This window comes from Paramormyrops kingsleyae, chromosome 3, assembly GCF_048594095.1.
Source record: "Paramormyrops kingsleyae isolate MSU_618 chromosome 3, PKINGS_0.4, whole genome shotgun sequence".
Classification (NCBI taxonomy): Eukaryota; Metazoa; Chordata; class Actinopteri; order Osteoglossiformes; family Mormyridae; genus Paramormyrops; species Paramormyrops kingsleyae.
The window spans coordinates 22640339-22922360 of NC_132799.1; the positions used below are offsets into that span (position 1 = coordinate 22640339).

The 282022-nt window shown below is 47.0% G+C and overlaps 17 protein-coding genes and 2 long non-coding RNA genes across 41 annotated transcripts in view; 10 read left to right on the plus strand and 9 right to left on the minus strand.

Annotated features, from left to right (window-relative positions):
- Positions 1-8620: 8620 nt before the first annotated feature.
- On the minus strand, positions 8621-12798 carry LOC111860950 (dual specificity protein phosphatase 6-like). The gene is made up of 3 exons (XM_023845130.2): positions 11956-12798; positions 10951-11379; positions 8621-10212 (listed from the first exon to the last, which is right to left on the minus strand). Exons 1-3 carry the CDS (start codon positions 12353-12355, stop codon positions 9893-9895), a joined length of 1149 nt encoding a protein of 382 aa, XP_023700898.1. The 5' UTR covers positions 12356-12798; the 3' UTR covers positions 8621-9892.
- A 22006-nt stretch (positions 12799-34804) lies between these two features.
- cep41 (centrosomal protein 41) lies at positions 34805-39564 on the plus strand. Of its 3 annotated transcripts, XM_023796898.2 has the most exons (12): positions 34922-34940; positions 35313-35376; positions 35560-35607; positions 35690-35714; positions 36344-36405; positions 36493-36556; positions 36727-36883; positions 37152-37315; positions 37402-37469; positions 37879-37993; positions 38127-38351; positions 38589-39564. In XM_023796898.2, exons 4-12 carry the CDS (start codon positions 35690-35692, stop codon positions 38711-38713), a joined length of 1005 nt encoding a protein of 334 aa, XP_023652666.1. In that variant the 5' UTR covers positions 34922-34940; positions 35313-35376; positions 35560-35607; the 3' UTR covers positions 38714-39564. The 3 variants fall into 3 exon arrangements, with proteins under 3 accessions (XP_023652663.1, XP_023652666.1, XP_023652664.1); XM_023796895.2 differs by lacking the exon at positions 35690-35714 and having other exon boundaries at positions 34805-34940; XM_023796896.2 differs by lacking the exons at positions 34922-34940; positions 35313-35376; positions 35560-35607; positions 35690-35714 and adding an exon at positions 35721-36234.
- Positions 39128-51754, minus strand: LOC111836010 (carboxypeptidase A1). 3 transcript variants are annotated; one of them, XM_072709874.1, is made up of 16 exons: positions 51023-51754; positions 50163-50261; positions 48142-48229; positions 46319-46417; positions 45487-45691; positions 42680-42872; positions 42271-42352; positions 41763-41897; positions 41546-41647; positions 41352-41453; positions 41108-41209; positions 40535-40645; positions 40352-40442; positions 40064-40263; positions 39762-39846; positions 39128-39677 (listed from the first exon to the last, which is right to left on the minus strand). In XM_072709874.1, the coding sequence occupies exons 6-16, from the start codon at positions 42739-42741 to the stop codon at positions 39490-39492; spliced, it is 1260 nt and encodes a 419-aa protein (XP_072565975.1). In that variant the 5' UTR covers positions 42742-42872; positions 45487-45691; positions 46319-46417; positions 48142-48229; positions 50163-50261; positions 51023-51754; the 3' UTR covers positions 39128-39489. The 3 variants fall into 3 exon arrangements, with proteins under 3 accessions (XP_072565975.1, XP_072565976.1, XP_023652662.2); XM_072709875.1 differs by lacking the exons at positions 46319-46417; positions 48142-48229 and having other exon boundaries at positions 45487-45563; XM_023796894.2 differs by lacking the exons at positions 46319-46417; positions 48142-48229; positions 50163-50261 and having other exon boundaries at positions 45487-45563.
- Positions 51755-62907: 11153 nt separating this feature from the next.
- On the plus strand, positions 62908-65474 carry LOC111836012 (caveolin-2-like). Of its 2 annotated transcripts, none has more exons than XM_023796900.2 (4): positions 62908-62985; positions 63215-63456; positions 64045-64232; positions 64503-65474. In XM_023796900.2, the coding sequence occupies exons 2-4, from the start codon at positions 63307-63309 to the stop codon at positions 64654-64656; spliced, it is 492 nt and encodes a 163-aa protein (XP_023652668.2). In that variant the 5' UTR covers positions 62908-62985; positions 63215-63306; the 3' UTR covers positions 64657-65474. The 2 variants fall into 2 exon arrangements, with proteins under 2 accessions (XP_023652668.2, XP_023652667.2); XM_023796899.2 differs by having other exon boundaries at positions 62919-62985; positions 63202-63456.
- A 387-nt stretch (positions 65475-65861) lies between these two features.
- On the plus strand, positions 65862-70918 carry LOC111836013 (caveolin-1-like). The gene is made up of 2 exons (XM_023796901.2): positions 65862-66599; positions 69921-70918. The coding sequence occupies exons 1-2, from the start codon at positions 66495-66497 to the stop codon at positions 70260-70262; spliced, it is 447 nt and encodes a 148-aa protein (XP_023652669.1). The 5' UTR covers positions 65862-66494; the 3' UTR covers positions 70263-70918.
- A 3063-nt stretch (positions 70919-73981) lies between these two features.
- LOC111836018 (hepatocyte growth factor receptor-like) lies at positions 73982-103233 on the plus strand. Of its 4 annotated transcripts, none has more exons than XM_023796907.2 (21): positions 73982-74427; positions 75835-77072; positions 81574-81765; positions 84579-84716; positions 85389-85559; positions 86120-86280; positions 86501-86600; positions 86696-86832; positions 87008-87172; positions 87582-87681; positions 90038-90256; positions 91148-91294; positions 92000-92156; positions 92508-92648; positions 95176-95406; positions 97518-97595; positions 98169-98350; positions 98862-98971; positions 99159-99324; positions 99477-99613; positions 100098-103233. In XM_023796907.2, exons 2-21 carry the CDS (start codon positions 75873-75875, stop codon positions 100306-100308), a joined length of 4143 nt encoding a protein of 1380 aa, XP_023652675.2. In that variant the 5' UTR covers positions 73982-74427; positions 75835-75872; the 3' UTR covers positions 100309-103233. The 4 variants fall into 4 exon arrangements, with proteins under 4 accessions (XP_023652675.2, XP_072565978.1, XP_072565977.1 ...); XM_072709877.1 differs by having other exon boundaries at positions 100279-103233; XM_072709876.1 differs by having other exon boundaries at positions 75866-77072.
- Positions 103234-104965: 1732 nt separating this feature from the next.
- Positions 104966-113826, plus strand: LOC111836014 (F-actin-capping protein subunit alpha-2). Its single transcript, XM_023796902.2, has 10 exons — positions 104966-105087; positions 109872-109935; positions 110746-110797; positions 110899-110962; positions 111204-111410; positions 111505-111584; positions 111769-111847; positions 112051-112122; positions 112771-112833; positions 112945-113826. The coding sequence occupies exons 1-10, from the start codon at positions 105049-105051 to the stop codon at positions 113083-113085; spliced, it is 861 nt and encodes a 286-aa protein (XP_023652670.1). The 5' UTR covers positions 104966-105048; the 3' UTR covers positions 113086-113826.
- A 4604-nt stretch (positions 113827-118430) lies between these two features.
- LOC111836006 (protein Wnt-2-like) lies at positions 118431-127731 on the minus strand. Its single transcript, XM_023796882.2, has 6 exons — positions 127631-127731; positions 126873-127209; positions 123908-124128; positions 122782-123059; positions 121205-121469; positions 118431-119526 (listed from the first exon to the last, which is right to left on the minus strand). The coding sequence occupies exons 2-6, from the start codon at positions 126968-126970 to the stop codon at positions 119303-119305; spliced, it is 1086 nt and encodes a 361-aa protein (XP_023652650.2). The 5' UTR covers positions 126971-127209; positions 127631-127731; the 3' UTR covers positions 118431-119302.
- Positions 127732-129652: 1921 nt separating this feature from the next.
- LOC111836007 (cortactin-binding protein 2-like) lies at positions 129653-159129 on the minus strand. The gene is made up of 23 exons (XM_072709879.1): positions 158979-159129; positions 153853-153960; positions 146194-146421; positions 142252-143545; positions 140180-140368; positions 139218-139317; positions 138783-138930; positions 138348-138515; positions 137525-137642; positions 136591-136851; positions 134868-134963; positions 134336-134415; positions 133796-133882; positions 133605-133704; positions 133090-133245; positions 132523-132704; positions 132263-132441; positions 131728-131930; positions 131440-131616; positions 131288-131330; positions 131010-131118; positions 130735-130818; positions 129653-130522 (listed from the first exon to the last, which is right to left on the minus strand). The coding sequence occupies exons 1-23, from the start codon at positions 159054-159056 to the stop codon at positions 130274-130276; spliced, it is 4437 nt and encodes a 1478-aa protein (XP_072565980.1). The 5' UTR covers positions 159057-159129; the 3' UTR covers positions 129653-130273.
- Positions 159130-163475: 4346 nt separating this feature from the next.
- On the plus strand, positions 163476-165192 carry atp6v1f (ATPase H+ transporting V1 subunit F). The gene is made up of 2 exons (XM_023796877.2): positions 163476-163751; positions 164075-165192. The coding sequence occupies exons 1-2, from the start codon at positions 163594-163596 to the stop codon at positions 164274-164276; spliced, it is 360 nt and encodes a 119-aa protein (XP_023652645.1). The 5' UTR covers positions 163476-163593; the 3' UTR covers positions 164277-165192.
- A 2021-nt stretch (positions 165193-167213) lies between these two features.
- On the minus strand, positions 167214-200251 carry LOC111836002 (kielin cysteine rich BMP regulator). The gene is made up of 52 exons (XM_072709880.1): positions 200151-200251; positions 197428-197903; positions 195316-195872; positions 194055-194127; positions 193325-193578; positions 192924-193089; positions 191735-191811; positions 191151-191247; positions 190956-191038; positions 190565-190658; positions 190354-190427; positions 189836-190015; positions 189444-189537; positions 188840-188922; positions 188215-188308; positions 188054-188133; positions 187884-187969; positions 187467-187557; positions 187068-187167; positions 186399-186484; positions 186237-186330; positions 184861-185013; positions 184690-184796; positions 182485-182578; positions 181614-181787; positions 181315-181397; positions 180404-180497; positions 179660-179842; positions 179059-179229; positions 178787-178963; positions 178612-178694; positions 178417-178507; positions 178226-178308; positions 177488-177661; positions 177167-177346; positions 176016-176280; positions 175714-175793; positions 175142-175235; positions 174806-174979; positions 174459-174541; positions 173533-173653; positions 173045-173127; positions 172713-172812; positions 172485-172573; positions 172273-172375; positions 171655-171797; positions 171288-171460; positions 170658-170769; positions 170454-170555; positions 170183-170347; positions 169529-169829; positions 167214-169143 (listed from the first exon to the last, which is right to left on the minus strand). Exons 2-52 carry the CDS (start codon positions 197534-197536, stop codon positions 168926-168928), a joined length of 6825 nt encoding a protein of 2274 aa, XP_072565981.1. The 5' UTR covers positions 197537-197903; positions 200151-200251; the 3' UTR covers positions 167214-168925.
- Positions 200252-200992: 741 nt separating this feature from the next.
- Positions 200993-214935, plus strand: cdhr5-rs (cadherin-related family member 5, related sequence). Of its 5 annotated transcripts, none has more exons than XM_023796881.2 (16): positions 200993-202374; positions 205877-205984; positions 206325-206536; positions 206621-206677; positions 206846-206938; positions 207086-207172; positions 207254-207364; positions 208584-208754; positions 208883-208973; positions 209924-210030; positions 210226-210426; positions 210991-211050; positions 211180-211258; positions 212495-212694; positions 213106-213126; positions 213998-214935. In XM_023796881.2, exons 2-16 carry the CDS (start codon positions 205885-205887, stop codon positions 214562-214564), a joined length of 2157 nt encoding a protein of 718 aa, XP_023652649.2. In that variant the 5' UTR covers positions 200993-202374; positions 205877-205884; the 3' UTR covers positions 214565-214935. The 5 variants fall into 5 exon arrangements, with proteins under 5 accessions (XP_023652649.2, XP_023652646.2, XP_072565982.1 ...); XM_023796878.2 differs by having other exon boundaries at positions 200994-202374; positions 210919-211050; XM_072709881.1 differs by having other exon boundaries at positions 200994-202374; positions 210919-211050; positions 211180-211249.
- A 354-nt stretch (positions 214936-215289) lies between these two features.
- On the minus strand, positions 215290-227239 carry LOC111836017 (transportin-3-like). The gene is made up of 23 exons (XM_023796904.2): positions 226947-227239; positions 225403-225603; positions 224007-224080; positions 223726-223882; positions 223468-223611; positions 222984-223159; positions 222609-222756; positions 222138-222284; positions 221820-221927; positions 220551-220642; positions 220294-220433; positions 219987-220178; positions 219183-219274; positions 219000-219076; positions 218821-218881; positions 218470-218610; positions 218268-218384; positions 217587-217681; positions 217339-217495; positions 217091-217258; positions 216581-216693; positions 216385-216474; positions 215290-215961 (listed from the first exon to the last, which is right to left on the minus strand). Exons 1-22 carry the CDS (start codon positions 227064-227066, stop codon positions 216414-216416), a joined length of 2781 nt encoding a protein of 926 aa, XP_023652672.1. The 5' UTR covers positions 227067-227239; the 3' UTR covers positions 215290-215961; positions 216385-216413.
- Positions 227240-231491: 4252 nt separating this feature from the next.
- On the minus strand, positions 231492-235337 carry LOC111836003 (calumenin-A-like). Of its 4 annotated transcripts, none has more exons than XM_023796872.2 (8): positions 235276-235326; positions 234661-234808; positions 234204-234442; positions 233731-233924; positions 233363-233529; positions 233211-233271; positions 232843-233042; positions 231492-232700 (listed from the first exon to the last, which is right to left on the minus strand). In XM_023796872.2, the coding sequence occupies exons 2-8, from the start codon at positions 234703-234705 to the stop codon at positions 232596-232598; spliced, it is 1011 nt and encodes a 336-aa protein (XP_023652640.1). In that variant the 5' UTR covers positions 234706-234808; positions 235276-235326; the 3' UTR covers positions 231492-232595. The 4 variants fall into 4 exon arrangements, with proteins under 4 accessions (XP_023652640.1, XP_023652641.1, XP_023652642.1 ...); XM_023796873.2 differs by having other exon boundaries at positions 235136-235276; XM_023796874.2 differs by lacking the exon at positions 234661-234808 and having other exon boundaries at positions 235276-235337.
- Positions 235338-237916: 2579 nt separating this feature from the next.
- On the plus strand, positions 237917-239065 carry LOC111836016 (uncharacterized). Of its 2 annotated transcripts, none has more exons than XR_002836327.2 (3): positions 237917-238024; positions 238228-238487; positions 238623-239065. It is a non-coding gene; the product is annotated as an uncharacterized lncRNA (long non-coding RNA). The 2 variants fall into 2 exon arrangements; XR_002836328.2 differs by having other exon boundaries at positions 238003-238110.
- Positions 239066-245905: 6840 nt separating this feature from the next.
- Positions 245906-260474, plus strand: LOC111836008 (inosine-5'-monophosphate dehydrogenase 1b-like). 4 transcript variants are annotated; one of them, XR_011989541.1, is made up of 16 exons: positions 245906-246273; positions 252257-252355; positions 253381-253429; positions 255207-255308; positions 255502-255576; positions 255667-255873; positions 256179-256266; positions 256375-256592; positions 256907-256997; positions 257084-257179; positions 257270-257413; positions 257493-257637; positions 257734-257877; positions 257958-258041; positions 258185-258319; positions 258842-260474. XR_011989541.1 is itself a non-coding variant. In XM_023796884.2 (16 exons), the coding sequence occupies exons 1-16, from the start codon at positions 246053-246055 to the stop codon at positions 258940-258942; spliced, it is 1881 nt and encodes a 626-aa protein (XP_023652652.1). In that variant the 5' UTR covers positions 245906-246052; the 3' UTR covers positions 258943-260474. The 4 variants fall into 4 exon arrangements, 3 of the variants coding, with proteins under 3 accessions (XP_023652652.1, XP_023652653.1, XP_023652654.1); XM_023796884.2 differs by having other exon boundaries at positions 258185-258201; XM_023796885.2 differs by having other exon boundaries at positions 256375-256574; positions 258185-258201.
- Positions 260475-261497: 1023 nt separating this feature from the next.
- Positions 261498-265070, plus strand: LOC111836009 (transmembrane protein 53). 4 transcript variants are annotated; one of them, XM_023796891.2, is made up of 5 exons: positions 261498-262414; positions 263477-263521; positions 263838-264145; positions 264227-264318; positions 264551-265070. In XM_023796891.2, exons 3-5 carry the CDS (start codon positions 263847-263849, stop codon positions 264910-264912), a joined length of 753 nt encoding a protein of 250 aa, XP_023652659.1. In that variant the 5' UTR covers positions 261498-262414; positions 263477-263521; positions 263838-263846; the 3' UTR covers positions 264913-265070. The 4 variants fall into 4 exon arrangements, with proteins under 4 accessions (XP_023652659.1, XP_023652658.1, XP_023652656.1 ...); XM_023796890.2 differs by having other exon boundaries at positions 261633-262155; positions 263838-264318; XM_023796887.2 differs by having other exon boundaries at positions 261634-262414; positions 263838-264318.
- Positions 265071-267447: 2377 nt separating this feature from the next.
- LOC111836015 (uncharacterized) lies at positions 267448-270111 on the minus strand. The gene is made up of 6 exons (XR_002836326.2): positions 270093-270111; positions 269750-269831; positions 269041-269092; positions 268683-268819; positions 268456-268539; positions 267448-268066 (listed from the first exon to the last, which is right to left on the minus strand). It is a non-coding gene; the product is annotated as an uncharacterized lncRNA (long non-coding RNA).
- Positions 270112-272264: 2153 nt separating this feature from the next.
- LOC140588142 (sialic acid-binding Ig-like lectin 12) overlaps positions 272265-282022 on the minus strand; it is a gene marked incomplete at its 3' end in the record, with an annotated part of 11319 nt that continues 1561 nt past the window's right edge. Inside the window, exons 2-4 of the mRNA XM_072709306.1 lie at positions 274975-275349; positions 273133-273486; positions 272265-272641 (exon numbers count right to left, since the gene is read on the minus strand). Of these exons, the coding sequence (XP_072565407.1) occupies positions 272265-272641; positions 273133-273486; positions 274975-275349 (1106 nt within the window). The remainder of the gene's footprint in view (positions 272642-273132; positions 273487-274974; positions 275350-282022) is intronic.

Sequence of the window (282022 nt, forward strand, 5' to 3'; positions counted from 1 at the left end):
GTGGTATCAGGGACCATTTCAGGGAGGTTAAGGGCCCTGTTCAGAGACCCCACAAAGTGGTATCAGGGACCATTTCAGGGAGGTTAAGGGCCTTGTTCAGAGACCCCACAAAGTGGTATCAGGGACCATTTCAGGGAGGTTAAGGGCCTTGTTCAGAGACCCCACAAAGTGGTATCAGGGACCATTTCAGGGAGGTTAAGGGCCCTGTTCAGAGACCCCACAAAGTGGTATCAGGGACCATTTCGGGGAGGTTAAGGGCCTTGTTCAGAGACCCCACAAAGTGGTATCAGGGACCATTTCGGGGAGGTTAAGGGCCTTGTTCAGAGACCCCACAAAGTGGTATCAGGGACCATTTCGGGGAGGTTAAGGGCCTTGTTCAGAGACCCCACAAAGTGGTATCAGGGACCATTTCGGGGAGGTTAAGGGCCTTGTTCAGAGACCCCACAAAGTGGTATCAGGGACCATTTCGGGGAGGTTAAGGGCCCTGTTCAGAGACCCCACAAAGTGGTATCAGGGACCATTTCAGGGAGGTTAAGGGCCCTGTTCAGAGACCCCACAAAGTGGTATCAGGGACCATTTCGGGGAGGTTAAGGGCCCTGTTCAGAGACCCCACAAAGTGGTATCAGGGACCATTTCAGGGAGGTTAAGGGCCTTGTTCAGAGACCCCACAAAGTGGTATCAGGGACCATTTCAGGGAGGTTAAGGGCCTTGTTCAGAGACCCCACAAAGTGGTATCAGGGACCATTTCGGGGAGGTTAAGGGCCCTGTTCAGAGACCCCACAAAGTGGTATCAGGGACCATTTCGGGGAGGTTAAGGGCCTTGTTCAGAGACCCCACAAAGTGGTATCAGGGACCATTTCGGGGAGGTTAAGGGCCTTGTTCAGAGACCCCACAAAGTGGTATCAGGGACCATTTCGGGGAGGTTAAGGGCCTTGTTCAGAGACCCCACAAAGTGGTATCAGGGACCATTTCGGGGAGGTTAAGGGCCTTGTTCAGAGACCCCACAAAGTGGTATCAGGGACCATTTCGGGGAGGTTAAGGGCCCTGTTCAGAGACCCCACAAAGTGGTATCAGGGACCATTTCGGGGAGGTTAAGGGCCCTGTTCAGAGACCCCACAAAGTGGTATCAGGGACCATTTCGGGGAGGTCAAGGGCCTTGTTCAGAGACCCCACAAAGTGGTATCAGGGACCATTTCGGGGAGGTCAAGGGCCTTGTTCAGAGACCCCACAAAGTGGTATCAGGGACCATTTCAGGGAGGTCAAGGGCCCTGTTCAGAGGCCCCACAAAGTGGTATCAGGGACCATTTCAGGGAGGTTAAGGGCCCTGTTCAGAGACCCCACAAAGTGGTATCAGGGACCATTTCAGGGAGGTTAAGGGCCCTGTTCAGAGACCCCACAAAGTGGTATCAGGGACCATTTCGGGGAGGTTAAGGGCCCTGTTCAGAGACCCCACAAAGTGGTATCAGGGACCATTTCGGGGAGGTTAAGGGCCCTGTTCAGAGACCCCACAAAGTGGTATCAGGGACCATTTCGGGGAGGTTAAGGGCCCTGTTCAGAGACCCCACAAAGTGGTATCAGGGACCATTTCGGGGAGGTTAAGGGCCCTGTTCAGAGACCCCACAAAGTGGTATCAGGGACCATTTCGGGGAGGTTAAGGGCCCTGTTCAGAGACCCCACAAAGTGGTATCAGGGACCATTTCGGGGAGGTTAAGGGCCCTGTTCAGAGACCCCACAAAGTGGTATCAGGGACCATTTCGGGGAGGTTAAGGGCCCTGTTCAGAGACCCCACAAAGTGGTATCAGGGACCATTTCGGGGAGGTTAAGGGCCCTGTTCAGAGACCCCACAAAGTGGTATCAGGGACCATTTCGGGGAGGTTAAGGGCCCTGTTCAGAGACCCCACAAAGTGGTATCAGGGACCATTTCGGGGAGGTTAAGGGCCCTGTTCAGAGACCCCACAAAGTGGTATCAGGGACCATTTCGGGGAGGTTAAGGGCCCTGTTCAGAGACCCCACAAAGTGGTATCAGGGACCATTTCGGGGAGGTTAAGGGCCTTGTTCAGAGACCCCACAAAGTGGTATCAGGGACCATTTCGGGGAGGTTAAGGGCCTTGTTCAGAGACCCCACAAAGTGGTATCAGGGACCATTTCGGGGAGGTTAAGGGCCTTGTTCAGAGACCCCACAAAGTGGTATCAGGGACCATTTCGGGGAGGTTAAGGGCCCTGTTCAGAGACCCCACAAAGTGGTATCAGGGACCATTTCAGGGAGGTTAAGGGCCCTGTTCAGAGACCCCACAAAGTGGTATCAGGGACCATTTCAGGGAGGTTAAGGGCCTTGTTCAGAGACCCCACAAAGTGGTATCAGGGACCATTTCGGGGAGGTTAAGGGCCCTGTTCAGAGACCCCACAAAGTGGTATCAGGGACCATTTCGGGGAGGTTAAGGGCCCTGTTCAGAGACCCCACAAAGTGGTATCAGGGACCATTTCAGGGAGGTTAAGGGCCCTGTTCAGAGACCCCACAAAGTGGTATCAGGGACCATTTCGGGGAGGTTAAGGGCCCTGTTCAGAGACCCCACAAAGTGGTATCAGGGACCATTTCGGGGAGGTTAAGGGCCCTGTTCAGAGACCCCACAAAGTGGTATCAGGGACCATTTCGGGGAGGTTAAGGGCCCTGTTCAGAGACCCCACAAAGTGGTATCAGGGACCATTTCAGGGAGGTTAAGGGCCCTGTTCAGAGACCCCACAAAGTGGTATCAGGGACCATTTCGGGGAGGTTAAGGGCCCTGTTCAGAGACCCCACAAAGTGGTATCAGGGACCATTTCGGGGAGGTTAAGGGCCCTGTTCAGAGACCCCACAAAGTGGTATCAGGGACCATTTCGGGGAGGTTAAGGGCCTTGTTCAGAGACCCCACAAAGTGGTATCAGGGACCATTTCGGGGAGGTTAAGGGCCTTGTTCAGAGACCCCACAAAGTGGTATCAGGGACCATTTCAGGGAGGTTAAGGGCCTTGTTCACAGACCCCACAAAGTGGTATCAGGGACCATTTCAGGGAGGTTGAGGGCCCTGTTCAGAGACCCCACAAAGTGGTATCAGGGACCATTTCGGGGAGGTTAAGGGCCTTGTTCAGAGACCCCACAAAGTGGTATCAGGGACCATTTCGGGGAGGTTAAGGGCCTTGTTCAGAGACCCCACAAAGTGGTATCAGGGACCATTTCGGGGAGGTTAAGGGCCTTGTTCAGAGACCCCACAAAGTGGTATCAGGGACCATTTCGGGGAGGTTAAGGGCCTTGTTCAGAGACCCCACAAAGTGGTATCAGGGACCATTTCGGGGAGGTTAAGGGCCCTGTTCAGAGACCCCACAAAGTGGTATCAGGGACCATTTCGGGGAGGTTAAGGGCCCTGTTCAGAGACCCCACAAAGTGGTATCAGGGACCATTTCGGGGAGGTTAAGGGCCCTGTTCAGAGACCCCACAAAGTGGTATCAGGGACCATTTCGGGGAGGTTAAGGGCCCTGTTCAGAGACCCCACAAAGTGGTATCAGGGACCATTTCGGGGAGGTTAAGGGCCCTGTTCAGAGACCCCACAAAGTGGTATCAGGGACCATTTCGGGGAGGTTAAGGGCCCTGTTCAGAGACCCCACAAAGTGGTATCAGGGACCATTTCGGGGAGGTTAAGGGCCCTGTTCAGAGACCCCACAAAGTGGTATCAGGGACCATTTCGGGGAGGTCAAGGGCCTTGTTCAGAGACCCCACAAAGTGGTATCAGGGACCATTTCGGGGAGGTCAAGGGCCCTGTTCAGAGACCCCACAAAGTGGTATCAGGGACCATTTCGGGGAGGTCAAGGGCCTTGTTCAGAGACCCCACAAAGTGGTATCAGGGACCATTTCGGGGAGGTCAAGGGCCCTGTTCAGAGGCCCCACAAAGTGGTATCAGGGACCATTTCGGGGAGGTTAAGGGCCCTGTTCAGAGACCCCACAAAGTGGTATCAGGGACCATTTCGGGGAGGTTAAGGGCCCTGTTCAGAGACCCCACAAAGTGGTATCAGGGACCATTTCGGGGAGGTTAAGGGCCCTGTTCAGAGACCCCACAAAGTGGTATCAGGGACCATTTCGGGGAGGTTAAGGGCCCTGTTCAGAGACCCCACAAAGTGGTATCAGGGACCATTTCGGGGAGGTTAAGGGCCCTGTTCAGAGACCCCACAAAGTGGTATCAGGGACCATTTCGGGGAGGTTAAGGGCCCTGTTCAGAGACCCCACAAAGTGGTATCAGGGACCATTTCGGGGAGGTTAAGGGCCCTGTTCAGAGACCCCACAAAGTGGTATCAGGGACCATTTCGGGGAGGTTAAGGGCCCTGTTCAGAGACCCCACAAAGTGGTATCAGGGACCATTTCGGGGAGGTTAAGGGCCCTGTTCAGAGACCCCACAAAGTGGTATCAGGGACCATTTCGGGGAGGTTAAGGGCCTTGTTCAGAGACCCCACAAAGTGGTATCAGGGACCATTTCGGGGAGGTTAAGGGCCCTGTTCAGAGACCCCACAAAGTGGTATCAGGGACCATTTCGGGGAGGTTAAGGGCCTTGTTCAGAGACCCCACAAAGTGGTATCAGGGACCATTTCGGGGAGGTTAAGGGCCTTGTTCAGAGACCCCACAAAGTGGTATCAGGGACCATTTCGGGGAGGTTAAGGGCCTTGTTCAGAGACCCCACAAAGTGGTATCAGGGACCATTTCGGGGAGGTTAAGGGCCCTGTTCAGAGACCCCACAAAGTGGTATCAGGGACCATTTCGGGGAGGTTAAGGGCCTTGTTCAGAGACCCCACAAAGTGGTATCAGGGACCATTTCGGGGAGGTTAAGGGCCCTGTTCAGAGACCCCACAAAGTGGTATCAGGGACCATTTCGGGGAGGTTAAGGGCCCTGTTCAGAGACCCCACAAAGTGGAATCAGGGACCATTTCGGGGAGGTTAAGGGCCCTGTTCAGAGACCCCACAAAGTGGTATCAGGGACCATTTCGGGGAGGTCAAGGGCCTTGTTCAGAGACCCCACAAAGTGGTATCAGGGACCATTTCGGGGAGGTCAAGGGCCTTGTTCAGAGACCCCACAAAGTGGTATCAGGGACCATTTCAGGGAGGTCAAGGGCCCTGTTCAGAGGCCCCACAAAGTGGTATCAGGGACCATTTCAGGGAGGTTAAGGGCCCTGTTCAGAGACCCCACAAAGTGGTATCAGGGACCATTTCAGGGAGGTTAAGGGCCCTGTTCAGAGACCCCACAAAGTGGTATCAGGGACCATTTCAGGGAGGTTAAGGGCCCTGTTCAGAGACCCCACAAAGTGGTATCAGGGACCATTTCGGGGAGGTTAAGGGCCCTGTTCAGAGACCCCACAAAGTGGTATCAGGGACCATTTCGGGGAGGTTAAGGGCCCTGTTCAGAGACCCCACAAAGTGGTATCAGGGACCATTTCGGGGAGGTTAAGGGCCTTGTTCAGAGACCCCACAAAGTGGTATCAGGGACCATTTCGGGGAGGTCAAGGGCCTTGTTCAGAGACCCCACAAAGTGGTATCAGGGACCATTTCAGGGAGGTCAAGGGCCCTGTTCAGAGGCCCCACAAAGTGGTATCAGGGACCATTTCAGGGAGGTTAAGGGCCCTGTTCAGAGACCCCACAAAGTGGTATCAGGGACCATTTCAGGGAGGTTAAGGGCCCTGTTCAGAGACCCCACAAAGTGGTATCAGGGACCATTTCAGGGAGGTTAAGGGCCCTGTTCAGAGACCCCACAAAGTGGTATCAGGGACCATTTCAGGGAGGTTAAGGGCCCTGTTCAGAGACCCCACAAAGTGGTATCAGGGACCATTTCAGGGAGGTTAAGGGCCCTGTTCAGAGACCCCACAAAGTGGTATCAGGGACCATTTCGGGGAGGTTAAGGGCCCTGTTCAGAGACCCCACAAAGTGGTATCAGGGACCATTTCGGGGAGGTTAAGGGCCCTGTTCAGAGACCCCACAAAGTGGTATCAGGGACCATTTCAGGGAGGTTAAGGGCCTTGTTCAGAGACCCCACAAAGTGGTATCAGGGACCATTTCAGGGAGGTTAAGGGCCCTGTTCAGAGACCCACAAAGTGGTATCAGGGACCATTTCAGGGAGGTTAAGGGCCCTGTTCAGAGACCCACAAAGTGGTATCAGGGACCATTTCAGGGAGGTTAAGGGCCTTGTTCAGAGACCCCACAAAGGCGTAGCTACCCTGCTGATGCCAGGACATGAACCAGCCATCCTCCAAGCACAATCCTTTGCTGTTTGCGAATTAGATTGACATTTCACCACAAGTGCCAAATTGGGAAAGCATCTAAACCTAAGAGTACCAATACAGGAATTCGCAGTATTTGTTTACATTGCACTGTGCTTTTGTATTTATTTGCATAACTAAGTTCATATTTGTCTTATTGAAGCTCCTTAATTTGCATTTGTGTTTGTGTTTAATTTGTGTTCATGTGCATATGACAAAAGAAAACACTCTGCATCTTGAATCTTGAACCATGTGGGTGTTGTGGTGATGGAAGGGACGACCAAGAGTGTGGCTTAGTACCAGCAAAGGGATTTTATGAAAAGGACTAACAAGCAAGAAACAAAGGGACCACGAGGCCTCAAAATAAGGCAGGGTAGAAACACAAGGACTATCTAGGTTGGGAAGAAAAATGTATGGAAAAGCATAGAGAACACAAGCAAGAAAACACCTACAATCTACAACACAGAGAAACACCAGTGGGTCATACATACAGGAACAAAAGCAAATGCAATGCAGCACAAACAATGACTGACTGAGGAACAGATCAAAGGCAGGCACATATATACACAGGTGACTAGAACTGGACAAGGAGCAGGTGTGGGCCATTAATACAACCTGCTGGCCACACAGAGAAACAACAGACTGGAGAGGGCAGGGCAGGGCTGATCCCACCAGTGGCAGCAAACAGCCACATACTGTACAGCAGGGAGCCTGAGTCTATCATGGCCTGACGGGTTATACATGCTTGAGTGGAGGAGATTATGGAGCTCATGCTCGTAGGCGGCTGGACAGACGGTCAATGAGCCCCTATCCCTTACAAACAGGAAGTGCCAGCTGATCAATAATAAATAAGCCGGGAGGATCTGCTGTCCCCACCGCTGGGACCGAACCTTCGCCCTGTGCCAAGCACGGATCATCTCTGGGTGCTTTGAGGAGAAGATCAGACAAACAGAACATTCAAAAATAGAATATTAAATAAATCAATGTTACTGTAAAGATTAATGAATAAATAATAAACTGATGCAAAGTGCATGTGGAAATATATGTGCAAGCAGATAATACGGGACGGACAGTGGATACAATGACTTACGAATCACCTACTAAAAGGTATTAATGGATGTAATGATTCCAGGAGTAGGAGTGGATTTCAGCGTTTTTCTGGGGAGTAGGGATTCCCCTCACCTTCACAACTGACCGTCACTGTCACAAGTGTGAGAGCCTTCAGCTGCAGCACAGACACATCCGGTGCATGTGTGTGATGACTGACTGCCATCATCACAGGCTTAGGAGTGTTGAGCTGCCCCAAAGACAGGCTAATTGCATGTGCATGACTACTGACCACTGATGTCAATTGTGGGAGCCTCACACTGACAGGTTCAAGGCATGTGCGTGACTACTGACTGATCCTTTGTACAAACCCGTCTCTTTAAGGAGCACAAAGACATTTACACAGGCCTCTGCAAAAGTAAAAAGTAAGTGTATATTTGCTCAGAAAATAGTAGAGCAGTACTTTCTTTCTCTCCGCTATGCCATACTTACTTTTTCTGTGTTGTACTGTCATACTATGCTGCCCAAATCAGTCTGTTTGTGGACTCATTTGACAAATGTAAACTTTTAATTTCATACATTATTATTCTTATACTATTATTGTTATTTTTTTCTCCAACCCAGTATGGCTGGCCCAGCCCACAACATATTCCCATGAAGGACGCTGGTGTTGGTGGTAACTGGTTTCAGCACTGGCTGATCAAACTAATGGATTTGTAGTATGGATCTCAGGTTTGTATTTAAGTAGTCGTGATGGTTTACTAATATATTTTGTCATTTTTGTTTTCTGTTCCCAGTTAATTTGATGTTACCTGTCTTGAATAACTTTGTTTCCTGGACTTCAGGCTTCATTTAACATTTTAGTGTTATTTTATAGAGCTGTTGCACTGCTTTGCTGTTTGTAGTTTCTTTTCCTTGCACAATGTGGTTGTTGTGGTTCCTGGCAGCCTGTAAAGGTACTTTAACGCACCATTCCCTGTCTTACTGGGAACTGTGATTTCTTGAAACTTGAGCCGCCAATCAGAGTGAAAGCCCCGGAGATCTGCATGTGCTCCCATGCTGAAGGAGACCTTCTTACAAGACCTACTTCAGCTGACAGTCACTTTAAAAATGAATTACACAATATAATGGCAAGGTAAGTGATATGAGAAACTGACAAAGACAATAAGTTAACGGAGTGGAGTTTTTTACATGTGGCACTGACTATGTATGCGGCAGCACATACAGCCTCCTCACCTCCTGGCCATTCGTCAGAAAGACACAAGCAAAGCTCTGCTTCTCTCAGAGATATAGAAACAATATATGTCCTTTAAAGTCTCATGTTTTATTTGCTCAACTGTTGCGTTTATTCAGTCAAACAATATGCATCTGAAAATGGCCAAAGGATTTAACCAGTTCTGAACCATCAAATGTAGGATTTCACCAGTATAAACGATAAAGGCTAGCAATTTCTGTAATAAAGAAGATTTCAGCTTTAATGTGACAACCCTTATTTACCTAGTACAGGATGATGACCATTCCTTTCTGCCATTCATGTCCTGTCTGCATTTGGACAAACCATATTTCATATGGAATTTTTGCCTGGGCAAATAGACTTTACCATAGCTCTACGATTCCAATATGAGTCCTCAGAAATGACATGGGACATCCATATAAGCAAAATAATTTATTAATAATTTAAATTCTGCTTACAATTTTGGGAAGAAATCCTCATCGCTCCACTCAATGTGAGGGAGGGAGCTTTTAGCTCAGAGTGCTGCTTAAGAATGAGGACAAGAAGAAGTGACAACAGCAACACTTGAATTTCTTCCCCTTTTAAAGGGAAATTCCCAAGGAGTCTAAATACCTTACGGATTTTGAGGTGTCATGTCGATATTTGGGAGAGAGAATTGCAGATGTAGTGGGAGGTATATCCACATGGTTCCTTCATGGTTTCTTACAGAACCTTGTGAGAGTGGACTCTTCATAGCAGATCCATCATGCATCGGGAACCATTTCACCATGATCAGCAGGCCTAGAACAAATGCCCACCTGACTGATGCCCAAGCACCACTTTCCAAAGCATGCTGTAGAAACAAGCTCAAAGAAATAACTTCTGATAATCTTTCCTTAAATGTTAATGTCAAATTATTCATGCATTCCCACAAAAACCTTTTGTTATCTAGGAGTGTCAAATTCCATGTACAAAATGGAGGCATCAAAATGACAGAAGTGTGCAATTGTAAAAAGGTATGAATCCAAGCATCAAGCGAGATGTCAAAAGTCATTACATGTTTGCATGTTTAAAGTGTAGTAAAACATACTCTCAGTGTTTTAAACAATAATATTCATACATATTCTGTTTACCCTGGAGTTCTGTCTCTAGCCAGGCAGGTCTTCACTGAAGACAAATCATGCAGAGATTGGTAAAAACACAAAGGCAAGTGGCAGGAAAGAAAACCTGTCTCCATCAGCAGGTCTCTGTGCACCTTCCTCCTCACATGTCCCTCAGCCACCGAGCTCCGCAGCCTGGAGCCAATCGAATCAAGACCCAGTGACAGAAAAGATGAGAAGCCATGTGCTATGGGTCAGAGGGTCTCACATAGACTCCAGGGGGTCCAGCTGGAAGACATTGTGGTTGGTGGGGGTGGCAAAGTAGAGCGATTGTGGTCCTCTAGGGGGTGCCATGTGGTTGTCACAAGGGCTGCTGATGCCCAAGGTTCTCTCGAAGTCCAGCAGCTGGCCCATAAAGTTGAAGTTGGGGGAGATGTTGGACTTCTTCATCTTGACAATGTCATAGGCATCATTCATGGAGAGGTTGAGCTTTTGCATGAGGTAGGCCACCGTGACAGTCACAGACCTGCTGATGCCTGCAAGGCAGTGGACCAGCACGCCACATTTCTTACCACGAGCTTCGTCTGGGGAAGGAGACATTAACACCATATTAGTCTGAGAAAAGCCACAAGCAGATCATACCATTATCATCCAAGCATGTTGTTCTAAGTTATCAGAAAAAAGGGGGCACATTTCTCGAAAGAAACTAGAACAACCGAGAGGACTAATTTTTCTGAAACACACACAGCAGTGGTGTTTACTGCAATTCAAACCATGCATTAGTGAGGGGCCCCCTCTTGGCCAGAAACAGTCACTGCACAAGGGGGCAGCGAATCCTAGAAACAACAAACCTATATATATATATATATATATGTAGCACTGAGTAAACTCTAAAAGTTTATACTTAAAATGCAACATTAACACCTTGTTCCAGAAAATTCTGTGCGACCTTGAATCCTCACGGCCAAATTAACTATTAAGATCTATAAAATGAGTCGTCCTTCCGCTGATGTGTCACTAACAATGGTGCCATTGAAACCCTGCACACTAACAGGAAGTGATGGAGGGACACAGGATGTCCCCACACCCTGCCAGTGACCGTCTTCGTGACAGGAAGCTTCAGACTCTGCCTGCTGCACTTCTTGGCCCATCCAAAAAAAAGCCCTTCTGTTTGGCTCAGATTACATGTGAACTGTAAAGCTGTCTGCTAGGTGTATATCTATAAAGATGTGCTGTTAATGGAATCCTTATTTATGTAACAGCACCGAAACTTGAGCAACGTTAAAGGAGCTGTTCTCACTAAAAGCCCTGGCCATACTCACCGATGAAACTGATGGCATCAGGAAAAAACGGAGAGAGGTTCTGGCTCCAGTGATCAGAGATAGGGATCTGCTTGTATCGGAATCTTCCCACGTTCTCGAACAGGTTAGGTAGGTTGGGTGTCACATTGAGAATGTACTTGATGCCGTACTCTTCTAGAACGTGCAGATTGGTGGAGTCCCTGGCACAGCCCAGGTAGAGGTGCGGCAAGATCTCGATAGGAAACGAGGGCTGGGCGTTCGACAGGGGGCTCCCATCAGAATCTGTGGCACTGCTGGGGTCCACATCCGACTCAATATCCGATGAGTCCGAGCTGATCCGTAGCCCGCCTAACCCCAAAACTGGGACAGGAGGAGAGCTACTCATACATGAGCTGTCCAGATTGGTCTCACACAGTGAGGGGAACTCCATCTGAAATTTGCTGAAGCCTCCTACAGGACAGGCACATCGCTGGTTAAAGTCAGTCCCACAATAATTCATATCTGACAGCATGCTCAGCATGTATATGAGGAATGTTTGGCAAACCACAGTCAAGGATCAAAGGTGGAAAACACAGTAACGGTGGAATTGAAAATGAGTAATTTCATGTTTTCCTATTCCATATTATCAGGATAAACAGAAAAAGATCATAATCTGTCAGGACTTCACTTGTTGTTTACAAAATGCATATATTTACTGTCACGTAATTAGAAAACTGCAAGTAATGGCTTACAGCCTTGGTATAACGCACCTGCATCGACGTATAACGATTCAGCACATTCCAGGTTATTACTATATATAACGCCTCTCAGAACACTGTAAGCCCCAGGCACGTGAGAAGAGTGTGTGACAAATCATTACTACATCATTTATACAGAATGGTGCATGAGACAAGAAAGACAGAAAGCTCCCGAGTACGAAGAGAAAAAAACCTCTGGGGTCCATGGCTGCCAAGATGACAGAATACAGTGAAAACGAGCGGCTTTAATAGAAGAGCATGGTGTAAAGTGTGGTGACCGAACACGCACCTTCCAAGTAAAAGGCCATGCACCCCTCGTCCTTCATCCGCCGCAGCAGCAGCCCCAGCACCGAGCCCCGGTCCGCGTTCTCATTCCACTCCCGGCTGGACTCGTCGTACAAGATCACCGTGTCCGTCTTGCACCTCCGGGCAAATTTCTCACGGTCCTCGCCGCTAGCGAGCAGAGACCTGATGGGGAGGCTCCCGTTCTTTAGCCTCCGCAGCATGAGGCTCGGGATGGCGACGTTGATTGCCGTCTCCACATGCGAGGAGTCGTAGAGCTCCTGCGCGCGGCAGTCCATGAGCAGGAGGCGACCGCTGCGCGTCTCCAGCTGCTCCTTCAGCCACTCCGCCGTCTTGCTGATCGCCATCGCCGTGTCGAAATGGACAGGTCTTTGCTTATCTAGCATTAGTAGGCGATCGGTCACCGAGGCTAAAGTGAGACATTAAATGCTGGAACAGCGTGACCATGAGGAGGAAACACTCCTTACTGTGATTTGAACCCTTGCAGAAATCACTGCGTAATCACTCGATCTTCCTGCTATTTCCGTGACAAATCGAGCAGCATTAGATGGACTGTGAGAATGACGAATACCGACACATGACGAAATATATAGGACACCCTAAACCACCATTCATTCATGCGCGCCTGTGTATTTATCAATGACGTTAATAGTACTGCTCCGGCGACGTCCCTCCGTGCCGCAGTAAAACACTGTCATGCCCAAACGTGCCTCTGTGAGATGCAAACTGGCAGCCACAAATCGCACACGTCCAGATGTTCCCCAGCTGTGCAGATGCCCATCTGCGCAGCCCCGTCCTGCCGCGGCGAGCTCCTCGAAGGATACGAACAGGGGGCATTCCAGCGGTTACATTATGTCGGTCAGCCAATGGGAAGGCGCGAACGTCGGTCGCCTCGGCAACTGGGCTGTGTTGATGAATTGTTAATGAGTTTGTCATTCACAAATCGGAAAGGAATTTCCGCTCCGGATCCGGCGAGCGCAAACACGTTGGGACAGTGTGCTCGGGTTACATCCTACGGCAAAGACAGTGAGAGCCCCTCCAGCAGGGAATCCTTACTGCACAGTCGTACAGTAAAGTAAGAATGAGCTACGAATCCGTCACCGTGGAATGTAACATTTCATTTCAAAGGTGGAATAAATATATAACAATCCACAAACGTGTGATAAATGTTTCAAGATAAAACAGACTTTATTGATCCCACGCAGGGGAAGTATACTTGTTACAACAGCTTAAAGATAATCAGTAAATGAGAACAAACCAAACAATACTATAACGACAGAATAAATAATTAAAGAAATATAAAAAATTGTACACATAATTGCACTCATGCAGAGGATAATTGCACAGATGCAATGACACATACAGATATTGCACCAAGTGGATATAAACAAATAAGTTACATAGACAGCAGATATTGCATAAGTGTAAAGAACATTCATATGCAGTGGACAATCAGCAGGAGAGATTTATTGGGCTTTTGGTGACTGTGGTGTTATACACTCTAAAAGGCAGACAGAATGAAAAACCTGTGGAAGCGATGTTAAATGTAACAGTCTGTCTCCGCAGGAGCTGCGTAACGCTCCCACTGTCACATGCAGGGGGTGAGAGGGATTGTCCATGTTGGGTGTAACAGTCTGTCTCCGCAGGAGCTGCGTAACGCTCCCACTGTCACATGCAGGGGGTGAGAGGGATTGTCCATGCATGCTGGGTGTAACAGTCTGTCACCGAAGGAGCTGTGTAATGCTCCCACTGTCACGTACAGGGGGTGAGAGGGATTGCCCATGCTCGGTTTAACAGTCTGTCACCGAAGGAGCTGCGTAACACTCCCACTGTCACGTACTGGGGGTGAGAGGGATTGTCCATGCTGGGTGTAACAGTCTGTCACCGAAGGAGCTGCGTAACGCTCCCACTGTCACGTACAGGGGGTGAGAGGGATTGTCCATGCTGGGTGTAACAGTCTGTCGCCGAAGGAGCTGCGTAACGCTCCCACTGTCACGTACAGGGGGTGAGAGGGATTGTCCATGCTGGGTGTAACAGTCTGTCGCCGAAGGAGCTGCGTAACGCTCCCACTGTCACGTACAGGGGGTGAGAGGGATTGTCCATGCTGGGTGTAACAGTCTGTCGCCGAAGGAGCTGCGTAACGCTCCCACTGTCACGTACAGGGGGTGAGAGGGATTGTCCATGCTGGGTGTAACAGTCTGTCGCCGAAGGAGCTGCGTAACGCTCCCACTGTCACGTACAGGGGGTGAGAGGGATTGTCCATGCTGGGTGTAACAGTCTGTCGCCGAAGGAGCTGTGTAACGCTCCCACTGTCACGTACAGGGGGTGAGAGGGATTGCCCATGCTCGGTGTAACAGTCTGTCACTTGAGGAGCTATGTATCCTCCTCTCATCCACCTCCTCAGTGGAGTCCAAAGAGCAACCCAGGACAGAGCCAGCGCTCCTGACCAGCTTGTTCAGTCTCTTCCTGCCCTTCCCTGTGCTCCTGCATTCCCTGCAGACCACTGCGTATAATATTGCAGATGATTCTATGATGTCATAAAATGTCCTTAGCAATGTCCTGTACACTCTGAAGGACCTCAGTCTTCTCAGCAGGTGGAGATGACTTCGACCCTTTGGTAACACTTAAATGTGTAACCTCCCTCACGTTCTCTCCATTGTGCAGAATAAGTAGTGCAAGCCAATTCGTGCTTGTTACTGGAAAAAACTGCCCTTTTAGGGCACATTAATAGAGCTCTTTTTAAAACTCGCACGTCTGAGTCTTTTATCACCATGCCTGGGTTGAGCACATACCACTATACTTACCAAATAACTGGTTTAGCATTACAAGCCTGTGTTTGTTTGGCTGCGGGTAAGAGACTTAGCATTTCATACATAAGGATTAATGTTAACTTGAACAAGTTATGTTTATGTTGCTAACTTGTTCCAATGCTATTTTGGTTCTTGAATCCTGAAGAACATTAAGTTCTGCAGAATCATGAGTCCTTGGCCATCTGAAATTACCCCTAACAACTTGTTTCTAAAGCATTCTCCTGTAGCTATTCATGTCTTTCACACATCTAGGTACCATGTGGTTTTGCATAGCTACTAATTAACTTTGCCTCTTGCTTGTTTTCAGTGTTTGTGATGCTTGGGACATCAGGCTGTTTCCAAACCCTGAGTGGATTCTGTTGTGGCTGATCTTTAGCCTTTTCATTAATACCTCAGCTCTTCTCAATGTATGTGAAGCATATATAACAAATCAGTAAATTAAATATATCACCATCACAGTCAATATCTTTTATAGGTAGCTGTAAATAATCAATAAAATAAAATACTGAAAAGTGATACACAGAAGCAATAACACAAATAAATAATGCTCAGAGTATGCCTGTGTTTATCTCTGAGAGCATAAATCTATCATAACACCAAAACAAAGTGTTTCTGTTTCCCATCCAAAGCAATTGCTCATTCATTCTCATTGCAGATTGAGGACCTTGCGAATCATGGCACGCACTTCCTGTGGAGGGCGCCGCTGGGTGTTTTCTTCCTGTTCCCTCTTAGCTGGGTGGGCCAGTGTTTGTGAATGCCTATGAAACAATGGAGCTTTGGTTCTTATCAGCAGAACCCCGTGCTCTGTCTCTGCAGCTCATCCGGACCCTTATCATCTGCCTTCCTGGGAAGGCGGATGTGGAGGGCAAGGCGAGGCAGGCTTGTGGGAAATGACCCCGACAGTAATCAGGTGCAATAACCCCTTGGCCAAGTTCATCTTACCATCCTCCATTCACCCATCTGTATTTTTTTCTTGTTATACAAGACTGAATAAATGCTGAAGTGATGTGTTTGCATGGTATTTCATTCTCCTTAGTGAGGCAGGATCTCAGTATGTTTCACTTGACTGGAACAGATTAACATTTCTGCTAATTCCTGTCCTGGCACATGCAGACAAACCTGTATATACACAGGAAGTATATGGTGAATATATATTCAAACTCAACACATATATTCAAAAATGCAAATCTTTACATATAAAGAGAAACTATATAAACAAACAATGAAAGAACAGGAAATTTTTTGTTACACTAAACTTCATAGGGCAAGTCATAAATTGTGCTTGATAAAGACTTTTGGTGGCTGGGGTGTTAAAGGATGGCTTTGGGGCTTTTTCTGCTGTGTCTGTGGCTCCTCTGGCCCTGATGAGGAGAACACACATTCCAGGGAAGTGCGGGAGGAACAGCCCAGAGGAATGTGCCCAAACTGGAGTAGGAGTGGGGCGGTAGTTTAGTGTGCTGCATCAGTGGCTCTGATATTTGCTAAGCTTCTGCAAGGATTTCACAGTCAATGCATGAGTTTATGTCTGACCTCCAAACATGTAAATATCTACTTATTAGGATGTTTGTGATGCTCTTGTCCCCTCTGGCCCCAGGGACAGCCTGTCCACCTCAGTCTGTCCCCCACAGCCTGTCCCCTACAGCCTGTCCCCTACAGCCTGACCCCCACAGCCTGTCCCCCACAGCCTGTCCCCCACAGCCTGTCCCCTACAGCCTGTCCCCCACAGCCTGTCCCCTACAGCCTGTCCTCCACAGCCTGTCCCCCACAGCCTGTCCCCCACAGCCTGACCCCTACAGCCTGTCCCCCACAGCCTGACCCCTACAGCCTGTCCCCCACAGCCTGTCCCCCACAGTCTATCCCCCACAGCCTGTCCCCCACAGCCTGTCCACCTCAGCCTGTCCCCTACAGCCTGTCCCCCACAGCCTGTCCACCTCAGCCTGTCCCCTACAGCCTGTCCCCTACAGCCTGTCCCCCACAGCCTGTCCCCCACAGCCTGTCCACCTCAGCCTGTCCCCTACAGCCTGTCCCCTACAGCCTGTCCCCCACAGCCTGTCCCCTACAGCCTGACCCCTACAGCCTGTCCCCTACAGCCTGTCCCCTACAGCCTGTCCCCTAACTGGCTTCCTCATAGGACTGGCCTCTGACAAATAAGCCATCACTGGCAAAGGCTGTAAGGACTGACCAGTCTGCTCTCACTCTCTAACAGACGCTTTCCCCCCCACATAGCTCTGGAAGAAATCTGGAAATAACCCCAGAGAATCATGGGTAACAGTCCCCATTTGTTTGAGAGCAGGATGACAGTTATTATGTGGCCCCTGTTACATCTGTGGTGAAGTGTCCTCTAATTACTGGGCTGCCTGTTTTGGTGTTCGGATTAATGCTTCAGAGTGATAGCACATCATGTCGTTCTCCTGAGGTACCAGAGACTCAGCTGTTATCCAGGGGTGGCTGTCTCACCTCCCAGAGCTGTCCGCCAGTCCTTCCTGCTTCACTGTCAACACTGACAGCAACCATCTTTCACACACTTTAGCCAAATGAGTAATGTTTTTTGACTAGCAGGTGTTATGAATACTGAATTCTGAATAATGAATTATTGAATGCTTATAATTCAGTTATTTTTACTAAGTGACCTCACTGCCCGGCTTACTTGCTGCCTTGAGAATTAACCCCACAGTCACACTGCAGAATGGATGAGAACGACAACTACAATGAGAATGTTTCCTATCCAAAGCAATTGCTCATTCAAAAACACTCTGTTTCCTATCCAGTCTGTTAAGCAGAATATGCTGACTTAAGGACAATTAGCTAACCTGTTTACATTTTTCTAAACTGACTGATGTACTGGTGAATTTTTCTATTCTGGAAGACTTTTGCAAAAGCTGTCCTATGTCTTCTCTTTAGTTGGAAAAACTGTAAAACAGCTCTTCTAGAAAATAATGTTAATGTGCCACATCACCAGCTACCACAAGTAGGTTGGTTACACAGTTTCAGAGAGTGGATTTACGAAGGTACCTAAATCAGTTGAGCAGCTGAGCAGTATGGCACCCTCTGGAGAAACTCCACCCAATGTGCTTATTTTGCTGCAACTCCCAAGTTAGATTACTAATTAGAGGACTAATTGGCTGAAGAGTTCTCATACCTGGGTTTAAACAGCTGACTTAAAGATTTTCCCAAAAACCTGCATACAAACCGGCCCTTTGCAGATAAGATTGTCCACCCCTGGGTTAGGGCTTCTAAACAGCACAGACAATGGAAATCAGACAAGAAACCAACATGGTGTGGTGGGGCCTCTAATGAGAGTCTCAATTCTGAGTCTGGAACCTAGGGTACTGAGGACACCCTGGACAGGATGCCAGTCCATCTCACAGGGTGCAGGGCATGGGACACCCTAGACAGGATGCCAGTCTCTCTCACAGGGTGAAGGGTAGGGGTCACCCTAGACAGGATGCCAGTCTCTCTCACAGGGTGCAGGGCATGGGACACCCTAGACAGGATGCCAGTCTCTCACAGGGTGCAGGGTAGGGGACATCTTAGACAGGATGCCAGTCTCTCTCACAGGGTGCATGGCATGGGACACCCTAGCCAGGATGCCAGTCTCTCTCACAGGGTGCAGGGCATGGGACACCCTAGACAGGATGCCAGTCTCTCTCACAGGGTGCATGGCATGGGACACCCTAGACAGGATGCCAGTCTCTCTCACAGGGTGCAGGGTAGGGGTCACCCTAGACAGGATGCCAGTCTCTCTCACAGGGTGCAGGGTAGGGGTCACCCTAGACAGGATGCCAGTCTCTCTCACAGGGTGCAGGGTATGGGACATCCTAGACAGGATGCCAGTCTCTCTCACAGGGTGCAGGGCATGGGACACCCTAGACAGGATGCCAGTCTCTCTCACAGGGTGAAGGGTAGGGGTCACCCTAGACAGGATGCCAGTCTTTCTCACAGGGTGCAGGGCATGGGACACCCTAGACAGGATGCCAGTCTCTCTCACAGGGTGCAGGGCATGGGTCACCCTAGACAGGATGCCAGTCTCTCTCACAGGGTGCAGGGTAGGGGTCACCCTAGACAGGATGCCAGTCTCTCTCACAGGGTGCAGGGTAGGGGTCACCCTAGACAGGATGCCAGTCTCTCTCACAGGGTGCAGGGTAGGGGTCACCCTAGACAGGATGCCAGTCTCTCTCACAGGGTGCAGGGCATGGGACACCCTAGACAGGATGCCAGTCTCTCTCACAGGGTGAAGGGTAGGGGTCACCCTAGACAGGATGCCAGTCTCTCTCACAGGGTGCAGGGCATGGGACACCCTAGACAGGATGCCAGTCTCTCTCACAGGGTGCAGGGCATGGGTCACCCTAGACAGGATGCCAGTCTCTCTCACAGGTTACCCCAAACCAGATTTCACATTTCAGATTTTTATCCTATTAGTTCCATAGTGTAAATGAAATTATTTGTTTTAATAGCTGAGTTTTACATCTTATAAAAATTTCCACTGATGTTAGGATTGAATGAAATAGTTCTCTCTTTGAGAAAAAAAAAACATTTCATCTCAAGTAAACTGGCCTTCCCAGAAATTTTATAACAATTCAAGTGACTAAGGTCTCTCCCTGTGAGATTTTCAGTCCTGAAGTAAAATAAGGCCAATCACATCACCACACTCCCATGACCTCATTGCAATTGAAAAAAAACAGCAGGCAGTTTGTTTCCTGACCTGCTTCTGACACCTGGAGGAACCAGAGGGACCTGCTGCCAAATGTGGCTCAGACAGACCAGCTTCAAAAATCACACTTAACTCTAGGGTTAGAGTTCCTTAGGGTCACCTGTTAAGGAAATGCTCAAAAAATAAAGGGTCTTCAAAGCATTGCCCTGGGTGACAGGCATTTGGAAGAGCATCCTTGGATCCTGAGAAGTAGAAGTAGCTCCCTTGCACATTTCTGCTGCCCTTTGAATTGATTGTATTTAGACAGGAGTAGAATGTGCTGAAGGTCAGCCTGGCCACCACCACCGCTGCACCAGATAATCTTGGCCACAAGGGGCAGCAGAGAAGAGATCCAGGGTTAAAGCACTTTAAGGTATTACCACAGAGTATGGCAAAGGGAAAAATGGGGGTTTATTAACAAAACTGACCACAAAACAAGGAAAACAGGTAAAAATTAGAATTAACTAAAAGTAACCGCAAAGTAACATAACTAGGGAACAAACAGGAAGTAAGACTAATAACCACAGCCACAAATGCACAGTAACATCTACACGTCTTAAACATAATGGATCACTGAAGAATTTGATGAGGGCAGGCAGTTTAATACAGTACATACAGACAATAAGGCAAACAAGGGGCAGTTGTGGCCCATAACCAAACAAGTGGAATAAGATAAAGAGGGGGAAGCAGGATGACCAATGGCACCTGCTGGCCAAATGGGGACAAGACACATAGGCCACAGTTGCACAAGCACTGACTGACATAAGGTATATGGCATTATTACATATGGAGCCCCTACCTGGTTATCCCTACTTGCCCCACTGGTATCACTGACAGTATTTCAAGATACTTCTGGCATTCAACTGAGTACTACAAAACTGTTTACTGTGTGTAAGTGATCATCCTGTAAACCACAACATGCAAAACAGTATAAACTTTTAAAAAGATTAAAAAATATATTCTATAAATTGCAGAGGTATTGTTGTATTTTTGGTTCCCACAGTACATGATCTTGTTGCCATTTTCCTGTTTTTATGTTATACAGTGCCATGTGACTTTTTTGTGTGCTGTTGAACTGTGTTGAGATCTGAAGAAGTTACATGTGCATGCAAGTGCTTCCTCTTGCCAGTGAAGTTTACATACTGTGATATAGAGCCTTGCAATGTTGAAACTGTTGTCTTTGACATAAGTACCAGTATGCTAATGAAAAATTACCAGTCAGTGACAATGAGAAAGTGGAAACTGATTATCATTCAAAATTTTGGAGCTCAGGAGTATACATACACTAACATGATAAAGCATCTATATGTCTCTCATAGTTAATACAATACTCATTATAATTTTTCATTTTGGCAGCACTGACTTTCATTGGTGGAATTTGCTTTAGGTTTTTTATTTGCTTTTGAGTTAATTATTTGGGTGCGTTATAAGCTTTTGCAGATACACCATGTTATGCTATATGCATGAATTGTTTTGAGAAATATTTTTATAGTTGCGAAGATGTTAAGTTTGTTTCATGAAATGTGCCAAGGCAATCAAGAAAAACTGTCATTACATGCTAAATGGTTAAACCAGTTGTCATAATCTGTCAAGGATATTCTCTATACCTTTATATGGCAGTTTTTTATTAAATGTGTCCTGAAGCTATGAATTGCTCTCAGGGGAGCCTTCAGTTTCACCAATGGAGGGGGATATTTGAAGGGTTAGATCAACCAACGAGCAACCAGTTTTCTAATATAGCTCAGTGGTGCAGCTCAAGAACCTTCAGCTGACAAGCATATATTGACACAGCACAATAGTGTTACATTCTGACAATGGAAGAACAACCACGAAGTGCACAGGGTCAACGGCCAGTAAGAAGGGGAGCAAACCTACATAGGTAGGGAGGCAAAACAGGAGAAGAGGTAGAAGAGATCAAGCATATAAGCATATTCAGGGCTGAATGATTTGGGGAAAATACCCAATTGCAATTTTTATGACAAATATCACGATTGCAATTTGATTAGCATTTTTTTTTGTTTTGAAGTTAAGCTTCAGTTGAATATTTACTGTGTAATATATTCAAAACATGATGGAGCAATGCCACATAAGGTACCATCAAAAATGTTAATTGCTTTGTATTCTAATACAAGGATTAGAACTGAAAGACATGAATTGCTTCCAACATGTCATAACCAACTGGACTAAGAAAATGGGAGCAGAAGTTGTGGGCAAACAAAAGGAGTTTTATTAAACTGAGGAGTGCAATACAGAAAAACAGGATTGTAGGGAATCCAAACAGGGAAAGCTGGGAAAGGCAGAGCATGAATAAACATTGATGAGCAACACTAATGACTGATCTGGGGAGCACAGGACTGGGAAGCACTTAAATACTACACTAACGAAGGGGCGAACAAAACACAGCTGTGAACGGTTAACATGACGGCAGGAAGAAGAGGTAAGACAAACAGGCTTGGGCCACACCGGTGAGGAAGTGGGAGGATCAGGCCAACACAGTGGGCAGGGTGTGACAGTATGTTGTGTGCTGGCCCATGGGCTGATGGATAAACTTGAAGGCCTCATAAAACAGGATAGGACACACCTGTTTTATTATCCATTAAATCCCTCAACTAAGTGCCAATGGGCCCCAATCAACTAAATTAAGAAAGTTTAAAAACCACACAAATATAACCCAAAATAAGTACAAACTAAGCAAGGAAACTTAACTGTCCCTTCCTTACTGGAATTAAGCCCATCACTATGACTGAACCAACACATCTCTACACTCTGCCTCTTGTTTCTCTCTCTGTGCCTCAAGCAACCTTGTGCAGCTTCCTTATATCCTGCTGGATCAAACCATGTGACTAACAATAGGTCTATCAAAAAAAGATAATACAAAGCTTTAAAAACATTAACTTTGCCACCAGAAATAAATTAATAAAAATAAAAATAATCAATCACATTCTATAAATGACAATCAGAACAAACACACAAATAGTCCCGTAAATAATAAATACTTTAATACAAATTCAAACCCCCCCCCCGTCAGACTATCCTTAGGAAAATCCCATTACTCCTGAGCAAGCACCTAAAACTACATTACCCAATAGCTACAGTTATCTCCATAAGTACTTGGACACTGATGCAATTTTTGTAATTTTCTCTCTGTATACTGTTACGATCCCCAGTCTAGGATTGGGGACCGTCAGAAAGATAAACAGGGAAAGGACAAGGGGATGACAAGACGAAGCGGAAACGGGAAAAGTGAACACGGGACACAAAGGGATCTTTTTTGTATTTTTTGTATTTTATTCACAGACACTTTACAAATACTAGGTGTAACGAACGTCAGGAGTGACAAAGGCCAAAGAAACAAACAAAAACACAACTACCGAAAACAACCACGAGCTAAGTTATCGTGCATTCCATTTGCCTCGGATTCCGATTTTCGGAATCCGAGATTACGTCACATCCGGTAAAAACTCGGAAAAACCGAGTTGGATACGTTCCATTTGCCAAAGTAGCAGCAATACCATCGACCCGTATGAAAAAGCAAGATTTTTTGCTTAGCCGGACAACTTGTCGGATTTAAGGTACCTCAGTTTAAATGGCCTTTATTTTCGTTCACTTACAATTAGCCCGAACTACCTTAAATCCGACAAATAATCCGACTAATCATGAAATCCAATTCTAGACCGGTTAATTGGGTAGCCATTGTTAGCCATATCACTTGATAACACATTACGCGCGGTGCTTCACGTATAAAACTCCGTAGCAACACGTCCACAGATAAGTTGGACGGTATAGTGTGTGCGACCGATTTAATGAGCCAGAAATGAGAAGTAGTGCTTAAACAGGATAAAACTACAACTTTCCCTTCTGTTGATAAAGGGCGCAGCCATCTTCGATTCTGAACTCGGGATCCTCTGCGTTATCCGAGATCATTCTCGGATCTCCGAGAAACGGGAGCGCGCATGTCGTCACTTCCGGCTTCGAAACTCGGAATCCAACTCGGAATCCGAGTTCCCTGGGCAAATGGAACGCACCATTAATCCTAAGTGAACACAACAAAAAGGTGAAACGAAATAACAATGCCTAGGCCTATCTCCCTAACCAAACAAACAGTAATCCCCACGTTGACGAAGAAACAAAAAGGCAGACACTCCTTACACACCCCGAGTGGAACACACAAACACACAGCCGAAGCGACAGTATCCAGAGGGGAGATCAAAGAGGCGAAGTCGGAGTACGAGCGAAAGTTCAAAACCAAGCAGACAGTCCAAACCAGGGCGAAGGTACAATAAGGGACGAGGCGAAAATCGGAAACCAAGAACAGAAGCAGTCATACACGAGCATTCAAACCAAAGGCAAAGCGAATTAAGAGCGAGTTAGCAGGCGAGAAGCAAGCAGCGGGCAGATGAAGTCACGAAGCTGCAGCCTCTTCAGCCGACGAACCGGAAACTGCTCCGAAGGCAAGGGAGGCGGGGCCAGGTCCAGAAGGCAGAGTCTAGGGAGCGGTTGACGAATGAGGCATCCTCCTGAACTTACGGCACGTAACACTTACGGCACGTACCCTGACCTTACAACACGTATCTCCCTTACGGAATGTGCCCCAAACTTACGGCACATAACACCCCCCCACACAAGAGTGAACTCCGACAGGAATTCACAATCACAAACAGAAGTTGCAAAAATGATCAAACAGGACCATTAAAAAAAAAAAAAAAACAATCACAGAAAAGAAAAGACCAATCAGGCCCAAGAGAGGGCATCGACCACTAGGTTGTTAACCCCTTTTTTGTGGGTGATCACAAGATTAAAAGACTGCACAATTAAGGCCCAGCGCATGAGACGCTGGTTAGTGTTACACATGCGCGAGAGAAAAACTAAGGGATTGTGATCGGTGTAGACCGTCACCGGCTGGGGAGTCTCCGTCACATACACTTCAAAGTGTTGTAACGCATATAAAAGAGCGAGGGCCTCCTTCTCTATAGGCACCATATGCTAATTGATGCTTCACGAATTTCCGGGAAAAATAACAAACAGAGTGGTCGAGTCCACGGTTGTCCTCCTGCAAGAGGACAGCACCAGCACCAATCCCACTAGCATCCACCTCCAGTTTGAAGGGCTTAGAGAAATCTGGGGCCGCTAAGACTGGGAAACTGCTGAGTAGCATTTTAACCGAATCAAATGCTGCTTGGCAGGCCGGGGACCAAACGAAAGGCACCCCTTTCCGTAACAAACAAACAAACAAATTTATTTTTGTATAGCGCATTATCACAACATTACATTGTCCCAAAGCGCTTTACAGCATCCCCACCCAAAGCCCCCAGTGAGTAAGCCATAGGCGACAGTGGCAAGGAAAAACTCCCTAGAAGGAAGAAACCTTGGGAGGGACCAGACTCAAAGGGGGAGCCCATCCTCCAGGGGCCGGCAGGGATAGTCAAATACAGTTAAGTCTGAGACACAAACGGTGAGCAGGGGGAGATGGCAAGCCGGTGCCATGACTGATCTCCCTCCAATCGCCAGGCAACCAGATGGCAGGGAGCGGGTCATACAAGGAAGATGACACAGGCAGAACGGCGAGCTGGATGCACGGACGTCGGCGAGCTGGATGCACGGATGTCATTGCTAGAGGCTGGACATCTTGATAGATTGAGGGCTCCAGGCAGCACCCCCCAGGAGAAGGTGGTGGAAATAAATGCAATTAGTCAAAGTAAGGGAGACTATAGGCAGTGCTAAGAGTTAGATGAGTGCAATATGAAGTGCAATGCTCCGGCAGATATGGCTATGGCAGCATAAGTAGGAGGGAGAGGCAGGTGGGAATGCAGGCATGGGGAGTCCCTGAAATGTCAGCACTCCAATCCCCCAAGCATTTGTGAAGCTAGAGTGACAGCACTGTCAATTCAGTTTATCCAAAGCCAATGGCACTGATCCCCACCCAGCTCTACACCTCACACTATAGGTTTAACTGGGAGTGAGAAGCTAGCTAGAGCTAGAACTAGTGTCCCTATAAGCTAAACTAAATAGGTGTGTTTTTAGTCTAGACTTGAATATTGAGAGTGAGCCTGAAACCCGCACATCCGGGGGAAGACCGTTCCACAGCTGAGGAGCTCTGTAGGAGAAAGCTCTGCAGCCTGCCGTAGCTCTTTCTACCCTAGGTACTAACAGATATCCCGCACCTTGAGATCGAAGCAAGCATGGGGGGTTGTATGAGGTCAGCAGATCACTTATAGTTATTCTGGTGCAAGGCCATTCAGTGCTTTATAGGTTAATAGCAGTATTTTATAGTCAATCCGAGACTTAACTGCTAACCAATGAAGGGAAGATAAAACTGGTGTGATGTGATCAAATTTTTTAGTGTTTGTGAGAACTCTGGCTGCTGCATTCTGTACCAGCTGAAGTTTATGTAAGGAACCAGACGGGCAACCAGAAAGGAGGGCATTACAGTAGTCCAGTCTGGAAGTTACGAAGGCATGTATTAATTTTTCTGCATCACGAAGTGAGAGCATCTTACGAAGCTTGGCTATGTTTTGTAGATGATAAAACGCAGTTCTAGTAACAGCTAGGTCAGGGGCGCAACGACATCAGAGAAGTTCTTACAGAAACAACGATAATAACCGGCCATTCCTAAGAACCGTTTTAACTCACGTGTCCAGGGGCTTAACTACTCCATGGCCGACCAATTTTCCTAAATAACTTACGGCCGCCTGTCCGAACTCACATTTCTCCAAGTTGAGGACGAGCGAAGCCTTCTGTAACCGGGTAAAAACTTGTTCCAAGGAACGTATGTGCTTCTCCCATGAATCTGAATAGATGACAACGTCGTCTAGATAGGTTTCACAATTTCTAACATTGCCAAGAACCCGATGCATCAACCTCTGAAAAGTCGCTGGGGCATTACGTAAACCAAAAGACATCACTGTATACTGGAGGAACTTGTCAGGGGTGGCAAAAGCAAAGATCTCAGAGGCACGGGGAGATAGCAGAACTTGCCAGTATCCCTTCAATAGGTCTAACTTAGTCACATATTTAGCAGAGCCAATACGATCCACACAGTCCTCCATACGCGGAAGTGGGTAAGCATCTGGTTTGGTTACGGTGTTAACTTTTCGATAATCCGTACAAAAACGATATGATCTGTCAGGCTTGGGAACCAGTAGGCAAGGCGAACACCAGGGACTGCTACTAGGGACCGCTAGACCTGTGTCAGATAAGTGGTTTCGCGTGCTAGTTGAGACCGTTTCTGAGGGTTAACCCGATACGGGTGCTGCTTAATGGGAGGGTGAGCACCAACATCTATGTCGTGCTCAGCAGCAGGGGTGCGCGAAGGAGTGTCCGAAAATAGGGACTGGAAACGACTCACCAGGGACGAAAGGTCGGCTTGGGCAGACTGGGGCAGATGTTTGAGACGGGTCGAAAGGTTCTGCAGGGCCTCTGAATTAGGAAGGCGAGCACAGGCTAAACAATTCCTACTGAGATGCAAGTCATCAGTCTCTGGTGAATAATTAATGCCAATAGAAGCGGGCGGCTGAGCAGAAACGAGCGAGGGGCGAGGTTCCGAGCGACCGAGGTAGGGTTCTAACATGTTCACATGACACACACGAGTCTTTCTTCTATGGTTTGGGGTTGCCAACACATAATTTGTAGGACTAAGCTTTTCCTGGATCACATAAGGACCAGAAAAACGGGCGCGAAGGGTGGAACCTGGCAGCGGCAGAAGGACGAGTACCTGATCACCAGCTTGAAACGATCGGAGTTTCGCTGACTTATCAAACCGTTTCTTCATCTTATCCTGCGAGGCTCCCAGAGACTTTTAGCTAATTCCCTGATGCTGACATGCGATCACGGAGAGCGCTAACATATTTACACACATCTTGGGAAGGTGGGGATACACAGGGAGACAGCCAGGGAGACAGACTTTTAGAGGGCCTCGCACAGCATGGCCAAACACTAATTCGGCAGGACTAAACCCGGTTGATTCCTGCACAGTATCACGAATCGCAAAAAGGAGGAGAGGTACCCCTTCATCCCACTCCTTTCCTGCATCCAGACAGAACGTACGCAGCATATTTTCAAATGTTTGATGGAACCTCTCCAGTGCCCCCTGACTCTCTGGGTGGTAGGAGCTGGATACGGAGTGACAGACTCCCAATTCACGAATCACCTGGGTGAATATTTTGGACGTGAAATTGGAACCTTGATCTGATTGTACATACCTTGGAAGTCTAGGGAGCAGTTGACGAATGAGGCATCCTCCTGAACTTACGGCACGTAACATTTACGGCAGGTACCCTGACCTTACAACACGTATCTCCCTTACGGCACGTACCCCAAACTTACGGCACATAACAATACCACCACAATGAATTTGAAATTAAACAATCAAGATGTGATGGAAGTATAGATTTTCAGCTTTAATTTAGGGGGTATTAAAATCAAGCTTTCAGAAATTACAACCATTTTTCACAGTATAGTGTGAAGACCCACACAAGCTAGTGTGGAAGTAAATTGGACATTAGTAGGTCCGGGAGGGGAGGCATATTGGGTCTGTTATGTTTTAGGCCTTAGGCAAGAAGAGATTGTTTTGAATACTGTGTGACCTCGCTTTGTGATAGCTGCCTGCAGTTGGCTCCGCAGAAGCTCGGACCTTGTTGAGGTAGACGGCGGAGCAAAGGGGGGGAGAAACCACTTGCAGGAAGAGACTCGAAGCCGCCCCAACTGGTGCACAAAGAGTTATAGCTTAATAAAATAGTTGCAGTAGACGATATATAATATGTTACGCAACTGGAAACGTATAAGTAATCATGTTAATCATACTAATGTTAATCATACTAATCATATGTTAACCATGTATTTGCAGTGATTCAGGGACAATACGTCAATGTGTTAATCATTAATCAATGGAACACCCAAACATTAACAGTGATTCAATGTTATATAATTAATATCTATACACATATCTCAAGTAGAGTCTAGAAGCTGAGGCTGACTCCGGTAAATTGCGTACAATGGGTGAACTTTACCTTGCTACCAAGGTGAACCAATGGAGCAGGAGAATCGTGTTTGTTATACTGTACGTTTCAGCTTAGTTTGTTGATGTTTCATGACCAATCAGGACTTAGAAGTCCTGGGAGTTATGGTTTATCTACTGGTTGCTCTGTGTGCTGGGGATGACTTGGTACCAAGGGCCAGAGTGTGATGGGAGCGCTTTGCTGAAATCGCTGGAATAAAAGAGATTTTCTTTACTCACCAAACTAAGAGGTCCAGACTTTTATTCTAAGTGCCTCTCTGTGTTATCAGAGAGGTTGATTTATAATTTTTCTACCACAGTAGTTATGGCATCACGTTGAAGCAAAAGCACAAAAACAAGCCCTGTGGAGAAGCACCTTGCTGCAGAGGGCTTGAGTCGGGTGTCTGTGTAGCCTGGGGCAGTTCTCAGGATTAAGGCCATGCTCAAGTGCCAACAGTGCAACAGTGAGATGATCACATTGCCAACCAACCTCATCAGTTCAATCCGTGACCTTATAATTATGAGCTTTTGATGATCCACTGGCCCTTTACTGGACCGGGTGTGTTGTCCCCCCCCCCCCCCCCCCCCCACCATGGCAAATCCTCTCAGCAGACCGTGTTTCTGATCTCTGCACTCTGCCAGTGAATTTTTAACTGCACCTTGAGAGTTAAGTAGCCCCCAAAGAGATATAATATCTGGAGAGAATCAAGATTTAAGCACAGCACAAATGATGCATGAGTCTCATGCTCTGAATCAACACCTCCAGGCACATCCTGGCAAAACCCCACAATGGCAAAAGCCAGCTACTGGGTTCATGTGAATAAGTGATGAGCACTGCACTCTCCGGTAACAGCAGGCATGCAGGTGCAGGGGAACCACTTTGTATGACAACTGGGGCATTAATGGGGTATTAGTGGATCCACGCCCGCCCTGCCATCTCTAATGTTCACCTGGGAATATAGCGCCTTTCTGGCTACACATCAGTCCTCTGTAATCTGCCGCATCTCGGGGGGGTTCATTGTCACCCATGTGTCTCTGTTGCAGAGCACGGCTGCTGTTTCTGTAAGGAAATCTCTCCGCGTGAAAGAGAGCAGGCCTCCTTGGGGAGGCTATCTTTAGACGCCTGCGTCATCACCTGTCACTCTGGCGTGCTGCGGCCCTTGATGCCGGTACCAACACCTCCGGGCTGCTTCATATCCACAGGAAAGGATCCTGGCTGTTTCTGAGACATGACATAAACACTGCCACTGGTGTAAGGTGACACGGTGTGACACGGTGTGACATGGTGTGAGTGGGAGAGTCTGAGCTGGTAGGCTGGGGTAGCGCTGACGACTCCATCGTGAAAAGGTGAAAAAACCCCTCCTGTGTGTTCCATACGTCAGAGGCCCACAAAGGCACATTTTTTGGGTTTGTCATCAATCTGATGTGTGTCAGATTCACCAGCAGCCAGAGGTCCTGCAGATTCACATTATAAGGGAAACAAAAAGGTCCATATATCTACACAGCTTATTCATTAACATAATGGCTTTTAGTGATTTATTTTTTACTGTTTATTTATTGTTTACTCATTGGTGCCATAGCTGTCATTATTGCTATTTATGGATGGTGCCATTAGTCAAATGGGTTTTCATTGTATGTACAATCGTACTGGATGGTGACTCCTGAATGAACCGTGTGCAGATCAGCTGCACATGCCAAGTGTGACTGCTCACCCCCAGCATACCCCATGTGTGGCTCGTCATGCAAAGCACACACTAGGTGTGGTTCATCACGCAAAGCACACGCCATGTATAGCTCATCATACACCACACATACTATGTGTGGCTTGTCATGCCCAACGCCTGCCACGTATGGATTGTCACATCCAGCATACGGCACATGTGACTCATCACGCAAAGCATGTACCACATCAAGCTTGTCACACACCGTACATACTTTGCGTGGCTCGTCATGCACATGCATGGCATATGTAGATAATCATCCCCAGCACATGTGGCTCCTCACACACAGCATGGCTTGAACTGCGACTACTCTGACCTCATTGCATTCTTCAACACATTTGTTTTAAAAGGCAGCAATTTAAAAAATACGTGAAATAGACCATTAACTATTCAATGTACAGATACTGTATACCTACCTTGCAATATGTTTTTACAAGTATTATTGAACAGAAGCTATATTTCAAAATTTATCATTTAAAAATGTTTAGCAAAGGAGGCACTAACAATAGTTTGTACTCTGTTGGAGATTTGCATGCATGGATGATCGCTGTCAAATGTTGGTGCACAGCGTCACCTTGTGACAATTTAATCTCATTAGTGCATGTCTTTTAGAAAGGCTGATTAATTTGTGCCCCAAAAAATGGTCATATACACTCACCTAAAGGATTATTAGGAACACCTGTTCAATTTCTCATTAATGCAATTATCTAATCAACCAATCACATGGCAGTTGCTTCAATGCATTTAGGGGTGTGGTCCTGGTCAAGACAATCTCCTGAACTCCAAACTGAATGTCAGAATGGGAAAGAAAGGTGATTTAAGCAATTTTGAGCGTGGCATGGTTGTTGGTGCCAGACGGGCCGGTCTGAGTATTTCACAATCTGCTCAGTTACTGGGATTTTCACGCACAACCATTTCTAGGGTTTACAAAAAATGGTGTGCAAAGGGAAAAACATCCAGTATGCGGCAGTCCTGTGGCCGAAAATGCCTTGTTGATGCTAGAGGTCAGAGGAGAATGGGCCGACTGATTCAAGCTGATAGAAGAGCAACTTTGACTGAAATAACCACTCGTTACAACCGAGGTATGCAGCAAAGCATTTGTGAAGCCACAACACGCACAACCTTGAGGCGGATGGGCTACAACAGCAGAAGACCCCACCGGGTACCACTCATCTCCACTACAAATAGGAAAAAGAGGCTACAATTTGCACAAGCTCACCAAAATTGGACAGTTGAGGACTGGAAAAATGTTGCCTGGTCTGATGAGTCTCGAATTCTGTTGAGACATTCAAATGGTAGAGTCAGAATTTGGCGTAAACAGAATGAGAACATGGATCCATCATGCCTTGTTACCACTGTGCAGGCTGGTGGTGGTGGTGTAATGGTGTGGGGGATGTTTTCTTGGCACACTTTAGGCCCCTTAGTGCCAATTGGGCATAATTTAAATGCCACAGCCTACCTGAGCATTGTTTCTGACCATGTCCATCCCTTTATGACCACCATGTACCCATCCTCTGATGGCTACTTCCAGCAGGATAATGCACCATGTAACAAAGCTCGAATCATTTCAAATTGGTTTCTTGAACATGACAATGAGTTCACTGTACTAAAATGGCCCCCACAGTCACCAGATCTCAACCCAATAGAGCATCTTTGGGATGTGGCGGAACGGGAGCTTCGTACCCTGGATGTGCATCCCACAAATCTCCATCAACTGCAAGATGCTATCCTATCAATATGGGCCAACATTTCTAAAGAATGCTTTCAGCACCTTGTTGAATCAATGCCACGTAGAATTAAGGCAGTTCTGAAGGCGAAAGGGGGTCAAACACCGTATTAGTATGGTGTTCCTAATAATCCTTTAGGTGAGTGCATGTTTTACACTGTGGAAAAAAGATTGTTCAACAGCGAAATCCAGCCGGTGTTTAAGTTCCCCTCATACACTGCGTCACCACCGTGAGGGTGAAGAATGAACCTTGTGCTGGGCTGGTCTGGTCATCTGGAATACCGGGCATATTTCTATATATAGAGATTGCAATTAATGAATAGGTAGATGATTAGTATAGAAATTATGCACTAGAAACATAAATAAATAGATGTTCAATTCAATTTATTTTTATATAGCGCCTTTTCACAACAGAGTTGCCCCAAGTCATTTTAGAGGGGTGTGTTGTGATACATTAGGGGGAAGCGTGTGGCTCAGTGAGCTAAACTGTGTGCTTGTAATCAGAAGGTTACCAGTTCAAACCCAGCCTCTGCAGGTCCAAGGTTGAGCAAGGCCCTTAAGACTTATTTCATGCTCTCTACTTGCCTGTAGACAACATATGGCCAAAACACACCCATTTATATGGGTTTTGTATGTCATCACAGCTATAGTTCACTTATGTGGTTCAAGGCCAGGTCTCTCCCGGCACTAAAAAGAACTGGTTGGCAGAATGATTTCACTGTTGGGCCCTTAAACCTAATTGCTTCATTATCTTGCTGACCCTGCTTCCTCAGTTGTACATTGCTTTGGTTAAAAGTTTCTAATAATTAAATGTAAAATAAATACCACCCACAGTAGAGCCTAGGGTTGCCACATTCAATCTGAATAAAATCACCCTAAGAAGATCACAGTCGGCAGTTGACCCCTGTCCTTATAGGGAGAGGGGATGGAGATTGTCCAGGATTACGAGTATCTGGGTGTCCACCAGATAGCAAGCTGGGCTGGTCTAAGCACTGCACATCCTTCTAAAGGAAAGGCCAGAGCAGGTTGTATTTCGTGTAGAAGCTCAGCTTCTTCAGAGTCTGTAACACCACGCTGTGGATGTGCTATGAGTCTTTGGTAGCCGGTGACTTCTGTGCTGTTGTATGCTGGGGCAGCAGTGAGAAGGTGGCAGCTGCTAGTGGAGGAGTTGGACAATGTGGACACTGTCAAAGAGGAGAGACTGTCCAGCCAGATCAAAGACAATGATGTTCACCCGCTTCACAGTGTGGTGGCTGGATGCTATGGACACTGAGGTGGAGAGGAGAACACTGTTCAGCCAAATTATGGCCAGTGCCGCTCAACTGCTTCAGTGTGGTGACTGGAGAGAAGAGCATATTCAGTCACAGATTGCTCAGTATAAAATACACCAAATGCCACCCATCCCATATGTGCAGTAATACCTTATCACTGTGTCCGGACGGTGCCTGGGGTGGACACCATCTGAGCTAGAGTTCCGGTTCAGTCCCATGGAGAGCTGACATCGTGCATGGGACTTGCAAAATGTAACATTGTGGACACAGCCTTCAATCTGCCACCCTACACAGGCCGGACTGGAGATCTGACTCACTCATGGACTTTGGCTTGACCTTAATCACAGTATGGTTGCAGCCAGTTGACCTTGGACCCCCAGAGGATTTTTTTTTCTCCCTACTTGGGAGTTTTTGGTTCCTCTCCTCTGGCTTTATTTAATTTCTTTATTTGTCCTTTTCCCTGTTTTTGTCTTACTCTCTCTTAATGATGTTGTAATAATAATTGACACTTTATTGATCCCAGTGGGGAAATTGTCTTTATGCCTCCTTCAACTTGCTCTTTGCAGTGTAAGCTGTCCATGCAGGGCAGCCACCTGTTAGGGCACCCAGGGGTTAATGGCGAATGGTGAGCTGTCTGCTGCCCCCTACAGGCCAAACAAGCTACCGCCTTTGTCCTTTATTTCACAAGCATGGAAGTCTGGCCTCATTCTCCATATAGATTAATTTGTCATAGACAGACACTCTTTCCTAATTTTAAAAACCATATATTACCAAAGTCTTCTTATTATTAAGATACAGAAAGAGAAAGAAGAATCTGTTTTTTATGGCAAGTAATCAAATACTCCGTTGGATTCCGTGTAAATCCACACACTCTATAAATAATACCGCATACAATACTCTGACAAACTGTGGATTATATTGAGTCATATCCATAGCAAATTTAATGTGAATTTTCGCCTCATTTAGTTTGACCTCAGTACAGTATCTGCCTTGTTCTGTTTTCTGTTATAAACACGTGTTACAAGTTTATCCATAGAAGACAAATAACGCTCACGTTGTGATGGTGCAGAGCTATCTGCTTGCTGTCACCCATCTCTGCAGAATAACACGTGTGCACAGGCACCACTGTATGCAAGCCATGCTACTCAAATGTGCCGAGGTACTAAATTAAAATGTTTCAAGTTTTATTGTCACATATTTTTCCAAGCAAGAAAATACATGGCAACAGATGGACAGAAGCAAATATGCTTCTAGTTTGCCACAGAAGGCATTGTATCAAAGCTGTATCAAACTATCTATCTAATGGTGTAAATTTGGGTTGAACAACCCCCCAATGTACGCCCAGCCCATATGTATATCATACTTTATTCATGTAGGTAGGGATACAATGCCACTCCAAGCTGCTTGCACGCAGTTGAATGTCACTGAAAATAACACAGAATGTCTGTTATTTCTATTTGCCTTACCTGCTCGTCGCTTTGGACAAAAGCGTGCGCTAAATAAAATGTAAATGAAAATATAAATGCAAATACTCAATGACAGTGCGCAGCCTCGCAGCGGTGCGGGGGGCGGCTTTGTATCTGCTATTGCTAAGCAACTAAACTAAACGGTTGATAGAAGTAAGACGGCCTTCGAACTACGCCCGCTATGATTGGACGGCAGCATGATTCTGGCCAATAATTGAAGGTTTTGTTGGATGTGGAAGTTGAGTATTCCCGTTTGAAAAATATGTCAGCTAAAAGAAGCATTGGGAATGCAGAGGTAAACAACATTTGCGACGATAATTTGGGCTGTTAGCGGTAATTTGGGGACATGATCATTTAATTGTTTTTGTCGCGTAAAAAGCAATGCTGTTGAACAGCTGGTTAACTACAAATCTAATCTCTTTGGTGTGAAATTGCAGGCGGCTACCGGCTCTGCTCGTTGCACAGTTGTGAAAATATAAAATATTATTTTTTAATGACAGATAACGCGGAGAAATAAGCAGTCGCTGTCGGGAGGGTGTTGTACAGTGCGAAGATGTGGATAAAGTAAATTAAAGCGGTTGAAGAGCATTCGAAAGAAACACAGGGCAAGTTATCGTAACACTTGAGGTACGAAATGGTAGAATAAGTGTTTTTTTTAACGTTTCAGTACCTAAAGAGGAGAATCCCACAGAACCCCAGATATCAGCATGTGAAATCAAGGCTCGACACAGGTATTTTTATTCTCTGTTCTAATGTCTACACGGTGAACTTTCAGATGTCTTAGGGACAGGAGAGCACAAAGTACTCTTTGATTGGAAATCCTTTCAGAATGGGGGCTGATTACATCTGTGCCTGTTTGTCTAGTAGTGTATGGGAGATGTATCTGTCTTTTAATCCATCTCTTCATTTCTCAGGCTGCAGCCTGACAAAGTACCTGGACAGGCTGGAGGAGATGAAACGGAGTAAGCTGATCTTCTTGTGTGAAACCTCGCTTGGGACGTGTAATCACACCTCCTTCAATGCGGCATTTAATTTGCATTGCAGATGGACACCTTTTCATGTTTGACAGGCAGGTTTTGGGTACCAAGCGCTGTGAGGGTCATTGTCACAGTGCTCGTCTAAAGCTCAATGGAGGAGGTTTCTGCTGATGGTCTCTTGGCCAAATTATCTGGCTCTGTGAGGGAGCTCTTTGTTCAAACACTTTGTCTGTTATGGGTTGTTCTGATTTCTCAGGGATAGCAAACACTGATTCCTTCATGGGGAACAGCGGTTGCTTTGTTACTTATACTCAATTTCCTGTCAGCCTTGGAAATGGGACATACTGGATCACATGAAGCTGGGTGTTTTGTTTCTGTAACATTCAGACTGTGGGCATTAAAAGAGAGTTAGGGGTGTCTTCAGCAGGCAGTCGGGTGGGACAGGTGGTTCATGAGAGCGGTTCCGTTGTGGAGGTGGCCTCGGCGAGCGTGCAGATGGGGACGTTTCTTGCACGTCCTTCATACGCAGTATAAAAATCTGCACCGGGATGAATCTCATTAACGAGTGGGAAGATGTAGGTGATGGTGCAAGTGATGAGTGCCAGGGTCCAGGTGAGATCTTCTGTTGAAATATCTTTGGAAAAGAGTTTAGAGTATTAAGGTACTTTTCAATTGTTCTGTTAAGTCTTACTAAATGCAGATTGTTTTGTTTGGCTTCTAGATTACAGATATAGAAGAGGTGAGCTCTTTAGAAGACTCAAGGTTTCCACCTTTGCTCAGCTGGTGAGCAGACACCCTGACTTGATGTACCTGCAGCTTTCTGGTTTTCAGACACCTGTTTTTTATGTGTATTTTTTTGTTCTTCTCCAGGTCATTCAGGTTGCCTCAGTGTCAGATGATGTCCTGATTAATGGAGAAACACAGAATCTAAATGGTACTATTTTCACTACTATTTATAAACTAATTATGTATATTTGTTAGCAGTGTTGCTCAGTGTATGCCCGTAGAAGCAGAAGTTCATTAACATGCCTTAAGGTTGCAGTGCTCCAGTTGTAGAGTCCTATTAGAGTAATGCAGCAGCGTAAGCCCTGCCTCCATCTGCAGACATCCCCACTGTATCGCCCGAAGCACACGGGGACCATCTTCCCGAGGATCATCTTTCCGAGGACCCTTACAGCTGTCTGCCGACGACGCCTGTGCAGTTTGACGATAACAGTGTTAATGTGGATGTGGGACTCTCCCCTCGGTCCACGCTACAAAGGTAGCATCAGTAAGCCGCTCGCTGCCTCTTCTGTGACCCGTAACCTGATCCCTCCGTGTCTGTCTGCACATGCCCACACAGTTTTCCCAGCAGCCCTTGCTTTGTGGCTGCATAATGACTCTGCATTCATTGAGCTCTCCCTGGCGCAGCCCCGTCCCTGTGTTTGGCTGTAACCATAGCCTCCTCAGCGGACCTGTGACTTATTTGCTCTTTTTCACCCGGGGATGACCCTGGATTGGCTCACTGAGAGATGCGTTTTCATTTACAGCGTCATCAGCGGCGTGGGTGAACTGGACCTGGATGGAGAGAGATGTGTGAAACTTACGGCAGTGTGCGGCCCCCAGAATTGGGAGTCACCCTACCCAGACTGTCCCTACTTGCTGCTGGACGTGCGCGACAGGGATGAGTACGACCAGTGCCACGTGATCAGCGGTGAGCTGCAGGTTGTTCGGCCCAGCGGGGGCCATGGTCCCGGCCTGCGATGCCATTCTCACACGTGTGCCTCTCCCATTCGGCAGCTCACAGCTACCCCGTGGCCACTCTGTCGCGGACCATGAACCCCTACACCAAAGAGGTGCTGGACTACGTATCCACACGTGTGCATGATCCCTAAGCATCTGCAGCAGTTTGTGTCTTGTTAAGTGTGTTTTCTGTTTAAATTGTCTGAAATGGTCTCGTTCCCATGTGATGACTTTACCACGTGTGATATTTGGGAGCAGCGTGTGGCTCAGTGGGTTAAGCCTCTGTGCCTGTGATTACACACAGCACGTGGCCACCGGTTCGAACCCGGCCTCGCCATGTCTGCCTGTCCTTGAGCAAGAACCCTTAACACCCAGCTCCCTGAATGCCACAACAAGTGGCTGATCTTTGCAGACAGCTTGCTGCAGAGAGTAAGTTGGGGGAGACGTACAGAGTGTTTCCCTGCTGGGATCAGTTAAGTATCAATTACGATTATTTACCCACGAATAGTATTAAGCCTTAACTGAGCACTGCAGAAAAACGCTCCTGGTAAGATTATTATTCTGTACGATGAGGATGAGAGAATCGCCTCCCAGGCTGCGACTACTATGTGCGAACGAGGCTTCGAGAACCTCTTCATGCTCTCTGGAGGTGAGCTCTCTTTGACCCTCATGCCTGGCATGGGTCAGTTATTGCTGAAGGTTATTCAGATGCTTTCTCCCAGTCGGACACAACAAAGGCAGCACTGACACTGCAGGTTCAGCAGTCTGCCTTTGGCTTGTAGGGCTGAAGGTGCTCGCTCAGAAGTTTCCGGAAGGCATGACCACAGGCACCATCCCGGCCCGTTGCCTGCTCTCTCCCTCAAATGCTGGACGGCCACGGCACTGTAGCTCCCAGCCTGTGGAGAAGGCGTCCCACCCCGCAGAGAAAAAATGGCGTTTTACCCATGAAGATCTGAGCAAAATCCAGATCCACCTGGAGGAGATGCTGATATCGACAGACAACAGCAGTGAGTAGCCTGGGAATCAGCTAAACATACCATCTGTGAAGACATTAGTTGTAGCTGTGCCTTTGAGACCCATGAAACGGTGTCGGGCTGCACAGCTCATATGATTTATCTTGGTAACAGGGCTGTGACCCCTCTACTCCACTTAATTTTCACCCAAGGCCCTTTTATGTCTTTGGTAGAGCAGTTGTGTGTCTGTGTTTCTGTGCGTCTGCCCATTCACACACACATGTCTTCCAGGTCGGCTCAGTCGAATGTCTGTCTCCCGTGCTGAGTCCCAAACTTCTAGCGCAAGATTCCGGAAAACTCCCTCAGTGGCGGGTTCAGAAAGCGCCAGGTCACAGAGCAGCAGGCCCTGGAAATAACGTTCCCAAACAAAGCCGTCCTTTCCCAGGAACTATTCAGTTCTGTACTGACTTACAGGTTTTGTTTTCACACCTCATCTGTGCTTTTCTGTTTTTCAGGTTTGCTTTATCCCTTCAGTTTGATCATGCTTGACATTTGCTGAAGTGTCTGTTTTTGTTGATCATATATAACAGGTTTGTGTTTATACCATGCATCAGACTAGCAAAGGTGTAAACATATTACAACAATGTTGATACGTTATCTAATAAAACATTGGTCCTTTAGCCTTACAAACCTGCATTTATATTTGTAACTGGTTTACATGTAGCTATTTAATGATTCTCTTTACTGAATATTTGTTCTTAGTGTTTTGCTTGATTGGATTAGTCCTTAACCTTTGGTTAAAATAATAATAATTCTCAGCATACAGACTGTTTACACTTCTGGCATTTATTAATGATTATGGCATTAAATCACAATGTAACTTTTCTTTGTCCACAAGAAGGTTAAAATTATAGCTCTATTTTGCTGTGTGAAACAATGGTCTGCCTGCTTCAAAAGAAGCAAACTTACCTTTAAAAACATGTTTTTACAGAAAAGTTCTGCTCCCAAGATTGTGCTTAAATAAAATGCATTTTTAATGGTTTAAAGGAAAGGACAGCACCTTCTGTATATTGTAATCAAATGTGGTGTTTTTATTTGTCATTCTTGCAAAGGTGGATTTGTTCATTTAGGAATGTAGTATGACTACGCATCAATGCCCATTGAGCAGATGCTGGTGTGATGGGGTTACAGTTCAGTACATGTTGTCCTTGGCTTGCTGCATAATGACCATCAGAGCTATCCAGGTCTCCTCTGCTGTCGGAATGATCTGATTGGCTGGCAGAAGGAAGCCATAACGCCCAGTGTCACGCAGCTCGAAGGTGTACGAGTACTTGATGCCCTGCTTGTAGGTCCAGTCAATGGTGCCACCGCTGGCTTGGTCTGAGAGAGACATTGAACAGATGAAGAACAGCTGCCAGCATTTGGCAAAAGTGTAAGAGAACCAACATGAAAAAGGTTACTTACAGATGGTGTTGATGATGCTCCCGTATCTGTATGACGTTCCGTAGAGAGATGCCAGCTTAGTAATGGCTTTCTTTGCGAGTTCATGCTATAAAGAAACATGTTTCAGGAAAACTTTAAATGTCCTTTAAATATATGTGTAAACCAAGAGAGAACTTAAAACCACATCAGAGTGTTTCTGAAAAGTCATTACCCAATTCATACCTAAGAGTTACTATAAGTAAAATAAGCATTGTAAGCACCATGCAGACCTACTAACATTACAGGTTAGAGTTAGTGTTGAGGATAAACTCTGGCTGACTCACCAGCTCAAGCTGGTCAGGCACTGGGGTCCGGGTGTATCCATAGGGATACATCAGCATCTGTGAGTAGCTGTGGATGGACACAAAGGCTTTCAGATTCTGGTGTGAGTTCACAAAGTCTACAATATGCTTGACCTCAGGCTCTGAGTTGGCCTTGGGTCCGTGGTACGTTTCGGAGCATGGGTTAGCACTTGCACCGGCACCTGTGCAGGGGAACACAGAACCAGAATGTGTTTAGCCTCTCATTTGCAGATTTGCTGTAGTACACCATTATTGGAATATACTGCATACCTCCAAATCCAGCATCCCAGTTTCTGTTGGGGTCGACCCCAACACAAGTAGATCCAGGGCTGGGCTTTCTGGTCTTGCGCCACATACGGTTCTATAAACACACATTGCATATTACATGTAAAACCAAAATTCTTCGCCACAGCTAAGTGATTGTGTTAGTGGGCACCCCTTTGGTGGACCTACAGTGGTGTGGGTGTAGTAGAAGCCGTCGGGGTTGGTGACGATCTCCAAGAAGATGTCCATCTCATTGAGGATTGCAGTGAGGGTGGCGTCATGCCCATAGTCACTCACAATCTGTTCATAGAACAACAGCATTTATTGAACTATGTTATTTTTGTAGCTACTTGTAGTAACTTGCATGTGGTTCCTTGTAATGTCTTCGATAGCTATAGCTGAATATGTAAAGCATTGGGCTTTTCATCTATGGGGCCAGGGCTCGTGTTCAGGTGTAATATTTTCAAGAACTTCTCCCTCAGATCTCTAAAGTGGTTCTTAATACTTATATGTTGTACTGACAGTCAATCATTTTAAGTCACAAAAGTCATCTTCTAATTAGATTATGATACAGGGATGCAGAGGCAATGCCTAGAGCCTGCCGCTCTACTTCAGGACAGATGTGTACATGTTTATGTACTATGCCACTATCATCTTCAAAATATCGAAAATGAGTATTGCGTAACTATCTGAGAAAGAGGCCATGCAGTGATATAACAACTGGCTGTGACTGAGTGAGATCAGTACTGAGGGGATGCTCACCTTCTTAGCGAACCAGGTTCCGCTGGCCTGGGTGACCCATTCCCTGGAATGGATACCGGTGTCGATCCAGATGCCAGGGCGATTTGATCCACCGGTGCTAAACTACAGGTGAGAGTGGAGATTTCACAAATTACCAGTAAGATGTGACTGGATGCAAAGGTGAGTTCATTACGCTAAGCTTTGGCTCATCTCACTGACTGCAGATACACATTTAAGCTCCACTCCCTCCCGGATGATGATGTACCTTCAGCACATACAGCGGACGATTCTCATAGCTGTTTCCGATCTGCAGCTTGCTCACCAATGTGGGATTTTCAGCCACCAGCATGTCCATGAAAGCATAGATCTGAACACATGAGAAAAGTATATTAAAGGAGGATTGATCTCTCCTGCTATTGGATCAAATGGCCAGTTCACACAGGGCTTTGGGTCTCTGACCTCACTTAGGGTGTGGTACATGGCATAGTCATAATTGTCTGTGCTTCTCGGCTCTGTGAAATGAGGGCTTTGCATCTCACGTTGTTCTTCATCCAGGATAACCTTCACAACAAAAGTTTTAAGTAATTTTGTCATTACAATGTATGCAGGGAAAAGAACTTCCATGTTTCATTTCTCCTCCTTTTCCAAAGCTGCTGTGTTAGCATCTTTCCTGTACCTGTAGGTCCTTGATCATGATGGAATATTGGATGTTATGGAATTCCAGGAAGGCCTTGACCATCGGAATGCTGTGGAAAGGAACATGAATATCCACAGGGAGGGCAGGCTGGCTCGCTTCTCTCCAAACATCCAACTAGAAGTAAAAAGGCTGTTTTAAACTCATTTGCTTTCCATGATTAGCTATTTACACTGCATCACTGTACTACACTAGCGGTCTGCAGATTAGCTATTTACACTGCAGTACTGTACTGCACTGCACAAGCGGTCTGCTGGAGCAGTTATGACGTTAATGCTGTGGTGTTTTTTCATGATCTGCTTCTTGTCCACAATGTAGTATAAGTATGTTTAATTTAATAAATGTATTTCAACAAAGCACTGCACAGCCACCTTTCTTAACCACAGCAGTATTTTTAAATGCTGTTGTTTCTTAACTGGTGTGTTGAGGGGAATGTAAATCTGGAGTATGAGTTAGGGAGATATATGCTGCCATGTGAGTTCTGCCGCACCTCCAGATCCTCCATCTGAGTCAAGTCCTGCAGCAGCGAGATCTGCACCTCATCCTTGGCCAGTATTCTCAGTACCTGATCACTGGAGAAAAAGCACTGGGTTATGAAAGAAAAAAAATGTGTGTGTGTATGTATGACCTTTGCTCTTAAGTATTTTAAAATGGTATTTATTCCATTCCACCATATATTTTATTAGTGTTATTTGTGTGATGCATAGACTGAGAGCCGACTACCTCATCTCATTGTGCATGTGCACAATGATAATAAAGTTGACTTCTCTATGTTTACTGGGTTGCTTCTCAGTACATTCAAGGCAACTTGTTAAAAAGTAATTCACAGTTATTTGCACTTTAGTCAGATGGTTCCCATTAATTATGAGCAGTAATAAAGGAATCGTTTGATCACTTACCCATCAAAAGTCTTTAGGCCAAAAATGGCCACGAACAGGCTGGTTAGCAGAAACAGTCTCATGATGGGTGCTGGGCTCCGTCCGGCTCTCAGGAATGTTTATAAGCATGCGTGTCCTTGGCATTACCCTGCCACCTCATCCCTATCTGTCCTTGCCAAACACACGCCAGCTGCTGCAGTTCCCACATCAGTCCCTACAAGGTTTTAAGGTTGCAACATCAGATTCACACCTGCTATTTCAGGCTAATTTTCCATGCAGCGTGAATAAAACTATTTTTTTCTATAATTTTAAGTTCTTTACATATATAAGAAATATATGAAAGGATAAAGATTTTTTACTGTTTTCATTAAGTACACCTTCATAATACATTCACAGAACTTTAGTAAGCAGCATGCATTAATAGACATTATGCGATCGTACGATTGTAAAGTCTGTTGGGCCTTGTTTATTGAAAGTGTTTTGAATTTTTTTTAAGACATGTTAACGTTTTGTCCTGACAGGTAGGAGGGACAATCCAAGGGCAGCCTATGGGTACACTAGGAAAGTTTATTTGTGAACAGCAATACAAAGAACACCGGAAACACATGAGGCCACAATGGATCCAAAGCATGGAGGTCAAGGGTTAACCTAAGACCAGGACTAAGGTGGAGGGCAACAAGGCAGCAGGAGCCCTACCTGACACAGACAATGACCAAACCTAACATAAATGGGCCCTTATATACGAGGGAGACGAGGACTAAACAAGGGACATTTGTGAGTAACTGAGAGACAAAAGGAGACCGGAACACAACAAGCAGGGACACAACAGAGCAGACAGAGACCTTGCAATACACAGGTCTGGGTGTGTAGGATTCCTGAAGGCGTATGGAGCAGCTTCCGAAAGTCAGATGAATCCAGTCAATAATAAACAAAATATAAGTCAATTTTTGACTGGCTGTTATGGTTTAAGGCTCATTGATCCCACCTATTTGCTGGTTGGTGCGTAATGTACATAAATGGCGAAGGGTATATATGTCTATGTTTATTTTTGTTTGTTAAGAACAGCCCTATAATTTATCAGTTATGTTAGGTTAATGTAATCTGATGGTACGCATTATTAGTTGTTTAATGATACAAGAATCTTGATTGTTTAATTGATTCATAATCAATTCTGGTTTCAAACTGAGGAAATTGGGTGATCCCATTATGAAAGTCAAGGATGGGGGGTTGCTGGAAATATGCAAGCAACACAGCAACACACTGTCTGAGTCAGTCACACCACCATGTGACATTGCAAAATTATTATATGGAAATCTTTATTTTTAGAAAAAAATTCTCTTAAAAGCTTTGTGAACATGTGAACTTTGTGTAGATCAGTGGAGGAAACATCTCTATCCACACAGCTGGTTATTCTAAGGTTCCAAAGGTGGTTAACAGCTATCCAGGTATCACTCTATGTAGCTATTAATCTGTGTATTATTATTATTAATAATAATAATAAATCTTCTAACCACTTATCCTGTCTGTACTGTATTGTTCCCTGTGTCTTACCCTGTGTGCTTATTTGAATCTGCATGTGTATTTGTGAGAAACTAAATCCGACATATTGATGTGTGGATCTTGCCAGGAATTTCAAGACCTATACAGACGCTCCTCTACTTACGAACGAGATATGTTCCGAACAGCCGTTCGTAACTTGAAATGTTCGTAAATCGTTATACAACATTTTAAGGGTTTACACAAGTACAAAGAACTAGGATGCTGGGAGTCCGCACGCTACGCTGCTGCGCGGCGGGAGTAGCGGCCAGAAGCTGTACTAGGCGGGATTGGTGCATAGAAAACAAATGTTATGTTGCGGACAGGAAATGGGAGCCCAAGGAACACAATTTGGACTTACAGTCCTCTTTGTTCGTATGTATGAAAGATCGTAAGTTGAAAGTTCATAAGTAGAGGAGCGTCTGTATTTCCCAAAAACACATAAACAATGTAAAATATAGAAGAACCTTACAACTGCTATTACACCGTGATAGGAAGCAGGTGGACTAACAACATTCATCTGTGTGTATGGTTTTATCACAGTGATCAACAGTGCCTCAATTCTGGGAGGGCTATGTGTCTCTGTGGGTTATGTGCCCATGGTCTGAAGGGTGCCAGTTTAAATCCTTTGCTTGGCAAAGTAGCAACATCTTGGGGCCTTAACCCCCTGAAAAATGCTCCTGGGCTGCTGTATGGACAGCTGACCCTGTGCTCAGACCCCAAGCTTCACTCTCACCTCTATAAATGGGTATGTCTTAAGAAGGAGACACCGGATATGTGGTAACCAGCGCATGGGAATGAGTCTGTACTCATATGTGTACAAATGGCAAATAAAGCAACTTTTCAAGTGTATTTTGTGATGAAGTTGCTTTACTTCAGCAATAAGAAGTTTAGCGTTTCTCTTAATAGGGGTGATCTCGCACATGCTCCATGATGGTGAGCAAGGCCAGCCAGGTTTCCTGTGCAGTGGGGATGATCTGACTGGCTGGCAGGAGGAAACCATAATGACCAGTGTCACGCAGCTCAAAGGTGTAGGAGTACTTCAGGCCGTTCAGGTAGCCCCAGTCTGCCATCGTGCCGCTGGCTGGATCTGTACCAGGTTGGTTGTAGTAAATGCCATGTTTACCATAAAGCTTAAATACCTGCTGGCAAATATTTCCTGAACATTGGCATGAAACTGAATGCAAACCATGAAAGCTCTTTTTGAGTTCTCCATTATGTCAAATTATTATCACAGTCTAAACCCTTCTACATCCCATTTATGTAAGAGGATAGAGATACTTCAGCCATACATATCGTGGAGATCATGCTTCCATAGTTGTACTTGGTCCCGTAAAAGGGCATCCACTGCCCGTTTGGCTAGAAGATGCTGCAATTCAAAAGAGAATGATCCAGTCAGCTTTCATGGATGGGACGCTTCTCGTACGACTCGCCAATGGTCATTTTGGAGAGCAGCTCGGGATTCTCAGCCACCAGACTGTCCATCCAGTCATAAATCTGTCAGACATGGATAGAAATAGATGAAGAATTCCAAGGTGGACTTTCAGGCCAAGAAATGCAGTGGAAACACTACAGTACAGAGGAAATGAACCCGCTGTCATGCCCTCATTGCACAGACCAAGATGGTGGCGCGAGTGCATTTCCAGGCTCAGACCAGTTTGACAAAATTAGTGTCTCATTTGCAGTTTTTCTGCCAGACCCAATTGTGCAGATTAATCATATAAACAACATTTAAACTTAAATGAAATATTACTCAACATCAGACTATATAGCAGTCCCCCTTATCCGCAGAGGATGTGTTTCAAGACCCTCCAGCGGATGCCTGAAACTGATCTAAAAAAAATTAAGACTTAGTAAACTTAAATTTAAGACTTTGTAAGACTTTCAATTTGAATTGGAGATATTAAGACTTTTTAGTGCCCCACAGACACATATGCACAGTGCAGTACAGTCATGTTCAGTAACGACAACTGTGTGCTTGTGTTGATGCTCTCAGTCAGTTTAATGCAGCTTCTGTCGGCACTGATCTGTAAACGGCTTTAGGTAAAGATGTCAATGAAATGAATAAATGTGAATGGGTGAACACTGTGACCACCCTGAAGAAGAAAGCATCGCATATCTTACCTGCTCTAGCGTGTGGTAGGAGCCATAATCAAAGGCGCCTGTTTCATGCTCTCTCTCAGAGGATTGAGCCACTGCTTCCATCTCCTCGTCCAGGCGAGCCTTTGGAATGACACATGGACGTGGCTGACTTAGCTTTGCCCACAGCAGGGGATGCAGGCCTCAGCCCTTACTGATGCACAGCTACCACAGGCTGCAGCATCTGTTCTATACTCTCTCCAGGGCACTGCTTTGCTGCTCAGAATCTAAATAATGTGCAACATAAAGCCTCTTTGTAACACATGATGCTGTTCTTTAAGCACTTTGCTGTTCCATACTCTCTCTAGGGCGCTGCTTTGCTGCTCAGAATCTAAATAATGTGCAACATAAAGCCTCTTTGTGTAACACAGGATGCTGTTCTTTGTTAAGCACTCTGCTGTTCTATACTCTCTCCAGTGTTTTAAGGACTTTTGAAGGCACCATATAAAATACACTGAAGTGAACACAGATAGATGTTAATTTAAATGCAAATGTGTGTAGTATGTGCAGTGACTTCATTTTCTGCATGTAAGAGATGTGCATTAATACTTTATTAAAAACACAAAGCAGTGAAGAAACAGAGCAAAGTGATGAACTTAATATAGAAAAATAACCAAAAAAAAATATGCGGTTTCTCCAGACTGTGGGGGGCCTGCATGGCAAAGCCCCACGATGGGTCGGCAGTATTTAATTAAAAATACATTGGAATGGCCAATAACATTGAGTCATTGAACAGCACCCCACATCCCCCGCGCGCTGATATGACAACAAAATATAATGCATTTTAATCTTTATATGCCAACTCTACTTCAGTTGCGGTTTACAGATTAAAATGCAAGGTATTTTCTAGTCATAGCAGCGCAAATGCACATAAAATAAGTATGCATTTGTTTTTTTTTTGTTTTTTTACAATAGATTGGGGCACGTATCGTTTTTAAAACCGTACCAATTATGTCCATCCTTCATTATAACCCACGTTTACGTGCACTGAAAAACTTCTTGTTTGGTATGCAAAGGTAAGAAAATAACAGCTGTGTGTGTGTGTTTTTAAAACTGCATCAGGAACACGGTCCAGAAGGCTGAACTCCAGCTTTGCATCGGGAGCAGGAGAAAAGTAGCAGGTGTGGGACATATTCACGCAATGGCAAGCAGGATCGGATGGTCAGAATTAAACTTGTGAGATAAATTAATGTTATTATATTCCATAAAACTCCATTAAAGTTTTCACTCCAAGTGAAAAATTTCTACACATCAATACATCTGCACATGTTCTGCAGAAAAAAAGGGTAAAAATTTGTACCTTTGCTTGTCACTGGGGCAGTACCCTTGTAATTGTACCTTATTGGACTTCATCAAAACCCATTTCTGAGTCCTTAAAAGGTACAACTACCTACAGCTAAGGGTACAATTGGCTTGAGGGTTCAGCCTCAGTGAAAAGCAGAGCCTTGAGGGTTCAGCCCCAGTGAAAAGCAGAGCCTTGAGGGTTCAGCCCCAGTGAAAAGCAGAGCCTTGAGGGTTCAGCCCCAGTGAAAAGCAGAGCCTTGAGGGTTCAGCCCCAGTGAAAAGCAGAGCCTTGAGGGTTCAGCCCCAGTGAAAAGCAGAGCCTTGAGGGTTCAGCCCCAGTGAAAAGCAGAGCCTTGAGGGTTCAGCCCCAGTGAAAAGCAGAGCCTTGAGGGTTCAGCCCCAGTGAAAAGCAGAGCCGTGAGGGTTCAGCCCCAGTGAAAAGCTGAGCAGCATTTATGGCAAAGGCACTGCTTCAGAGGACAGAGGTGTCATGCAGGTTAAGTGCAGGACATATATGCTGCTACCTTCATGTCCTGCTGTAATTCATCACACTGCCTGCGGAGAGATGCAGCCTGCGCCTCATTTTCAGCAGTGATCCGCAACACCTGGTCACTGAACAGTGAACACAAAACAACACTGAAAACACCACCTCTGTTTCATGATCCCTCGTCTGTAACTCTAACCAGATGAACAGCTTAAACTACGGATGCAACGGTTCAAAAATCTCTGTTTAAGAGACGCTATTTTGATTCAGTATGTATTGAAAAAAATTCAATTTCAAATACATTTTCTAAATTGATTTTCTTTGAAGTACCAAGTTGAATAACAAAGGGTAACAGATAAGCTAGTAAGACAGGAGTGTGCATTAAGTGTGATAGTAACACCAAAAAAAAAAAAAAAAGATGCATTCTGTAAGCTCCCGGATGCTGGGGTCAGGGGTACAGCAACACGGTCAGTCGGACTATGGCTGTAGGTCCATTGCTATAAAGCGTCCCAGTGCTTTTGGTATAGTTTTGAGTCTCTCACAGTTGAAGCAGCTGTTTAAAAGCGGCTGCCAGAGTGAGCCGTTTCTGTTAACCGGCCGGCTCTCCTCTTTTGGCTACAGCATCTACTGCCACACCAGGGTGATTTTGGCCTATTCAGCGTTACTGCAGACAGCAAGATATCGCATTACAACTACATGGCGCATGCGCAAAGTCCAACCCATTTAAGCATAAGGATACGCCGAATTCATACAGATAACTAACTTTTGGGCGTCACAATACACCTCTCATTATTAGGTAGGGTCATGCGATATGACGATATGTATCGGATGACTCAATAAAAACGTCTATCGTTTCGTTTTATACTCTAGTTTATTTCGTGGTGTCGCAAAATACAGTTTACGGTAACATTTTTCATCATTTGGATGAGTTTTAATTGGTCTTAATTATTGTAATGTTTTGAGTTATGTCAAATCATGTCTACAAAAACAGAACGATTTTTACACGTGAGACGTGTTTTGCACATGTGTGGATCACGTCATATTTTTGACTTCTCTCGTGGGGGACCACAGAAAGTTCACCTGGTTTTTTGCAGCCAGGTTAGTTGGTCTGAAAAACTGTTTAAAGCAGAGATCACAATGAGTAAAAAGCGGTGTGCATCTCTTCCTCATAAAACGAACTGAAACGGATCTAGGTAAATGGGCTACTATACGACATTTTAATACAGAACTATCTGGTGCAATTCAATGCGATCTGGTATCTTTATTTTCCATTATAATTTAAAATAACCCAATTCTATAAAAGTTGCATTGCCTACTTTCATAAATGTGGAATCCCAAGTATTTTTGTTACTTAATTTATGGCACAGAAAAAAGGACAAATGTATCATTTCATAACTACATATCACTGTGTTTATTACCTTTTCCAAGAAATATATATAAAAGAAAACATTTTATCCCTATAAACTGAAATCCCACATACACACACCCAGATTCCTCACTTTGGCAATCAGGGGAAATAAATAAAATAAAATGATAAACACAGAAGTCTCCATTGCAATTCATGAACTTTGCAAAGCACCCCCCCGCAACACTGAAACCAGAAAATGCAGCTGTGTGTGTCTGATGGGAGAGCAATGAGCATCCTGTTGGGGTACATTAATACTAATAATGATAATAATAACAGTAACATAAGTGCAACATTTGCACTGAAAACAGGATACAATGAAGCGGCAGACTGCAAGAAGCAGTATCGTACAAATTTACTTTTTAAAAAGTGCTGTCTCAAGTGAAAGGACAAATTTGTCATACTACTTAATAGCTGTTCTACAGACCTTGCAAATCCCCAGACTTTTGTCGATGTAAAACATCTTTAACATTAACCCCAGTTTCCGATTGCTATAGGTGAAATTTTACACCACTAACAATTACTAATCAGAACCGTCATAAGAGTGGTTCGATCGACTACGTGCGCCATAAGCGAACAGTTCGGCTTTTTCGGAGAACTGTCCCATCCATATTTTAAAGTCTAACCCGATAAACAGTTTGAATTTGGACTTTTACCCGATGAAGAGTTTCTGGCTGAGCACAATACTCAGCAAACAGCAGAAAATCACCGAGGGCCCCATCACCTTCCTCATCCTCTTCTACGGGTGAACCAACCTGTTAGAGTTGTGACGTTCGCGAACGAACCGATTCTTTTGAACGGCTCATAAACATGAACGATGGGAGCCGAGTCGCGGCTGGAGGGGAGCCGTTCTTTCTGTCGTTCTTTTTTTCCTATGCGTGTTTCACACAGATGCACACAAATTAGCTCCTCCGCGAGACAGAACAGTTATAGGGGGAGGGGCGCACCCAGCGCAGGGGTGCTACTGCCTAACAGCATGATGATAGTTGTGCACGCATCCTTCACTTCCACATTGTGTGGAAGTGTTTGGAGTAAAAGCTGTTTTGCACAGAAATTCATTGCAGCCGGCTTTGTTTTTGATGTTTATTTGTGAGTAGGTATTGTATGAATAACATAAGTCAACGTAGCTTTACACATACAACGTAGCTTTACACATACACACACTTTGTACTAAAGGTAAATCCAAAATAGTGATGTCACTGTCTAAGCAGAGGGATGTTGTGCAACCATATGGAATATAGTCCACACATGACAAATGAGGTAATAATCAATATTTCAGAATAATTCAAACTCAGATATTGGTGTGTGATATCTGAGTTTTAATTATTTGACTACAAATCTCACCTCATCATTCCTCCCAGTGATTATTTCCAGGATAAACTGAGATGCCCCCAAGCTGGCTTCTTAAAATTGACTAAATATTTAAAAAGAGCCGTTCTTTTGAACGGCTCTTTGAAAGGAACGGATCGCCAAGATCCGGATCCCGTCAAAGAGCCATAAATCCCATCACTACAACCTGTAGCAAACGCTTTATTGCATTCAGCATGGACCTGGGACCGTGGGTAATGGTGGACCTGACTAACCAGGGTCCTGCTTGGAAGGGGCCCCTTCAAAAACCTCCGCCAAAATTTGATTTGGGTTTTTAATATTAATACTTGTTATTAGGCCTATAGGAATAAATAATTTACACGATAAGTTCTGCTTGTCTGCCTGTTGCTTTCTTTGCTTCCCCCTTGTCCTCCTCCCCCGCCTCAAAAGCAAAAGTGGTTTGATCCTCCAGTGCGAAAATCGAATAATCAGCCTTCCGTATATATGCAAACGGCCAATCATGAATCCAAAATGAAACCTAAACCAGTCTGCGAAATACCAGTCAATTTTCGGGGGGGTCCCCATCTCCCTATTGTTGCGCAATACCGATCTTGAGATCCCCTTAAAATGTTGCTTTTGAGGCTTTCAGGGGGTCTCATGAGTTAATCGGGGGTGTCGGACCTCCCCCCAGTATTTCACACACTGACCTAAACTAAATCCATCATTTAAGGAGCGCGCAGATAGCGAAAAGAAAGTTAAAAGAAGGAAGGCATCTGCTAACAAGTTTCTTTCGGAAAACAGGTGACGTTCCGAAGTGTAGATATGTTGCAGTAACGTAAGTTAGGTTGCAAATAAGCAATTAGCTAGTTAATAATCTTTAATAACAAGCACAGCCTGATAAAAAAGCGGAATTTTAATCAGTGCAGCTAGTAAGCATTTTATTTGTAGTTAATGTAACAGACAGTGTTTTTAAATAATAAATCCAGCGCAGTTGGTCTCTAACCTGGAGCAGCTAAAGAGGGAAAAAGAGTAGAGCAGACCTCTTCATCTTCTGATGTAGCTGAAGACATGAGACAAGGTGAGCCCAGTAAAGGTGTTCAGGTTTCCAAACAACCATTTACTGGGCAGGTTCAGTGAACATATAATATTTAATAAAAACGTATTAGAGTAATTCCACATCAAATCACCCAGTTCTCGGAAAATTTCTCAGGTCGCACTCTAAGATTGCCCTGAAATAATCACAGATGCTCCTACACCGAACTTATGGAGAAATACCAAATATCGTCTATGCATTTCTAATAGCAATATCAAACTGTTTCTGTACAATTAAAAAATGTAATCAAATCAGCTGTATCTAACAGCATTGATGGCAAGTTCTGAAAGGGTTGCGAGGCAGAGTTGGAAATTTAAGCATTTTAAAACCAGCGAGTTCCTATGCTGATCAAAAATTAGATCTCCCAACCCTAATCCTCGAATTAACTTATATAAACGGGTTTTGGGTTTGCTAATGCTTTGCACAAAACTAGTGAATACTCAACCAATCCAAGAAGCCAAACCACAGATGCTTAGTTTAAAATTCACTGGCACATCCAATCATATTTGTGTGATAGGCATTGATTGGCACAAATTACAGAGTGCACTGGGCACTTGATCACAGCATTATGTTACGTGCCGTAAGAGTTTGCAGGAGGTCCTGGTAGATTCTTCGGACTTCCCGCCCTCGTCGCTATTCGCCGGCTGCGTCTTCAGCTCCGCCCACAGGCCTTGTCGTCGGCACTCGGCAGCTTGTCCGCCATGCATCTTGGCTCCGCCTCCTCGACCAGACCCCGCCCACGACGACTCCGATGCGTCTCTCGTCATTTCCGGGTCCTGTGAAGAAAAGGCCGCAGTTTGCAACACTCTGGAGCTCTGCTTATTTCTTGTGTATTTGGTTTGCTTATCGGTTTTGATTATTAGTAGTGATGGCAAAACGAAGCTTTTCAAAGCACTGAAGCTTCCTTTTCAAGTGTGTCGAAAAATGGTTCAGTACTCGAAGCCTTCCGAAATGGTGACCATTAGTGACACCAAGTGGTCAAATAAGGAAATAACACTTAATTTTGAGTGAGTGCAGTGAATCTGAATATTTATAAATTGGCAAAAATTCTAATGGTTTGTAGTGCGTCATGAACATTAATGACCTGGTGAACTTGAATGTGACTTCTTGTGGACTGGGAAACCATTGACTTAACTGGGAAGGGGTGCTTGTGTAACGGAAGAGGGCCATTAGTCTACAGATTTTTATTCAGGAACAGTATTTGTTCAACAGTGCGGGGGCTAAGTTGGTTACGTTTTTTATTCACCACTTCTCCTGCTTTGGAGAATACCCGCTCACATGGAACGGAGGACGCTGGAGTGCATAAAAACTGTACTGCAACTTTGTATAAGTGTGGATACACAGCCTGGTGCATATCCCAGAACCTCAAAGGGTCTTCAGTATGTGGTATATTGGGGTCACTGAGGTTCGCGCCTCACATTTTCACTTTTCTGAAGCAGTCACGTGATTGAGCACAGAATGAAGCTTCGGATCACCATGGTCACGTGTTTAGGGTAGAACGGAAGAAGCATCGAAGTTCTGCTTCAGAACGCACTATCGTTTTTTTTGGACACATGCCTCGGAGCTTCGGTGTCAAGCTTAACATCACTAATTATTAGTGTATGACGGTTTTGGTTTTTGGATTTTGATTTCTCGCTTCGCCCCTCGGTACTGTCGCTTTGGTTTGATTGGTTTCCAGATTTATTTCTCTCGCTTATTTTCGACTACTCTCTTTGCCTTCTCCCTTCGGTACCGTTGCTTGTGTTTTGTGTGCTTGCCGTGTGTGTTCGTACCAGGTGTGTGTAAGGAGTGTCTGCCTTTTTGTTTTGCGAGTCGTGACGATTTATTGTTGTTTTGGTTAGGGAGCTAGGTGGTAGTATTGTTGTTTTGTTTATACTTTGTTTATCTCACGCATGATTAGTTTAGATTGGGTTCGTTCGGTAGCGGTTTTTTTGGCCTTGTCACTACCGAAGTCTGTTATACCTGGTGTTTGTGAAAAATAAAAAAAAGATCTCTCTTGTTTCCCGTGTTCCCCGTGGCCCTTAGCTTGGTTCAGAGAGAAAGCGCAGACCTCAGCCTCACGTTGTAGCCGTAAAACGTTACTGCACACACTTCCAGTCAGGAGCAGGAGTACCTTTTGCTGTGCTCTCTATGGCTCCTCAAAAAATGTTTAGCCCCAGCTATGGAAACAAACCAGGAAACAAGTAAATGAAAATGACAGGCCTTGGAAAGTGCGCCTCAGAGGGATATGGGCTTCAAGACGCTCTGCCATGTTTGCCCAGACTGCTGTGCTCTCTAACCTCAGCATTTCAGTGGCTGGATGCAGTTGGCCGTGCTCCATTTACTGTCTGTTCTACTCTGGTTACAGTCTGCTCTGTTTTGCACTGGTTACAGTCTTTTCCACAGGATGGAGCCACAGACAGGGAGGTAAACATGATTCGGTTATGGGGAGTTCATTTGTGAAGCATGTTCTTCCACCAGGGGACACTGTTTTTCATTTTGAGGTTGAGGTAGAGAAGTCATTCCACATCAAAGCAAAAAAAAAAAAAAACAATACAGTGAGCAGACTAATAAGGCACAGACACAAAGAGCAAGTTAGAGATGCCCATTTAGGTCTTTGTACTGGGGAGCCTGCTGGTGTAAGCTGGTGGGACGGGGGGGTGAAAACATGCAAACAGTGGAAGCAGGATTCAAAGATCCAACCCTGAAGATCTGAGGCACCAGTGTTCCCCACTGAACCACCTTAACGTCAGTGAACATCCTTACCCTCAGTCCTTGACCCTAATACCAGAGAGCAACCTTACCCCTACCCTAATGTTAGAGAGCATCCTTATCCCTAATCTTAGAGTCAGCGACCATCCTTTTTTTAGTAAGAAGGTCAACTGTGGTGATGTTCGCCTCGTAGTCACCATCCTTCACACCCTTCCACTTTGGCAGGGCCTGCAGCATTCACCGAAGAGAGGTGCAGCTGGGACGGCTTCCGTTTCCTGTCATTGTGCTGGGAAAGAGAAACTCACCCTACAGGCACAGATTCTGCCTCCTGCCTTAATATTTGCAGTATAAAGTCTCACTCTAACACTTCTGTGTGTCTGACAAGGAGCTATGCATCCCAAGAATGTTTCAGTGTCAGTCAAATAAGAGTATTTTGGGATTAGTAGGATTTTCTGCCTATACAGTGAAGATATTTATTCCAGTTTCATCTGAACAGGGGCTGGAGGTGGGTTAGAAAGGGGACTTATACACTCACCTAAAGGATTATTAGGAACACCATACTAATACGGTGTTTGACCCCCTTTCGCCTTCAGAACTGCCTTAATTCTACGTGGCATTGATTCAACAAGGTGCTGAAAGCATTCTTTAGAAATGTTGGCCCATATTGATAGGATAGCATCTTGCAGTTGATGGAGATTTGTGGGATGCACATCCAGGGCACGAAGCTCCCGTTCCACCACATCCCAAAGATGCTCTATTGGGTTGAGATCTGGTGACTGTGGGGGCCATTTTAGTACAGTGAACTCATTGTCATGTTCAAGAAACCAATTTGAAATGATTCGAGCTTTGTGACATGGTGCATTATCCTGCTGGAAGTAGCCATCAGAGGATGGGTACATGGTGGTCATAAAGGGATGGACATGGTCAGAAACAATGCTCAGGTAGGCCGTGGCATTTAAACGATGCCCAATTGGCACTAAGGGGCCTAAAGTGTGCCAAGAAAACATCCCCCACACCATTACACCACCACCACCAGCCTGCACAGTGATAACAAGGCATGATGGATCCATGTTCTCATTCTGTTTACGCCAAATTCTGACTCTACCATTTGAATGTCTCAACAGAAATCGAGACTCATCAGACCAGGCAACATTTTTCCAGTCTTCAACTGTCCAGTTTTGGTGAGCTCGTGCAAATTGTAGCCTCTTTTTCCTATTTGTAGTGGAGATGAGTGGTACCCAGTGGGGTCTTCTGCTGTTGTAGCCCATCCGCCTCAAGGTTGTGCGTGTTGTGGCTTCACAAATGCTTTGCTGTATACCTCGGTTGTGACGAGTGGTTATTTCAGTCAAAGTTGCTCTTCTATCAGCTTGAATCAGTCGGCCCATTCTCCTCTGACCTCTAGCATCAACAAGGCATTTTCGCCCACAGGACTGCCGCATACTGGATGTTTTTCCCTTTGCACACCATTCTTTGTAAACCCTATAAATGGTTGTGCGTGAAAATCCCAGTAACTGAGCAGATTGTGAAATACTCAGACCGACCCGTCTGGCACCAACAACCATGCCACGCTCAAAATTGCTTAAATCACCTTTCTTTCCCATTCTGACATTCAGTTTGGAGTTCAGGAGATTGTCTTGACCAGGACCACACCCCTAAATGCATTGAAGCAACTGCCATGTGATTGGTTGATTAGATAATTGCATTAATGAGAAATTGAACAGGTGTTCCTAATAATCCTTTAGGTGAGTGTACTTGCTGGTGCTCCATGCTGAGTGTTAAAGGCTAAGATTAGAGTTTAGGGTTAGGATTATTCTTAAGCTTAGGGCTTATGGTTAGGGATTCCCCCTGATGTCAGTACCACTCTGTTTAGTCCCCAGACCCACAGCCTAATGGACAGACTCTCTTCATCTGCATTTACATTTATATTTATACTTTTGTCCAGAGTGTCATATTAGTGAGGAAAAAACTACATTACGAACATACATGCAGTCAAGGAGTTGGCTAGGCATTAGTGCAGCTAGGCTGAGCTTTCAGTGAATATCTAAGTGCAAGTGAGAACATGGTTGGAGCAGGAGCTACACAATGTCTACCAAAGAAAGCGAGAACCTAGTAAGACAACTACACAAATCAGCAGAAATAATCATCAGCAACATTAAGAGCATTCAGGGAATATACAGTGATGTAGGCTGGTAGAGGTATTCATGTGAATCTAAAGACATTATTTGCAAACATTTAAACCAACATTTAAATGGGGAATGCAACATCTGCCTATCATCAGACAATATTCACAGATTGCCATTATATTTAAAGCAACAGTCATTCTTAATGAATAAAGGAATATTTCCACAATCCCCATAGCGGCACGGAGCAGCAGAGCATCAGAATGACGGGAAGACAGGCACACAGAGAGAGTGACAGGAACGCAGACACTGAGACAAGTACACAGAATGACAGACAGGCTGACAGAGAAAGACAGGCAGGCAATTGGACAAGACACACAGACAGAGTGACAGACAGACACAAAGAGACAGGCTGGCACACAGACAGGCAAACAGGGAGACAGAGACAAACAGACAGAGTCACAGACAGGAACACAGACAGACCAAGAGACAAGCAGGTAATCAGGCAAACAGACCGACAGAGAGACAGGTTGACACAGACAGACGGAGAGATACAGGCAGGCAGACGGATGGATGGATGGATTGATTGACTGACTGATTAAATGAAAGACAATAAACAGTAAGAGTGCAAAATATTGTATGAAATTTTGTAGTAACACTTCAGAAATAAATAGTATTGCACAATGGGTTCCACGGTGCTAAATACACAGCAGGTTGTACCGTGATAGTATTGCAATGAAAATCCTTTTGTGCTCAGAGGTTGAAAGTCCAGTGGCATGAGATTTTTCATACCATGTATCTGGTTTTACTTGCTCTACTTGACCTTCCCCCCAGAGGACTGTACAGTTAGCAGTGCTCTGATATCCAGGCTGAAACTTCGCACAGATGAGGAAAAAAAACTCTCAGAATGAAAAAAGATCTTTCACAAGAATGCACGGGTGCCTTTTATGGTCAAGAGTCGAGAAATGGTTCTTTTTAAAGAACTGTGACTCTGGTGCGCCTCTGAGGATGCGGCCAGTGTCTCAGGGCTCAAAATGGGCGACAGCAGAACCCGTCCTGCACTGCTCCGTCATACACACACAGGCAGGATCAGCAGGTCAGGTCTGATGTGCTCACATAATGCCTGCGTAACTCGAACAGGAATGTTCATGCCTGGTACCACCTTGCTCTCCTTCACTGGGAGATGAATCATCCCTCGGTGGGAAGGAAGATCTGCAGTAATCTGACGCTCCATGTTCTGCTGGCTTTTCTGTAATGCAGTGATAAGCTTCAACCCCGCAACCCACTCCCACTCCCTGATTACATCCCAGTATTTTTGGGGGTGACTTGCACACGCCGGTGCGGTAATTCAGGGTGTGACTCAGACATGCCAGTGCAGTGCTAGATGCATGATTTTTTTCTGAAAAAATTAGCCAGCAGGCAGGCAGCTGCCCTCCTCTTTATAACCCGAAGCCAGCCTTAATCACCTGATTAGCAGATGAAAATACTGACACATAAATTCAGTTCATTTTATTTGACTGTAACACACAATGTTTTGTGAAAGGTTAGGGCACATGAAGGACATTGTCATAAACTTCCATCACTGACTGGAGGGGGGCAGGAACAACACCCAGAAGCCTGAGGTGTGACACCATATTGTCAGCCACTGCACCATCTGCATAGGGGTGACTTTCCAGTGATATATAACAAACATAAAGCTGCATGATGCTGACATTTTGTTAAATGAAAGGAAGGAAAAGTGTTAAACCCAAATAGAATCTCTGGGTTTTTCCCCACATGGTAATTACAGGTGCTTTCGAAATGTTAGAACTTTCTTCTGGAACCAGATCCATTTTCCAGAACAAATAACTTTTGTCGTGTTCACACTGCAGGAACTCGGCCCAATTGTACTTCCTCAAAGGCAGTTCCAGAACCCTTTTTTAGTACCTACTCCAGACCAGGTACTTTTTGTCTAGCATGCACTCCTAGGGAGGCACTTACAGTGATAGCCTGCTGATTGGTTGGTGCTTACAGTGACTAGGACTAATTTGGAAGTTATGCGGAAGTGCAGAAAAAGAGACATTACCCCAATTACATTTAATGCATCTGTTAATATTTTTTTGCCTTGTGTCTCCATATTTCTGCATCAGAAAATTTGATGAATAACTAATATACTTTTGTCTAATATCATCTGCTGGCCAGATTTAATAAGAGTCACGAACATGTTGCGAGTAAAATATAAATAAATTGTCCCATTTTTATCGCAATCAATCCACCCAATAACTAACAAATGACTAACTAAGGCAGGTGTAGTTTTATGTAAAATTAAAGATAAATTCTAGGAATGAGGTCAGTGAGTCAAAGAATGTTCCCCCCCTTCCAAAGACAGCAGTGGTGGGAGCAGAGCTGGTGCTACACAGGCCAGCCTCATCCAAATATCTCTCCCTTACAGCCATTCCCTTGAAGATTTCCAAACCCCATCCTCCTCTGTGTTTTTCCACATCCTCGTGAGTGGGGGAGGCCCCCTGAGAGAGCAATGCGGTGCCCTGACTTCTGTCAGTACTGACCGGGACATGCTACATTCCTACAACTCACAGAGATGGATGTGGATGAGGCAGCACTCAGCAGAGCCTTACAGTCTGAGGCAGGGAGGACCTGTTTATAAATGGTGGGCTTAGGGGCTGGGGATGTGTGCCGGCTTTACAGTCTGAGGCAGGTAGGCTCTGTTTATAAATTGTAGTCCTGGGGGAGGGGTTTGTGTGCAGGCCTTAAAATCCGAGTCAGGGAGCCTCTGTTTATAAATGATGGTCCTGGGAATTGGGGATGCATACCAGTTGTACAATCCAAGGCGAGGAGGGTCGTTTTTTAAGTCATCATTCACATAGATTAAAGTGTGGTCCTGGAGGGCAAGGATGTGTGCTGGCCAAGCAATCCAGGGAAGGTCTGTTTTTCAAGGCCAGAATGAGTCATGACTGCTTCAGAGTGAAAAACACTGAAAAGGTTCCTTTCTGCAAAGCCGACGCAACCAGGATGAACCCAGTGACTGGACCGCGGCAGGCTGAAGTCATTTGGACGAGGCCAGTGGGGGGCTGGTCTGGCTTTGGATGGGTCGTTATGCTCGAGGGCCCGATAAGCAGAGCCTCTTTCGCGATAAAGGAGGTTCTGTTTGGGCCTGTGATTCACTGGCTCAGTATTTGTGTGTTTTATTGTACACAGGCAGCCGAGCCCTCGAACTTTCCAGCCGCCTGCTCTTTCCTGAAAAGCTGCCAGGAAAAACTGTGTGGGTTTAGCTGGGGGGGGGGGAGGGGAGCAGGCGGGGCATTGTGGGCATGGTGAAGAGCTTTATTTAGCCAGTGTGCTATGAAATGCGGGCCTCTGCATCCACTGCATCATCAGAGTGGGGCCACATTATACAGCAGCCCCCCCCCCACACACACACACAGACACACAGACACAACTCCCATTGTGTCCTCAAGGCAATTGTTTCACTGCAGATGAAGAGATGAAAAGGCAATCAACCCCTCAGCTCCTGCCTGAATGGGGGAACCCCACACTGATTAGGTGCAGCATAGGCTTCCTTCCTGCGGTCTGATTGGCTAAGATAAGACCCCTGACGCCTGATTGGATAAGATAAGCCCCCTTCCCATAGTCAGAAGAATATCAGAATCAGGTGTAATATTAAAAGGAAACATCTGATCCTTTTAACTATCCACATCCAGATACTGAAAGTCTAGCTGTTATGGTTACGGACACACCTGAAGGTTCCTGGTTCGAGTCCCTGCAGTAGCATTGTTTGGTTAGAGCTCTGAGCAGTTGTTGATGTATCAATGTTTAATGTAAATACACCAAATTTGCTGGAACTCCTGAGAGCTCAGATCATGCTCTTTTCCTCGACTGAGGTGGTGTTTTTTACACCAACCCATCTTTCACAGGTTTTAACAAACCACCAGCATGCTTTAGGTGATGATCCACATGGACCATTTTCTGTTGGGTGGGTCCAGCAGACCACCATGGCCACTCCAGGTTTTCCTGAGGCATTTGTGGATAGGCAGCGGCAGGCTGCTGTCGACTCTTATCTATGTCAATGAACAGCTTTACCATGCTTGGCTTTATTCTAATTGAATCAGCTACATGTGAGGTTAGACACAAAATGACAACTCTCAACTCATTTAACCAGAGCCACCTTGTTATGTGTTTAAATATCTTTAAATGCTGTCAAAGTAAGTGCTTCAATACAGAAACATTATGTCGTTCATCGAAAGATCCAAACACACAAAGCAGTGAGGAATTTTGTTACCGTGTGAGACATCCGCTGTCACTAGCCAAAATAATTACCGGCCTATTGCTGTCAGGTCAGTAATCATGAAATGCTTTGAAAGGCTGGTATTATCTAATATCAAGGCCTGCATCCCCCCTGGTCTAGACCAAAACCAGTTTGCTTACAAAGCTAACATCCACAAACTGCACCACTTCAATTGCACTTCACACTGTCCAAACTCCTCTGACATCTATGCTAGGATGCTCTTTGTTGATTTTAGTTTAGCATTTAACTTAGAGGCTCTGTGGTCAGCCTGCCTCCGTATGATCCCTTCTCCTCTCAGAGGATCTGTGCTCAGGCTGCCTCCCTGTGATCTCTGCTCTCCTTGGAGGCTTGGTGCTCAGACTGCCTCCGTATGATCCCTGCTCCCCTCAGAGGATCTGTGCTCAGGCTGCCTCCCTGTGATCTCTGCTCTCCTTAGAGGCTCTGTGGTCAGCCTGCCTCTGTATGATCCCTGCTCCCCTCAGAGGATCTGTGCTCAGGCTGCCTCCCTGTGATCTCTGCTCTCCTTGGAGGCTTGGTGCTCAGCCTGCCTCCATATGATCCCTGCTCCCCTCAGAGGCTCTGTGCTCAGGCTGCCTCCCTGTGATCTCTGCTCTCCTTAGAGGCTCTGTGGTCAGCCTGCCTCCGTATGATCCCTGCTCCCCTCAGAGGCTCTGTGCTCAGGCGGCTCTGCTTGTTCTGTATTGGTTGAACATGCTGCTTTTTAGAGTGATACTGAATATTAAACCTCTGTGATTCTGGGATTGTTCACTGATTTTGCTTTGCTGTCATTTGCTGTTGTTCTACTTCACAACAATGAAGTTGTGTCAGATGGACTATCTTGTCAGGAAATGCCTCAGTGTAAAGTCAAATTGACAATGATCCCTGTACATGAACACCTTATTCCGAGTTCACAGCCTGTCACAAACTCCATGTACCGATGTTTCATGTACGCAACCACTAGGCTGAGATATCTGCTCTACATCATTTCTCAGCTGTGAAACACATTGTGGTTCAGGGAAACAAGCCCACACTTCTGCTCTTTTCCAGCCAAAATCTCTAAGTTCAAGAAAGAGTTAAAGAAGCGGTTTTAGTGGCTAATTTTATCCTGCTGGCGTCTGGAGAGGGAATCCTCCTCGTCTGACATTCTGCAGTGGAGGACACCCCTGGGTGATGTAAGGGGAACCCCCCGCCCCATGCTGAGGGGTTTACATGGGGACGCCAGCAGCCTAGCTTATAACCACTGACACACCCAGCCCAGCCTGTGGTCTCTCATCTGAGCTTTAAAACTCCATCCTTGTGGCACTTCTGCCAGTACACTGTGAGAAATTTACAGTGATCCCCCCCTTCCTACAAGGGCCATTTTACAGTACACTGTAAATTTACACTGTTTTCCCCAACAGAGCTGGCCAGAAACATAGCTCTCTCTGTGATAGATATTCCCTATTGCTAAGCAACGCCATCCCATCAAGTCTGAATGCTGCCATTTATAGATACAGTATAATGCTTCCTGATTCAGAAAGTTTTTCTTATTAGAACTACTGATTTGTTGATTATTTGTGGGATAAATAAGAACTGTGTTCTGTCAAAAAATGACCTAAACTTAGGTTTATATTTTTTAAACGTAATGCGTTCATTCCTTAGTCGCAGAATTATTGGCATCTTTAGTACATTTTCTGCTGTTAAAATGGCTTCGCATATTTCCAGCCGGCATAACATTAAAAACAGCTCAGAGTTTCCAGCCATCTGGGGCCCAAATATCTCATGTGGGCGGCCCTGTGAACCAGCTGTGTTTTTAGTGCCTTTACCAGTGACTTCTGCAGTTCACAGAAACTGGTCATGACGTACCCAAAGGGCAAATCATATTGGGCCCCCAGTCCAGACCAATCCAGTTATTTTCCAAATGTTCTAGGCCCCCTGTCACTCAGGGGCCCTTGAAATCATTCTAACTTTCCTCCGCCTTATGGCATCCCTCAACGTACCCATAGGTAAAAATGTATTCATTCCATTGCGAATGCCCTTTTTAGTATCAATATTTTATTTATTGATATTTTTAATTCCTCCACGTCTTTCTTAGATACATATTTTATTGTTGTCATTGTAATTATTATTACTAATAATACTATTGTTGTTATCATCGATAATAATAATAATAATAATAATAATAATAATAATAATAATAATAATAATAATAATTGTCCCAGTTTCTAATTACAGTGTAAGATAAAGAGCGCACGGGGAGTCATGCGTGACCCGGGGACGGGGTCCGGCCAGTGTCAAGTGACCAGCCCAGTTTATCTTGTACTGACATGGGGCTCGAGAGCGAGAGGTCCGAAACAAGCGTCCTCATGGACCAACAGGAATTCAGCCGGACCTCGGTGCCGATTCTGGCCGAGAAACAGAAAAACTGCACGGCGGCTACCGACCGGGATCCCCAGGAAATTAACGCGCACCTGAAGGTAACTGGGCAAACAAAACACAGTATACTCAAGGTAAATGCGCGTCTGAAGGTAAATTGGGTACACTCAAGGTAAGTGCACGTCTTAAGGTAAATTGGGTACACTCAAGGTAAATGCGCTTTAACATCAATCATTATGAAATCACCGCTTTGTTGTAGGCTGTGTAGTTTCACTTTTGATAAGAATGGAAGTGAATAACTTCATAATTAACTGGTACTGCATATGTTTACAGTGCTGCTAATTTTCAAGCATATGACTGCTGCTCGTGTTTTTAAAGCTACACTAGCATTTAGATGAACCAAATATACGACGCACTACTGCGCTTTGGTTCGCTACTCAGCATACAACACGTACATCTATATTTAGGACTATATTCTTGTTTTTATTTACTTCATGTCACGTGTAGCATTGGTGGAAAAGCCAACATAGTTTCGTTATACGTGTGCAATTACTATAAAGATATTCTGTTCTATAATGCGTATACCGTTAGCAGCAGCGCAACAGCAGCAAACGTTGCCGACGCGCTCAGCGCACAGGGTTAGTTGCTTTGTATTCGCGTGCACCGTGTAAGTACGATTCTGTTGGCAGATCAGCTTTGAGGACATCATCGGAGAGCCCGCCGCCCTGCACAGCTTTGACTCGGTGTGGGTCTCCAGCAGCGCCCTCTTCGAGCTGCTTAAATACGCTTCGTACCGCCTGATCAGCGCGCTGCTCGCCGTCCTCCTGTCCTTCGCGGCGGGATCCCTCTTCGCGCTTCTCCGCTGCCTTCAGATCTGGTATGGCATCTCCTGGCTAATTCAGTCCCTAATGCGCCAAAGTACCGTGAAAAATTAAGTGGCCAGTGAATACGTCACTTGTTGAAGTTGCAGGTCCTGAAGAATAAATCTAACGTAACTCTTAATTAAATTAAGGCCGTAGTTATAACATATACAGCCTTGATTTAAAGTAGGAGGCTGCTTACTGTTAATTAGCCGTCATGCGTCTGTGAAGCGTTTGGCGAAGTTAATGACTCTAATTATTCATGTACGCTGTGGGATATTTTGTAGGATACTGATCCCACTGGTGCAGGCGTGGTTTATGGCTCTGCCGACGGTCCAGACAGTCTGGAGCAGTTTGGTGGACACCTTTGTGGCTCCTGTGTTCACAAGCATGGCCAGATGTCTGTCTACAATGGACGTGAAAACTGCCAAACCCAACTGAGATACACCAGAAGTGCAGGCAAAGGGAAACCTGCTAATTTCTGACCCAATATTTGTTTGTGACCAAACTATTTGACAACATTCCATTATTTCATTGTATAGAAAAGAGTTGAGATGGTTAGGGCTGTAATTGTAAAGATAAAATGATGCAATATTAATTAAGTTCTGACTGTATTTCTGTGTAACAGAAATATTTGACAAACGGTGTGCCGCTGTGTATATCTCCTTAACCAAACGCAAGTACTACACCAGAAAATAGTCAGCGGTAGTCTTGTGACCGTCCCTGTCTTGAACTGCTCGTCAAGAATGCGTTGGTGCGTATATGACCAAAGTGAGAAAACTCTAAAGTTTGCTGATACATTTTGATCACAGGTGTGACCTCAACAAGAAAATTTTAACTTATTGAAAATATGTTTTGTACTGAAGACAAAGTACAGAGATATTTACAGAGCACCATTCAGTCTATAATTATTGAATATTATATAAATCTATTTAACTCTAACCTGTATTTAAACATTTCCTGTGAAATGAATATAAAAATGTAAATTTTCTTGATTGTAGTTGATTATTTTTCGGTTTTTATGCAGTCAGTAGTTTTAACTGAATTACATGCTATTTGTGTTATTCATTTATTACTCAAGCTGGCACTAATATAATCAGCACTTTCAACTCTATAATCATTCTCCAGGTTGCTCTTCCATTATTAGTTCTCGGTTCATTGCACCAATATGATTTCTGCTTTTGACAATTATTTTACAACAAAGTATGAGCACACTATTCAGATACATGTAAAGTCGAAATAAAAATAGGTGAAGGTGACCAGACTGCTGTGCGGTGACTCATTTTGAGTTGTGTCAAGATTTGTCAAACACTGCAATTCAGAAGTTATGTCATGGAAACGTCTGCAAAAATGTTCAGTGTTCGGACAGTCAGTTTCCATTAAACTAAGGATCCTGTATGAAAACAGCCTGTAGCTGTGTTCTCAGTACTGATGCATGTACTGATCACTCATCTGTACCTGTTATGGGCCTGACTGTTTAACTAAACGTAAGTCTACTAATGAACTGGATGACTCACAGTGAAACATCTGTGTCAGTAGCACAGTTATAATTCAGAGACACCAGCAGCTACAGAGTATGCTTGAACTGTAAACTGTTTCCTTTGGAAGTAGGCCCGTCTGTCCATCCACCCATCCATCCATCCATCCATCCATCCATCCATCCATCTATCTATCAGAAATGTATTATTGCACGACTTATGAAATGTTTTCCATACCTGAGTTGATGTTGAGTATCAAGTGAGGCAGAGCTTCATGTCAGTTAAATAAACCACTGAAAGATGCAGATTGGCTTTTTACGGCCATGGCAGCGTGCGAGGAGAAGGCTGTGAGCAGAGAGGAAGGAATTGGGGATAAATCTGCAGTAGGGCGCATACTGGCAGGTCTAACACAAGGGCAAAACGCAATGCCAAATTAAGACAGGAATCCTGTCATTCGCAGATCTTACCCAGCTGTTTTTTCCCGTTTGACTGTCGCCTGATTATCCACATTTCCACCTTCATCCAAATAATCCAGAGGGGTTGTAGCCATATCACTCATGGCTTTACATTTAGCGGCAGTAGAGCTCAGTTTGCGGATGATCCCTTGCGCTTCGCGCAGGGGTGTGGCGCCGTCCCCCTCCATGCATTTAATACCATCCCAAAGCCGGACGCGCTCCAGTACCCCAGCAGCTCCGTCTTTACACTTTTATTATTTCATTATTAACATTTTGATTAAAATAGTTTTTCAATTCGCCCTTCATCAAGGATCAGCGGAACATATATAGTGCAAACAACAAAGACATGGATAACGACAGCATGAACGAGAACACGTTGCAGGATGTGCACACGAAGGAGATAGACCTCGTAAATCGGGATCCCAAGCACTTAAATGATCATGTTGTAAAGGTATGTGGACGCATCTCACGTACAAGGCTTTTAAACTTAAAAAAAAAAACTTTTAAAACTTGAAAAAAATGAAACGGAGCTCCTATAGCTTCTAGGTTGTGGTAGTTTTAATTGTAATATCTACAATACAATATTGTAATATTGTATTAATTTACAACACGCTTAGTTTGTATAGGAATAAAGTAAACTTTGGCAGATCCTGTAAACACAGATGACATTTGAAAGCAAGGTGTTCACACTCATCAATTAACCCCATGATCAGCACCTTGAATAAAGAAACCACTATATATTAAAGAAATAACATTTAATGCATCCGAGCAGTTAACGCTACATTTCACGGGGATTTAACCGTAAACCCGCACCAATCGCCAAAGCACGCCTACCGCGCCCCAGTAAAAACAGTCTGTAGGACCCTCGTTGTAGGGACAGCCAGTAAATACTGTCTTCGCTGCGCGGGGTTCGTTACAAAAACAGATGGGAAAAGTAACTGTTTGCTTAACATGATGTCACTGAAGTAGGCGGTGTGGGATATTTTGTAGGATACTGGCGGTAAACATAGAGATGTGGATGTGGAATGAGGGATGACCTGTAATTATAACCCTGCGCCACCGGTCAGGGTGCAGACCATCGTAACGCCGCGTGCAAAGCAGCGACAACATTTCTTTCACCAGAGATAGTAACGTCATAGCGGCTCCCTGGCTTTGCACAGACTGCATGTGAATTAACCTGAGAATTCATGGTATTGAATCTGACAAATTCAGCCAAGGAGAATCATCTGTCGTGCCAGCATACATTTACTGACATGAAACATCATTTTATAAGTATGACTGTTTGACCATTATCATCTTGCAGTGGGGAGGTACAGGCCAATGGTCGCAGTTTTTGTGAAGTTCAGGATATGGAAGCAGCAGGACAGTGCATTCAGAAGCAAAATGGCTGCACCTCATATCACATCATGGGGCAACATTTGATTATTTGATAATTAAGTAATATTTGACTACCCACCAAGTATCACCAGCCCTTCCTGGGGAACTCATTCAGCACTCATAAAAACAACAAAAGACTTCAGTGAATGTCAGCACTGAGCTATAGATCCCATAAACCCTACATCAGGGCTCTCTCTTATTGTAATGACACACTGTAAGAAGGATCCGCATGGAGGACAGACTTTACATCAGTGAATGTCAGCACTGAGCTATAGATCCCATAAACCCTGCATCAGGGCTCTCTCACTGTAATGACGCACTGTAAGAAGGATCCGCATAGAGGGCAGACTTTACATCAGTGAATGTCAGCACTGAGCTATAGATCCCATAAACCCAACATCAGGGCTCTCTCACTGTAATGACGCACTGTAAGAAGGATCCGCATAGAGGGCAGACTTTACATCAGTGAATGTCAGCACTGAGCTATAGATCCCATAAACCCTACATCAGGGTGCTCTCTTACTGTAATGACACACTGTAAGAAGGATCCGCATAGAGGTCAGACTTTACAGTACATCAGTGAATGTCAGCACTGAGCTATAGATCCCATAAACCCTACATCAGGGTGCTCTCTTACTGTAATGATACACTGTAAGAAGGATCCGCATGGAGGACAGACTTTACATCAGTGAATGTCAGCACTGAGCTATAGATCCCATAAACCCTACATCAGGGTGCTCTCTTATTGTAATGACACACTGTAAGAAGGATCCGCATGGAGGTCAGACTTTACATCAGTGAATGTCAGCACTGAGCTATAGATCCCATAAACCCTGCATCAGGGCTCTCTCACTGTAATGACGCACTGCAAGAAGGATCCGCATTGAGGGCAGACTTTACAGCAGTGAATGTCAGCACTGAGCTATAGATCCCATAAACCCTACATCAGGGCTCTCTCACTGTAATGACGCACTGTAAGAAGGATCCGCATTGAGGGCAGACTTTACATCAGTGAATGTCAGCACTGAGCTATAGATCCCATAAACCCTACATCAGGGTGCTCTCTTACTGTAATGACGCACTGTAAGAAGGATCCGCATAGAGGGCAGACTTTACATCAGTGAATGTCAGCACTGAGCTATAGATCCCATAAACCCTACATCAGGGCGCTCTCTTACTGTAATGACGCACTGTAAGAAGGATCCGCATAGAGGGCAGACTTTACATCAGTGAATGTCAGCACTGAGCTATAGATCCCATAAACCCTACATCAGGGCTCTCTCACTGTAATGACGCACTGTAAGAAGGATCCGCATGGAGGTCAGACTTTACAGTACATCAGTGAATGTCAGCACTGAGCTATAGATCCCATAAACCCTACATCAGGGCGCTCTCTTACTGTAATGACACACTGTAAGAAGGATCCGCATGGAGGTCAGACTTTACAGTACATCAGTGAATGTCAGCACTGAGCTATAGATCCCATAAACCCTGCATCAGGGCTCTCTCACTGTAATGACGCACTGTAAGAAGGATCCGCATGGAGGGCAGACTTCACATCAGTGAATGTCAGCACTGAGCTATAGATCCCATAAACCCTACATCAGGGTGCTCTCTCACTGTAATGACACACTGTAAGAAGGATCCTCATAGAGGTCAGACTTTACAGTACATCAGTGAATGTCAGCACTGAGCTATAGATCCCATAAACCCTACATCAGGGCGCTCTCTTATTGTAATGACACACTGTAAGAAGGATCCGCATGGAGGTCAGACTTTACATCAGTGAATGTCAGCACTGAGCTATAGATCCCATAAACCCTACATCAGGGTGCTCTCTTACTGTAATGATACACTGTAAGAAGGATCCGCATGGAGGTCAGACTTTACAGTACATCAGTGAATGTCAGCACTGAGCTATAGATCCCATAAACCCTACATCAGGGCGCTCTCTTACTGTAATGACACACTGTAAGAAGGATCCGCATGGAGGTCAGACTTTACATCAGTGAATGTCAGCACTGAGCTATAGATCCCATAAACCCTACATCAGGGTGCTCTCTTACTGTAATGACACACTGTAAGAAGGATCCGCATGGAGGGCAAACTTTACATCAGTGAATGTCAGCACTGAGTTATAGATCCCATAAACCCTACATCAGGGTGCTCTCTTACTGTAATGACACACTGTAAGAAGGATCCGCATGGAGGGCAAACTTTACATCAGTGAATGTCAGCACTGAGTTATAGATCCCATAAACACAGCATGGTCACACCTTCTAACAGCTGTGTGTGAACAACATGAAGCTGTCATCCATTTGAGCACCTCACAGTTTGCAGTGTCCATCGCTGGATGATGTCCTCATCTCCGTGACATTTTCTCCTCCTCCTTCAGGTGGACTTTGAGGATGTGATTGCCGAGCCCACTGGCACCTACAGCTTCGATGGCGTGTGGAAGGCCAGCTTCACCACCTTCACTGTCACCAAGTACTGGTGCTACCGGCTGCTGACGGCATTGGTGGGCATCCCACTGGCCCTGGTTTGGGGAATCATTTTTGCCATCCTTTCCTTCCTGCACATCTGGGCTGTTGTTCCATGTGTGAAGTGCTACTTGATCGATATCCAATGTGCGAGCCGGGTCTACTCCATCTGCATCCACACCTACTGCGACCCCTTCTTCGAGGCCATTGGCAAGTGCTTCAGTGGCATTCACATGCATCTCACTAAGGAGGTGTGAGGAGGATGCAGGCATGAGGAGCACCACACCTGCCAGAGAGAACACTTGGTATTGCCCACAAGGGCAGACAGCTGGGAGGGAGGCGGGGTCTAGCGGTCACCTGCCCCTCTTTGCCAGCGGAATCATGGATGCTTTCTCTCTGTCTAAATTCATCAACATGGATAAAGAGCAAAATCCATGGCTTCCTTTGATTCGCTTATTCTCTTTGTTGTCACTATGGGACCTAGGGTCTTCTCAGACCATCCAGGGCATTCTGGGATGTCCCAGGGCTGTCCATCTAGCTTCCCACACACACTGTCTTGCATGTGCCCGCTACTACCTCATTGTAGGCATCTTTAGCCATTGCAGAGGGCCCTGTTTGTGCGCTACACTCTACACCACAATGTCAAACTGGAGGCTTCAGACCGACAGAAATCTGGCAGCCAAAATGGCTCTCTCATCCGCTGTTGTTCATGCGAAGCTCATATCCCTGGTCTGGCTTGACCCATGTGTCCATTCCACTCCATGAATGTTACAGTACATTTGATACTGACTGCTTAGCGTTGGCCCCGGATTGCTTTGCATCAGAGCATTTTAGCGGAGTGGAGCGGTGAGAATTTCTGCTCCTCGCTCACGAGACTGTTGGCTCCGCCCGCTCCTCTGCTCTAATTCGCACTAAGCCGAATTTTTTGAGATAGGAATTTTGGGTTTTCATGAGCTGTATGCCAAAATCATCAATATTAAAACAATAAAAGGCTTGCACTACTTCAGTTGTGTGTAATGAATCTAACATATATGAAAGTCTAATGTTTATCAGTCAATTACAGAAAATAATGAACTTTATCACAATATGCTAATTTTTTGAGAAGGACCTGTATATGGCAGGGCAAAAAATTATTATGATCATAAAATAAAGGTGTCTTTAAACATCCCTACAGTACTGAACTTTAGGATTTCACATTCTCCATGCCTGTCAAGTTTGTCTCTGCATCACTGCTCTCTAAGCAGAGACTTCTGTGGAGAAGGTCATTGGCTGCCAGTCCCCTCTGCTTGAAGACCTGTGAGCATCTAGGATGAGAAAGAGAGCCGGGAAATGCTGCCTGGCCCCTCACACCCTGGTCACTACCTCTGGCATGGTCTCCCTATAAGAGCACCGAATACCAGCACAGCTCGGCACCAGAACCGCTTCTTCCCCAGGCCACTGCCTCCGAAACTAGGCACCATGAGAAGCTCACTGGCCCCTGTCACTCCTTTCCGTACTTAGTTACCCACTGTACTCTATACTCCCATAGATGCCAAGCCTTTTTGCACAATCCCAAACTGTGTCATTTTGTTAATTATCAGCACATTTTCTTATTCTGTATCTCTCTTTTTACCTTTATAATATTTATTGTTTTGTGTATTTTTTTTGTCTTGAGTATGAAATTGCGTACTTCTGCCACCACCAAAACAAATTCCTTGTACTTTTCGTCCATGGCACATAAAATGATTCTGATTCTGATTCCTGTATATGCTGGATGTAGCTGATGCTGCCATCTTCTGGTGAGCTTTCAGAAATGCAACATAAACAATGTTTAAAGCAAGCGCCAACCAGGCAGGGTTTAGGTATAGAAACTAGTGACTGCCAAACGAAGCTTCATAAAACATTTGCTGTCTATTCTGAGCCCACTGCTCTCTGTTCAAAAAGGGCTCAAAGAATGCCCCGAAGCAAGCCTAGTGCACCAATTAGTGGACTCAAAAATACAGCAAATAGTTCATGAAGCTTCATTTGGTATCACTAATAGAAACCATGTGGAATTAGACAGCTTTATATAATACAGCTGCATAATGAGAAGACTTCATACAAGAAACCCTCAAAGTATGATTCGGATAAATCATCAGAATATTGTTTATAAAGTGTTAAGCACCTGGTAGTTCTGACATCAGATTCAGAGACTGAGTGGCCTAGAATTTTGTATGATTACCCACAAGCCCTTGCTGCCATACCCCCTCACAGGTCACAGTTAGAGACTCATCACACCCCATCGGTAAACAGGCCTACAGCTCACAGTTAGAGACTCATCACGCCAGATCAGTATACAAGCCTACAGCTCACAGAGACTCATCACACCTCATCGGTAAACAGGCCTACAGCTCACAGTTAGAGACTCATCACGCCAGATCAGTATACAAGCCTACAGCTCACAGTTAAAGACTCATCACGCCCCATCGGTAAACAGGCCTACAGCTCACAGTTAGAGACTCATCACGCCAGATCAGTATACAAGCCTACAGCTCACAGTTAGAGACTCATCACGCCCCTTCAGTAAACAGGCCTACAGCTCACAGTTAAGGACTCGTCATGCTCATGTAGTCCGTCAGATAATTTTGTATTAGTGTTCTAAGCAATACTGACAGCACTGTTTCAAGTGATATTGCTTGTGGTTTTGTGGGATTACACACTCTTTGAAAACTTAAATTGCTTTATAAATCTTACTCTGCAATTTAAAGTACAATATGTCTATGCCCTTCATAGGACAAAACATCCGTGTCATTTGATCAAATCTAACGCAGAGAAATTGGATTTTTATAATATGTTGAACATTCTGCAGGGTAGCGGGTATGTGATAAGATTCACACCGCAGGGTAGTCTGGGTGCGCTGATTCCAGCTGACCTGCAATAATGTCGGTATTAACATTATCATACCTATATGTCCAGAGTTTACGTTTTTATTTCTATTCCTTATAAGATACCTATAAATTATTAAATAAATGGGAATATTAATCCCAAGCAACAAAACGGATAGATTGACACTGGAGAGCCGCACTCTACTTCACGCACATCACCTTGCTCTGTCCAGCAGGTGGCAGCAAAACCGCGTTTACAAATACTGCATATTGCCAATACACCACTGAGGGTTATTGTTTCGCCGGGCAGCGTTTTCCCTGACATTCGTCATGTACCGGTTCTTTCATGCTTGCGCGGCTTTCCTCCATCCATTGAGGTGAACTGGCGTCTGCTCCTGTCCAGCTCCCGGTGCTTCCTGATATATGATGTGTGTAAATGCAGTTGTGGCAATTGGGTGGAAGTCGTTCACAGTCGCAGCAAGTTGCTTATCAGACACCATTATTCAAAGTGTGTTTTGAAACTCCCGTTATATCTGAAGTATTCCCAGATCCCCTGGATCTGCCTAGGGTGGATGGTAGAATCATCCACATCGCGTCATCATCAGAACATACGGAACTGAACCAAAATATACGAGGGACAGGCTGTAGAATGGGTTTCAGCCAACAGAAGTATGCTACATGCTACACAGAGCTCAATAAAAGCACCGTAATTGCTCTCCTTGTGGATGTATTTATATACTGTTTAGTACAAACAACAAGAGAAGTTACATCAGTTGCAACGTTATATTACTGGTATATTCCAGCTGCAGTTTGCCTTGATTTTGAGGTTTTTTAACGGAGTTGAGATCATTTCCACAACAGAGGCAAACTTTTACGCACAGACATAACAGCTACAGCATTGCAGCCACGGCAAATTGCCGAAATTCATTTCACGCCCAATAGCAACCATGACATTATCATTGTAGCCTACTGGGAAAATTAATATGAAATTCCTGTCAGATAATCACCGTGCTATGTCTTCAGTAATTATATCGACACCTGCGATATGTAAAGAAGTATTTCACCGCACCATTTACCGTCGCAAAATAAAATGGCCCGTTGCGTTTTTGCACCGTACTTCCAGTGCCGGTCATATAGCCTATTTAGCGGTGGGATAATTAACCACAGAGATCGCGGTTTTACATAATGATTCCAAGTGTGGACTCGATACTTCCTCACATACTATGGCAGTGCATGTGACATTAACAGGATGGTGCCACTTGATGCTTTGCCCGTTTCCCCGTCTTTGTTGTTGTTGGGCTTTTAACGGGCTTCTGAGGTGACTCACACAACGCCAAATCCGGTCCTTCTCACCTGCGGCTGCGGCCGCCAGAGGCGGGAGGAGCCGCGGCTCGTTGCGAGCGGAGGAGGCGGTGGTCTGTGGTAGGAAACGAGTCCCAGTGGTGCTCCTGGTCCCACTTCGGGCGGAGAGGCTCTGATTTGCGGGTTTGGACCCCTTGCTGGACATTTCTCGAGGTTTATTTGGACCGTCAGATGAAACGGCAGCAATGATGATCTGATTCAAGGCTACACATCCCTGGTAAGCGCATTTATATCTCAACACCATTGCAAACTGATCAATGTAATTGTGTTCTAAATAGTTTTTTATTGCAAAAAACGGGACTTGCGTTTATACCTCTCATATTGAGGAGAAGTGATTTTATAAAATAAACGCATTGAGTGTTTCGGCTCCTTTTATAAAAGCGGAGGGGGACTTTCAGCTCCTCCAATTTGCTTTTCAAAATGATTGTGATTGTGAAAATGACCGTGTGCCATGTAATATTGTCAGTTTTGCTAGTTTTTAACTGCAGTCTATTTCAAGAAGTCGAAGCGGCTTGTTGTAAAATCAGGTACATTTCTTATGTTATGAACACACTTCACGGGCAGTACGTATAGAGGTAAAACAGCATTTACCTGAACACTTAATGGGCAGTACGTATAGAGGTAAACGTACTGCCCATTAAGTGTTCAGGTAAATGCTGTTTTACCTCTATACGTACTGCCCGTGAAGTGTGTTCATAACATAAGAAATGTACCTGAGGTAAAACAGCATTTACCTGAACACTTCACAGGCAGTGCGTAAAGAGGTAAAACAGTACTTGTCCCTCCCCAGATAGCATCATGTTATTGTTTCAACGTTGAATTATAGTTAAATGCGTTGAATTATGGTCAGTGTTAAATTATCAATGTTGAAGCTGAATTGATTTTTGGTCAGATTTTCAATATTGAAAAACTAATGGTGGCAAAACCTTGATTCAACGTCCATATAAAGTGAAAGATTGAAGATCAATGTTGTTTCAACCTTTTTGTCTGATATGGAATCAATGTCATTTCAACACATGTGTGCTGTCTGGGTCTATTACATTATTCCCTTGCTGTACTTTGTGTGTGTCCTTCACAATGAAAGCTCTGGTTTTTGTCCGTAACTCTAACCCTAACCCTTCTCAATAAGACTGCAGAAAGTAAACGGAGTGTAAATACGACCCCACCCCCCCCCCCCCCCCCCCCCCCCCCCCCAGTCCGGCCCGTCTTTCTGTTCATTGCTCTATCTGATTAAATTCCCCAGCTGATCAGTGGGACCGCAGGCTGGGCAGACTTCAGCTCTGCTCAGCGACTCCTAACCACTGGTCCACTGAGTCAGTAGGAGTCAGCGCTGACTCCCCTCGGTATTCCGAGGCTCTCGGCCCATAAAGATCCAGCAGACTAACAAAGGACCATCCAGGCTTCTGTCAGCATGTCCTCGATGTGGAGAGTGGGGGGCGGAGTTTGCACTCTTGGCTGAATAGAGCCGTTTCTGTGTCTTGTCTGTTTTTCTGATTCAAATTTTCAGTGCTGTTCTCAGTAATACTATGTACACAAGAGTCTGACTTTCCAGTATTAATATGCTAAAAGGTACCATTCATATTTTGATTTCCTTTCCCCTTTTTATATATACATATATTACTAGCTTTAAAGTGCAGTTTCCTGCTGGCTCTCAGGAACATCATGCGGATCTCCACCATGCTGCTGGCTGGCGTTCTCCTCCTCCTGGGCTCTCTGTGGCGGGGGGGCGGCACTGCCAGGCCATGTGAGGACCCCCCAGCTGGCTCCCGCCTCAATCTCTCGGTCCAGTATGAGCTCCCCACCTTTGTGAGCAAGACGGCAATCCAGAGCGTTCTCACACATGACAGGCGTATATATGTGGGTGCAGTGAACAGCATCTACTCGCTTAGTGAGGACCTGCGGGTGCTCTGGGAGTACAAAAGTGGCCCGGTGCTGGATAACCTTGGCTGCCCGCCCTGCCAGGCATGCTCAGAGCACGGCAACACATCCTCCGGCCTCCTGAGAAACAACACCAACATGGTCCTTCTGGTGGAGACCTTCTACGACGAGGAGCTCTTCAGCTGTGGTACGGCGCTGGGCGGCGTCTGCCAGCGCCACATGCTGGATGGTAGCCAGCAGCACGCTGGGCCTGTCTGCATGTTCTCACCCAAGTCCAGCAGGGGGCAGTATGGCTGCCCGGACTGCATCGCAGGTCCAGAGGGCACCCAGGTGCTGAGCGTCGAGAGTGGGGGTGTGGTCCGCTTCTTTGTGGCAAATTCAGCCCTGATGCTGGCGTCACCACGGGCTCCTCCTCTGCACACCATCTCCGTGCGGGAGATGAAGGAGACGCAGGATGGATTCCACTTCCTCTCGGGACGCTCCTACTTGGACGTGCTGCCGCCGCTGGTGTTGGAGTTCCCAGTGCACTATGTGCACGCCTTCCGAAGCGGCCCACATGCCTTCTTCCTCACTGTGCAGCGGGAAGACCGCGTCTCCCGTGCCTTCCACACACGCATCGCCCGCACCTGCGCCGGTGAGTCGGAGCTGCGGCGTTACGCCGAGCTGCCCTTTGAGTGCATGCTGACCCGCAAGCGGCGCCGCCGCCAGGCCCGTGTCGAGGTCTTCAACATCCTGCAGGCCGCCCACGTGGCACAGCCTGGCCAGCTCCTGAGGGAGGAAATGGGCCTACCAGAAGGGGAGGAGGTGCTGTTTGCCGCCTTCTCCCGCAGCCGGCCTAACTCCCCGGAGCCGACGGCCAGCTCGGCGGTCTGTGTCATCCCCCTGCGGGACATCAACGTCTTCTTCAGGGACTACATGCAGAGGTGTCACACCCGGCAGCTGTATCACTTCAGGGGCTCCGACGAGAAGCTCTGCTACAACTCGGTAAGAGCCTAAGCCCCACCCCTCATCGCCGCCATGAACCCTCATTCTGCAGCTCTTCCTCATCCGTCAGTGTCAGACACTGAGTCTACAAATCCGCGAGAAATAGTGCCATGAATTTCCCCATCTGTGTCTCAGATGATTTAGCTCTGCTGAGCTGATGGTCGCACTTGGAGGAACAGCGTGTTAGGGGTAGGAATGGAGGGATGAGGCGCCACCTGATCTGGGATCAGCCCTGTGATTTGGGAGTAAATGCAGTATAGTGGTATACTAAGATTTCCAGGCAAAAGTTTGGTGTGATTATGGCTGAGAAACATCCCCTTTGATGGTCTGGGGTGACGGAGCCTGTTCTGTGATCAGGAAGCTCCTTCTCCATGCTCTCCTTCTCTCTTCATCCATCAGAGACTAAAGCATCTTTCTGCAAGCTGCTCTTAAAATGGTAAAGATGATGATGTGGACAGATGTAGATATATGTAGATAGAAAGAAAGCAAACAAGCAAGTGAGCAAGCAAGCCAGATGAAAACAGAGGAGAGGATCCAAAAACTCGGGAGAAAAAAAAATCTTTCTGCCTTCCACTTTTTAAATTATTGTGTACAAATGATGTTGGAGTGTATTATACCCATGTAAAGTGCCTTGGGAAAACCTATATTGTGAAAGGCGCTATATAAAACATGAATTGAATGTCGGAAAGTATTGCACAGAATTTTGTAGTAACGGCTCATCAATGTGCAGCGCTGCACTGTGGGGATTTGATTCTCTCCTAGTGCAAGTGGTGAAACCCTCCTTGCATGGCAGTTACACAAAGCCAGTCTCAGTGTAAGGGCTCACTGTCAGGAGAGTTGTTTTTTAGGCAATGGCACAGTCTTCATTTGGTGCGGTTTCCACGTTGAGAGGCGACTGTCGAGAGCTGCTGTGGAGTCACGCACAAAGACCAAAGCGCCCCATTTCTTGTTACATATGGCTGCAGTTCATTAGTACAAAACTGGAGGTGCTCCACACACTAACCGAAGATGGATGGATGGTCCCTGTGACAGGCGGCGGATTCAAACGCCATCGATCAGCCGGCATGTGCCTTCTAAGCCACATCCGTTAATTAAACAGACAGAGATGCTGGCCTGATCTTGCTCGTAATTGCGGGACACAGTGGGCCGTCTATAAGGAAGTTGACAATACAGAATTAGACATCTGCGGTCACTGTCAGAATTATCATTGTGTTACGATTGATTCGAGAAAAGCGGCTAGCAGCAAATTGGTCTGAAATCGAATCTGCAACATGAGGAATCACGGTGCGTAATGCAATTCTGATGTGGGGACTGCTGGCTGATAGTCGTTTAATTACACACGCATCATTTCCAAATTAGAATATTCCCAGTGGGGCTATAAAAAACAAACAGTTTACTGATTGCAGATCAGGCCTGCGATCAGGCCCACGAGCGCAAGTGTCCTGCTGTGAAGAGGTCAGGGTGCGAGTTCTGTGCCTGTCTGAAACGTGACCTTTTGGACCTTGGCTGGCCAATCACCGCTTGTCAGATGGTCGTGTTCCAGCCGTGTTTTTCTCGACCATCTGAGCCTCTGCCACTTGTCATTAGTGTCATCTTTAGTGCCGCCTTCAGTGCCATCATCAGTGTGATCACTAGTGCTGCCTTCAGTGCCGTCATCAGTGTGATCACTAGTGCTGCCTTCAGTGCCGTCATCAGTGTGATCACTAGTGCCGTCATCAGTGTGATCACTAGTGCCACCTTCAGTGCCGTCATCAGTGTGATCACTAGTGCCGTCATCAGTGTGATCACTAGTGCCACCTTCAGTGCCGTCATCAGTGTGATCATTAGTGCCACCTTCAGTGCCGTCATCAGTGTGATCATTAGTGCCGCCTTCAGTGCCGTCATTAACGTGGTCATTAGTGCCACATTCAGTGCCACCTTCAGCGTGATCTTTAGCGCCGTCATTAGCGCATTGGAATGCATGGTAATTAGCCCAATCTTCAGCACAGTTGTTAGAGCCGCCTTCAATGCGGTTTTTAGCACGGTTGTTATTGCATACATTAGCACTGCATTCAGCATAGTTTTCAGCATGGTCTTCAGAGCCACCTTCAGCATAGTCTTCACCACAGTCTTCAGCATGGTCTTCAATCCCCCTCTTCAGCGAGGTTGTTAGCATCACCTTCCGCTTGGTCTTTAGCACCTCCTTCAGCATGGTCTTCAGTGCGGTCTTCAGTGCCATCTTCAGCACCAATGCGTTCTTCAACACCGTCTTCAGCACCGATTTCAGCGTGGTCCTGAGTGCTGTCTTCAGTGTGGTCTTCAGCACGGTCTTAAGCATGGTCTTCAATACATACCTTCTGCTGTTCATGTTGGGACTGGTGTGGGTGACTCAGGGTGGGGGTGGTGCTGGTTGTGCATACTGCTATTTCTCCAGCCCTCAGGCATGCTGAAACATGGCAGGTAAACATGCGGTCATGCCCGACATCCCAAATGACACAATGTGGTTGGAAGGGTGGGGGCCAGGCCACTCACTGCGATCCAGGTGTGGGATCAGCCCTTTCCTGCCTGCATGAAGTGTTTGGTGGAGCCAGGCTGGAGAAAGCTGGTCATCAAGATGGCATATCACTGCCTATTGTGGTCATGAGTGGAAAAAGTACCTTGTCCCTGTTTTATTTGCACACATTACATCATTAGAAAGTTCTTTTTCAGCCCCTGTTCATCTCTCAGCACCAGGTAATCGCTAACCAAAAAGCCTCCTTGTTCTTGTTCGCTCAGCTGTTCTCTAGAGCTGATGTTGACGATGACGCATGCAAGCTGTCATCATTGCACTGAGGGCAAATTGGCACCCATTTCTGGGTGATAAGGCTCCGTCTTTCTGCAGTTCTCCTCCAGTAAGACAGGCTGAGGCAGAAACAGCCTCCCCAAGCAGGCTAGATGTACGTCTTTGGTGTTTTAACACTTTGCTGGTTCTTTGTTCTCACTGCAGAGATGGTTGCCAGTAGTCTAAAGCAAAAGGTTATATATCAAATTCTGGTTGTGTTGTGGTTGGCATGATGATTTACTGTTTTTTTTTTTTTTTTTTTTTTTTGGTGGAAATTATGCATCTTGCAGCTGTTTCTTGAGTAGCAAGTTGTGGAGTCTGGAGTCTATCCTAGACATTGTAGGGCACAAGGCAGGGAAACACCCCAGACAGTAACATGCAAAACTGATCCTGGGATATAAATGATAAGATTGGTTCATACAATGGGCACTGCATGCACGGCTGCATCACAGATGTTGGACATGGAGATGAAAGATGTCACATTGTGTTTTTATTTAATCTGCACCCGCAAGCTCAGCGAGCACTAAAGATTCAGTGCTAATGACTGCTGAAAGTGGCTCAGAGGTTAGCTGCTTATCAGCATTGGCTATATTAGGGAAAATATATTCATATTGGTCAAAATTTTCACATTTTACTTTTTTAATATAACATTCATACCACACTTCATGAACATGACTTAAGAGCTTATTTGCTCTACAGCGCCACCCCAGGCCTGACGTCAAAGTACATGGCTGCCGGGCACATTGGCACATGAAGTGAGATCATTCATGGATGGGCTGGCATTACAGTGCCGCCCCCAGGTGGAAATCCACATTGTTTACAGTTTACACGGTTCTCTTGTTCCATTTGTAACTGCCTGCCTCATTCTTGTCTGTGAAAACACAGGTTACATGACCCCGTTATTGCGCCATAGTCATTCAGGTTACTGAAGCGAGCAGAACTGCTGTTGAGCTTGTCACTCAAAATGCCCCTGGCACCTTCACGTGCCTCTTCACGTTAAAATGAGTGATGCAATTTCTCAGACGCAATGGAATACGCTTCTGGAAGCTTCCCCCTAATCGTGTTTGTGCTCAAGTCCTGAGCATTTGAATGGGCCTATTTGTTTAGACTTTGGATTCCCTCCTGAATGGCCACAGTGGTTTGGTCCTGGCAGGTTGCCATTCTCCTTTGATGGGAGAGATTTACCTCCATCGCCTGGATGACTCTTGGTGTAATGCTTTAATGGCAGAGGCAAGTCACCATACAGTGTGTGTGTGTGTGTGTGTGTATGGTTTATGGTGTGTGTGTGTGTGTGTGTGTGTGTGTGGTTTATGGTGTGTGTGTGTGTGTGTGGTTTATGGTGTGTGTGTGTGTGTGTGGTTTATGGTGTGTGTGTGTGTGTGTGTGTGTGTGTTTATGGTGTGTGTGTGTGTATGGTGTGTGTGTGTATATGATTTATGTGTGTGCGTGCATATGTGTTTGTGGGTGTGTGTGTCTTACAGAGCTCCATGTACAACATGTCCAGCTGTAGGCAGCACTGCAAAATCAGCACAGAGTAGTTTGGGTGTTCAATGTGCCTGGTAACCCAGCTTCCTGCCGGCATGTCTTACAGAGCTCCGTGTACGACATGTCCAGCTGTGGGCAGCACTGGAAGTTCAGCACAGAGTGGTTTGGTTGTTCAGTGCACTCGGTAACCCAGCTTCCTGCCGTTGTATCTTACAGAGCTCCGCGTACGACATGTCCAGCTGTGGGCAGCACGGTGATGACTACCAGCTGGAACTCACTAGCACCATCACGCGGCTTGACTACTTCAGTGGCCAGTTCAGCAATGTCCTGCTCACCTCCATCGCAGTGTTCCCCATGGGGGGGCAGACCGTGGCCAGCCTGGGCACCTCCACGGGCCGGGTTATCCAGGTAGAGTAATCTCCTGTGTTTAATCACCATGCAGGACACACATGGGGTATGGATTCTGAGTTTATATTATGGTGACAGAAATTTGAGGGCAGCTCATTGTCTGTCCCAGTGGCACACAGCTGGAGTCCAACCCTCTGCACTTAGCAGGCGGGAGGTTCGCTTGTCTAGGGTGGTCCAGGGTATGTGGCCTTTAGTAAGAAGAGTCGAGTAGGAGGATAGTCTGGGGGTGAGAACTCCTGGCCTTTCCAGCAGGAAGTTGCAGGGTTCCCATGCAGGTTAGGATTTCCTGTCTACACAAATTCCTTGGGTGTTGTCCAAAGGGTAGCAAACAGCATCTCGGGCAGTTTAGCAGAGCATGTAAAGCTGTTTACACTGAAACTCACCATAACCTCTTCACTTTCCAAGTGGATCAGGTTATAAATTATTAACAAGCAACGCATGACATTATTCCTCTGTAATGTTCACCATAAATTCCCTAAATCCTGCTCAGAGCTGGTTGACCAAGGTAGAGAAACAGCTGAACGGCACAGGATTTAAGGCCAAATAGTACGAGTGTGGTCCACAGAGTCCCACTGCTATCCCACCGCATGTCTCGGCCAGTTGTCGGCAGTCATCTTGCCGCTGTCATGGCCCGGCCCCAGGAAGCAAGGTCACCCGCACAGCTGGCAGGGGCCACAGGCCCCCCACAGTTCAGCCAGTCCAATTCCTCCAGGGTGAGAATCCGTGGGCTGGGCACTGCCCGTGCTGACGCAGCTGTTGGCCGGGCCATGCCACCACAAGCCCCTGCAGGCTGGTACCCGTCTGCTGATGCCCTGCCGGCCTGGCCCTGCTCACACCGACACTGTCCTTGCCGACACCCCATAGCCTCGGGCCCCAGCCATGTAGCCACCCTGCGGGCCAGGCCCTGCAAACCAGGCCCCACCCACACTTACCGATGATTATTTAGTTTCCATTATCAGGGCGATTGTGAAGCTGTGGTCCAACCACACTCAAAGGGGGAGCCCATACTCTAGGGGCCGGCAGTGGAAGCCCTAACCCTAACCAGACCCAAAAGGGGAGCCCGTCCTCCAGGGGGCAGCAGAGGAAGCCCTAACCCTAACCAGACCCAAAGGTGGAGCCCGTCCTCCAGGGGGCAGCAGAGGAAACTCTAACCCTAACCAGACCCAAAGGGGGAGCCAGTCCTCCAGGGGGCAGCAGAGGAAACTAAGTCTAACCCTAACCAGACCCAAAGGGGGAGCCAGTCCTCCAGGGGGCAGCAGACAATGAGCAAGATGGCAAAATCCTGATTTACACTGTCCAAATTTTATATTTTGAGTGTAAATGATCTGTGTTGCTGTCAACCACAACATACTTAATTTATTCTGTGCCATGACTCATGACTCATCCACAGAAATCCTCAACTTCAGTGCATATGTCTCAACGGTATGCTTTTCCTTTGATTTGGCTAGAATGTTCCACGACGTCTTTTTGGTTTTTCACCATTAAGGTAGTGCCTTAAGGTAGAGCCAGAGTTAAGTGAAGCATTTCTGAATGTGTTACATAGTGCGTTTCCCATGTCCTGCTTGACTAGACATACACTGCTCAGCCAAAAAAAAGTCACCATTTGAATTTAAATCAGCAAATACTTAAAAGTCAATGACTGGATCATTATTACAGCTCAGCAACGTTGTACAGCAATAAAGTGACGTTAGCTAAGTACCTGAAACTACTGAATGGCCAGGTTACACCTTCATGCATCATCCAAGGATTTTTCTTCCCTGATAGCATGGACATATTCCAGGGTGATGATGCCTAGGTTCATCTTGTTTAAACTGTGAAAGTATGGTTCAGGAGCATGAGGAGTCATTTTCACACGTGATTTGGCCACCAGAGTCTTGATCTTAACCCCATTGAACATCTTTGGGATGTGCTGAAGAAGACTTTATGGAGTGGTTCAACTCACCTATCATCAATACAAGATCTTGGTGAGAAATTAATGCAAATCCGGATTAAAAAAAATGTTGAAATGTTGCATAAGCTTGTGGAAACGGTGCCATGATGATTGTGTCATAAACCTAAAGGCAGCCCAACTGAAAATTCAAATGTCAAAATTATTATTTTTTTCGCCAGACAGCGTAGTTACACAGGTAGATCTCGGTAATAGTGCCAGATGCTTCACTATCTCAGATTTCACTGCATAATCCGCATTTATTAGAGTGTTATAGACTGGGTGTAATTTTACAGCAGATATGAGAATCCTTGGGTTTCGATTTTGGAAGAAAGAGCAAATGTAATTTAAGTGAATGTTTGTCAGACTTCACTAGGGCATGGCTGAATGTAGCCCAGCTGTAGTGTCTGACCGTTTCAAAGTTTGTGGTTCCCCCCCCAGGCAGGGGACCTCACACTCTCACACCCAATATGATACAGGGCTGTGTCTCACCCTCTCACCCTGGGTATGGTGTGGGGCTGTGTCTCAACTTCTCACCCCCAGTACTGTGTGGGGCTGTGTCTCACCCTCTCACCCCTTGTGTGGAGTGGGGCTGCGTCTCACTCTCTTACCGCCAGTGTGGTCTGAGGCTGCGTCTCAACCCCTGTATGATGTGGGGCTGTGTCTCACCCTCTCACCCCCTGTATGGTGTGGGGCTGCGTCTCACCCTCTCACCTTCTGTATGGTCTGAGGCTGTGTCTCACCCTCTCACCCCTTGTGTGGAGTGGGGCTGCGTCTCACTCTCTTACCGCCAGTGTGGTCTGAGGCTCCGTCTCACCCACTTACCGCCTGTATGGTCTGAGGCTGTGTCTCACCCTCTCACCCCTGCTTCCTGGCATTTTCACAGGTCATGATTTCCCGCTCCCGGCAGAGGACCTCACCCCATGTGGACTTCCGCCTTGACCCACGCCCGGTGTCCCCTGAAGTGGCCCTGATTCCCGCTCCCCAGCTGGATGCCTCCTTATTGTTGGTGACGGGAAACAAGGTGAATGGGTTGGCCTTGGGCCACGCGTTCCTGGCATGTCCTGAGAGCCTTTATTAGCGGCATGGAGGTGCGGTCATCAGATGAAGCATGACCCCTGGCTGCAAGCACACAGACGTAGTGTTCATGTTCAGGGAGAGCTGCTCATCAGTCTGCCTCTAAATAACTCATTGTGTTCCATGTGACTAACCTTGAACCAGTTAACTGTATGAAAATGGCAGATACATACATCTCTCCTGATCTGTCTCATTGTGATAATGGCTTTTTAGCTCTGACATTTCAACCTTTCAACAGACCACTTCTAAGATGGGAGTTTAACGTTTCTGGCCATGGGGTTCTGTAGGAATGTGGAGCAGGCAATTGGACGAACAGTGGGAGATGTTTAGATTCCTCTTTATTTTAGATGTTTAGATTCCTCCTGAACTGATCTGCAATTTACTTCCGGATTAAAAAGTATCTGTCAGACACTCATTGTCCGTCTTTCTGTCTACCTGCCTGTCTGCCTGTCTCTCTGTCTGTCTGCCTGTCTGCTGGTCTGCCTGTCTATATGTCAGTCTCTCTGTCTGCTTGTCTGTCTCTCTGTCTACCTGCTTGTCTGCCTGCTTGTCTGTCTTTGTCTGTCTTAGGTTCAGAACCCCCTCCAGGTAATAATCACATACCCCTCTTTTCTCCCAGATCACCAAGGTTCCCCTAGTGGGCCCAGGCTGTGAACAGCTGCTGTCCTGCAGCTCTTGCCTCCTGGCCCCGGACTTCATGGGCTGTGGATGGTGCCAGGGCCGCTGTTCCCGGCCACAGGACTGCGCCACACACTGGGCCAGGAATTCCTGCCCTCCTGCCATTTCCACGGTAACCGCTACTGAATGGCGCACACTCCCAAGGGGGCCTGGAACGTGTGAACCTGACGAATATTTCCTCCAAATGTTTCTGCTTGTTTCTTTCTTGCCACGCTCATGCAGAGTGATTTTGTGACATTTTAAAGTTTCATGATTCTTCATCCCTGCAGTCTCATTCCTAATGAAAAAAGCAGGATGATTCAGGCAAAAGACTGGTGCAGAAGCAGCTTATTTCCAGGAGGTGTGAAAGCAGTAACTACACAGGGAAAATTGGCAGTTCCTCTGTCGGCTCCTTTTTGAAGCTTCTATACCTTAATTTACGTCCAACAGAATGTAAAACACAGATTTCTCATCATGCAGTAGGCTCTATCTCAGACACCTACAGGATCTTAGAGACACATGTAAGGCCTTTGACCTTGCAAATTACCTTGGAATCATGCTTGCTCAGCAGGCTGGTATGAAATGCTGTCCCGTTTTTTTTGGGATGCCCCCTACTGGTCCTTAGGAACAGTGCATGTGATGACGCTAACTATGCAAGTCCTTCATGTCTGCATGTGTCGGCTCATACTGCAGATTTCCCCTAAACAAGCCCCCATGGATGCGAGAACCAGGCTCACGATCTGTGGGAGAGACTTCGGCTTCAACAAGAGTGAGAGGTTCGACCCAGGACTGATCCGAGTCCGAGCCGGCAGGGTACCCTGCAAGCTGGACATGCAGGAAAGCAACAGTAACCGGTAATGCCAACCCCCCCCCCCCCACCACCTTGTTAAAAACAGTGGGTGGGTTTCTTCGCAAAGAAATGCCTACAACCCTGGCTTTAGATTCAAGATTTTTTTGTTTATTTGTTTTTTTATATGTGCAGTTGTACAGTATAGTGGCAGTGAAATGTGGCAAAACAGCATCTGATTACTGTCTGTTAATGTGATGCTACATGATCTGCACTGTCCCTTCTAGGCTGGTTTGCATGCTGGGCCATGTGAATGTTTCCAAGGTGGAAACGGTTACAGTCAGCAGCGGGCAGGAGGCCGCAGAGTTCCGTGGATTATCCTTTGTGGTATGATCGTGAAACCCAGACGCGAGCGTGATTTCTGTGTTGGAGTGTGTCTCCATACCGACTGTGTTGTGACATCTCTTCCCTGCGAATCCTAGCACACCGCGTTAGAGGGAATCTTCCCCGACTTTGGTCCTAAATCAGGAGGGACGGTCCTTACCCTGTGGGGGAGATTCTTAGACAGCGGTTCTGTGAGACGTGTCTCCATCGGTAGGGCAGTGTGCGAGATTAAAAGGTGAGGAACTCCTTAGCACTCCATTGTCTGCACTCTGTGAATTCTGTCCTGCTTTGCACTGCCTGTCTCTGTCGGCTCTTTACATATCTCACTCTGTATGTCCCAGAATTGCCCCTGGGACCGAAGTCTGTCTCGCCTGCCTGTCTGATCTCTGCTCCTTCCTTTGGTCCTGCAGCATGGCAGCCACCATGATCGTCTGTCAAACTCCCGGCCAGCCCTCACCATCCAGCCTGCCCATCCAGTTGACAGTGGACTCCGCCGAGTATGAGGCACCCTCTCCCTTCGTATACAACAGGGACCCCTACATCAGCGGCCTGCAACCCACCCGCTCATTCATCAGGTGGGGGGCGGGGAGTGTTCCCCAACCACAGGTTTACTTACATAAAAATGTTCTCAGGGCAGAATGAAATTTGACTGGTCCAGAAAGATAACTAAGCAGATTGTCAAGGGGGTGGGTCCAAGCAACTATAGGAGGCCAACCAATCTAATGTCTTGGTCCTGCCTTCTCTAATTACTTGGACCCACCTCCTCTGCAATCTAATTGGTTATCTCTCTAAACCAATCATATTTTGTTCTGCCCTCAGTACATTTTTGTGCAAGTAAAACAGCCGTGAGTCAGCCACGAAGAAGGACAATGGAGAGAGCAAAAGTCAGGGAGCAGAGAGTGATGTGTAGCCTGTTGGGTTGGGGGGGTATTTGTCCACTTCATCTTGACAGTCACTCTAACAGTGTCTCTGTCCCCCCCCCAGTGGAGGCAGCACAGTGATGGCACGCGGGGCCTATCTGCAGTCCGCCCGCCACCCACAGATGCTCGTGACCCTGGGGCCCGACAGGGCTGTCCTCCGGGCGGTGAGTGCAGTGGATTCGTCGCAGCTGCCTTCAGGGGAGATATTCACACCCCCCCCTGCTGGAGACACGTAGGCTTCCTTTGACCCCCGCCCTCCTCCCCCCCACACTGAGGTGCTGTTACAGGGTCCATGCGTGGGTCGGGTTTCCCTGCTGCTGCTTTGAAACATGATGCTCAGGCTGCTGCCCGAGGCTCAGCTGCCGTCACGTCAAAAGGGGCCCATGGTAATGCCCCTCCCCCCCCCAGGTTCCGGGGGCAGAATATTCTCCCTGTTTTCTGCTTGACTGTCTCCTTCTTTCCCTGTTTTCCTTTCTCCCTCTCTCCCTGTTTTCCTTTCTCCCTCTCTCCTTCTTTCCATGTTTTCCTTTCTCCCTCTCTCCTTCTTTCCATGTTTTTCTTTCTCCCTCTCTCCTTCTTTCCCTGTTTTCCTTTCTCCCTCTCTCCCTGTTTTCCTTTCTCCCTCTCTCCTTCTTTCCATGTTTTCCTTTCTCCCTCTCTCCTTCTTTCCATGTTTTTCTTTCTCCCTCTCTCCTTCTTTCCCTGTTTTCCTTTCTCCCTCTCTCCCTGTTTTCCTTTCTCCCTCTCTCCTTCTTTCCATGTTTTCCTTTCTCCCTCTCTCCTTCTTTCCATGTTTTTCTTTCTCCCTCTCTCCTTCTTTCCCTGTTTTCCTTTCTCCCTCTCCCCTTCTTTCCCTCTTTTCCTTTCTCCCTCTCCCCTTCTTTCCCTATCTCGCTACTTCCATGATTTTCTGACTACCTGTCTTCCTGTTTTCCTTTCTTGGTTTCCCCGTTTACCTTTTTCCCATCTTCCTGTGTTGATGCCAAGATCTGTCCACTGGCTGGGAGGGTTCTGCAGAATCGGGGATTGGGTTTCATTCTTGCTAAGCATTATTCCACGGCTCATTGGAAGGTGCCGAGACAGATGAATGGTCAGTTTTCTGCCATGCCACTCGGTGTCTCTGACCCATACTGAGTGATGTGTGTGTTGCCCATGTTCAGCCTGACCAATCAGGGCAGGGGGGCCTGCCAGCGGTTGTCAAATGGCGCGTGATCTGTTCTGTACAGATATTTAAAGGTATTTCTGTGTGCATGCATATACACATGTACCGCTTAGCTTTATTATTATTATAATATTATTATTATTATTTATATATATATATATATATTGTGTGTGTGTGTGTGTGTGTGTGTGTGTGTATGTGTATATATAAATGTACACATACTGTATTTTTTTTTTTAAAGTCACATCACGGCAACTATATACGAGGCTGGCGATATTACATTTTGTTAAAAAATATAGGCACTGAGCTTGAAAAACTGTCATTGATATGTGGTAAATTGGCTGTGGTGTTCTCTGTGGTGATGTCATGCCACATGGCACCATAATCTTCATCATTACCATAGTCTTCATTGGCACAGTAGTCTTCTTTGCTGCCTACAGCAATGGTGCTTTACAGAAAGGAAGACAATCCAGCCCCTTGTATCTTCCATGGGGGGGGGTGACAAGTTCTACAATGTTCTGCCATGCGGCAGACAGAGTGCCAGAGGAGATTCACAAGCTTTCCACTTCATCCTTATGTTTTCCGGGCTTACAGAGCTTTGGAGATTCAGCCAGATTGGCCCTTCTCCTTGTCGCTCATTCGATTACCTATGTTAGAGGCAGACTTGGGAAGCCATCTTAGCACTATGACCCTGTTTATGCAAGTCGCCTTGAGTTTGCTGACCATAGCTGGTTCTTCTCTTGATTCTCCTGATTTGCATTTCTACCGACAAAGGGTTGGTAGAAATGCAAATATGGTGTATATTTACTTTGGCGGGTACTGTGGTCCACAGATGGTCCAGCTTGAGGATGAGCTGGCTGAGCAGGCTGTGGCAGGAGCAGAACAGGCGCCGAGTCTGAATCATTGATTCCCTTCCAGTTACACATTTTATACCATGTTAGTAACAGCTAGTGACATCCAGCAGTACAAATAGACAATACATGTTAATATTAAATGTCTGTGTGAAGAACAAAAGAATCAGGAGACCGTTGAGGAGAGGAAAACAAACTGCTTCCAGCTTCCTGAACATTCCAGTGGACTCTGGACTGGTCCAGCACAGTTCCAGTGAACTCTGATCTGGTCTAGCATGCTTCCAGTGGACTTTAATTTGGTCCATCATGGTTCCAGTAAACTTTGACTGGTCCACAGTTCCAGTGGACTCTGGCCGTGTCCCAGCCCGATTCCAATGGACTCTGGTCTGGTCAGTCTCACAGACATCTGCTATAATAATAAAGGACACTTATTCCCTGAAGATGTCTGATGCTGCATGCATGTCAAGCTGGAGATATGGATTAATGCTGATGATCTCATGTGTGCAGAGCTGCACGCTGGCCATGGATCACAGGGGAATCCTCTGCATCACGCCATCCCTGAAGGACCTCAAAGTTGAACCGCCGGTCATCACCAAGGTCTCTTTCATCCTGGACGGCTACTCCACTGGGCAGGTGTCCTTGATGTATGTGGAGGACCCCAAATTTGAGGAGTTTGAGAAGCCGACTCTAACCTCCAAAGGCAACAGGAACGTCTTAGAGATTAAGGTAAAGCAGCCGACCCAAAGCCAATATAAAATAGCACATTTTAATTTAATTTAATTACCATCGTTTATTTTACATTTTTTTATGTCAGGGCCGCCCCGGATCCATGACATTTTTACATTAAACTAGCCATTTCACCCTGGCTATTCTCCCTTAGCTGTTCCCTCCAGGCCACTTTCCACCTGGCTATTCAAACCCCCCCCCCTTCCCTGTCTCTGTATAAATAATGTAATAATGGATCGCCACACACACTTGTCATGTGCCTTGGGGTGACTGAGTTGTGAAAGACGCTAATTAGAAATCAATAGAATTGAAGTAAAGCTGTACAGTATAGATGATATGGAGCCTCCAGGCTTAAAATTAGTCTGCATGCTTTTATCTGTCTCTCAAGCTGAGCACAGCGATTCCTGGCAAACACATCACTCTACACACACGGCCGGGGGAGAGGGTGGGGGTGGGGTCTGTGAAATCCACAAATGTGCCTCGGCGGGGGCTGGCGTGTGGCTGCCACTCTGTGGGGCTCCAAGGCCCGCTCACGGTGCGGGAGCAGGTGCGGCTCTGTGTGTCTAAGACAGGCCTGGAGTAGCGGAATGTGGGAGAGCGTGAGAGGCGGGGACCAAATGGCCCCACAGCAAGAAGCTTCTCTTTATCCTCTTTCAAATGAGTGAGCAGAGTTTCATTCGCTTTGTTCTGCAGCCTGCCAGCGTTTCAGATTCTCCTCCATAAAAGTGTTTGTATGGAGTTGGAGTGAAGCTCAGAGCTCCTCTCTTTGGGTTAGGCGAGGCTCAGAGCTCCTCTCTTTGGGTTAGGCGAGGCTCAGAGCTCCTCTCTTTGGGTTAGGCGAGGCTCAGAGCCCTTCTCTCCAGGTAAAGCTCATGCTTCCACCTTCCGCAGGTGCCACGTGTGGACCTGGAGGCCTTACAGGGGGAGGTCCTCTGGGTGGCCAACCAGAGCTGTGAGAGCGTGCTGCTGCTGGGGAACACTCTGGAGTGCACCGTCCCCATAGCGCTCCGCCATGTGTCCAGGGAGCTGCAGGTGGAGGTGAGCCTTCATGATAATCGATGGGCTCTTGTCTTGACTCCCCGCCTCCACTCTTGCTGCTGCTCTTCACACACCCCTTAGGTCCTGCTGTAAATGCCTTCATGTCTGACGTTCCTCAGGCTGAAAGCCACACTGAAATGTTAACTGACACATTATCCCGATTCAGTGTCTGCTGTTATTGAAATGCCCTTAACATTAAAATGCTTCCCTGCTCCTGAGGTCACCCTCCATGCAGGTAAAATGCCCACCCCAGTGTCAAGCCTGTGACCCCCCTGACATCTGCCCCCATCTCCCCCCACATCATGCCAATACAAGAAAACCGTAAACCTAATTTCCCCTAAGCAAACCTAATAAGCTTCTCTGTCCCCTGAGATAAAGTACAGCAATATCTATGATCAAATTTCCCCCAGCCGTGGGCGTGATGCCTGGGGGGCAGTGGCGGGCAATGCTGCCCCTGTGCAGACAGTGGTCATGTCACTTTGAGGCTGGAAATCTCATTTTTCATGTTTCATCTCCTTCTGACTGCCTAGTTTTAGGGTCAAGGTCAGGCTGGCGACAACAGAGCGATAAAATCGTGGGCTGCATTTGTGTGTGTTTTTGTCTGTGTGTGGGACAGATGGCTGATATTATGGTTTATCCGCTCTTTTCATTTGTTGGGAGTGTCTTTGATGGGAATGGGTCTGACTGACGCATGTCTGCACGCAGTGGAAGCAGGCAGCCTCCTCAGTGATGCTGGGCAAGGTGCGGCTGGCTGAGGAGCAGGGCTACCTACTGCTGCTCGGGGCTGCGGCCTCCGTCAGCCTGCTGCTGCTGCTGCTCTTCACCCTCTACGCCTGCGTGCGGAAGAAGAAGACCGTTGAAGGTCTGTATTGCTGAAGGATTAGGGTTAGGGTCTCTTACTCTTGGCGTCTTTTACTCTACCAGACCCAGTCAGAACCCCTCCATCAGATGTGACTGTCCACAGCCATAGCCTGTAAATATGGCCATCATTACCATACTGGCATCATGAAGAAAGCCACCACATTCATGGCTGAACCTCTTCATTATTCATAGCCGTAATGTTTTACTCTCTAAAGGTATAAATGACATCTGAGATTCATAGCTTGCTTTAGTGGAGTTTATGAAGAACGTCCACTTGGAAGAGGCCTTTTCTGTGTGGTACAGAGAAGGTCCACCTACAGAGAAGGTTCCTCTGTTTCTCCTCCATCTGTAGATGTGTCTGAGGGCATGGTTTGGTATGACGGGCGTGCTCACATCCCACACCTGGACATGCTGGCAAATGCCAGGAGCATCAGCCCCACCAACGAGATGCTTTCCCATGAATCTTTGGACTATAGGACTACCTTGCTTGAGGGTATGTCTTTGTGTCACTTTGTTAGGGCCCATGCTCTCATTTGCCCCATTTTTTATCCATTCTGTGCTCTGTCACCAATCATCTTAATAATCCACCCCCACTGCCTTCTTTTGAAGCCAGCATGAGAAACTTGCGTTGCCATGTTAAATCCACTGACATTTTGTTTCAAGACATGAAAGTTTATTGTTACACTATGCGATGCAAGCCTCATGTTCTTTTTAGCCACTGGTAAACACAAATAATACACAAAGATAATGAATTTGCATACAGTTGATAAATACGTAAACAGAGTGCAACGTAAAGATAATGCAAATGTAGCAAAGGAGTAGATAGGCAAGAATAGGAACTGGCTAACTGGCCAGTGCTGTGTGCAGAGTCATAGTGTGACAGGAACAGGAGTGTGTGCGGGGTCATAGTGTGACAGACACTGACAGGAGTGTGTGCGGGGTCATAGTGTGACAGACACTTACAGGAGTGTGTGCGGGGTCATAGTGTGACAGGCACTTGCAGGAGTGTGTGCGGGGTCATAGTGTGACAGACACTTAGAGGAGTGTGTGCGGGGTCATAGTGTGACAGACACTTAGAGGAGTGTGTGCGGGGTCATAGTGTGACAGACACTGACAGGAGTGTGTGCGGGGTCATAGTGTGACAGGCACTTACAGGAGTGTGTGCGGGGTCATAGTGTGACAGACACTTAGAGGAGTGTGTGCGGGGTCATAGTGTGACAGACACTTAGAGGAGTGTGTGCGGGGTCATAGTGTGACAGACACTTACAGGAGTGTGTGCGGGGTCATAGTGTGACAGACACTTAGAGGAGTGTGTGCGGGGTCATAGTGTGACAGACACTTAGAGGAGTGTGTGCGGGGTCATAGTGTGACAGACACTTACAGGAGTGTGTGCGGGGTCATAGTGTGACAGACACTTAGAGGAGTGTGTGCGGGGTCATAGTGTGACAGGCACTTACAGGAGTGTGTGCGGGGTCATAGTGTGACAGACACTTAGAGGAGTGTGTGCGGGGTCATAGTGTGACAGACACTTAGAGGAGTGTGTGCGGGGTCATAGTGTGACAGACACTTACAGGAGTGTGTGCGGGGTCATAGTGTGACAGACACTTACAGGAGTGTGTGCGGGGTCATAGTGTGACAGGCACTGACAGGAGTGTGTGCGGGGTCATAGTGTGACAGGCACTGACAGGAGTGTGTGCGGGGTCATAGTGTGACAGGCACTGACAGGAGTGTGTGCGGGGTCATAGTGTGACAGGCACTTAGAGGAGTGTGTGCGGGGTCATAGTGTGACAGGCACTTAGAGGAGTGTGTGCGGGGTCATAGTGTGACAGGCACTGACAGGAGTGTGTGCGGGGTCATAGTGTGACAGACACTTAGAGGAGTGTGTGCGGGGTCATAGTGTGACAGACACTTAGAGGAGTGTGTGCGGGGTCATAGTGTGACAGACACTGACAGGAGTGTGTGCGGGGTCATAGTGTGACAGACACTTACAGGAGTGTGTGCGGGGTCATGGTGTGACAGGCACTGACAGGAGTGTGTGCGGGGTCATGGTGTGACAGGCACTGACAGGAGTGTGTGCGGGGTCATGGTGTGACAGACACTGACAGGAGTGTGTGCGGGGTCATGGTGTGACAGGCACTGACAGGAGTGTGTGCGGGGTCATGGTGTGACAGGCACTGACAGGAGTGTGTGCGGGGTCATGGTGTGACAGACACTTACAGGAGTGTGTGCGGGGTCATGGTGTGACAGACACTTACAGGAGTGTGTGCGGGGTCATAGTGTGACAGACACTTACAGGAGTGTGTGCGGGGTCATAGTGTGACAGACACAGGAGTGTGTGCGGGGTCATAGTGTGACAGACACTGACAGGAGTGTGTGCGGGGTCATAGTGTGACAGACACTTACAGGAGTGTGTGCGGGGTCATAGTGTGACAGGCACTGACAGGAGTGTGTGCGGGGTCATAGTGTGACAGACACTTACAGGAGTGTGTGCGGGGTCATAGTGTGACAGACACTTACAGGAGTGTGTGCGGGGTCATAGTGTGACAGGCACTGACAGGAGTGTGTGCGGGGTCATAGTGTGACAGGCACTTACGGGAGTGTGTGCGGGGTCATAGTGTGACAGACACTGACGGGAGTGTGTGCGGGGTCATAGTGTGACAGGCACTGACGGGAGTGTGTGCGGGGTCATAGTGTGACAGGCACTGACGGGAGTGTGTGCGGGGTCATAGTGTGACAGGCACTTAGAGGAGTGTGTGCGGGGTCATAGTGTGACAGGCACTGACAGGAGTGTGTGCGGGGTCATAGTGTGACAGGCACTGACAGGAGTGTGTGCGGGGTCATAGTGTGACAGGCACTTAGAGGAGTGTGTGCGGGGTCATAGTGTGACAGGCACTTAGAGGAGTGTGTGCGGGGTCATAGTGTGACAGGCACTTAGAGGAGTGTGTGCAGGTCTGAGTTGCTTTCTTCATGACGAGGGGCATGGGTCTGACTGTGCCTGACCTGTCACCCCCACCTTCCAGACCCCAGCACACCTGCGTCCCAGGCTGAGTCCTGCCGACCGCCCCCCTACACCCACTCGGACACGGCACATGCACCGGCTGCCGGAGAGGCAGACGACAGCACCACCCTGCTGCACGCCGGTATGAACATCGACACAGGCAGCCTTCACCCTGAGCTGCTGGGGGCGCTGCAGCACGTGGTGATCCCTCACCAGGACCTGCTGGTGCACCTGCATGAGATCATTGGGCGAGGTAAACGAAGGCATGCATACAGTACCGGTAATGAACTTGGCGTCTAGCTTAGAGGTGTTAGCTTCAGCTAATGAGAGGAGAAATCACCAGACATAAGCCTGAAGCAAAGAGGCCACAATATGCTGACCTAATTAACTTTAACTGCAGGCTTGCATAAAGCCAGATCATGTTACCCCTTGTCTTATTGTACTTGTGAACAAAGATGTTTACTTAATCTCCTGCTTTCATACGAATCCGTCTTTTATGGTGAAAACCTGGCAGGAATTACCGCTCCCTGCAGCATTTCTGAGCCACAAAGCTGCCCCCCCACCCTTCCCACCTCACGGATCCATGTCAAAGCGCTTTCCAGGGCTGGGGGTGAGACGCCCCAATGAGCCTTTTGTTGCGCCAGTCAGGGTAACCCAAGCCCGCAGACAGCCTGTGATCACTGCAGGCTTTCTCTCTCAGAGCCTGCATCAGCCCTGAGTTCCCAGCCAAGGCTCAGATTAGCTCGTCGTCCTCGACCTAAGACATTTCTGCTAACCACCAACATTGTATTTTTATCCATCCATCCATCCATCCATCCATCCATCATATGCTGGTCAGGATCGTGGGGGTGAGCTTACAGTCTGTCCCATGGCAGCACAAGGCCGGAGGACAGTGCAGATAGTGTGTTTTTCGGCTTAGCTGATAACTACAAAAAGCATTTTGTTGGATATCTGTAATAAACTCTAGCCGCCTGTCATGTAGACCTTTGTACGTTCACTTTTGCTGGTGCCACCATGTTAGATGACGTAACTACTCTGCGACAAGAAGTAGTGTTGATCCATTGTGTTCCAAAAAATAAAAATCCAAGTCCCATTTTTTTTTATATGGTGTGCACGATATAATTAATTTGGATATTATTCATATTCCCTCACACTGCGATAGTCACCGTCATATTCCCTCACACTGCGATAGTCGCCCTCATATTCCCTCACACTGCGAGTCACCGTCATATTCCCTCACACTGCAATAGTCACCCTCAAATTCCCTCACGCTGCGATAGTTACCCTCATGTTCCCTCACACTGTGAGTCACCCTAATATTCCCTCACACTGCAATAGTCACCCTCATATTCCCTCACACTGTGAGTCAAGGGCTATAAACATGGCCAGGCAAGACCACGGCTGTGTCTGAATTCAGACAAAATGCGTCACAGCAGCACGACAAGGCTGTCCCATTTTGCAGGCTCCTTCAGATGCAGTCTAGAAATGCGTCCTCCTTTTCCCACTCCACTAAGGATGTACCTGATGGCTCCTTTGCAGCCCAACATATTGTATCCCAAGATCTATTGCGCAGAGGTAAATTGGGTGTGTCCTGGCTATTTGATAGAAGTGGCACATCGTGATTTAAGGGTTAGGGTGGAAGGGTGGCAACAGCTGGTGATGCAAACAGGAAACTATCCATCACCCCCCCCATTTGACAGCGCTTTCTGTTCAACCTTCGAAGAATGCAGCCTACAAAGGTTACACTTTCATAGACCGCTTCCTTCAAAAGATGCTTCCCTCGAATGCGGACACCGCCAGTGTTGGGCATTTCAGGTCCAGAGGCTACAAATCCAGACCAAGGTTTTGTTTCTACCAAGCAGTTGAGCATAAAGATGCACAGTCACAGAGTACTCAGCTGGTTGGTAGAAACAAAATCTTGGTCTGGATTTGTAGCCTCTGGACCTGAAATGCCCAACACTGGACACCGCCTTAGTGCAGCGCTGCACGTGTGTGTAAAGACGCTTGGTGAAAAGCCTCCACATTAGCTGCATCTGAATTTAGGGCTGCATCCTTCTAAGGCTGCATTCAAAGTCCGAATGCGTCACAGCGACGTGACAAGCGACTGACATAGTGATTGGTTGTATGGGTCACATGATCACTTCTGCTGATAGCAGACAGCTGTTGCGGCTTTTCGTTGCTGTGGGTCATAGAGCAGAGCACAGTAGCTGGTGGTGCTGAGATGAGAGTGTGGCTTCCTGTTTTAGAGCACTGTCGTCTGCTCTGTTAGTTCTCTGCTGCACCGTAGTTCATAAGGGGGTAAGAAAAGACGTGATGGCCTGGGCCCCTGCAGGGTTTGTGAGATGTTTCTCCTGGATCCCTCAGGGCACTTCGGCTGTGTTTTCCATGGGACCCTGCTGAAAGGCGGCCTGAAGCAGCACTGTGCCATCAAGTCCCTGAACCGTGAGTGCCAGCCCAGATCTGAACACTGAGCCCAGCCCCGGACCCTAAACCTAGACCCAAACCCTGAGCCCAGCCTGAACCCTGAACCTAAACCAGAACCCTCAGCCCAGCTCCAAACCCTGAGCCTAGCCCCAAACCCGGAGCTCAGCCCCAACCATGAGCCCAGCCCCTGTCAAGTGCTGGACCCTATGGATCTGCCAGGGTATCCATGCCCCTCCGACACCTCTGCTGACAGGTGGGAGGATTCAGTGATATCACAGGAGGCCAAAGTGATCCTATGAACCTTTTCATCAGGGGAAGGATCAGGGACAATTTGCCTTATAGGTGAAAGCTACAGATGGGTTTGGCCCTGTGAGACTGAGGAGCAGTAATTGTTGGCCAAAATAGAAATGTGCTGTCAGGTTAAACAGGAGCCCTGGTGCTTGCAGACCTAAAGCTCAGACATTAAGGTGGAGGTAATTCAGCAGCTATGGCTTCCTTCGAGCAGAGGTTGAGGGATAGGGGCCAAAGTGGTATTTGCTGCCGTCTTTAAGATGCCAGCCTGAATCAGAGCTTCCTCTTGATGTTGGGAAGGCATTACAGACCTGGAGGAGGTGACCCAGTTCCTCAGGGAGGGCATCATCATGAAGGACTTCAGCCACCCCAACGTGCTGTCGCTGCTGGGCATCTGCCTACCCCCCCAGGGCTCGCCACTGGTGGTTCTGCCCTACATGAAGTATGGCGATCTGCGCAACTTCATCCGCAAAGAGGAACATGTGCGTGACCCACACCCTCACACAGCCGCACTCTCACATAGTCTCACCCTCTATCAGCCACACACTGAGGCACCAACACGCTCACACAGCCACACACTGAGGTACTGACATGCTCACACAGCCACACACTGAGGCACCGACATGCTCTCACAGCCTGGGCAGACACACACAGCCACACATTGTCACTCTTATACACCCACACTCTAACGTGTGGGTGTATGCCAGCATACTCGCATACCCGCACACTTACATACCCCTATTCTCGCACATTCACGCACCCATACTCTCAGTCCCAGCCACTCACTCATGCACCTACACCAACACACTCACACACCCACACTCCCCCACACACGTGCACTCTCACACACCTACACACTCACGTACCTGAACACTCACACACCCCCACACACACACCTGCACTTACTCACTAAGACCCATACTTTCTTGTACCTTTTTATGTCCATCTGTCTTGAGACCCCTCACCATTCTCCACCTCTACTCATCTCCACAGAACCCCACAGTGAAGGACCTCATGGGCTTCGGGCTCCAGGTTGCCAGTGGCATGGAGTACCTCGCCAGCAAGAAGTTTGTCCACCGAGACCTGGCAGCCAGGAACTGCATGTGAGCAGAACTCCCAGCATTTCCAGTACTGGGTATCATGTGTGCTTCCTGCCTGTGGGCAGATTAGATGGATGGATGGATGGATGGATGGATAGATATTTTGATTGATTGATTGATTTGCATCTGTAGTGCATTTCATGACGGCTTGGCTCAACTCCAAGTGGCATGGACCTTCTTCCCCTTGCAGGCTGGATGAGAGCTACACAGTGAAGGTGGCCGACTTTGGCCTCGCTCGGGATGTCTACGAGAAGGAGTACTACAGCGTGCACAACAAAAGTGGCGTCAAGCTGCCAGTCAAATGGATGGCACTGGAGAGCCTGCAAACACACAAGTTCACCTCCAAGTCAGATGTGGTGAGGAAATGGCCACCTGAGACCATCTGAGCCTCTAGCTGCCTGCCAGTGTGTGTGTGTGTTTGTGTGTGAGACCCCTCTGGCTAGACCTAGTGGACTGCAGCACTCCGCACTATGATAGACCATGTGACTTCAGCCCCTTTTCCACACAGTGGTCGTTCGGCGTGTTGCTATGGGAGTTGATGACTCGAGGAGCTCCACCCTACTCTGATATCAGCTCATTCGACATCACCGTGTTCCTGCTACAGGGGCGGCGGCTGCTGCAGCCTGAGTTCTGCCCTGACATGCTGTGAGTACCAGAGGACTACATACATGCATGGTCACACACACGCACACCGTCACACTGTGAGTACTGCAGAAGCACACACATGCATGGTGACACACACGCACACCGTCACACTGTGAGTACCAGAGGACTACATACATGCATGGTCACACACACGCACACCGTCACACTGTGAGTACTGCAGAAGCACACACATGCATGGTGACACACATGCACACCGTCACACTGTGAGTACCAGAGGACTACATACATGCATGGTCACACACACGCACACCGTCACACTGTGAGTACTGCAGAATTATACGCATGCATACCCACACACTTGTACATCACTATATTGTGAGTACCACAGAACCGCACACATGCACGGTCACACATACACACTTACACAGGCACGCAAACACAGTGAGCTTTTAAAAACGTGACGGGCAGACATATGCCCCTGTACCTTGGCCCCTCCCTCAAAATGGCATCCAATCCCTCACAGCTATAACCTGATGATGGAGTGCTGGCACCCGAAACCAGAGCGGAGGCCCCCCTTCTCTGAGCTGGCGTCCCGCATTGCCACCATCTTCTCCAGCTTCAGTGGCGAGCACTACGTCACGCTGAACACCACGTATGTCAACATCGACAAGGTCACACCCTACCCCTCTCTGATCTCCTCTCAGGGCAACCTGGACAGGCTGTGCTGCACCTGAGAGACACAAGTGGGCCTCTCTCAGCCTGAGTGCGGCATGGTGCGGCCTGCCTATCTGCACCTGAGTGACGCGAGTGGGCCTCTCTCAGCCTGAGTGCGGCATGGTGCGGCCTGCCTATCTGCACCTGAGCGACGCGAGTGGGGCGCCCCTCAGCCTGAGTGCGGCATGGTGAGGCCTGCCTATCTGCACCTGAGCGACGCGAGTGGGGCGCCCCTCAGCCTGAGTGCGGCATGGTGAGGCCTGCCTATCTGCACCTGAGCGACGCGAGTGGGCCTCTCTCAGCCTGAGTGCGGCATGGTGCGGCCTGCCTATCACCACCGAGCCAGTAGCTGCTTCGGGGTGAGCTGCTCCCCCATCCCAGACTTTTGGAACTTTTGGGGGACCATTGTAGGGGGTATGGGGATGGGAGGGGCTGAAATGTAACCTCTTTGTGTGGTCTGCAGTCACTGTGTACTGTCTGCTGAGTATTGCTAGCTGTGTGACTCTTGTTATGCATGCATTTCCAGTCCACTGTACTGACACAAGTCTCACAGTGCTTCTGGTATCTGTATAGACTGTAGTATTTATGAAACTGGAATCTCTGGAAAAACAGCATATTACTAGGTTTGCCTGCAGTACACTGGTCGTTTTGTAATTATTTTGATGTTCTGTAAATACCATGTCAGACAGTATTGAGGAATTTTACTTTTATTTGTGAAAATGTATGTATTCTCTCACTTGTTTTTTATACTGTTTGTATAAGCTACTGATAGAGTAGCTGTGAGACCATCATTTTTTGAATATTTCAATGAACTGAAAGTGCTGTACTTTTATGAGAGAAATTAGAGGAAAATGCCAGGGATTTCCTGGTTTGTATATTGTGAAATGGTATCAATGTGTATACAGCTGGAAGGACAGCTACTGTACTGTTAACTCAAGTGCCACTCTTTTGAAATAAGCGTCTTTTTGGAAATCTGTTCATTGGCTTATTCCCTATTCTTGTGACATTGATGTCGAGTGTTTGTATTGAGAGCTGTCTCCTCCTTTGGGATGATCTGTGATCGATGGTACTTTGTCTACCTTATACACTCTCTATGGTTTACTGTAATAGAGCTTCTTTGTAATAATTGCCCTTTTCTCCTTGTCTTTTCTGTGTAGTCTTGTGGTATAAAGGTGTAGCCAGGTTATAAAGGTGTAGCCAGGTTAATATTTCCTGACAATTCACAGGTCTGTGTGCATGAGTGAAGGTGTCTTGTCAAAGGGGACAGACCTTAACATTTCACACTCATCATTAACATTTCTTTCTTTGGGTTAATGCTCTTGTGCACACTGACTTATCTCCCTGTCCGTTTGCACACCTCTGTCATTCTTGTTACTGCTTGACCTTTAACAGTCGATGGCAAGGTCAGTTACTATGGTGATCTATAGCTCCTCTTTGTGACAGTTTAACAGGGGTGTGCTGAGAGTGTGTACTGGCTTTGTGATGCTCTGCTGCCCACCCTGATGATTCTCATCAGTAACAACCTCCTTTATGTTGTAGGCAAAAGCACGCAGCTCTGTGCCCGACCAGAATATTAAGGCTGATCAGGGCTCTCTACATGTTCATCCAGAATGCAATTTCTGTTCCTAATGAGCTTTTCAATTCTGCTACACACTGAACATGACATTTGACTCTTCAGTTTGAGTCACTCCCTATAAATTCCAGCAGTTCACCAAAGTCAGTCTACTTTGGTGCTCTCTCACATAGACAGTATGTTGTATTTGGTGAAAAGAAAAAGTGAAGCAGGCAGAATCATGCTGTTCAGAGCTGTTCCTGTAATGTTAAGCTCATTCCCATCTGCGTAAACTGCACATCTGGAAAACTGACAACATACCCAGTAATATACAGCTTCTTAGCATTGTCCCCTTTACTTTCAGGACTTCACAGCTTTTCTCTTCAGCATTACCAAGCTGAACAGCTGTTTGTCTCTGTGGGGCCTGAGCGTGTGAAGCAGGGCAGCCGGGGCACGCCAATCCCTGCCCAGGAGGGGTGGGGGAGATGTCAAAGGAGAAAAAAGAGGAGTACTGCTACAGAGCTGAGAGAGCCAGTGAGGGGGCACTTCTACGGCTGTAATTCCATCTCTCCTTCACACAATACTCTGTCACGCTGGGGCTTGGGGGCAATCACACTATGCCGTGCAGCTCTGTCACGCTGGGGCTTGGGGGCAATCGCACTATGCTGTGCAGCTCTGTCACGCTGGAGTGTGAGGGCAATCGCACTATGCCGTGCCACTCTCTCACGCTGGGGCTTGGGGGCAATCGCACTATGCCGTGCCACTCTCTCACGCTGGGGCTTGGGGGCAATCGCACTATGCTGTGCAGCTCTGTCACGCTGGAGTGTGGGGGCAATCGCACTATGCCGTGCCACTCTCTCACGCTGGGGCTTGGGGGCAATCGCACTATGCTGTGCAGCTCTGTCACGCTGGAGTGTGGGGGCAATCGCACTATGCCGTGCCACTCTCTCACGCTGGGGCTTGGGGGCAATCGCACTATGCTGTGCAGCTCTGTCACGCTGGAGTGTGGGGGCAATCGCGCTATGCCGTGCAGCTCTGTCACACTGAGGCGTGGGGGCAATCGCACTATGCCGTGCAGCTCTGTCACACTGAGGCGTGGGGGTGATCACACAATGCCTTGCGGCAGCTCTGTCACACTGGGGTGTGGGGGCAACCACACGATGCTGCACAGCTGTGTCACACCAAGGCGTGGGAGCGATCACACAAAGCCTCGCAGTGGCTCTGTCCTGCCAGGGCGGGTGGGAGATCACACAATGTTGTACGGTGGCTCTGTTGCGCCGGGGCATGGGGGCAATCACAATACGGCATGTGGTGGCTTCGTCCCGCTGGGGCGTTGGAGCGATCACACTACGCCATGCGGTGGCTCTGTCACGCAGCAAGATAGATAGATAGATAGATAGATAGATAGATAGATAGATACTTTATTCATCCAGAAGGAAATTTAGGGGGGCGATCATACAATGTAATGCAGTGGCTCTGTCGCGCCGGGGCGTGGGAGAGATCACACGGCGCTGCATGGTGGCTCTGTCGCGCCAGGGCGTGGGAGAGATCACACGGCGCTGCATGGTGGCTCTGTCGCGCCGGGGCGTGGGAGAGATCACACGGCGCTGCATGGTGGCTCTGTCGCGCCGGGGCGTGGGAGAGATCACACGGCGCTGCATGGTGGCTCTGTCGCGCCGGGGCGTGGGAGAGATCACACGGCGCTGCATGGTGGCTCTGTCGCGCCGGGGCGTGGGAGAGATCACACGGCGCTGCATGGTGGCTCTGTCGCGCCGGGGTGTGGGAGAGATCACACGGCGCTGCATGGTGGCTCTGTCGCGCCTGGGCGTGGGAGAGATCATGCGACACTGCATGGTGAATCTGTCATGCTGGTGCATAGGGGCTATCATGGGAGCATGGAAGAGATCACATGACACTGCATAGTATGTGCCACTCCGGGGCGTGGGGGTGATTCAAAGCCCCTCCAAGCTCTAGCACATGTGCAGTGTAAATGACCCCCTGTGCTCTTTGAACAGCTGCCCATGTAACATCCCATTATTTAAGAGCGTAGAGATATCATGAAGATGTGTGAGAAAGATACTCCTTTATCAGTGTATTGTGATATAAATTCTTTCTTGAACTGACACAAAGGATGACTAGCTACTTTGTTAGGTTTCATCAGCCAACAGTCAGTCCTAGTGTCTTATACTGAGAACTATGGGAATCTGAGAATTGATACTTTGGAGTCAAATTAAAGGTGACTGTAAAACATATTACTGTAGCTGCATGTTTTTGCCAGAGTATGAATGCATGCTAGTTTAACAGAAACCACTGAATCACTCTTTAATTAACAGTGTTAATGTGTTTCTTGATCAAATCTCATCCTATTGCCCATAAGAAAAGGTTCGGGAGTGCAAGTAGGGTGAGTTACTAGTTTAAAGTGTAATTAATATATTGGCTTATTCTTGCGTTATTTCAAACCCCGGCGTATCAATATTAGATGTTTGTGCCACCTAGTGGCCGGAATATGAAATGTCAGGGAGGAGCTCTGAATGATCACTCTACGCCGTCATTTTTGGTTTATTCTGAAATTTAACAGTAGTGAGTGTACAGGGGCACCCTGCTAGTAACTTGTAAAACTACAATACAGAATATATCTTTATTCTTACTGTGCAAGTACAATCATCTTGTAGAAGCCTCAATAAAAACTATTTAATTTTTATTTATTAAATTAGAAAATTTAAGAAATCTAAGTTACGCCGATGATAACCGTAGATAATGTATGATTTACCAATTCATTAATAATCGAGCCATTATACTCTTTTCCCAGATGCCCAAATTCCATCAGCAGCACAAAGTCAAGGTACTGCATCCGAAAAAAACAACATAGATAGATAGTTTTTCCTATAATGGATAAACTTATAAAGGGTTGAAAAACTGTAATATATGCTTGTTTAAACATATAGTGGATACGATGAAACGTACGAAGCCTACCACACCCTTCACACATACACTCCCCCATAAAGGCCGCGCGTTGCTTTTATCTTCGCGATTGCACGCACTGGACTCCAATTGGTCAACGCAAGAACGGTGAACGCGGGGTCCAATCGAAATCGCGCGTCCGCAATCCATAAAGACGTTAGGTGCGCGCAGAGCTTTGCGTGCGCCAGAGCGAGCACGCGCTGACGTCACGAGGGCTGGGGCGAGCCGCTTGTGCCGGAAGGGAAAGATGGCGGATCCTGAGGAGCATATATCCGACGAAGAGAAGGTAGGACGCGGGCTGTTATTTTACCGCACCGCGACGTTGACGGCGAAGAAAGCGTGTTCAGGGCAGTAGTTGTCGTGTGGAGTTTTGCGTGCTGAATCCACCGGGAAGGGTTCTGAAGAAAGCAGACGGCTGAGCTTGTTGGTATTTTTAGCTCCGCAGTCTCTGCCCAACTTCCGTCTGTCAGCTAGGGCTCCGTCCGACTGTCTTACACAACCCTAACCCGGCTCAGCATGTTTCGCTCGGCTCTGCTGTGTTTCGCTCGGCTCTGCTGTGTTTCGCTCTTTCCGGTTCGGCAAGGCCCGGCCCGGCCCGGTTTCGCCCCGCTTGGCTTCTCTCTATCCATGTACGGCCTTATGGCAGAAATAGGAGCCGTGTCGAGGTGACAGGCATCGCCCCCTTCCGGCTGGGGGATTCGGGGGCACCAGGTCTGCAGAGGGGTTTAGAGCGGCCCGGGGAGCCGCGTCACCCTGGGGTTGTGCAGACTTCTTTCCAGTTTTGTGACACCGCCCATCGGCAGGGCTGATGCCCTCTCTTCCGGGTGTTAATTCCGAGGACCGAGCTGTCCTGCATTCCTGTAATTTCTCTGAAACCCTTCGTGTAGCTGAGGATCAACGCCTTTCCTGTCCCTGTGCAGCACTACAAACCGGACTTTCTGTCAGGCTACGGGTTGCTTCCTGGCTGCAGGCTCAGCTCCCACACACTGACAGTGACTGGCAGTCTAAAAGGAGCAGTGACCAATCAGGGAGCATCGTTAAACAGCATTTAATGCTGCAAAACACAATGAGTATATTTGAAAATGTCTAATGGATTATGTTATTGGTCAGATGCTTCCTTGTCATTCAGATCTTGTGGCAAACCTGTGTTAATGGTGCTTGTTCTCTTGTATGGAAAATACTTTTGCATATTAAAAACATGTGCTAGTAATACGCACATGAACTTGCATGACTAAATTAGGCTACATAAGGCACGGCTCTGTCATTGGATCTAATCTCTTATGTTGACTTGGCTTCCTTTTCACTTTGGTATTTCAGGTGTATCATGCTCCATAAATGAGTGGAATTTCTGCAGTGTCATGTGTCCTTCATAAGTGGCCATGCTATTTGACTTAAATCATGTCAGGTGTGTTTCTGACGCAAACTAGAAGAATGGACTGTTAGCCTGGCATTTATCTGACTTAAGTTATTCACGGGGGAGTCCTTGTCTCAAGCCGAAACACTTGCATTTAAGTTCATTGTGTGTATAAGGGCTTCATGCCCAAATGAATCAAAGCAACTTCCCAAGCCAAGCAAGCACCAAGCCTTTGGCCAGTCTCATCTCAAGACAGCCGCCGGTGTGTTATGCTGACCCAGTTCTCGCTGAAGCACCTGACAAGCAAAGCAAACGCTGTACTAGGTGTGGTGTAATTCTGGACGTACATGCTGCTGTGCAGCAAGTGTATAAACCTGCAGCTGGATGGCTGTGCATGATGATGCTTCTTAGCTGCTGGTTGCATGCTGCAGAATATCCCGAGGCCTTGTGATGACACTTAATTGGTCTGCACTCTTGTGGGATACGTTTTAACTTGAAGATGTGGTAAAGAACCAGTTAGCGTTTTGTTACAGTGAGTGAGGTGGTATGTCAGCTGGAAGGCACATTAATTGGGGATTTAACTGTATTTAAAATTTACTGTATTTGACTCTCCCTGCCGGCCCCTGGAGGATGGGCTCCCCCTTTGAGTCTGGTCCCTCCCAAGGTTTCTTCCTTCTAGGGAGTTTTGCCACTGTCACCCATGTCTTACTCACTGGGGGCTTTGGGTGGGGATGCTGTAAAGCGCTTTGAGACGATGTAATGTTGTGATAATGCGCTATACAAAAATTAATTTGTTGTTGTTGTTGTTTAACGTAACTTAAGTGGAACCACAGCCTGGCTCTCTGATGGCAGGAATATGTTTTGTAATCCCGCTGTGATGACCTGATCAGAGATCAGTGGGGCTGTTCTTCTAGCACCGTGTTTCTCCTTCCTGGAAGGGGATCCCGAAAGTGTCCTGAGCTGAATAAGCGTTATTCCCTGAAATATACAAAATCTGTTTGAGTGAGGCGAGTCAGTTGTTGCAAATCGTCATATTTTGATGTGGCAGTTTTTTCATTGCCACAAGTTAATCAATTTTTAAATATTTTAAATTTAGGTTGCTGTAATTACATATAGCATGCTTGCTACTTCTAGGGATGCACCAGTATCTGCACCAGTCCGATACCATGCTCGTGTACTTATACCCTATCACCAGGGATTGACAAAACTGGTACGCAAGTACACATTCACCTTTAAAAGTGATACGTGCAGAAATCGATTGTTTTAACAGTGTGAATGTGTACGTATTTTATGCGCATTTGCGCCGATATGACAAGAAATTACTTAACCTCTATACCGCAAATGAAGTACAAATTAGCATATTAAGGTTACAATGCACAATAATTTGTCACATTGGCGCAAATGCACATAATCGTGCATTGTAACCTATCACTTTTAAAGGTGAATGTGTACTTGCATACAAGTTATGTCAATCCCTGCCTATAACTGATACCACATATTGACAAATCAGCAATGTCATTAATGGTGTAACGATTCTCCAAATTCACGGTTCGGTTCAGACCTTGATTTTTGAGCCGTGGTTCGGATAATACTTCATATAAATTACACACAACTTGGAACCCTAAACAGAAGAAAACTAAACAATATGTTAGATTAACTTCATGTAAAATAACTATGTAAACAAAAATAAAGTAAAATACTATACTCTACTGGATAATCGAAGTATTCTGACAACACTGACTGGAATGTGCCCAGGTGATCTGCGGTCTCAGGGTTATCCATCTTGATCGAATGAAACTAGCCTAGCTCTTACCACAGATGTGATCGCTTAGTCTTGATTGGACCAAAATAGTCTTGTGACTCACAGTTATGATGATAAAATGGGTGCAATTAGGGCTGTCATAATCATGAAATTTTATTTCATTTCTGTTCATTTTTAGCCTTTATACCATGAAAGAAGTACAAATTTGCCACATAAAGGTTAACATGCATGGTAAATTCTTGTCATAACTGTGCGAATGCACATAAAATACACATTTGCACTGCTATGACCAGAAACTGGCAGGTGCATTGCTTCATACTTGCGTACAAGTTACGTGCATCTATTTATATCACTCCAAATCTGTAGGATCAGAAAGAAATGGAGAAAACATACATTTCTCTAGTTCTTTGTCCTGTTGGCGTAATATACTGACTTTGCTGCAGCATAATAGTGGCAGCCGTCATGGACGTATATGGTGATCCCACCGTAATGAGACCCATAAACACACACAGACAGATGTGAAAGTCTTATGCAGAGCTTTTATTAAATAGAGAGAGAACACAAAATCAGAATATCTGGCTAAGTATCCCATTTTGGGCTGGTCTGGGCAGATCGCTCACAAGTAGCCCGTAAAATTAACCTGATGTAGCAAAAAGAAATACTGACGAGATCATGTTGCATCGTGAAAATGTTGTGAAAACAAAGTGGCACAAATCAAGCACAGACCTGCGAGATACAAAAAGGGCAGGTGGTACAGATCAGTTCAGAAGCACAATGAGATGATATCATTAAATGAGTGCCAGTCAAACATTACATGGTAGAAAATGATGTGGAAATAGTCATCAAAATATGACAGTTCAGTCTCATCCACCTGATTTTATACAGGTGAATGCAGATGTCTTGTATTTAAGCAAAATAATATTGGTCAGCTCAAATAATCAGGCGATTTATGTAATAATAGTTTCAGGCCAAGGTGTGATGTATAAAATGTACATAATTTATAGCTTTCCCTAACTTTAAATAGAATAATAATTTAGTTATTTATAGTGTTTATTGTGAAATGAATTTTGAAACATTAGTAATGTAACTGAGAGCTCAGCAGGCTGCATCTTGGGCAGCAGGTTGGGGTTGTGGAAATCGTGGTTCCATGTTATATGTTTTAGGCATTGCACGGCTGTAATCGGTATCCGTGCAAACCAGAAAGCAAGCATCAGTACTCACACTCGGTCTGAAAAAATGGTATAGGTGCATCTCTAGTTACTTCTGTTATCCTGTATTAGCCCACTTGCTAATGGCCCATTTTTGTTAAGTGCCTGATGTGTGAGTCCAGTACGGTGCTATCCTGAATGAGCAAGTGTGTACAGACTCTATCAAACAAATACTGATATACTATCGATCCATGAGGTCTCCCACCCACGCTATTCAATTATTATTTTTTTCCTTTCTGGAACAGAAGCAGCTATGAGGTATTAATAAACACGCTCTGTAATGTTTCCCTGTGCCACCACAGTCAGTGTGATACAGCAGACATCTGCGTTGTACCTGGGCAGAGGGTCAGATGTCATCTACTAGCGTAACAAGTTCTTTGTATAGGTCATTACTGTAAATCAGCCCTTAGACACATGGAGGTGGGAAGTGCTCCAGAGACGCGTCAATTAGCGCCACGTTGTCTGTGGCCATGCGGTGCTTTTCGCGTACCTGCCTGCCACGTGCTTGTGGTGTCGCATTCCTGGGAACATCTTCATGACCATTTATGGTGCTGAACTCCTGCGATGGCAAACCGGCAGCTGTGATGTTGGTTTCACTTCTGGCTGCAGTAGCAGGAAGTCTCACAGCATGCTGGGCTTGTTGAGCTGTAGCAGGGAAAGTCTTCCTCGTTGTCAGCCGCCCTTCCTGGCCGTGCCTCGCACTCTCTTTTGCTCAGAAACTAACCCCCTCCCCCATCTCGCTGCAGGTGCGCATAGCTGCAAACTTCGTCATCCACGCCCCTCCGGGAGAATTCAATGAAGTTTTCAATGGTGAGTTTCAGACACGATAAGCATGAAACCATAGTAATACCAAAGCATAGGTCATGGGAGAGCAGGCTCTGCCCTTTCTGCAGCCAGCAGTCCTGGGGGGGAGGGTTCTCTGTAACCCCTGGGGTGCCTACGGGGGAGCTCCCCCGAGTGTGTGCTGACCGAAGCCAAACCCAGGTTCATTTGGCTGAAGCCAAGCCAGCCAGCTACTCAGTAAGTGCTGATGCTGGTTCTTTCTCAAAGGCGACAGGGTTGACAGAACCTCGAATGTTTCAAAAACCACTTTGTTTGGTTGTGCATTGTGTACTACTACAGTTTAGGGAAAATGCTGTAGTTTTTTTTCTTTGTTTTAGTTCCAGTGAGAGAGGGAATAAGAGACCCAGTTTGTCTCCTCACAACTACTATAAGGAAGTCTGATTATTAAGCTGGCACTTGTTCTTACAAAATGTATAAAACTGGGAGAATGACAGCATCCCATGAAAATGAATGTTAACTGGTGTCTTTGCTCTTCTTTTGGTAATTTGTCCTGTCCTAATAGCAGGAATGCTTGCTGTGGTTTTTAAAGGGTGTTTTCTTCCCTAAGTATTCGTGTCTTGGTCACTGAAGCCCAGAGGGAGGGTTTAGTGTGGGTTCCTGGATTTATCTTTTCGTGGGAAGTGCCGTCCCCATCACCCTGCCCCCTGGAGAGCGTCCTCACACTGAAGCACTGTCCTGCCGTCCTCTCGCTGGCTTCTTACAGCCCCGGGTCCCGCATGCGTGCCGGCCAGCGCCGAGCTGCTTGACCTGTTATGAATTGGATTTTCTGTCTTGCAGATGTGCGACTGCTGCTTAATAATGACAATCTGCTCAGGGAAGGCGCAGCACAGTACGTCTTACTTTACTCTGGAGTTTTTCCTTGAATATCGGCTGTGCAGATCATAAAGTGCCCTTTATTCACAATGGCACTCGTTGTCTTTTGCATTTCAGTGCATTTGCACAGTATAACCTGGATCAGTTTACGCCGGTGAAAATCGAAGGCTTTGATGAGCAGGTGAGGCATGAAAATGCACCTTTAATTACTTTCATAAATGGTGAAGAACAGATCAGATTAGACTTGGATCACAATAATTTTGTTGCTTGCAGAAGTTTAGGGGTGGTCTTCAGTTGGCTAATAAGTAATGGGCAGGCAACAGTTAGAAGGTTGAGAGGATACCTTCGGGAGGACGCTGAGATCTCTGAGCTTACTGCATGTAATGTGTTGCTGTTTCTTTGGTCGTCATCTTCTCCCTCAGGTCTTAATCACAGAGCATGGTGACCTGGGCAACGGCCGCGTTCTGGACCCCAAGAACAAGATCTCCTTCAAGTTTGACCACCTGAGGAAAGAGGCAAGTGACCCGCGACCCCATGACGCAGACAGCGGCATGGAAAGCTGGAGGAGCGCCGTGGACACTGCCGTTCGAGCGTACGTCAAGGAGCACTATCCCTACGGCGTCTGCGCGGTAAGTATCACACGTTACCCCGGGCGGCGACATTTACTCTCTACTTTTGGTCGCCTGTCCATAGATTGAAGTTGAATTTTTAAATGTTTTATAGATTTATGGGAAGACTATCGATGGACATCAAACCATCATCGTGTGCATAGAGTGCCATCAGTTTCAACCAAAAAACTTCTGGTATGTGACTTTCTTACTCCCTCACTCTATATGGATGCCTGAGTAGGTGGCCATAATCCAGCCTGATTGTCTTTGATGTTGACAGATTGCGTAAGGTGACCCAGAATCATGCATCTCACTATCGGGTAATACTTCTGACCATCACCTGATTTTGTCCATGAACTGTGCCTCTATTCATGTGTAGGAATGGACGCTGGAGGTCAGAATGGAAGTTCACTATCACCCCATCCTCTACTCAAGTTGTGGGGATCATGAAGATCCAGGTACTGGCATGTAGTGTCAATTGGGGTGGAGACTCGAGCTTCCTGGCTCTGATGAAATGTTGAACATTTTTCATGTGTAGAAAGTCTTTGACTGTAGGTGGGATGCAGTGTTAGCAGAGAATGGTGTTCGGGGGGGGAATGGATGGTTCACTGGATGAGGTGATTTGGAAAAAGTAGGATGAGCAGCTGTCTGTGGTCTGCAGGTTCACTACTATGAAGATGGCAATGTGCAGTTGGTGAGCCACAAGGAAGTTCAGGAGGCCATGAATCTTTCGGTGAGTGGGTCTTAAGCCATAATCCTTCCTTAAAGGGATTCTCTCCTATTTTCAAATTTTATGTTATGTTATATGTTCGAAAGAACATAGTGAAATTATTATGCCATAGTTGCAGGGTGGGACATAGGACCGACTACGGTGAAATATAAGATGAGACGGTGCAGGACAAATTAGGGTGCAGTATAAGAATGAGACCTATATGATTACCTAACTCTAGGATATTGTCCAGCTTAGTTCATTGGCAGGTTTTTCAGTTTTGGATCAGTGCTTCAGACCAGACTGGGTCACTTCCTCTTAAACCCACTTCTAGGTACCAACAACAAACTGGGCTCTTTAGTACTCATTTTACTCCCAAGTAACCTCATGAGGAGGGTTTGGGGAGCATTGTGCGTTACCCCAGTACACAGACTGTCTGGGCCTTCAGGAAGATGGACAATGTCACTGGGCTGTAGCCCTCGCATGTGAAGTTTGCATTGGCAGCTGAATGTCTCTTGGTGGAACGTTGTGGTTGACGGTTATTAGTATTCATTTTTATTAGTCTCTGTAACTCGTACAATGACACTGGCACAATATGTTATATACACAGAAAAACATGAATCTGTCTTGGTTAACAGCACTCAGACTGAAGTTTGTGCTGTTCATATGTAGAATGAGGCTCAGACTGCAAAGGAATTCATCAAGATCATGGAAGCAGCAGAGAATGACTACCAGGTACGATTGTAACAACCTGCAGTTGTGTTGGTATTATTATGGATACACTGCTGTTCTGGGTGTTCCTGTCAATGCTGAAGGTTGCTAAGGCCTTGTCCTGGTTTGCTTCAGACTGCCATTAACGAGAATTACCAGACCATGTCGGACACAACCTTCAAAGCCCTGCGCCGGCAGCTTCCTGTGACGCGCACCAAGATCGACTGGAACAAGATTCTGAGCTACAAGATCGGCAAAGAGATGCAGAATGCTTAGGAGCAGCGTTGCTCTGTGACATCCATCAATAAAAGCTGTGGTCTCACACAAAACATTTATTACACAACAAAAGCTACTTTCTTTTATGAAATGAATTTGCCGCTCCTCCAGTCACATCATATTGCACAGGAAATAATGCTTTTTTTTTTTCTTTTTGTGTGTTCATTCGGGAAACTTTATGTGCATCATACCTTGAGGCATAAGTCCTGTGGGGGTGAGACCACACCTTTTATTAATCAATCATGAGAACTTCTAAGCCCAGAGAAATAAAGATTATTTTAACAAATTTGCGTCTTGTGTAGTGTAGGGTTAAGGCGACGTGCGTACCCTGCCACTCCTCTCTCCGCACCTGCACACTCGCACCCTTCCTGTTCCTCTGCCCTGTGGCATTAGTGAAGCGCACCCGTGACCTCCCAGTCCTGGCACAGCACAGGTTGGCACTGTGACGTGGCACATGATCATGCTAGCAACCTTGGGGAATAAACGTCAGGGCCAAGCTTGGTAATTAAACAAATAAATGGTCAATAAAAGCCAGAGCTTTTCGATGTGCAGATGTTCAACAATTTAAAGCAACAGTTGTATTACAGAACCATAAGTTTTTGTTTTTGAAACCAACATTACTGTATTAAAAAGGCACACTGTAATATATGACATGTATGAAAGTTCTCTGACGCTTTGGTTTCCTCCAACTTGAACTGTAATACAATCGCAGTTACGTTGCATTAAATGACAGATTTTCTATTTGGGTTGTAAATGACTATATTTCTAAAGGTGTGTCTGTTCAATGCATCAAACCCTTGCTTCATGGTGTCTGCAGAATCATCAAAAAGATCAGGCTGACAGTGCTGTATAATCCAAACCCGGGAGTGTGACTGCAGGATTGTACTTCTGGAAGTTTAGGGCTGATGGCCTTTTGAGTCTAGCCTGAATCCGGGTCCTGAAATCTGTTGACTGCATTTTGACACCTTTGCATTAGTATATTGTTGTGGTTAATCATATCATAGATCCACATCGGGTGAGTTGGCTTTGTTTTTTTTTTTTTAATGCTTAACGAAAGGAAAATTTAATTTGCGTTTTCTCATGGTATCTTCCACCTGTTTGCTCTGTATGTTCTTTTGTCAGTTGGCTTTGTTCCGTATCTCTCCGCTGTCATCCTTGACTGTATTGTTCTCGAGTTGATCTGAGGCTGGACATGATTCCTGTCCAGATTCCGGATTTGTCACGATTCCGTCTCGGATCTGTTTGTTCCAGGCACCGTTTGTGCTTTTTTTATTTCCAGTGAATCGCAGTGATTTACTCAAATGAATAATGTAGCTGTTCTCCAAAAATGTGACCCAGTCATGCTTAGGCCTGTCAAAACCCACCATGGCTTTATAGAGCTGCCCTAGAGAATGTGTGTATGTGTAGCCTCAATGCCCTGGAGTCCTGCCCGAGGCTGGAAAGTCTCATTATGCTCTGGTGTTTCTAGTAAGCTTTGCCGTGACATTGCTATCACTAAAAGATGAGGATTCTGCTGAGATTGTCATTGAAATGTTAGTATGCAGGTAACCACAGTCGCTTCATCAGAAGCTGACGACAGGCTAAGGGTGGTGAGTTGGCGTGGCATCATTGGACCGGGACTGAGCGGCACCAGCCACACGCAGTGAAGCGACCTGTGAAGGGCCACAGTAACAGGCCCTGTCCGTGTCCTGTGAAGTCGGCAGTCCTGCCACCCGGATCTCTGGCTCCCAGGACAGCGTGTGGACTTCACTCTTTGCTTTGTAGAGCTCTGGAGAACCTTCTGATCTGTAGGAACCCCGATACCCTGAGGTGGAGACGAAACGGAAGGCTGGCCACGTGCGATGGAGGTACCCAGGGGCAATACGGGTGCCAATGCAGTCAGCATACCCTGGAGTGGGATTGGGCCCAGTTTAGCTTGTGCTTTTAGGGTGGAGCAGAGTGGGGCCCCAATTTGGCTGCTGTAGGCAAAGGTAACTTGAGCCTTAAGGGCCGTCAGCAGAGACAAGCCCAGCAGGAAGCTGGCAGAACTCCAGAACGTCCAGAGCAGGGGTGACAAACCTGATCTATGGAGAGCCGCTCCGAGTGCGGGTTTTTGGGGTGACCTCTTAATCAGCCAATAACAGTGGGTCCCCATGGCTGGAGTTGAGTACTGCTGATTGAGAAGTCATCCCAAAAACCCTCACCCACCGCAGTTCTCCATGGATCAGGTTCGCCACCTGTGGTCCAGAGCAATGCTGGGTTTAATGACCTACAAATGAAATTACCACAGTTCCCTGGGCTACATATCACACTTCATGTTCTGACCACCACGCGGCACATGTTGATGACCCTTCATTCTGGAACTGAACACCACGTGGCACATATTGATGAAAGTGTGTCGTGCTCAGCATGTGGGTTGGGCGGGGGGCAGGGTGACCACACACCACTGCCCCTGTTTTCACGCCTCTCTGATGTAAGCGTTTGCCTAGGAGCTCACCAGCGGCCGTGCCTTCTCTATGCCACTGCTATCCACTGCAGTGCTGCATGGGGCCCAAAAGGCAGCAGGCTGTGTCTGCTTGTCATGCAGATGCCCATCAGGTCAGTTCTGACTCTATAAATGGAAACTTTCCAGTTCAGGAAAGCATGTGGCAGCTCAGATGACTGACACTAGAGATGTTTCCACTTAAGATTGTCTTCTGCCAGTATTTAAGACCCTGTGTCAGCCTTGCAGCCAGATGGCGCTGTCCAAATTCTTGCAGCTCAATATCAGGGTTTGGCCTTTCCTAAAGCCTGTTGTTTGGACAGATGGCCTGTAGAGTTGTGTGGCTGATGTTCCAGCCTGGGGCAGCTCCCGTGTACTGGGGACGGTCCACTGCGGGTTAGTACCTTACTCAGAGCATCCCCGGGTTATCGGTCCACATCCCTAACAGCTGCATCACCTTCTTTTCCTGTCTAGTAGCTTATATATCCATATTGTAAGCAGCATTTGTCTGCTTCTGTTGTGTGGAATGCTCTACAGCCCAACTGTGGGTCTTCATAGCAGGGTACTTCACACCTCCTGGAGAGGCACATAGAAAATGTTGAGTCATGAAGATGAAGATGAGGATGACAAATGATAAAATAATAACAGTTTATAAATAAAAGTTTAGTGGAACTGTATCTTTGACCTTAAGTGTTGCAGGTGCCTGAAATTGCAAGTTGTTAAATCTGGGTGCCAATGATAATCGGGCTGGAGAATCTGCACCAGAATCTGTCCAGAATTCTAAATGATTACAGCTGGTCTGTATACGCTCTGAAGATCCGGTGCTCATTCACCTGACCATATACGTATGATCAGTCACTTACCAGATGCACAGCTGATGCACTAAGAATCCGAGGGGCGGTCGCCTCATATAGCAAGATGAATCTGAACCGGATCTGGGCCAAAGGTTGTTCATAAATCGCCCCAGATCCATAACTTGGATCTGGCCTGGCCTAGATCTGCACCAGAATCAAAGGTTAAATTCTGAGGTGGTGTGGATGGAGGCAGTGAGTGGCTTGGTGGGCTCCAGGGGGTACTGTGGGTTGTGAGATTAAGTATAAGAGGCAATATTCCAATGTAGTTGTGCTCCAGCATCCTGACCTAGGATGCTAGAGCATAACACTTTAAGTACAGCTGTTCTGGAAAAACTCCTTTATTTACTCCCTTACTCATCTACTGCTCCATAGCTAGCAGGTCAGCCACCACCCCCAGAGCCAGGGGTTAAAGGCCTTGCTCAATGGCCCACAGTAACCATGCCACCAGGGCCGGGGTTCAAACCGGCAACCTCCTGGTCACGAGCACAGACTTATCCCACTGAGCCACTCACCAGCCATACATGTTACAGCAGGATCCTGGCGTAGAAATAGTCGGCAGGCAGTCTGGAAAAAATGTGTGAGCCACATTTAAAAAACGAACACTGACCCCATCTTACTCGCCATAGCTTGCAGGTGACAAGCCAACATACACCAGCCACTGCAAGGCTTGAACCAGCAACCTTCTGACTACTGGCAGAGTCTTAGCCCGCTGAGTCACTCACCAGTCACACATGTTACAGCAGGATCTTGGAGCAGAAATGGTGAGTCAGGCTGGGAAAATGAGTCTGAGCCACATTTAACAAAGAAACATTTAACAAAGACCAGCTGTAATTAGAACTCTGGACAGATTCTGGTGCAAACTCTCCCGTCCGAACTCAGATTTAAAGAGACGCAGCTGGATCTGGCCCAGAATCAGTTGCTATGTGGGGATTACATGTTTTTTTTTTCTGAGCTGTGCTGATGATAGTGTGTCAGCTAGAGGGACTGAGCACCCCCTTGTGGTTGCACATGTGTTCATTCAGCTGTTTATTAGAATGGAAACTTTTTAGTCTGTATGGTTTTCAACTGTTTCTAAATTCCATAGAGTGATTGGTGCTGCCACATTTCAGTAATGCTTTGTATATGTTTTCTGTAAGACGATTTCTGTCTCTGCAGACAAATGTGCAGAGATATTCCACAAAGCAGAGACAGGACTGTGTCAGTGACTGCCATCTTTTATATGCACACCTCTTTAATACACACTCTGCTGTGTCAGTGTTGTTTAACATACACAACTCCTCCTTACGCCCCCATCATGGAGACGACTCCTCTATACCCGCATCATGGAGACGACCCCTCCATGCCCCCCCCCATGTTTTGTCAGAGGGCATAATGGGAAATGGGGGCCCAGGCTGTGCAATGCCTGCTTGGCTTTGTTTTTTCCCCTTGGGGGGTCAGACCAAGGTTATTTTCGTAAACGAAAACTGAAACTAAGACGAAAACTATTGGTTAAAAAACATTTTCGTAAACTGAAATAAAATTAAAAATTCATAATAACTGAAAAACTAAAACTAAACGAAACTAGCAACAGCTATTAAAAAAATAACTAAAATAAAATAATAATTGCCAAAAAATAGATAATCGTTTTCGTAATTAATAAGCGTTCATCCACTTCGGAAAATCGGACGTGTGTCTGTTTAGTTTAAACTTTAAACCAACAGGCTGCTTTATTTGTGCATCACCTGTAGATGGCGAATGATGCAACTGAGGCTGACAGCGAGATTAGTTAACTGATAGATAAAGAAGACGGACGTGAATGATGGCTGCCGGTAGGAAACGACAGAGTCCTGTTTGGGACTATTTCGAATTCAATTTAGAAACTGGAAAAAGCAAATGCATTGTTATGTTCAACAACACAAACTGTGGTGTTGAAATTAAGGGGAAAAACCCCACAAACCTTAAAGTACATCTCCAAACTAACCATTGTTATGATGTATTCATCTATTTTTTTTCATGCTTTTCTTTTATACTTTTAAGTTGAATTTGTTTGGTTCTTTTTTTGTATCTTAAACCCTTATGTTATTTTTGTTATTCAGAGTTAACCACAGTTAAATGTCAACTGTGCAAACACTAAATGTTGCTGAAATAAATACCTTTCTTTGGTCTGCATACTGGAAGTGTTCTGCTAACTGTGCCAAACTATAATTACTAAAACTAAAACTGAAACTAAATATATAAAAATAAAATAGAAATGTTTTCACAAAATAAAAACGAAACGAAAACTAAGAAAACCATTAATGAAACAAACTAAAACTAAACTAAAATTCATAGCAAATTTGAAAACGATATTAAAATAAAAACGAATTTAAAAATGCAAAACTACAATAACCTTGGGTCAGACTGGGATAAAATAATAGGTAACTTTGAAAATTGATGCCTGTGTATGTATCTGTTTGTTTCGTGCACTTGCAGTGATAGTGAAGCGCAGCTGTAGATTACGTGATGTGACCTCCAAGGGGAATCAGCTGTTCCCACAGCACTGACAGTGTCCTCTGATTCATCTTCTCGTTCATTTCACAAAACATTTAAAGCATGTAGTGCTTCAGCAATAGGCTAAAGTGTATATATACAGAACAGAGGCTGAATCAGGAGGCTCTGGTGTACATGGTGTTTAAGCATTATAAATCACAATGTAAACAGTACTAACAGATACTTTGTCAAAAGGTCTGGACCCTACATCACAGTAGAAACAGTAGAAACATCTCATATATCTGAGGTGAGATCAGACTCGGGTTCAGGTACATCTAGGGTTCTGTTAAACAAGAGTAACCAAGAAATATGTTCTGAACCACAGTGTGGGGAAATTCATTTTCTCATTGTCTTTGGTGGGATGGAGTCCCTGTGGCGACCAAGGTGCTGGGGCTCAGAGGTCATACATGGGGCCCTCTTGGAACTTGCAGGTGTGCACATCCACCAGCTCTTGACAGTCCTTGCAGTGCACGGTGCAGCACCAGTGAAACGTGCACTCACACTGGGACGTGCGGCTGACCCGGGCCGTGTTGTAGCCCCGCCCACAGCACATGACCTCACAGCCGTCGGTGCCCTTCGACGTCCTATTGCAGGCACGCCCTCCAGTGCCCATGGATCCTGAGGGACAAGGACAGAGTCACATCCCCTGAGATCCTTTGCTCCACCAGCCTCGACATTCACATGTGTTTTCATTTCATCATTGTTTAGGAAGAGGTGCCCCTACAGGGTGGATATCACCCTGCATATCTATGGTGTCCTAAGTACATGTAGGGGCATTGCAGGCCTCTCCCATTCTGACAGCTGATATCACATGCTAGAGTGAGCATCCTGGGGTTTCCAGACCGATTTCATGCATGGATGTGAGGAGCACTTCCCCAGAGAGAGCTTCCTGCTTTAATCAGAGGCACACTGACGGGAGATAGGGCCCACTACTGGCTTAAGGTTTACGGCGGAGCGGTGCGATTTACTGATTTCCACTGCCTATATTACGCTGTCATTTAGCCAATCTGCCTGTAAATCGATACCCTGCCACATTTGCGGTTACTGTCTGACATGGCGAATGTGAAATCCCAAGAAGGGGGGAGGTACTTCTCCCCCTTTAATCACTATATTGATATTGGTTGGGAGCTACTTTACCATTACGGAAGATTGAGTGGGAAAGAAAATTTATCTTGTGTTGTTTTTACCTGATACGTTAATGGGTTTTGGTTGTGAAAGGGGGTCACACACCAGGAGAAACTCACGTCCCACAACAAACTAGCTTGAGTTAGACAGTCATATAAACAGGCTGCTCTTATGTTGTTGAGTGAAGCACTGGAGATTAAACTGCTAAACATACAACAAAGAAGCAGGAATGTGTAAATCATGCTGGCAGTGGATTGCTATCTGTATTGTAATAATACTCCATTTGCTTGAGCAGCTTGACCATAATATTTTACTATTAGCATATGGAAAAAATGTCACTACAACACTAAATGCAGAAAATTAGCCATGATAATTGAAATGTATGGATACAAATATCTCATTTAATGTTTAGTGGATGATAAAGGGTAAAAAATATCAGATTGGTATCAGTATCGGCAGATGCTCAAAATCTTTATATCAGTATTAGGATCGGAGCAGAAAAAATGGCACTGTGCCGTTTGTAATTTAAAGGCTGTTTAGAAACAACAGGAAGCTGCATTTTTGCGGTTGTTCCTGAAATCAATGGGGTTAAATTCTGTCCTCGCTGGAGGTGCAATGGGCTCAATCTTCTGAAAGGGACTCATTTTCAGACATGATCTTCTTATAGAAATATTCCTGCCTCCAGACTGACTGTGAAGAAGTTCCAGAAGCCCCCAGGTGTTGGGGTGGGGGTGATTTACAGCAGCCTGTAAGGGATTGGGTTACAGCCCCCTGATTTGCTCGTGTCCTGAAGCTGCAGGGTGTGTAATGTGTCTTAAACATGTAGTCAACTGATACCTCTGAGTGTCCCCAGCTGCTTGACATGTATCATTCTGCTGGCCCACGCTTACTCAACAGAATTCGGAGGGGGTGGGCATTCATCCCAGTTTAGGATTGTTTATGGTTATATGGGTAACAGTTTAGTTATTGAGTTATATGTGAGGTTTTTTCATTCCCCAGTAACTTTCACAGAATGGCATTGTTTGATGATAATCACTTTGTTTCTAAAGTCAGTTTATGGCTAACCCTAACCCTAACCCTAACCCTAACCATAACCCCTGCCTTTAGTATCGTATGTTCAGCTCACGGCACCCAGATTCAGGCTCAGATGTACAGTCTCTTCCATACTCACCGGATTCAGGCTCCCGGATGCAGTAGTCTGGAGACGTCTCCATGTACACCAGCTCGTTCTTGGTGAGGTTTCCGAAGCTCTCGTGGGCACGGGTGAACCTGGTGCCATACTGGTTCATCACCACCTGGATGGCTCCGTCATACTTCCTGTGCAGGTAATCCCCAGTCCGCCGGAAGTCCCTGAGCGCCATCCAGCATGTCCGGACTGCACAGGACCCGCTGACACCGTGGCACTTACATTCCTGGCTCATGGAGCACCTTACCGCCTGTCAACATAAGGAGCGCAAAGGGATTAAGATGAGGAAGCAAAAGGGGAGAAAGGGGAGACTAGAAGGGGAGGTGAAGGGGATGAGGTGGGAAGAAGAAGGGGAGGTGAAGGGGATGAGGTGGGAAGAAGAAGGGGAGGTGAAGGGGATGAGATGGGAACAAGAAGGGGAAGCGAAGGGGATGAGATGGGAACAAGAAGGGTAAGTGAAGGGAATGAGATGGGAACAAGAAGGGGAAGCGAAGGGAGCAAAAAGAGGACGAGAAGGGGGTGTGAAGGGAACAAGAAGGGGCAGCAAAGGGGTCGAAAATTGGACATTTTTTCCCCCCAGCCCATTCTCTGTAAACCCCAGAGATGGCTGTGCATGAAAATCCAGTAGATCGGCTCGTCTGACACCAACAACCATGCCACATTGAAAGTCACTTAAATCACCTTTCTTCCCCATTCTGGTGATTGAACATTAACTGAAGCTCCTGATCTTTATCTGCATGATTTAATACACTGTACTGCTGACATATGATTAGCTGATTAGATATTTGTTTCAACAAGCAGTTGAACAGGTGTACCTAATAAAGTGGCCAGTGTGTATGTTTACATTGCACTGTATTTGGGTATTTATTTTATAACTGTACCCATATTTATTGTCTTACTTACGTAGCTACATTTTGATGTGTGTTTAGTGTTTAATGGTGCCAGGAGGACACACACAGCCAGGTTTCCACTTCAGAGTGTAACTGACGGCTTACTGCGGCCATGACCATAAACCCCTGGAACTCAAAAGCCTCTCAACTCGACCAATGTGGACCTTCAACAGGTTGGTTGAGAAAAACTTGACCGAAAACTCAGAATACAACAAAACAAAACGGCTGGTAAAACATGTACGGATGGAGACGCGTCTCCCCTTCCGAACGATAAGCCTCCATCCCCACCTACCACTGCCAGTATGCCATCAGCTCACCTCAATACAGGTAAAGTGATGATAAATGGTCATTTATTTCATACTTATTGCTTTTGTATGAGTGTTTTTTCTTGTGTGCAGTAAAATAAATAGCAATCATTTGGGGGTCTGGAATAGATTAAATTCATGTACATTATTTCTTATAGGGAAAATTGACTTGACCTCAACCAAATCGCAACTCAATTAGCCTTCTGGAACAAATTAAGTTTGTGTTTCAAGGTAACATTGTATCTTGAATGCCTGTCAGATTCCCAGACTGGTCATGGACTGATCCAATCTCACCCTGCAGATGGCCACAAGTGTATTTCAGCCGGACTGTAAGTGACATATTCCCACGTGTGGGTGGTTCCGGTACCTTCCGTCCGACCCGGTTGTTGTGCAAGTTCATCAGCGCCCTGGCATCCCGCTGCTTCCCCTCCTGAGCGTCGATGAAGGCCCGGGCGAAGCTGACAGCGAAGTTGATGTTGTCACTGCAGCCACCCCAGCTGAAGGACCCTTGGCTGTCCGAGGAGATACCCGTCTTATGCGGGTCACAGGAGCAGGTGTCCAGCTCCCCCTGACTGCAGGCCCTGGCGAGCGTGTGCACCATCCCCGCAGAGGAGACAGCATACATGAAGGCCACCTCACGCGTGTCTGCGGGTCCGAGAACCCCCCCCCCACATCAGTGTCTTGGCCCCTCCTCTGCTGTTTTTTCGCAGTTTATCACACAGCCTGTTGTTGTGGTTCTGCCGCTTTACAATGTCCTTTAAATAGCATGATCAAACAGATGGGTCGATTTCAATCACTCATCTTAAAGCTCTTTGCTGCCAGTTCATGGTACTTCATTTTCAAGCAGATAAATGAATCAAATGCTCAGTACCTGCAATGGCAGATTCCTGGCTGCTCTGCTGATGAAACAGATATGCTTACCTGATCAAAGGCTTTTCTGCAAGTGTGCGTGTGTGTCAGTGTGTGTGCATGCGGGTGTGTGCATACAACAGGATTCTCAAAAGATCAAAGCTCAGACACAGTCTTTTCTTAATTATACCACAAAATCCTCCCGTTCCATAGAAATTAGCCTTCCATGGTATGTCAGTGCAGTCCAGCTAATTTAATGCTTAGTGCAACGCGATGGGAATCACGGCGCCACTCTGGGAGGTCCAAGGTCCAAATGCTGAGAAACCAGACTAAATGCTAATTAAACATGTTCATTCATACATTTCAATAATTTTAAAATAGGCTAAGAGTCAATTCCGCTTTGAATTCATTTTTTGTGGGGCTATCTGTGCTTTGTACACATGAGTAATCATTTGGTTGATGAGGCAGAATGAGAGTCCGGGCTTCCCTGGCACCTCCAGAGCCCTGACGTGACAGGGCGGCAGGCTCACCGAGGGGCGGCAGACTCACCGCGGGGCGGCAGGCTCACCGAGGGGCGGCAGGCTCACCGCGGGGCGGCAGGCTCACCGAGGGGCGGCAGGCTCACCGCGGGGCGGCAGACTCACCGCGGGGCGGCAGGCGCCGGTAGCTGCCTTGCTCCCGGGCCACGGCGCTGCAGTCCCAGCGTTGATGCCGGAACTGCTCTTTACACTCGTCCATCCAGTCCTTAATGCCGGCTCCGATGACCAGCATCACTGAGGGATGCTGACGGCACAGCTGCCGCTGACGGGGCGCCAACCTCGGGATGTTATCACACATGACCTGCGAGCCCAGGGAGTGCATGTACCTGCCCGGGGGGGTGGAAGCATGCCGGCCAGTCCGAGTGTTAAAATGTTTTACAATTAAGTTTTAATTAATTTCAATAAAATAAATGTTTTAAAAAGCATTTTAAAATACTTGCACTCATATTCATTGCTTGTCTTAGACCTATGGGTTTAGTGCTGTATGCAGTGTTTATATGTTTAAATGTAGGGGAGACCGCAGATGATTGTAACATGGGTTAGTTGTAACAGTCGATTTCTCAAATCAGGAGCGAGGTACAAATCACACTCTGCACACGCTCAGTTTAGTCTTTATTTCACATGTGACGAAGGAGGACCCTGTAACAGACACACTCAGATTTGTAAGGAAAAGGGAATTTTGAGGCAAAAGTATTTTTGACTTTTAAATTAATTTTTATTTGAATTTATTTTTGTGATAGCACTGCAAGCTTTGTACTTAAATTATTTAAACAAATAATTTTTAGCACATGACTTATACAAGTGCTAATGTAGCTTCTTCATGGCTGCCAAAGTCTGGGATTGTTGTAATGGCATTTCTCCAACTGCCCATCCGGCCGCTCCTCAAGCCCAGGAAATGTCTGCATTGTGTCTGTGAAGATTCTCAGTTATACAGGTCATGGTTCTCCCAAGAAAAGTTATTCAGGGCAACTGGACTTTAGTTCTTTGAAAATGTTTCACCCTTCAATCCAGAGGGCTTTCTCAATTCTGACTGACCGGTTAGAGTAGCAGAGCTCTGAGCTCGTTCTCAGGGATCATACCCAGCCACTGGTTCGGGTATGTGGATGATACCTGGGTCAAAATAAAAACACGAGGTGGAGAATTTCACCATACACATCAACGCTGTGGGCATTAACATCACATTCACTCAAGAAGATGTCAAAGACAATAGCTTGGCCATCTTGGACTGTGCGGTACACATGGAGGAGGACAGGACCCTCAACACTGAAGTGTACAGGAAACCCACACATACTGACCAGTATTTGCTGTTTGACTCTCACCACCCGCTGGAACACAAACTGGGAGTAATCAGAACCCTACACTATCGGGCAAAACATATTCCCACTAAAACAGAGGGAAAGGAGAAGGAACACAAACATATGAAGGAGTCCCTCAAAACATGTGGATATCCTAACTGGGAATCTATGAGAAGAGGGAATAAGAGCAATGCTACAATTGACAGGGAAGTGAACAAACGTAAGAGCGTTATCATCCCTTATGTTGCAGGGGTGGCTGAAAAGCTCAGGAGGATTTTCAACAAACATGGCATCCCTGTACATTTCAAACCAGGCAACACTCTGAGACAGAAACTGGTCCACCCTAAAGACAAAACACCCAGACACACACAGAGCAGCGTAGTACAGTATATGCAGTTCAGTGCAGTGAAGAATGGTTTCTCCTATGTACAGATCTGTACAAACAGCAGCTCCATAAATGCATGGCACAACACAGAAGAGCCAGCTCATCAGGACAAGACTCAGCAGTTCACCCACATCTGAAAGACAATGGACGCTCCTTTGAAGACCAGGACGTTTAGATTCTTGACCGGCAGGCTGACTGGTTCAAACGAGGTGTGAGAGAAGCAATTTACTGCAAGATTAACCGACCCTCGTCAAACAGAGGAGGCGGCCTTAGGCGTAATTTATCACCCACTTACAATGCTGTTCTTTCAACTCTACCCAGACGGTCACACAGTCGTTCACACCTTGGCCCAGGTGGTCACAGTGACATACATGAAAGCCAGGGGACACAACAATCCACAGGTGACCATCGAGTATTAACGACTTGAGGGCTCCGCAGGATTTATAATCCTGCTACTCTAACCAGTCAGTCAGAATTGAGAAAGCCCTCTGGATTGAAGGGTGAAACGTTTTCAAAGAACTAAATAAGTCCAGTTGCCCTGAATAACCTTTCTTGGGATAATTCTGCATTGTGTGTATGAAGCATTTCAAAGTCAAAGGAAAATTGGGTGAAATGCAGATACCAGGGTTGGGAAACCTGATTCATGTATGTTCGGGTTTTTGGGATCAATCAGTCAATAATAAATCAGAGGTTCTCAGCTCCAGTCCTGAGGACACCCTATTATTGGCTGACTGAGAGGCCATCCCAAAAACCCACACCAGCTCTCTGTGGATCAGGTTCTCCACCCCTGGCATAGACTGTCCAAGGTGGGTCTATAAAGCCTGCAGACCAGGAGGAGCTCAATACAGCTGTCAGCAGTGTGATTCTGATGGTGACTAACATCACACACACACACTATGCATATGCATACATACCCACAAATTTTGTTGAACAAATAAATGATGATAATAATAATAATAATAATAATAATAATAATAATCTTACATCATTTCTAATGTTACATTTAACCCAGGGCTATGTTACAGCTATTACTGAATATGGAGTAAAACGTAACATTTCACTCAGTGTGTCTGAGGCTAAACCATTCATTGTCTGTTTGTGACACAGAAATAAAACCCGTAGCGTTTAATAGAACACAAATGCAGTTTTTTTTTTTTTTTTTTATCAAATTTTGAATGCGATTCCTTAAAACAGCTCCGAGGTACAGTCAAAAATGTAAATATATATATATATATATTTTTTTAATAAAAAACGTTACAACCATCCCCGGTATTCCCTATACTTAAAGGTCAGGAATTCTGCTGCTCGTTGCCTTCATGATAAATACTTCGCTTGATCGTCACTTCAACTGCAGTTAACTTCAACTGAAGCAAAGAAGTTTTAGACTCACCACCAAGACGCAGCGATCCCCGGAGTGAAGCAGCAAATGAGCGCCGGCAGGTAAACGCAGATCCGGCTGGGCGGCGCGTCCATGCCCCACGGAGCCATGTAGCGTTAAGACGCATTAAAGCCAAAATCCCTGCGCTCTTATGAAAAGCGGAGATGCCGTGAGGATGTAGAGGGGCATCGCAGACGTCTGCTCACACGAAGTGTGTCTGCCGGTACCTGTCCAGGGACTGATATGCCGGGGCGCCGCCCCTGAAGCGCATCTGTACCTCGCCTGGAAAGCGGCCAGATCATGGGAAGATACCTCCAGGCAGGCTCTACCGTAGTAATCGGCCGCTAACCTTAAATCAGATGATATATGGGGAAATATGGTTGGATGATCGCAGCCATTTCACCCGTAAGACCGTCACGTCTCCTCTCATCTGTCCCACCTTTGATCTCCATTTAGCGGTTTAATACAGGGTTGCTCTTTCTTCTCGGATCCGGTAAATTATCTAATCGGATTTCAGGGATCATCGCGGTGGATGAAAAGGTTACAGCGCTCCCAGACGCCTGCTTCGAGGGTAGTCGTTATTACTTTACACAAAAGTAATAAAGTAACTCTATATTAATAGTAAATTAACTTTTAAGTAGCCTACTATGGCTATGAATAAATATTGAACCGTACGTTCAGTGTTTATACGTGCTACAACAAGCTCCGTTTTAGCAAGCCGAAATATTTATAGGACATGACTATTACCTGCACATTAAGTGGACTATTACCTGCACATTCCAATGAGGAGTTTGTGATGGACGACAGTTTGATGAGGGAAGCTATACCTATCGAAGTCTTGTTATTTATTTATTTCCCCTCAAAGTGTCTGTGTGCGGGGAGAGATCACGGTTAAGTCTCGGTTATATACCTGTAGTCGCTGTTGGCTGATTACCAGGCTAACTGCACCTGTTTGTACAGAGATAAACTTCACTGATTTTTCCCGAACCCTTGGGCTGATTGAGTCTTCAACCAGCTGCTCAAGGTCCGTTTTGATACAAAATAACCCCATTTTCTCCTTGACCTTACAAAGTACAACCGTGAGCTTCCCATTTGTCTTTTGCTCTGAGGGTGAACTGGTGCACAGTTGTGCGTTTGTTCAGTTATATTATAATCTTTGATTTTAGTTGGGATTAACATACATAACCATATGGATACATACCCATAAATTTTGTTGAACTTGAAATTTTTTGGCATAATTTATAATGTTACTGTTTGGGCGATCTTTATGAGAGCCTAAAATAGGGAGGCCTGTCTGACTCGCCTTCTATCCTTTAGGAAAGCCAGTCCGTATTTCCTTGTCAAAACCTTATTTATTTCATTATTCGCTATCATACAAAAACAATAAAACAAGGCACAGGACATAGAATCGCGAGCACCACCCAATGTAGGCGGTCAAGAGAAATGGTGACTCCCATATTCACCCCCTCTCCCAGGCCATTAGTGAGTGCTCAGGTAAAATCACAATTCAGTGCGCCTAACACTATGTGATGCACACGCTGACTGTAAAACAGCGAAAGCAAGCGCAACATGAATCAGAATCCAACATCCCGGCCCCTAATTATTACCTACAATAATAATTATTACATGTGAACAAACACTAACATCACATCATCAAATCAATTAACCAAACATTAATAGTCCAATTTTAATATCTTTAATTACGTCCTCTTCTCTAGGCCAGAGATTACTAGCACATAGCCTAGGATGAGAGTGATCTTTACCACCACTCTTTCCACCCTCCTTGAAAATAAGTCAGTCAAGTCAGAATCGAGTCAAGCCTCCTCAACTTCTTAAAGAAGACAAATCTTTGTGATAGGCCTGTCTAAACAGCTAATCTGAGTCTTGATCTTGACTCATCTCATAAAACCTTTGTTGTCCGCAACAACCTCCATGATTCTTCCCATGATCCAAGAATTCCAAGGGGCTGAATCGTCCACAATCAACACAATATCCCCAGGAAGAAAATTGCACTGGACATTTGGCCATTTCTGACGTGCCTGAAGCTGTGGCAGATACTCTTTGACCCATCTCTTCCAGAATAAATCTGACATATATTGAACTTGTCTCCACCTCTGATGAGAGTAGATGTCATCTTTGCAAAACATTCCTGGAGGCAATGTTGGATGAGACTTAAGAAGCAATAAGTGATTAGGAGTTAAAGCTTCAGGATCATTTAGATCTGTAGATGCCATAGCGCAATATGAATCAGACTCCAACAGTTACATTTAACCCAGGGCTATGATACAACTATCACTGACTATGGGGTAAATTGTAACATTTCACTCAATGTATTTGAGGCTTAATCATTCATTGTCTGAGATACAGACACCTGTGCCATTTAATAGAAGACATATGTAGGTAGTTTGTATAAAATTTTGAATGCGGTTCCATAAAATGGCGATTCCTGCGGTGTTCCCCAGTTTAGGCTGCAGACTCACCAGGACTCTGTACTGGATAAGCAGGTATGGAAGATGGGTGGATGCTAAGCTCAGTGGGCTTGAAAGCTGAGGACATCCTGAAGGCAATAACGCCATCTTTATTGATAAGCCAGAGCCCTTTCAACAGGACTCAAAAGTATGACTCCTGTAATAGACGATCCCTAATATGCTTGATTGTGTAAGTAAATTAAGTACAGTCACCCATGGTATAGGGCTTTTTTGACATTCTTAGTAAAAAGGAAATATCCATAAAGTTTCTTTTTTTTGCTGTTGAGTAGTTTATTTTGTCACAAAAATGGGTCAAGACGGTAGTTAGATTTTAGTTGTTACACTTCACCAGCACATTTATTTACATGTTAGGTGACAAAATTTCAACACAATACAAGCCAAAAAAAAAAGAGAGTGAAATTTCCATATATAAAATACACTTCAATGCAATATGCCCCAGCCAGACGTATTTTCGATTTACCCAGGCAATGTGTATCTCTGTGTGAATATTTTAGTTTCTTTTACAAAAGGCTCACTGCTGAAAGTGTTCCGGTATTTGCAGTTTTACCACATCCTTTTCACTTTGAAACAAGTGAATTTATTTTACAAAATAATGATTTTTTTTTTCCCTGTACAAATAATACCATGGACACTATAGTAAAAAGTCCCTATTTGCTAATTTGGCTATAGTCGGTGAAACCCTGCCCCACTGAGCTCATTAACTAATCACATTGGAACAGTGAAACATGATTTAAAGGCCACTCTGGTATCACCGGAAAGCATTTTACCCAAACAGCCAAAGTGTTTCATTTACAAAAGCCAAGTACCCTGACGTTTGAGCGAGTTATGGTCCCCGAGTACATAAAGCAACAATACTGCACAATGATAGTTCTAGAACAGAGACAGCACAGCTGTGCTTCTGTACAGGCTAAACACGCTGGGGGTCTAGGTGCCACTGTCGGCGTTTTCATGCAGGATCCATATCTCCTCATTTGATCGGTCATTGCCATTGCTGGTTGGTATCTGCCTCATTCTGCTGCTGGCTCGGGGGACGCCCTGTGTCCTGGGGACGCCCTGTGTCCGCTGTGAACCTCTGCTGCCGGGAACGGGCAGCTGGGATTTGGGCCTCGTCATGCGACTCTCACTGGAGGCGGGTTTGCTGGAGGTGGTTCTGTCTGGGTGAGACCTGCCAGCCTGTCAGAGAGTGAAAATGGAAGCATTTCTGTTCAAGCGTCAGGCAAACTATGTGTACAGGACATGAAATTAGAGACTGTGCTACACTTTAGACAGTACAATAGGATGGATCTTTGGCATTAGATAGTGCAGTACGATGGATGGATGTAGACATTAGCAATATTTAAGACAAACACGCTGTGAGGATTGGGTTTTAGCGTATAGGGTCTCACCCGCTGGCTCTGAGTCTGGATGGCTTTCTCCTTTTTCGTTTGTCCAACAGGAAACATGATGAAATCATCTCTGGAGCGAGTTATCTGAAACAGTTTCCATAGCATCAGGCTCTTCAATTTACTGTAGGGTTATTATTATTATTATTACTACTATTATTATTATGAAGTGGCTGTATTTTTAATCAGCCAGACCTGAGCAGAACCCTACAGATCCATCTCAGATGGACTACGCAAACCACAACTGAAGCTGCAGATGATGCCGGAAATGACATCACCTTGCGAATGTCTGGCTCAGACCGGCTAGAGCACAGAGAGCGCAGCTCCTGCATCAGGTCAGACTCATCATCAGAATCCATGCAGAGCAGTACTGGCCCATCTAAGCCCCTGTGGAGACGTATTCACACCAACAAGTGGTCAGGCACGTTGTCCTTGCAGATGAGGCCTTTGCTGCCCTCTTGTGGCCTGCTGAGGTACGTTGACCTTATAGATGAGGCCTTTGCTGCCACCTAGTGGCCAAATTATGATGCTGAAGAGCCTTGGTTCGCCACCTTACCTGCTCATCCTGCCCAAGCAGACATCTGAGCCACACATGGGACCTGCGGGGCAGCAGACACACATGACCCCCATTCCACAGTGGAACACAGACATACATGAGCTCAGGTCCTCAGAAGAAGGTGAGGCTGCCCACGTGCCATCTCCCCTCACCATCTCGGAGAGTTGTGTTGCTCCTCCAGGATCCTCCTCTTCTGCGTGGGCCGGTGCGGACCTTCCTCCAGGCTGGGCCATCTGGGTCCCTGCGTGCCCTGCCGCTGAGGGGGCCGTGTGGCAGCAGCAGTGAGACACCATCCCCCCCGTGGAAGGCAGGCAAGTACTTATCAATTTCTGAGGGGATGAGAAATCACACCAGAACCTTCTTATACTCAAAATGTACTTACTGTTGCTCTAAGGGCATCATGACTGCTAATAGCATGTAGCTACCAGCAGGGGGCGTACCTGTCCTGGGCAGTGGGCAGGACTGGAGGACGGCCTTGTTGACCAAGATGCTGAGGGCAGCCTTAACCACAGCCTGCTGGCCTGGACTCAGCTTGGGACTGCGTGGCAGATGACGCTGTGGGGATCTGCTCACGGTCACCCTGGAGACGATGGTGTCTTCCACGCGGGGGACGATAACCACGTTCCACAGCCTGGACAACCACCTGGGACAGGAGACCCGTCTTCAGAATGATCGGCTAAAGCTCGTGGGCAGTGGTGGCTTAATGGTTAGGGACTCGCACTTGCAATTGAAACACTGCTGGTTCAAATCCCCGACCAGCACGGCACCACTGAGGTACCCTGAGCAAGGTACTGCCCCCAAGCACTGCTCCCCGGGCACTGAATTAGCGGCCCCCTGCATACCACATATGGGTTAAATGCAGAGGACACATTTCGTTGTTGTGCTGTGGTGTGTCAACAATGACCACTGGTCACTTAATTCTAAATTCACATGATTTCATTCGGGCTCCATTTTTTCCTCCCATTTATGGCTCACCCAATAATGGCAGATGTTTCCTTCAGCACCACAGGACAGGAGAAGAACATGTGTGGCCCTATGAGAGCCTCGGGGGTCCCCAGCCGGGCCAGACAGCCATTCAGGTGCTGCCACACAGAGCAGATCCAGGCCAGACTCCTCCACAATGAGTCGGACGGTGGCAGAACATTGCCCTGCAGCTGGAGAGGACAGGAGCACTGTATGAGGTGTGATGGCACTGCAGCCCTGCTCAGAGCTCCCCCCGGTGGTGGGATGCTAACCTTGTGCAGGAGCTTCCTGCGCAGGTGACGGCCCAGAAGGCCGCAGAGCGGCTCAGAGTCCCAACGCAGCTGCACCCAGCGGAAGTGCTGCTGCAGGAGCAACTCAGGTCCATGGAGGCGGGGCTTAGACAGCGTACCAATCAGGAAGCTTCCTTCCAGGAAGTGGTACTGGCCATCTGGAGCTGGGGGGGAGGCAGTAAAGAGAATGTAAATACTGAGACATATAAACATGATATAAACATTGTGGCTGGCACCATCCATTGCTGTGGATCACATGACCTAGGCTTGGTACGTGGTCACTTTTTGTTTGAAGCAGAGAAACACACGAGAGTGTGAAAGGTGGGGAATTCAACAGCTGGTCAAACAGGTATCCAGGGTAAGGAAAACTAGATTACTTTGTATACGGTTATAAATACAGAGCACACAGGAGTAGCTAATGAGCGTTGATGTGCCAGTGCTCAGGCCTCACTGTAGGGTGTGTTCAGTAATCCTAACCCTCACCTTACAGTGCTTAAGAGCACACAGGTGTAGCTAATGAGCTTTGATGTGCCGGTGCTCAGGCCTCACCATGAGACAGGGTCATTGGGTAGGCATGTCCCCGGTTCCCCAGGCCTTCACATAGGTCACCCAGTAGTTCCCACAAAGAGCCAGCCCGCTCCAGACCTTCCAGCAGAACCAGAATGCAGTGGCCAGGGCCAGGTTCGCCGTTCGGGACCAGGAAGCCTGTGATGACCGTGGTGAAACGCAGTGATATGTGGTCACCACTTCTGCACTCTCATGTAGAAATTCTTTTTTTATTATTGTGCACCTTCATTTTTGCTACACACTAATGGGTAATTACTGAGGTGTTGATTAAAGCAATCTCTTAAAAACCATTTAACTCAAATGTCTTCATAATCATAATATCATATGCATTGATCGTGCATATAGTGCATGGCTTTGTTCCACCCTCTATACGAAACTGCAGTTTGTCAAAGCCAGTTGCAATGTTTTCTAGGTAACTGTGCCACTGTCCCTTAAAGCTACTGGCAGCACTCATGCATCATGAGGACTGCAAGGGTCGGGGGGGGGGGGGCGCTCACCACAACTGAGGAAGGTCTGCAGAAGCTGCTCCCTGGTCAGATTCTGGTCCACATGCACTGGGACGAGGCTGCAAGTCATCCCTGCTGCCTCCTGCTTGCTCTGCCGGGGGTGGGGGGGGGTCAGGGTGAGTGGTGCCAGCATGTACAGGATAGTGGCGAGCATCCAGACGGGCTGCCCTACCCCCCCTTACCTTCACACAGAGGGCAACCAGTTGGGCCACATAGTCCTGACAGCTGCCCTCGGACCCGTGAAAGATGACGGTCCCGTACTGCTCCACCTGGGGAAACCGGGAAGGGGCAGTCTGAGCGCCAAGCCAGGGCACAGGCATCGAGAGCTATGCATCAAGGGCTGTGCTGAGGGCTCATGCCGAGGGCTACGCATCAAGGGCACACACCAAGGGCAATGCGTCGACATGGAGCCTTGTATTTATACATCAGGGACACAGTCTATGCATTTTCAGCTAACCTGAGAGTAGGTTAGCATATGCATAAAAATACCACTAACCCAAAGGCCCAGTTCTACTGTGTTACAGGATGCAGGTATAAAGGCAGCCACCAGAGGGCAGAGCAACATGATTCCACGTTCAAATTACTGGTTACTGTTCGTCACTGCCACATGAAATACTGAAGTTATGAAGACATTACAGCCAAAGATGAGTCACTGAGCAGTTTAACATGCTGATTCAGAGTGTAGCATCATTCAAAAGAAGGCAAAGAGAGTCATCCCCTACCAGCCTGACGAAGTTCTGCAGCAGGTTCTGGGGGATCAACGACTCGTATGTCAGCTCGTCCAGACACGACTCTGAGAGCCCTGTGATGGCAGCGGGAAAGCGAGGGAGAGGAGCTGACAGGCATAATAGGTACGCGAGGATCCCTCCACATGAAGAACACACACACACACACACACACACACACACACACACAGACATACACACACACACACACACACACACACACACACACACACACGCGACACAAGCCTTTAGAATCAGGACCTACAGCGGTCACCAGGAATCGACAGCAAGGGCAGTGTCAGAAATCAATACAGTAATAAAATAAAAATACATAGAGCTTTGGCTTTGCTCAGAGACATATGGTCTACCAGAGATCCCACCAAAGGTCAGAACACTCACCACAGGTCAGAGATCCCACAACAGGCCAGAGCATTCACCACAGGTCAGATATCCCACAAATGGTCAGAGCACTCACCATAGGTCAAAATCCCACGACAGGTCAGAGATTGCATAATAGCTCAGATCTCACCTTTCCATCTGATGGTGGCTCGCTGACTGTGTGGCTTTCGGACCAGGTCCCAGGGAGACTGAGGGAGCTCCTGACCCAGGAACCAGATGGCTTCACCTTCAGACAGAAGAACCAGAGACGTGGCAGTGATCTTTAGTGACAATTCCAGATTTCATCTTCACTAACACTTTGTCCATTGTCCATATTTTTCACAAGATTTCTACAGGGTTCCCCCAGTTCTGGCAGAATAAATTTCCATGACTTTTCCAAAACTTTTCCAGTACCACAAGACAATTTGCCAAAACCCAGAAGATTGCTTTGATTTGATGATCATGCAGTTTCAGATAGCAATTGTCCTGCCCCGATCGTCCGCTCCTTCCGTGTGCCACGCCCCCTCGTTAACCTCGTGTAGAATCCTCATGTGATCAGCTGTTTCTGGTTGTTGTCATTAGTCCTCTGTATTTAGTCTGCGTTTCAGTTTGTTTCCCCAGTCCGGTCATTGTAATATCACTGTGTGTTTTCTTGCCTGCCCTTTATATTAAACCCCGTGTTCCCCGATTTCCTGACCGCAGCTCCTCTGTCTCCGCTCCGCGTCCCACATACAGTAATAGCCTACTACAATTTTCGGTACAATAATAGCCAATCTGCTTACCTAATAAACACAGATGGTGGACAACTTTTGCCAATGTGCAAATAGCGTTCAATTATTAAGACAATTAATCCCAATATTAAAATTATACGTACCTTATGATTGGTAGAGGCAAATAAAGTCAAAAACGGGAAACTGATCAATAAAATTCAAATACGTGCCAAACAATAAATAAAACTGTAAAAACTGAAATTACGAGCAAAAAAGCAGCGATCTCAAATATGCGAATTCTGCGCGGAAACGGATGTTTACCAAGGTAGTTAACTATTGACTTCCACTCGTACATTTCTGTTAGCGCGTTGCAGAACGAAGCGGGAAAAAAATTAACAAGGCTAGTTTCCAAAACTTTTCCATAACTTTTCCTCTCTATCCAAGAATTCCAAAACTTATCCAGGGCCTTGAAAAATGATTTAAAAATTCCAAAACTTTTCCAGGTTTTCCATGACCACGGGTACCCTGTTTCTAATACCGATAAACTCCAGTGCTTCACAACAGCAGGATTACTCCGTACATGACACAACATCCATTAGTCCATCCATCCATCCCCTAAGTGCGTATCTCGATCCCAGGTATGCATACACCCTGGACAGGTCACAAGTGCGTGGCAGGGCAGAAACATACACGCTGACATACAATCATCAGACAATGTGGGAAGTTACTGCAGCCTTATTGCTAAGCTTAAACTACTCGACTTTCAAAGTCGTCAGATCACTGTACCGTTCAGACAACACAACTTGTTGACTTGTAATCGGGAGTATTAAAATATTGTGGTTTACACACTACAACACTGGTCAGTGACAGAGGGTCACACATTGCAAGATTTTTCACCACAAGGAATCTCCAGTGAGTCTGTCTGGTCTCCAAACTACAGTTTGTCACAAAAACACACGTAAGAAGTGACTTGGGGAAATGATTAGTCTCAACACACTACAAATTGCTAAAAACACTTTAATCAAATGACAATAGATTTGAGGCATGTTTGTAAATGTCGAGCATATTAATCTTTGTATACATAGGACTTTCAGGAAACACTATCACATACTTTGGGTCTTTTGTGACTTTAGTGGTCCAAGCCGAGGCCCAGGGCTCTCTCACCTACGAGCACCGAGTGGATGCTGTCCAAGCTGAGGCCCAGGGTGCGCTCTGCACTGCTATCTTCCTCCGGCAGCTCCCAGCCACCGCATAGCACACGTAGGTGTGCCGTCACGGTCCGCGTTAGACTTCCCGAGAATTCCGCCCAGCTGGTGTGCCGGTTCACTGTGAGGATGCCCAGTGTGGGGCCGCTGTCGGCGTCCTCTAGCATGCAGAGCTGCTCTTCCCAGCCCTGCTGGACCTGAACCAGGACTTTGTAAGACCCTGTAGACAGGAGCAGGGGTCTGGAGTGGGTCACGGCCCTGACCGGTAAAAACGTTCATCAGCACATAGCACAGAGACAGTCATCAGGGTCAAGGATACGGTCATCACACATATCACAGAGACAGTCATCAGGGTCAAGGATACGGTCATCACACATATCACAGAGACAGTCATCAGGGTCAAGGATACGGTCATCACACATATCACAGAGACAGTCATCAGGGTCAAGGATACGGTCATCACACATATCACAGAGACAGCCATCAGGGTCAAGGATACGGTCATCACACATATCACAGAGACAGCCATCAGGGTCAAGGATACGGTCATCACACATATCACAGAGACAGCCATCAGGGTCAAGGATACGGTCATCACACATATCACAGAGACAGTCATCAGGGTCAAGGATACGGTCATCACACATATCACAGAGACAGTCATCAGGGTCAAGGATACAGTCATCACACATATCACAGAGATAGCCATATCTTTGTCCATGAAGACTATCACACATAACTAGTAATCAAGGGCATGAATACGGTCATCACACAAAGTACAGAGATAGTCATAACCTATAGCAGATAGAGGGACCATTATCACGGGTACAGACAGCTGACACCAACAGCATAGATGTATCATTCATAGCCTCCTGCACCGTCTCTTCACTAACCCAGATTCTCCAGCAGCTCCTTACAGTCGTCGGTGGCCACGTCATGGACAGTCCGGCAGCAGCGGTCCCGCTTTGTGATGTCCTGCTCACTATGGCTGCACAGTACCTCAAGGCAGTCCTGCAGAACACACAGAGCTATCTATGCTCAGTCCTCCTCTGATCCAGGTCCAGGCCAGAACATTCTGAGTTTACTTAGAGTTCTTCACCGTTACTTACAGAGTTCTTCACAGTTCTCAACGGACGCAAGTAATCAACTTTACAAACCCTTATGCAAGTCAAGTTTTACATGCCAGATTGATCCTGCCATACGATTCAAGACACCTTACATCCCGACTCTCAAGCTCAGAACACCTGCAGCTACAGAGGCGCCGGTGTCCCGACTCTCAAGCTCAGAACACCTGCAGCTACAGAGGCGTCGCCGTCCCGACTCTCAAGCTCAGAACACCTGCAGCTACAGAGGCACCAGTGTCCCGACTCTCAAGCTCAGAACACCTGCAGCTACAGAGGCACCAGTGTCCCGACTCTCAAGCTCAGAACACCTGCAGCTACAGAGGCACCAGTGTCCCGACTCTCAAGCTCAGAACACCTGCAGCTACAGAGGCGCCGGTGTCCCGACTCTCAAGCTCAGAACACCTGCAGCTACAGAGGCGCCGGTGTCCCGACTCTCGAGCTCAGAACACCTGCAGCTACAGAGGCGCCGGTGTCCCGACTCTCAAGCTCAGAACACCTGCAGCTACAGAGGCGCCGGTGTCCCGACTCTCGAGCTCAGAACACCTGCAGCTATAGAGGCACTGGCATCTTGACTCTCAACACAGCTGCACACCTTGAAACCTTTGGATGCAGCGATGTGGGCCGCAGTCCAGCCATCCCGGTCCGTGTGGTTGAGCAGGGCAGCAGGTGGGGTGGTGCCAGGGGCTGGGTGCTGCATCAAGAGCTCCAGGACGCCCACGTGCCCCAAGCTGACTGCCGCATGCAGCATGGTGCAGCCATCCTGCAAGGTACAGATGTGGAGGCACTTTACTGCCAGCAGCTATGCTTTGTCATGGAAAATGATCTCCGAAATTTTGCTGGACCCCTTCTGGAAACACAGAGCCACTTTATGATATCATGACCAAATGAACACTAATATGATGATGCCAAGCCAAGAGTGTGCTGGCCCAGTGATATGGAAACACAAACGCTGTGGGCCCGCACAAGGCGTGAGATGAAAATGTGCTGTGAGGGCTTTCAGGGGGATCTGGGTGGGCCCAGAACGCACCTCAGTCACTGCTGTATAGTCGGCTCCGGCATCCAGCAGAGCCCGCACACAATCGCCATTTCCAGCCCTGCAGGCCAGAAACAGGGGTGTCTGCCCACTTGCTGCGGCCCGGTTTATGTCAACATGGGGAACCAGCAGCTCCACACACCTGGACACATGGAGGAGGAGAACGTCGGCAGCAGAAGACATCAGAGAATGTCTCATATGAGCTCAATGTATGTTTAGCATTGAGCAAAGTCTATGACGAGGTTCAGAATGAGCCCGACTGACACCAATTCAAATTTTTTTATAGCGCCTTGTGTGGTGATCCATCATTACATGAAGCAGCTGAGAGCTGGATGCCTTCAAGCAAGATGGTGGGGCGCAGAGCTGCGTGAGGTCAGTGTGAGGCTAGGCCCCCAATCCCAGAACAGGGGGACAAAACATAACACCCACCTGGTGTGGCCATTGGAGGCGGCCGCGTGTAATGGGGTAAATCCGTTGTTATGGGGAACATCTGTAGGGACCCCTGCTTTGAGCAGCAGATCGACACAGTCTGAGAGGGGGTGGAGACATCAGTGAGCCACAGCAAGATGCAGCCATTTTACAAGACATTCATACTTTACTGCTTTATCTAGACTCCATATAGAGTGAATCATTTAGAGGTAATTCAACAGACTAATGTGAGACTATATAATGAGAGAACGCAGGTGGATTGGCTTAATGTACTGAAGTGGCGGCTTTAACTCAGCGAGAACAAACACATTTTGGCAGAGCAGCAGCAAACTCCCAGGGGTATACATTAGGGAGGGGCCGATGCACATTTTTTCAGTTCCGATCCCATTCCAATACACAACTGCCAATACCGACACAGATTCCGATATGAGTTCTTTTTACTTTAATATAGTGAATATATATTTATACTTTATAAAAATACTTTTAAACTACTAAATACAAATGAAAACTGTATGCCAAAAATCTTTCATTAGCCTACTAAATACATACATACCCACCTTCTGTTCCACCTCGTTTGTTTTAAGCATTTTTGAGGCATTTGCAGTTCACTATGAATGTGTTCCAAGCGAGGATACGCAAATGGCGAAGGCTTAAAATGCCCCACAATTTATCTCCCACTGGCAACAGTCTCACTTACACTTCGTTACGATCGCAGCCCTTCGTGTATCACTAAACGCTACTCCCAGCATAAAATACTCGCACCTCTAGTATATATCTCATTCGCAGAATCCTAGACATTGTTCTGTCTTTTGTATTACATAACTGTGTTTAGCAGTATGGGTAAGCTTACCAATACTCCTGTTGCACACACATGAAACATGGATCTTGAAGTGGAGCTGCTCGGAGAGGCCTGAAGCAGCTTGACGGCAGAGTGTGGAGTGTCTCTGTCACCCACCACTTACCAGCATGACCGCTTTGGGCAGCACAGAACAAGGCAGATCTCCCGTCTTCATCGTTTGGGTCTTGGTTTAGCAGTGTTGACAGTAGAGTGACGTTTCCCTGGATAGCAGCTTGCAGAAGAAGGGTGAGCCCATTGTCCAGGGGTGAGGGGCCACCATAAGTCGGCAGGGGGGCTACGGGGAGACGCCAGCCTGCAATGTAGAAAGAGTCTGAGGAGTGTGCGGTAGCCCCACCCCAACAGGCCTGCCACTACTCTCCAGCCAGAGAGGTCAAATGGGACGAGTGTGTCCAATCAACCAGGTCCCTGGTCCAGAAGCTTGCAGATACATTATGAGCTGCACATCAGCAGATCTAAGCAGTGTCCTGCCAAGATCTTAACTAAAGCTGCCTTTGAGCAGTGAATTTGATAAACCAGTGAATTTAACTAATTCGTTACACCCGTATGTTGTTCCTGCTATACATTTGAACTATTCCCCAATGGCGGCAGGACAAAATAAACCTTGCAAGTCTTAAGGGAACTGTTCTGGCTGAAGAATGCTGGAAGAGCAGGGAGGGCGCGTTTGGGAGACAGCCAAACACAAACAGCACATTGAGCCATGTCAGGAGAATCAGGTAGGGCCGGTTCAGTGGGAACACACACGCACCTCGAGATGCCAGCATTACTCATGAGTTGCATGGAAGTGGAAGATAATCTCTTTACGCAAGTGTAAGTCAATGAACAATGCACATTTTTTTGTATAGAAGAGAACATCTGGTTACACTGTCCTAAACAATGTATAGTGTATGATGTATGGATAAGGAGCAGAGGATAAACAGAAGGATATATTTATTGAAGATGTAGAAGGGTGAGAAGCAGTGAGGAGGTGAGGCTAAACGTGCGGAGAGACATGCAGGAGCAGTCAGAGAGTAGAGGCTCACGTGGGATAGCAGAAAGGAGAGAAGCGACTGTGTTAGCATGTAGCATGTAGTGGTCAGGATGACGGCGAGGAAAACCGTGGATTCATATCGACCACACAGCGTGTGAGGAAGGCTGCGGTATGGGGAGATGGAAGCCTCTGGAGTGGTTCCCCATGTGGATGAACCAGAGAACATCAGCCAGGAGTTTTTTTCTGACCAAAAGGCAGGCAGGGTAAGGGAGGAGTCAAAGTGTGTCACTGTCACCTGGCGCTTGGTGTCACCTCAAGTATTTCAGCCATTTTAAGGGCACAACAAAGTGCCTGATAAGGGGCGCGAAGCCAGTTAGATACAGCAGAGTGGCTGCCCGCCATGGTCTGTAATGAGCACAGCCTATAGGATCTGTGCATGACTAATGTGCAGCTACTGAGCACATACATGTACAGCTTACATGTGTAAATGCAGGCTTATTTATTCTTTAGACTCTTGTACTACCGCCTGTCACTTTACTGCTAACTGTGCAATACTTATGGGTATTTATGCTCATTATTTAATGTCTAATAACTGTTTATATGCATGTCCCCTGTTTCAGTTGTGCAGCTGGGCAACCAAGCATTTCACTGCACACTGCACTGAGTATAACTGAGTATGTGACTAATAAAACTTTGATTTAGCATTTTGTTACAGATTTTTAAAGGTGAAAATAACTGCTATTAACAGCACATACAGCATTAGGAATTTCACATGCCTCATGTATAATGTGACCCATGATTGCATGTGATGAAACAACAAATGAACCATAATAATGACAATCAATTATCAGCACCCAGAAGGCGTGGGTTACACAGATAGAATGTTCCGGAAGTTGGGGACAGCATGCGACAAAAGGGGACAGGAGGGACAGAGCAGCTTCTGGCACCAGCATCAGAGCGTGGTCGGGTTCTGATGGACCCGGAACCCATCTGTGGGCCCAGGCTGGACTGACAAACCCATCACTACACTGGCATTCGCTTAACATCCCTCTGTTAACAGCAGAGCAGGAGGAGCAAAAGCCTCCGAGGAGTGAAAGAAGGAAAGGAGGAAAATCGGCACCTATGTGTGACACCCCAACAGCATCCGACATCTGCCCCATGTCTCCCTGTAACATAGCCAGCTATGAGAGCCAGTGTAAGAGCTTTACCTGAGGCTGCTGCCAGGGGGCGCTCTGTCTCACACGGTCTACAGGATGAGGCACTAATGGGCTTTATGGAGGAGGAGCTACTGGGAGCCACCGCGCCGACGGGGGGACACTCTGCACATGCTCCCTGGTGCGGCCCCCGTGGCTGGGGGGGGCAGGCACCCACCTGAGATGTGGTCAGGGCTGGAACGGGGCCCCCCAGCTCGAGAGCAGGCTTAGGGGCCAGCTGTGGGGTGGCGGCTCTGAGGGGGCCTCCCATAGCGGGGGATCGGCTGGCCTCGGGCCCCAGCTTAACACATGGCTGAGTGGGTGAGGGGGTCTGAGACAGGCCTGGCTTTTTAGGGGGGATGGGGGGCGGGGTCCCTCGGGGGGTCTTAGTGCCAATTTGGTGGTGGCCTAGCCGGCCCGGGAAGGGCCCCCCCTCTGAGGTGGAGTGGGGAAGACCAGGCCGCACGGCACTGGTGGTGGGGGGGCTAGTGAACCGGGATAGAACCTGAGTGACAGTGTTTCGGGCCTGCTGCTTGGCGGCAAGGCTGTCCCGGCTGCTGGGGGACAGGTCCCGGGATGGGGGGCTGCTTGGGGTGGCGCCATTTTGGTCCGGCTCCAATGGGGACGCCTGGAACTTATAGCGGGTGGCCTGGATGCGGGAGCCGACACCCACGGGCTGCGTGGGGGGTGAGCTGGACCTGGCATCGCTCCCGCATGGGCCGTTCTCAGCCAGCAGGGGGCGCTGTGTGCTGTGTGACTTCTGGAGACTTAGGCCCGCATAGCCTGAACCAGGGGGCTTGGCGGCTGTAGCCAGGGGTGCTGTCTTGGATGCTGCCATGCTCGCTTCTGCCGGCACTGGCTCCGTCTGGCAAGAGGCGGCCTTGCGGTCCTCCACGTCTGTTCCCACAGCAACAGAGGCATAGGCCTTGGGCTCCCTGCCCACGCCCAGATGCTCCAGCTGTCTGCTGAGAGCACTATTCTCCGAGTGTAGCTGGGCGTTATGCTCCTCCTCTCTGGCCAGCCGTGCCTGCAGCTGCCCGCGCTCCGTGTCCATCTCCGAGAGCTGCTCCTCCATCCTGGCCTCCATCCGCTGTACCCTGAGCCGCTCGGCGCTGAGCTCCTCCTGGAGGCACGTGGACATGTCGTCATGGCGATGGGCATCCTCAGCAGTGCGGGCGGCCAGATGTCGGTACTCGCGCACCAGTGTCAGGACCACCAGCTTGTTCTTCTCACGCTCCTCCTTCAGCTGCGCAGACAGCTTTCTGTGCTCCTGCTCTAGGCTCTGCAGCTGCTGCTTCTCCTCCTGCAGCTGAAAAGCAGACGGACTGCAGTGTCAGTGCTGGTGCTGTTGCTAAGCAACCATGTCAGCAACATCCACAGCTCTACGCCTACATGCTCTCCTAGCAACAGGATTCATCCAGATCTATGTGGGGACTAGGAGGCGAGGGCCAAGTTAACTACCCTAGTAAGGTCAGCATTAACCGAAATGGTGCTTATTAACCCGGCAATTGACCGTGGGTTTCTTAATGTTAACGGCGGCTAGTACTGCTGTAAACATCCATGTTAAGATGACCATAACAAACACCACATGGCAGGATTGTCACCATGACGACGACGTGAGCCATTACTGATGGCCATAGCAGCATATTGAATCCAGCCAGTGACTACAGTACATGAGCTTGATTATTCTGTTTCCCACTGTGTGAGTAGCAGATTCAGAGCCAGAGAAACACAATTACAGGCTGGATCAGTTCCCCCACATCGCTGCATTTCCATCTCACTAACCACCAGTATTTATGTTCAAACAGCTCACATCTGGCAAGCGCATTAATACTGGCTGGCTACTCCACCCAAAGGGGAGACACCACTCAACCACCCAAAGGGGAGACACCACTCAACCACCCAAAGGGGAGACACCACTCAACCACCCAAAGGGGAGGCACCACCCAACCACCTAAAGGGGAGACACCACCTAACCACACAAAGGGGAGACACCACCCAACCACTTATAGGGGAGGCACCACCTAACCACACAAAGGGGAGACACCACCCAACCACTTATAGGGGAGGCACCACCCAACCACCCAAAGGCGAGACACCACCTAACCACTTAAAGGGGAGACACCACCCAACCACCCAAAGGGGAGGCACCACCTAACCACTTAAAGGGGAGACACCACCCAACCACTTAAAGGGGAGACACCACCCAACCACCCAAAGGGGAGACACCACCCAACCACTTAAAGGGGAGACACCACCCAACCACCCAAAGGGGAGACACCACCCGACCACTTAAAGGGGAGGCACCACCCAACCACCCAAAGGCGAGACACCACCTAACCACTTAAAGGGGAGACACCACCCAACCACCCAAAGGGGAGGCACCACCTAACCACTTAAAGGGGAGACACCACCCGACCACTTAAAGGGGAGGCACCACCCAACCACCCAAAGGCGAGACACCACCCAACCACTTAAAGGGGAGACACCACCCAACCACCCAAAGGGGAGACACCACCCAACCACTTAAAGGGGAGACACCACCCAACCACTTAAAGGGGAGACACCACCCAACCACTTAAAGGGGAGACACCACCCAACCACCCAAAGGGGAGGCACCACCCAACCACTTAAAGGGGAGACACCACCCAACCACCCAACCACCCAAAGGGGAGGCACCACCCAACCACTTAAAGGGGAGACACCACCCAACCACCCAACCACCCAAAGGGGAGGCACCACCCAACCACCTAAAGGGAAGATACTACCTAACCACACAAAGGGGAGACACCACCCAACCACCCAAAGGGGAGGCACCACCCAACCACCTAAAGGGAAGATACTACCTAACCACACAAAGGGGAGACACCACCCAACCACTTAAAGGGGAGACACCACCCAACCACCCAACCACCCAAAGGGGAGGCACCACCCAACCACCTAAAGGGAAGATACTACCTAACCACACAAAGGGGAGACACCACCCAACCACCCAAAGGGGAGACACCACCCAACCACCCAAAGGGGAGACACCACCCAACCACCCAAAGGGGAGACACCACCCAACCACCCAAAGGGGAGACACCACCCAACCACTTAAAGGGGAGACACCACCCAACCACCCAAAGGGGAGGCACCACCTAACCACTTAAAGGGGAGACACCACCCGACCACTTAAAGGGGAGGCACCACCCAACCACCCAAAGGCGAGACACCACCCAACCACTTAAAGGGGAGACACCACCCAACCACCCAAAGGGGAGACACCACCCAACCACTTAAAGGGGAGACACCACCCAACCACTTAAAGGGGAGACACCACCCAACCACTTAAAGGGGAGACACCACCCAACCACCCAAAGGGGAGGCACCACCCAACCACTTAAAGGGGAGACACCACCCAACCACCCAAAGGGGAGACACCACCTAACCACTTAAAGGGGAGGCACCACCCAACCACCTAAAGGGAAGATACTACCTAACCACACAAAGGGGAGACACCACCCAACCACCTAAAGGGAAGATACTACCTAACCACACAAAGGGGAGACACCACCCAACCACCCAAAGGGGAGACACCACCCAACCACCCAAAGGGGAGACACCACCCAACCACCCAAAGGGGAGACACCACCTAACCACTTAAAGGGGAGACACCACCCAACCACTTAAAGGGGAGACACCACCCAACCACTTAAAGGGGAGACACCACCCAACCACCCAAAGGGGAGACACCACCCAACCACCTAAAGGGGAGGCACCACCCAACCACTTAAAGGGGAGGCACCACCCAACCACTTAAAGGGAAGATACTACCTAACCACACAAAGAGGAGATACTACCTAACCAAACAAAGGGGAGATACCACCTCTCTGCCAGTCACACCCCCTTCAGTCACCCAAATGACGGCACCGCCCTATAGGTCGGGAAAACAAGCTCCCTCCTGGGGCTCCCTACCTTCCTCTCGCGGCTCTCGGCAGCAGCCAGCTGGGCTCCCATGTTCTCCCGCATGCGACGGCACTGACCCATCAGGCTCTCCAACACAGCCATTGGACTGAGACACAGTGCCGGTCGCTCCGTCTGGGCTCCTCCCCGTGCTTCTTCATCCCGCTGCAGGGCTAGGAAAGGGTCCGTCAGGCTCACACAGCCGTACTGCTCCTGGATGAACACCTCCTTCCTGCGGGCCTGTTTGGGAGGATGGGGGCAGCTCAGAACTAGGCCCAGAACCAGCTTACAGACAGACGGCAGAGCCCCTGGCACGACTGGAGGAGCAGGTAAAAGAGGCTGAAAGGTGCTGTGAGTGGTACATCTCAGTCAGATGGGGTTTCCAAAAGAGGAACACCCTAAGATGTGCATACATGAGATACTGCAAATGTGTGGTTTTGCACAGCTGGGCTTGTATACAGCAGAAAAACTGTGGCTCATCAGACACAACACCATAGCAGAGCAGCGCATGAGACATGAATGGGGACCCATCCCACGGTCTTAGGCATCAGCCCTGGGCATGTGTCTGAGCCAATCACAAACAGTGAGAGGGCAGCCATAGCGCCGAGGCACCACCCAATGTCGAAGTATATGAAGGTGGTGATGTTAAAAGCTGACCACTTGGTGAGCGGCACTGGCTGGGACCATGAGTCAAACTCATGAGGCATGACAGTAACGAAGGGAATGAGGTAATCTGGTAGTGAAATGGCAGAAATGGGGGGTAAGCAGAACTCGCAGAAGCCCGTCAGCGAGAAGCTTCTCCTTACTTCTGTAACAAGCAGTCACTCTTTAGATTCACTGTCATTATCTAACTCTAGTAGCCCTGGCTGTCGCCCAGCCTGCTGCCCCCGCACCGCCTGGGGTACAAAGCCTCCAATATTCATGCTTAAATGACGATTGAACAGTTGATCTTTGTAGGAGGGGCCAGCCATATGGTAACCGCACCCACGCAAAGCAGCGCCGAAGCCCTTAGAACTTTCAGAGTCAGCATTTGGAGATTTTAAAGTCACAGACACGCATGTGTGACGCATGACCCAACAGCACTGGGGGTTCGGCTCGGCCGTCCCCGAGACACGCTGCCAGGCTCACGCCACCATCAGGCAGACCTAGTTACTGCACCAAAGGAATTTTGGTCCTGAACCAGTGGGGTCACTGCTCTGTTCCCTAAAATGATCATCAGTCCACAGACTATGGATCGGACTCCACACTGACCCTGACTCCTAACTGTACGCCATGCCCCCTGCTCCAAACCCTGTCCCTGCTGCCCCACACAGCCCAAGGTGCAGGAGAACGAGCTACCAGCTGGAAGGCCAGACCTCCCCCGCTCCTCACGCTAGATAGGTCCATCTCTCAGGGCTGGCAGGTGCTGGGAATTATGCACATCAAAACTGGGTCTCACAGATCTGAAGCCACAAAGACAACTGGAAAGTAAGATTTATCACTGAAAGGTTTGCAACCCAATAACGAAGAAAAGGAGAGCATTTGTAACCCGGGAAAGACAATAACATAAAACAACAAGTATATTAGTTTAGATTTATCTTTTTTAATAAATAGCATGTTTTTAGCAGTTTTGTACACATTCAGATACCTTCTGATTTTACAAATCAAGTACTGATGTTAATAGTAACAGATGCTTACAGAATACAGATAAAATGAGCCTGATTTAATAAAAGCAGGGTGTAAACTGTGGTCACAGAGTCCATCAATGAGCCACTGCTGCTCTGAACTCCTTTAGTCACGCAGAAATGTACCAGCTCAGTGCCGCTCGTTAGTTATCTGTGGTCTCTGGTTTTGACCGTGCCCTAACAGCACAGCTGCTGAAGGACGGCTGCGCTCTGCAGAATGAGCCTCCTCCTCATTCCTCCTGGTCTCCACTGTCGCAGGTAACCACTGCGTTTGTGCAGTGTTCGTATTCACAGCAGGAAGGGCTGTGAATACGAAACCCTCTGATGAACTTTGTCAAGACAAAACTTGTTAGGACAGGAATGTGAAAGTGAGCAGCTCCTCACCATGAGCATCAGGGCTCAGGAACATCTGATCTGAGGGTGTGGGATGACAGTGCTCGAAAATAACACAGACACAGACACACCCGGGCGTGTTCACATCAGCACCTGCAAAGCGCCGCCAGGCTAACTGCTTTGGCCGGCGCTTGTGAGCTGTGGGACGGCTTGGTCTTGCAGGTGTGGAGGATCCTGCGCTAACGAACACCAGTACAATTCTCAATTTATTGCCACTTCCTGTTTCAACACTGTTGTCATGCAATCTTGCGAGTGGTTATTTCAGGCTCACACGCCACGGTGTTGATCAAATATCACACGTCGGTCAAATTCATGTCCTCGGGATGCTGGTCACCCTAAACCCCCTGAGCGCATGAGGCAAAGGTTGCGATGATGCCAGCAGCCAATGAGAGCATGCAGCCTTTGGGGCAAGAATGCCCCCACTATGACATCGGGACCCTAAATAGTCACCATGGGTGTCTGCGGGGTTGAAGGGTTTAGGAGGAGCAAAAGAAGAGGAACTAATTATACAGGCACCCAACAAGCAACAACCAGGGAGATTAAGAAAGCAGCGACCAAGGAAACACGTTCGGTCATCACAACCAACAGCAGGATCCTCTGTGCAAACAGCAAAGATGGACTGAATCCTCATGTTCAAAAGGGCTGATATGGCGAAATATTTTACCATGATAATTTTCATACCTAACAATATCAATAATGGCCCTGCTTACTAGCAGTGTTGAAAGCATGACCAAACCAAGCTGGTTGCATCACCACCATCTGATTGGTCAAAATGCACGGAGATGCCTGTGTTCTGGGTCAATATGCATGGATTATCTGAAGGAAAACAACGACATTTTTATTGTCAGTAGCATCACACATTGCGATGGACTGATGCATTCCTGATAACTCAGAACCTGAAAATTTCCAACAACGTTTGAAAATTGTACTATATAACAGCTGAACAGAGTAGATTCCTAATGCAAAGTTACGCATTGGAATGATAATTCTAACATAAGATGCCGATTCTCATAGACGAGCTAGCAATATTAGCACATAATAAGTCATGATGTACACCATGTGAACAGTCACTAAGCCTCTCCTCGATTTTACGTCATTGTTGCTCTCCAAACCCGGCCACGCCTTTACCGAGCTGATAAGCCTAAACCGAAGCGAGCTGGAACCGCACTGACTAGTCTCTCTTTGCCGTAGGACTCGGGTACGGCTCAGTTCCTGTACAACAGTGGAAACGCGTCATATGCCACTGGCCAGTACTTTGAATACCATCCAGATTAACATCCTCATTTTCGCAGAGAAACAGTTACAAAAGGGTCCATGACCATGTTCCAGTGACATGACCGTGAGTGGCCTTCGGGACCTTACATGTCCCTGGGCATTTGCTATGCCCCTCTGCCGCAGCATATTAATTACTGCTATCATTACCACAGCAATAAAGTCAGAGTTATATATTAGAGTCCCAATCATTTTAAGACCACACAGACCAACTGTGCACAACTAAATTGTTGCCAAGGAGAAAGACTATACTTCAGCATGGAAAAAAGCAGGCTTCAATCTCCAAACATTATTTCAACAGGAAATTTCCTCTCGAAGGGACTAGAGCTGCCACTAATGACTATTTTTCTATGGATTAATCTATCGACTATTGGTCGATTAATCAAAACGATTAATTTTCCTCCAGAAAATCAAACAGACTGTTTAAGTTAATTTTATTTTGACAACAACAAACTCCATCTCATTACAGGGCTTTAGATAATGGTTTAGTTTTTCGGCACTATACGGACATTATAAGAAAATTAGTGGTATGTCTAAAATATTATTGAGATGTGTATTGTGATGCCCAGAAATATTCTGTATATATTCAGTGTATCCTTATGCAAAAAGGTGCTGCTGGTGTGGCTGCTTCTTGCTGATTAACGGGCGACATTTTATTTTTTTAAAATATAGTTTTCATTTTTATTTCAGTATAGGGCGGCATGGAGGTGCAGTGGTTAGTGCTGCTGCCTCACAGCAAGAAAGTCCCGGGTTCGGTCTCCGGGTCGGGCTAAGGGCCTTTCTGTGTGGAGTTTGCATACTCTCCGCATGTTAGTGTGGGTTTCTACAGTGTGCAGGATAGGTCGACTGGCGACTCTAAGTTGGCCCTGTGAGTATGTGCGCCCTGTGGTGTGTTGGCAACTGCCCAGGGTTGCTTCCTGCCTGCGCCCATTGTTCCTGGGATAGGTTCTGGCGACCCCAGTTGGGATTAAGCAGTTACGGTGATGGATGGATGGATTTCAGTACACAAATTATTTACTTCATTTAGTGTCCGTTTTAGTTTCAGTTTTACTTTACGATAGCGACACTGGTCCCGAACAGCCGAATGCACATGAACACACACTGGCACCATCAATCCATGTAGAATAGACCCAGATTTTAGCCTGAACATTTTCTCAAACACTGACTCTATGGAGATTCTAAGGTAGCAGGCAGACAACTTTATGGCTTTAATAATGATTGTATTTAGCAGCTACAAGGATGAAAGACATTAAAAAGCTCTCTGTATTAAGGATAATTTAATAAACATAAATAGACAACACTTACAGTGGGTTTTGCCTATTCTGGCGGTCTAGAGTAGTGCCTGTTTCTTCAGGCACTTGTGCATAGCGCTGATGCCCGTGTAGTGGTGCTATCGATCTTCGCAAAGTGTAAAACCATCTTTTTATTTAGTGATAATTTTAACTACGCACATAATTACATAGTGGTATTAAAGGAAAACATTTGTTATAATGAACTGAAGTGTTTTAGAAATCATAATGGTAATTTCATTAAAATAATAAATAATAAAAAAAACAACTGCACTAGGTATTGCACCTTTGAATCTTTGGCACCTCAAGATGTTGGTTTTCCACTGGCGTAAAAACTGGTACAGGAACCAAATGACATCACAGCACAAGGCGTGTTTTTTGTACTGAATTCAAAAAATGCCTGCAATATATTACAGGGCTGGACGATGTGCAATATTAATACAAACATCGCATGTTATGCACATCCAATTCTTACATCGCTAGTCAGCTATGTTTAGACTTTTTCTTAGTTTCAATTCTGTACAGACATTATAGCGAGGGGGTTAAAGTTTCGCCGCTGTTTAAAAATCAGTTTAAAGTTTATTTCTGCTGCTTTTACATGAGCGATGTACACTCCCCGAAAGGATTATTAGGAACACCATACTGTACTAATACGGTGTTTGACCCCCTTTCACCTTCAGAACTGCCTTAATTCTACGTGGCATTGATTCAACAAGGTGCTGAAAGCATTCTTTAGAAATGTTGGCCCATATTGATAGGATAGCATCTTGTAGTTGATGGAGATTTGTGGGATGCACATCCAGGACACGAAGCTCCCGTTCCACCACATCCCAAAGATGCTCTATTGGGTTGAGATCTGGTGACTGTGGGGGCCATTGTAGTACAGTGAACTCATTGTCATGTTCAAGAAACCAATTTGAAATGATTTGAGCTTTGTGACATGGTGCATTATCCTGCTGGAAGTAGCCATCAGAGGATGGGTACATGGTGGTCATAAAGGGATGGACATGGTCAGAAACAATGCTCAGGTAGGCCGTGGCATTTAAACTATGCCCAATTGGCACTAAGGGGCCTAAAGTGTGCCAAGAAAACATCCCCCACACCATTACACCACCACCACCAGCCTGCACAGTGGTAACAAGGCATGATGGATCCATGTTCTCATTCTGTTTACGCCAAATTCTGACTCTACCATTTGAATGTCTCAACAGAAATCGAGACTCATCAGACCAGGCAACATTTTTCCAGTCTTCAACTGTCCAATTTTGGTGAGCTCGTGCAAATTGTAGCCTCTTTTTCCTATTTGTAGTGGAGATGAGTGGTACCCGGTGGGGTCTTCTGCTGTTGTAGCCCATCCGCCTCAAGGTTGTGCGTGTTGTGGCTTCACAAATGCTTTGCTGCATACCTCGGTTGTAACGAGTGGTTATTTCAGTCAAAGTTGCTCTTCTATCAGCTTGAATCAGTCGGCCCATTCTCCTCTGACCTCTAGCATCAACAAGGCATTTTCGCCCACAGGACTGCCGCATACTGGATCTTTTTCCCTTTGCACACCATTCTTTGTAAACCCTAGAAATGGTTGTGCATGAAAATCCCAGTAACTGAGCAGATTGTGAAATACTCAGACCGGCCCGTCTGGCACCAACAACCATGCCACGCTCAAAATTGCTTAAATCACCTTTCTTTCCCATTCTGACATTCAGTTTGGAGTTCAGGAGATTGTCTTGACCAGGACCACACCCCTAAATGCATTGAAGCAACTGCCATGTGATTGGTTGATTAGATAATTGCATTAATGAGAAATTGAACAGGTGTTCCTAATAATCCTTTAGGTGAGTGTATATCCAAGACAATTGTAATAATTTTCATCTTTGCCGTTTAAATCACGGGTTTGTGAGAAATTTATGAACTCCTTTTTTGTTTTATAAATACTGCAATATTTATTACAACAAAATCACATCACTATATTTATAACAAAATCACATCGTTAGGACAGTGGCAGTATTTTCAACAAAATACTTTTTTAATTTCGTCATGCCATCTGGATCTTTTTGTTGTTCTTAGGACTAAATCGCATTTTTGTTTTGTTTTTTTTTACTTTATTTATTATTTTCAGATTTTGAAACTGTTTTCACGACGGCATTTCTATTGTTTTTCAGCGGCAGGCTATTTGCATAACCAATCGACAAAGAAAGTATTTCAAGTTCCACCCCAAAGTACTGAAGCACCAAAGAAGGACCCCAGCTGGTTTGGCACTTTCAGTACTGGAGCTTTTGGTACTGGTACTCAACTGAAAGTCAATGGAAAAGTGAAAGTACCAAAAGTACCGTAATTGGTGCAGTGGAAAAGCGACCTCAGTTACTAATCATATTCAGATCATGCTATGATGGCTGTATCACATCTCGCAGGGATGGGGCCTTGTCATTGTGTGTTATGCTGAACCAGCTTGGAGCTATATCCCGGTTTGCAATCTTCCTTGGTTTATATAATAATTATATAAACCTGACACCGTTCAATCTTCCTGACACCGTTCACCATCACTCAGACCACACTGGGGGTGGGGGGCCCATGTCACTTTTTAAGTGAGGCCCCAGAAACGACAAATCCATCCCCCGGCTACAGCCTTCTGCAAGCTGTAATGTCAAGCTGATTTGTCAGAACCTTCCACTTTGGGTCAGAGCATCAATCGCATCCATGCCCAGCGGTTAGATCTCAGCCTGAAGCTAAATGCTGGGCACCCGCTAACGGCTAAGGAGGGACTGAGAGCGGAATCCGCCACTAGCATTGGCTACAGCAGAGCCCGCATGCGCGAGTCTGCTCCAGCTAAGTCCTCTGATTGGGCCGTTAAGATGTTAACCAAACAGGTCACTCAAATCAAATTATGCCAGAGGGAACTTTCTGACTATTTTAATTGTGTTACCCAGTATAAAGACATTATGAACATCAGTGCTGATTTGGCTGAATGCAACTGTCATTAAGTACTTTAATTCTGAAAGACGGTGGTGGTCATGTGACGGTGGTGGTCATGTGACGGTCAGCGTCAGTCAGGTGCTCACCCTCAGGGTCTCGATGACCAGGTCGCGTGCCTCCAGCTCCCCCTCCAGGACGCTCAGCAGCGTCAGCAGCTCCGGTCGGCTCAGGTTCTCCATATTAAAGTCGCATTTCTGAAATACAGGCAGACACAGTGACACTGAGGACCCGACTAAAGTCATCCAGTGGTCCAAAGCAGGGCTCAACACCATGGCCAATTCTGATGGGCATTTTCATCAAAATGCAAATATAACCACAGTCATGGTTTATTTATATAATATCTTTTTCCTCAGAATCACATAAGTCTTGCCACTGACAAGTTTCTGTACAGATGGCAACAATCTCTGGACCACAGGATGCTTATTATAGGATTATCAGACACAGCAGAACTAAGCACTGGACTACAAATACAGTAGATGATGATGCTTTATGTTGCCATTTGTACAAATATGTATGCACCAGAATGTCCCCCTGGGATCAATAAAGTCCATTTTAATCTTAATATTAAGTACAAGTACAGCTGCATAGGACTACTCCACTTTTCGTATATTCCATCATGCTCTCCTTTTTTATGACACACACACACAGATGAGCGTGAAGCTTGGGGTCTGAGCACAGGGCCAGCCATTTATCTGGCACCCTTGGAGCATTTTTCTGCTCAAGGGTCCAACGGAGATGCAGCTATTCTGCTGAAGGCCCCAACGGAGATGCGGCTATTCTGCTCAAGGGTCCAATGGAGATGCGGCTATTCTGCTCAAGGGTCCAACGGAGATGCGGCTATTCTGCTCAAGGGTCCAACGGAGATGCGGCTATTCTGCTCAAAGGGCCAACGGAGATGCGGCTATTAGCGTTATTATTATATTACCTAAGACTAACCTTCAGCATATATCTGCATGCTTCATGATTAACAGACATGAAGAGAGCACCAGTCATCGTCAATTTAACACAGCACTGCTTGATAAAGTCATGCTGCTATTGCATTACACCCAGCATGAGTGTAAAAGCACACCTGTCAGCCCACTGTTACAGTCATCACAGGAGCTCCAATCATCACAGGAGCTCCCATTATCACAGGAGATCCACCACAGAGTCATCACAGGAGCTCCAATCATCACAGGAGATCCACCGCAGTCATCACAGGAGATCCACTGCAGAATCATCACTGTTCCAAAAGGGAGCTGAGAGATGAATTTTGATAAGCCTGATTTCTTTCAGACAACTTTTAAAGCTGAAAAAGTGTTAGGTAGTAAGCCATCATCAGCCATGTGAGACAAGGGCAGGATTTAGAGTGACTCTGCAAGACAGCCTTACGATGGCGTAACACTGAGCAGGAGAAAGTGCTAATGGATGGGTGATGGATGGATGTCTGCAGTCTCACAGCCTGACGCTGTCTGAGGTTTGAAACCAGGCCCCAGGCGGCAAGACCTAAAGCTTGCAGTCAATAAACCAAAGACCACCGAGCCTTCCAGATGGTCCTGTACTCAGGCCAAACATGGTGCTGGACTCACAGAGTGTCCACCATTCACAAAGGTAGTGGGGGGTTGGCTTCTGACCGGTGGTTTCTGGCCTAAATGTTCACCGTTATTATGTGGGTGTAGTGATGCAGGGGCATTCTCTCATCCGCTCCAGAAAAAAACACCATTGTTGTTGCAGAAGGTCAGAGATGCTGAAGAGTTTCAATTTGGAAGAATAGTTTGGCCTTCGTAAGTATCTTCTGAAAATCCTCTGAAGTATTTTAAGCTATGTATTAAAATGGATTTTGTAACATGCAAAAGTCACCAATGCAGTTGAAACATCTGCTGAGATAAGCTACTGAAAGAATCCAGTAGGATGTAGATTAAATATTTGCTTGGGGATCAAAGCCTCATCACATTCAAACCTCCCCTTCCAGAGTCAACAATAAAAGTAAGGAAAACCCTCATGAGTTACTGGCCCAGAGACAGCAACCAGGTTTATGGTGATAGAAAAATGGGGCCTTGCAAAGCAGCTGCTCTTGACACTATGTGGAAGGTCTCTGACTCTCTGAGCTTTAGTGTCATCACACACGCCGGTCTAACGCCCCCCCCTTACTGTCACCACAAACGCCAGTCTAATGCCCCCCCCTTACTGTCACCACAAACACCAGTCTAATACCCCCCTTACTGTCATCACAGACGCCGGTCTAATACCCCCCTTACTGTCATCACAGACGCCGGTCTAATGCTCCCCTTACTGTCATCACAGACGCCGGTCTAATACCCCCCTTACTGTCATCACAGACGCCGGTCTAATACCCCCCTTACTGTCATCACAGACGCCGGTCTAATACCCCCCTTACTGTCATCACAGACGCCGGTCTAATACCCCCCTTACTGTCATCACAGACGCCGGTCTAATGCTCCCCTTACTGTCATCACAGACGCCGGTCTAATACCCCCCTTACTGTCATCACAGACGCCGGTCTAATGCTCCCCTTACTGTCATCACAGACGCCGGTCTAATGCTCCCCTTACTGTCATCACAGACGCCGGTCTAATACCCCCCTTACTGTCATCACAGACGCCGGTCTAATGCTCCCCTTACTGTCATCACAGACGCCGGTCTAATACCCCCCTTACTGTCATCACAGACGCCGGTCTAATGCTCCCCTTACTGTCATCACAGACGCCGGTCTAATGCTCCCCTTACTGTCATCACAGACGCCGGTCTAATACCCCCCTTACTGTCATCACAGACGCCGGTCTAATGCTCCCCTTACTGTCATCACAGACGCCGGTCTAATACCCCCCTTACTGTCATCACAGACGCCGGTCTAATGCTCCCCTTACTGTCATCACAGACGCCGGTCTAATGCTCCCCTTACTGTCATCACAGACGCCGGTCTAATACCCCCCTTACTGTCATCACAGACGCCGGTCTAATGCTCCCCTTACTGTCATCACAGACGCCGGTCTAATACCCCCCTTACTGTCATCACAGACGCCGGTCTAATGCTCCCCTTACTGTCATCACAGACGCCGGTCTAATACCCCCCTTACTGTCATCACAGACGCCGGTCTAATGCTCCCCTTACTGTCATCACAGACGCCGGTCTAATGCTCCCCTTACTGTCATCACAGACGCCGGTCTAATGCTGCCCTGTCACCGCATACGCCGGTCTAATACCCCACCCCCCTTACTATCACCGCATACGCCGGTCTAACACCCCCACCCCCCCCCTCCCTTACTGTCTCCCTCACTTACAGAGACACAGTTAAACACAAACATTTAGACAACATTCAGATCAGGAGGCCAGTACATAATTCTCCTGTAAGCCTTGCATAAATAATTGGATTGAAAGCAGCACCCCTGTCACACCTTTTTAAACTTCGCACCCAGAAGATTACTTGGCACTTCTTGCCAAGGAACTTTCTGGAATAGAGCGACAGCATATGAAAGTACCGTGTGAGGATGCGGTGGGCAGACGATTGCTGGTCTGTCAACTGGGAGCAGTCTGACATGGAGATGGGGCCAAGGTGCCATGTAACTGGAGAATATCAGTGTGAGTATGAAAGCTGGCAGCTTCTGTAATGTGAAGAACTCTTTATTTCGCAGCTCAGATGAATAACAGCGAGCCAAGCCACACACGCTGACTCACAGATATTAGGGTGAAATAAGAAACCTATCCAGTTATGGGGTGCCCAACCCCTATGTCCACGGTCAGGGATGGCACCAAGACCCCCCACCCCAGGATCCTCAGCCCCACAAGTTTCATCCATCTAGAAGGTTCATCTGTTTGAATACCCCAGCAACAAATGAGATCTGCTTTTTCACAGACACCCAGTAATATACCAGTTTGCGTGCCGACAAGGAAACTGTTCAGCAAATATAGACTGGCTGACTAACAGATTTCCCATAAGCCCTTGGGCTCCAGGAATTCAGTCATGAAAACAACTGTGTAAATGTGTAGTGCAGGCATGTATTGTAAAATGTAGTGTAGGAGTGTAGTGTAAACGTGTAGTGTAATGAAAGGCAAGTAGTCAGAAGACTGAGGGGAAGATGAGAAAGATCCAGCACATCCTGAGCCTACACCCATCCAGTGATGCTGCCAGGTGAACAAGCAACTCTGAGGAAGACAAACTCTTTGCCAGACTGAGCTTCCTGGCATATTAAGGAGTACGAGAGATTGCGGTTAGGACTAGGTCATGATGTGGGTCTTTACTACAATGCATGCAAAATTTGCTTTTCATTCAGTAAGTGTGATGAACCTTCACTTTCTCACAAGTTTAACTTGACAAATTTCATTGTAAACCTGTCCCAAAGTGTCTTCGTTGTCTTTAAAAAACGATAACAGATGTTAGTGTGCTGCTGGGACTCAAATGGCGTATGGTTACGGCTTCAAAGGAAACAGTAGGCATATTGATAAAGCCATACTGACAGAAAAAAAGGTTTTTACTTCTCTGAAGTACAGGCACCCTAACCGCACCAACTATCGGGGATACTCCGGCCATTAACCGCCCTCATAAATAAAATCACCGTGTTCTGTAGGGTAAAGGAAACGTTCAAAGCGGCCGTCCCTAAACCTGCGTGATATCAGCAGAGGTGTAATTGATAGAAAAGCAGCGGTTCCCCACGAAACATAAGTCGACCACCGCAAACCACCAACAGATCCCCAAAAAACATCACCCGCGCCCCCCCCCCAAAAAAAACAGCCGACAGACGTAAAAACATCAGCCGATGTTCTGTAAAACATCAGCAAACCCCCGCAAAACAACTTGCCAAACAGCAGCCGATCACAATAAAAACAACAACCGATCCCCCCCCTAAAAAAAAAAAAGAAAAAAAAACAGCAGTCGATCCCCCGCAAGCATCAGTCGATGTGCGCAAGCAAACAGCAGCCGATTCCCGAAAATCAGCAGCCACACTTCGCAGCATCAGCCTCCGGACAAAGCGTCGGCGCAGGGACGCGATCGGAAATGTGAATTTAACGCCGTTCCAAAACAAAAAGCACTGGCTCCCCTGTATAATTCCGACAATGTTTATTAGTAACCCCTTCAAAGTCGCCACAGTATTTCATATGCATTTCACGGAGGAAGGTCTCCAGCGAAATCACTGCGCAGTATCTGTAACCTGACTGATCCGAGCCACCGACATACCGGACCGGGACCGGAACCGGACCCTGGTGACTTCTTACCGGCCGGACGCTTCCGTGCACCGCGGTGGTCAATATGTGAAGCGGCGACTGCGCCCCGGCCGCTCCAGGCGACGCCATCTTCGCACTGCGGCGGTGCGGGAATGCAGGGATCAGGCCGGGTACTAGGGGAGGAGAGGAGGAAAGGGGAGGAGAGGAGAAGGGGACGGCCGCCGTTTTAACTATTCACACGCCGAGCCCCGGCGGTCTGCCGGAAACCCGAGATAAGAACCGTATCTTCGTCTGGTCCCAAACACCATCTATTCCATTAACTAATCTTCATTAATTGCTATATGCTATATAACTGCTATATATAATTAGCTGCTATCTGAAGCGACAGCAAGGAAACATTTGCACGCATGCATGTATAGTTTTCAGTGGTTTCATATATATTGTCTCCTTGTAATATTTCAGTGCTGTCTGTCCTATTGTCCCATGATACGGCTGTCCCCTATCCTGCCACTGTGGCATAATAATTCCAATATGTCAATGAAAACGTGTGACAATAAAACTTTAAAACGTGAAATTGATGCATGTATTATAAATGTCCATAATGTGAAATCCTTAAATCTAAATGATTAATTGTGCGTTACTGCCACATCCTGCCCTGAAACCCTGCCAGATTTGTCGTTAGAGATCCTTTAAAAAAAACTGCACCTTAAGCTACTGTATAGGTTGGTTTCTTCCTTTTATGGCATTCTGCATTTTCTGAAGATTTTCAGCAAGCTCCTCGGCCAGTGTACCTGTCCTTGTACAAATAGCAGTAAAGCTTCTTTTAATTTCATCTGCATTTCATTTCAACTTTCTGAGTTACATTTCTGTCATTGTCAGGACCCACTGTGTGATGCATAACGGAGGACCGGAATGCCATGAGGCAGCCTGGGGAATTTCCCAGAAGCAGCAGTACTCAGCTTTTGGCACGAGCCCTGTGGGCAGTGTTGATTGAATGGTGGAGGTGAAGCTAAATATCACACGTCCACTGCAGCCATGATCTTCCTCAGTCATTCTAAAAACAACTGCTGTGAAACAAAAGTCAGCTCTTAAGACAAAACTATGCTGACAAATATCTATTTTATCAGATGCTTTTATCAAAAGCAAAGTACATTTTTGAAAACCCAGGGTCAGCAATTGGGGGCCTATGGTGACATCACTCTACCAAAAGTGTAATATAAAGCCTTCTCATGCCAGGCACGGCGCCTGAACCCACTGAGCCACTCTGCTCATGATAACAAGGCCCTGCATGTACACACGGTTAATGACCATCCTTACAGCACCTGAGCTGAATCTTGATTGGAACTGGAATCACCGTCCGTGATCCCTGTACATGGAAGAGGATGCTGTACAGAATGCTCAGACAAACAATACTTACTGGTCATTCAAGGCTAAGGTGATGAGAGGAGCTCTCTCTGAACTTTGCTTTTAAAATGCACAGTTGAGGCGAGCCTCTTCCTGTTGATCTTCCACTCATCTGGGGGGGTGGGAGGTGCACACTGCTTGGGGTGAATCAGCCTCTTATTCAGCAGCTGAAGTTAAAATAGGCCACTGATCTTGTGAAGTATTTATACCAGGAATAAAAAGCATTCATGTTTTTAAACTGACATTTTTCTGAAGTGACGGAGAACCTCTAGTGTGCTTCATCCCCTCTGGTCAATGAGCCATCCTGTAAACATGGTAAATGCAGGTAAACCAGATGCAGACCGGGGTACTCCCAGATTTCAGTGAGGACAGCAGAGCAAGAGGATATCATTACCAGACTTGAAATGGCCGTCAGTGACCCGCCTCATCATCACGGGAGATGAGTCAAAGGTGAGTCTCTTATTTGTTGCCTATGTTGAATGTAGAACATCAAGCGGAGTCATGATATAATCACCCCCTTATATAATTTAAGGATTTAACTACACAAAGGCTGAGAGATTGGCTACAAGTGTTCACTGACAAAGATGAGAAAAACAAACTCAGCCATGAGTAGGTGTCTACATAAAAATATCCAACAATATGCAAAGTTTTAACAGGGTAACGCATGGCTGGAGCTTCTAGGAATCACAGACTGGAATATCCAAGATGGCAGAATCCCATAGTAATACGTATGAAACAATGAAACGCTTAGAAAAGGGGATTTGATTCTGGGAAATCCTAGCAGGTTATCGCCAGCATGAGCGAAATAATGTATCAACAATTCGTAGTTTTACGGGTTTATTCTGTGCAAAGTAAATGGGAAAATATTGAGAAAAGTGGCCAATATACACTGCCCTCTAGTGGTCACATTTTATATTGACGATTCACTTCACTTCGCATTGTTAAAGCTTCACGCTAAAATCACCTCATTGATATATATGGCCCAACATTGTATATGATACGTGAGGCCTGAAATACTGTTCTTAGACCACCACAATATATGTCCATTTATTTAGTTCGTTCTTAGAGGAAATCAGCTGCCTTAAGTGGGGCTACACTATTAAATAAATGTAGCGCAGAGGGGGTATTCATGTCCCAGCATATCACTCTGTAAGTCCTAATTTTCCGGAAATTTGGCATTGTGTAAATTACCCACTGTGTGTGTACCTGACGGTCCAGCATTTTCCTACTGTGTTCGGTGCTTGTTTTAGTCCTGCCAAGGACTGCAATTAAAGAGCATGTTCTCCTCGGCAAGCAAGTCTCCTTATCCTCCGCTACGCTCGCGATGCCTCGGTCCGCCCGGCGCTACATGAAGGACTAAGCCACTTGCTGCTCTGTCACTGTGCAAGTTCGGTGCTAAAACAATGCAACCTTATGGCCAACTGACACAAAATCGTGTGTGAACACCGTGTGAAGTCTATTTAGGGTAATCTAAGTTTAGCAAGGTCGGCGTTTTGGGTAGCTAAGCTGTTAATGTAACTAAAATGGTTATTTCAGATTCATGCTTCTTAAGTGGGAAAAAGCAGCTGTGTGCTGTGATTTCAGAGCCCTACGCTGCATTACTCAGGTTGCTGTGCTATCTAGTTTACACAAATCTGTTTTATATAAGAAAACAATGTACACCACACATGAAAATTAAATGAAACATATGTTTTATTCTGCAAACATTAAAGTGAAGATCAATAAAACCACAAATTTAAAAAGAGATGTGTGCAAACAGTGCATAGATAGATTTTGTTTTGAATATTATGTGCTTACCTTTTTATTTTAATTATTAACCCCCCCCCCCCCCCCCCATATCAAACTCTACCTGTACCGTTCTTTACATTTGTATCAAACTCACAGAAAACCCCGGAAGAGAATTCTATGTGCGTTCAGATCACATCCATTATCATTACTAAAAAGTAAAAGCCTATTAGACGTTACCTTGCCTGTTTCAGGTCATTCAGGTCAAGATGTTAGAAATTTTGAAAAATGCGTTAAACAAAATTCACCATAAAAAATAATGTACATGACTTGGAGGAAAGTGACTTTTCAATGGATCCCATTTAGATCAATGAACAGATAAGAAACTACCCAGTACATCATCAGGACCCAGCTCCCCTCCATGGAGAACCTCCAGTGTAAGCGATGCCTGAAAAGTGCATGCAACATCACTGGAGACTACTCTCACTGGAACCACAGACTGTGTACCATGCTCCAGTACGGAAGGAGGTGCAGAAGCCTCCACTCTCACACCAGCAGCCTGAGGAACAGCCTATTCCTGCAGCAAGGTCACCAGCTCTCACACATCTGGTGTGACACTCACGCCTTCAGACTCTCACATCCATGCAAGAAATCTTATGGAAAATCTATATTATTCCACCATAAACCTAAAATCAGCTTTGAGGCAGTTGCAAATCCTACAGACTATTTGCAAGGTAATAAAACTGTCACATACATGTAAATGTGTTTGCAGACTTAAATTAAAATTAAAAATCGTACACCATGCAGTCAGCTGCCCAAAGTTACCAGCCCTGCTACAGCTGTCATCCTGCTCATCTCTCAAGTTGAGTCTCAACACTACTGCTAATCTTCACCACCACCTCATAATTATTTGTTCTTAAGACACTCATTTATTATTTGTGTAATTTGCTTGCACCTTGTTTACACAGTGTTCTGTCTGTTTTGCACTATGAATGTTCGTTTGTGCACTATGTTCTTGCTGCTGTATGCACCAGACGCTGCCGGACACAATACCATTTATGGCGTTTTCGAACTGCAGTTCTTCATCAACACCTGTCTCCTTCCAGGGATGCTGTAGGTGAGCCCCTTCAGCAGCCACTGATGGAGACAGAGCACAGGTCAGATTCAGCACACCTTAATGAAACAATCAAGAACACCGAATACCTGATAAAAGTATAGGCTGACAAACACTCATATACGTCATGCCGCCATCAATACCAAAACAAATCCCTTGTATCTATCGTATTAAATGAATAAAAGAATTCTGACTGTATGCATGGGCTGTTAATGGGTAAACTAAAGATTACGGAGCCGGCTTGGGTGACGCGAGGTCATAAGACCAGAAACAGTAACAGCGAGTCATGTGACCAGAAGCAATCGCGGGGAATCATGTGACCGGAAGCAGCCACGCGAGTCAGCTGACACTCAGCACCGCTGTCATCTTGCTGCTGATTCAGTTTGTGTTGGTGGAGTGAGTAGATATTGGTTGAAACGTAGTATGGCCGGACGGGGTAAATTAATCGCCGTTATCGGCGATGAGGACACATGTACGGGGTTTTTATTAGGGGGCGTCGGGGAGCTGAATAAGAACCGCAAGCCCAACTTCCTGGTGGTGGAGAAGGACACCAGCATCACCGAGATAGAGGAGACCTTCAAGTGAGTCCGAAAAGAAAACGATCCTCCAGCTACGTTAATTGGCGTATTTTTGCGTGCGGTACCAGTTGTGTCTGTGTGCTTCTTTCATTTATGTGAATCGCTACTGCAACACAAAAACTCCACTTCGGGATAAATGATCTGAATGTTAAATTCATTGTATTGACATGCGATTTTAAGAAGGAAGAAATGTGTGTTATGAGCTACCGTGATTGCAGTTCGTTATGGCAAATCGAGTCCAACGTGTGATACCTGTACTCCTCACATGTTTTTGAGAAGCTAATACATTCAGAAAATTGCGTTGTGTCTGTGGTGCACCTCCGCAGGAGCTTCCTGGCCCGCGACGACATCGGCATCATCCTCATCAACCAGTTCATAGCTGAGATGATCCGGCATGCAATAGATGGCCACATGTTGTCCATCCCCGCCGTCCTGGAGATCCCGTCCAAGGAGCACCCCTACGACGCCTCCAAGGACTCCATCCTGCGCAGGGCCAAGGGCATGTTCTCGGCAGAGGACTTCCGATAGGGCTGCTGCTTCGCAGGCTGCAGCAGGTTTCCTCTGCCCCCAGTCCCAGGATAGCCGTTTGATTCTGTGTTTTGGTTTTCAGGGTGTCATTTCATGTTGGGAAAGGTGGGAGACCTTGTTTTGCGCACAGCTATTCACAGTCAGATGTGTAGTTTATGTGGCTGTTCTATAGTTAGCATGTTTTTAGCCAGTGTGCTTGTAGATGTAATGTTAGAGGAAGTCCAGTCACACTTACAGATATATTTATGTGTATAATTGTATTTAATGTCACCTCACTTTCACAGGGACACTCAAGGGGAAGGTTATACACTTGGCAGTCAGTAAATTTTGCACAGTTGCAAAACCCAAGTGGCATTATGGGATATGGGACCCCATCTTACACATGTGACATTCGTGGTACTTTTTTTGGTTCATTAAAAGGAGCTGAATATGGAGAGCAGTAAACTCACTGCAGTCAGGTTTTAATTAAAATGTTTGTGAGTACCTGGAAATCCTGAACTCGAAAATCAGCAAGAATAAACTCTATACTTAACTGTAGAATTATGAGTCATGTGACAGTGAGTCATGTGACTAGACTGGCCATGCTTCAGGGATGGAAATGTTCTGAGGAAGCATGTGTGTCTCCTGTGATTAAAAATGCATACATGTATCAGTGGAGTATTTTAATTTAATCAAGCAACAGAATTCTGTTTTATGTTGCAATTTGTAACTGGAATATATTTATATATTATATAGGATACTTTGTTCTTTGGTGCAGTGTGATGAACTGTTGAATCTTCACAGAAATATTGAAATAACATACTAGTGAAACCTGAAGTTTATTCCAATCATACTTTTTCTTGTGTGTGACTTTAAATTGCAATATTTGTAATCTTGTAGAACATTTTCTCCATAAATATGATGGGTTTATTATGCATTGAGATTTTTTTTAAGTAGCTTTGAGAGAATCACTGCTTGTGTGAATCACAGCTAATAGTTACTGCCAATGATGAATAAAGGAAGGGACTGTGCATGTAAGCTGGCCATTTTATTCGTAATATATGCAGTGGCTGCTTCCAGACATGCTGTAGCATTTAAGCATTAGATGCCATGTAATAATCGTCATTCAAAGTGGCAGTAGAACACAATGAATCGGTATCAGATCATAAAGAGTGAGTGTGTGTGTGTGTGTGGGGGGGGGGGGGGTTGAGCTAAGGTAAATAACATGACATACCAGCCAGTCTAACAAATATCTATAGGTGGCAATTTCGAATCATCAAAAGAGTTTCGATACATTTGAAACAACCAATATTTGGAAACGTTCGAAACGGCCAGAATCACGATTCTCAAAGCCGGATTTCATGCTTAGCCAGATTTCTTGTCGGGTTTAAGCTACCCCAATTTAAATGGACTTCATCTTCATTCACTTACATTTAGCCCAGACTTTTGGCAGCATATTTTTTTTTCTTGAACAGTTGAACAGAAGAGTGAATACAACCTATAAACAATACCCAGAGGGCACAAGAGAGAAGAATGCAAAGGAGCATTACAGGCACAAACTAAGAGTCTATATTAAAATATTCACAGATATGTAATAATTTAACAGCCTTAGTATTTTCTGAATATTTAAACTAATTATCTCTTGAAACTCTTGAAAACTAATTAAACCAACAGGGGGTTTAAATCTGCAAACACATGCACACACATATACATGTCTATGTAACAGTTATATTACTTTAGTCTGCAGGGCAGCGCTCTTCAAATCTGGGCCTCGATTCCAAATCCAGGCCTTGTTTTCAGTTCTCCCAGGTAGTTAGTTTAATAATTACTGATTCTGAATGGTCAGAGGCTTCACACCTGACTGACAGGTAAAGGAAGGCTGGAAAACCAGCAGTGCTCGGACCTCGAGGACCGTGATTTGAATAACCTCAACGCAAAACGTACTTCGGCGTTTGCAGCCCTTTTGTTTGCACTAATGTGGTATTAGTGTTAACAGCAGAGAATCTAGCACTTGAAACCGTACAGCTGGAGTTTTCAAACGCAGTATGTATTTTATAATATGTTGGATAAATAAACATAGTTTATTGGTGATTTTATGTTCGTTAAAGTTTACGCTTTTAAATAACTGTATAAAGTAATGTTATTTTTATACAAAACATTTTAAAAACCTGCGTCACGGAGGCGGTTCCAGTTTATGCGGCCGGCTGAAAGGTGCTGTATGATCGGGCTTGTCCTCTTGCTCTCGCGAGGTTTTTGAACCATGTGACATGGTGACGCGTGGTGACGTTTTGCATCGCCGTCTGAAGTCGGACAAAATTTTTTTACCACGGTGCATTGCGTCGGGACCAGAATGCATCGCTTTAAGCCAGCGCTGTAAGTGGCTGCAGGAAGTGTAACGTAGCTTTTATCTCACTAAATAGTACAGGCTTTTGTCTCGTTTTTATTCGTTGACGAAATTGTCAGTACTCTTCGTCATAGTCTTATGTCTCGCGAAATCATTTTTATTTAATTATCGTCTCGTTTTAGTGTGAAAAGGACTTTGAAAAAAAATAATTATAGGTCTTGTACACACAGGCACAGACACACAGTCTCTAACACACACACACAAAGTCTCACAGACAAACACAGTCTCACACAGTTTCGCAGACAAACACAACAGACACACAGTCTCACAAACATACACACAGTAACAGTCTCACACATACACACACTGTATTTTTCTCTCTTTCATACACACACACACTTTTTATTTTTACAAAACTGAGGTTAACTTTTTGGGGATCAAAAAAAATTCCCCAGAAAGTAAAAATTTTAAGGTTTTTATCACATTGAATCTGGTCATATCTGGTCATAAATGTCACAAAATTATGGCACAATTACAGAAAAACTATTTTTGGTGTAAATTCAGAAGCAAACAAATTTTTAAAACACTAAGTAAAATACTGCAGTTGCATGATATTAAGAGGGAAAGATTTATTGATCCAAGTAAAAATTACACAAATATATATAGTCAACAATAAAAGAAACAGATATGCACGAGTCAAAAGGCAAAGCACAATGTAAAATAAGGTGTTCCCTGTTCTCAAGGCAGTGGTGACCTGCTTCCAAAGTGACACATGGCCGGCTGTTACCACCCTCCGGATGGAACAGTGACTCTTCAGTGGTCATTAACAAATTATGCCGTTATCCCCATTTACGTCTTATTATACTCACTCATACCATGTTATACTCATTCAGTACAGGGAGCGACCAGCACCTTAATGGCGCTTGGACTCATCGAAGACTGAGCTGTCTACCTCCCATCTTTGGCTGCATCCCATCTCAGACTGAACAAGAAAAGCATCTTCAAAACACCCACGTTCCCCAGCCGGCATCAAACAGAATATTCTAGAATGCATAACAAACTTAGCAACGTGAAAATAAATACAGATTTGTACATGCTGATCACAGGGGTGATTACCTCATACGCCTTTCCCACAGCACGCTGCGAGCATTACGCCCTCATTATCACCACTCCTGGCATACTTGCCACATGTCTCAAACAGCAGAGGGCCTCGCCTATCACCTCCAGTACGATCAGCTTTCACTCCAAAACTCAGCAGTTCGTGGACCCTCACAGCCGCTCGCCCTGAGCCGCTCCAACTATGGTCCCTTCCAGAGAACTCACATTTTATTCCCATAACATGTCATTAAACACAAATGGGCACAGAGCATGAGCCAGGAAGCTGTGCTGTTCTGCATGAGCGAGGAAGCTGTACTGTTCTGCATTAACCTTGAAGCTGTGCTCTTCTGTGTGAGCCAGGAAGCTGTGCTCTTCTGCGTGAGCCAGGAAGCAGTGCTGCTGTGTGTGAGACAGGAAGGTGTGCTGTGCTGCGTGAGGCAGGAAGCTGTGCTGTTCTGCATGAGCGAGGAAGCTGTACTGTTCTGCATGAACCTTGAAGCTGTGCTCTTCTGCGTGAGCCAGGAAGCTGTGCTGCTGTGTGTGAGACAGGAAGGTGTGCTGTGCTGCGTGAGGCAGGAAGCTGTGCTGTTGTGTGTAATTCAGGAAGCTGTGCTGTTGTGTGTAATCCAGGAAGCTGCGCTGTTGTGCATGAGCCAGGAAGCTGTGCTCTTCTGCATGAGCCAGGAAGCTGTGCTCTTCTGCATGAGCCAGGAAGCTGTGCCATGCTGCGTGAGGCAGGAAGCTGTGTGCTTCTGCGCAACCCAGGAAGCTGTGCTCTTTCGCATGAGCCAGGAATCTGTGCTTTTCTGCCTGAGACGGGAAGCTGTGCTGCTCTGTGAGCCAGGAAGCTGTGCTCTTTTGCATGAGCCAGGAATCTGAACTCTTCTGCCTGAAACGTGAAGCTGTGCTTTTCTGTGTGACCCAGGAAACTGTGCTCTTGTGCTGGTATCGTGATTCTGCTCTAGTGTTTCCTTTCCACACTTCAGGGGTTCGTTGTGAAATTCCCAGTGATCATATTCTCCAGAAAGATCCCAGCTCTGAATCCCGGCTCACACGGCTTGCCGGAAAAGCAGAACCACTCCCAGGAGAGACATGTACGCTTGTCCAAAAATGCTTATAAAACATTAAGATAAAGGCACATCGATTACTTGTGGGTAGTACTTAAAAACTGCTCCAAAATGTAAACACTGAGCACATCAGTTGTGCTCTGGGCCGCTCAGTTTGTCCCTCATGAGTTGCCGTAGATGATCTTGGGACAGGCCTCGGGAGCGATGCAGTGCGACTCATGCTCCAAGAGCCCGGCTGGACACTGGCACCCTGGCACACATGGCTTGAAGCAGTGCGACTCGATAACCCCCAGGGGCACGTCCTTATTGAAGCAGGTCTTCGGGCAGGGGGGGCCACACTCGTCAAAGACAAAGCCACGGTCCAGAGGGCAGCCCACCGCTGGGGAAGACATGGGACAGGCTCACGACTCAATCGATCAAAATTACCAGCCAATCAGGTGACCTCACTGAATATGTTTAACGGCCTTAAATCATAATGTCCCTGACTCCAAGCCTGTCAATGGCTCTGCTTCTAACTGGGCCCAATTCCAGATTTCCAGACTCTCCGTGACCCTGACCAGGATAAGAGGTTTCAGAGAATGGATGGATGGATGGATGTATTATGATGAACGATCTCAGTGTGTAACCCATGCATGATACAGTTGAAGATGACAATAATGGATTCTTGACTTTGAAAGACAGAACACTAGGTGACCTGACCAAGCAGAGCCTGGTCCCTCCTCCCCCCCCCCATATGTAACAGGAGAGGAGAGCGTTGAGCCTACCACACAGTGTGGGGGACCTCCAACGCAGGAGCACGCCAGCTTGCCGGCATTCAGCAGCATACGCCCCCAATACGTCACACAGGCACTCCTCCACATTGGACCCACAGGCGCACAGGTCGTACACGCAGGCGGCATAGAACATCTCAGGCGGCACCACCCGGTGGCACAGCTCAAACTCAGCTGACTTGAGTACACCACAGCGTGCGTTGGCCACCTTGCGTGCTGCATAGCCGGCCTCCTTGCAAGGGTCCGTGTCCTGCCCATCATGGCAGTGAGTCACTGTGCCATTACTGCTATGGACCTGTCAGGTGGGAAGTCCATTAACATCAGAGGAAATGTTTACAGGTCCTGAGGCATTAGATGCATTTCAGTGTTAATAATGTCCCAGGTAATCAAACACATTCCTGCCCTTTCCACCTCAGACTTCTCCACAATCCCCGGAGCATCCTGGGGTCTCCCAACCTTTCTACCACAGACTTCCCCACAATCCCCGGAGCATCCTGGGGTCTCCCAACCTTTCTACCACAGACTTCTCCACAATCCCCGGAGCATCCTGGGGTCTCCCAACCTTTCTACCACAGACTGCTCCAGGATTCCCGGAGCATCCCAGGGTTTCCTGCCTGTTCCTCTTGAGAACCCCCCCTTCCCCCTCACCTTCCAGCTGTTCCCGAATACTGCCTCGCTTGCTGCCATTTGCCCACTCCGGAGCCGCATGTCATCCTGGGGGTAGTTGTTGAAGTTGCCGCACAGGCCGCACACGTTGCTCTTGTATGTTCCCGGGACACTGACCTCTATGTGCCCTCTACTGTTCCACAACACCTGAGAGAGAGAACCCCCCTCCCCAGGATAAGGGAAACTGAAGAAGAAAATGAGGAGAGACTGTCCACATCCTGATAACAGGGGGTCTGCGAAACGACAAGGGCACCTTCATTCCAATGTTAGTGTTCAGCAAGATGGTACTGGTCTTGCGTTCCACGTAGACATAAGGCTCCCTGAGGAATGGCAAGGTCACAGTCTGATCATCGACCTGTGGAAAATAAAGGCCTCGGATGGATTCATTTCTGGCATACAGCAGCTGGAAGTACAGCACTGGGAGAAAATGAGGCTTCGGGGTCAGCAAGGGCATTACCATGACAACCCAGTCCTGCAGAAGCTGGACCACGATATCAGCGATGAAGACTGTGACTTCTTTAGTCCAGGACACTCCCGTGCGGCCCCGGTCCTCATTGGTGACGTGAATGCTGTGGACCCCCAAAGGGGATTAAGATCTGCTCTCTACTCTGATCTGAAGTGGCAGTTACATAACAAGACATGCCCAGAATTCACTGCAGGAGAACCTGCAGTTAAGGAGGAAACCCCTGTCTTCCTCTCCTCTGGAGGGCAATTACACAGCCCTCATGAAACCACTAAATCCAAAATGTACACACAGGAAGGATCGGACTCGAACCCGGGGCAGCTTAGGAATACTGCAGAAAACTTCTCACAGGAAACAGCTTTCACATGCTGAGAAGGAAGTCCATCCATATTTTCACAGTTTGCCTATGAGGATGGAGGTACAGGGTGGAGATATATGATGTAGGCATAGGATGGGGGTACAAAATGAAGGTAGAAGATGGAGATACAGAAAGAAAGCAGAATTTGGAGGTAGAGGATGGAAGCCGAGGGTGAGATACAGGATGAAAATTCAAGATGAAGATACAGGATGGAGGTAGAGGATGGAGAGAGAGGATGGAGATACAGAATTAAGATACCTCCTCACCTGAAGTCTCCTCCCTCACAGTCCTCTGCCAGCACATAGGTGCATGCCCCCTGGAAGTTGACCATCTTCCCATCAAAAGTGCGGTAGTGGGGATCCCCAAACGCTACGCAGGTTGCTGGCCTTGGTATGCAGTGTGGGCAGCACATTCCGGGGATGAGAGCCGGGGTTTCATCCTGGTGTGCAGGGAGGGGAAGCAGGAGGAAGAGGAGGCTGATGAGGAGACAAGTCTATGCAAAAGCGACTCCTTCCTGTGGCTGTTTGCCCACAATGCCCAGGGCCACATTCAGGCTGCGAAGGGTTACAGTCCTGATGCCAGTGTTTACAGGAATGGTGCTGTGTGGGGTATCGTAGACAGCGGGAAACGCACTGCGGCACAGGGTGTAGGAGGGCAGCGCTCCGTCCGGCAGTGCACCTCCCCTGACACGCAGGTGCAGCTTGTGCACTCGTCCACCTGCCAGTGTTCGTTGGACAGGAAGATGACGCCCTGGTAGGTGCAGGAGACTTTGGGGTCTGACACAGACAGACACAGAAAGGCACAGACAGACAGGCACAGACACACACAGAAAAGCACAGACAGACAGACAAGCACAAAGCACAAACATACAACAAATACACAGACACATTGACAGTCACAGACGTGAACACAGATAGATATAAAATCAGTTATAAAATCTTTCACAATCTCACACCTGAGCTTCTACAAATGCTCGATTCTCGTGTTTTGGGAATTTACGGGCAGCCGTGCCCATACCTTGGCATTCATAGCAGCACATCACCCCAGGGGGCTCACGGCTGCTTGGGGACCGTGTTACGCAGGGTCACCACACTCCGGCGGCTGCTTGGGGACCGTGTTACACAGGGTCACCACACTCTGGCGGCCGTGCACATACCTTGGCATTCATAGCAGCACATCACCCCAGGGGGCTCGTGGCTGCTTGGGGACGTGTTACGCAGGGTCACCACACTCCGGCGGCCGTGTCCGTACCTTGGCATTCATAGCAGCACTTGCCAGCAGTCTTCACCTTGACAAATCCATCCTGGCAGATGGCGGGGGCACATTCCTCGATGCTGCACTCAATGTATCCCAGCTGCAGGGGCCAGGAGGTGGGAATGTGATGATTAAGCAGCCAGATAGTCACTGGTACATGGTGGAGTGGGTCACATGACAGTTGGTGGGGGGTCTTGACTGCCACTCACGTTACAGGCACATGTGACACACTCGTCCGCGCTGTCTGTCCATCTCACTCCACTTTCAACACGCCGATTCTCACTCTCGATGACACACTCTGCAAGACACGGATCCATCACTTGCAAAGATCCAGGGGGTGGGCACCCGTCTGGCTTGAACCATTCATGTCTGTCTCTCTCAGGCAACCTCTAGAATGTTCTCTCTGTGCCCGGCCTGTATATGGACGTGCTCCGTACCCTGGCAGACAGGGCAGCAGGCATCGTGAGGGGTGAACTGCTCCGCGGGGGGGCAGCTAAGGGGCAGGCAGCCCCGGTGGGTGCAGGTCCAGGTCAGGTCCTTCCAGGGGGAGACAGGAGTCAGCCAGGCTATTCACAGACAGCAAAGCCCGCCTGGTAAGAGGCAGCCAGATTGGACTCATTGGGGTCAGCAGCGCTTTCTGATAAGTGACCAACCAGGACCGGGCTGGGAGCCCTTTGGGTCCATAGAAGAGCATCAGAAGATCCTGCTCGACAAGATGATGGCACACCTATAGGGGGTGCATTGGGTGGGTGTGGGCAGGGTCCCTTACCTTACAATGGCAGCTGTAGCAAGGGTCATCGGTGGCATGGATCTCACTGCCCCCAAGGCTGATGGTGCAGTTACTCAGGGGCTCTGACAGAGGGAACAGTTACTCAGGGGCTCTGACAGAGGGCACAGTTACTCAGTCGCTCTGACAGAGGGCACAGTTACTAAGGGGCTCTGACAGTTGGCGCAGTTACTCAGGGGCTCTGACAGAGGGAACAGTTACTCAGTCGCTCTGACAGATGACACAGTTACTCGGGAGCTATGACAGAGGACACAGTTACTCGGGGCCCCTGACAGAGGGCACAGTTACTCAGTTGCTCTGACAGATTGCACTGTTACTCAGGGGCTCTGACAGATGGCACAGTTACTAGGGGGCTCTGAAAGAGGGTGTAATTACTCAGGGGATGTAATAGAGGGCGTAGTTACTCAGGGTCTCTGATAGAGGGCGAAAGGCCAGAGGACGGTATGCAACAGAACAAGCTCAGTACTAACGGGCGCAGACAGGACAGCAGAGATCTGGGCCGGAGAACAGGATGTTGCTCTTGGGACAGTCCACCAGGCTGGGACAGAGCTTTCTGTAACAGTGCAGGTGCTGCATACCATCGGGCAGGACCTGCACACAGAGACACAGTCTTTGAATTCAGTTCATTTTTATCCTGACCAATGGACATTCTCACACATAGGACCTGCCTGATTGATGTTCTTTTCATCCATAAACACAAAGACATGATTCTTTAGGAGCAGGACAGCCAGAGCTGGAAGAACTTTAGTAAACTGTCATATCATCAGGTCTCTGCGCCTCCTCAGGTCATCCTCTGAACTCTAAACCTCTCAAACATGCTCTACTCCCATTCAATAGCTGCCATAAGCCCTAGAAGGACAGACAGGAGGGCCAGAGGAGGCTCCAAATCTCCATCGACTGTGGAAAGAGGGACCATCTTGAAGCACAAGCCTTTGTCCCATAGGAGTTCAGAGGGTCTGAAGCTCCCCAACATAAATGATGATGCCCTGAACCCCCAGCTCCCTGGGCGCCACTATGGGTGGCTGCCCTTCGCAGACAACTTACTGTACAAGCTGAGAGAGGTGTAAAGATAATTTCCCCACGAGGATCAATAAAGTATCTATTATTATTATTATTATTATTATTATAATTATAATTATTATTATTATTATTATTATTATTATTATTATTATTATTATTATTACCTCCAACCTCCCTCAACCTCAGATAAAAGGATCCACATCAAAGTAAGAGATGATTTGAAATGGCTTTCAGGTCAGAGCACAGTAGAAGGGCAGCTAACACCCCTGGGGTCACAGGTTCAAATCTCAGCCTCGGCAGAGTGATGTCACCACTGGACCCTGGAGCAATGCCCTTCTGTCCCCTTACCACTAAAACCTGTGTGTGTGAGACCCACCTCGCAAGTACAGATCTGACAGGGGTCATCAGTCAGGTGGAAGCTCTCTCCTGGGCTGTATGTGTGGCCGTTGTAGAGACAGTCTATGGGAAGCAGATTGGGGATTAAACTTTCCCCTAATCAGAGAGGCTCTGAGCTGGCCCTCCTCTGGAAGCCTGGATATTATCACCTGTGGAAGCTGCCATGTGATTAAAATAAAGTCTGTTCTTTGAATCTCAGCGTGCCTTTTTTACTACTGTACGAATGACTCCTGCTGCCTCATGTGCACAGTGACAGTAAAGCTGGTATCTGTTTGTTTGCTTCTGTCAATGCTGAGTGTTTCAGAGGTAGGGGGCGCTGTGACACACCTGCACATAGGGGACAGCACTCCCCGGGGACAAGCACCTGCGTCACGCAGGGGGACACGCAGCGCACCTCGGAGCATGTGGTAACACCGTCCAGGCACATGCAGGACATGCAGGGAGCACTAGAGGCAAACCAGGTGCTGCCATCCGCGTGCGTCTCTCCGTTATAGACACAACCTGCAGGGGGCGACCCAACGGCAAAGCCAGCATGTAACAATGGTCATGGAGATGAAGGCCTCTTAACTGAAAGCATCTCTCATTTACTACTGTACTGAGCAAAACGAGATTCTTGAGATTTTATCTTAAACCTCTGTGACAGCTGGAGCTGTGACATTGTACCTCGACAACGCGGGCAGCAGGATCCCTCATCCATCACCTGGTGCACACAAGTCAGCTGGGGGCACGAGGGGGGTGCACACAGCACCTCGCCACCCTGGAAAACAGGCAGAACAGCTGATTCCCAGCAGTATAGCTTAGGATCCCCCTACAGGTCTTAGCACTCTGTCCCATTAATTCGGTACACAGGGGCACTGCCTGCCCTCTGCTGCCCTCTGCTGTCTGTCTTTGGCCACTTTAGACATAGGGAAAGTCAACTAGGATCCAGAAAGGCACAGACTCACACAGACAGGCACAGACTCACACAGACAGGCACAGACTCACACAGATGGGCACAGACTCACACAGATGGGCACAGACTCACGTAGACTCACACAGACAGGCACAGACTCACACAGATAGGCACAGACTCACGTAGACTCACACAGACAGGCACAGACTCACACAGACGGGCACAGACTCACGCAGACTCACACAGACAGGCACAGACTCACACAGACAGGCACAGAGGCAGCGGCTGTGAGCCCAGTCCTCACTCTAGCTTCTCAGTCGTCTAACAGGAAGGAGAGTCTTACCACACAGACACAATCCTGGCAGTCCGCCTTCGACAGCCAACGAGCTCCCTCTCTGTACTCTGCCCCCTGATGGCTGCACACTGTGGCGGGGGGAGGGGAAGCGCATTCGAATCATCAAAGACAGAAAACCCATGCCCCCCCCTCTCAACCACTAATCTGCCATTAAGTTAATCAGCGGGGAGACACCATGCATTGAAGAGAGGCACAGCACTACCCGCACTGGGCACTGCACTGCATTACCATTGTACACTGGAACCTCACCACAGAGTCAGAGAGGTCACTTCTCCAATTAGGAGACACACCTGGGCATTTGGGGCAACACTCTCCAGGCACGGTGATGGGGTGGGGGCATGATGGGGGGGGGCACACCCCAGGGATGCAGCTCACACTGCCCAGTATACAGCTGCAGCGCTGGCATGGACTGGAGGCCGGGCTGAAAGTCGCAAGGTGGGCATGGATCATGCCCTCATAGTGACAGGAGTCGCAGGATGGGCAGCAGCTAGCAGAGGGCACTGGGTGGGAGCACTGCCGTGGGCAGGGCCTCCGGAGGCACGTCACCACCTTGTTCTGAATCGGGGATGGGGAGGGCAGAGAGGGTGTTAGCAGACAGGCACAGGTCTGAACCGACAGGCACAGACAGACACAGACAGGCACATGCAGACACACACAAACGAGCACAGACAGGCACAGGCCAGAACAGACAGGCATAGAAAGAGAGGCACAGACAGACACAGGCAGACGAGTACAGACAGACACAGACTGGCATGGGCATAAATAGACAGGCACAGACAGATGGGCACAGACCTGAACAAACAGACGCATACAGATGGGCATAGGCCTGAACAAGCATACACAGGCCTGAACAGTCACACATGGACAGGCAAAGACTGGCACAGGCAGACACAAGGACAGGCACAGGCAGACACACGGATAGGCACAGGCCTGAACAAACACACATGGACAGGCAAAGACTGGCACAGGCAGACACACGGACAGGCACAGGCAGACACACGGATAGGCACAGGCCTGAACAAACACACATGGACAGGCAAAGACTGGCACAGGCAGACACACGGACAGGCACAGGCCTGAATAAACACACATGGACAGGCACAGGCAGACACACGGACAGGCACAGGCCTGAATAAACACACAGGGACAGGCATAGGCAGACACACGGACAGGCACAGGCCTGAATAAACACACATGGACAGGCACAGGCAGACACACGGACAGGCACAGGCCTGAATAAACACACAGGGACAGGCACAGGCAGACACACGGACAGGCACAGGCCTGAATAAACACACATGGACAGGCACAGGCAGACACACGGACAGACACAGGCCTGAGTTGACACAGATACAGACAGACACCGATACAGACAGACACAGACAGACAGGTAGGGATTTGTTCTGTAGGTTGCAAGGTGACCCCTGGTGGCCACACTGACCAGGCAGGTGCAGGAGGAGCAGCCGTCAGCAAGGGACTCGAAGGTGGAGCCGCTTTCATACAGCTGGCCCAGGTGGAGGCAGGAGCCCAGGCAGACCGGGCAGCACTCACCGGGCGGGGGGGCCACGTCGCGGCAGGGCACGGGGGGGCAGGACACCGGCATGCAAGAGACACCGCCGTTCTGAAGACCACAGCCACAGAACGCAAAAAATATCTTGAAACTATTACATTTTTATCAGAGGAAATGCATCTGACAGTAAATGTACTTATGAACTGACAAGATTTACATTTCAGCAGGAGAATCACAGAAACAAATGCCTACCAGACAGACACAGAGCTGACACTTGTCCTCAGGGTGTGGGAATCGTTCACCATTGGAGCAGGAGCGGCCGTGAAAACTGCAGCCCCCACACAGGGGGCAGGAGCAGGGGCCAGTTTCAGGGTGAGGGCAGCTCGCCTTGGGGCACGGTCTCCAACCGCAGGTCACCTCCCCTTTCTGGAGCACACAGACACACACACACACACACACACACACACACACACACATACACACAGACATACACACACACACACACACACACACACACACACATACACACACAGACATACACACACACACACACACACATAGACACACACACACAGACACACACACATACACACACAGACACAGACATACACACACACACACACACACACATAGACACACACACACACAGACATACACACACAGACATACACACACACACACACACACAGACACAGACATACACACACACACACACACACAGACACAGACATACACACACACACACACAGACACAGACATACACACACACACACACACACACACATAGACACACACACACACAGAGACACACACACACATCAAATCCCAACCAATCCAAGTCCGGAAGCTTCTTCTATAATGAATGCAATCGTTGCTAATAAATGTCTATATGGAAAAAGCATTACAGCCCAGAGACAGACAGGGATGCAGAGGTGGACAGGCAGAGACAGACAGGGATACAGAGGTGGACAGGCAGAGACATGAACTCACTGAGCATCTACACTCCTCACAGTCACTTTTTGGCCCAGGGAAGCTTTCACCATCCAAAAGGGTACGACCTTGGAAAAAGCATCCTGCAAAAGAGCCAACTTGCATCAAGTAGCATTAAAACGAACCCGTGAGCCTGGAGGTCCCCAGACATGACCTCAAGAGGACACAAGACACAGGCAACGGGGCCATACCGTCACAGACAGGGCAGTCACATGATGCAGGGGCAGGGTGAGGGCACAGGGCTGGCGGACACGCCCTCCTCACACACTGCACCGTCCCAGCCTGTGGGGACAAGGTTCTCAGGGGGTTAGCTGAGCGGAGCAGGCAAAGCTGATTGGTCCCTCTGTGACGCCAATCAAAACCGATCCTGGTTGTAATGCACTCACCCTGCAAACACACTCGGAGCACTGCTGCCCAGGATCTGGGAATGACTGTCCATCAGTGAACGTCACACCCCCATAGAGGCAGCCTATCAGGGAAAGACACCGGCTCAGGGTCCCCCCCCTCCAACATACTTGATGCCCGGAACAGCAAAGGGAAGCTAGTATGTCGCGGACGTACCCTCGCACGTGGGACAGCACGCCCCCTGTGGGGTCACAGGGTGGGCACAGCTGGCACTGTAACACGGTTTGGGGCTGCAGGTCACGTGACCCGCGGCGCACATGCAGCGGCTGCAAGGATCGCGTGGGTCAGGGAATTCCTGTCCGTCAAGGTACTCTGTCCCAATGTAGCTGCACCCTGGGGGGAGGGGGGAAAGGTCAAAGGAGCTACCCCCAACTCCCCAGTGACCAAACCCCCTTAGGATCCTTAGGGTTGGGGGTGGGGGGGCTCACCATCACAAGCCTGGCAGCAGTGCCCCCCCACAGGGTAGGGGCAGGCCACGGGGGGGCAGCGCCGGGACTCACAGGTCACCGTGCCCTCGCGGCACACACAGTCTCGGCATGGGTCCGAGGCATCAGGGAACACCTCGCCGTTGGTGAGCTCCGCCCCACCCAAGGAGCAGCCTGAAGGTGGGGGAGGGGGTTGAGAGAAAAAGCAAAGGGGGGGGGAGATGAATCACAGTAAAATGTTGAACTTCAGACAGTCTCCTTGGGCTGCCACGGCATTCAGATCATTGAAACATCTAAAACTTAATAAAATTTTCATAGATGGCTAATCGATAAGCAGCTCATGAATAATGTATGAAGGGAGATGCGTGTGTAAATAAAAGCAGGAAGAGGACGTGCCTTTCTGTGCTTGTTATAATGGCTGCATTGGAAATAAACCTGATACCCAGTTAAAAGTGCTGGGAGGACACAGCAGTGTGGAGCTTTGAAAGCATGCTGTGAAGACGGCCCAGCATGCACTGGGACAACCCGACATGTGCAGAGTCTTAACTGCACAGTGTATAAACAGGTGATTTATCTCCCGCGACGCCCAATGGGGGCTCTGTACCATCGCATGTGGGACAGCAGTCCTGTAGGATAGGATGGCTGCAGTGGGCGGGGCTGCAGAGCTTGTGACGGCAGCTGATGTAGCCATTGGTGCAGATACAGATGCGGCATGCGTCAGCCGGGTCGTAGAAGCGCTCACCGTGCAGGTGGGGGCGCCCTGAGAGCTGGCAGGGGGGTGGCAGCTCTGAGGGCATGAAAAAGAACACACACAGTCACTCACAGACACGGTGACTCACAGATACGGTGAGTAACACACGGTCAACTCACACACAGACAGTCACAGACAAGGTCATTCACAGACACAGTCAGTAACACACAGTTACATCACATATGGATAGTCAAAGACATGGTCAGACTCACACTGTCACTCACACCTGGTCACTCACACACGGTCAGTAACACACACAGATGAGTACAGACACATATGGTCAATATAACACATGGTCAATAAAACACATTCACTACCACACACACGGTCAGTTAAGACACACAGCCACTATCATAAACAGCCACTAACACACACGGGAACTCACATACACTTCCACTATCACACACCGTTGGTCACACACTGACACACACAGTAAGTCACAACTACACACACGGTCAGTATCGCACACAGACTGGCACATAACAGAGAGCTCGTAATGACAGTGACACCCCTTTTGTGTGTGTCTGTCTGTATGTCTCAACACTTTAACTTCATGCTGCAAACAAACAAAACTCCCTGATGTCTGCAGTTCCACACCTGGACACTTGGGGCAGCACTCTCCAGGGGTCATGTAGGGATTGCTGCACTGCTGTGGGGCGCACCTCTTCATCAAGCACTGCACATTACCGTTCTGCAGAAACACAACCTGGTCTGTGTCCAAGGTACGGATTACCACTAATGGTCCCGTTGGCCATTTCAGTGACAATCAGCATTAACATTATCACCCATCTGTGAAATTCAGGAGTAAACTGCTGTTTCACTGATACAGAGATTCCCATACACAACCAGATCTCTTTTACTACAGTATATGGTGCTGTATATACCAAGTGTTTATACCATACCATGTATACCATCTGTACTAGGGGAACTGAGTTACAAATCTGGCCAACCAAAGGGAGGGTCCATCACAGTCTAAATTACATTGTGTTTTGGTCAGGAGTCCATCATCTCAGCACTTTGTTTTTTACGTTAGCACTTTTTACATTTTTGGATAAGATGCCTGTCTGTTTACCTCTCTGTATGTCTGTCTGCCTGCTTATCTCTTTGCCTATCTGTCTGTTTCCCTGCCAGCCTGTCTTTTTGCCTGTCTGTTTACCTCTCTGTATGTCTGCCTGTTTATCTCTTTGCCTATCTGTCTGTTTCCCTGCCAGCCTGTCTTTTTGCCTGTCTGTTTACCTCTCTGTATGTCTGTCTGCCTGCTTATCTCTTTGCCTATCTGTCTGTTTCCCTGCCAGCCTGTCTTTTTGCCTGTCTGTTTACCTCTCTGTATGTCTGTCTGTCTGCTTATCTCTTTGCCTATCTGTCTGTTTCCCTGCCAGCCTGTCTTTTTGCCTGTCTGTTTACCTCTCTGTATGTCTGTCTGCCTGTTTATCTCTTTGCCTATCTGTCTGTTTCCCTGCCAGCCTGTCTTTTTGCTTGTCTGTGATTCTCTCTGAATGATTACTCACGAGACAGTGGCAGGAGCGGCAGTGGTCCGTAGGGTGAGCAAACTCCATTCCATTTGGGTATTCCTTTCCCGCATAGCTGCAACCTGAAAGTCAGAGATGCCATTATTCTGGGCCTGGAGTTGCATTACAACTGTGTTATCGCAAGGTCTGTGTCAGAAAAGGTCTGTGCCTCAGAAAACAGAGAAGCCAGAGGCAGAATGGAACATGATTCAGTTTCAAGTAATGATTCGTGGGTCAGATCTGTGATGTCAGATCAGACACAGTACATGCGTGTGCAGGAGCGTGGGCCGCGCCTTTACCATTACAGTTGTTCTGGCAGCATGTTCCAGGCAGCGGGGAGCTGCAGCCCGGCCGTGGGCAGGGGGTGTCCACGCAGTCCAGGCGCCCCCCATGACACACGCACTCCTGACATGGGTTCACAGGACTGGGGAACCGCTCTCCATCCATAAACATGTGGTTCTCAAAGGCACAGCCTACCACATGCACACAAACAAAACGAGTGTGACAGCGCGGCTTTAACAGAGCTAACAGCTCCCAGAACCATTTCAGAAGAGAACAAGCGGCACAGTAAGATAGGAAGAAAAAGCCAGGGAAACATTTTCTGTTATGCCGTCCCTGCAATATCTTCATCAGGAGTTAAACTCCCCAAAGACAAACCCACCCCCCACACGCTCTAAAGGACACACTGTACACGTACATGATATAAAAAATGAAAAATATCACATAAAATCTGATAAATATTGTCTCACAGGGAAACAAACCCCACATCATGGAATTAAATCCCTGTTGGGTCTGAGTGAGGTACGCCCCTGTTTGACCGTAACTCAGGGGTAATTACTGCTTTCTCTCAGCCAGGTGATTCAGGATGGTTTGTAACCACAGTGCTGTGCTACAAGAGCTTATTAACAGGCCATTTACTTTTATACTTATCTACCTGCCTTAAAGACAGAAACACACAAACCTTAGAATTCAAACTGTTCTGCTACACATCTGACAGAATTACAGATTCACTTTCTCTGCTCACAGTTAACAGAAAATGGATGAAGGTTTGCTGTGTGGGACACTGCGGAGCTTCATTCACAGCACTGAGCCAGTTCTCTGAAGCAGTGCAGGTCAGCCTGGTTTAAGTTAATGATGGGCGGTTTTGCACAGGGGGTACAGAGAGGGTACCTGGGCACCGGGGGCAGCACTGCCCTGGAGGAGTCAGAGGGCTGGGGCAGGACACACGTGGGCACTGGACCGTCACGCACTGCACTGTACCATCCTGAGGGAGGAGGGGGGGGAGGGGGGTGCATATCGACATCTTCATCTTCAGAGAACCCTTCAGTGGCCACTTTCATATTCAACCACAAGAGGGAGCACTTTACTTCAGCTTGAGATATTGATCATGAAAATTTTCAGCACACTGTTTAGCATTTGTTCAACCAAAAGATTTGTTCTAAATCCTTCATTGTTGAATATTTAAATACTCAAGTGTATAAAATTGAATAATAAATTAGCTATTTTAAATATTAATTACAAGCAATATGATTAATTTATCCTTTGATGACTGCTCCAATGCTTGCTGTTTATTTGTTCAGAGTTCACTCAGCTCTGTTTTCGTGAGCTCTGCTAACACTCCCCAGCCAAACAGAATCACACTCCTCCTTGCTCACACAGTCGGTACATTCAGATGTTGAAATTCATGGTCTGTGAAATTCATTCATAATAAAATGTTAAGTTAAGAGAGAGTGGTCGATGTACCAATAGATACTTTTTGGTGTGTTAAGCATAATGTAAACTACTGATTTGCCTTACTCAATAAAGGCAGGTTCTATTGGCAGATAAGATCTATTTGGCAATTTTTCAAACAAAAATACAGAAATGAACACTTGCCATATGGCTATTAAAGTTCATTGTATGGTACTGTATTTGAGCTCTCTTCAGTTAAATATCAGTTTCAATTTATTCAAACTACTTTTTAAACTCTTCCGTCATCATTTTGTTTCAACAAGTAATATTTCATTTTGTATGGAAAGAAATGAACATTTTCATCCATATTCCACAGACATTTCAAGTGGAGCAGGGATGGGGTTAGTCGGAAATTATTTGAATAACGAATGTTAACTAGTAATTCCGCCTCGTATGCCCATCCCTAACACGCACACCAAGGGGGGGCTCCTGAGGATATTATTCTTTTTGAGAGGTGGTTCATTTTAAGTTTAATGTTAATGTTAGGGACGCACAGAATATTGATTAACGTATCGGTATTGGCTGACATTCATTAAAAATGAAGGTATTGGCATCTGTCCCATGTGTCAATCTTGGCCAATATTGCCAGCCAATATTTAGACTTTAATCAATACTCAGAGTTAGTTATTCTTTTTAGTATATATTTTATGTCATTTGATATTATACTCAACTAAATTAAATTTGCATATATACTCTTCGGGACATCAATACAACAATGGGCAGAAAAGCAAAATGCAAAAAGAATTACTCAGCAAACAAAGTGAATGAAGAATCACTCAGAAGTGAATGAAAAATCACTCTATGAACAGAGAATGAAGAATCACTCAGTAAACAAAGTGAATGAAAAATCACTCTATGAACAGAGAATGAAGAATCACTCAGTAAACAAAGTGAATGAAAAATCACTCTATGAACAGAGAATGAAGAATCACTCAGTAAACAAAGTGAATGAAAAATCACTCTATGAACAGAGAATGAAGAATCACTCAGTAAACAAAGTGAATGAAAAATCATTCTATGAACAGAGAATGAAGAATCACTCAGTAAACAAAGTGAATGAAAAATCACTCTGTGAACAAACTGAACTTATTACAACTGTGACCAAGATCATTCCCTTCACTTAAACATTCACCAATGACACCTCTATTAAAGACACTCCCTTTAAATTTAAATACTGACTAGTGATAAAGGAAATGTAGAGGCCACTCCCCTGCCCCGCCCACCTCTCACAGCCCCGAACACCACTCCCCGGCCCCACCCATCATTCCCCGGCCTGCCCGTCACTCCCCAGCCCTGCCCATCACTCTCCTGCCCCACCCCTCGCTCCCCGGCTGCTTGCATCATTCCCCGGCCCCACCCATCATTCCTCGGCCTGCCCGTCACTCCCCAGCCCCACCCATCATTTCCCGGCCCCACCCATCATTCCTCGGCCTGCCCGTCACTCCCCAGCCCCACCCATCATTCCTCGGCCTGCCTGTCACTCCCCAGCCCCACCCATCATTCCTCGGGCTGCCTGTCACTCCCCAGCCCCACCCATCATTCCTCGGCCTGCCCGTCACTCCCCAGCCCCGCCCATCACTCTCCTGCCCCACCCCTCGCTCCCCGGCTGCTTGCATCAGTCCTTCGGCCCCGCCCATCATTCACCTGACATGTACACCGCTGACAGATGTCGTCGGGATCAGTGAACTCCTGTCCACTGTCATAGAGTCGCTGGTTGTATGTGCAGTGGTCACACGTAGCACAGCAGCTGCCTGCGGGAGACCGAGGTCGTTACACGTCTTGACCCCCCACCCCCCCCAAACAGGTTGCACTCACCATTGAGTCGGCTGGGATGCAGGCAGGATGCTGGGGGGCACGCTGACACCCGACACATGGGCTCCCCATCGATACATGTACAGCTGTTGCAGGGCTGCCCGTCCGGCTGCCACTGTGTGCCCTCCTCAAACTCCATCCCGTCCACCACACACACTGCAAAGACAGAGGCAGGGCTGAAGCCGCACTGGATGATCATTATCTCCATGACTTAATGATGCAGCTGGAGCAGTCATCAGCTCCAAGCCCCGGTTCCTCTCAGCCGGGATGACACTGGTACCGTACACTCAGCCACAACCAAGAGCCCGACCTGGCAAACCGATTGCAGCTTTCTGAAACTCCAGGAGCAGAAACCACCCACAGGAAATAGACTGTGAGGAGACAGGCTATGCGAGTGCCAGGAGTGGCTAAGCAGCTGCAAGCGCGGCTGGATCCAGTGCAGGCCATCAGTGTTTGAGTTCACAAGCAAACAGAACAAGGAAACAAGCTGACAAACAAGGCTGGCGTACTGGCTTGTAAATCTGAGACATTTAACACAAGCTGAAACTGACAGTTTGGGCAGTCAAATGAGTCAAAATCTCAGATGGTCAGAACAATTAGTGCAGAGCTAAGAGACAAAGTCATCATAAACAGCCACATAAGCAGATTAAGAGTGATAGAATGCATGGAGTTTCCAGGAAAGTGTATCAAACCAACAAGAGTTACAAAGATCCAAAGCAGTTGGGAGGTTTCTCTACAGACTGCCACACAGCCGAGAGAGTTCTCTACACAATGAAACACAGCCAATGTTTCCCTACAGACTGAAACACAGCCAAAAGGTTTCTCTACAGATGGCTGCACAGCCAAAAGGTTTCTCTACAAATGGCCATACAGCCAAGAGGCTCTACAGACTGAAACACAGCTAAGGTTTCTCTACAGACTGAAACACAGCTAAGGTTTCTCTACAGACTGAAACACAGCCAGGAGGTTTCTCTACAGACTGCCGCACAGCCGAGAGAGTTCTTTACAGAATGAAACACAGCCAACGTTTCTCTACAGACTGAAACACAGTCAAAAGGTTTCTCTACAGATGGCAGCCCAGGAAAAAAAGGTTTCTCTACAGATGGCCATACAGCCAAGAGGTTTCTCTACAGACTGAAACACAGCTAAGGTTTCTCTACAGACTGAAACATGACTGAAAGGTTTCTCTATAGATAGAGATACAGGCAAGAGGTTTCTCTACAGACTGAAACACAGCTAAGGTTTCTCTACAGACTGAAACATGACTGAAAGGTTTCTCTATAGATAGAGATACAGGCAAGAGGTTTCTCTACAGACAGGAACATAGCTGACAGGTTTATCTACAGATGGCAGTGCAGAACAGGACAGCAAAAAGGTACCTTTACAGAAAGGACAACATAGCTGGGGGTCGAGCGCAGGGCTGCGGCACTGGACTGCAGGACACTGCTGCTGGTGACAGCTCACACTGCCATCCTGCGAGGGACATATGCCTCAGTGAAACAACACCATCTTGAGATGTGTTTGCAAGCACAGGGACTCACCTGGCAAGTACACTGCAGACAGGGGTCGATCCCCGGGGGCGTGAAGGTCTTGCCGTTCATGTAGACCCTTCCCTCATACTCACATGCTAGGAAGGAAGAAACACAGTGGCTGTAGTCAGATATGCTTTCATCTTGAGAAATACTCCAGAAGACACTCTCAGATATTATTCTGAAGAGTACACCAGACACTATGAAAGCCTTTCTCAGGTATTATTCTGGTGAGTATAGTGATTAATGCCAAATGAGACACAACGTTAATGCATACCTCTGTTCAGAGAGTCAAGTCAACCTCACAGGCAAATTCAATCACAGAGCCTAGACTCACCATCAAATGCAAAATCAATCACAGAGCTCAGACCCATTGTTAATAATAATAATAATAATAATAATAATAATTTGCATCACGTACTATCCTTATGAAGATGGTACAAACAATTTGTGGAGGTGCACGATATATCATTTAACCAAAAACCTAAAACATCCGATATTTAATCGTTATCAGTATTCAAAGTTAGCAGCATTAGAGCTACTACTGGAATAATGATGATTGCATTGAGCAGCTGGCCATTTTCCATAGCTGACGATAAGGCTGTTAGTCAGTTCCTTCTAACTGACTTCTCCTTAAGTATGAATGCTAAGCACTTCTTGCACTGCTGAGATCAGACTTACTGTCACAGGAGGGGCAGCACTGCCCCTGTATTCTGGCAGGATGGCTGCAGGCCGGGGGGGCGCAGTTTGAATGCAGGCGCTCACAGGACACCAGGCCAGCCTGTGCAGCAAGCCACAGATCACGGGACATTTCCAGCACATTCTTGACTCCTGATTATATCATTTTAACACGTCCTGCTGTTCAGACAAGTAAGAGGTGAATTGTGAGGCTCTTATGATGATTACTGTATGATCACAACTAATTTTCACCTCTGTGATTCTACCAAAACACATCATCCATCAGGTACATCAGAGAGGATTGGGAGTCACAATTCAAAATATCTTAAAAACTGTGTATGGCTTTCAGCATAGTGAATCATAGAACCACCCTCCACATCAAAGCAGGCCATGAAGACACACCAGGCAGTGGCAGCTCACGCAGGGGTCCAGGGAGGAGACAAATTTCTGCCCGTCAGTGTAGAGCTGAGAGTCATATTCACAGCCATCGCAGCTATGTGAGTCAAAAAAGTGATGGAGAGAGAGTGAGACAAACAGAGAGACAGACAGTGGGACACACTCACAGCCATCATACTAATATAAGTACAGTGCATTATTTACAGAATAGTGTGGTGTGACACAGCATAGCATAGTATAGTGTAGTGCAGTATGGTATAGTATGGTAGTAGTATTACACTTGTTCTCAGACACACCACTCTAGACCATGTTTACAATAACAGACCCTCTTCCATACAACATTACACAGTAATGCATGACACTTCCATTGCGAGGTGCAAAGCCCTCCAGCTAAAAGCCTGAGCCATCTGAGGGTGTTTGTACCGTGGACAGCACTCTCCAGGTCGGTGTACCGGGTTCCGGCAGGGTGTCACAGAGCATGGGACAGGGGCACAGCGGAGGTCTCCTCTCTGCAGATGCGATAGAAAGAAAAGAGAGATTAACAGATGATCAAGTCGGAAAATATAGAAAGTTCCAGAGTGTGACTGACTTACCACACACATGCACTCCTGGCAACGATTCGCAGTGGGAATCTGATCCCCAGACAGAAATTCCAGACCATTCACACTGCAACCTGGAGCAAAGGCAGTGGTCAGTACAGACACACATACCACACAGAAGGATGTCAGTGCTCCCCCACCACAAAAAAGCTCACCATCACAGACGGGACAGCAAGACCCTGGCAGAGGGCTTGCAGGGTTCTTGCAGTAGATGTTACACTGCTCCTCCACACACTGAACCTGGCCCTCCTGACAAGAAGCCAGGGAGAGTCACAGTGAGGGACTGTGAGGCACTGTGACTCAATTCCCCTTTCTCAGATATTACTCTGGTGAGTATACAGGATGCCCTGAAGTCTTCTCTCAGATATTACTCTGGTGAGTATACAGGATGCCCTGAAATCGTCTCTCAGATATTACTCTGGTGAGTATACAGGATGCCCTGAAATCGTCTCTGATATTACTCTGGTGAGTATACTGGATACCGTGAAGTCTTCTCTCAGATATTACTCTGGTGAGTATACAGAATGCCCTGAAGTCTTCTCTCAGATATTACTCTGGTGAGTATACAGGATGCCCTGAAGTCTTCTCTCAGATATTACTCTGGTGAGTATACAGGATGTCCCGAAATCTTCTCTAAGATATTACTCTGGTTAGTGTACAGGATTCCTTGAAATCGTTTCTTATATTACTCTGGCGAGTATACCGGACACCCCAAAAGCCTCTCTTAGATATTAGTAACTTGTGATGTCAGGGGCACAGCACAGGGCACAGCCATCCTACCGAACACGTGCAGATGGAACACAGTCTGTGCTGGTGCCGCCAGGTTGAGCCATGTTCATGGAGGCCTGCGCCATCCTGGCAGCCTGCAGGGGGACATTGAAGCGTTATTGAACAAACCCTCACTAAGAGATAAAGTTACTGCACGGCTCTGTCTGGCATGAAGTACAGAAACATTGGTGAATAAACAGATTCTGTATCAGATTCAGGCCTAAATGGGGGGGTGGGCGGCCCGGCCTGTAGCCTACCCAAAGGGGGGGGACGCACCTTTAAACCTGGGGCAGCAGATTCAGGCCTAAATGGGGGGGTGGGCGTCCCGGCCTGTAGCCTACCCAAAGGGGGGGGGACGCACCTTTACACCTGGGGCAGCAGATTCAGGCCTAAACGGGGGGGATGGGCGGCCCGGCCTGTAGCCTACCCAAAGGGGGGGGACGCACCTTTACACCTGGGGCAGCAGATTCAGGCCTAAACGGGGGGGATGGGCGGCCTGGCCTGTAGCCAACCCAAAGGGGGGGGACGCACCTTTACACCTGGGGCAGCAGATTCAGGCCTAAACGGGGGGGATGGGCGGCCTGGCCTGTACCCAACCCAAAGGGGGGGGACGCACCTTTACACCTGGGGCAGCACTCCCCGTCAACAGTCTCGACAGCTGTACACTGCAGAACAGGACAGCGTGGGGTGATACAGACCACATTCCCAACCTTTTGTGTGGAGCCCAAAAGGGGGGGGCGTGGGACAGTGAGAGAGAGGGAGGGAGGGGGGAGAAAGAGAGGGAGAGGGAAAGAGAAAAGGAGAGAGCGAGAGAGAGGGGAGAGGGAGTGGGGGAGACAGAGGGAGGGAGGATTGGAGAGAAAGAGAGAGAAAGAGAGAGGGGGAAAGACAGAGAGAGAGAGCAGTGAGTACGTCCTAACAGATCCCAGCACAAAGCACAGCTGACAGCCACAGGAAAGCCCCAAAGCCGGCTGCGCCCCCCAGGCTCTACAGAGGGGTGTCACTGACTGTGCAGGTGCAGTGTCTGCACACTTCCTGCTCGTCCAGGAAGGACACCCCGTCCAGGAATACGCGGCCTCGATAGACACAGCGGGAGCAGTCCAGGCAGCAGGGGTCCAGGGGAGGCTTCAGCCCATGGCTGCAGGTTCGAGGGCAGAGGTGAACATCAACACAGGATAGATTACCTCCCTGAAAGGAGAGAGATGCTTTCAGCAATGACAACCCTGCACAGATCTATACAGTGCATTTCAGCAGGGTGCAGAACCAGGGGTGCATTACTGAAAACACACAGGACACATGCCCACTCTCTCTCTCTCTCTCACACACACACGCACACACACACACACACACACACACACACACTCTTACCAGCCTAATTAAGTTAATTGTTAAGTTGTAAAGCAGTACTTTGTGCAGAACAGACTCATATGAAAAACAGAGCAAACCCCCCCCTTACGGAACACCTCTCGTATGCATTTCTCAGCCTACACACTTTTCCAGCCTGTGAATGGCGTGGGTGTACCGACCTGACAGCTACAGGTCTGACAGCCGTCGGCGGTGGTGAAGGGGTCTCGGGTTGGTCGCCCGTCCAGATCACACGCTGCAGAGAGACATTTCAGTCATTCAGCGGCCTGCTGTGTGTGCTGACAGCGACACGGTCAATGGCAGTGGAACCATGGAGTAATTGCAGGCCTGACCAGAGATGTTCCACATGGCAACGTTTGTATCTCTGTGCACCTGAGCACGTAGGGCAGCACTGGCCACGTATCTCGACTGGGTTCGAGCACTGGGGGCGGTGACACTGTACCGGGGAACATCTCACCAGGCTGTCCTGAGACAAGAGAGCATTCCAGTGTGTCAGGTGACCTTCCAGGACCTCAGCATACACATCAGCAGAACTTTCATTTTATTTTATTTTAAATGTGCTTTTATCCAGTCCCTGGGTTAAGGGTCCAACAGCCACATCATTCTGCCAACCATGGAATTTGTGACCATCTCATCACAGGTACAGAGTCCTAACCCACTGAGCCACACACCACCAGGCAGAACTCAAGACTCATGCAAGAGAAGATCTATCATGATGTCAGTGATAAAGGATAAAGGAGAAGAGTTGGAGGAAGGGACTTACGGAGCACGAGCAGTTCATGCAGGGGTTACTCTGAGACACAAACATGGCGCCGTTTTCGTAGACTTTCTCTTCATACTCGCAGCCTTGGAAGGAAAAGGAATTCTGTCAGGGAATTTACTGATATCGGCACCATTTGGCGCGAGGGCCCTCCAGCCCCGACCTTGGCCCCGGGGCCCACAGCCAGTGCAGCCCGACCTGTGAGGCAGACGGGACAGCATTCCCCAGGGGACCGGTCCTGCTTCGGGCAGGACAGGGGGAGGCACTGCACCTTCTCACACTGTACTGCGCCACTCTGAGGAGCAGAGCACATGCCGGATTAGTGGCCATGACCTTCACATGTCCTTCACCACCTGCTCCAGGCCACTCTGAGTGCAGATGCTCAGCATCCGGCTGCAGCTCCCAAAACCCTTCCAGTCGCTTCCTATTAGTTAATCAGCAGTATACGCAAAAAGTAAGACGCACTTAACCGATCCCAGGGGGAGGTACTGGGGCATGGAGCAGCAAGGTATGTGAAGTGCAGACCAAGAAACGCACAGTGCAGCTACTCAAAGCTTACAACGCACAGTGCAACTACTCAAAGCTTACAAGTAACACAGACAAGTACAGATACATTTTAATAATAATAAAGAGAACATTCTGAACAGGCATATAAAGGACATAAATAAATAAAAATGAAAAATATATAGTATTAATAATAATAAAAATGAATGAATGAAGCTCTGGTCATAGACGCGCAAAGCTGCAGCACGTCTGAGCCTCCGTGGAGCGGCACAGTCTACCTGACACACACAGCTGGAGCAGGCGTCCGGCCGGAATCCCTCTCCGTTACGGTACCTCTGACCGCCGACAAAGCAGCCTTGGGGGCAGACAGGGAGGGCAGCGCTGACAAACTCAGCTGGGGTATCAGCTGAGGCGTCACTGTGAGCTCATGAACAACAGACATACAGATGCTCTGCAACACACATGTATACTTTGTAGCCTTTCAAGACATTGATGTGTTATGTATCCAACTGTCTTGAAGCACCCATAGCTCAATTCATTACATAGACAGAATATCATCACACAGCATAGCATAGCATGGCATAGTAAGGCATTGCATAGCATAGCATAGCATAGCATGGCATAGTAAAACATTGCATAGTATAGCATGGCATGGCATAGTAAAACATTGCATAGTATAGCATAGCATGGCATAGTAAGGCATTGCATAGCATAGCATAGCATGGCATAGTAAAACATTGCATAGTATAGCATAGCGTGGCATAGTAAGGCATTGCATAGTATAGCATAGCATGGCATAGTAAGGCATTGCATAGTATAGCATAGCGTGGCATAGTAAGGCATTGCATAGTATAGCATAGCATGGCATAGTAAGGCATTGCATAGTATAGCATAGCATGGCATAGTAAGGCATTGCATAGTATAGCATAGCATGGCATAGTAAAACATTGCATAGTATAGCATAGCATGGCATAGTAAGGCATTGCATAGCATAGCATAGCATGGCATAGTAAGACATTGCATAGCATAGCATAGCATGGCATAGTAAGGCATTGCATAGCATAGCATAGCATGGCATAGTAAGACATTGCATAGCATAGCATAGCATGGCATAGTAAGGCATTGCATAGTATAGCATAGCATGGCAGTGTAACAGCATAACACAGCATAACATGGCATAGGATTCCATAACACAGCATTGAATGGCACAGCATAACATAACATAGAATAGAACAGCATGGCTTAGCATAGGATAGCATGGCATAGCATAACACAGCATAGCACAGGAAAGCAGAATGACAGGGGTTCCAAACATACTTTGCCTCTTGGTCAATAAAGGCCAAAAAGAATAAAATCCATCCATCCATCCATCCACCTATCCACCCATCCATCCATCCACCCATCCATCTTCTACCTGCTTATCCTGCTCAGGGTTACAGGGGGCACAGAGGCGGGGGTATGACTGACCATCAGAGACAGCACACTGCACCTTGCCCGCAGTGCAGGCACACACCTCCTGCCCGTTAATCTCCCATCGTGCACCATCCTGCACCTCCTGCCCATCCCACAAGCAGGTGGACCTTCGGCACTCGCACAATTCAAGGTCTTCCACCCGAGTCTGCAACTTTGTGTTCTGCACACAACACAAGGACGCTTCAGCCACCAGACACAAGCTTGTTAGGTGAAGGTAAGTGGAACACTATGTACCTCTATGAACAAAGCAAAATCTCAAAAAAGTCTCCTCAAGGTTTATAAAAAAAATTAAGAACAAATAGCAGTAGAAAACCACGATCACCAACGGCAAACGGCCGCCAGACACCCGCAGCAAATGATGTCTTCACACATTCACTGATTCACTGATGCTTCACCTGGGCTTTAAGCATGTCCACCATGACACGGAGTGTTTCCAACTGCTGCTCCAGCCTCTGCAGTCTCTCTTCCTGGCCACTGGGAGGTGCCCTTGATCCATGTGGCAACCCTGGAGGTCCCAGAGGAGTGCGCTGAGGCTGATCTTGCACCATGTCTGACTGCGGTTCCCAGTGCAGGCTGAAGATCTCTTGGTGGGGGCCATCAAGGTATGTCTGCGCAGATCTCTGACTCAGCATGGAGGGAGGAAGGAGGTCTGCAGAGCAGAATGGAGAAACGGAAAGAAAGGAAATGTTTCATTCCCTATATGAACACACAGGCCTGCTTCTTTAGTTCTCAAATGTCCCATCATGCTCAAATAGAGGTAAACGTGAAGCTGGTGGTCTGAGCACAGGGTCAGCTGTCCATCCAGCAGCCGAGGAGCATTTTATTTGCAGGGGGTGGGGAGTGGGGGTTAAGGGCCATACTGGTGAGAGCCAAATCCTGGGCACCAGGTGATTGACAATGAGGAATGCAGGACACGCACGCATATGCCTCAATATCTCTGAGGCCCAAGCTGACGAAAGACACCAAAAAGTGACAGAAGGGGGGCATTTCTGTGACCGAGCGGGAAGGTGGCACATATATGCATGTTCACGTTTGCATGAGAACAATCCACAGTGAGACACTGTTTCCTCGCCAACCAAACTCACAGAAGAGCCCAGGCTGCTCCGGTCCTGAACCCCACTTTACCTGATGCATTCTCACAGTGCCAGGGTCGTCTCTGGTATCCCGACATGGAAACTTCTGCTCTCTGCAAGTGTCCCTGAAAAAAGCCCATAAAGATGGACGTTTACACCTTTGATGTTCCGGGTAAAGTTATGCATGATAAACAAACTATACATGGGAATATTCATAATAAGTAAATGATGAATAAATAATGTGACATTGCGCAGGTGATCTTGGCTGCTCATCTCACCCGGGACTGTGTCTAATGCTCACTCAAGCATTTTCCATGTTAAGTCGGTTTATAGGACACTTTGCTGGAAGTAATTCTGTAGTGATGTGGCCCCCAGCAGTGAAACATTACACAATACACCAGTGTCAAATGGCGGAAAAGGCTAGAGCGGCCCCCGTTGGCTCTGTCGGAGAGTGTGGCTTCTGCGCTGGGCATTTCCAGCATTTCCTGCTGGGGGGGTGATTCACACCCCCTCCAAATGCCCCAAGTCAGTTTCCCACATCAAAGCAAATCAGGCAGACACGTCATTCTCACAGCCAAGACCCGAAAAGGGCCATCACAGCGACCCCAATGCCGAATGACTAATGTACATTTTTTAATCTATTCTAGCAGACACTTGTGTCAAAAGTGATGTACAAGAAGGCAGGGTCAATCAGCCAGTCTCCCTGGAGTTGTTGCTTGCTGAATGGCCCAGCGGTCTACCGAGTCTGAGATCTGACCCAGCGACCTACTGAGGACACGCTCGGTGCCCTATCCGAGTCTGAGATCTGACCCAGCACCCTACTGAGCACATGCTCAGTGCCCTATCCAAGTCTGAGATCTGACCCAGCGCCCTACTGAGAACACGCTCGGCGCCCTATCCGAGTCTGAGATCTGACACAGCGCCCTACTGAGCACACGCTCGGCGCCCTATACGAGTCTGAGATCTGACCCTGTGCCCTACTGAGCACACGCTCGGCGCCCTATCCGAGTGAGAGATCTGACCCAGCACCCTACTGAGCACACGCTTGGCGCCCTATCCAAGTGTGAGATCTGACCCAGCACCCTACTGAGCACATGCTCGGCGCCCTATCCGAGTGAGAGATTTGACCCAGTACCCTACTGAGCACAAGCTTGGCGCCCTATCCAAGTCTGAGATCTGACCCAGCACCCTACTGAGCACACGCTCGGCGCCCTATCCGAGTCTGAGATCTGACCCAGCGCCCTACTGAGCACACGCTCAGCGCCCTAGCCCGCAGAGCCTGAACCTTCCGATCGCTGCCATGGCCACCTCACCAGGAACTTGCTGGCCTTCTTGCCCGGCATGCTGGCCAAGGTGATCTCCAGGTCCAGTGGCAGCAGCAGACTGAGAAGCTCCTCGCTCTGGCTCTTCTCCAACACGACGGCCTCCTCGCAGTTGATGAAGAGCGCCACCCTGTGCGTCTCCAGGCTGAGCGCCACGCGGGCCCAGCGGCCGCTGGCGAAGGGCGTGCCCCCGGGGAAGCGGAGGCTGGCAGGATGCAGGGCAGCTGCGGTGCGGTAGTCCAGCTGCAGCTGGTTGGTGCGGGTGCTGGAGAGGAGCCGGATCAGTGGGTGGCCATCCTGCTTCATGGCGGCGGGTGATACCAGCGAGATCAGCGTTCCATCCGAGCTCTTGGCCTGCTGGGCGATGAAGTGGAAGCCGATGGCGCCCTGCACAGAGCTGAGGAAGTAGACAGAGAAATCCCGAGGCAGGGTGAGGGGCGGGGCCCGCTGGTGCAGCCTCCAGGCTGGGACCCCGGGCTCCAGCCCCTTGGCCCTCGTCACACCCCTGATGGAGCGGGTCATGTTCAGGGCTTCCAGGAGGTCGATGACTGCAACCAAAGACACCGGAGCTGGTGAGCTCCTCAAAACGAAGTTCCAGAAGCTATCTGTCATCCCCACACAGCCTCTACAATGATTCAGGAGTCCAACACGGCCACCTTCCCCCCATCGCATTCCTGATGGCCAGGGCTGGCCGGCTCTTTTCAGCGCCGTAACCAAAATACAATAACCGATCTGTCATCTGTCATCCTCCTTCCCAGGATGATCAGATGGGCGCCCCCTGGTGGCCACTGAGCCCTAAGCAGCTGCTCACTTCGCTCATGTCTTGGCCTGGGCCTGCTGATGCCCCCCCCCAGCTCACAAAGGCTGCTGTCAGAGCCCAGTTTCAGCAAAAAGATGAAAGATTACAGAGCAGCCATCTTTGGTTCTTGCCGGAGAAATTTAAAATTAAGATTAACTTTATTTATCACAGGGGGAAGGAATTTAAGACAGAAGAATCACAGGTATTTCACTTAGGAAAATGTTTTGGTGTTTTTTGAAATTGTAGATTATCATGTTACAAATATGTTTTAGTCCCAGGTGCGTAAGAAACAAACTGCATCATCAGTGATACGGCCAAACAGCGCCGGACACCAAGGGCTCCGGATAAACGGCTGGTTCTGTGCTCAGACCCCAAGCGTCACTCCCACCTCTATGAGTGTCTGTGTATGTGTGTGATAAGCTGTGCAAAAAATGGGAAATAAAGCTTAATTTGAACTTCAATTATTTATCAGTCAGGAGGTTGGAAAATTTGCAATGAGGCAACAACCAGGCCCAAGGAAACTGCATTTCATACATAACAGAGGGATCGCAGCATCAGCGACGGAAACAGCCTCAATGGAGCCCCGGGCGTAAATCTGGGGCCAGAAAACAGCTGTTTACTCCCAGGGATGAGTGTGGTTTTCACGATCTCACAGAGGAAGTGTCCTCTTGTGAGAATTAAGGCATCATTTATTTTGGTTTCCATGCAACAGGCCAGAAACAGTTTGTAAACTCATATAAAAAAAAATAAAGAAAGAACATTCAATGAATTGGTGAATTGAAAGAGGTGATGGCGTTGGGGAATCAGTAAGATCTCATGCAGCGTGGAAGAGCAGCGTGAAAGAGCAGCGTGAAAGAGCAGCGTGAAAGAGCAGGGCAGATTCCCTCGCAAACCACAGCAAATAATGTTTCAGAGTGGGGGGTGCACACGGCTGGGTGGGGGTGGGGGGTGTTGGTTCTGTGACGTGGTCTCTGTACAGTACCGCTCAAGTGATTCTTTCTATAAAGACACGGGTACGACTTAGAGAGACACCAAACCAGTGACCCTCAGGGTAAGTCTTTATGCTTAATGCACAAGGTGTGCCAGATGATGAAACCACACAAAACCACTACTGTATCAGTAACCTTTATAACAAAACATTTAGATTAATATCCGTGTTAATGGATAATAATAATAATAATAACAACAACAATAATAACAATAATAATAGCGAACAACCTGATTCCATATGTTCGATACAGAACAAAACAAACAAATAAATTAATTATTTTTGTTTGCATTCATCCAACGTGAAGATGCGTTACCGTTTTCTTCGTCGTCATGGTGTAGCAGGGCGCTTTCCGGAGCTCGCATTAACACGAAGAGAATGCCCAGCAGGGTGGCCAGCGCGCTTCTCCTGCCAGGGGGGGCCATGTTCTCCGCCGCGGATGGGGCTGCTCAGTAATACTCAGTGATGAGTCTCTAATTACTTTCACTTTGCGAAGAAAAGCCCGGGGAGTCGCCCGCCGGCTCCGAGCTGGAATGTAACAGCGAGACTAAGACTGGTCACTTTCAGATCTTTAACTTAACATGAAGCGTCTGGCGGACACCCTGTGCCCATCTAATTCGGCTTTTAACCGCGGCTGCTCACGGAGCTGAAGCGCATGGAATTTCCTGCATCCTGCCGAGATGCCCACAGATCCAAACTCCTCCGGCTCCTGCAGAACTTCTGCTGGGCGACCCCCCTCCAGATTATCTACCATAAAACACGGATCGGAGCGCCGGACTGGAATGGCGCCAACTGCAGTTGGGGAGTTTTTAAGAGCCTCAAAAAATGCTACAATTGCTTAAACTCTAACTCTTCCATGTATTCCGCGATTATTGCTAGTTTAAGCACATTTCGTATGAGCAAAGTCACTAAACTGCTCATTTTTAACAGTATGACTGCTGATAATTTTCTGAACCTACAATGTTACATTTATTGCTGCAGCAAAGAATATGTTCACTATTCATTCATATAGGGTAAATTGATAATAATCGGCCTTTTGTTATTTCATATTATTTTTATTTATGTTTATAATGTGTAGGATGTTCAGGGGGGTATTCCAGAAAGCTTGGTTAACTTACCATTTGGTAAATCTTAACCTCTGGGTTGATATACCCCAAACCCGCATACCATGAGTATGTCGGTTCCAAAACACCTGAGAAGCGTAAGTTCAATCAACCTCCTATTGGTTACCCAGAGTTAATGCGCGTGCACCGTGCATACATAAAGACGTTTTCAATTGATCGCCGATTTCACGAGTCAAAATGGAAAATCAAAGTGAAAAAAAGAGAGCGGCATACTTCACAGAGGCGGAGTTGGACGTTTTAATGCACGCATATGAGGAATTCAAGCCAATAATAATGAAAAAAAGCAATACGACTGCATCGGCTAAAGAAAGAGTTGGCTTGGCAAAAAATAACGGACAGAGTAAATGCGTGTGTATTAAATTGCAAATTTGACATCGCCTCCCCTTTTATTATAATGCAAAATAATTAAACACGTACCCCTCCGCATCCTTTTGACTGTAAAATCACTATGAAAGCATTTACTTTTCCGGCCATTCATTTCTTTAGGTTAAAATAACAATGTGTATCGACTAGGAATATATGGTTTCTTATTTAATAAGGTGTAATCCTTCTGGAGCCAGAAGAACTTTGAGCCAAGTCAAAATGAAACACAAAAACATTCCGCAAAAAGGTAATATTTGATTACACGATCACTGAACTATTTATTAAACACGATTTAGTATATTCTTTCTGTCATGTAGCTAATAGAAAAAAGGCTGAAGCCCGTCTAACTGGCGGGGGCCCACCACCACCTCCCCTCACCCCATCTGAGGGCAACCAGTGGTAACCAGCATTGTACTGTCCTGTAATGATTACCTATAGTTAGTGGAAAAAAGTAATGAGTTTGATGATTTTAACAAGGCAAAAAATTAAGGATACAAAATCAAGTTACCTGCACATTGATACTATGAATAGATTTCCTATTAACATAGTCTCCCTCATTTATTGAAGGAGCTTTAATAGGAATGTAGGTGCCATCAATGCACCCAATTATGAATGAATGAATGAATGCCTTTTATTGTCACTTTACATGTATTACATGTATTCCAAATTACATTTGGAAACCCTGAAATAGAAAGTCATAAAGGGAAGTATCAAGTGTGTGTGTGTGCAGGATGAATACATGTAGGCTATAGATATAAATAGTATGACTATATATTAAATATGCATCATAGATTTTACTACAAAGGACAAACCTACCACTCTGTGGAATTCCTCTTTAATAACACGCAGAGCTTTATGGACAGGGAACTGTATAAACGTGTGTAAGAAGCGTTAAGTACCAGACATACTGTGCGAACGGCTCTACGCACAGTTGCCTTTCCTATATGCTCTGCGTCGCCCATATTGTACAAAAAATGCCCTGACGCAAAAAACCGAAGTGCTATGCACAGAATGTTTTCTGTGCTAAGCGCAGACCCGCGGTTTGGGTTTGTGACATTTGCAATATGCGGTTTCAAGAGATGTTAAGTAAATGAACGATTCTTTTGAAAACTGATAACGCTTTTTCAAATAATCATTAGGAAATGACAAGACATCAATACGCGGTCTTATAACTCTCTCCCGGCGAAAAAAACCTTGTATAATTTATGCCTCCACGTTCACAGGATCGTCATCAAAAGGGCACGCCATGCTCAGTAACCTTCTGCAACAAACTGACCCTGGAACATAACCTGCTACGGAGCAGGTTATCTTCAGAGAGTAAGCTGCTATGGTTACGTACATACCCAGAAAGTTAACCTCCGTTTTTGGAACCGAAAGTTGAGGTTATCCACTAACTTACCCTTAAACTTACCCGGGTATGTCACATAACCTGCTTTCTGGAATACCCCCCAGGAAGCACTCAGGGGCACAAATATAATAATAATAATAACAATAACAATAATAATAATAATAATAATAATAATAATATACAAGCATATATAACCAAACATACTTTGCCTCTTGGTCAATACAAGCCAAAGAGAATAAAATCCATCCATCCATCCATCCATCTTCTGAAACCGCTCATCCCAATAATCAGGGTCACGGGGGGTCCATAGCCTATCCCAGAGGCAAGAGATTCAACGCAGGGAACAACCCATCGCAGGGAGTGTACTGTATATACACTCCCTAGTACGACTTCTGGCCGCTACTCCCGCCGCGCAGCAGCGTAGCGTACGGACTCCCAGCATCCTAGTTCTTTGTACTTGCGTATACCCTTAAAATGATGTTGAATAACGACTTACGAACATTTCAAGTTACGAACGGCCGTTCGGAACGTATCTCATTCGTAAGTAGAGGAGCATCTCTATACGTAAGACGACCACGAATGTTTTATATGATAAAGATTTTTAGAGTCAAAGGCTGTGATCTATGCAATACGTGGATGTACGAAAAGTTCGATTCTTCTAAATTTGAAGACCGCTTCGACTGATTCACTGAAAAGAGCCGATTCAAATAAAAGATTCGTTCACGAATCGGAAATCACTATTGTACGCGGTGTTGTCACACGTACGTTGCAGCAGGATTTTTTTTACAATGGCCAGTAAAACGTATTATTCATTTCTGTAACAATTTACCGTAACAGTCATGAGGATAACAACACCTCTCCTGGTGACATCGTCTCTGACCCTTAAATCAGGCGCCAAGATAAGGCTTGGCTCCACTTCCCGCATGCCGCATATTCAAATCAAACAATCATCCTCTCCATAGACAGTCTTCCTCCACCCATCCATCCATCTGTCAATTGTCAGACCAGCTTTCCTGGTGTCTGGGTGAACAGTTTATAAAATATTCACTGGCATTAGCAAGTTATGTTTCGGGGTATTTCTTTAATGATTATTGCTTGTACATGACAATTAAATTAAGCTAAATTAACAGTAAACAGTGCATTTTGATTACCCATATAAAACACATATCATCATGATACAATATCGTCCCTCAAGCAGACTTTTGCAGGTCTTCAGTAACGACTCATCCTTTTTCATTTCTCCCGGTCAGCCTGATTTACCCAGCGCGATACTTCCATTTCTCTCATTTAATTTATAAAGTATTTCACATTGGCCACATACAATTTCCAGAAGAAAATGCTTTCCATTTTGCTTTTACGTGTATTATTACTGGTGTAAATGTCCTCTTAGCAGATGTCTGTTCTGGTCAGAAAAGAATGCAACTAGTCTATACAGCATCTAGATGCACTGTGCAGGACTGAGGGTTCATTTGAAAGCAATCAAGGTTGTCCTTAAGATTTATGTACTTCAGGATAGAGAGAGTCACACTCACAGCCTGCTTTGTATGGTAAGATCCGGTTACGCGACAGGACCTCGGCGAGGAATGCAGGAATCAAGAGTATCTCTGCACAATCATGAAACACAACGAGGCAGCCTCTCTGTAGAAAACGGTGGGGCATTCTTTTTTGTGGCTTCTATTGAACTGTTACACCTGAAGTCAAGCATCTTCAAACTTTGCGTCCCTAGACTGTCCGAATGAAGAAGGCGTGGGTCCAGATATGACTGCGTCTACAAAACAAGTTACCTTCAGAAAGGGAGCTATGTGCTGCCCTCTGGTGGTTATGTGATGCAACATCATGAGAACTCTTTCTCGGCGGGTAAAGATCAGACAGAGTAGTGGTGTGGCTATATGATTCAGAGCTGATACTGGGTATCTCTCGGAAACATTGGGAAAGTGTAAAAATAAGCCAGATTCACTGTTAATAGCTTTTATTACATGGAAAAACATCTGTTTTAAATATATATTTTTTAAGTATCGAACAGGTTTTAAGTGTAGATAAACCTGTAAAGGTGTAGGCTAAGTGTTAACACTGGCAGTATGCCTGACAGTATTATTGGCTTTAATGTGCAGTGTGTTGATGTTCAGTGTGTTAATGTGTTGAGCTCCCTGTTGTCCCAGACCATGGTACAAGCATCGTTCCCGCAATCAGCGGCTCCCCTGAGACCCTTCCCCCCAGTTAATGCGCAGCCAGCCCTTTCGGTGTAACCTCGCCCAGAAGCTGCTGGTTATCTCCTCCTGGAAATGCCTCTTAAGCCCCCTCTGTCCCTGGCGTTCTTAATGATGTGAAGGAAGCCCGCCAGCTCTCTCCCAGGACAGCTACAAGCTGCAGGACGCACGCCCGGCCGCCGAGGGGAACCGAACCCACCTCCGCCGACTGCCGCGGTCCCGTAAGTAACGCTGCGCTGTCGGTCTGTCTCCGTACAGCCGACTAGGCGCCTGTCTTTGATTTCTTCCTGAGAAACAAACCTAACAACGGAATTCGACGTTCCGGGGGCTTCACATCCTCGATGCCTCGTTTTCTTTATGATGAGTTTGTTCTGGATTAACAGCCGTCACATATGGGGAGCATCTCCTAGAAGGACGGACGCTGGTGCTTTTGAGTACTGAAGTATCACTTCTTTCAGTTAATGCTATCAAATGAATTCTGACGCTGTCACAACAGACTGGTGCTTCATAGCGCAGAATGTCACCATTCTGTACAACCTGCTTAAGGGGAGTAATCAGCACTAACTAGGTTCTTTGTGGGTTAATAACTCAGGAATTCTGACCAGGACAAATGCTTTCTTGTTGCTGCTGGACCTATTCAGGGCATCGCTCTGACTTATTCAGGCGGTAATAAGCGAGGAAACAGCATTAACCATTTTAGCTGAGACACAAACACAGCTTAATACATGTATGAAACGTACACACAGATACAGACAGACAATCCATCCGAGGCTGTAAACTGCAAGAAGACACAAGGAAACGTCATGTATGTAATTTTGTATGCTGTTATATGAGTACAAGGTCTACAAAATAATCCTTTAATCGCACACCTCTGTCTACTGTCAAAATTAGCACGAGATTAACCACTAATCCTTGCCAAAGTTTGTGTGCACATCATTCACCAGCCGATTCCCTCACGTTTCACTGCAGTCTACATATAGAAACTGCGCTTGGAGACTTGCAGGCGTTTACCATACACCTCAACCTGTCTGCTGCGTCGTGTGGAAAGCGCACATAAAATAAAAAAATATATAGCCTTACTGTGATGCCGCAAGCTTGGTGGGGGGCTAATCTATTCACAGACCGGCATGCATTGCGCCGTACTGTATATAGTCTAAATACTAGTGGAAATAATGTCTGTAATGTATAATTATGTCAGTGACTGTATGTGTTGCATTCTCGTGAAGTGACTAATACAGTGTTCTCCTACTGTGGTGCGTTTGTAATTTCCCCCTGATGGTGTTCGATGTGTGTATTGGTAATTTCCCATGTTCATGCTGTCGCTAGTATTTTTCAGCAGTTGTTCACAATCAAGTATTTGTGCAAAAGCGAACTTAAAAAAATATGTAAATAAATTTGTAGAAAAACTTGGAAAACCCAGCGAGTGTGGAAAAGATGTCATAAAGTTATAAGTCGTTAGAGCTCGAATAGCCCATTTTCATGGCTATTAAGAAGATCTAACACAAATATTGAAAATATTGCAAGTCACGCTGGCAGGACACAGTGGTGAAGGAAGTCTGCCTAACCAGCATCATCGACCCTTGCATCATTGGACTGGACTTGCTAGTCCACCTGGGGGCCGCCATCGATGTGCTGGGGGCAGCCCTCTGCCTCGGTCCAGATGTGGTGGTCCTCCAGTGCGACAGTGGCAACCAGCAGCAGGGGAAATGTGGAGAGGCGTCTGCAGAGTGGGGAAGACCGTAGCCAGCAGCTCTCGTGGGAAAGTCTCTGCCTGCGATACAGCCACAGCTCCAACCCGGACCGCAGAGAACAGCAGCCCTGGGGCTACCTCCTGAGATGGCACAAACTGTCCAGGAACTGCAGCAGAGCAGCAGTTAGGACCTGACAACAAAGCTCAAAGCCCTGCTGAGCCCCTCTCCAGGACCAAAGACTGCCGGCCTACTTCCATGGTACAGCACCACATCGACACGGGGGATGCCCTGCCCCTCTGTCTGCATCCGTGCAGACTGACTCTGGTGAAGCGGCAAGCGGCAGAGCAGCACATCCAGCAGATGGCAACGGTGGGAGTCATCAAGCCATCCGACAGACCATGGCCAACTTCAGTAGTGCTCAACATCAATAAGGATGAATCATGGCGGTTTTGCATTGACTACTGACAACTGAATTTGGTGACAAGAAAGGACTCATATCCACTGCCACTGCCAGGGTGTGCTGGATTACATCACCGGGTCAATGTGGTTTAGCGCCTCAGACCTCCAGAGTGGCTATTGGCAGGTCAAACGGGCTCTGGAAGCCCACCCCAAAACCAAGTTCACTATTAATCAGGGGCTATGGCACTTCTGCTGAATGTTTTTGGTCTGTGTATTGCACCCACCACCTTCTAGAAGCAAATGAAGTTTGACCTGGCCTATGTCCCCTGAATGCAGTGCATCGGCTACATTGATGATCTACTGGTCCGCTGATTTCACCGCAGCACAGAACCTAAAGATGGTGATTGCGGCGATCTGTCAGGCAGCGTTGCAGCTGAACCCCTGGCAGTGTTTCCTGCCGGAGCCCCCGAGCCTGCACTCTGCTATGTTGGGGCCGGGCACTTCGGGTTGAAGAAGATTCCGGGGAAGCTGTGCCACGCTTCTCCTGGCCTGGCTGCCGGCAGGACACCAAGCTGTTTGTGAAATATTGTGAGTGGTGCACAGCTCAGTAGAGTCCTAGCCAGCAGTCCCGGGCTCCCCTGCAGCCGTACCTGGGGGCTGCTCCCATGGAGTGGGTGGGGGGTCGACATCCCGGGCCCCTATCTCCACACCGCGGCCAGCAATCTCTACATACTCCTGCCTATGGATTACTTCGCGAAGTGAGCTGCAGACCCTGCTGGAGCTGGTGTTTAGCTCGCCCCCTGAGCCAGAGCTGCCGGCAACGCCGGGACTGGGCTACCTGCACCAGCTCCAGCAGCATGTGAGGATCGTGCAGGAGCTGGCCAGACAACATCAGGATGCAGCCGTAGCCAGACAGGAACAGCATTCCACACGCTGGCCTGGTGCCAGATGCAAATAGTGTAACTAGCTCTGTGTATTTAACATGTTTTGTCTCGCTATTGAGCCATACGTTAATGTCATGTGCAGTGTTTAATGTCAATAGCTGTAAACAGTTTTGTGTGTGTGCCCACAGTGGGGCGAGTGGGTAGGTGGGCATGGTGGGCAATGTGTGGGGGTTGAGTGGTATATGCTCCGTAAAGCCACTGTGTGTGTGCGAGCCACTGTCTCGCACTACGTCTCTGCGTCATTCATCACACATATTGCCATGTCTGGCACTATTGCCTGCGTCACAGTATCATTCTTTGGGGCTCTGTACACCTTACACTTCGTAATAATCATGAAATAATAATAGATGAAATCCTCATATAAATCAAAATGACACAGACTCTATAAATGCAGTTGATTTCACATTACATGTATGGTTTTCTCTTGTTTGCTGGGTTACCTAAAATGGGAAAGGTTCCAGATGGATTTATGAGCTTTAGCAGAAGCTCAGGCTCAGGCTGAGGGTGTGTCTTCTGCATCCTCAGCTCACACCAAACCCCACACCCTGACCCAAGCATATTAATAGCGAACTAACACAGGCTAATGCGTTTAAAGAGCTTGGGGACAGACCAAGGTGGGTGGCAGGGAGCGTGTAAACAAAGCTAAGCTATCCAAGTGCTATTATTCCACTGACCTGCCTCTGTTTAAGGGGAAGCCATGAAGCGGGATGCCCGCCCATGGACACTGATTCTGCAGAGCTTCTGCCGGATTCTTCTGTGCCAGATTGTGATAAATATCAACCAGCAAACAGTGAAAGGTGATCTCCACGATCACACCACACCTTACCGGGCCTCTGCGCTCATGCATGTCTTAACATTCATATTTTAGCCTGTTAAATTAGGTGAATATAAGCCACCAAACTGCCAAATGTGATCTCTGCAATCACACCATGAGGCCAGTTTTTATTTATGCAGGCTGAATTTAAATGTCTTTTAATTATAACTTCTTATGTACCTCAACTGATGCAAAATCACACGCGACATAAAACCAGATAGATCACATATTCTGTGAATTTAAATATAGCCTACTGAATTTTATATTATTCTCTACAGAAGTGAATATTCTGTTTTAAATGTCATATGTATTGATTTCAACAGCAGGCAGCTCATGCCTCGGAGGTGAGGATATCTTCGCAGCGGTCAGGGAAAACAGCCCAGGTGGACAGTTCATAGCCAATCTCAGCATCGCTGGTGACCCCAGGCCCAGCGGCATTCGCTTGGCTCTCAGCGGAGACAGTGCCGACTGGTTCTCCCTGGAAGGGAATACCATCAGGCTCAACGCATCTTTCTCGAGGGCTCTGGATCGAGAGGTAGCGTGACATCTTCAAGGTATAGGTGTACCCAGCACATTCAAGCATGTTCTCCACCTAGTGACCACTATGATCTCACCAAAGGTTCATGGATCAGTTCTAATGGCGGTTTTGTCCTGCTATGAAGGAGAAACCATACAGGTATGCCTTTCAGCAGCAAAAGCTATTTTATACCTTTAAACATAATTAGCATCATGTATTTCGTTATAATTCTTCTCGCCACCTTTTACACAGTTTTCCAGTTAGTTTCATTATATGTATTAAATAAATACATAAATAAATGTATTAAATGTATAAATTTTTTTCTAGAGTGAATACAGGATCATGGCGGAGATCCTCAATGAAAATGACAACAAGCCAGTATTCATGGAAGAGACTGTCCAGCCTGTGGCCGTCAGTGAGGTGGGATCTCGTGTGCTGTTCCAAGGATATGTAGGGTGCGGGGTGGTCTAGGGTCATCAAGAAAGTTCAGGTGAAATTTCCCATCCCTAAGAGGATGAGAGCATCACCATGTAAGTTTGGGGTTTGATGTGATCTGCTCTTTTTCAGTTGGCTGCTGTGAACTCTGTGGTGTTTGTTGTGAAGGCGGTCGATGCAGATGAGGACACCATCGTATATGTCATTGACAGGTCTTTGGTATGTGTCTCCCCCCACTGGTCATTAATGCCACACAATCCCTTTGTGTCACTGTCTAAATATGGCTTTATCTCTGAATAGCCAGACTCCAGCTACTTTAGGATAGACCTCCCCAACAGCGGTGACGTGATCTTATCCAAGCACCTGGACTACGAGACCAAGACCCAGATGCAATTGGCCATTTACGCCGTGGTAAGCCTCCACATATGGTGTTCATGTGACACTGTATGTCCCAAACATGGTGAAAGTGCTGGTGCTGTCAGCTTACCATACATCCCGAACTCAGGGAAAGTAATAGTACTGTCGACTTTTTGTATATCCCGCACATCTGACAGTAACGGTACTGTCAATGCTGTACATCCCGCACATCTGACAGTAACGGTACTGTCAATGCTGTACATCCCGCACGCTCTGACGGTAACGGTACTGTCAATGCTGTACATCCCGCACATCTGACAGTAACGGTACTGTCAATGCTGTACATCCCGCACGCTCTGACGGTAACGGTACTGTCAATGCTGTACATCCCGCACGCTCTGACGGTAACGGTACTGTCAATGCTGTACATCCCGCACATCTGACAGTAACGGTACTGTCAATGCTGTACATCCCGCACATCTGACAGTAACGGTACTGTCAATGCTGTACATCCCGCACGCTCTGACGGTAACGGTACTGTCAATGCTGTACATCCCGCACATCTGACGGTAACGGTACTGTCAATGCTGTACATCCCGCACATCTGACGGTAACGGTACTGTCAATGCTGTACATCCCGCACGCTCTGACAGTAACGGTACTGTCAATGCTGTACATCCCGCACGCTCTGACAGTAACGGTACTGTCAATGCTGTACATCCCGCACATCTGACGGTAACGGTACTGTCAATGCTGTACATCCCGCACGCTCTGACGGTAACGGTACTGTCAATGCTGTACATCCCGCACATCTGACGGTAACGGTACTGTCAATGCTGTACATCCCGCACGCTCTGACGGTAACGGTACTGTCAATGCTGTACATCCCGCACATCTGACGGTAACGGTACTGTCAATGCTGTACATCCCGCACATCTGACGGTAACGGTACTGTCAATGCTGTACATCCCGCACGCTCTGACAGTAACGGTACTGTCAATGCTGTACATCCCGCACGCTCTGACGGTAACGGTACTGTCAATGCTGTACATCCCGCACATCTGACGGTAACGGTACTGTCAATGCTGTACATCCCGCACATCTGACGGTAACGGTACTGTCAATGCTGTACATCCCGCACATCTGACGGTAACGGTACTGTCAATGCTGTACATCCCGCACATCTGACGGTAACGGTACTGTCAATGCTGTACATCCCGCACATCTGACGGTAACGGTACTGTCAGCTTGCTCTTATTTTTATCACATGAAGGAGATGAACACCCCAGAAAAGTATAACACTTCAGCGACCATCATGATCAATGTGCTGGATGGAGATGACCAGTACCCACAATTCCAGCCATGTGTACCCCTAACCCAGGATGCCGTGCACCCCATCTGCACCAACCCCATATACACTGTTAACGTGACGGAGGCACATCAGGTACCCGTTTCTTTGAACATGAAATACCACAACTTGGTGACCAGATGGCCAGCATCAAGAAGTTCAGCAACAAGATCTCATTTGCTCTGAGTATTAGAATGAAACAGGGATTGCTGTGTCTCCTGCAGAACATCACCCTGCCTTTTTCTCCTGGTCGAATTCGTGCTGTGGATGGAGACAGAGGACTGGATGCACCCCTGCTGTACACAATTCTGTCAGGTATCATAAAAAAGCCGCACCAGGGTCTTTACCTGCTGAGCCACATTTCCCTGCTGAGCCACATTTCCCTTCTGAGCACATTTACCTGCTGAGCCACATTTCCCTTCTGAGCACATTTACCTGCTGAGCCACATTTCCCTGCTGAGCCACATTTACCTTCTGAGCACATTTACCTTCGGAGCACATTTACCCTCTGATCCACATTTACCCGCTGAGCCACATTTACCTGCTGAGCCACACCAAATGCTCATTAGTGGCTTATGTTGGCTGAGGAAGGCTGGAGCAGCAGCCCATCGATGTGTGAGCTTTCAAAGGCATGAGGCAGCTGCACTTTCCAGAGTCCCTGCCTGACCTCCTGACTGGTGGTACTGGCAGCCACCTTGTGGGCAGGATTATGCCCATTGATTGCCCTGCCTGGTCTTATAATGAGACCACTCTACCGGGTGCCCTATTGGAACAGGGGCCAGTGGGTTGGCACTTGTGTTCGCAATCAAAAGGTGATTGGTTCAAATCCTGGGGCCTGCAGATTGATGCCACTGTTGGGCCCCGGATCAAGGCCCTTAATCTCGATTGTTTCAGTGGTGCTGTACACTGGCTGACCCTCTGCACTTTTACCCCAAGCTTGCTCTCACCTGTCTGTATACCTGTCTGTATACCTGTCTGTATATCTCAGGGAGAGCAAGATGGGGTAGGTGAAATGGTAACTTCCCCATGAGATCAATAAAGTATCACTATTGTTAAATAGATTCAGATGTGGTCTCTCAATCTAAATGCCATTGAACTTTTATGGGAAGGTCTGGAGCACAGAGCAGATTTGTAGCTCCTTCATTTCTCAAAGAACTGGAGGTTTTTCCTTCTTGAAGAATGGTGGCCCAATTCTTATATTATTATATTAATATAATTGTATTAATGTAGGTGTTTCCGTTATTTTGCACAACATTTATTTTTAGGTGCTGACGATGGCTGCTTTCACATTGATAACCAAAGTGGAGAAGTAACCATGTCTAGACTGGCAGAGCACAGACTCCTGATGCCAACGTTCCAGCTTCAGGTCATGGTGAGGGCGACACACTCCAGTTACATCATCAACACAGCGTATTAAGACTCTGCGATGACTGATAATAAATATCAGGAGATGTACACAGTTCAAAATAAGACAGCAATCTGAGTGTGCCGGACTAGGTACAATCTGAGGTAGTACCACAGTGACACCTTTGTTGGTATGGTAACAGTATCCAGTCTCCACCCGCAGGCCTCTCAGGTCGATGACCCCAGGAAGTACACCATCACCTCGGCAGTGGTCCGCGTTTTGGCCCAGAACCACTTTGCCCCGCAGTTCAACAGCAGCACCTATGTCGGCTTCGTCCCACAGAGCCGCGAATCGTCAATGCTCGTCTCCACCCACGGAAACCAGGCATTGCTGCTCCAAGCCATCGATCGCGACTTCCAAGATGTACGTTGTGGGAACTCTCCATCTTTCTGTTCTAGCAGCAGATTATGATGTATCATATTGGTTTTGATGGAAAACCGACCAAGGAGGTCCGTTCGTAAACTGAAAACGAATTTCTCAAATTCTGCCATGTCAGGTGACTGGTCCTGAGTGTTAAACTCCTGACGGGTAGGGCTGTAGCATGGCTATCCAAGCTGGTTTTTATTGAGAGCTTAATAACCCAAAGCTAACAACAGCATGCTCTGGTCCCATCTGATATTATTCTTTTTTATATCACAGCAGAACAACTACAGCATATGGTCACCATGTGAACACACACCCCAGCAAAACACATCACACATTGCTCCAAATTCATATTTTGACCCCCACCCTCCCTGACTAGTTCCTTTAGGTCCTAAAATGAGGTCCTAAAATGAGGTCCTAATGTATGTTGTGTCAGTCAATCAATGTCTCAGAACTATTACCAAATGTCCCTACAAACCTGTTATTCTTTAGGGAATAAATCCCAAGGTTCACTATTCTTTGTGGCCAAAGTCAAACAACACAAGATTGTATCATATGACACAGGAAGGCTATGTCATCGCCAAGGGCAACCTACTCCCAGCTTCGGAGAAAGTTTTCCTTGAGGTAAGGAAGGTGAAACCCGAACTACATTACTGAAATTAGCATGAAACATCCTATTACTGATACTTCGAAGAGGAAGGAGGTCTCTCGCACCTCACAAACAGACAAGCAAATAATGGTGGTGCTTTGCAGGTGATCGCCACAGACCAGGAGTCGGGGGAAGTTGCTAGGGCAACAGTGGAGATCGTGGCTCTCCAGAGAGGTGAGCGAGGTAAGGCTCCAGATGTGTGGGAGTTGGCAACCCTGAGCATAGAACAGGGGCCTCTATCACAAAGGTGGATTTCTTGCTTACCCAGATAAATCTGACAAGTTAAGGCACCCTAGTTTAAATGGACTTTATCTTTGTTCACTTACATTTAGCTCAGACTTCCTTAAATCCAACAAGTTATCCAGCTAAGCAAGAAATCCTGCTTCATGATACAGGCCACCCTTTGAATTTTCTGGGTTCTGATTGACAGAGCTATAGACCAATAAAGAGCTGAGATCCTAGTTCCTGGTCCACGGCGCCATGTTTGTAGTCCCCAAGTGGCTTCACTGAGGGCAAAATTCCAGCATGGGCCAGTTGCGGAATAGGGCTTCTCTGACAAAAACACTTATATCTCAACACAGATTTATTCCCGAGACTCTACAGCAGGGGTGTCAAACTCCAGTCCTGGGGGCCAGAGCCATGTGTAGCATAGTTCTTTCCCTGTGCCACCACAAATGATTCAGCTCAAGAGCTGTGTGGTAATTAGCACAAGGAGTTGAATCAGGTGTGTTAAATGAGGGGAAACCCAAAAATGTGTAGGGCTCCAGCCCCTCAGGACTGGAGTTTGACACCCCTGCTCTACAGAATCCAACCATACCCAACTGGTCCTAAATATCCCCTGGTAATCACTGTAGTCTGACACCTAACGTGGCGTCTGTGGTCGCCAGCGCCTAACGCCGCGTCTGTGGTGACCAATGCCTAACGTGGCGTCTGTGGTCGCCAGCGCCTAACGCCGCGTCTGTGGTGACCAATGCCTAACGCCGCGTCTGTGGTCGCCAGCGCCTAACGTGGCGTCTGTGGTCGCCAGCGCCTAACGCCGCGTCTGTGGTGACCAACGCCTAACGCCGCGTCTGTGGTCGCCAGCGCCTAACGCCGCGTCTGTGGTGACCAATGCCTAACGTCGCGTCTGTGGTCGCCAGCGCCTAACGTCGCGTCTGTGGTCGCCAGCGCCTAACGCCGTGTCTGTGGTGACCAACGCCTAACGTCGCGTCTGTGGTCGCCAGCGCCTAACGCCGCGTCTGTGGTGACCAACGCCTAACGTCGCGTCTGTGGTCGCCAGCGCCTAACGCCGTGTCTGTGGTGACCAACGCCTAACGGTGCGTCTGTGGTCGCCAGCGCCTAACGCCGCGTCTGTGGTCGCCAGCGCCTAACGTCGCGTCTGTGGTCGCCAGCGCCTAACGCCGCGTCTGTGGTCGCCAGCTCCTTGGAGCCTCTTTGGGGGGCAGAAGCGTTACACTCTGCATGTGGACGTGGTGCTGGCTGGCGGGATCATGGCAGCGGTGTTGCTGCTGCTGCTGGTCACACTGATGTTTCTGCTGCTCTGGTTGGTGAGGCGTTGGAGGCAGCAGCAGGACGTGGCTGCCAAAGACTCCGTGGCACAGGGGAAGCACCGTAACGTGGTAAGAGAACTGAGACGCCCCACACACTTTCCGACAGGCACATTACAACGTGCTGCTCAGCACAAACACTCAGTCCAGCTTCCTTCTAAGCAGTCAGTGGATATGAATAGATCAGGGGTGGCAAATCTTATCCACAAAGGACAGTGTTTGCAGGTTTTTGGAATAACCTTTAGGTCAGCTGTTCAAACTCAGATGTGAGAACTCTTCAGCCAGTCAGCCCACTAAGTAGTGATCTAATTAGGGAGTTTCAGCGAAAACCCGCACGTACAGCGGCCCTTTCTGGATAAGGTTCCCTGGAATAGAATAAAAATGGACACAGATTTAAAGTCATTACAAGCAGTTCAATACAAACAGGACCGACGTGCACTTTGAATCCTCACTCATGGCTTTTCCATTCCTCTCTCCACTTAGAGCTTAAGGTGGTTCCAGCTGGTGAGTTTGTGGCTCATAATCTGCCTTTGGGAAGGAGCTAATGGTTTACTGGTGATATTGTTATTAGTCGTGCAGTATACTGGTCATCTTAAACCATCAAACAAGGTTTATGGAAAACAGGGATGTGCATCTCCATCACTGAGGTGATGGAGATGCACATCTCGATACATTGGCAACGATCCAGTACATCAAAAGCAACTATTAACGGGACCCGTGATTCACCCCTATTGTGATGAAGTGCGATTTGACCAGATTTTTTAAGCCAACACAATGCGATTCAATGCAATACGACATGATGCAAAATAATATGATGCTACGCAATTCAGTATGGTACAGATATTTTGATTTTCTTTGGTTCTTCTTAAGCAGACAGAAAATCATTAGATAAATTAAAAAAAAAGTGCATATACTAATAATTATATATTATTAAATTGGACTTTACAGATGCAAAGATATTAGAAACAATGCATCCCAAGTTCATCTCATCTCATCTATATCTGGTGCACACGTTTTTAATTGGGTCAGTTGCATTATGTACTTTTATGCTGGGGCACCGATGCACGGCAGTGAATCTTACCATCCTCGATGGAAAATGCAGAAAAGGTAACAGATGACATGATTTAGTCGTGACAAAAAATAAACAAATTTGTTGGCTTAAATTAGCCTAGACCATTAGCAGAAACATGAACCTGGATCAGATGGACAGTATAATTGCTCTGCATTGCTATTGTGACTTTGTGTTTGAAAGTTATTTCCGCCAGGTTAGGTTTGCATCAGCTCCCTCCTACACCTGCTAAGGATGCTTTTAGTATCCTTCTTCAGTTTCATGGGAAATGCTATCTGAGAGTCTTTAACATTTTTTCATTAAAAGGTAACTTCTGGAAGGCCAACACCTTACATAGAGGAAATCTCCTTTTGCAACGAAGCGTATGAGGACTGTGAATCCTCAGGCTCCGTGGGACGCGGTCTCCACAGGAAAAAGCCCGGCATCCTGTGCAGAAAGACCCAGAGAAACCACAGCGACAGCACCGACCTGCTAAGAGACAGTCAGTCCCTGTGTGTGACAGCAGAACCACTACCCATACACGTGCCTCCATCAATCATGTCCAATGGGAAAACAGCAGACAGGTCGAGCAAATCGGTGTCATTTGTGGACGATGTCACGCTGAGGCAAATAGGGACAGTAGAAAATTCAAGGAACAGGAGTTTGGAGGTTCAGACGGTAGAGTCGATGTTTTTAGGTGAGATCCCGCAAGCGCTGTGCGAAACAGAAGAGGGAGATCGATCTGATGAAGAGAGGGAAGCCAAAAATCTGTACCGGATAGTGTATCCTGTCATTGACAAGGAAGAGGCGACACCTGGGGAAACTGAGAACCTCTGCAGTTACAAGCATGACCAGCGGGGGGACGTGGCCCTGGAGGGCTGCCCCGAAGCTTGAAGAGGCAGCAGCGATCAAAATCCAGTCCCGAACACTCAGATGGTGCAGCTCGCCCAGGAGGCTGCGGTTTCTCATTAAGGCTGATGAAGGAAAGCCAAAACAGTACAGAAACAACAATTCTCATTCCAATATAAGTCAAGGTTTTCAATACCGATCTAAACAATGTACATCTTCAGGAACTATGAATCTGTATGTCAAATTGTAAACAATGTGGAAAAGGTCTGCATTTTTCATACATTCTGTACATTTTTATAATTATTGGTACTTTCATATTTTGCCACATCTTGCTCTAGAAGGTAAATATATGAGTGGCATAGATTAATAGTTTAACTGATCCCTATACAATAAAACTTTCCATAAGGGGAATTATATCATGTTTGCAATATTTACTGCCTTACCATGTTAATGGTCTGTGTGATTCAGCATTAATGCAGGAAAAACTACATTTGATAAAACTGTAGTAAAATTGCGAACTGATCTGATGTAAATCTTTAAAACACCTTTAATCTTTATATTGTTGAAGCATTCAGGATTTACTGAGCTGATGATGTACCAAGGCTTCTATCTGTAAATTGTGAGTTGCTGGCTTATTCGGTGCCAAGCGACGTATGAAATGTGAGGTATACGAGGCAGGATTGCCCATGCAGGCGGCGGAGGTCCATCTACAGCTCGACAGCACACAGCCGCCCGCCGGAGATGTACAAGCCAAAGAACACCCGGAACTGTTATGTCCTCATTTCAGCTTTATTGTTCATGAGGTGGCTACATCAGATGGAGCAGAATGTTAGAACACCCCCTCGGTCTTTTGTCAGCTACCCGCTTCATGATTTTAAGAGGAGAAAAAAAACAAACTAAATAAAAATAAACCACGCCAGAGTTCACTTGATAGTTACAGTTTAGCCTGGCAATCAAAACTGTAAAAGTCCATCCATGGCTGTAAGGGGCCTAACCTGCAGACCTCGGTCTCCACACCCCTGCCTCTGTCTCCACACCCCTGCCTCTGTCTCCACACCCCCGCCTCTGTCCTCGAGGCTGGGGCTGCTGTTTGCTGTGTGTTGAATTTCTATGGTACAGACGGCAAACTAAAGCCGCTCGTTCACCTTCCCCCCACACGTCAGACACCTCTTACAGATTCTCCTACCAGGCACATCCACGTTCAGTCCCGTTACGTCCTCGGCTGGCTGGATGCAGACTTATTGGCATCGTCACGGTCGGAATTCTCGTATGCGGCCCCCCCCAGGAAAAGCACGGTGCCCCTTGCGGTGATTCCCCCAGCTGGGGCCCTGGGGGCATCCTACTGGCGTGGCCCCGCAGGGCTGATGCACGTCCTCCCCCCATTTCATTGGTACTCTTCTGCTTCACTGCTCTCATCTCAATGTCGCCAACAAAAGATTGTCCTGAAATTTGGGCACAGGGTGAAAATTAAGTATTGAAACATTTTTGCTGTAAAAATCACATAAACAGAACCCTAAAATGACCAGGCCGCTCAGTGTCCTGTCACTAGCCCAAAATGCTACTTTCATTACGTTACATTATATTTTGCAAGTGCTTTTTTCCAAAACAACGTTCAGTTTAGAGAGAGCGGGTCAGTCAGTCCCTGGACCAATTGGGGGTTAAGGGACTTGCTCAGGGACTTGAACCGGCGACCTTCCGATCACAGGCACAGTGTTCTAACCCCCTGACTCACACATTGCCCCCCTACACAAAGCTGAATGAAGTGGGGCCTACCTACAAGCTCAAACCTGGAACCCAGGTCACCTGGCCCCGTGCCCCCTGCTCCTATCAGAGGGCCGAGGCTCTGCCCAGCTTAGTCGCCTCACCTGGTGTTCTGGCAGAACAGGGGATGTGGCTACCGGTACAGCCGGGTGAAGTCTCTGATGGCCCAGCAAACTTGCTTGCATTCTTCAGCGCTACAATAGGACAAAATGAGCCAGCATCACTCAAATGTAAAGCCAAGACATAGGCGACGAATGTCATTGAGGAACAGTGTGGCTCGGGCTGACCCGGGGCTCGGACCTGGTGACCTGCTTGTGGAAGTCCGTCAACTGCTTGTGCGTGACAGTCACAACGCCCCCTGCAGTCTCCTTGGGGAGTCCTTTCAGTGTGTTCTCCAGCCAGCGGCAGAATGCCTGCAAACGTCACGTGACGCGAGTCACACACCACAGCAAAACACGGCAGAACGGAACTTGTAGGGCTACAGAACCGGCACTGCTGTAAATCTGCTCGTTCATCACCTCAAATAACCGCACTGACCTCGCGTGCATCTCTGCACAGCTTCAAACCACATTTAAGTAGGCTTCAGTTCCACAGATATGCTTCCCTGTCATGGCCTGCAGTGGATAAGTTAGATCTAGCAGGACAGAGACGAATCCAAAATTTGTGACTGGGAATTAAATCTCAAAATGGTGCCACTTTTAAGCCGGCAGTGAGCTGAACACTGAAGCCTCCTGGCAGGTTGTGTGGACAGACACCGAGTGCCCACTGGCTTCTCCGAGTGCCCCCCCCTCCGAAGGGAAGCTGACTGACCGGCCGCTCAAACAGCATCATCTCAAAGTAGACCTCGGCGACGTCCGGCAGGGTGTAGGAGGGCAGGCAGAAGCAGCAGGAGTGCAGAAGCTGCGTGACCAGCTGCTGGCCGTGTTGTGCCAAGGCCTGCGAGATGAACTCCTTCCTAACGTGGCAGTCCTCCTCGCGCTGGGGAGGACAGGAGTCAAGGGGTTACGCCGACTGTGGCTCACAGCCTCGGACGACCCGGGGCGGGGCGGGCCACTCACGTCACGGGCGACGCCCGAGTGAATGAGGTCCCTAATGAACTTCATGACGCTGCAGTTGGCATCACGGTGGTCCAGTGTGAAAGCGGCGATAGCGCACTGGATGATGTGGACGATGACCAGGCTGTTCATCAAAGTGACGGGACTCCTCTGGATAAACCTGGGGGGGGTACCAGTGGGACTGAGCACCTGAGCACACCACACAGCCTCTGCATAATGCTGGGGGGGGCTAGGGGCTGGGGGCCACACACCTCGTCACCAGCCGGAAAAGGTCGTCCACAGTGTCTGGGTGATTCCGGAGGCCATTGGGCTGTTCTAGTAGCTGGAAAGTCGGCACACATAATGCCTGCAGGTGGGACAGCCTGGAGATTAATTACACTGCTCCCCTCCCCCCCCAAGACCAATGGCCCAGTACACGTGACCCCATACACAACACAGGGCCTGACCCCACATACCCCAGCTACCCGTCACATGTCCAGCAGGCCATGGGTTTGTGACCCCACTCACCCCAGCTACCTGTAACATGTCCAGCAGGTCCTGGGTTTGTGACCCCACTCACCCCAGCTACCTGTAACATGTCCTGCAGGCCATGGGTTTGTGACCCCACTCACCCCAGCTACCTGTAACATGTCCAGCAGGTCCTGGGTTTGTGACCCCACTCACCCCAGCTACCTGTAACATGTCCTGCAGGCCATGGGTTTGTGACCCCACTCACCCCAGCTACCCGTCACATGTCCAGCAGGCCCTGGGTTTGTGACCCCACTCACCCCAGCTACCTGTAACATGTCCTGCAGGCCATGGGTTTGTGACCCCACTCACCCCAGCTACCTGTAACATGTCCTGCAGGCCATGGGTTTGTGACCCCACTCACCCCAGCTACCCGTCACATGTCCAGCAGGCCCTGGGTTTGTGACCCCACACACCCCAGCTACCTGTAACATGTCCAGCAGGCCCTGGCGACAACCATCCTCCATGCCATACTCATCTACCAGGATGCTGCCCAGGTAGAGGAAACAGGAGTGGGGATACTGCTGATACACGCCGACCATCTATGAGGGGACATTAAAGGAGGCGCTCACTGTGCTGTGTGTGCTCAGGGCTAAGGCTCAGATGGAAGGACAGCGGCGGCCCTACCTGCGTGACCAGCGGTTGCAGCAGTGAGGCAGAGCCCTTGCCCACGCAGCGCACTGCGAATCGCAGACAGCGGCAGCACCGCTCCACAACGCGATTGTCAGCCTGGTACTTGTTCAGAGTCTCTGACAGCACGGGCCAGATCTGAGGAAAGTACAGATGGTTAGCATTACCAGTCCTGTATGCTGGCCACATCACTGGTCACTGGCCACACTGCACTGCTACACTGTACTGCGGGCCAAGGCCACGCTACGCTGCTACTTTGTACTGTGGGCTAAAGCCTGACCAGGCTAGCTATGCTAAGCGACCACTCTGACTCAATGTTGTGCTATACAGGAGTAAAAAAAGGCTTACTTCTTGAATGACTTTTTGACAGGGATGTGTCTGCCCATTCTCTACTATGGGATTTGTGTGTCTGGAAAAGCAAGACATTCAAGGAAGGAAAAAAATAAATGTAAAATAGACTCTGGACAACAATTTAGCCACCAAAAATGTACAAGCTAGCCTGCAAACAAAGAGCGGTAAGGACATACCTGAAGATCACCGCTAACCTGTCCAGCCAAACCGTGGGGTCAGCAGATTTACCATTGCTGGTCTGCTGAGCAAGCAGCTGGGGTAACAAAGAGAGATGAGCAGGCAGACCTTGGCATCCTGCCCCCAAGAATGAGCAGCTCAGCATAAGGGTTAAACCCACCATGACAAAAAGGAGCACTGACCTTTTTGAGGACCATGACCTGCAATGAACACAGGTCACTCATGCATTTGGCTATCTTCTCCAGTGGAAGCCTAGCTAAAACAAAGGCTGTTCCTGCAAGACAAGCAGAAAATGGCTTTCAGATGGACAGCATGACCATCCACCTGAAGGGGACATGTTCACTGATACAGCGAGGTCACAAGACCTGCAACATCACACAATGACAAAGGAAACAGATCAAATGAGTTAATTATGATTCCATGCCACAGAAGCAGATAGCTTTTGCCATGAATGTAGGTCTATCTGATAATTATTTCCCTCACTGTATACTGCTTAACAGTTATAAAACTCTAAACAAGAACTGCCTCTGATTTAAGCTTAACAGAAATATCTTGGACGTGAGTCACTCCATATCACGTAACGTTATACCGCTAAGCGCTGATACGTTTCACCACAAACACCGGTTGATATTAGACAAAAGTACACTGGTTATTGCTAAAATTTTCTGATGCAGAAATATGGAGCAAGCAAAAAAAAAAACTGTATTAATTGATGCATTACATGGAATTATTTTTGTACCTAAATGACATCTGCTCAGTTTTTGCTCCACTACTTCTATCTTTCTTTGCACTTCTGGATAACTTCCAAATTAGTGCTGGCGTTTGTGGTCAACCAGTCATCAAGCTATCACTCCAAACACCTCCACAGTAGTTTGTATATGAGCGTGTAAGATGCGTGACTTAGCACCGAAGCATCCCAAGTCAGGGCCGGACTGTTAAGAAACGAGGCTGTCATGCCTTATCCCCATCCTGCTACCGGGAAGTACCTTTGAGGAGGCCAACAGCAGCTTCTGAGGACAGGAAGAAGGAGTCGAGGGCATGGGCAATGTCCAGCAGGGTCTGGAAGTGCTGGATCATGAGGTCCCGGCATGCAGAGCACATGTTGTGGATGGCTTTGGCCGAGACTGAAGACAGGGCCTTCTCCCGTAATCCCTTCATGAGGTAATTCAGCACAGGATCTGTTCCCACACACACACACGGTTAGAGGAGCCCAAAGTGCATGTCTATTCCCCACCCGCCAGGCAGGGGACATTATGAAAGGCAGCAAGTCCACGTTCCCTATCCAGCACACACCTAAGAAGCGGGGGTTATGGTCAATCACTTCACCCATCTCCCCCACCAGGTCGATGCTGGTGTAGCGCACAGCAATGTGGATGGTCTGGGGCAGCAGCACCACCTGCTCCAGGACCTCCAGCAGGGTTGGATTGTTCTCGCTGCCCAGGGGAGAGGGGTTGACGCGTCACACACATCAACACGCCTTTCCTCTACATGACAGGATGAGCAGCGGGTGCTACACTCCTTGCAGACAGGGGGTGCACTTTCACACTCACGGACTGACACTCCTGGCGATGGCGGCCATAATGAAGAGCACAGCCTCCGTCACCTCCCAGGGGGGGTTCCCCTCTTTCAGGGTGGCATACAGCTGTAGGAGAGAGGCGTCCCAGCTGGGTGAGTAGCTGACAGACCAAGTAGAGCTCCATCTTCAGCCTGTGCTTGACTCTGAAGGATATTGCTATACTTTATTCTTGGCTGAAGACTGCTCTACACTACACTACGCAACACTGTAGGCCAAGGTCATGATACGCAGCTACACTCTACTGTAGGCCAAGGTCATGATACACAGCTACACTCTACTGTAGGCCAAGGCCATGCTACACAGCTACACTCTACTGTAGGCCAAGGTCATGATACACAGCTACACTCTACTGTAGGCCAAGGCCATGATACACAGCTACACTCTACTGTAGGCCAAGGCCATGATACACAGCTACACTCTACTGTAGGCCAAGGCCATGATACACAGCTACACTCTACTGTAGGCCAAGGCCATGATACACAGCTACACTCTACTGTAGGCCAAGGCCATGATACACAGCTACACTCTACTGTAGGCCAAGGCCATGATACACAGCTACACTCTACTGTAGGCCAAGGCCATGATACACAGCTACACTCTACTGTAGGCCAAGGCCATGATACACAGCTACACTCTACTGTAGGCCAAGGCCATGATACGCAGCTACACTCTACTGTAGGCCAAGGCCATGATACGCAGCTACACTCTACTGTAGGCCAAGGCCATGATACACAGCTACACTCTACTGTAGGCCAAGGCCATGATACACAGCTACACTCTACTGTAGGCCAAGGCCATGATACACAGCTACACTCTACTGTAGGCCAAGGCCATGATACGCAGCTACACTCTACTGTAGGCCAAGGCCATGATACACAGCTACACTCTACTGTAGGCCAAGGCCATGATACACAGCTACACTCTACTGTAGGCCAAGGCCATGATACGCAGCTACACTCTACTGTAGGCCAAGGTCATGATACGCAGCTACACTCTACTGTAGGCCAAGGCCATGATACACAGCTACACTCTACTGTAGGCCAAGGCCATGATACGCAGCTACACTCTACTGTAGGCCAAGGCCATGATACACAGCTACACTCTACTGTAGGCCAAGGCCATGATACGCAGCTACACTCTACTGTAGGCCAAGGCCATGATACACAGCTACACTCTGCTATGGATCTAGACCACACCGCACTTTGTCCTGCACACACAGCACATCCGGGACCATGTGACATACCTGGGAAAAACACTCCACAGACCCAACCAGGAAAACAATGTCCTTCACCAAATCTGACACTCTCATCCGAAACTCCCCAAAATCATCGGTAACTTCAGGGATCCCCTCCTGTAAACACAGGCATAAAATTAAATGGTGTGTGTTTGTGACATCACGGCAAAATGAAAAGTAGGATCTTGGTCATCACACCTGATGATTAACAGACCAGATTATAACGGTGGCCAGAACAGAAATGTACACAACAAACAAGACCACAGATCCTTCGGCGCGATCCAGAGCAGGTGCCGAGGAAGAGCAGGAGCTGACAAGGAGCCTCACATGGTCGGGGTCCAGCTGGCAGTGATGGGCCAGCCCGTGCAGCAGCCTCTGGATGTAGGGCCGGAAGATTCCATGCAGCATGACATCATTGGTCTTGTACAGGTGCTCGCCCAAGCGGTACCAGAAGTTAAAGGAGATCTCCACCACCTGACATCAAGAGGAAATTAGCGGGAAAACTAGATTTAAGGAAGCACTTCTTTACACAGCGTGTAGTTAGAGTATGGAATAGTCTTCCTGATAATATAGTGCAAGCTGAATCCTTGGGTTCCTTTAAATCAGAGCTAGATAAGATATTAACAACTCTGAGCTATTAGTTAAGTTCTCCCCAAGCAAGCTTGATGGGCCGAATGGCCCCCTCTCGTTTGTATAGTTCTTATGTTCTTAAGAGACAGTTCATTGGCCAGGGAACCTCTCTATGGGTCGACGGTCACGCTCCTTTGGCCCCAACAGGAATTCTAAAGGAGGTCTCACCTCGTACTGGGGGTGTCCCGTGCAGATGAGAAGCAGCTCCAGGGAGCGGAGGTCCCCCATGCCCTGTCCTGGGCTGCCTGGGCTGCGTACCATCGCCTCCAGGAAGGTCTCACACAGCTCCGTGAAGATGCGACAGTAATTAAGTACCCTGTGGGTGAGAAGTGCTCGTGTCACCACGGCCACCGCAGCTGTGTTCATTTACATTTCGCACGCTAGGGGTTCCCAATTTTTTGATGTCCACGGACCAGTGTACATTGTACAATTTGGTTGGGAACCACAGACTGAAAGGTACTGAGGCGCCCCGTTTCCATGGTTATGGACGGTGGGATCAGTGGGATGCGGGCGCGATTGCGGAGGGAGGGAAGGAAAGCTCACTTGTCTAGGTCCTCACGGGCCACGGACATGTGGTAGGCTGTTTCCAGCGTGAGCACGCCCTGAAAGAGCTGCAGGGCAAGCGGCAAGTTGCTGTCCACATTCTCGATGGCGTACAGCGCCGCGCATACACAGTCTGAGGCTGCCTCATGCAGATTGGTGGTCGTCTCATCCCGCTGCTGCAAGGAACAAGATGGCAAGAGTCACGCATATCCCTCGGGTATCACTGTCTTCTATATCTGCGTGTGCGTCTTGAAAAGGACAGAAAGATGGGATACAAGAAAACTAATGCACTCCACTGTACTTGTACCCATACTTGTACAAATGGCAAAGAGACCTTAATTTTCAATGTATGTTTAACAGATAGTTTATGAGCACTGAAGAGACCATCTGTGATGCCCCTGGAGGTGAGCGTTGTGAGCATGAACACGCAAGGGTTTCTCAAAGAGAATAAAGAGCACAGGCCACAGATCCGGGCGACACCCACCAGCACTTGGAAGAGGATGACGAGGAGCTGGTTGCTGGCCATGAAGTTGTGGTCCAGGACGCCCAGGTTAAACCAGCTGCTCAGGCACCGGAAGACCTTCATCAACATCTTCTCGTTGTTGCCGGTCTTCTCGATGCATGATACCTGAGGAGGAAGGGAGCAGGGAGCCGGTGGCAGGAAGTCAGGGTAAATGTCCCCAAATTAAGGTCTACTGAGAGGCCAGGAGGTAGGACACTGGGAGGGACACTCAATTCGCACCAGCAGAGTGACGACAGAGTTGGAATAGAGCCTCAAATCCTCGATGATCTCCGTCCGACGATTGGTTCCGATGCGCAGGGAGCGGCTGTGTACCTCCTCGGGCAGCACGGTCAGGATCTCCATCAGGAAGGGCATGGAGGAGATATCGCTGCTGTACCTGTGGGAGGACAGGGGGATAAGGAAGTGCAGAGTGATCCTGGTAAGGTTAGGAGATACCGTGTGCCATCACAGAAAACGACAAAGGGTTAAGTACTCAATAACAACACGGTGAACATCCTTACTTCTCGATGAGAGTCTGGACACAGCCCTTCCAAGAAGTCATCTGAAGGGCTAAATCTGCGATGGCTAGAGCAAGCTGGGAGAGAACAGGAGCATCAGGAACAGGCAGATGCTTCCAAAGAGACTGAAAGACACACCATGCCATGCACAAGTACATGGCATTCAACTCTATTGGTCAAGACTTCTCACTGCATTTGGCTGTAAATGTATTACTAGCATTGATTGGGTGCTACCTTAATAAAATATCATCTAGTATTGCCTAATTATGCTCCCACTTTTGGAAACACACAAGGATGCAGGGCTAGCACAGAAATATCTGTGCTGCACCCATGGTGGAGCTAAGGGCCCTTTTCCACTGCACCAAGTGCCATGCTTTTGGTATTTTTGCTTTTCCATTGACTTCCGATCGAGTACCAGTACCAAAAGCGCCAAACCAGCTGGGGTACTTCTTTGGTAATTCTATACTTTGAAGTGGCAGTTGAAATGCTTTCTTTCTCGACTGGTTATGGAAAAAAGATGCGGCAGAAACATAATATAAATGCCACCATGAAAACAGTCACAAACTCAGAAAACAATGATAAATTAAGTAAAAAGAAATTAATAGCGAACTGGTCAGAAGAACAGATACAAAAAAAGATCAGGATGGCATGACAAGAAATTTTAAAAGTAGGCCTACACTCAGTGACAAAAAAAGTGAAGCACCCAGATGGAGTGGTGGAAACGAAATGAAAGGTCATGTGACTGTATCGCCATGATTATAATATCAGAACAAACGGACAACAAACAGAGTTGGCAGTATGGGCACACTGCTGGTCCCATGTCACTAGAGTGTGTCAGTGGTACTGCCGCTGCTTCAGCATGAGCTCATTTTAATTTTTGCTATTAAAATCATTTCTGGATGACTTTGTGAGAAATGTATTGCAGCCCTAGTATATTGTAGCAGATACTTTTTTATTTCTTGTTACGCCACATCTTGTTGAATATGTTATTCTGACCAGATCACAATTAAAGCTTTGGTCTCTTCATTTGTCCACGCATCCAGTATTATTACTTTTCTTTTTTTACTTCGGTTTACCTCGGAGTCTGTAACTAGACTTTTTCAGGACTGCAGACGTATTTTGTGTTTGCCAGGAAGGTTATTTGCAGAAACACTCATCATTAAACACGTTTGCAAACCCCACCCCAAAGTACCGAAGTACCAAAAAAAGTGCCCTAGCTGGTTTGGTACTTTTGACAGTGGTACCTGACTGGAAATCAATGGAAAAGGGAAAGTACCAAATTTTTAGTAGCAAAAGTATGGTACCTGGTGCAGTGGAAAGGTGAACATAAGCCAAGCGGGTCTGAACCCCATCACTGTTTCTATAAATCAAGATTCCTGACTCACGCACACATACTGACCTGAGTGACGATGATGGGGGAGAGGTCTTTGAGGTTCTGTATATGAGACAGCAGCGAGTCCCGAAGGGCTGTGTAGGTTTCGGCTGGAAGTTCATAGAATGAGGTCTGTATTTTCATCTTCATGGTCTGGGCGGCAAAGTAACAGGACTCCACGTCCTGCTGCAGCTGCAGAAGCTGGTCAGCGATCTCCCAGGCGTACATCTACAAGAGAGATGGGACATGTGTCACCACAGCAGGGAAGACAGCAGACCAACTCACTGTGGAGACAGCGCCAATCAGCACCTCTCAGTAAACACAAATATCACAAGCTTTTTAATGCATAAGGGATACGAAGGAGCCATCTGTACAGAGTCAGCGCTTTTTGTCCACATCAGGAAATAACTTGTTCCTGTGTTGAAGATCACTGTTCCAATGTGGGAAGAATTTGACTATAACCCATGTTATAATGAAATCTAGAAAATCTGTAGTCCACCAAATAACTAGCCTCTCTCATTTATTACCAAATTACCACTTACACAGCTACGTTGTCAGGAGCGTTAAACCCTAATATATAGCAGGGACAGCCCATCTCCGCAGCCAGCACCCCCAGCTGACCCTGGCCCCCACAGGGTCTGCTGGCTGCCCCAAGGAGCAGCTGAGGATTCTGTCTACAGGTCTGACACCATCACTGGACCTTCAGCAAAATCAGACTGAGCACCACAGTCACCTTAATGCATTAACTCTATACCTGTCAAACAGCAGGACTCAAGGCATGAGACATGCCTCATTCTCTCTCTCAGCTAAAAAACCTCCACTTCTGCTTATACTCTCCTTTTTAAAAACAGACACCGGCAGCTGTCCGGGGTGTGGTAGGGGAAGCTGCTGATGCAGTCACACGAGCAAATCAGTATCAGCTTTATTGGCCAAGTATGTTCAGACACGGGGAGTCTGTCTCCGGCTCTCATACATACACAGTCAGGACAGGACAGTGGCCACATACAGTGCAGCGGATATATACAATATGCATGTGTGGCTGATAAATGATGATAAAGATGATGATAATGTATAAAAAGTGCAGGAGTGCATGACAGTGCACTTAAATAACGCTCAAATAACCAAGACACTAACCATAACTGTGACCATGAACAAGTCACTATATGCGAACCCAGGCGACAGTTATGTCACACGAAGATCATGACCATACCAAGTAACAAAACGCGACCGCACTGGCTGCGGAGCGCCCCCCAGCCAAGTCCAGCCCGGTTTGCCCTGTCATTCAGTCCACTTGGAAGTTATACAGAATATAACTAGACCAGGAAAAGGCAATACGAAGCGGATATGCAAGGGCAGGCGCCTCTCTACACATTCAGCCACACTCAGTATGTCTCTCAATATACTTCTCCTAAACCTGCTTTCCCAATACCACTGCTTGCAGTTTCATGTCTGCCCGACCACTGCGTGCGACGCACCCAGAATATCCATAGACGGATTCCGCCCGGTCACAGCCCACCCGGAAGCTTCCTGGTAGGCCGCGCCGAAGCCTCGAACTTTAGTACTCCACTTACCGATCTCTGCAGCTCCCCGAGCCACACGGAGGCTTGCTCTTTGCCGGCAGGATCCGGGTCATGGTACAGCGCCTGGACGGCCCGGTAAACCAGCGCAAGGGATGGCTTGTTGCCCTCCATGGCACCTTTATGTTTCAGGGAAACTAGTTCAAGTAAAATATCTCCGATTACTGTGCAAAAAAGTGTAAGCAGTCCGCCAGTTAATATTTATTTAGGTGGACGGTGCGCTTCTCGGAGCGCCATGTCAGACGGACAGGTTTGCCGTGTGTCCGATAAGCGCCCCCGTGTGGAAATCAGAGGAAGGATAGTTGGGACTTAAAAATGTAAAAGAATATGAAGTGTGAAACATAAAGCATATATATGATGTCCATGTATATATATATGCACATGTGAGTATGCATAAATATGTGTATTATCATTTACACGTCTTAAAATGTGATGTTTATATCATGTTTATACGTCTCGATATTTATATGCTATTCATTACTTTTCATTTGCACTATGACCAACAAAAACGATATTTTACCTGAGTCAGGGCCGGACACAGACTTTTAGAAATACAGTACTACTGAGGTCCAATATAACACCCGCAACTACCCCTACCACCGCTGACCACCACCATGGAATATAAAAAGGCTAAAATACTCGTGCGATATTTTGGAAATGTCTGTTTCTTTAATGTTATGACATTTAACAATTGATTTATTTGTAATGTCAAGATTTCAATAGGGGGGAGAATTTCCTCCCGCAGTGGGCAAAATGGTATCTCTGATCACGAATCCCTGAAATGGATGTATGTTACACGAGCAGAAAATTATAGCTGTATCTAATAAATAAGCAACACAGTGTATTATTACTCCACAGTTAGACTTCTTTAGTTTGTTTAGTTAGTTTGTCTTGTCATTAAATTTAACCCCCAGTTCCCACGTTAATCACCAAAGAACGAAATCTATTTGGTAATTATAACAATTGCGTTAGATCAGGTTCGTTTTTGATTGCAGTGAACAGCACTGGGACACCCTGCAATCCTGGACAATCCGTACCGGCACTTCCTTTGACGATTTCTCAGTTGTATTAGTGCTTATTGATGCATCAATGAAAACCAAAACAATATTCTTAGCTAAAGTTGGACTGAATAAAATCAACCTTATTGCTATCTTTTTTTAACATTTTAAAAAGCAGTTCGCCCGCGGTGTAAAAATCGGAAATATTTAATCTACTGATTTTGAGTGTTTACTGCAAGAAATCCACTAGACCGAAGTGTGCGACGAACTCAGGCCACTTATTCCTTTAAGTAATGGCGCTAAACAAACCCAGTCACGTGGCTCCCGGAAAGATTATTGTTTATTGTGGTAGCCTTGGCAACGAACCCATGGAGTAACGTAGCGATTTTTTTGTAGTGACAACGCGATAAGGTGCTTCAGAGTCATCAGACGCTTAAGTCGAATATGGTATTTTTTGCGTTAGTTACTTCGTAATCTTTGCCGAACTGAAGTAGAGCCATTTATAAGGCATTTCCCGACTTTGACGAAAACCTCCACCTCGATCGGGCCCTCAGTGGTGTGTACGGCCATGACCCCAGTCTACAACCCATATATCTGAAGTCGACAATAAAAGGTACTTTGACTTTCACTTGCATAATGCTGAGGCAGCAGTTTTTCATGATTATTGTTTTCATGCATAATACTTTAATATCTATATCAAGATGTCCCCTTAAATCCATTCAGACACCCTCTCAGAACACATGATTAATGTTTTTATTGACTGTTCTGTGTAAGTTTCTACCTTTTGCTTTCATCATATGACTCAGGCTAGTATACGTGAATAAAGCTTAAATGTTAAATGTTTTAAATACTTTTCTTCGTTCTTCCAGACAGGGTGGGCTCTTACTACAGATAAAGAGGCATTTGTTAAAGGAATCCTGTGAGCGAGTGACACACCATCTGTGGTCTAACGACCCTCGTCCTACTTACAGAGGGATGGAAGCAGCACACACATCCAAATGTGTTCCTTGGAGAGTCACAGTCATGTCATTAAGTGACATTGTCAATTCCAAGCAGTTCCCAACAGTATTAACAATGTAATTTTCTATCTCACTGATGAACACAAAATTCCAGCTCAACAAAGCCCTTCCTCTCACCCTGAAACCATTCCCTGCAAGCAGAAAGATTCACCAGGTCATCCCAGATGAAAATATACTCTGGTACACAGAATCACTGTGTTTCTGCAGTGAACCAAGAATGTGTCACTGTTTCAGTCCAGTTTGTTTTGCTTTAAGCACTGAGCAAAGCATCATGAATAGCCAGAGACGTTCTGCACAACTTATGATGGAAATTGAAGAAGGTCTACCGCCAGACCCTGAGGACATATCTACAGCAATGACTGCCAATAGACTGGCGTCTATGGTGGTCTGCATATCTGTCGTATACGGTCACCTCCGACAGACGGATTTTTTCTGTTATAACCACTAAATATTTATTCAGAATGATTTATGAAATGAGTTTATGTTAATAAACAGTTTCAATGGTACACCTAATGCATGTTCTTTGTGTTGTAAATTATATGTTGTTTATAACAAACATTATAATGGTATTTATTTCTTAAATAAAAAGATATCACACTTTCTTATGATACAGCCAATTAGTGCATCTTGTATTTAATACAACCAAAAAACAACAGTTTTCCTTCATGTTTTATATTGTAAACTAAATTACAAATGTAATAAATGCCTGATGGAGTTGACAAAATTCAAGCTCTCAGCTGCAAAAAATGCTATTTAAGAAAAAAATGAGTCACTGGCAGGTTGGCCCATTGTTTAATAGCTAAGGTTTCCAGCTCTTAAAATGCATCTTACCAAAAAAATTTGTGCATTTGTGCTGCTTTAGTGCTGAGACATAATAGTCACCACTGTCAAGTTAGCCTCTCATTCGCTTTGTCTTTATTTTGATGCCAGCGCTTAAGTTACTGTCTCTGTTTTAGCATGGAAGGGGGAGGGGTTTGGAGGGGAGGGTCAAGCAATGTGTTATTTGCATATATTTGGAAGCTTCTCTGCTTCCAGGACGGCGTCACCTTCTCAGAGTGGCGTTCTGGTACACCCAAACTGCAACTATGACTTTCTTGGTTGTTTTTATTATGCAGAAAATTGAGTGGCTATAAAGTTAATTATTTTTTATTAACTTAAAGTGTGTGATTTAGCCCCATATAACCCGAGATTTAACTGATATCAGGTGATGATTGTAAATACATAGTTGGGTGAGATTGGTGTGCAAAAACTTGACTGGCCCACACAGAGCCCTGATCTCAACCCCATTGAACACCTTTAAGATGAACTAGAATGCAGATTGCGAACCAGGCCTTCACGTCCAACATCAGTGACTGACTTTACAAATGTTCTTTTGGAAGAGCCCCTTCCTGTCCTGATTGACAGCGGCTCCGCCGTTTGAATTGTCAAGGTAGCTTTCAGATTCCCCTGCTAGCCTCCTGGAACTCCGGCCAAGACGATGTTGATGGCCGAGGAGTGTGGGAGCTCCTGGCGGCTCCATAAACTCCCCAGGCAGAGAGGGCTCTCAGCATGCCAGCTGCAAGAAGGCACGGTGTGCGCTCAGCTGCAAGCGCGACTGTCAGAGGCAGCAGTAGAGGTGGCACGAGGAGCTGGCCAGCTGGGAGCTTGAGCGCAACTACTAGAAGAAGCAGGCTGGACTAGAAACGGCTGAGCAAGGCAACCTGGTCTGTGGAGTTGAAGGGCTAGCAGGGGGAAACAGCACAGCGATCAGCAGCAGATCCTCATCAAGCCGCACAAGGTCAAGGGTCAGCACCTGGGTGGACTAGCACGCCAACGCCCGCTAGTAACCTGGGTCCCCTAGCTTCTGTCAGCAGTCTGGCTTTGCCAGTGGTTCCCAGCTGCTCAGCACTCACTGGCAAGCAGCTTCCAAGGCTACCAGAAAGGGCGCACTGGTAGCTGCCGCCGGACCTCTGGTGTAGAGTCGTATTGGGATATTGGTGTTCTTGCATACGATGAGACTTGCTGTTGTTGTTGTTGAGTCCTTTTAAGGGCTGATAAGCGCCGTGTTTGGAAAAATGCTGCCTTGCTTCTTGTCAGCCATAAACACATCTCAGAAAATAAAGCAGGACAAACTTTTAACAGCACAAACACAGCACAAATGATTGAGACCGGTTTGGTAAAAATCTGAAACATATGACGGGTCAACTTCACACAGATTGACCGCTTTGGAAACAAAGCCAACAGAGGACACTTCCTAGCAATTATTATTATTATTATTATCTGTGATGCTGTGAAGCCCATTAACAAAATTTGAGGTGTTTTTATATAGTATTGAAGTGTTTTCCCCCCAATCAACAATACATTTTGAACAGGATGAATAAACAAAAAAAAAAAAAAATCAGTGGATTCTAATTACTCCACAGTACCAAGAACCTGCTCTGAGGGCTGAAATCCCAAAGGATCTGTACATATGTACAGTGCTGAGATGTTTGTCCAATATAAGGCACTTTAAATGGCAGCTCCATTACCAGAGTAGATGATGCTTTCTTTGTAAATCATTTTATTGTGAAAAATCCAGAAAGTCATAGTATACTGGTTTACAAATAGTGCTTCTTATGTATTTACAGTAAAAACAAAGTGAGAACAACAAACAGGAGCAAACACAGTAACGGCTGATCTGCGACAGGAGTGTCGGTGTACTTTATGTAGTGTGAGCAAATTGTTTGTTAAACGATTACAAAATAGTGAGATGTCTCAATGCAAGCAAAGTGTAGCAGAATTGGGTTCAGAGCAGCAGACGCAGGTAGGCTCACACCACCAGGCAGCTGCAATGCAGGCCAGCACAGGTCCGACTAGCTTCTCAGAGATGCTTTATGCTGGCACTGCAGGCCGGCACAGGTCCGACTGGCTTCTCAGAGCTGCTTTAGGCTCGCACTGCAGGCCGGCACAGGTCCGACTAGCTTCTGAGAGCTGCTTTATGCTCGCACTGCAGGCCGGCACAGGTCCGACTAGCTTCTCAGAGCTGCTTTAGGCTCGCACTGCAGGCCGGCACAGGTCCGACTAGCTTCTCAGAGCTGCTTTATGCTCGCACTGCAGGCCGGCACAGGTCCGACTGGCTTCTCAGAGCTGCTTTATGCTGGCACTGCAGGCCGGCACAGGTCCGACTAGCTTCTCAGAGCTGCTTTATGCTCGCACTGCAGGCCGGCACAGGTCCGACTGGCTTCTCAGAGCTGCTTTAGGCTCGCACTGCAGGCCGGCACAGGTCCGACTAGCTTCTGAGAGCTGCTTTATGCTCGCACTGCAGGCCAGCACAGGTCCGACTAGCTTCTCAGAGCTGCTTTAGGCTCGCACTGCAGGCCGGCTCAGATCCATATAGGCTGTGAGCTGCTTCATGCTCTGGATTTTATGGTTTCCATGACGACCTGCACAGGCAGCTTGCCCAGCCACAGGCCACACAGGTGAGTGACTTTGATTGAAATGCGCCAAGGACCCAAAAAAAAAAAGCTAACTAGCAAACAAACAAGGAGATAAATACTGGAGGTCTTTGCAACAGTCTCACTGGAGAAAAATAATTAAACATATGCTAGTCATAAAAATAAATTAGGGTATATAAAATTGCATTAAAAGCCCTTCTTGTCAGAGGTGATTTAAAACTCATCATGTCGCACCAAGGCCTCTCCAAAATCAGTTGCTTGACTTCCAACAAACAGGTCATACTTCTGTACGATCTCCTCTTTGGTTAGGAGACCGTCCTGCAACAAAACAGATAGAGAATCCATGAGACTCACATTTAACCTGGACTCAGAACAGCCCCACATGCCCAACTAGGCACTCTGACAGCAGCACTGGCCCCCACAGAACTGGGGACAATCTCGGGACTGCAAAGGGCGTTACCTTATCTGTGTCTGACTCATACACCAGGTGTTTGGCTTCAGCTTCTGCGTGATCGTAATCCGAGGGCAAGATCCAGTCTTTGGTCTCCTCCTTGTCCATCTTCCCATCCTTGTTCTTGTCTCTGAACTCTGCAAACTGCTCACGCTCTGTCTTCACCCAATCTGGCTCCTTGGAGTCAGCCTCATGGTTGTACATGTCCCCTGGACATAGGTTACCATGGAAACCGGTGAGCGATAAGCCAATGAGAAGCAGAGAGGCGGAAAAATTGGCAAAATTCATTCATTGAATGTAATTCCGGTAAAATTAAGAACAATTAAAAAAAATCTCTATTTGTAACTCCCATACAACATGCCCCCGTAGTAACATACCAATGTACTCCTCCAGGTCAATGAAACCATCCCCATTCTTGTCGATGTCCTCCATGGTTTCCTTTTGAAAAACAGGGATCAACACAGAAGTGGAAAATCCTATCTTTGGCCAAAGGGGTGGAAAAACAGTGAAACAAAAAAAACAGCCGTACCAGCACAACAATGTCCTTCATGTACTCATACTCCTCGGGATGCAGGAACGCCGTGAACTCATCCTTATCGGCAAAGTGGTTTCCATCTTTATCCGCCATCTTAAAGCGCCTCTCATCTCTTGACATCATCTGCTTGTAGTTGAATCCATCCTCAGGGTCAGGATCATCTGTTGAGTGCATGGAAACGCATCACTTTGCGACAACTCTGGCCTGGAGTGTTACGCAACGACCAATGAGAGCATCCCAACCCCTAGCAATCAGACTGCTCCCCCAGGAAGAACCCAGTCAGCCTCAGTCATATGACACAAACCAATACTTCTTAAGTGTGACGAAGGTACTTTGCCCCCCTGAGTCAAACAGCGCCTCACCCAGGTAGCTGCCATACGTGACATTGCGGTACTCTTCCCAGGAGATCACAGCATCACTGTTCAGGTCGAAGTCTTTCCACTGGCGGTCCACATTTTCATAGATGTACCTCTTTTGAGACTTTTTGATCCAGGTCTTCAGCTCATCCTCTGTGACAAAGCCGTCCTTATCGGCATCGATCTTGTCCACAATCATTCTGTAAGACATGGACACAGTGAGATTCATGCTGAGGCAGCCGATGAACTCACAAGACCTCCCCATGGTTATACAATGGTTAACAGAGATTTCACCTTATCTGTTGCAAGCCCATTTGTCTGTCTGTTCTACATAGCGAGGGGGGGGGGGGGGGTGTTGCACTTTGGATAACCTGGCTTGGTGGCCATTAATGTGCAATGTGCTCCATGTTACTGAAATTTCTACAGATGTTCAAATACTGGTCAGGCAATCCAATAACTTCCTCCATTTGCCACCTTACCCCAGCCTCTCCTTGCTCTCCTCTGGAGTGAGCTGATCAAAGGTCTTGGCCTCTTCCTGGCCCAGGAAGGCATCATGGTCATAGTCGAAGCTCTGCTGGTCATCGTGCTCCTTGTCGCTCAGCTGTGGGTCATGATGAACACGGTCTTTCCTCTCCGTGGGCTTGCTGGTGGTGTACACCACACAGAGCGCAAAACACATCACCAGTCCCCGGAACTCCATCCTCAAGCAAGATAACCACTGAAGGAAGTTTAAAGGTAAAGAAAAGCCATTCAATCTGTCAATCTCCATCTCAACAGTGACAAACTGTCTTAAATGAAGCTTTATCTGCCATTTGTACAAGTACAGGCACATTGGACTGTGTTAGGTGTCACATATCCCATCATGCTCTCCTGTTTAGGAGACACACACATATAGAGCTCTGAGGCTAACCCCAGTATAGCTGTCCAGCTACTCACCAGTTTTATAAAAACCTGAAAAAATGTTCCAAAGTTGCACGGCATCCAGTGCTAACATGTGAGCATGAATCTCATGTCAATCTGCTGCTAGATACATGTCACACCATGGAGGAATGTCTCCATCAAAAACTATAAACTTTTCAGATCACTGTAAATGTGAGAGAAATACATTCCGCGACATTAAATGTGAACAACTAATGTATACTACAATAATAATAATAATAATAATAATAATAATAAAAACAATAATGGTCCATAAGCACTTCGTGCTTAATACGAGTAACGGAATAATAAAGTCGCATCTATAACGAAGCGGGTGTCAGTATTGAGGGTAAAGTAAGTAATCAGGGTACCGTGCAGTGCGGCAGGTAATTATTCAGGGAAAGCACCAGCTAACTAAGCAAGAAAAGGTTCTTCTGTTAGTTAGTGAGAAAAATCCAAACTTTAAAAAAGCGTAATAAAAATTAAATCTCACCAGACGGACACAAAACTTCGACACATTGAATAGACGCACCAGTAATCGAGGCACAACATAAAACAAAATAAGTAAAAATTTATAGAATAAGCCGGTCGTACAAACAAATAAAAGAACGTAAAAGACTCCAAACACCCTACCTGCGCTCAACTCACCGCGACTCCTAAACACTACCGGAAGCTATCTCGCCCTGCGCTTCCACTTCCGGTAGATTCATCCAATCGGATCAGGTATTTTGGCCTATTCGCGTAGAAGAACCCGCCCCATCATTGGTTTATCATTGGTCCACTTCATTGAAAATAACCGTTTGATTGGCTAAGAACCGCCACGTCCCCAAATTAAACCGCAGATCGTCCACCTCGCCTAAACAAATCGCATTTTTGTTTTAAAAAAATCATCGGATTTTATATCATCGGATATAATTCAAGCTTTTAAAATAAATTTGTATCGGTTTACTTTAAAATGTTTTGGAGTCATTCGTTGCTACTTTCTTAATGATCCCATAAAAGTCCCACATTACTCTAGTTCTCAAAACATATTACTCTAGAGAGCACATTACTCTAGAGAGCACATCACTCCAGTTCTCACATCCTTACACTGCTCCCCTGTTTCCTAACCCCAGAAAGACAGAGCACATTACTCCAGTTCTTAGACCCTTACTCTGGCTCCCTGTCTCCTAACCCCAAGAAGAGAGAGCACATTACTCCAGTTCTCAGATCCTTACACCGGCTCCCTGTTTCCTAACCCCAAGATGAGAGAGCACATTACTCCAGTTCTCAGATCCTTACACTGCCCCCCTGTTTCCTAACCCCAAGAAGAGAGCACATTACTCCAGTTCTCAGATCCTTACACCGGCTCCCTGTTTCTTAACCCCAAGATGAGAGAACACATTACTCCAGTTCTCAGATCCCTAAACTGCCCCCCTGTTTCCTAACCCCAAGAAGAGAGAGCACATTACTCCAGTTCTCAGATCCTTACACCGGCTCCCTATCTCCTAACACCAGAAAGACAGAGCACATTACTCCAGTTCTCAGATCCTTACACTGGCTCCCTGTCTCCTAACCCCAAAATGAGAGAGCACATTACTCCAGTTCTCAGATCCTTACACTGCTCCCCTGTTTCCTAACCCCAGAAAGACAGAGCACATTACTCCAGTTCTTAGATCCTTACACTGGCTCCCTGTCTCCTAACCCCAAGAAGAGAGAGCACATTACTCCAGTTCTCAGATCCTTACACTGGCTCCCTGTTTCCTAACCCCAAGATGAGAGAGCACATCACTCCAGTTCTCAGATCCTTACACTGCCCCCCTGTTTCCTAACCCCAAGAAGAGAGAGCACATTACTCCAGTTCTCAGATCCTTACACTGGCTCCCTGTCTCCTAACCCCAAGAAGAGAGAGCACATCACTCCAGTTCTCAGATCCTTACACTGCCCCCCTGTTTCCTAACCCCAAGAAGAGAGAGCACATTACTCCAGTTCTCAGATCCTTACACCGGCTCCCTGTCTCCTAACCCCAAGAAGAGAGAGCACATTACTCCAGTTCTCAGATCCTTACACTGCCCCCCTGTTTCCTAACCCCAAGAAGAGAGGGCACATCACTCCAGTTCTCAGATCCTTACATTGTCCCCATTTCCAAACCCCAAGAAGAGAGAGCACATTATTCCAGTTCTCAGATCCTTACACTGGCTCCCTGTTTCCTAACCCCAAGAAGAGAGAGCACATTACTCCAGTTCTCAGATCCTTACATCCCCCCCCCCCCCATTTCCTAACCCCAAGAAGAGAGAGCACATTACCCCAGTTCTCAGATCCTTGCACTGGTTCCCTGTCTCCAACAGTATTGGTTTCAAATTAGCCTACTACATGTTGTCTACAAAATCGCTGAATGGTTCAGCCCCAAATAATATATTTGATATGCTTGAAGAATATATAAGCCTGGTAGGTTATTGATGTTGTATTCTATCATAACACAGCCAAACAAAGCACATTGGGGCAACTGTTATGAAAGGCACTATATAAAAAAAATGTAGGCTAATTGAATATTAGATCGGTGGGGACTGCTCAGCTGCTGGTGTCCAGAGTTACACTTAGATCGGTGGGGACATAGCTCATATTGGCAACGATTTGCCTTCCTCAATGCTAATATGCACGACGACACAAACAACCAGCATAGCACATCTACATGACATAATTACGTGAGCTCGCAGGTTCGCACAATATCTTACCGTGCATGTGTTCAGTACCCACGAGGATGAAACTGCTGTTGTGAAACTTCTGCGGCTCAGCAGTCAAATCCTTCTCGAATAAAGCGATTATTACTCCAACCTCATAAAAGCACAATACAGTACACTATACTGGACATTGACAATTGCTCCAGCGTCATAAAAGCACAATACAGTAAACTACATATTGGACAAAGCAACGCTTTGCAATTTGCCATATTTCCTATTTCAGCTGTTTCTTTTATCTATATGTATCTCATTACATTTATAGTTATCCATGTGCTCTTTTCCTGCCATTTCTTTTTATTTAATTTTTCCCATAAATATATACCTCTGAGGCACCTATAGCTACAGTATATGGCTATTTTGAAGTTCTTGTCTTGTTATTTCTGTGCTGTTCAATTCTGTAGTTATTACATGTTATTGACTGAACACTGCGAGTAAGAATCCTATGTATTGATGTTCAGAAGTCAAAGAATTTTGAATCTTGACGGGGGGATCCATACTGAAGCGCACGGTGGAAGTCACGGATATTTGTGTGCTCCGTCTTACAGCTGCGCTTATCGCCAGTCACATCCAGGCAGCGTTCCGCTTCCTACTCATGTCTGGAAATTCCCGAGTTAATGCGCTGTTCAGTAGGTTGCATTAAAACAAACAGCTTGAGATATGATGTAAGTTCTTTGTATTTTATTTGTAAAAGCGGATTGTCTAACCTGTTTGTAAAATGACACTTAAAAACATTTATTGTATATATTGGGTAAGCATTAAGAATTCCTAATTTCTGATGAAAATTCTGGTTGCCTAGTTTATTTACCTAATTAACACAGCTTTGCAGTTTATATTTCAAAGTAACCCGTGTCATCTGTCTTGACAGGTTTGGTTTATGCAGAACGGATGACTAATGTAGACCACGCATTAGAAAACAGTCACTTCCTTTCAACTGCTGGGAAATTCCAGTAAAGGACGAGGTGATTATTAATCCTGCTGAGTCGGACCGCGGAGGATCGGAGAGCAGGCAGACGGCTCCTTTCACTGCGTCTGCGAGCAGGCGGGCGGCTCCTCCGATTGCTTCTGAGAGCAGGCGGACAGCTCTTCTCACCGAGCAGGCAGACGGCTCTTCTGGCAGCTTTAAAGGTCCGTCTCTGCTAAGAGGGGGTCGCTCCTGATCTATAGTGTACACTGCATAATACTTTAATAGCTGATGGTTTTTATGTGTGAGTGCCATTTCATACGCCTAATTAATGAACGAACTTTCTTTCTATTAATCAGGTTTCTTCGCTCTTTGTGTCCGCGGATGACGGCGTCCTCACAAGACATGGCTCCATTACTGAAGCTGTATGCTATTGGCACAATGCTGTCGCTGGCGGCAGCGATCATCGGCTTGGTTGACTCCGTGGGAGGCCTAATGTATGTTCAAGGACTAGATATGGACAACAACTGGACCGAGAGGAATCCCCCAAAGACTTGTTTAAGGCGCAAGGGTTTCGGATCGTGACGGGGACCTGGGTGTCTATGCGTCCGGACGCCTGCAAATGTTTTCGCTCATCAATCACTGGACAGATTCTTTAATATGCTCATGTGACGAACTTCGTTGTTTTAATGGTGTACAGTATAGCAGTCTTGAGAATATTCATGATCGGCTGGGATCACTTTTGATGATTTCTCACTTCTCTGTTTCACTTTGTGCGCGATTTAATAAAGAATAAAAGTTATAGCCGTGGTCTGAGCTTGTTTCTGCAGTAAATCCTTCATCCTACTGCTTATTTCATGGAGCAGGATCTCCATACTAATATGCTAGCACATCTTTCCAAAACCCCATTCGAAAAAATGCAATCAAAGTAATCGAACTAATGGAAACTGAGAATACGCAGATCTGAATGCTGAATCTGCAGTTGCAATAGGCTACTTGAAAATATAGCGAAATCGAACTTAAGTAGGCCTAAATGTAGCCTAATTCTCCAAACTAATTTCACTCCCCGGTTAAACTAAGTGAACGATTGACCTTTAATCACAATGAGTCCCTGCTAATAACTAAAGAGCCCCCCGGCAACAAAAATTCAGCAGCCATCTACCACCCTGCCCCCTTTGACAAAAAAAAGTCCCATTCGGCACTGTCATTTTTATTAAGACATTTGGAACGATACAAATAAATAATGATGAAATTTCAAACTATATAGCATAAGTATAAAAACGTAAACAAAATAATTTAATGAACACCTAAAAGAATTAACAATGACAAATAAAAAGAAATTGCATTCAAGGCCGTCGGAAATATGAGGGCGGGGGACCCCTTCCCAACAAACAAACAAACAAACAAACAAACAAATAAGTGCGTGCTCGTTATTTTTTTTTATTGTGAATTGACTCGGGTCAATTCGCTGCGCATGCGGAGTTCGAGGACGAAACATATACTTAACAAAGACTTTAATTACCTCCCCTTGTGAAAAAATAGTGTACTAAAGTATATTTACTTAAAAAAAATACAATTATCACAAAAATATTTACTTTCAGCAAAGTCTATTCAGTGTGTTATATCCCAAAAAAATGTACTAATGTGTATTTGATTACATACTTGTATTCAAGTGTGCTTCAGTGTATTTAATTATGTTTAAATGCAAAATATATTTTCTAAAAGTACACAGAAGTATAATGTCAGTGTATTAAAAAAATATGTGTAAAGAGAATGCATTTCTATTACACTTCTAGTGATCAAAGCACACTGTTTACACTTTAGTACACTATTTTTTCACAAGGGTCTGTATCAGACAAAATCATTTTATCACACGGATCAGTTATTTTTAGTTATGTTTAGTGGTGAAACTGTACCCTAAAAGGTGTTAAGTCTTATTTTAAATGATGAAATCTTTCTTCTTTTAAAATATCTTAAAATATTTCTTACATCACATCCTTTCACAATGTGACTGTTACTGTATGTTTCACGATATATACATCGCCCCCAATCCCGATCCCCACCCACTCGCCCGCTGGTCCAAATTTGGTCACCCAATGTCAAACTCCTTCTGACGCCATTGATTGTAGTGCTGCATACAAATATTTAAAAAGAGAATCGAATTATCACACTGTTATCCTTTTGGCTAACAGATATAGCAGTGTTATACGCGCCTGTTTCATCACATGCATATTATACTCACGAAGAGGTTAAACAACCGCACATCTTTATCTTTTGCACGTTTCTTCCTCTTTTTTTTTTTTTATAAACTGAGCACCTGATGGCTCAGACCTTTTCTTATCTATTTGTATTAATTTTGGGGTTAATACATTACCCATCCCTCCACTGTAAACCAAGAGTCAAAACCGAACAAAAAAGTGCAACAGTATGTCTTATAAATGCAACAATAGTATTATAGATTAATCGTGGTTTATTTGGTAGCATGTCGTAGTTTGACTGATTTCTCTAATCGCATTCTAGTACTGTACAAAATTCCCCCGCTCCCTCTACCTCGGGCTTCCTGTGGAGCGAGCTGACGTCACCCTGCCCTGTCCTACTTCTGTGTGGTAGCCTATAGCTCATAGACTAGAATCAGGGCACCCACCATGGGCATCACCGCCATTAAATCTGAGGGGGGCGTGTCCCCCTCACATTTCATAATTATTCGTTTGGACCACCCCACGTTTAACATGAAATATTAGTTTTATGCCAGTGTGTACCCCCCACATTCAAAATGCTTCTGGCGCCCCTGGCACCCACTCTGGCACAGTTCATTGACCCACGCAGTGACGTGATATCATTGATGTGCCATGCAAACAGGAAACAGAAAACCGATTACACAAATGTCGCCGTTCCGCTTTTTTGTTTTGTGGGTGCCCTGTGCCACCTCTGCCAAGATACCACCCTGGGTGGCTGCCCATGTATCCCACACATAAATGCACCAGTCTGGGGTATTATGTTAAAATTTGGGCCCCCGGGCTGGCCCGCATGAAGGCCAGCTACATATCGAACAGGCGGAATGTATGTGTTGAGTAATCCAAAGAGTGATCTTTGAGCGCGTCATGACTGCGCTGGCACCTCACAGCCTGCTGACAGTGACAGCAACATAGATGGAAGGGAGACGTTAGACAACGGTCCCCAGTTACTGATCTCGTTAGACATTGGTTAGGACAATAGCCAGAAATAGAGGAAATACTCTTTACCATCTGCCACATACTGTACTAGCCAGTTGCATTTATCCATTATAGAACAGTTCCATCAGTAAAAAAAATAAAAATAATAAAAATACAAATTTATCTTCCTATAGGTGTCACGTCCTGCCTGATCCTTGTGTTCCTCCCTGGAGTAGCCAGCTGCCATTCGTCTTACCTCTTGTTCCAGCCCTCATGTGTACTTAAAGGACAATTAAGAGAGAGGATGGGTGGGTGTTGTACACTCAGTGATAAAGAAAGTGAAACACCCAGACAGAGTGGTGGAAATTAAATGAATCTGCATGTGATGAAAGGTCATGTGACTGTATCACAATGATTATAATTAATATCAGATCAAATGGACAACAGAGTTGGCAGTATGGACACACTGCTGGTCCCATGTCACTAGGGTGTGGCACCTCCCCCCCCAGGCCTGGATACATGCGGCGATACAGTCGCTGTATGCTCTCCTGCGGCAGGTCGGCCCGTGAGATCCTGCAGATTGGCATTGGGTCACTGGGTCTGAGTTGATGTCCGAGCTGATCCCACACATGTTTGAATGGGGAAAGATCGGGGGACCTGGCTGGCCACAGGAGGACCTCAGCATGACGCAGTCAGTCCATAGACACGTGCCATGTGTGGATGGACATTGTCTTGTTGAAAGACTGTACCAGGGTGCTGTCTCAGGAGGGGTAAGACATGAGGACACAGGATGTCACTGCCGTAGCGCTGTACCGTCAGGGTCCCTGATTCACTACCAGAGATGACCTGAAGTCATAGCCTATGGCTCCCCACACCATGATGTCATACCCTATGGCTCCCCACACCATGATGTCATACCCTATGGCTCCCCACACCATGATGTCACACCCTATGGCTCCCCACACCATGATGTCATACCCTATGGCTCCCCACACCATGATGCCAGAAGTAACGCCAGAGTGTCTCTCCACCACCAGGCCTCATGCAAACCTACAATGGAACCCCTATCAAACTCTGTCAAGTGCTAGTAATGCTGTCTAATGCGTCTGAGGCATCAACTGTGTCTGATGACTAAACATGCCAGCTCCTTGCAAATCAATTCATTTACACACCCATCAATGGTCTGTACATGTACCAAATTACATCCAAATCGAACAATTACAATTACTGAAGAATAAATAAAAATATTGTTAAAAAAAGTTTGCCGATGCTGGGGGATGTCCTCCTTGGTAACTTTTGCTGTGGGCGACCTGTCTCCCCAGTCCCCCCAGTCCCACCAACTCCTCTACTGGAAAAGATGGTAAGACCTGTGCTTGAGAGATGGAAAGGACGTCAGGTTAAACACAGTTATGCAGTGTTGTGAGGGTAAGTGACCATCAGGTGGCAGCGTCAGCTGTGGAAAAAGAATCACAAACTCTTTGCACAGCTGAGAAAAGAGTGAATGACAGAAAGTAGCCAGTCTGCACGTTGGGCATCTGTACAGGGAACAGACAATGTGTTGCACTCACTTGGCCACAATTAAATTGCGTGGGGCACACAAAGACCTGACAGGTAGAACAATCAGTCTCTGGTGGCTTTTCTGTAAAAGCATGGATTACCAGGACACACTTGCAAGAACATCTGCAATAGTTACATCAAGAACAATGTAAATAATTCACTTGTGGAATAATTTGATTTCCATAAGGTAAATTATATAGCCAGATTTTTTTGTTCATCAGATATTCATGAATAGACTTTGCTTGAACTGAGAGGGTAGTTTGGACTGAGGTGGATGTATGATCATTTATTGCTCAGTGCACTGCAAATTCTACCCCAGGTCTGGAATACATATTTATGAAGAACAAGGTATTTGTGATTTTACAGTCAAACCACTACAGAATTGGTTCCATCAATTCCCAAATCAGTCTGACTGATTAGTGTTACCCACAATCGACTTGGTCGAAGACTAAGACGTTATTGAAATATTTATTTATAGTTTTTTCATAAACTGGGGAAGACCATGAAAAGAACAAAGAGTCACAGCTGTTGGTGTCACTGAGAGAAGGACAGGATCAGGTTACGGTCACCCCCAGGTCAATGCCGCTTCTCTCCGGGATCCTGGGATGGAGCGAGACTCTGCAAGGCTCCTAAGAGGCTTTTAGAGGTCAGTCGCTTGGAAACTGTCACAAGCAGTCAGTCACCTGCAGAAGTCATTGAGAGACCCCCCCCCAATTACTGTAGCAGCACAGCCACCATTGTTGCCCTGGCTGTGACTCCTTAAGCCGAATCCTTAAACGGGGAGGCCCCCTGACTGAGGAGGGGGGGCACTCAGCTGTTGGACTGCTGGTGGATTTAGGTACGGGTGACATGGGAGGCTGCCCAGGGCGTCCACACAAAAAACATCGGAATGGTGACATCTGCTCAATCGGCTTTCTATCGCTCATCTGCATATCACATCAGTGATGTCACCCATTAACCATGTCGGAGGGGGTGCCCTGACTGTAGTGTATGAGCTATAGGCTACCACTCAGAAGTAGGATATGGGGAGGGGCCACAAGAAGCCCGAGGTAGGGGCAGCGGGGGAATCTGTCAAACAGCGCGTCTTGAATTTTGTACAGTACTAAGGAGATTAGTAAAATCAGTCATGCTGTGAAATGTCTGTATATCATGGAGAGCAAAATGGGATAAAAAAGGATTAATAAATTACCCTGATTCATTCATAATACTGTAAATAATGTGGCTTTAGGAAGACCCAGATATTGCAGTCACATCCACTTGCAAACAGCTTTAATATATAAAAGAGACTACATGAAATGGAGGGGAAGTCACACTACAAACATGAGGTCACACACACGGTGGGTATGTACAAAGGCAGTGGAGACAAGCAGAGAGGGATCCAGTATAACAAAAGTAAGTACAGAGTGGCATTCAGGAGCACAACACGAGTATTTACAACAGATAACATGAAGGGGCTGTATACAATATCCCAAAAGCATGATGGGAGATGCAAATGAGCTTCCCCAGACACAGTGGTGGTTGTAGCTTGTATGGTGTCCGGGGGGGACTTCCTCTTCAGCCCCCACCTCTGCTATCCCCCTGGGCCTCGAGAATTGTGTGTCCATCTCCCCCTGTCCTCCTGCTAACAAAAAAGCCCCATTTGGCACTAACTGTCATTTAACTGGTTGGTGGGGGGGGGGGGGGGGTTGAAGGGTGGGTTTTCCCAGGGCACCATCCACTGGGTAGGACAGAATCAGACCATCTTTTTCCTTTTTGACATTCCATTCAGCCAGGGACACCCTAGTGTGCTAAACCACAGGCCCATCAGCCAGCGGCCACAGCCTCAAGTGAAGAGCTGGACTGAAAGGAAAAACAATCTGATTATAAAGCGGATCGATGTCTCTTTGTTACATTCACATGTGGAAAGATTTCAAGTCAAAAAAGAATTTGATTTATTGCATATCTGTTCTATAACAAACCAAAATGAATGAAGGGAGGATTCATCAGCAATGACGGGCGATTATTAGAGCCAGCTTCCTTCACAGTGGGGGGGGGGGGGCATGAACCCACACAGCCTGTACCTGTGCTCCCTGGCTCACAGGCATCGTGTTGGTGTCGGTGCTGCTTGTGACGCAGCTCTCTGCTCTGTGCCGTAGATGAAGCCCTGGGCCCACACAGCCTGTACCTGTGCTCCCTGGCTCACAGGCATCGTGTTGGCGGTGCCGCTTGTGACGCAGCTCTCCGCTCTGTGCCGTAGATGAAGCCCTCAAGCTCCTTGCTGGAGGAGCCGGCCTGGGAATTTGCATTTGTTTTTCTCCACCAGCGCAAGGTCTCCCAGTCACAGATACACACCTGCAGATACACACATGACCTCGCCCTCAGGGATGGGGGGGCTGAACAGCACCTCCTCCCGCCCATGGTATCCCGCCCCCTTTTCTAAGCCTCCAATCCTATTTGGGAGAGTGACGTCTGCTGGTGTCAGAAAAGGGGTTAAGCACCTGGGCGAAGTGCAGCTCAGCCAGCAGGTCTGAGCAGGTCTGTGCTCTGGGGGTCCTGCTTGGGTCCCACTCAGCCGAACCAACAGGCCAAAGGCTGGAGCCACCTGACTGGCTCACCTGCCACCTGTCCAGCCAGCACTGAGCTTCTCGCACCACGGTGCCTCCTTCAGGCATCTGCTGAAAGCTCAGCACCCACCTTATCCTGCAGCCCGACCTCCTCCTGCAGCCAGACCTCCTCCTGCAGCCAGACCTCCTCCTGCAGCCAGAACTCCTCCTGCAGCCAGAGCTCCTCCAGCAGACAGAACTTCTCTCGGCCAGGCTCGGCTAAGATAACCAGATAAGCAAGGGGTGCCATGGTGCCCTGGGAAAGTTGGAGGCTACAGGGAGGCAGGACCTAAACAAGGCTGGGTGCAGTGTGCAATTCCTGCGCAGGAATGAAAATACATGCTGCCTGCTGATAAGGCTGTGAGCGCCGCCTCTGTTCAGACAGAGATCTGAGTGGAGTTGCGTTGTGTGGGCAAGGGCAGCGGGCACATCACAGAGCCGTGCAGAAGAGGAAGCGAACAGGCGGCTGCAGTGTACCCCCACCCGCATTTCCTGGGCATGGAGGCACACGGATATGATGGTGAGCGGGACACTTACCAAATCGACTACCGGAGGATCGTGGGGGACACAGAGCCAACCTGGTCCCGGCATTCACCCAGGGAGGGCAAACACCCCCTGCACATGCTGCCCATCCATGCCAACCCTCACGGGCACAGGCACGAGACGGCGGCCCAGCGCTACAGCGCCACCCGCATCCAGGCCGGCTACGAGCCAGAGAGGTGAGCCACCCAAGCATGACTGAGAGGCTGGGAATTTGCTTATGGAAATACTGCATGCTCTCTAATGCAGAGACCCTGTGAAGGGCACCTAGGCTGGATCCAATGCATGCTGTTTGATGCAGATACTCAGCGAGGGGCCCCTAGGCTGGATCCTATGCATGCTCTCTAATGCAGATACTCAGTGAGGGGCCCCTAGGCTGGATCCTATGCATGCTGTCTGATGCAGATACTCAGTGAGGGGCCCCTAGGCTGGATCCTATGCATGCTGTCTGATGCAGATACTCAGTGAGGGGCCCCTAGGCTGGATCCTATGCATGCTGTCTGATGCAGATACTCAGTGAGGGGCCCCTAGGCTGGATCCTATGCATGCTGTCTGATGCAGATACTCAGTGAGGGGCCCCTAGGCTGGATCCTATGCATGCTGTCTGATGCAGATACTCAGTGAGGGGCCCCTAGGCTGGATCCTATGCATGCTGTCTGATGCAGATACTCAGTGAGGGGCCCCTAGGCTGGATCCTATGCATGCTGTCTGATGCAGATACTCAGTGAGGGGCCCCTAGGCTGGATCCTATGCATGCTGTCTGATGCAGATACTCAGTGAGGGGCCCCTATGCTGGATCCTATGCATGCTGTCTGATGCAGATACTCAGTGAGGGGCCCCTAGGCTGGATCCTATGCATGCTGTCTGATGCAGATACTCAGTGAGGGGCCCCTAGACTGGATCCTATGCATGACATAAAATTTTTAAATATTGGTTAATCTTGCGTGTGCTTCCAGTCAGACTGACAAGAGGATACCAGGCCATGCCTGGGTGAAATATCCTTACCTGTCTTACCCCTATATTTACAGGATGATTTAATCATTATACATACATGTACCTGTATATTTACAGATTGATTTAATCATTATACATACATGTACCTGTATATTTACAGGATGATTTAATCATTATACATACATGTACCTGTATATTTTCAGGGTGATTTAACAGTTTAACTCTTGTGTACCCATATATTTAGGAGATGTTTTAATAATCTTACTTGCGTGTACCTGTATATTTATGAGACATTTTAATAATCTTACTTGCGTGTACCTGTATATTTATGAGACATTTTAATAATTTTACCTGCGTGTACCTGTATATTTATGAGACATTTTAATAGTTTTACTTGCGTGTACCTGTATATTTATGAGACATTTTAATAATTTTACCTGCGTGTACCTGTATATTTATGAGACATTTTAATAATTTTACTTGCGTGTACCTGTATATTTATGAGACATTTTAATAATTTTACTTGCGTGTACCTGTATATTTATGAGACATTTTAATAGTTTTACCTGCATGTACCTGTATATTTATGAGACATTTTAATAGTTTTACCTGCGTGTACCTGTATATTTATGAGACCTGCTTGTTGCTGTACATTTACAGGGGGATTTAATCACTTTGCCTGTGTTGTGTCTTTTTACTATGAAACCCTGTCCAATTATTAATCTTGTGAATTAATCTCCCTGTGAAATGGCCCTGCACAAAGACTCCTGTGCTATGATTAGTGACAATCCGATTATATCAGCCTGACACCAGCGTTGATGTCCTCATAGTCGCTGATCCGTTCCATCACAGCAGGCCTGCTGGGAAAATGGAGCAGGGTTATAATTAGCACTAACTCTCATGGACATGTGATTGCACAGAAGCCAGGCACCCTGGGAATTGCAGGCGAGGCCCCTGTGGCCTCTCTCAGCTTGGCTTGCAGGTGTTCCTTCCTGGCGCTTTTGAAAACACGCCGGTGTGGGGGAGGGGGGGTAGCTTTCACAGAGGAGCTCGCTGTGTTTGTAGGTAAACAGTACTGGCTTTTCCGCAAGGTCTGAGACAAGCAGCTGTGGGAAACGGCACTTTGCACCCTGCAGACCTCCTGTCCGATACAGTAAGCTGTGACAAACCACTGGTTCCTTTGTTTTTTGTAATCAAATCATCATCTACTGCATCTATTTAGTATTTAAATATGTTGACAACTTACTCTACAAATAAAAAAGAGCGAGTTGAGGGAGGTGTAAAGACAATATCCCCACGGGGATCAATAAAGTATCGATTATTATTATTTGCACTGAGGAATTGTTTTCTTACATTTTGAGTAGACAAGCAATTTAGTTTTAACTACTTAATTATTATTATTGGGATTGTAAAAGGTGTTAAAACATCCATTTGTATTTTTCCAAATTTCCTCATAGGATGTCTTGTACGTCCTAGATTTTAAAAAGACTCATCCCTGGCTAATTTCTTTGGCTTTCAGTCCAAGCAGCATTTAAGAGGACAGCACAGAATTTGTTAATGTCTTCCAGGGAACTGAGTGCTAATGGACAGATAGGCAGACATAAACATCATATTTATCAGTACCAATTTAGCTGTTTTAATATATCAACTACACCTTGTTCATCTACATTTCACATAACACCAGTGACTAGAGGCATGCAGTCAATGTCTGTACATTTCCTATGGATCTGAAAAACTTTTCACCTTTCTGCCCGGTCATCCATCTTTCACAACATTTACCCAGTAAAAGGCTGCAGTGAATCTATCGCAGGAGAATCAAAGCAGGGAAGCCTCCCGATTCATCGCAAGGCGCATGCAATGGGGATTTTGCATAATTGCATGATTTTAGACTACAGGAAGAAACCTGTGCAAACTCTTCACACATACAGGGATTGGAACCATCAGCGCTTACTAATGAGCTACCTGCTGAGTTACCACACCTCCAACCATCCATCCATCCATCCATCCATTTACTGTAACCACTTATAATATTCAGGATCATTATAATATTCATCACACCATGATAAATATTTTGTGTAAATATTTTTCATTTAAAAGAAAATGATTAAAATTTTTAAAATCATGTATGGGAAATAAAGGTTCTCCAAAATTCTGTACTCAGCCAGTCAGTTTGTAATTTCGGGTTGTTATGTAAATAATAATATTAAAAAAACTTCCATTCCATTCCCATTGTAATGGAAATATCTCGCCAAGAGCACAGTAAAGTAAAGCTATCTGAAAATATGGCAGTTTTTTTTTTAATTAACAAGTCCTCCAAAAAGCCAGCATATTCTCAGAAAGCTTGGAGAGGGTTAGGCAGTATTGGCTTTTAAGGGTCTCTGTTGATTAGCCATATATTAATTAAAAACAACAAAGACCAGGTGGACCACTGACAGCTTAGAACATGCAAGCAGGTGACGCAGTGTGATATCTAGTGGCTCTCAGTGGATCAGCCTTCGGTCTTCAGCTTGGGATGCGAATGCCTCTGGCTGGTTCTGGCCCAGTTCTGGTCCAGTATCACTTATGTATTCAGTCACAGGACATCCCCAGACAATCTCTGCTCTTGTACGGCTGTGAGGAATTTTCATTCCTTCACGCAGGCATTCCTCAGATGACCTTGAGCCATGTTTAGTCAAAGCGTTCATCCCAAATCCTCCTTCCCTAAATAATCCACAAAAGTCTAAATACACAGTCAGATTGGAAGATCATATCATCACTGGAATAGAGTCTGCTTGGGGTAACATACTGAAGATATCATAGGGAAATATGAAATGAAAATGAGGTGATTCTGTGGATAATAAGAAGGTAAAACCTGCAGGAATAGAAGATGAACGACCTCAGTCAACAGAATCATGTTCTGATCTGAGGCAAGTGTTAAAGTAGAATTTTAGGTGAAGTTGGACAGGCCAGGAGATGCTGTCCCTGAACCAGAATCAGAAACAGTTCTAATACAGTCAGGTACCTACACGTGCATGGGGAATTCAGCCCATTTAAACAGTCATTTAAACAATATAATAACACAGAACAAGTACAGGATAACTACAGTGGATACAACAGGAAATAGAGTCATCTGTGTGATAAAGATCAAAGGTTGAAACAGGTGTGCAAGGAGCATTAAAAACAAGACAAAGAGAGCACTAAAATAACTAAAAATAACCTGGCCACACAGAACCCAAATATAAATATATATATATATATATATGAAAAGTAAATGAGATGCTTGGTGAATTAGTGTGTGTCTCGCATGGAGGTCTGAACCGTTAGTGAATCTGATTGCCACAGGGAAGAAACCATTCTGATTTTGTGACATGTTGGTCTTCATGGATATGTGATGCTGAAAACAACAGCCAGAGCTGAATTTTCTAGAGAAACAGGTGCCTGAAAGAGTGATATTAAATAACTTATGGTCCCGTCGTGGTGCACCTGCATGTTTGTTCTGGGACTTCAGCAGGCCCAGAACATTCCTAATCAGTCCAATATCTCTGTGCGCAGTCCTGCATGCTCGCTAGGATAAGGGCTCAGCCTGCAGCGTCACTGACCAGATAATTTCATATCCACGCCCATGTCAGCGTATGCCACAAAGAAAGGATCTCCGTAAAATGGGGCCATGTGCCATCAGAGGACGTTTGCATGAGTCACAGAAGCAGAAACAGACCGTTCCATGTTCCGTTTTTTATATAGTTATCAGTGTTAATTGGTTCAGATTTAACACAGCTTCACTTTACTGAACTCTGCACGTTGCCATAATTCCTCTTTCAGTCATTTATAAAAATTGTATTTCCATATTTTACATATGTAAACACAGTCTGTTCTGCTGACATCATCAAGGACAGATCAGTCTCTGATGGATGGACAGATCAGAGTCGGGGCTACTCTGTTAAACAGACTCTAGACTCCCGATACGTCTCCGGTAAGAAAGCAGCTCACGCGGAAATGCTGTTTAAAAGTACAGAAAGAGTGTCTGTTCTGTCGTGGGCTGTCAGGGAAGGGCCGGCTGGTGCACGTTGGGCTTCCGATCCGTACGTAATACACCGCATACATACATCCGAAGATCTCCCAAATGCATTAACCCTAAAAGCATGAAAGAGCCTTATGAGTACATGTACATTTACAGAAATATTTATGGACCGCTTAAAGGCAATCGGGATGCTCGGAATCCTGCGAGTCTTGCTACCACGTATAAAGAATGTGGACGTATACAATCGGATAGGCTCGCCTAGGATCGGACATGATCGGGTAAACTCTGATATAATCGGATCGACTCGGCTCGGTCCGCCCACTCGGTGCGCTCGGCGCTTCATAACCAGAACCCGGCAGCCAGCCGATCCCGCACACACCTCGGGGAGCCGGTGCTGACAGGCAGCCGTCGCGCACTCCAGGTAGAGTAGCTCTCTCTTCGTTCCCTAACGCCAAACGTGGATTAAGACCGAGATATTCCGGGCTCTGGACGGGATCTGCCGGCGTTCGGACCGGAATCGGACGGGACAATGCGCGGTACCACTCTGCCCCACAGGTCGCATCGAACCTCGTCATCATAAGCATGATCCACGGTGTAGGTGATGGTAGAATGCTAGGCTAGCTAATCCAGGGAATGATATGATGGAGACGATAGCGGAGTGGACTGACTAACCCGGGGATGCCCGATTCGGCTCGTGTGAGCTGGGTCAGACGGATCAATTCTTGGGTTCGGACTGCAAGATGTGGCTCGGTTCGTGTTACCCGTCGATGTGTTTGATCTGACTGAAATAAGACCAACTGGATCATGATATCACTGATTTAGATCCAGAAAGTATCCATAAAAGTACTTGAACTAGCAATTCTGTGACCTGAAACCTCTTGCTGGGTCTCCTATATAAGCCACAATGGAGTCAGTGTTGGGGCTTTAATAAATTTGCTGTGACATCTGGGTCCCATGACCACTGGACTGCACAGGGTCATGAGGGGGGTAACCGCTCCGGCCTCTCACATACTGACTACCTGACAGTCCCTCTGGACCACACACGGTCAGCAGGGGGGTGACCGCAGTGGTGACTGCTCCAGCCCCTCACATCTTGACTCTGACAGTCCTTCTGGACCGCACACGGTCAGGTGGGGGGTGACCGCAGCGGTTACTGCTCCAGCCCCTCACATCCAGACTCCTTGAATGGTCTCTCTCTCTTTTCCCGGCAGCATGGCGGATTACTTGATCAGCGGAGGCACTGGCTACGTCCCAGAGGATGGGCTCACTGCCCAGCAGCTCTTCTCCATCGGAGACGGCCTCACGTACAAGTAAGTCCTGTCTGGTCTGCTGTGGGGGACATGGTTTGGGCCATAGCAGAACCGATGGGGTAACCTACAAGTGAGTAACTGACCTCAGCATAGTGTGTAACTCCCAGCGGTCCGCATTCGGCCAAACGGACACCGAAACCGGGACTTGTGTGTTTTACATTTAGCAGGTGAGCAGGCTCTCTGCCCAAAGAGGAATCAACTCTGTCACTCACTTCAGGGCAGAAGTCTGTCTTTGGGGGCTTGGTGGCGCTCAGTGGCTTAGGCCTCTGTGCAAATAAATCAGATGTTGATGCAGGGCTTTTTAGTCTCCAAATGCCTGTAACCCAAGTCCTGTTACCCTGTTGTTCCTCTTGCTGGGTGCGTGCTTCCTGAATGGCGGCTCCGTGATGAGTCGGTCTGCAGCTGTCCCATGTTATAGATGTAGTACAGGAAATAACAGCAGGGGGCGCTCTTCTTAAAGGAGCCGCTATTTACTGTGACTGCTCGGCCCCTCTGCCTTCTGCTTTGCGCAGCCGTGCGCTTTCTGGGAGCACTGGGAGCTTACTAACTGGGGGTCATGCTGCCAGAGAAACTCCATCGTACCGGAAGGTTCTTAAGGCTCCAGAGCTTTTCCTGCACGCTTCAGATCCAGGCCTCTGTACAGTCATGCCATCTGCCATGTGCAGGGGGCCCATTTGTTATTCCTGGGGCTCCACTGGGGGCTCCAGTTAAAATCCCCCTCCCTCCGTCTGTGTTTGTAGCATCCTCATCAGCTGTGTCAGTGTCTGTGATGCAGGTTGTGTCTTTGATTGCCTCTCTTTCTGTGGTGCTGCTGCTTGGCTGCATCACATTAGCTAGCAAGCCAAGTCAGAAGAACATAAATAAAGAATATGCATATATTTCAATACTTAGTGTAGTGACTGTTTGTGACCAACAAGGGGCCTCAAAACCGCTGGGGCCCCAGGCAGATCGCTGCCCACCAATAATGGTGTGTCTTACCTGTGTGCATGATCACCTGACTTTTCTCTCTCTGTCCCTCACTCTAGTGATTTCCTGATTCTACCAGGTTTCATCGACTTCACGTCTGACGAAGTGGTGAGTCCCGCCCTCTTGCACCCCCCACAGGCTGTTGGGAATCCCATCTTTCCCTCAAGCTTCACTGATTGGATGAGACTGATCTGTCCTTGATGATGGCAGCAGAACAGACTGTGTTTACATATGTAAAATATGGAAAGCATGTTGCTTTAAGATCATTTACAGGCATTTTCACATTTAACTTTGTCTATTTACACGGTGAGTCATGGGGAGGTTTCTGCTGGAAACACCTGGAGGCCCTGTTTTGATTGGCTCTCAGCCAGCAGGGGACCCTTGACCCTGAAAAGCTGGTGGCGTGGGGGGGCTGGAGCATGGTGCAGGGAGGTGACCTTCACCTCGCCCCTGAACTCACCCTTACCTATGGACAGACAGAGGCAGCCTTCTCATCTGAGCCTTGCCAGTCCACACAGGCCTCATGTGTAAACATGACCCCTAAAGGCCCTCACTGGACAGCAGCCACACACACTGTTCACTGCTGTTTGTACAGTATAGCGCCTGGGCCTCTTAGCCAAGCTTAGATCAGCTCTTCGAGGTGCCAGGCTCAGCTCTGCATCGTCCCGTTTGCCACAGAGCTTTTCCATTCGCCGTGAATTTTAGGACCATTTCTGCTTTTCGAGTGCTGTTGCGGTGATTTTTTTCCAGTTTTCATTCTTCAGGGCATCTACTGTACTTAGACCCATTCATTTACTGTGCAGTGCCATTCCTCTGCCGCTCCTCCATGGGAAGGCGCCTGCATATCGACATTAACGATCCCGCTCCATCTAACCCCCGGATGTTGGCAGTTGTGTAGCTCAGAATCCCAGCAGCAGAGATGATTACATGCACAGCTTGTGTTACTGATGAATAGTCATGGCTGCCCAGAATGCTGTCTGTCTGTGAACTCTGTTACTATTTTTCAGTCAGCTCCTCTTGGCGGCTCTGTGTCAGGTCTTATTTTCTGGGTAGTAGGAAACACTGGAGGGGGAGAATCTTACTGTTTCCTGTGAGTAAGATGAGGGGCATCCCAGGCCGCTACCTCATTCTATCGTTAGTGAGAAATACCCGAGGAGGAGATTCCCACACTGTTTCCTGTGAGTAAGATGAGGGGCATCCCAGGTCGCTACCTCATTCTATCGTTAGTGGGAAATACCCGAGGAGGAGATTCCCACACTGCTTCCTGTGAGTAAGATGAGGGGTATCCCAAGCTGCTACCTCATTCTATCATTAATGGGAAATACCCGAGGAGGAGATTCCCACACTGTTTCCTATGAGTAAGATGAGGGGTATCCCAGGCCGCTACCTCATTCTATCGTTAATGGGAAACACTCCAGGGGGAGATTCCCACACTGCTTCCTATGAGTAAGATGAGGGGTATCCCTGGCCGCTACCTCATTCTATCGTTAATGGGAAACACTCCAGGGGGAGATTCCCACACTGCTTCCTATGAGTAAGATGAGGGGTATCCCTGGCCGCTACCTTATTCTATCGTTAATGGGAAGCATTTGAGGGGGAGATTCCCACACTGTTTCCTGTGAGTAAGGAAGTATGATTTCTGTGAATAAAATGAGGGTGGACAGAGATGATTCTTCTTGTGGTCTTGCACACTAGAAGTGTGTCTTGGAATATGATGTAAATTTGAAATAATTTGCATTTGAATTACAGATACCTGGCAGATATATGTAAGTTAAGTAGCATAAGTTTCACACTAAAGCAGTGTGCCTGCTCTGCAGAGTACTCTCTAAATAGGTTCCCATTAATGTGAGAGCGAAGGTGTTTATTTTGAATATCTACCTTCCAGGACTTGACCTCTGCTCTGACCAGGAAAATCTCCTTGAAGACCCCACTGATCTCCTCACCCATGGACACTGTGACAGAGTCGTCTATGGCCGTTGCCATGGCGGTAAGTAGTCTCCACCAGAGTTGGGTAATTCAGGTCCAGAGAGTAAAAGACCAGACCGGGATTTTGTTTCAACCAACCAGTTGAGTCTGTGACTGTGACTCTTTATGCACTGGTTGGTTGAACTAAGATCTTGGTCTGGACTCTCTGGACCTAAATGACCCAACTCTGGCCCACCTGTTATCTGTGTTCCCAGCTCATGGGAGGCATCGGCATCATCCACCACAACTGCACACCCGAGTTCCAAGCCAACGAGGTGCGGAAGGTCAAGGTAAGGTGGGGGGGTGCGATGGGGCCACAATGGGGCATCAGGCACACAAGCGGGACACCTCAGGACTCCGTCTTGTCCATCGCGCTGCAGAAATTCGAGCAGGGCTTCATCACAGATCCCGTGGTCATGAGCCCGCGTCACACCGTCGGTGACGTCTTTGAGGCCAAAGTGCGGCACGGCTTCTCCGGGATCCCTGTCACCGAGACGGGCAAGATGGGCAGCAAGCTAGTGGGCATCGTAACCTCGCGCGACATCGACTTCCTGTCCGAGAAGGACTATGGCCGTGCCTTGGAGGAGGTGTGTGGCGGTGGGGGGCAGGGACGGGGTTTTGTTGGGGGCTGAGTTAGATTTATCACCTTTGATGACTGCGGTCTTTACATTGGGCAAATATTTTACACACCTGTATGACTGTCAACTGGCAGGACTGAGCTTGTAAAAAAGGCATGGCTTGAAAATATAAAGTTTACTTTTTAAAATGAATCCCCTGCCCCAATCCCTGGGAGATCCTGCTCTGTGAACGACTTGTGTTTTTTTTTAGTTAGAATTTAAATAATTTATGCAGCAATGATTCACTGCTCTGCTCATGGTCCATTGTCGTGCAGACCATGACCAAGAGGGAAGATCTGGTCGTTGCACCTGCAGGGGTTACGCTGAAGGAGGCCAATGACATTCTGCAGCGCAGTAAGAAAGGTGAGAGTAACTGGGTCACCAGTCAGTCCTTGGGGGGTTAAGCACATGCCCATGACAGATCTACTGTGAAAGTTCTGGAAAGTTCTTACATGGTCTGTCTTGGATCAGGGAAGCTGCCCATTGTGAATGACAGTGATGAGCTGGTGGCCATCATCGCTCGCACGGACCTGAAAAAGAATCGGGATTACCCGCTGGCTTCCAAGGACTCGCGCAAGCAGCTGCTGTGTGGTGCTGCCATTGGGACCCGGGAGGACGACAAGTACCGACTGGACCTGCTCATGCAGGCCGGTGTGGATGTGGTGGTTCTGGTGGGTTCGGGCCCTTCTGTAAGTGCTAGTTGTTGACTAAAGTTCAGATCCATCCCTTTCTTTATAAGTACCACCCCAAACTGTCTGGATATATGGCTGTTTACTTATGTTCACCTATTATTCGCACATCTTAGTTTCTTTTATTTTTACTATCTCTGTTTTACTTCTTATTCCATTTATTGTTTTTTTGTACTTTTCTCTTGGTGTTTAAGTGTAATTGTAAACTCCATGCCTCCACCAGCACCACAACACCTCCTTGTACTTTTTTGATTCTGATAAAGACTAAAAACACAGTTATAGACCACTGTGATTTTTCTTCCCCCACCTGACAGGATTCCTCGCAAGGGAACTCCGTTTATCAGATCAACATGATCAACTACATTAAGCAGAAATCGCCCGAGCTGCAGGTCATCGGGGGCAACGGTGGGTCACAGCCTAGGGGACACTTCCTCTCTGTTCGGTGCCGGGAGGTGACGTCCCCTGCTGACGGTGTCCCCTTGTGTCTCTAGTGGTGACAGCAGCACAGGCCAAGAACCTGATCGATGCCGGTGTGGACGCCCTTAGGGTGGGGATGGGCTGCGGTTCCATCTGCATCACGCAGGAAGGTCGGGGGTGGGAGGAACCCTAGGAGAGCTGGCCCGTATCGCCAGAGTGTCCCCAGTCGCTCAGCACCCTGTCCCCTGTGTCTCCCACAGTGATGGCATGTGGTCGGCCGCAGGGGACCTCGGTCTACAAGGTGGCGGAGTATGCGCGGCGCTTCGGGGTGCCTGTCATCGCTGACGGCGGCATCCAGACCGTGGGCCATGTGGTCAAGGCGCTCGCCCTGGGGGCGTCGACGGGTACGCTGGAGGACGCCAGGGGATGGGCACCACCCGTTCGGTCACACAGACTCCTGAGCTCTTAAACTTCACCCCCCAGTGATGATGGGCTCCCTGCTGGCCGCCACCACGGAGGCCCCTGGCGAATATTTCTTCTCGGACGGCGTTCGCCTGAAGAAGTATCGCGGCATGGGCTCACTGGATGCCATGGAGAAGAACAGCAGCAGCCAGAAGCGCTACTTCAGGTCAGGCTTGGGGGCGGACTGTGGCTCCAGAGCGCCCTCTGCTGGCTGTGCTGCCTACTGCATCTGAACTCCACTCTACCTTTGTGCTTCAAACAGCGAGGGAGACAAGGTAAAGGTGGCCCAGGGGGTGTCCGGCTCCGTTCAGGACAAGGGATCCATCCACAAGTTTGTCCCCTACCTGATCGCTGGGATCCAACATGGCTGCCAGGACATCGGGGCCAAGAGCCTGTCCATCCTGCGGTGAGCCGTGCTGACGGAGATGCCCGGTGGTGGGGGGTCCTGGTCAATTCTGAGTGGTGAATAAAGCTCTTGGTTTGTAGGTCAATGATGTACTCTGGGGAGCTGAAGTTTGAAAAGAGGACCATGTCTGCGCAGGTGGAGGGGGGCGTGCACGGCCTGCACTCGTAAGTCCCCCCCCCCCCTATGACCATGCCCCCCCCCCATTCCACATGCGATGGCCCGGTGCTGACTGTTTGGAATGCCGTGTCACATGGGCGTCACATGACTGTTTCTCCCTTCTTCCCCCTGCCTCATGCACTCACTGTAGGTATACCTATGTTCCATGTGAGTATCTCAGCATCAGCCTCTGACACATGATCACAGTGCCGTTTCTGGTGTGCTGATGTGCTCTACGGGCCGAGGGGGATCCGGGATCTTTCTGGGGAAGGTTTTGGATCTCCGGGTGAGAGACCCGAGGCAGAGTTTTTTTTCCCTCGATCCTGACGCTCTGTCCGACCATCCTGGCCAATCCCCTCCCTCCCCGCTGAGCTTTGCAGCTACGCAGCCAGAAAGCGAGCTGTCGATCATGCGTTTGTCTGGACCCACATACGCAGCGCTCTTCCTGAAATTCCATGCCTTGTGTTCCTTCCCCGCAGTTGGAGTACAGACCCCAGCCCCGGTAATGTGCTTAAGGGTGTAAAAACATGGCCTGTGTGAGAGCTGGCTCGGGTTCGGGTAAACGGGGGAGTGTGGGCCTGTCTGACGCTAACCGCTAAGTGCTCTGTGCTCTGTGAAGATCACTGCTGGTTTGTTCCCACAGCGGTTTATCAGCTCTTTCTGCAGCTGTTTTAACATGGGTTTTCTGCCAATTTGATCCCTCTGAAGACCTTTTCTAATGCAGCTAACAGCGTGGTTTCTGCTCGCTGCTGCTATCGCTGTAACTGTGACCCCTCCTGACCTTATTTATCTGACGCTTCCCCCACAGTTACGAGAAACGGCTGTACTGAAAGCGGAGAGAATGCACTGACAAGGGCCGCCGCTGGGGCCACGAGCACAACCGTGCCCAGACAGAACGGACACCTCTGAATAGCTTTTCACTACAGACTCGCACAATCTGCGACCTGCGGATAATCAGGGCTGGGGCGCCTCTCCCACCCCTCCGGTGTCACCCCCGAGACACACGTTAAGGCTTACCCAAAGGAAACACCACCATAATCAGCCACCAAAACAACGACGCCGCACCCTGCGTCCTGGCAACCCCCTGTGTTAGTGGCTTTAAATGCTACATGGTGTGTGGCTGCATTTCCCATGATGCCGTGCGACAGCCGGACATTGCCTCGTGGCTGGTGGGCTCTCGACTGCCCCGGCCCGGATACAGATGTCCTCTCCCTGGCTTTGTGTGTGATGTCACTCTCTACCTGGTGATATCGTCCTGGGCCTCGGTGCCATTCTCTGCACTTCCTTGCAAATACGGGTGATGAGACTGAGAATGTTTGCTCACGTTTCCCCCCAACCCCCCCCCCCCATACCTAGCCCCCTTCTGCCCATTTGCTGGAGCTTTTTCATTAACCAATCTGCGAACTCCTCCACTATAAAGGGTCACCCCCCCCCCCATTTTCCTTGAGGATTTAATTTGAAGGACTCTTTGACATTGTACTTTATGGCACAAAAAGGAAACAAAATCAAACATATGCACACATCACAGAATTGTCCAAGTCTACATAACGTGTTTCATCCTCCAGGTGTGTATGTGGGGGTTTGGGGGGAGCCGTGACACCTGGGTGCTCCTGGGGGGTCAGGAGTGACAGGGCACTAACCGAATGCTCCTACCATGGTGTTTCAAATGATTATATTATAAAATTTGTTCATCCTTTCTTTGCGTAACTCTTCTTCTGGTAGTTCCCTCTAGTGTTGTTTGCACTAGCTTTGGTTTATTTTCATCCCCCTTTTATTATGTGTGTCATGTTTGTGGTTGTGGCACTGCTAGACTCCATCATCACACTGGGGTTGCTGCGGAGCTCTGTGTTCCATCCATCCATCCACTGTCCAACCCGCTTATCCTACTGGGTCGCGGGGGGTCCGGAGCCTATCCCGGAACCAATGGGCACGGAGCTCTGTGTTTTGTAGCTTAAACAGAACGTGACGTTTCCAGCTTTCATTTTTCGGTGGTTTTAGCTGACCGTGTTGGCACTTTGCTGGCGCCTGCTGTAGACTTAGCGGCCAATAGCAGGGGGAGCAGTGTCCCGTAGGGGGCTCTGCTCTCGACCGGCTCTGTTTTTGTTGCCCCGACCAGAACAGGACACGCGTCAGCAATGATACAATCTTTTCATTTAGTTACAGTGTCAGATCACATTTAAGGGCTCCGGCTGCAGTCTGATCCCGCTGCGCGTGTCAGTGTGGGACTCAGCAGCCTCAACCTTCCCAAGACCGACCGTCTTGCTGTCTCACAAGCTTCTTTTTCCGTTTCCGCTGCATAGGTCTGTTTGTCGTCCAGCTTCATGGGTCGGCTTTTATGCTTTTTTTACACTGTATATCATGTCTCCACTTATGTCCTGTCTTTCTTTAGACTGAATCTTATATATTGTAAAAAAAAAAATAAAGTCCCCTTTTTAAAACTACTTCAGCTGCAGCCACATTAAGCTGGTGTCTCTTTTTTAACCAAACTGCTTTTTAACCAAACTGTGACATGTTTATATAATTCTTATTAAACCTGGCCAGCATATCAGTCCTTAGTTTTCCACAAAATAAAAATGTAGTTGAGGTACAACAATAATTCCATCCGCACACTTATTGCTCCACTATTTCCGCACTTGTGTATAACTTCCATGCGACTGCCAGTGCTTGTGTTCAGCCAATCAGCAAGTTTATCGCTGTAAGCCCCTCCCCAAGTTGGTGTTCGAAGGAAAAGTACCTCGTCGGTGTCCGAATTCTGCTCACCATAACTACAACTGTTCTTCCTCTACTCTTTTGTTATCGATTGCTGATCCGTGAAAGCCTTTTTGTTTGGAGGTGTAATGATGTTATCCTACACTTTGGATAAAAAATACATAACATGTACAATGTAATAGCATCCCATTAAGTGTGCACACAAGCTATATGTACTGCCTCGGACCGCAAGTAATTAAGAAGATACATGCAGTTTCACTCCATTTACAAGATAATACTGTTGGTGCTGGACGTTTTTGAGATGTGGAGAGATTCGTGTGTGGAAAAACAAGGGTTATTATCCTGAGGAGCAGGAGTTGTCTAATAGATGACAGGTTAATCAGGTGGAACACCATGCCATGCTTAATGCGTGTTCTTCCAGACAAAGGGAGGAACTGGGACTCACTAACTCACGGGAGTTCCTGGAGCACAGGGAAGCCCATGCTTTACAGCAGACTGCAGTGTTTTATTTTTATTAAAATAATAGTAAATGATGCCTGACACGGCTACGGTCTAAATTTTAGGGAGGACTCAGCGGCCCTGTTTACACATGGTTTTAAAATGCGTATTGAGCGAACGGATTATGAGCTGACAGCACAGACACCTCCCCGTTTACGCCTGTGTCTATCATGCCTCTCCAGAGTGTCCAGCTTATTTCGTTACTGCCCCGCGCACAGTTACTGTAACGTCCTTGTCTGGGACTCATCCAGGACGCATTAGCGTTTACACTACAAAAGATATATGGTCAAAATGCGTCCAGATTCATAAGTGGTAGAAGTAAAGAAACACGTCTGACACATCCACTGTTTCAAGGGAAAAATTGTAAATTAGCTTCTTACTAGTGGTGAACCAACAATTAGTTACAGACACTCATACCGGGCTGATGCACGCGGTACTGGGGCCGGGAATATCAGGCAGTGGACTAAACCACTGTGAGAGAGAGGGTGGAAAAGGAATCTTTAAAACTAAAAGTGCTTTAATTACAGATTAATATAATACTTACAATTACACAGTTCGGTTAAAATAATATATTTTGGGGATAACTCTCATGAGGGGGGTTCCTGACCCCTCTGTCCCCTATGCCAACGAGCATTGTTCATGGATCAGCATCGTTTGCCCCGCCCACTAACATGGGCGCGTCCGAATTAACTGCAGGTTTTGTTTGCTGTGATCCATGAGGAGGGAGCGGTATGTACGAATTCTCAGCGTCGATGGAAAAGCAGGCAGACATATTCCTTTCTCCGAAATTCAGCAGTATATAACCGATGGCTACACTGTCCCATAAGGCCACGGGAGCTGCAGCCACAGAGGAGGATCGTCGCTTGCCAGAAATTTGTGTGAAGATGGAGGAGGAAGTGCCGACTCTGTACGAACGTCAGTAGAGAGCAATAGCCGGATCCTTACGTTCACTCGATCGAATATGTATTTTTTTCCCATTCAAAGTATTTAACAGTTTTTACATTTCGCGGGTATAAAGCTACGTCATCGGTAAACATATGGGTAAGGTTTTGTGCACGAACGTGACCCCAGTGTATCCCAGTGCATTGCTTCTGCTATCATGCATACAAACCAGCAGGCCTGAGTACTGGTGCGCTCGGGTCGCAAGCTTCTGACGAAATGCGGCATCTAGTATGTAAGTACTCTGTGTCGGACGCACTTCTTTTTATTTTAAACTGTTTAAAACTTTTTCGGGCTGCCTGAGCCACGGTATGGAAAATGATTCAAGACGATACTACACAAGTAAACTTCAGCGTTTGAATACGTTTTTTACTGCTTATTACAATACGATGGTTTTGTGATAAAGTAACAAAAATGTTTCCGTCCGAATTTCCAAAATTGAGATTGATTTTTATGAGCTGCGTTCGCTGCTCGCTTTGAAATTCTGAGAGCTATATTATGCAAGAGGCATGGGGGCAAGTTGTCTCACTAATTATTTGACATTTTAATGAGCAATTTAATATCCAGCATTTTATTCTTAAACACTAACAGATATGTAGAAGCTTACTAGTAAGCCATACTTAGGCTATCCCATATGGTCAATGTATAAAATCAATAGAACTTATATACATTTATTGGATAGTTTAAACTTATTGAAAACACATTAGAGAACACTGGAAACAATATTGTTTAATATTAATATACATATAATTTCATTAAAGACAGAGAAATTCTTAAACCTATTTCAGTTGAAGGCTATGTTAAAGCTAATTGGTCGATATGGCAATAATACATGTGGATGCTATGCTATTATGACTTGTGTGAATTGGATGAGTTATTCTATTGTAAATACGAACCAGTTTTACAGGTTACGGTAGGTTCTTTTAGAACAAAAACTAGCATAACGGTTTTTTCATATAATTGGTCAAAATTATAAAATATTCAGTTGCCTCAGAATGTCTTGTGAAAAGCAATCACGTGAATATGTCAGAAAAGGTGGATGTGATTTACTGTGACAGTATTTCTTACCAGTAACCTGCTGCTGTGTGACAATTTGCCCCTGTGACACTTAGTCCTCTCTTACTAGATACATAGACCATACAAAAGGACATTAACTGAACATAAGCTGTCTGCCTGGGCCCATTTCTTCAGCCATGGAAATAGCTTTAAAGGGACGGTCACAGTGATCTGGTTGGGGAAAGCAGGAAAGGCACCGTAGTCACGCATTTATTTTACAGAGAATTTTATATTGCGGCAGGTCCTTCCCTGGCGAAATAGTCTGAAGCGGAACTCCGATAGGAAGGTAATGCCTTGGGGGGAGAAAACGTATACATTGTGGGGAAAAATGTCAGGCTTTGGGTTGTACTGTAATCTCGCTACACTTTCATCTCCAAGATATTTGTCATTTTCTATTGTTCTTGACATGGACTTAGTGCCACTAGCAAAAACAAACACGCTTAACTGTATAAAATATGCTTTTACTAAAGTTACCGTTTATGTAACCAGCACATGACCTTCCTTTATGGTTACTTTGTGCGTGTTAAACATGTTTCAGTTATTCATTAATAAAATGTTTTGAAAATGGCAGAGCCTCTAGTGCTTTTTTTCCCCCTCCACAGACTGTCACAATGATGTCTATGTCAGCCATCCTGAGTGGTGTCACCGCTCACAAAATCAGCAAAACCATCACGTTTTTATTGAATGAATCGGTGGTGTTGAGTTGGCCACCACAGGGTGGCGCCAGACCCTTGCTGCTGCTGCTGCCCTGGCTGGGATCTCAGCCTCGGGGCTTGGCCAAATACTGTGACATATACCTGCGTAGCGGCTTTGATGTGCTCATCGTGGAGAGCCGGGTCAGCCAGTTCCTTTGGCCGAAATGGGGCCTTGACTATGGCATGAAGGTTCTGGAGGTGCTGCAGAGCGACAGGTTTGTGCGGCGCCCCCTACTGGTGCATGCTTTCTCAGTAGGGGGCTATACCTTCAGCCAGCTGCTGGTCCACATCTACAGAAATCCCCAGCAGTATGACGGCCTGATTCGCAGGCTCCGAGGGCAGGTTTACGACAGCCTGGTGATGGGTTCCCTGGATCGCATGGCCGTAGGTCAGTAGAGCCGCCTCACTCCACGGACCTGCACATCCGCAGTCTGGGTTGGATGACTCTTTATCAGAGTGTATATAACACCTGTCAAATGTTTAAGCTAAGTATGTAAAGCTTGGCACAGACATGCTTGCCTACGGTCAGACTACCAGCTTTAATGTCATTCAGTGAAATCCAGCATTTGAAAATGTGACAGCTTTTTGTGTTGTGGCTAATAATCTTGTCCTCTCTGTAGGTCTGGGGAGGAGTTTGCTTCCCCAGGGGGAGAACCTTGTGCGGGCGGCCAGCATGCTGTACTTTCGAGCTTTCAAGAGAGACACGGTGGACTACTTTAACATGAACATCGACATCTTCTGGCACCACCCCATTCAGGCACCTGCACTCTTCTTCTCCTGTGAGAATGACCCAATGTGTGACCATCTCAAGATGAAGGAGATGATTGAGGACTGGCAGAAGCGAGGCATGAGGGTGGACTGCAAGGCGTGGAAGGACTCCACCCATGCAGGACACCTGCGAGATCACCCTCAGCAGTACCTCTCCACGCTTCAGGAGTTCATACAGTCTCTCAGCATGGTTCCTCTCAAAGCCAAAATGTGATGACCAGCCTTTGTTTCCGGCTGAAAACAAACACTGTACATGTGTTTGTTTCCTTCAAGTAGTAACTGATAAGTGTAGGAGAAACAATATTAAAATGTTCTGTTTTGTCCTAAGGCACAGACTTTGTTTACACTCAATAAAGATACGATGGGTGGGGATTTCAGACTATTTTCTGAAGTGGATGTGGATACCTGGGTGTGAAAGGTTTGTTTGTTTGAATGGCGTATTGTATGTATGTATGATGGGGTCCTGTATTGTATAAGCAGTACATGCAGACCACTCAGACACACGCAGTTCTGTAGGTGTGACACCACAGTGCTTCCTACACATTTTTATCTATGGGCTACAGGTAAAGCTTTAAAACATTTACTACATGAAAAATGTCAATTGTAACATTACAACCACGAACTACAATTTATGGTATCATGATATCATTGATGTGATGTGTAAATGAGCGATAAACCCATCGCACAAATGTCACAACCATTGGTTTCAACAAAAGAACATTTACTGACGCACAGTAAACATTCAATAACTGCTAAAGGCTAAACTGTCATGTAGTTATTATAAACATAGAACAGGTGAGAGCGGGTGTGATTGTGGGAATGTAAGTTTGTGAATGAGATGGAAGGATGGAAACAGCAGTGCAGAGGGGAAAGGGCCTGCAGATCATTGGTGGATGGGGGCGGCACAGTGTCGACAGCTGGCAGCACGGGGGCGGCACTCTGTCGACAGCTGGCGGCACGTGGGTGGCACACTGTCGACAGCTGGCGGCACGTGGGGCGGCACACTGTCGACAGCTGGCGGCACGGGGGCGGCACACTGTCGACAGCTGGCGGCACGCGTGCGGCACACTGTCGACAGCTGGCGGCACGGGGGCGGCACACTGTCGACAGCTGGCGGCACGCGTGCGGCACACTGTCGACAGCTGGCGGCACGGGGGCGGCACACTGTCGACAGCTGGCGGCACGCGTGCGGCACACTGTCGACAGCTGGCGGCATGGGGGTGGCACACTGGCGGCACGGGGGCGGCACACTGTCGACAGCTGGCAGCATGTGGGGTGGCACACTGTCGACAGCTGGCAGCACGGGGGCGGCACACTGTCGACAGCTGGCAGCACGGGGGCGGCACACTGTCGACAGCTGGCAGCATGCGTGCGGCACACTGTCGACAGCTGGCAGCACGGGGGTGGCACACTGTCGACAGCTGGCAGCACGGGGGCGGCACACTGTCGACAGCTGGCAGCATGCGTGCGGCACACTGTCGACAGCTGGCAGCACGTGGGGTGGCACACTGTCGACTGCTGGCAGCACGTGGGGCGGCACACTGTCGACAGCTGGCAGCACGTGGGTGGCACACTGTCGACTGCTGGCAGCACGGGGGCGGCACACTGTCGACAGCTGGCAGCACGTGGGTGGCACACTGTCGACTGCTGGCAGCACGGGGGCGGCACACTGTCGACTGCTGGCAGCACGGGGGCGGCACACTGTCGACTGCTGGCAGCACGGGGGCGGCACACTGTCGACAGCTGGCAGCACGTGGGTGGCACACTGTCGACTGCTGGCAGCACGGGGGCGGCACACTGTCGACTGCTGGCAGCACGGGGGCGGCACACTGTCGACTGCTGGCAGCACGGGGGCGGCACACTGTCGACAGCTGGCAGCACGTGGGTGGCACACTGTCGACTGCTGGCAGCACGGGGGCGGCACACTGTCGACTGCTGACAGCATGGGGGGCGGCGCGGTGTCGACTGCTGGCAACACGGGGGCGGCACACTGTCGACTGCTGGCAGCACGGGGGCGGCACACTGTCGACAGCTGGCAGCACGGGGGCATTTAATAATAAATATAATAATAATGATTAGACAAAACATGAACACAAACTATTTTGGGTTCATACTGTCTGCAATGAAATAAAAGTCGAAGTAAATTTCAGAATCACTGTTTTTTTTAATTTGCATTTTCCATTCCGTTCTAGCTTTTCCTGATTTGGGGTTGTAGGATCTGTGAAATATTGTGGGACAGAGAGGACCACATAGTTTAAAATAATGATCAGAACACCCGGAATTGTAACAAATCAAGGCTTTTACTATGAAAATTAAGGAAAATCATATAATTAAGCAATATAACAATGAAAATACAGCCAGATCAATACAGTGATACTGTTTACACACAGCAAGGCTATCTTTTACTACAGTGAAGGAGACCAAAATCATTAAACTGAGCCATAAAACTATGAAAGCACTGCAAATGCAATAGAAGTCTACAATGATACTGTTTCCATGCAGGAAGTCTGTCTCTGCTCTTCCTCCCATCCCTGTCCCTGACCAGCTGGGATTAACCATGCTAGGCCTGAATGTGCCAGGATGCTTCTGCGGACTCTGCTCCCTCTGGCTTTGTTAAACCAGCAAGTAAATATGCACCAGGAATACAAACCAGCACTATGCAAAAATGATCTCCTGGACAGAGTGGATGATGGAAAATGATCTTCCAGCTGCTGTTCCTGGTCAGAGTCGCGGGGGGGGGGGGGGGGGGGGGGGGGTGTGGTCGCGGGGGGTGGCCTTTGCCAGGCAGCACAGGCCACAAGGCAGCGGTTCACTCTGGGCAGGAGACCAGTGTGTCACAGCGCTCACAGTCAGTCAGACTTAGTCAGATTACTTATCTTTGGACTGCCCACAAGGGGGAGCCCTACACACACAAAGCAGAAGCAGGGTTCAGCACTGAGGGTGTGACCCATAGATTATTACATACATGAATACAACTGGGACTGCATCCAATTTCGTTGTACTTGTACAATGATAATAAAGATTCTGAAACTGAATCTTTGTCCAGAAAAAGGCACCAGACACAAACTGACAAACTGCCTCAGTTCACTGAGAGTGACTGAGCCAAAGGGCTGCTCCAGACTGCCCTATAGTCACTGCAGCTCCAGTGTGCTTTATGATGGTCACTGCAGCTTCAGTGTGCTTTATGATGGTCACTGCAGCTTCAGTGTGCTTTATGATGGTCACTGCAGCTTCAGTGTGCTGTATGGTCACTGCAGCTCCAGTGTGCTCTATGGAATCAGCTCTGGAAGGGACTGCTGCCCCTGTAGAGGCGTCCTTATGGAGGGAGGGTCGATCAGGAGGAGTGGAGCCACAGGTGAGGGAGACCCCTAAAATGGTTGATTACTGATATTGGTAGATGTCATTTTACTTGATCACCATAAATGCATCATTTGTAAATAAATAATCAACTTACTTTTCATTGATAAATTTTATAAAACTTTCAGAGATCCTGTATTAGTTATCCAAAGATGAATGAATGAATTTAATATTTTATGAAAATCATTTTTATGTTTATGTGTGCAAACACGACAAAACCATTCCAATGAGACCTTTCGGTGGATCAGAGAGTCAGAGAGGAATTCCGGCGTAGAAATGAAGCCAGCGGTACTTCATTAGGTATATCTCGCTTGGTGTATGCTGGAGATATTGATGTTCTTTTATATTCAGGTTTCAGTGTTGCCAACGATAACAGAACATGATGGTCCTGATATTTTACCTGGTTTAACTGCAGTAAGCTGGTTTTCGGACTGCAGCGTATACGATTGCATCATCATGGCTCTCCGCGTTACTGACATCAAACCTGCAGCGTTTTAATATACATGTTTAAGTATTAACAGCCAGAAAGGGGTCTTTCGTTTTTAATTCTAAAACATAAAACTGCTTTTGGTATTTCTGTATTCTGACCCATACAGATGAAGTGAAATGAGCAAGATTCACACTCACTGCCTGTCTGGTGGTTTGGTGTTAAACTGCACGGAAGCATAAGAGACTTCCTCTCCCTGAAACGGGACTTCCTGTCTCTCACTCCTGGTCTGAGAGGCAGACTTTGTAATGTCTGCATACTCGTTATCTTCTGTGATCTATAGATGGAGAAAGACAAAGGGAAATTTTATTGTACAAATAAATCAGGCATTTTTATAATTAATTGTGTTGAAGTAAAAAAGAAAAGAAAATCCACAATTGTGCATCAGATTGCTGGGATCAAAAAGTACTATAGAATATATAAGAATGATCTTATAAATAATCAACTTAAAAATATAATCATACCCTTAAAATAGGTTCATAAACACATCAGACTTACTTGATTTCCCCCCCCTCTGTCATTTGGCACATTCAGTGAATTTCTCTTCCTTCTGAGAGACACAGACCGTAATAAAATATTTTTTGATTTCAAATTACATTCACCACACCCTATATTTACACAAATTAGATCAATTGCAAAAAAAAATTTAGTATTTTCACATAAAACTTTAAAAATCAGATAAAATTAATTTATAATAAAGTATCAAACAAACCAATCATGAGGTTTGTTCCAGTTAAAGCCCCAGGAATGTTCCCACAGACACTAGTGTCTGAGACTGGGATGGGGGAGTTACCATGGAGACACAGGGGTCACACTGAGCACTGAGTGAGCTCTGCTAACCAGCCAACTGGGGTCCAGTTAGGCTAACTGTTTAGAAGTGATCAGCTGTGAGGATAAAGGGAAGGGAAAACAGCGGGGACTGGAGAGAGAAGGGGGGCTCTTGGGGTGGGGGGGGGGGGGGGGGGGGCAGCTGAGGGCATCACCCTGGGTTTCTCCTTGGTACACTGGCTTTGATTATGTTAATTTAGGGGCTTCCTTGGTGACATATGTGTGTTTGTGTCGATGAGCATGATGATCGCAGAGAGGATGTTGGGAAGCCAGTTACCCGAGTCTCGGAATAAACTGTAAAATCAATCAATAACAAATATCACAAATCATTTTAAAAACCATACATTATTTTACAGTGAATGAATAATAAAACACTCACCTCATTATGCAGATTGTTACAGCTAAAACAGCCAGTAGTATCCCCAGACACACTAGTATCACTGTCATCAGGTTACTTTCAGCTGAAAAGGCACAAACACATTGTAATAAGGGAATCCAGTGTAAATATGTGCTGTATCAATTAAATGTGCATGTTAATCAAGCCAACGTGTGTGTGTTTTTTAATCATGGACATTTTATTCTTCTGCCTTAATCTAAGTAACTGTTACTCCTTATTCTGTTTTTATGGGTATTTCTATGCATTTTTGAGCATTTTGGACAAAAGTTTTGTGAACAAAATTTTGAGAATGTTGTTGATTTCCAGGATCAGATTACATACTCACATTGAATATTAAGTATAATGGTATTGGACACAACCCCTATGTCTCCTTTCAATGCACAGGAGTAATTTCCAGAGTGATTATAGGAGACGCGGTTGAAGTGAATTGTGGGCATTGTGTCTGTGATCTGCTGGTTGTCCTTAAACCAGGTGAATTCTGATTGGCTGAGAGAGCAACTCTCTGAACCACATGTCAGATTCACAGAGTCTCCTTCTGCCAATAATCCCTTTCTTGCAGATGAGGTCACCATCACCTTTAATTCTGAAATCATACCCAGAAGAACAAGCAATAGGGTTTTTCTGCATTACTGCGTGAGGTATTTCTGTCACAGACTCTAACAACAAACCCTAAAGCTGTAAATCAGCATTATTGTTCAGAGCCGCATGTTATGCACTGAATCACAGTAGCTTCTCACTGCTATAATCTCCTTGCTGCTACACATGTTCTTCTCAGAGCTGGTATTCTCCTGTTCATTAATGAGCCCCGTCAGCAGTATCTGACTCAGTAATTTCTAAATAAAAATAGGCATAGAATACAAACATTCTGGTTATGCTGTGTGATACAAAAATAAGGTGAAAGTGACGGACAGTACAGACTAGAGGTCGACCGATATATCGGCCGGCCGATATATCGGGCCGATATTTAGCATTTTTTAATGTATCGGCATCGGCCGATATCCGAGTGCACTACGCCGATTTTCAGATAGGCACGTCTGCGGGCAGCCCAGTGTTATTGTTGCTGTGGAACACGTGACCCACGCTGCCTTGTGCAGGTCCACAGCCAGAAGTTTTGGAAGAATCCTGGGATAAAACGGTAAGTCTTAAATTCTGATCTTTCAATGACCTGTTTATTTAAGTAGTTTGCTATGAAATGTTGCTTTAAAAGAAAACGCGAATTACGCTATTGGGAACTGGGGTAATGATAATGAGGCTTCAACCAACTGTAGCTTACAGGTAACATTAAGGATCATTGATTCTAATAGAGTTCGTTTTGTGCGCTTATTGGTGGGCTCACAGACGTTTTTTAATCGTTAACAATCATTTTAATTGTTAACATTTTAATTATTACCATATCAGCCCGATGTTATCAGTTATGTTTTTTTTCTTGTGTCGGAGAGTTTCACTCTGTGAGTGTGTGGGGCGGAGCAGGCAGCTCAAATACTGCAGCGTGTGTGAGAGTTGCGTTACTCTGCCCTGATCACAGACAGCGCCGTCCTCGGAGACACAGAGCTGCTAAGAACAATGCATGGCGGAGAAAAGTGTTTGTTCGAAAGCGTGGTTACCATTTACTTGAGCTGATGCTGACAATGGTCCTTCTGTGCAACTTTTTTTCATTTGAGACCGGAGATTCAAACAATTTGTCAGACGTCTAGATAAAAAGTGCATGACTTTGCGCAGTTACTTTCCTCATTAAACATGTCTATCCTTTATACGGGCTTATACGTAGACAACGTCACAATCACTAGGGGCTTATGTTGTCCTTGCATACAATTAAGGCTGTGCAATACGACAGTTATTTTATTTTATTTTCCGGGATCACTAGATTCTGATTGTAAATTTGGCTTTAAGCTATCTGTCTGCTAACAACAGAAACAACATGTTAGTGTACACTACTCATCATACCATGATGCACTTAGTGTTTTTTTTTTCTTCAAAATGTATTAGAGTGTAATTGTTTTAATGTGCATGGAATACTGGAATTGTAGAATGAATTGAAGATGAAGGTACTATAATAAAAATTCTAACCTTGCATTTATTCTTCTGTTTTAGTAATTGCTGTCTGATGGCTGAACAAAAATCTAATCCTGTATGGCAGCATTTCACAAAGCCAACACCAGGAAAAGCCAGGTGCAATATCTGCAGCAGACTGGTGAGCTTGGGAGCTGAAGAATGAGTTTGCTGCTAAAGAGATTCTGATGCTGCTATCTTTATTGTTTATAAGTTTAAGTTGTTTATAAGTTGTATTGTGTTTTTGTTATTTAAGTTTATATTTAAATTTACACAAGTTGAGAAATTTTGTGTATTGTTTGTTATTATTAATGTGATATTTTATCATGCAAATAGAGGGGAAAACGTCCAATTTTCGGCCAAAAAATATCGACAGCATATATCGGCCATCGGCTGACCCTGACCCGAGGTCGACCCATCGGCATCGGCTATTGAAAAACCCATATCGGTCGACCTCTAGTACAGACTCACCAACAACTCGCAGTTCTACTCCAGGCTGAGCGCACAGTTCACACCTATTAGCTGTGAAACTGAATCTATACAGTCCAGCATCAGTGTCTGTAATGTTCTTTATCATTAATGAACAGTTGTTCTCTGTGTTCTCCAAGACCTCTGCCCTGTCTCTGTACTCAGCACCAATGTTCATTTTAGAACTGTTACTGTGCCAGACATATGATTTTCCAGCACAGTCCTCAGTATTATGGCTCCACATCATCGGCTCCACTCTGTGTGACTCTGGATGATTAAATCGACAGCGAATGACCACAGTCGATCCTCTCACTGCACACAGGGTTTTCTCTGCATAATCTACAGACCATGAACCACCTAGAACCCACAAAACACAATGAAAAGTTATATCAGTCTTGTTTGCTTCATTAATTAAGAAAGAGAAGAGAAACTGTTTTTAATAGTTGGGCACCGTATCTCATTTCCTTCACTGGCAGGGCACCTGGAGAGCAGAGTGACCTATTGTGTGATGTGTGCATCCCCCAATGTACAATGCTTGACTGTGCACGATGAAAAGGTCTCCATCCCCGATTAAGATCATTTGACTAGTGTTTTGTCGAGTATAGGTAGAAGCTAGGAATCACATGTTCTTACACATAGGGATTCCAAGAGGGTACATAATGTCCTCTGCTTTTCTCACAAGTACCAGACACTGTTTTTAATAGTGGGGCACTGTATCTCATTTCCTTCACTGGCAGGGCACTCAGTACTCAGTAATTTCTAAATGAAAATAAGCATAGAATACAAACATTCTGGTTATGCTGTGTGATACAAAAATAAGGTGAAAGTGCCGGACAGTACAGACTCACCAACAACTCGCAGTTCTACTCCAGGCTGAGCACACAGTTCACACCCATCAGCTGTGAAACTGAATCTATACAGTCCAGCATCAGTGTCTGTAATGTTCTTTATCATTAATGTACAGTTGTTCTCTGTGTTCCCCAAGAACTCTGCCCTGTCTCTGTACTCAGCACCAATGTTCATTTTAGAACTGTTACTGTGCCAGACATATGATTTTCCAGCACAGTCCTCAGTATTATGGCTCCACATCATCGGCTCCACTCTGTATGACTCTGGATCTTTAAATCGACAGCGAATGACCACAGTCGATCCTCTCACTGCACACAGGGTTTTCTCTGCATATTCTACAGACCATGAACCACCTAGAACCCACAAAACATAATGAAAAGTTATATCAGTCTTGTTTGCTTCTTTAATTAAGAAAAAATGCTGTGATGCTGCTTTTTACTTAGAACACTAAAATCCATTTTTGGACACTTTACTGCCTTTAAAAGCGTAGGACTCATTTCCAAAGTGATGCTTAGAGACAGGATTGCAGTGAAGTATGGACTGCGTTTCTGTGATTGGCTGGTTGTCCTTAAAGCAGGTGGATTCTGATTGGCCGAGAGCAGCTTTCTGTGCCACATGTTAAATCCACAATGTCTCCTACTCGTACTCCTATATCTCTATTAGATGAGGTTGTTATAACCTTTAATCCTACAGACAAGTCATACTTGTTTTTCTCATTCACTGATTCTCTGTGTTCTCTTTTATTCAGGTAAATTGCATCAAATTCACAGAAACACAAAAGTTCCACTTAACCAAAGTGCTTCATGATCTACTATATTTATCATCTACAAAGGTCTGTAGGAGTCTTATAGACCAGAGCCTTTAGAAGCAGGAGTTTTTTTTCAGTATTTCCAAAATAATACACTGTAGAGCTGAAATCAGTGGCAGACACCAGCTGTTGAAGGGAGAGCAGAGTGACCTATTGTGTGACGTGTGCATCCCCCAGTGTACAATGGTTGACTGTGCACGATGAAAAGGTCTCCGTCCCCGATTAAGATCATTTGACTAGTGTTTTGTCGAGTACAGGTAGAAGATAGGAATCACATGTTCTTACACATAGGGATTCCAAGAGGGTACATAATGTCCTCTGCTTTTCTCACAAGTACCAGACACTGTTTTTAATAGTTGGGCACCGTATCTCATTTCCTTCACTGGTACCCTTCAGAGGTAACCTTCCCCCCTTTACAAGGGCACTTCATCATGTTTTCTTACTTGGAAGGGCACCCCAGAGGGAATCATTTTCCTCCAATAGAAGGGCACTTCATAATATCCCCCTTTTCCATTGGAGGGGCACCCATAGGGGCTGTTTAGACCTTTGAAAGGGCACCTTATTGGGCATCACATTGCATTTGGTTCACTAGATAGGCACTCATTAAGATACCACATCACATTTTCTCTACTAGAAAGGCACTCATTAAGATACCACATCACATTTTCTCTACTAGAAGGGCACTCATTAAGACACTACATCACATTTTCTCTACTAGAAGGGCACTCATTAAGATAGCACATCACATTTTCTCTACTAGAAGGGCATCATACTTCATCACATTCTCTTACCCTATAGAGCACATCATCTCACATGAAAGTGGCACCCTACATGGCACTATACCTTATGAAGTGCAGCCAATAGCATGTTTTCACCACTCTAAAGGCTACTTTAGCATTTGAGTATGTTTTTTCAGTCATGGGGACACCAGGGGGCCGGTGGCTGCTCCCCCCCCCCCCCCCTTAGTCCACCATTGGCTAAAATGTTATGTTTGATGATATCATTAGCTGGAAATATTTTCAACAAGACTTACCATCGACTTTTAGAGTCACTCCATCCTTACCAGTCCATTTTCCATCTGCCTTATTGGTTATAAGCCTGAATCTATAGACTCCAGCATCAGTGTCTGTAATGTCCGTTATCTGTAATGCACAGTTCTTCTCTTTGTCCCCCAAACACTCTGCTCTGTCTTTGTACTGACTACTGACATTTATATTGTTATTGTGACAGACGTATTGTGTGTCTATACAGTCATTATGATTATGACACCACATGAATGTCTCCACTGTGTAACTCTCTGGATAATTCTTTGGATAATCATACCCACAGGGAATGACCACAGTAGATCCTCTCACAGCACAGACTGGATTCTCTGGGTACCATACAGCCCATTTGTGACTCATGACCCCTGGAAAAGAGCAATTATAAAAAACAACCTCAGTGTCAGTTTTCGAAACAGGGAACCTTGGGACTGGCCACCAAAGAGAAAAGCATTTCTTTGACATACACTCACCTAAAGGATTATTAGGAACACCATACTAATACGGTGTTTGACCCCCTTTCGCCTTCAGAACTGCCTTAATTCTACGTGGCATTGATTCAACAAGGTGCTGAAAGCATTCTTTAGAAATGTTGGCCCATATTGATAGGATAGCATCTTGCAGTTGATGGAGATTTGTGGGATGCACATCCAGGGCACGAAGCTCCCGTTCCACCACATCCCAAAGATGCTCTATTGGGTTGAGATCTGGTGACTGTGGGGGCCATTTTAGTACAGTGAACTCATTGTCATGTTCAAGGAACCAATTTGAAATGATTCGAGCTTTGTGACATGGTGCATTATCCTGCTGGAAGTAGCCATCAGAGGATGGTCATAAAGGGATGGACATGGTCAGAAACAATGCTCAGGTAGGCCGTGGCATTTAAACGATGCCCAATTGGCACTAAGGGGCCCAAAGTGTGCCAAGAAAACATCCCCCACACCATTACACCACCACCACCAGCCTGCACAGCCTGGAATGCAGGTTGACGTCATTTCCGCTGTTTCCTGCGTGAGCGAAACTGGTTGCTACCGCGCGAACTTTAAAACTATAGATATCACCTAAATAATAATTAGAATTAAGTCATCGGAAAAAATAAAAATCCTTACAAGCTTAATAGTCTTCTGATAATTCTCCAAACCCCTACGGATTAATCACCTTCGCAAGCACCGACCCACGATCTCCATTCAATCAAAAAGGTGCTTCCAGCTTTAGAACTTACCGTTTCACGTAAGTACAACATCATGTCTCCTGTTCCGTGTTCTGAGTGCAATATGTTTAGTTATTCTTCTCCGGTTATTAGCGGTACGTTTACCTGTGAGAAGTGTCAGTTAGTCGCTAGGCTGACGGAGAAGATTGTAGTTTTAGAGGGACGTATCCGGACGTTACGGGACATTCAGGAAACGGAGAGTTTTATTGATTCAGTGTTAGCGGCTCCGGATATGTCCGCCATAGGTATTCAGTCTCCCCCCGCTCCGGCAGCAGAGCCTACGCAGCAAGGCGAGTGGGTGACGACCCGGCGGCATAGTCGTAAATCCAACCAAAATTCACACCGGCACCATTCGCCCATTCGCGTTTCCAACAGGTTCTCCCCACTCAGTGAAACTCCCGCTGAGACACCTGTTGAAAGTGCTCTAGTAATAGGCGACTCTATTCTAAGAAACGTGAGAGTAGCGACTCCAGCGACCATAGTTAATTGTCTCCCTGGTGCCAGAGCGACCGACATCTCGGCAAACTTAAAAGTGCTGGCTAAAAGTAAACGTAAATACTCTAACATTATTATCCACGTCGGCACTAATGATGTCCGATTGAGGCAATCGGAGATCATGAAATCAAATTTTATAGAGGTGTGCAACCTTGCGAAGAAGATGTGTGTGTCAGTAACGTGCTCTGGCCCTATCCCTGCTAGACGTGGCGATGAAATGTACAGCAGATTATCGTCGCTACATCGCTGGCTGTCGGAATGGTGCCCGATAAATGGTGTGGGTTATATTGACAACTGGCGGATGTTTTGGGGTAGGCCTGGGCTTTTGAAGAGGGACGGTATTCACCCCTCGCGGGCTGGTGCTGACCTCTTGTCTAAAAGCATAGCTCATAGTCTCCAGACAAATCGCTGACTAACTAGAGCCAAGCCCAGGCGGCAGGCAAACCGGCATAACCGACCGCCTGCTAGTCGCCTAGAGTCGTCACCTAGGGTTCATTTTATTGAGACTGTGTCTGTTCCCCGCGTTTTTAATCATGGAAGCCGATTCCACCGTAGTGTGTGCCATAATAACTTAATAAAAATTACAATGAATCCGTTACTAGAAAACAGCTGTGATGCAGGGCTTAAACTTAAACTTGGACTTATGAATGTAAGATCACTGGCTCCTAAGGCACTATTAATAAATGAAATAATTACTGATTTTAGTCTTGGTGCCATATGCCTCACGGAGACCTGGCTTAAACCAAATGAATTCATGGCACTGAATGAATCTACTCCAGCTGAATACAGTTACAAGCATAACCCGCGACCAAATCGCAAAGGTGGTGGTGTTGCTGCAATTTTTCAATCCAGCCTAGGAGTGACTGAGAAATGTGGTCTTAGTTTCAGCACATTTGAAACTCTTGTTCTTAGTCTTGCTGGCTCATCTCTTTCTTGCTCTTCACCCCAAATCACCATTGTTATTGTTTATAGACCACCTGGGCCGTACAGTAATTTTCTTAAGGAGTTCGCTGATTTTTTAACTAACCTGGTGGTCAGTACTGACAAAGCTGTTATTGTGGGTGATTTTAACATTCATATGGAGAAAGATAGTGATCCTTTAAAAATAGCGTTTACAGCTATTCTTGACTCTCTAGGTGTATGTCAGAATGTAGTCGGGCCTACTCATGCCTGTAACCATACCCTTGATTTGATTATTAGTCATGGCATCTTGGTGGAACATGTATCTATTATGCCTCAGAGTCCCCTTCTCTCTGATCATTACTTGTTAACGTTTGAAATCCAGTATAGCCTCCCGTTGACCGCAGCTCCAAAGTACAGAATCAGACGTTCCATTGCCTCACTAACTACAACAACATTTATGAAACAACTTCCACAGTCCTTCAGCCTTACATCTGAAGCATCGTGTATAAATGAACTTGAACAGGCGACTGCAAACATGGATAAATCCCTTCGTAGCACACTAGATCTTGTAGCTCCACTTAAGAAAATAAAGCATAGAGATAAGAAACCTGCCCCCTGGTACTCTGATCATACACGTGAACTCAAACAGGCATCACGCAAGCTAGAGCGCAAATGGCGCTCAACTAAACTAGAAGTTTTCAAATCTGCATGGAAAGAGAGCCTGTCTAAATACAGACAAGCACTAGTGACTGCTAGGTCTGTGTATCTCTCCAGATTAATAGACGGGAACAAAAACAATTCAAAATTCCTATTTGAATCCGTGGCTAGGTTAACACAGAATTCTCCATTAAACTCGCAAGTCCCACAATCTCTTAAGAGTAATGACTTTATTACATTCTTTAATGGTAAAATAACTAAGATTAGACAGACCATCCAGTGCACATCCTTAGCTACCTATGACTGCCAGACTCCTGCTAGTCTTATGCCTATCAATAATGAGACTTTTGAATCTTTCATTCCTATAAAACACCCAGAACTCCTGAGCTTAATTTCCTCCTGTAAATCCTCTACAAGCCTCATAGACCCAATTCCTACAAAATTTTTCAAGGAAATCGCACCACAGATTAGCAATACCCTGTTAAATGTGTTAAACTCTTCTCTTAAGCTTGGATATGTTCCTAAACCTTTTAAATTGGCTGTTATTAGACCCGTTCTAAAGAAACCAAATCTTGACCCTAGTGTTTTAGGAAACTATAGACCAATCTCAAATCTTCCTTTCATTTCAAAGATCATGGAAAAGGTTGTAGTTCGTCAGTTGTCTACTTTCCTACAAAAAAATAATAATAATGAATTATATCAGTCTGGCTTTAGACCAAACCATAGCACAGAAACTGCTCTAGTCAAAGTAATGAATGATTTACTTATGGCTTCTGACCGTGGCTTGATATCGCTGTTGGTATTACTGGATTTAACTGCAGCATTTGATACTGTGGACCATAATATCCTCTTGGACCGGTTAGAAGGTGTAGTTGGCATTACAGGGACAGCACTCTCTTGGTTCCGCTCATATTTAACTGATCGCTATCAGTATGCACATGTGAACAACGAATCATCCAAGGCCACCAAAGTCACATACGGTGTCCCACAGGGATCAGTACTGGGCCCACTACTGTTTACACTATACATGCTACCGCTTGGTAACATTATTAGAAAACATGGTGTTGGGTTTCATTGTTATGCAGATGATACACAGTTATATATATCTGTTAACCCTGATGATACATCACTCCTATCTCGGTTAGAAGATTGTCTGTTAGATATTCGGTGCTGGATGGCAAAAAATTTTCTAATGTTAAACACAGAAAAAACAGAAGTACTGGTGATTGGTCCCAAGGCTGCAAGAAATAAGTTTCACCACCTCAGCATTAGTGGCCTTCCTACACAACCTAACACAGTGGTTAGAAATCTTGGTCTTCTAGTAGATTCAGATCTATGTTTTGATGCTCACATAAGAAGTATTACTAGAACTGCGTTTTATCATCTACGAAACATAGCCAAGCTTCGTAAGATGCTCTCACTTCGTGATGCAGAAAAATTAATACATGCCTTCGTAACTACCAGACTAGACTACTGTAATGCCCTCCTTTCTGGTTGCCCGTCTGGTTCCTTAAATAAACTTCAGCTGGTACAAAATGCGGCAGCCAGAGTTCTCACAAACACTAAAAAATTTGATCACATCACACCAGTCTTATCCTCCCTTCATTGGTTACCAGTTAAGTCTCGGATTGACTATAAAATACTGCTGTTAACCTATAAAGCACTGAATGGCCTTGCACCAGACTACCTTAATAATCTGCTGACCACATACAATCCCCCACGCTTGCTTCGATCTCAAGGTGCGGGATATCTGTTAGTACCTAGGGTAGAAAGATCTACGGCAGGCTGCAGAGCTTTCTCCTATAGAGCTCCTCAGCTGTGGAACGGTCTTCCACCGGATGTGCGGGTTTCAGGCTCACTTTCAATATTCAAGTCTAGACTAAAAACACACCTATTTAGTTTAGCTTATAGGGACACTAGTTCTAGCTCTAGCTAGCTTCTCACTCCCAGTTAAACCGATAGTGTGAGGTGTAGAGCTGGGTGGGGATCGGTGCCATTGGCTTTGGATAAACTGAATTGACAGTGCTGTCACTCTAGCTTCACAATTGCTTGTGGGATTGGAGTGCTGACATTTCAGGGACTCCCCATGCCTGCATTCCCACCTGCCTCTCCCTCCTACTTATGCTGCCATAGCCATATCTGCCGGAGCATTGCACTTCATATTGCACTCATCTAACTTTTAGCACTGCCTATAGTCTCCCTTACTTTGACTAATTGCATTTATTTCCACCACCTTCTCCTGGGTGGTGCTACCTGGAGCCTTCAATCTATCAAGATGTCCAGCACACCCTGCAACATGTGACGTCGCCACTGCCAATGACGACTGTGCATCCAGCTCGCCGTTCTGCCAGTGTCATCTTCCTTGTATGACCCGCTCCCTGCCTTCTGGCTGCCTGGCGATTGGAGGATGTGTTGGCACCGGCTTGTCATCTCCCCCTGCTCCCCGTTTGTGTTTCAGACTAAACTGTATTTGACTCTCCCTGCCGGCCCCTGGAGGATGGGCTCCCCCTTTGAGTCTGGTCCCTCCCAAGGTTTCTTCCTTCTAGGGAGTTTTTCCTTGCCACTGTCGCCTATGGCTTACTCACTGGGGGCTTTGGGTGGGGATGCTGTAAAGCGCTTTGGGACAATGTAATGTTGTGATAATGCGCTATACAAAAATAAATTTGTTGTTGTTTGTTTGTTGGTAACAAGGCATGATGGATCCATGTTCTCATTCTGTTTACGCCAAATTCTGACTCTACCATTTGAATGTCTCAACAGAAATCGACACTCATCAGACCAGGCAACATTTTTCCAGTCTTCAACTGTCCAATTTTGGTGAGCTCGTGCAAATTGTAGCCTCTTTTTCCTATTTGTAGTGGAGATGAGTGGTACCCGGTGGGGTCTTCTGCTGTTGTAGCCCATCCGCCTCAAGGTTGTGCGTGTTGTGGCTTCACCAATGCTTTGCTGCATACCTCGGTTGTAACGAGTGGTTATTTCAGTCAAAGTTGCTCTTCTATCAGCTTGAATCAGTCGGCCCATTCTCCTCTGACCTCTAGCATCAACAAGGCATTTTCGCCCACAGGACTGCCGCATACTGGATGTTTTTCCCTTTGCACACCATTCTTTGTAAACCCTAGAAATGGTTGTGCGTGAAAATCCCAGTAACTGAGCAGATTGTGAAATACTCAGACTGGCCCGTCTGGCACCAACAACCATGCCACGCTCAAAATTGCTTAAATCACCTTTCTTTCCCATTCTGACATTCAGTTTGGAGTTCAGGAGATTGTCTTGACCAGGACCACACCCCTAAATGCATTGAAGCAACTGCCATATGATTGGTTGATTAGATAATTGCATTAATGAGAAATTGAACAGGTGTTCCTAATAATCCTTTAGGTGAGTGTATATGTCAACACAGAGAATCAGACTGGATTCATGACCTAGAGTTGGGGTTCCCACCCCCCAGTCTGTGGTCAGTATTCTACCTAGAGTTGGGGTTCCCACCCCCCAGTCTGTGGTCAGTATTCTACCTAGAGTTGGGGTTCTCACCCCCCAGTCTGTGGTCAGTATTCTACCTAGAGTTGGGGTTCTCACCCCCCAGTCTGTGGTCAGTATTCTACCTAGAGTTGGGGTTCCCACCCCCCAGTCTGTGGTCAGTATTCTACCTAGAGTTGAGGTTCTCACCCCCAAGTCTGTGGTCAGTATTCTACCTAGAGTTGGGGTTCCCACCCCCCAGGCTGCGGTCAGTATTTTACCTAGAGTTGGGGTTCCCACCCCCCAGTCTGCGGTCAGTA

What these genes read in the sequence shown, in the direction of transcription:
- LOC111860950 (XM_023845130.2), bottom strand. Translation starts at nt 12,355, where the DNA reads ATGCTAGATAAGCAAAGACCTGTCCATTTCGACACGGCGATGGCGATC. An exon ending in CATGGCCTTTTACTTGGAAG is followed by an intron (nt 11,380 to 11,955) that starts GTGCGTGTTCGG and finishes CCTGTCCTGTAG; the next exon opens with GAGGCTTCAGCAAATTTCAG. An exon ending in TGATGCCATCAGTTTCATCG is followed by an intron (nt 10,213 to 10,950) that starts GTGAGTATGGCC and finishes CTCCTTCCCCAG; the next exon opens with ACGAAGCTCGTGGTAAGAAA.
- cep41 (XM_023796895.2), top strand. Translation starts at nt 34,908, where the DNA reads ATGTCAGCTAAAAGAAGCATTGGGAATGCAGAG. An exon ending in GCTGGAGGAGATGAAACGGA is followed by an intron (nt 35,608 to 36,343) that starts GTAAGCTGATCT and finishes TTTGGCTTCTAG; the next exon opens with ATTACAGATATAGAAGAGGT. An exon ending in TTTCCACCTTTGCTCAGCTG is followed by an intron (nt 36,406 to 36,492) that starts GTGAGCAGACAC and finishes GTTCTTCTCCAG; the next exon opens with GTCATTCAGGTTGCCTCAGT.
- LOC111836010 (XM_023796894.2), bottom strand. Translation starts at nt 42,741, where the DNA reads ATGAGACTGTTTCTGCTAACCAGCCTGTTCGTGGCCATTTTTGGCCTA. An exon ending in GGCCTAAAGACTTTTGATGG is followed by an intron (nt 42,353 to 42,679) that starts GTAAGTGATCAA and finishes CTTTTTCTCCAG; the next exon opens with TGATCAGGTACTGAGAATAC. An exon ending in CTCAGATGGAGGATCTGGAG is followed by an intron (nt 41,898 to 42,270) that starts GTGCGGCAGAAC and finishes TTTTACTTCTAG; the next exon opens with TTGGATGTTTGGAGAGAAGC.
- LOC111836012 (XM_023796900.2), top strand. Translation starts at nt 63,307, where the DNA reads ATGGGGCTCGAGAGCGAGAGGTCCGAAACAAGCGTCCTCATGGACCAA. An exon ending in AAATTAACGCGCACCTGAAG is followed by an intron (nt 63,457 to 64,044) that starts GTAACTGGGCAA and finishes TTCTGTTGGCAG; the next exon opens with ATCAGCTTTGAGGACATCAT. An exon ending in CTCCGCTGCCTTCAGATCTG is followed by an intron (nt 64,233 to 64,502) that starts GTATGGCATCTC and finishes GATATTTTGTAG; the next exon opens with GATACTGATCCCACTGGTGC.
- LOC111836013 (XM_023796901.2), top strand. Translation starts at nt 66,495, where the DNA reads ATGGATAACGACAGCATGAACGAGAACACGTTGCAGGATGTGCACACG. An exon ending in TAAATGATCATGTTGTAAAG is followed by an intron (nt 66,600 to 69,920) that starts GTATGTGGACGC and finishes CTCCTCCTTCAG; the next exon opens with GTGGACTTTGAGGATGTGAT.
- LOC111836018 (XM_023796907.2), top strand. Translation starts at nt 75,873, where the DNA reads ATGCGGATCTCCACCATGCTGCTGGCTGGCGTTCTCCTCCTCCTGGGC. An exon ending in TAGGACTACCTTGCTTGAGG is followed by an intron (nt 92,649 to 95,175) that starts GTATGTCTTTGT and finishes CCCACCTTCCAG; the next exon opens with ACCCCAGCACACCTGCGTCC. An exon ending in GAGTTCTGCCCTGACATGCT is followed by an intron (nt 99,614 to 100,097) that starts GTGAGTACCAGA and finishes AATCCCTCACAG; the next exon opens with CTATAACCTGATGATGGAGT.
- LOC111836014 (XM_023796902.2), top strand. Translation starts at nt 105,049, where the DNA reads ATGGCGGATCCTGAGGAGCATATATCCGACGAAGAGAAG. An exon ending in TGGGGATCATGAAGATCCAG is followed by an intron (nt 111,848 to 112,050) that starts GTACTGGCATGT and finishes TGTGGTCTGCAG; the next exon opens with GTTCACTACTATGAAGATGG. An exon ending in CAGCAGAGAATGACTACCAG is followed by an intron (nt 112,834 to 112,944) that starts GTACGATTGTAA and finishes GGTTTGCTTCAG; the next exon opens with ACTGCCATTAACGAGAATTA.
- LOC111836006 (XM_023796882.2), bottom strand. Translation starts at nt 126,970, where the DNA reads ATGGCTCCGTGGGGCATGGACGCGCCGCCCAGCCGGATCTGCGTTTAC. An exon ending in GGGATCGCTGCGTCTTGGTG is followed by an intron (nt 124,129 to 126,872) that starts GTGAGTCTAAAA and finishes CCCCCCGGGCAG; the next exon opens with GTACATGCACTCCCTGGGCT. An exon ending in ACAACCGGGTCGGACGGAAG is followed by an intron (nt 121,470 to 122,781) that starts GTACCGGAACCA and finishes TTATGTTGACAG; the next exon opens with GCGGTAAGGTGCTCCATGAG.
- LOC111836007 (XM_072709879.1), bottom strand. Translation starts at nt 159,056, where the DNA reads ATGGCGTCGCCTGGAGCGGCCGGGGCGCAGTCGCCGCTTCACATATTG. An exon ending in TGCTTGGGCAGGATGAGCAG is followed by an intron (nt 131,119 to 131,287) that starts GTAAGGTGGCGA and finishes ACGTCTCCACAG; the next exon opens with GGGCTTAGATGGGCCAGTAC. An exon ending in CTGAGCCAGACATTCGCAAG is followed by an intron (nt 130,819 to 131,009) that starts GTGATGTCATTT and finishes AAACTGTTTCAG; the next exon opens with ATAACTCGCTCCAGAGATGA.
- atp6v1f (XM_023796877.2), top strand. Translation starts at nt 163,594, where the DNA reads ATGGCCGGACGGGGTAAATTAATCGCCGTTATCGGCGATGAGGACACA. An exon ending in GAGATAGAGGAGACCTTCAA is followed by an intron (nt 163,752 to 164,074) that starts GTGAGTCCGAAA and finishes GCACCTCCGCAG; the next exon opens with GAGCTTCCTGGCCCGCGACG.
- LOC111836002 (XM_072709880.1), bottom strand. Translation starts at nt 197,536, where the DNA reads ATGGCCCCCCCTGGCAGGAGAAGCGCGCTGGCCACCCTGCTGGGCATT. An exon ending in GCCAGGAGTGCATGTGTGTG is followed by an intron (nt 187,970 to 188,053) that starts GTAAGTCAGTCA and finishes TCGCATCTGCAG; the next exon opens with AGAGGAGACCTCCGCTGTGC. An exon ending in CTGCCAGAACAACTGTAATG is followed by an intron (nt 181,398 to 181,613) that starts GTAAAGGCGCGG and finishes TCTGACTTTCAG; the next exon opens with GTTGCAGCTATGCGGGAAAG.
- cdhr5-rs (XM_023796878.2), top strand. Translation starts at nt 205,885, where the DNA reads ATGAAGCGGGATGCCCGCCCATGGACACTGATTCTGCAGAGCTTCTGC. An exon ending in CAACCAGCAAACAGTGAAAG is followed by an intron (nt 205,985 to 206,324) that starts GTGATCTCCACG and finishes TGATTTCAACAG; the next exon opens with CAGGCAGCTCATGCCTCGGA. An exon ending in AATTGGCCATTTACGCCGTG is followed by an intron (nt 207,365 to 208,583) that starts GTAAGCCTCCAC and finishes TATCACATGAAG; the next exon opens with GAGATGAACACCCCAGAAAA.
- LOC111836017 (XM_023796904.2), bottom strand. Translation starts at nt 227,066, where the DNA reads ATGGAGGGCAACAAGCCATCCCTTGCGCTGGTTTACCGGGCCGTCCAG. An exon ending in ACTCGGGCGTCGCCCGTGAC is followed by an intron (nt 217,259 to 217,338) that starts GTGAGTGGCCCG and finishes TGTCCTCCCCAG; the next exon opens with CGCGAGGAGGACTGCCACGT. An exon ending in TGATGCTGTTTGAGCGGCCG is followed by an intron (nt 216,694 to 217,090) that starts GTCAGTCAGCTT and finishes TGACGTTTGCAG; the next exon opens with GCATTCTGCCGCTGGCTGGA.
- LOC111836003 (XM_023796872.2), bottom strand. Translation starts at nt 234,705, where the DNA reads ATGCCGTGCAACTTTGGAACATTTTTTCAGGTTTTTATAAAACTG. An exon ending in GAGAGCAAGGAGAGGCTGGG is followed by an intron (nt 233,925 to 234,203) that starts GTAAGGTGGCAA and finishes CATGTCTTACAG; the next exon opens with AATGATTGTGGACAAGATCG. An exon ending in ATGAGTCAGACACAGATAAG is followed by an intron (nt 232,701 to 232,842) that starts GTAACGCCCTTT and finishes GTTTTGTTGCAG; the next exon opens with GACGGTCTCCTAACCAAAGA.
- LOC111836008 (XM_023796884.2), top strand. Translation starts at nt 246,053, where the DNA reads ATGGAGGCACACGGATATGATGGTGAGCGGGACACTTACCAAATCGAC. An exon ending in CATCTGCATCACGCAGGAAG is followed by an intron (nt 257,180 to 257,269) that starts GTCGGGGGTGGG and finishes TGTCTCCCACAG; the next exon opens with TGATGGCATGTGGTCGGCCG. An exon ending in AGCCAGAAGCGCTACTTCAG is followed by an intron (nt 257,638 to 257,733) that starts GTCAGGCTTGGG and finishes TGCTTCAAACAG; the next exon opens with CGAGGGAGACAAGGTAAAGG.
- LOC111836009 (XM_023796888.2), top strand. Translation starts at nt 263,847, where the DNA reads ATGATGTCTATGTCAGCCATCCTGAGTGGTGTCACCGCTCACAAAATC. An exon ending in CCTGGATCGCATGGCCGTAG is followed by an intron (nt 264,319 to 264,550) that starts GTCAGTAGAGCC and finishes TCCTCTCTGTAG; the next exon opens with GTCTGGGGAGGAGTTTGCTT.